Source organism: Molothrus ater, chromosome 26 (genome assembly GCF_012460135.2).
Source record: "Molothrus ater isolate BHLD 08-10-18 breed brown headed cowbird chromosome 26, BPBGC_Mater_1.1, whole genome shotgun sequence".
Taxonomy (NCBI): Eukaryota; Metazoa; Chordata; class Aves; order Passeriformes; family Icteridae; genus Molothrus; species Molothrus ater.
The window spans coordinates 5,754,141-6,017,980 of NC_050503.2; the positions used below are offsets into that span (position 1 = coordinate 5,754,141).

The 263,840-nt window shown below is 61.5% G+C and overlaps 27 protein-coding genes and 1 long non-coding RNA gene across 44 annotated transcripts in view; 14 read left to right on the forward strand and 14 right to left on the reverse strand.

Moving 5' to 3' along the window:
• Positions 1-3,628: 3,628 nt before the first annotated feature.
• Positions 3,629-8,858, reverse strand: TMEM161A (transmembrane protein 161A). The gene is made up of 11 exons (XM_036399678.2): positions 8,432-8,858; positions 8,272-8,352; positions 7,823-7,920; positions 7,510-7,666; positions 7,129-7,280; positions 6,893-6,953; positions 6,516-6,659; positions 6,015-6,128; positions 5,312-5,486; positions 4,731-4,827; positions 3,629-4,301 (listed from the first exon to the last, which is right to left on the reverse strand). Exons 1-11 carry the CDS (start codon positions 8,644-8,646, stop codon positions 4,036-4,038), a joined length of 1,560 nt encoding a protein of 519 aa, XP_036255571.1. The 5' UTR covers positions 8,647-8,858; the 3' UTR covers positions 3,629-4,035.
• A 1,687-nt stretch (positions 8,859-10,545) lies between these two features.
• LOC118696949 (amyloid beta A4 precursor protein-binding family B member 1-interacting protein-like) lies at positions 10,546-43,504 on the reverse strand. The gene is made up of 6 exons (XM_036399360.2): positions 43,379-43,504; positions 43,171-43,231; positions 37,428-37,478; positions 21,500-21,753; positions 11,193-11,345; positions 10,546-10,777 (listed from the first exon to the last, which is right to left on the reverse strand). Exons 2-5 carry the CDS (start codon positions 43,216-43,218, stop codon positions 11,276-11,278), a joined length of 423 nt encoding a protein of 140 aa, XP_036255253.1. The 5' UTR covers positions 43,219-43,231; positions 43,379-43,504; the 3' UTR covers positions 10,546-10,777; positions 11,193-11,275.
• Positions 26,386-28,795, forward strand: LOC129046938 (uncharacterized). The gene is made up of 2 exons (XR_008508842.1): positions 26,386-26,436; positions 28,525-28,795. It is a non-coding gene; the product is annotated as an uncharacterized LOC129046938 (long non-coding RNA).
• A 1,221-nt stretch (positions 43,505-44,725) lies between the features above and the next one.
• Positions 44,726-57,458, reverse strand: MEF2B (myocyte enhancer factor 2B). The gene is made up of 9 exons (XM_036399176.2): positions 57,382-57,458; positions 50,608-50,687; positions 50,271-50,474; positions 50,069-50,200; positions 49,444-49,594; positions 47,089-47,234; positions 45,802-45,913; positions 45,631-45,718; positions 44,726-45,071 (listed from the first exon to the last, which is right to left on the reverse strand). The coding sequence occupies exons 2-9, from the start codon at positions 50,659-50,661 to the stop codon at positions 44,726-44,728; spliced, it is 1,233 nt and encodes a 410-aa protein (XP_036255069.1). The 5' UTR covers positions 50,662-50,687; positions 57,382-57,458.
• A 2,253-nt stretch (positions 57,459-59,711) lies between these two features.
• On the forward strand, positions 59,712-64,249 carry TMEM221 (transmembrane protein 221). Its single transcript, XM_036399329.2, has 3 exons — positions 59,712-60,132; positions 62,169-62,254; positions 62,992-64,249. Exons 1-3 carry the CDS (start codon positions 59,837-59,839, stop codon positions 63,813-63,815), a joined length of 1,206 nt encoding a protein of 401 aa, XP_036255222.1. The 5' UTR covers positions 59,712-59,836; the 3' UTR covers positions 63,816-64,249.
• A 497-nt stretch (positions 64,250-64,746) lies between these two features.
• BORCS8 (BLOC-1 related complex subunit 8) lies at positions 64,747-68,185 on the reverse strand. 3 transcript variants are annotated; one of them, XR_004981703.2, is made up of 6 exons: positions 68,059-68,185; positions 67,453-67,565; positions 66,908-67,026; positions 65,937-66,044; positions 65,129-65,231; positions 64,747-64,976 (listed from the first exon to the last, which is right to left on the reverse strand). XR_004981703.2 is itself a non-coding variant. In XM_036399331.2 (5 exons), exons 1-5 carry the CDS (start codon positions 68,093-68,095, stop codon positions 65,189-65,191), a joined length of 420 nt encoding a protein of 139 aa, XP_036255224.1. In that variant the 5' UTR covers positions 68,096-68,185; the 3' UTR covers positions 64,747-65,188. The 3 variants fall into 3 exon arrangements, 2 of the variants coding, with proteins under 2 accessions (XP_036255224.1, XP_036255226.1); XM_036399331.2 differs by having other exon boundaries at positions 64,747-65,231; XM_036399333.2 differs by having other exon boundaries at positions 64,747-65,231; positions 66,908-66,972; positions 68,059-68,184.
• An 829-nt stretch (positions 68,186-69,014) lies between these two features.
• RFXANK (regulatory factor X associated ankyrin containing protein) lies at positions 69,015-75,605 on the forward strand. Of its 2 annotated transcripts, none has more exons than XM_036399326.2 (9): positions 69,015-69,435; positions 69,577-69,654; positions 70,268-70,348; positions 70,473-70,538; positions 70,780-70,880; positions 71,476-71,601; positions 72,297-72,363; positions 74,962-75,042; positions 75,320-75,605. In XM_036399326.2, the coding sequence occupies exons 1-9, from the start codon at positions 69,051-69,053 to the stop codon at positions 75,580-75,582; spliced, it is 1,248 nt and encodes a 415-aa protein (XP_036255219.1). In that variant the 5' UTR covers positions 69,015-69,050; the 3' UTR covers positions 75,583-75,605. The 2 variants fall into 2 exon arrangements, with proteins under 2 accessions (XP_036255219.1, XP_036255221.1); XM_036399328.2 differs by having other exon boundaries at positions 69,020-69,435; positions 75,315-75,484.
• A 332-nt stretch (positions 75,606-75,937) lies between these two features.
• Positions 75,938-78,301, reverse strand: NR2C2AP (nuclear receptor 2C2 associated protein). The gene is made up of 6 exons (XM_054517349.1): positions 78,215-78,301; positions 77,675-77,721; positions 77,114-77,204; positions 76,905-77,010; positions 76,315-76,383; positions 75,938-76,188 (listed from the first exon to the last, which is right to left on the reverse strand). Exons 2-6 carry the CDS (start codon positions 77,713-77,715, stop codon positions 76,019-76,021), a joined length of 477 nt encoding a protein of 158 aa, XP_054373324.1. The 5' UTR covers positions 77,716-77,721; positions 78,215-78,301; the 3' UTR covers positions 75,938-76,018.
• A 6,267-nt stretch (positions 78,302-84,568) lies between these two features.
• NCAN (neurocan) lies at positions 84,569-99,393 on the forward strand. Of its 3 annotated transcripts, none has more exons than XM_036399291.2 (15): positions 84,569-84,789; positions 90,630-90,709; positions 91,976-92,377; positions 92,962-93,136; positions 93,395-93,522; positions 93,873-94,166; positions 94,436-95,353; positions 95,432-96,457; positions 96,669-96,785; positions 96,899-97,012; positions 97,136-97,294; positions 97,375-97,457; positions 97,539-97,683; positions 98,310-98,492; positions 98,592-99,393. In XM_036399291.2, exons 2-15 carry the CDS (start codon positions 90,637-90,639, stop codon positions 98,819-98,821), a joined length of 4,047 nt encoding a protein of 1,348 aa, XP_036255184.1. In that variant the 5' UTR covers positions 84,569-84,789; positions 90,630-90,636; the 3' UTR covers positions 98,822-99,393. The 3 variants fall into 3 exon arrangements, with proteins under 3 accessions (XP_036255184.1, XP_036255186.1, XP_036255185.1); XM_036399293.2 differs by having other exon boundaries at positions 84,573-84,789; positions 98,588-98,838; XM_036399292.2 differs by lacking the exon at positions 84,569-84,789 and adding an exon at positions 86,862-86,958.
• Positions 99,394-100,008: 615 nt separating this feature from the next.
• HAPLN4 (hyaluronan and proteoglycan link protein 4) lies at positions 100,009-104,814 on the reverse strand. Its single transcript, XM_036399294.1, has 5 exons — positions 104,490-104,814; positions 103,310-103,427; positions 102,484-102,846; positions 101,492-101,794; positions 100,009-100,892 (listed from the first exon to the last, which is right to left on the reverse strand). Exons 2-5 carry the CDS (start codon positions 103,425-103,427, stop codon positions 100,561-100,563), a joined length of 1,116 nt encoding a protein of 371 aa, XP_036255187.1. The 5' UTR covers positions 104,490-104,814; the 3' UTR covers positions 100,009-100,560.
• Positions 104,815-105,621: 807 nt separating this feature from the next.
• TM6SF2 (transmembrane 6 superfamily member 2) lies at positions 105,622-110,049 on the reverse strand. Its single transcript, XM_036399178.1, has 10 exons — positions 109,961-110,049; positions 108,712-108,818; positions 108,193-108,290; positions 107,960-108,063; positions 107,589-107,671; positions 107,353-107,477; positions 107,156-107,257; positions 106,770-106,862; positions 106,573-106,692; positions 105,622-105,828 (listed from the first exon to the last, which is right to left on the reverse strand). The coding sequence occupies exons 1-10, from the start codon at positions 110,047-110,049 to the stop codon at positions 105,622-105,624; spliced, it is 1,128 nt and encodes a 375-aa protein (XP_036255071.1).
• Positions 110,050-110,996: 947 nt separating this feature from the next.
• On the reverse strand, positions 110,997-125,430 carry SUGP1 (SURP and G-patch domain containing 1). 2 transcript variants are annotated; one of them, XM_036399571.1, is made up of 14 exons: positions 125,389-125,430; positions 124,201-124,372; positions 123,708-123,811; positions 123,019-123,246; positions 121,209-121,320; positions 119,985-120,088; positions 118,644-118,767; positions 116,047-116,573; positions 115,675-115,781; positions 115,107-115,284; positions 114,473-114,579; positions 113,667-113,812; positions 112,646-112,775; positions 110,997-111,654 (listed from the first exon to the last, which is right to left on the reverse strand). In XM_036399571.1, exons 1-14 carry the CDS (start codon positions 125,411-125,413, stop codon positions 111,628-111,630), a joined length of 2,091 nt encoding a protein of 696 aa, XP_036255464.1. In that variant the 5' UTR covers positions 125,414-125,430; the 3' UTR covers positions 110,997-111,627. The 2 variants fall into 2 exon arrangements, with proteins under 2 accessions (XP_036255464.1, XP_036255462.1); XM_036399569.1 differs by having other exon boundaries at positions 121,209-121,332.
• A 310-nt stretch (positions 125,431-125,740) lies between these two features.
• On the forward strand, positions 125,741-139,107 carry MAU2 (MAU2 sister chromatid cohesion factor). The gene is made up of 19 exons (XM_036399362.2): positions 125,741-126,160; positions 126,421-126,438; positions 126,687-126,752; positions 127,138-127,233; positions 127,351-127,445; positions 128,049-128,076; positions 128,513-128,668; positions 129,101-129,247; positions 130,214-130,304; positions 130,566-130,669; positions 131,534-131,611; positions 132,226-132,291; positions 132,527-132,610; positions 133,816-133,865; positions 134,047-134,124; positions 134,594-134,705; positions 135,311-135,401; positions 136,163-136,290; positions 136,921-139,107. Exons 1-19 carry the CDS (start codon positions 125,741-125,743, stop codon positions 136,993-136,995), a joined length of 1,983 nt encoding a protein of 660 aa, XP_036255255.2. The 3' UTR covers positions 136,996-139,107.
• Positions 139,108-140,409: 1,302 nt separating this feature from the next.
• On the forward strand, positions 140,410-161,336 carry GATAD2A (GATA zinc finger domain containing 2A). 2 transcript variants are annotated; one of them, XM_036399567.2, is made up of 12 exons: positions 140,410-140,545; positions 148,643-148,693; positions 153,011-153,276; positions 154,228-154,357; positions 154,921-155,049; positions 155,598-155,690; positions 157,488-157,607; positions 158,035-158,202; positions 158,625-158,904; positions 159,168-159,457; positions 160,554-160,728; positions 161,119-161,336. In XM_036399567.2, the coding sequence occupies exons 3-12, from the start codon at positions 153,020-153,022 to the stop codon at positions 161,247-161,249; spliced, it is 1,773 nt and encodes a 590-aa protein (XP_036255460.1). In that variant the 5' UTR covers positions 140,410-140,545; positions 148,643-148,693; positions 153,011-153,019; the 3' UTR covers positions 161,250-161,336. The 2 variants fall into 2 exon arrangements, with proteins under 2 accessions (XP_036255460.1, XP_036255459.1); XM_036399566.2 differs by lacking the exon at positions 140,410-140,545 and adding an exon at positions 145,678-145,860.
• A 4,731-nt stretch (positions 161,337-166,067) lies between these two features.
• On the forward strand, positions 166,068-167,815 carry NDUFA13 (NADH:ubiquinone oxidoreductase subunit A13). Its single transcript, XM_036399684.2, has 5 exons — positions 166,068-166,191; positions 166,309-166,387; positions 166,570-166,641; positions 167,017-167,086; positions 167,548-167,815. Exons 1-5 carry the CDS (start codon positions 166,098-166,100, stop codon positions 167,665-167,667), a joined length of 435 nt encoding a protein of 144 aa, XP_036255577.1. The 5' UTR covers positions 166,068-166,097; the 3' UTR covers positions 167,668-167,815.
• A 515-nt stretch (positions 167,816-168,330) lies between these two features.
• Positions 168,331-173,900, forward strand: YJEFN3 (YjeF N-terminal domain containing 3). 2 transcript variants are annotated; one of them, XM_036399185.2, is made up of 6 exons: positions 168,331-168,686; positions 170,421-170,529; positions 171,616-171,726; positions 171,814-171,927; positions 172,490-172,643; positions 173,262-173,900. In XM_036399185.2, the coding sequence occupies exons 1-6, from the start codon at positions 168,640-168,642 to the stop codon at positions 173,462-173,464; spliced, it is 738 nt and encodes a 245-aa protein (XP_036255078.1). In that variant the 5' UTR covers positions 168,331-168,639; the 3' UTR covers positions 173,465-173,900. The 2 variants fall into 2 exon arrangements, with proteins under 2 accessions (XP_036255078.1, XP_036255079.1); XM_036399186.2 differs by having other exon boundaries at positions 168,348-168,686; positions 170,417-170,529.
• Positions 173,901-175,055: 1,155 nt separating this feature from the next.
• CILP2 (cartilage intermediate layer protein 2) lies at positions 175,056-180,732 on the forward strand. The gene is made up of 8 exons (XM_036399179.2): positions 175,056-175,252; positions 175,643-175,741; positions 176,183-176,455; positions 176,967-177,149; positions 177,263-177,745; positions 177,836-177,944; positions 178,023-178,180; positions 178,263-180,732. The coding sequence occupies exons 1-8, from the start codon at positions 175,147-175,149 to the stop codon at positions 180,653-180,655; spliced, it is 3,804 nt and encodes a 1,267-aa protein (XP_036255072.2). The 5' UTR covers positions 175,056-175,146; the 3' UTR covers positions 180,656-180,732.
• A 5,144-nt stretch (positions 180,733-185,876) lies between these two features.
• On the reverse strand, positions 185,877-192,870 carry ABHD8 (abhydrolase domain containing 8). Its single transcript, XM_036399536.2, has 5 exons — positions 192,479-192,870; positions 189,529-190,231; positions 188,720-188,890; positions 187,954-188,170; positions 185,877-187,469 (listed from the first exon to the last, which is right to left on the reverse strand). The coding sequence occupies exons 2-5, from the start codon at positions 190,221-190,223 to the stop codon at positions 187,320-187,322; spliced, it is 1,233 nt and encodes a 410-aa protein (XP_036255429.1). The 5' UTR covers positions 190,224-190,231; positions 192,479-192,870; the 3' UTR covers positions 185,877-187,319.
• Positions 192,871-193,592: 722 nt separating this feature from the next.
• MRPL34 (mitochondrial ribosomal protein L34) lies at positions 193,593-194,465 on the forward strand. The gene is made up of 2 exons (XM_036399246.2): positions 193,593-193,872; positions 193,964-194,465. Exons 1-2 carry the CDS (start codon positions 193,796-193,798, stop codon positions 194,232-194,234), a joined length of 348 nt encoding a protein of 115 aa, XP_036255139.1. The 5' UTR covers positions 193,593-193,795; the 3' UTR covers positions 194,235-194,465.
• A 440-nt stretch (positions 194,466-194,905) lies between these two features.
• DDA1 (DET1 and DDB1 associated 1) lies at positions 194,906-199,056 on the forward strand. Its single transcript, XM_036399247.1, has 5 exons — positions 194,906-194,989; positions 195,648-195,728; positions 196,054-196,105; positions 196,398-196,459; positions 196,999-199,056. Exons 1-5 carry the CDS (start codon positions 194,987-194,989, stop codon positions 197,107-197,109), a joined length of 309 nt encoding a protein of 102 aa, XP_036255140.1. The 5' UTR covers positions 194,906-194,986; the 3' UTR covers positions 197,110-199,056.
• A 2,941-nt stretch (positions 199,057-201,997) lies between these two features.
• Positions 201,998-213,863, reverse strand: ANO8 (anoctamin 8). 4 transcript variants are annotated; one of them, XM_054517394.1, is made up of 18 exons: positions 213,635-213,852; positions 210,690-210,800; positions 210,011-210,143; positions 209,686-209,824; positions 209,338-209,434; positions 208,776-208,892; positions 208,500-208,627; positions 207,770-207,952; positions 207,243-207,395; positions 206,916-207,042; positions 206,771-206,826; positions 206,262-206,336; positions 205,925-206,068; positions 204,763-205,422; positions 204,231-204,422; positions 203,911-204,042; positions 203,273-203,383; positions 201,998-202,760 (listed from the first exon to the last, which is right to left on the reverse strand). In XM_054517394.1, exons 1-18 carry the CDS (start codon positions 213,735-213,737, stop codon positions 202,098-202,100), a joined length of 3,324 nt encoding a protein of 1,107 aa, XP_054373369.1. In that variant the 5' UTR covers positions 213,738-213,852; the 3' UTR covers positions 201,998-202,097. The 4 variants fall into 4 exon arrangements, with proteins under 4 accessions (XP_054373369.1, XP_054373370.1, XP_036255137.1 ...); XM_054517395.1 differs by having other exon boundaries at positions 207,770-207,931; positions 213,635-213,851; XM_036399244.2 differs by lacking the exon at positions 213,635-213,852 and adding an exon at positions 212,994-213,087.
• Positions 213,864-215,475: 1,612 nt separating this feature from the next.
• GTPBP3 (GTP binding protein 3, mitochondrial) lies at positions 215,476-219,096 on the forward strand. Its single transcript, XM_036399357.2, has 9 exons — positions 215,476-215,517; positions 215,895-216,196; positions 216,430-216,516; positions 216,856-217,058; positions 217,198-217,270; positions 217,606-217,749; positions 217,983-218,148; positions 218,243-218,575; positions 218,804-219,096. Exons 1-9 carry the CDS (start codon positions 215,480-215,482, stop codon positions 219,036-219,038), a joined length of 1,581 nt encoding a protein of 526 aa, XP_036255250.1. The 5' UTR covers positions 215,476-215,479; the 3' UTR covers positions 219,039-219,096.
• A 1,226-nt stretch (positions 219,097-220,322) lies between these two features.
• Positions 220,323-222,724, reverse strand: PLVAP (plasmalemma vesicle associated protein). Its single transcript, XM_036399177.1, has 6 exons — positions 222,347-222,724; positions 221,885-221,963; positions 221,072-221,664; positions 220,719-220,839; positions 220,499-220,574; positions 220,323-220,410 (listed from the first exon to the last, which is right to left on the reverse strand). Exons 1-6 carry the CDS (start codon positions 222,722-222,724, stop codon positions 220,404-220,406), a joined length of 1,254 nt encoding a protein of 417 aa, XP_036255070.1. The 3' UTR covers positions 220,323-220,403.
• A 6,399-nt stretch (positions 222,725-229,123) lies between these two features.
• BABAM1 (BRISC and BRCA1 A complex member 1) lies at positions 229,124-233,293 on the reverse strand. 5 transcript variants are annotated; one of them, XM_036399289.2, is made up of 9 exons: positions 233,205-233,293; positions 232,346-232,811; positions 231,959-232,017; positions 231,629-231,749; positions 231,229-231,307; positions 230,927-230,951; positions 230,568-230,697; positions 230,138-230,224; positions 229,218-229,573 (listed from the first exon to the last, which is right to left on the reverse strand). In XM_036399289.2, exons 2-9 carry the CDS (start codon positions 232,682-232,684, stop codon positions 229,373-229,375), a joined length of 1,041 nt encoding a protein of 346 aa, XP_036255182.1. In that variant the 5' UTR covers positions 232,685-232,811; positions 233,205-233,293; the 3' UTR covers positions 229,218-229,372. The 5 variants fall into 5 exon arrangements, with proteins under 5 accessions (XP_036255181.1, XP_036255182.1, XP_036255180.1 ...); XM_036399287.2 differs by having other exon boundaries at positions 230,138-230,221; positions 233,212-233,230; XM_036399286.2 differs by having other exon boundaries at positions 233,212-233,229.
• A 1,478-nt stretch (positions 233,294-234,771) lies between these two features.
• On the forward strand, positions 234,772-240,101 carry USHBP1 (USH1 protein network component harmonin binding protein 1). Its single transcript, XM_036399180.2, has 15 exons — positions 234,772-234,982; positions 235,161-235,378; positions 235,480-235,544; positions 235,632-235,759; positions 235,831-236,040; positions 236,141-236,305; positions 236,473-236,549; positions 236,666-236,806; positions 237,442-237,521; positions 237,868-238,033; positions 238,116-238,347; positions 238,513-238,737; positions 238,816-238,907; positions 239,132-239,254; positions 239,751-240,101. The coding sequence occupies exons 1-15, from the start codon at positions 234,974-234,976 to the stop codon at positions 239,911-239,913; spliced, it is 2,094 nt and encodes a 697-aa protein (XP_036255073.1). The 5' UTR covers positions 234,772-234,973; the 3' UTR covers positions 239,914-240,101.
• Positions 240,102-242,854: 2,753 nt separating this feature from the next.
• Positions 242,855-250,227, forward strand: NR2F6 (nuclear receptor subfamily 2 group F member 6). The gene is made up of 4 exons (XM_036399290.2): positions 242,855-243,777; positions 246,704-246,798; positions 247,478-248,014; positions 248,553-250,227. Exons 1-4 carry the CDS (start codon positions 243,506-243,508, stop codon positions 248,825-248,827), a joined length of 1,179 nt encoding a protein of 392 aa, XP_036255183.1. The 5' UTR covers positions 242,855-243,505; the 3' UTR covers positions 248,828-250,227.
• Positions 250,228-250,726: 499 nt separating this feature from the next.
• OCLN (occludin) lies at positions 250,727-258,961 on the reverse strand. Its single transcript, XM_054517336.1, has 8 exons — positions 258,882-258,961; positions 256,522-257,219; positions 255,156-255,314; positions 253,091-253,230; positions 252,468-252,665; positions 251,817-251,988; positions 251,421-251,462; positions 250,727-251,313 (listed from the first exon to the last, which is right to left on the reverse strand). Exons 2-8 carry the CDS (start codon positions 257,215-257,217, stop codon positions 251,212-251,214), a joined length of 1,509 nt encoding a protein of 502 aa, XP_054373311.1. The 5' UTR covers positions 257,218-257,219; positions 258,882-258,961; the 3' UTR covers positions 250,727-251,211.
• Positions 258,962-260,799: 1,838 nt separating this feature from the next.
• KCNN1 (potassium calcium-activated channel subfamily N member 1) overlaps positions 260,800-263,840 on the reverse strand; it is a 13,929-nt gene continuing 10,888 nt past the window's right edge. For both annotated transcript variants that reach the window (XM_054517382.1, XM_054517383.1), the window contains 3 exons: positions 263,799-263,840; positions 262,649-262,718; positions 260,800-262,055 (listed from right to left, as the gene is read on the reverse strand). The exon at positions 263,799-263,840 is cut by the window's right edge and continues 86 nt beyond it. In XM_054517382.1, the coding sequence (XP_054373357.1) occupies positions 261,738-262,055; positions 262,649-262,718; positions 263,799-263,840 (430 nt within the window). In that variant the 3' untranslated portion in view covers positions 260,800-261,737. The remainder of the gene's footprint in view (positions 262,056-262,648; positions 262,719-263,798) is intronic.

Genomic DNA, 263,840 nt, shown 5'->3' on the forward strand with positions numbered 1-263,840 from the left:
GGATTTTTGGGTGGTTATGAGGTTTTTTAGGGGGTGATTATGAGGGGGTTTTTCTAGGGGTCATGATGATTTTTGGGGGGGTTTTCGGTGAGCATTTTTAGGGTTTTTTGTGGTTTTTTCGCGGGTTGTGCCCCTTTGGCCGCACATCTCTCCGGCCGTGCTGGGGTCGGCGCTGTGCGGGGATCCCGAGCAGGGCCGGGGGCTCCGGCGCCGTCCCCAGCCGGGGCTGCAGGGGGCGCTGTCGGCTCAGCCACGGCCGGAGCCGTCCCGAGCCCGGGGCTCCGGCCTGAAAACCGTTCCTAACTCCCAAAAAACCCTTTATAACCCCCCAAAAAACCCTAAAGCCCCCACAAAAACCCCTTTATAACCCCCCAAAAAACCCTTTATAACCCCCCAAAAACCCCTTTATAACCCCCCAAAAAACCCTTTATAACCCCCCAAAAACCCCTTTATAACCCCCCAAAAAACCCTTTATACCCCCCAAAAAACCCCTTTATAACCCCCCAAAAAACCCTAAAGCCCCCACAAAAACACCTTTATAAACCCCCCCAAAAAACCCCTTTATAACCCCCCAAAAAACCCTTTATAACCCCCCAAAAAACCCCTTTATAACCCCCCAAAAACCCCTTTATAACCCCCCAAAAAACCCTTTATAACCCCCCAAAAAACCCTTTATACCCCCCAAAAAACCCCTTTATAACCCCCCAAAAAACCCTTTATACCCCCCAAAAAACACTAAAGCCCCCAGAAAAACACCTTTATAACCCCCCCAAAAAACCCTAAACCCCCTACAATAAAACCTTTATAACCCCCCCAAAAAAACCCTTTATAACCCCCCAAAAAACCCTAAAGCCCCCACAAAAACACCTTTATAACCCCCCAAAAAACCCCTTTATAACCCCCCAAAAAACCCTTTATACCCCCCCAAAAAACACTAAAGCCCCCAGAAAAACACCTTTATAACCCCCCCACAAAAACACCTTTATAACCCCCCAAAAAACCCTTTATAACCCCCCAAAAAACCCTAAACCCCCCACAAAAAAACCTTTATAACCCCCCCAAAAAACCCTAAACCCCCCCAAAAAACTCCCCAAAAAAACCCCTTATAACCCCCCCAAAAACCCCTTTATAACCCCCCAAAAACCCCTTTATAACCCCCCAAAAAAACCCTTTATAACCCCCCAAAAAACCCTTTATAACCCCCCAAAAAACCCTTTATAACCCCCCAAAAAACCCTAAAGCCCCTACAATAAAACCTTTATAACCCCCCAAAAAACCCCTTTATAACCCCCCAAAAAACCCCTTTATAACCCCCCACAAAAAACCCTTTATAACCCCCCAAAAAACCCTAAAGCCCCCACAAAAACCCCTTTATAACCCCCCAAAAAAACCCTAAACCCCCTACAATAAAACCTTTATAACCCCCCCAAAAAACCCTTTATACCCCCCCAAAAACCCTAAAGCCCCCACAAAAACACCTTTATAACCCCCCCAAAAAACCCCTTTATAACCCCCCAAAAAACCCTAAAGCCCCCACAAAAACACCTTTATAAACCCCCCAAAAAAAACCCTTTATAAGCCCCCAAAAAAAACCTTTATAACCCCCCTAAAAAAACCCCTTTATAACCCCCAAAAAACCCTAACCCCCCAAAAGAAAACCTTTATAACCCCCCCACAAAAAAACCCTTTATAACCCCCCAAAAAACCCTAAAACCCCCACAAATAAACCCTTAATAACCCCCCAAAAAAAACCTTTATAAACCCCCCACAAAAAAACACCTTTATAACTCCCCCAAAAAACCCTAAACTCCCCCCAAAAAAACCTTTATAAACCCCCCACAAAAAAACCCCTTTATAACCCCCCAAAAAACCCTAAACCCCCCACAAAAAAACCTTTATAACCCCCCCAAAAAACCCTTTATAACCTCCCAAAAAAGCCTTTAAAAATCCTTCATAATCCTCCCAAAAAAACCTCAAACCCCCCCCCCCCAAAAAAAACCCTCAAAAATCCCGTCGCAAACCCTGCCAGGGATCCCATCTGGGATAAAATGGGGTGGGAATGGGTCCCCCTCATCCCCGCCTGCCGGGGATCCCATTTGGGATGGAAATGGGGTGAGAACGGTTTCCCTGTCAGGGATCCCATTTGGGATAAAATGGGGTGGGAATGGGTCCCCCTCATCCCCGCCTGCCGGGGATCCCATTTAGGATAAAATGGGGTGGGAATGGGTCCCCCTCATCCCTCCCTGTCGGGGATCCCATTTGGGATGGAAATGGGGTGGGAATGGATCCCCCTCATCCCTCCCTGTCAGGGATCCCATTTGGGATAAAATGGGGTGGGAATGGGTCCCCCTCATCCCTGCCTGCCAGGACGAGCCCCCCAGAGCTGAGATCGCCCCGGCTCTCCCGGGCCCGCCCCCGCGGGAGCGGCCCCTCGGTGCCCGCGGCCGTGTCTGCGCCGCCGGCTGCTCGATCTGTCACTGTCGCCGCCGGGCCGGGTCACCCGTCTGGGCAGCTCCCCCGGGACGCTCCGTCTGCGTGTCTGCCTCCGCCGCAACCGGCCCTAGCAACGCGACAGGCGACAGGCGGGACAGCGACACCAGCGCGGGGACAGCGCGGGGACAGCAGCGCCCGGCACCCCAAACCCTGCGGGAACGGCCCCGCACGGCGCCTTCCCAACCGGCCGGGCTGGGCTGGGCTGAGCTTTGGAGTCCCCATTTCCCACCGAGCTGGGCTGGGCTGGGCTGGGCTGAGCTTTGGATTCCCCATTTCCCACCGAGCAGGGCTTTGGGCTCCCCGTCTCTCACTGGGCAGGGCTAGGCTGGGCTTTGGATTCCCCATTTCCCACTGAACTGGGCTTTGGGCTCCCCATCTCTCACTGGGCTGGGCTGGGCTTTGGATTCCCCATTTCCCACCGAGCTGGGCTTTGGGCTCCCCATCTCTCACTGGGCTGGGCTTTGGATTCCCCATTTCCCACCGAGCTGGGCTCTGAGTTCCCCATCTCTCACTGGGCTGGGCTTTGGGCTCCCCATCTCTCACTGGGCTGGGCTTTGGGCTCCCCATCTCCTGCTGGGCTGAGCTTTGGATTCCCCACTTGCAAAATGGGAATTTCCCCCTCTTTTTTTTTTTCTGATTTTTTTCCCTCAAACATCCAGGGCGAGGATTCCCGGGAAGCAGCAGCAGCAGCAGGAGGAGGAGCTGGATTAGCCCAGTTAACCCCGGCCCAGCGCTGCTGCTCCCGGCGCTCGGCAGAGGGAATTAGGACCATTACAAGGCCATCAAACAGGATCAGGGCCCCGGCCCTTCCTCCCGGCAGCCCAGACCTGATAATCCCGTTACACGCAGCTGCAGCCCTGTCCCACCCCAGGGACAGCCCGGCTCACGGGGACCCTGTCCCCCCCCAGTGTCACCAACCCTGGGTGACCCCAGGGACAAGGAAGGGACCCCGGCCCTGTCCCCCCCCACTGTCACCAGCCCAGGTGACCCCAGGGACAAGGAAGGGACCCCGGCCCTGTCCCCCCCCAGTGTCACCAACCCAGGTGACCCCAGGGACAGGGACAGGTCTGCTCCCCCCGGGTGGTGCCTAAAGCAGCACGGTGGGACCTGCTGGGGGGGTTGGGGACACCGAGAGCAGCTTCTGGGTGACAGCGACACTGGTGTCACTCGTTTATTGTGAAGCAGCCACCCCCGAGGCTGCTGGGGTCACACACAGCACGGGGGTGCAGAGACCCCACAAAAACCCCACAATCTCTGCTGGCCACTCCAGGTGCCACTCCTGGATGTCCCCAGCGTGTCCCCAGCCTGTCCCCAGCATGGCAGGAGCCGCTGCCCTCCAGGAAAAGGCAGCACTGGAGTGTCCCCATGAGGGGCAGGCACAGCGGTGACACTAAACCCGTCCTGGTGGCAGCAACGTCCCCACAGGTGTCCTCAAAGTGGCACCAATGTCCCCACAGGTGTCCTCAAAGTGGCACAAGCAGGCAAGGCAGCAGCGAGGGACGGGCAGCACCGAGCCCCCCCCAGTCCCCCCAGTCCCCCCAGTCAGGACGCTGCCAGGTACTGGTGGAAGTAGAGGCCGAAGAGGCTGGTGATCACCTGGCACGCGGCCACCCACCAGGTGAGGAAGGAGAAGAGTCCTCGGAAGAAGGGGGGGGTGAAGATGCAGCCCAGGAGCCCCGAGATCTCCTGCACCACCACCTGCACGTCCCCGCTGTCCCCAGGGTCCCCCTCGGGGCGCGGCGGGGCCACCGGCGCTGCTGGGGACACGGCGGGGGACACGGCGGGGTACAGCCCCCACGAGTGGTGACCTGCGGGACAGGGACAGGAATGGGGGTCTGGGGGACAGGAATGGGGGTCTGGGGGACACGGGGACAGATCTGGATCTCTGAGGGACACAGGGGACAGCTCTGGGGGTCTCTGAGGGGACACAGGGGACAGGAATGGGGGTCTGAGGGACAGCTCTGGGGGTCCCTGTGGGACCCAGGGGACAGGAATGGGGGTCTCTGGGGGACACGGGGGACAGGAATGGGGGTCTCTGGGGGACACGGGGGACAGCTCTGGCGTGTCCCCGTGCCCCAGCCCTGCTGGTGACACAGTCCCAGCACCGAGTTTGTCCCCACTGCAAACCAGAACAGACCCAGGGGACAGACCCAGGGGACCTCCTGAGCTGGGGGCTGTGACAGCTGGGGACAGTTCGGGTCCTGGTGGGCTCCTGCCGCCCCCGAGCCCCTGCTCACCCAGCGTCTTGAGCAGCAGGGCGCAGTGCAGCGTGAGGATCACGGGCCCCAGGTACTGCAGGCTCACCACGGACACGTAGCAGTAAATCCTGGAGATCTGCGGGAATGCGGGAATGCTCAGAGCCGTGCCCCAATCCCAATCCTCATCCCGATCGTGATCCCAAATCCCGGTCTTGGTCCCCATCCCCATCGCCCTCCCGACCCTGACCCTGACCCCAATCCCGATCCCAATTCCAACCCCAATCCCCATCCTGTTCCTGGTCCCAGTCCCAATCCTGACCCAGATTCCGATCACATTCCTGATCCAAATCCTGTTCCCGTGTTCCATCCCTGTTCCCGTTCCCATCCCCGTTCCTGCTCCCGCTCCCGTTCCCGTTCCTGCTCCCGCTCCCGCTCCCGCTCCCGTTCCTGTTCCCATCCCCGTTCCCGTTCCCGTTCCCATCCCCGTTCCCGCTCCCATTCCCGTTCCCGTTCCCGTTCCCGTTCCCATCCCCGCTCCTGCTCCCGTTCCCATTCCCATTTCCATCCCCGTTCCCGTTCCCATCCCCGTTCCCGCTCCCGCTGCCGCTCCCGTTCCGCACCTGCCGCTGGATGTCGCGGGCCGGGATCCGCCCCGCCTGGCGCCGCATGCGGCGCACCCAGCGCTCGGCCAGCCCCAGGTACGCCTGCAGGTGGTGGCGCGTCCCCAGCAGCCGCAGCAGCGACAGCGCCACCACGGCCCAGAGCCGCAGCGTGTCAAAGGACGCGTCCGACAGGCTGCGGGGACAGGGACACCGCCATGGCACCGGGACGGCGCCGGGATGGGGACAGGGAACCCTCATGCACAGGGGACACCGGGATGGCACCGAGACGGCACCGGGATGGGGACAGGGAACCCTCATCCACAGGGGACACCGCGATGGCACCGGGATGGCACCGGGATGGGGACAGGGGACACTGGGATGGCACCGGGGACGGCACCGGGAATGGCACCGGGATGGGGACAGGGAACCCTCATGCACAGGGGACACTGGGATGGCACCGGGATGGGGACAGGGAACCCTCATGCACAGGGGACAGGGACACCGCGATGGCACCGGGACGGCACCGGGATGGGGACAGGGAACCCTGATCCACAGGGAACATTGGGTGTCACAGGGGACATTGGGGGACATTGGGTGTCACAGGGGTCACTGGGGGTCATGGATGGTCACATGGATGGCCATTGGGTGTCACAAGGGGTTATTGTGGGGACACTGTCACACACGGGGGTCGCTGGAGACGTCCCCCAGCTGTGCCACTCACATCTGCACCCTCTGCTTGCCCAGCGGGGCCTGGAGCAGGAAATCCCGGGCCAGGGGCCGGACCCACAGCAGCACCACCAGCACAGGGGCCACGAACCCCACGTGCAGCAGGACCCTGCCAGGGACAGTCACCGACCCCACAGAGCCCACAGAGCCCACAGGGACCCCACAGAGCCCACAGGGATCCCACAGAGCCCACAGGGACCCCACAGAGACCCCACAGAGCCCACAAGGACCCCACAGAGACCCCACAGAGCCCACAGAGACCCCATAGAGCCCACAGAGTCCACAGGGACCCCACAGAGACCCCACAGAGCCCACAGGGACCCCATAGAGCCCACAGAGCCCTCCCACCCCAAACCTCCCCCAGAGCTGGGGGGTCCTGGCACCCAGCCCTCCCTCCCTCCCCAGGTGTCCCCCACTGTCCCCCGTTGTCCCCAGCTGTCCCCCCCCATCCCCAGCTGTCCCCAGGTGTCCCCAGGTGTCCCCAGGTGCCACGCACTGTGTCAGGGGTTTGCCGGCCGCCATGCTGAGCGCGTCCAGGTGTGTCTGTGCCAGGCGCAGCCCCGGGAAGGTCAGGCAGGCGCCCAGGAAGGAGCTCAGGGCCACCAGCCCCAGCTTGAAGGCCAGCCTGGCCAGGGGCAGCCTGGGGACACACAGGGGACAGGGTGACATTGCTGTGCCCAGCCTGGGGACACACACAGGGACAGGGTGACATTGCTGTGCCCAGCCTGGGGACACACACAGGGGACAGGGTGACATTGCTGTGCCCAGCCTGGGGACACACACAGGGGACAGGGGTGATGTTGTTGTTCCCAGCGAGTTCCTGCCCCAAACCTCCCAGAACTGTCCCCAAAAAGGGGTTTGGTCCCCACTCACGTCCACTCCCAGCCCCGTGGCTTCAGGATGGGCTCCAGGTTAGAGGAGACTCTGGCCAGCCCTGCAGAGTGACCAATGGGGAGTGACCAGGGGGGAGTGGGGAGTCACCAGTGAGTGGGGAGTGACCCCCATGAGTGACCAGTGAGTGGGGAGTGACCCCTGGGCGTGCTGTGACCCCCCTGGCCGGGGTCCCCAGCGCCCCCTCCCCTGTCCCCGTCCCCGTCCCCGTCACCCACCGGCCTCGAGGCCGAACTCCAGGTAATCCTCGCGGACCACCAGGGCCAGCATGGCCAGCAGGAGGAAGAAGAAGGCGGAGGTGAGGCACACGGAGCGCTCCCCGCCCTCCTCCGAGCGGAAGTAGTGACGCATCACCATGCAGAACACCTTGCTGGGCGTGGGGACGGCTGTCAAGGAAACGGGGGCACCGCGGGACCCCCAAACTTCCGCTCACCCCCCAGCCGGCCCCGCCACGAAGCCGCCACCACCACCAGCTCCTCTGCAGGGCACCTGCAGAACTCCTCATAAATAACCCCTAAAATTCAGTTTCACCCCTCAGCTGGGAGGGTAAGACAGCAGCGGGGCTCCCCTTTCTGCCTGGCCCCCCAAAGCGAGGATACACGGAGAAGAGGACGGTGAGCAGGCACCAGAGCACGCCCAGGTTGCTCTCCCTGGCGGGGCTCACCAGGCAGAAATAGCCCTCGCTGAAGGCGTAGACGGCGCCGGCGTAGACAGAGAAATCCACGAACCACTGGTACTCCAGGAAATGGCGCAGCACTGCGGGCACGGGGACAGCGTGTCACCGGGCTGGGGACATGTGTGTCACCGGGCTGGGGACATGTGTGTCACCACACTGGGGACATGTGTGTCACCACACTGGGGACACCTCTGTCACCGCTCTGGGGACAGCCCCGCAGCGTCCCCGGGCCTTACCCAGCGCGTCCACGGCCGTGATGGGGCTGGTGTCCAGCTGCAGCTCGATGTCCCGTGGCACCGACAGGGGTCTGTCCTCTGCCACCCCGCTGGCCCTCCTGCAGGGAACCCCAGCAGCGCATGGCTGTCCCCTTGTCACCCATGGCTGTCCCCTTGTCACCTATGGCCATCCCCTTGTCACCCCTGGCACCCTGGGGTGGCCTCTGCTGTCCCCAATCCCAAACGTGTCCCCAGTCCCAAACACGTCCCCAACCCCAAACATGTCCCAGCCCCAAACGTGTCCCAACCCCAAATGTTTCCCCAACCCCAAACATGTCCCAGCCCCAAACGTGTCCCAACCCCAAATGTGTCCCCAACCCCAAACATGTCCCCAACCCCAAATGTGTCCCCAACCCCAAACATGTCCCAGCCCCGATCGTGTCCCGCTCCCACCCCCAGGTGACGCTGACCTGTCCCTCCTGCTCTTGGGGCGCTGCTTCCCGGCCAGGGCGCAGAGCTCCTCGTCCGAGGGGTGCTTGTACCTGTACAGGCTGCAGGGACAGGGGGGTGACAGGGGCTGGCTGTCCCCAGGGGGCACGGGGGACACGGGGGACAGGGACAGAGCCGTACCTGCCGTTGCAGAGCAGCCAGCGGGCGAAGGAGCAGTGCGGGGCCATCTTCTGCATCAGGCTGGCGGCCAGCAGGGTGACCACCACCTGCACCCCCATCACCGCCTGGGCAGGGACACCGGGGTCACCCCCGGGGCTGGGGGCACCTGGGGACACCCCTGGGATCCCTGGGGCTGGGGGGACGAGGGGACACGCCTGCAGTGCAGAGCTGGGCATGGGGCTGTCCCCTTCTCTGGGGACACCCCCGATGTGAAGCCCCCAGGCAGGGACCCTCTGGGACCCCCGGGCAGGGACCCCCTGGCCACGGTCACCGCGGGACCCCCCGGCCGTGCCCAACCCCGGGACCCTTCGGGCAGCCTGGCCATGCAACCCCGCTCAGAACTCTCGGTCCAGCCCCGGTCCATTCCCGGTCTGGTCCCAGTCTATCCCGGTCCATTTCCGGTTCCGGTTCCTCCCCCGGTCCATCCCCGGTCCATCGCGGTTCCCCCCCGGTTTCCCCCGGTCCATCCCGGTCCGTGCCCACCATGCCGGGGTCAGCGCAAAGGCGCCCACAGGAAGCCCCGCCCCCTCGGGCACGCCCCTCTAATCAGCCAATCCCCGGCTGTGTTCCTTTTGATTGGCAGGTTAGTGACCAATGACAGGGCGGCTGTGGGAGGGGCGGGCTTGCGCCGCGCGCGGTTCCGCGGGCGGGGCCTCCCGGGAGAGGCGGGGCCGCGGGTTCGAGTCCCGGCGGGGCCGAGCCCACACGGGATAATCGATCGTATCGATAATATCGGTAATAAATCATATCCGCGTGTCTTCCCTCATCCCCGCCCCGGGCTAACCCTGGGCAAACGCCAGGGACCCACCGAAGCTGACCCACACTCCCCCTCCTCGGCTGACCTGTACAAACCAGACTCGACTCGGGGAAATTAATTTCATTTATTACCAATCAAAGCAGAGCAGCATCATGAGGAATAAAACGAAACCTCAGGGCCACCACCCACATCCCAGTGCCAGGACCCAAATCCCAGTGCCAGGACCCACATCCCAGTGCCAGGACCCACATCCCCGTGCCAGGACCCACATCCCAGTGCCAGGACCCGCAGCCCGGCGCGCTGTGCGCCCATCCCGGCCCATCCCGGGTCCCCAGGGCCCGGCCGTGCCCCTGGTCCAGCCCGGGCCGTTCCCGGGGTTGCCATGGATATCGATCTCCCTGGCGACGGGATGCGCTTCCCGCTAGATGTCGCTTCCGCCCGCGCCCGGAGCATCCCCCGAGGGTCGGGGTACCCCAGAACCCCTCCCCTGGGCAGCCCCCGCTGTGCCCCCCGCCCCAGCCCCTCCACCGATGGAATGCGGTGCCAAAAATCCCCCAAATTCCCCCAAGGTGACCCAGAGCCCAGGGAAGCCTCCTGCTCCGTCACCTTCGATGTCTCCATGCCCTGAGCCCCCAAATCCCCCCAGATTTGACACTCGGCCCCTCCGGAGAGAGCGCGGAGCCTCGGAGCCCCCAGGGCGCCGCTTTCAGCTCGGCCGGGCCACAAAACCCCGAGGGGAAGGTGGAAGATGGATGCTCGGAGCACCCCCGGGGACACAAAGGCGCCTTTGAGCGCTGATTTTACACCGCTCCCCATTAGCATCAGCAAAGGGAGCGCCCGCCGCGGGGCACCGCCGACGCGCGGCCCCCGAGTGTCCCCGAGCGTCCCCAAATCGCTGCTGCGGGGCCACATCCCCGTCCCAGCCGGGGCCACCTCGCTCCGCCGCCCGCCCGTCCTGGCTCGGGGGCGCTCCCACCTCCGTGCCCTCCGCCGGCCGTTTGTGCCCCCTCCCCGAAAGGAAAAAAATAAAATAAAATCCGAGTTTCCCGTGGCGCACAAAGGCGGCGGGCGGGCATTGTCCCGGGGCTGCATCGCATTACCCGGGGCCCGCAGAAATCGCTCGTATTTCACGCTCCATCGAGCAGCTGCCTGTGTATATTTTCTGTGTTGCACTTTTAGCATGACAAAAGGAGAGGGCCTGTGAACTCCTTGCTCTTCAGACCTCTCCGACTTGTCCCCCCGAGCGGAGCCCCCCTCGGTTAGCATAACAAACTGCCACGCTTCCCCTCCCGTGCGGGCTTTTCCCTCCTTTTAGCTCTTTTATTGATTTTATTTATTTATTTTAATTTTTTTTCCCACCGTTAATTTAATGTATAGCTCAGTATTTGGAGGAGGGAGGGCTCGGGGATTTTGGGGATGTCCCTGCTGAGCTTTGGCCCGGCTCTTGTCACCCAGAAAGGTTTGGTGGCATTTCGGAGCTGTCCCCTGAGGAGGGGACAGGGCTGGAGTCACCAAACTCTGAGATCCTCCTGCTGGAGCTGTGGGCTCGCCTTGAAATTTGGTTAAAAAACGGGAAAAAAAAAAAAAAAAAAGAGAATTGTGGGGCTGGAATGAGGCTCATGGGGCTGGGGCAACCTGGCCCTGTCCCCACCTTGTCCCACCTGTCCCTAACCTGTCCCCAGCCTGTCCCCAGCCTGTCCCCAACCTGTCCCCAACCTGTCCCCAGCCTGTCCCACCTGTCCCCAACCTGTCCCCAACCTGTCCCCAGCCTGTCCCCAGCCTGTCCCCACCTTGTCCCACCTGTCCCCAGTCTGTCCCACCTGTTTCCATTCTGAGGAAAGGGGACAGGTGACACCTTGGGACAGGGGAAGGGGACAGGTGACACCTTGGGACAGGGGAAGGGGACAGGTGACACCTTGGGACAGGTGACATTTGTGGCATTTGCCCTTGCCAGGAATTCCTCACCGGGCGCCTCCTCGGGGCGGGGTCTCCTGGGGACACCGGGGACACCGGGGAGCGGCGGTGGCAGCGCCGCACTCACGTCCTGGTCACGGCTGGTGGCCCGAGGAGCTGGGCCCGATGGCCCGGCCGGGGGCTGTGGTCAGCCCGGAGAGCGTCCTGGGGATGGACAGGGATGGACACACCCGAGGTCACTTCAGTCCCCAGGAAGGTCCCTGCTCCCTGCTCCCAGCTCCCAGCTCCCAACTCCCAGCTCCCAGTTCCCGATTCCCAGTTCCCGATTCCCAGTTCCCAATTCCCAGCTCCCAGCTCCCAGCTCCCAGGTCCCAGTTCCCAGTTCCCTGTTCCCAGTTCCCAGTTTCCTGTTCCCAATTCCCAGTTCCCAATTCCCAATTCCCAGTTCCCAGTTCCCAGTTCCCAGTTTCCTGTTTCCAGTTCCCAGTTCCCAATTCCCAATTCCCAATTCCCAATTCCCAATTCCCAGTTCCCAATTCCCAGTTCCCAGTTCCCAGTTCCCAGTTTCCTGTTCCCAATTCCCAATTCCCAATTCCCAATTCCCAGTTCCCAATTCCCAGTTCCCAGTTCCCAATTCCCAGTTCCCAGTTCCCATCTCCCGCACTATCCCACGTCGTTCCAGCCTCTGCCTCACGCAGCCCCGCACGGCCTGAGCCCAAATTCCCTCATTAATTAATCAGCTGGGATAATTAATCAGGGCACCCTGCACGTACAACCCCCAGGGTTGTTTTTGGGGTCTCTGCTGGTTCCCCCAGCCCCAATTCCCGGGATCTTTGGGATTCAGGTCCAGGGGAGGATCCCGACCCCCTCCAGCCCTGAGGATGCCCCCAGGGATTCCCAGGAATTCCCAGAATTCCCAGAATTCCCACGATTTTGGTGCTCACTCTGTTTCCACGATCCCAAGGAAATTTCTGTCCCATCCCAATAGGAACGGGAAGAGCAGGATCTGTTTAATTTGGGAAGGGCTGGATCTGTCTAATCTGGATCTGTTTAATTTGGATCTGTTTAATCTGGATCTGTCTAATTTGGATCTGTCTAATTTGGATCTGTTTAATCTGGATCTGTTTAATCTGGATCTGTTTAATTTGGATCTGTTTAATCTGGATCTGTCTAATTTGGATCTGTTTAATCTGGATCTGTTTAATCTGGATCTGTTTCATTTGGATCTGTCTAATTTGGATCTGTCTAATTTGGATCTGTTTAATTTGGATCTGTCTAATTTGGATCTGTTTAATCTGGATCTGTTTAATCTGGATCTGTCTAATCTGGATCTGTTTAATCTGGATCTGTTTAATCTGGATCTGTTTAATTTGGATCTGTTTCATTTGGATCTGTTTGATTTGGATCTGTCTGATTTGGATCTGTCTAATTTGGATCTGTTTAATCTGGATCTGTTTAATCTGGATCTGTTTAATCTGGATCTGTTTAATCTGGATCCGTTTGATCTGGGAAAAGCTGGGTCTGTTTCAGGGCAGCTCCAACAAATAAACCAAGGAATTTCGGGCAGGAAAACCAGGATTTCTCATTTCTGGAAATCCTCAATATTCCCCTCATGGAACAACCAAGACTCGAGGGTTTTTTGGGGTTTTTTGGGGTGAAACCAACCCCCCAACAAATCCCATTTTTCCAGGGCACAACCAGAGCCGCTGGAACCTCCCCGCTCTCCAAGGACCCCCCTGGGGAAAACCAAAAATCCAAAAGTGGATTTGGGGCAGAACTCAGCGCTTCCAGCCAGGAACACCCCCAGGAAAAGGTGGGGGGAATTCGGGAATTTGGGAATTTGGGATCCCGGGGGTCTCCACTCCCTCCCCCCTCGCCAGGCTGGGAACAGCTTGAGTGTCCAGGCGGGAATTCATTTAAATAAATTTCCATAGGGATTAATTCCACCCTTCCCGGCAGCCCGTGGGACTGGGGAGGTGGGAAAATGAGGAGGAGGAGGAGGAGGAGCTGCCCTTCCTCCCCAGCTTTGGGAATGTCTGGAGCCCATCCCGACCCTCCCAAATCTCTGCTCCCAAGGTTGGAAGATTCCCCAAATTCCCCAAATTTCCCCCCAAAAATTTCCAAGAATCGCCCCCCCCCCCCAAAAAAAAATCCCATCAATGAGAGGAATTTGGGATGCAGAAAGGGAATTTCCACGGTGGAAAATAAAATAAAATAAAATAAAATAAAATAAAATAAAATAAAATAAAATAAAATAAAATAAAATAAAATAAAATAAAATAAAATAAAATAAAATTTTAAATAAATAAATATTTAAATTAAATCGACAAATAAATAAATAAAATGAATGCATAAATAAAATACAATAGAATAAGCAAATTAAATAAATAAATTTTAAAAGGTAAACAGATTTCTAAAAATCCCATTAATGACAGGAATTTGGGATGCATAAAGGGAATTTCCAGGGTGGGAAACCCACGGATGCTAATTAATAAAATAAATAAATAAATACATACATACATAAAATGAATACGTAAATTAAATACAATAGAATAAGTAAATAAAATAAAATAACCAAATAAAAAATAAGTAAATAAAAGGAATGCATAAATAAAATACAATAGAATAAGTAAATGAAATACAAAAATAACACTTAAATAAAATAAATAGAAATATAATAAAAATTAATAAATAACAGAAATAAAATAGAATAAAAATAAAATAAGAATAAATAAAATAAAATTATGAAATAAAATTTAAAAAATAGAAAACAAAATAAAATAAAATAATAAATTTAAAAGGCATTTTGGGCTCAATCCCCGTGCCTCAGTTTCCCCTCCATCGCCCCTTCATTCCACCCAATCTCCCCAAAACCTTCAACTACAAAATCACCAAATGACAAAACATTTTCCGCGGGCGGGGGGTGACAAGAAGCGATTTTGATGAGTTAAGAAGGGGAAACCCCGGGCAGGAGCCGCGGCGCCCTTGACCCGCGGCCGTCCCGCGCAGCTGCCGGGGCTCAATGGGGGCTTTGTCCCCTCCCGGGATATTTATGGGGCCGGCGGTGCCGCGACACCCGCGGGATTTATGGCATTTCCAGATTTCCAGCTGCTCCTCGGCCTGGCCCGGCCTTTCCCCCACCCTGGGAGGTTTTTCCCATCCCGGTTTTTTCCCCCATTTTTCAGCAAAAAAAAAGAGATTTAAAAGCGAACAGGTGGGGGGGGAGTTCCCTCTTTTCCCCATTTTCCCCCCTCTTTTCCCCTTTTCCCCCTTTTTTCCCCTCTCTTATTTTCCCAAAAAAAACCCAACACCCAATTTAAAACCAAACAGGTGGGGAGATTATCCCACTTTTCCCTTTTTGGTTTTTTTCCTTGAAAAAAGACTGGGGCTGGGACTGGGACTGGGACTGGGACTGGGGTTGGGACTGGGACTGGGACTGGGACTGGGGTTGGGACTGGGGCTGGGACTGGACTGGGACTGGGACTGGGACTGGGGTTGGGACTGGGGTTGGGAATGGGAATGGGACTGGGAATGGGACTGGGACTGGGGCTGGGTTGTGGGCTTTTCCTCTGGGCTGGGTGGGAATTTTTTCTCCTGACCCCAAACACCCCACGGGAGGGAGGAGGAGGAGGATGAGGATGATCCAGAGCCACTTCCCGCCGTTTCCCCAGAGGAAATCCCGGATTTTCCTCCTCTTCCCCAGGCGGGGCCGCGACCGCCCGGGAACCTCCCGGCTCCTGCCCTGTCCCTGCCCTGTCCCCTCCCGGTCCCATTCCTGTTCCCATTCCCTGTCCCTTTCCTGGTCCCCATTCTGGTCCCATTCCCACTCCCTTTTCCAGATCATCCCCAACCCCATTCCCAGTCCCATTCCCAATCCCATCCAATTCCCATTCCCGGGGCTCCTCCATGGCCCCACAGCCACGCCAGCCACACCCAGATCCCAAATGTCACCAGCGCCAGAATGTCACTGGTGTCACCTCCCCAATGTCACCAGTGCCACCTCCCCAATGTCACTGGTGCCACCTCTCCAGTGTCACCAGTGCCACCTCTCCAGTGTCACCTCTCCAATGTCACCAGTGCCACCTCCCCAATGTCACTGGTGCCACCTCTCCAATGTCACCAGTGCCACCTCCCCAGTGTCACCGGTGTCACCTCTCCAGTGTCACCTCCCCAATGTCACCTCTCCAGTGTCACCAGTGTCACCTCTCCAGTGCCACCTCCCCAGTGTCACCGGTGTCACCTCTCCAATGTCACCAATGTCACCTCCCCAGTGTCACCAATGTCACCTCTCCAGTGTCACCTCTCCAGTGTCACCAGTGCCACCTCCCCAGTGTCACCAGTGCCACCTCCCACCGCCTCCCGCCCTCCCCGCGGTGACAACGCCCCCCTGGCACCAGCGGGGCAGGGTGGGAGGGCCCGGAAAGCCACAACCTCGGGGTTTTGGGGAAAAGCTGGAGAAGCAGAGCTCCTTTCGGAGGCCCCGTGCCCTGTCCATGCAGGGCAGGGACGCAGGGAGGGACACGGAACATTCCGGAAACACCCGGATAAACCCCGGCGGGAACCGCGCGCTAACCACGAGGCCACGGCGCCGGGGCACCGCCTCAAACCACCGCGGAAAAAAACCTAAAAACCCCAAAATGCCTTCCCTGAGCTCCCCAAAGCCCCCCGGGGAACCCCGGCTGGGCCCAGCCTCGGGTCCAGTTTAGCTGAGCTCGGCTTAACCGTGGGGCAGAGCTGAGCGCGCACACTGAGCGCCGTAATGACCAACCCGGGAAAAAACCCAAAAAACCCCAAAAAACCCCAAAAAACCCCCAAAAACCCCACGGGGATGAGCCAGGACTCTCCCTGAGCTCTCCAAAACCCCCTGGGGACCCTCAGCTGGGCCCGGCTTTGGCTGAGCTCGGCTTAATTGTGGGGCAAAGCCCAGCGCGCACGCTGAGCGCCGTAATTAGCAGCCCTGCCCCCAGCAGCAGCTCCTGATGATGATGATGATGATGATGATGGTGGCGGTGGCTAATTTGCTCTGCATCTGGGCCCCCACCTGCTCTGAATATGCAAACGCCGCTGATTTGCTCCTCGGGGAGGGGGGCAAGGAACAAAGAGACCCCACAAAGGAACCCGAGAGCCGCACCCAGCACGGGGGAGTTTGGGCTGAAAGGGAATTCCCTGGGTTGGCCAAAATGGGGGGAATTCGGCCTTAAAGAGGATTTCTTGGGATTGCCAAAGTGGGGGGAATTCGGCCTTAAAGGGAATTTCCTGTATCTGCCAAAATGGGAGGAATTCGGCCTTAAAGAGAATTTCTTGGGATTGCCAAAATGGGGGGAATTTGGCCTTAAAGGGAATTCCCTGGGTTGGCCAAAATGGGGGGAATTCAGCCTAAAATGGAATTTCTTGGGATTGCCAAAATGGGAGGAATTTGGCCTTAAAGGGAATTCCCTGGGTTGGCCAAAATGGGGGGAATTCAGCCTAAAATGGAATTTCTTGGGATTGCCAAAGTGGGGAGGATTCAGCCTTAAAGCTGGTTTGCTGAAACGGGGGGAGTTTGGCCTTAAAGGGAATTCCCTGGGTTTGTTGAAGTCGGGAGCGTTCGGCCTAAGGGAGAATTTCCTGGGTTTGACAGAATGGGGAGAGTTTGGCCTTAAAGGGAATTTCCTTGGTTTTCCAAAACGTGGAGATTTCTGCTCTGCAGCCGAATCTCTGTTTTTTTCCAAAATGAGATTTTGACCCTACAGCCAAATATTCTCGATTTGGCAAAATGTGGAGATTTCGGCCTTGCGGGTGAATTTCCTTGGCTTTCCAAAATGAGATTTCCCCCTTACAGCCAAATTTCCCCATTTTTCCAAAATGAAATTGCAGCCCTACAGCCAAATTTCCAAGGTTTTCCAAAGTGAGAATTTGCCTATTTTCTTTCCTTTTTCCCCCTTTTTTCCCCCCCATCTCTCTCCCAATCCTGAGCGCTTCCTTTATGTTTATTTTATTTATTTTATTTTATGAAATGGAACCCTTGGGATCATCTCGGTTCTCCTCCATCCTTCCTTCCTCCCTTTTCCTTTTTAATTTATTTAAAAAATCATTTAAATATATTAATTTTTTCCCCTTTTTTTTTTTTTTTTCCTCAGCTATGGAAGAAAATTATGAATGGAAAGGAGGAGGCTGGGCTGGATTAAAACCGAGACAAAAGAAGGGAAAAAAAAAAAAATCATCCTCGCTTGTTTTCCTTTGCCGCGGGGAATCCACGTGGGGAAGGCGGGGAAAAAAAAAAAGGGAAAAAAATAATTTCAAAAGTGGCAAGAGGAGAAATAAATCCTGCCTGGAAAAGCTCCATGGGAGATTTCCAGCCTGGCCCTTCCTCCTGGATGGAAAACGGGGACACAGGGATGCCAAAATATCGATGGTTTCTCCCTTTTATCTCCACAGTTTTTAGGATTTTTGCTCCATTTTCCCTCCCTCTTGGGATTATTTTTCTCCCCTGCCCCGTGGATCCTCCTCCTCCTCTCTCCCCCTTTCCCTTTTGCCCTCCTTGGGAATTCAGGGGGCATTTCCTGATCTTTTTTCTGGAAATTCCAGGTGTCCTGAAACCCAAAAATTCATCCCAAAAGCCCCAAAACCACAAAATTCATCCCAACCCCTCTGGCTCCCGTTGGCTCTGCCCACGGAGGAGCCAGGGTTAAAAAAATCCCATTTTTATATATTTGTATATTGTTATATGGATATCTTGTTATATTGTTATATTGTTATAATTTTATATTTTGTAATTTTATATAGTTACATGTTTTAGTTATATATTTTATATTTCTATATTTATACACACAAATATATTTGTATTTTTCTATATTTCTATATATTTAATATATAGAAATATTTATAACTATATTATCTATATATTTATATATTTATATATTTATATATTTATATATTTATATATTTATATATTTATAATTCCAGCCTATTTCTTGTTTCCAGGTCGATTTTCGACTTTTCCTGGAATTTAATACCCTTAAAATGTTCCAAATATTCCCTCAAAGTATTCCCAATTTCAAACAAAGCAATCCCAGCAACTCTCCCAAAAAAAAAAAAAAAAAAAAAAAAAACCCTGGGGGCTTTTCTGGAATTTCCCCAAATTTCCTTTGTTTGCTTTATGAGTGGAGTTGGGGGAGAAAAGGGAAATAAATGCAAATATAAAATTATAAAATATAATTTTATAAAAATATCCCAAAGTGATTTATTTTCCTTTCATTTCCTTGAAAAACTTGAATTCCCAGTTGAAAAAAAAAAAAATCCCTTTTTTGTGTGTTGGAATCTCCTTCAATCCTCACTTCTTTCCTTTCCCATCCCAAAAAAAAACCCTGGGATAAATCCCAAAAAAAAGCTGGGGAAAAAAAGGGAATTTTGGGGAATTTGAGGATCAGAGAGGCTCAAAACATGAAAATGGGAAAAACTGGGGAAAATGAGAAAATTGGGGGAAATTGGGGGTAAGTCGGGAAAAATTGGGGGAAATTGGGGGAAAAATGGGGAAATTGGGGGAAATTGGGGAAATGGGGAAAACAGGAAAAACTGGGGAAAGTTGGGGGGAAATTGGAGAAAATTGGAGAAAATTGGAGAAAATTTGGGAAAAATTGGGTGGAAATTGGGGGAATTGGGGGGAAATTGGGGGAAAAATTGCAGAAATTGGGGGAAGATTGGAGGGAAATTGGGGGAATTGGGGAAAAAGAGAGGAAAAAAGGGAAGGGAGAGAGGGGCTGAGGAGAAAGGCCGGGAGGAAAAAGAAAAAAGGGAATCTGGTGATGAGCACCCGGCTGGGGAGGGCAGGGCAGGGGGGGCCGATGGCTTAATTACCATATTCAAATCTAATTAATTCCCCTTTGCATAAAAAGGCCACGGCGGGCGTGGGACCGGCCCTGCAGATGGAGTCCCAGGATCTGAACCAGCACAGGCTGCACAGGAGGAGGAGGAGGAGGAGGAGGAGGAGGAGGAGGAGGAGGAGGAGGAAGAAAAGCGGGAGGATGAGGAGGAGGAAAAGGATGAGGAAGATGAGGAGGAAAAGCACGAGCAGGATGAGGAGGATGAGGAGGAGGAGGAGGAAAAGCAGGAGGAGGAGGAGGAGGAGAAAGAGAATGAGGAGGATGAGGATGAGGATGAGGAGGATGAGGAGGATGAGGAGGGTGACGAAGAGGAGGAGGAAGATGAGGAGGATGAGGATGAGGAGGGTGAGGAGAAAGATGAGGAGGATGAGGAGGATGAGGATGAGGATGAGGATGAGGAGGATGAGGAGGGTGAGGAGGATGAGGATGAGGAGGGTGAGGAAGAGGAGTGTGAGGATGAAGATGAGGAGGATGAGGAGGGTGAGGAAGAGGAGGGTGAGGATGAAGATGAGGAGGAAGAGGAGGGTGAGGATGAGGAGGGTGAGGATGAGGATGAGGAGGAAGAGGAGGGTGAGGAAGAGGAGGATGAGGATGAAGATGAGGAGGATGAAGATGAGGAGGATGAGGAGGGTGAGGATGAGGAGGATGAGGAGGATGAGGAGGAAGATGAGGAGGAAGAGGAGGGTGAGGATGAGGAGGATGAGGAAGAGGAGGGTGAGGAGGATGAGGATGAGGAGGGTGAGGAAGAGGAGGGTGAGGATGAGGAAGAGGAGGAAGAGGAGGGTGAGGAGGGTGAGGATGAGGATGAGGAGGAAGAGGAGGGTGAGGAGGATGAGGATGAAGATGAGGAGGAAGAGGAGGGTGAGGAAGAGGAGGGTGAGGATGAGGAAGAGGAGGGTGAGGAGGGTGAGGATGAAGATGAGGAGGAAGAGGAGAATGAGGATGAGGAGGATGAGGAGGAAGAGGAGGGTGAGGAAGAGGAGGTGAGGATGAAGATGAGGAGGAAGAGGAGGGTGAGGAGGATGAGGATGAGGAGGGTGAGGAAGAGGAGGGTGAGGATGAAGATGAGGAGGAAGAGGAGGGTGAGGAAGAGGAGGATGAGGATGAAGATGAGGAGGAAGAGGAGGGTGAGGGTGGCCGCCCAGGGCATGGAGCAGCTGCCAGGGGCACCCGTGGTGGCCTTGGAGGGTTCAAGGCTGGGAACGAGGGAAAGATGTGGGAAAGGTTTGGAATTTGGGCCGTTTGAGGCCTCAGGACCAGCTGGAGACTCCAAATCCAGCCCCACCACGGCCTTGGAGGGTTCAAGGCTGGGAATGAAGGGAAAGATGGGGGAAAAGTCCCAAATTTCAGGGGTTTGAGGCCTCTCAGGCTCAGCCGGGGCTCCCAAATCCATCCCAGGCTGCAGGGACAGAGCTGACCCCGATCCCGAATGCAGATTCGGGATTTGTGTCCCCAGGGCTGGGGGAGAGGAACCCACAGCAAAATTCCAGCCCCACCTTCCCACCAGGAAAACCCAACCTGCCACACCCAGCCTCATTTTGGGCTATTTCAGGGGGAAAATTGGGATTATTGCCCTCATCCCCCCCTGCTTGGGACGAGAAAATCCTGCTGGAAAAATCCTGACCCCGGGAAAGGTGGAAGCTGTTCTTCCTAATGCTTTGGACAGCTCTGTCACGAGGAGGGGATGGAAAAAAGAGAACTCGGAGGAGGGAGGACCTGGGGGGATGAGGATTCTTTCCCTTGACTGATTCCCCGGGATGGGATCGGCTGCGGGCCCTGCTCATCCCCACCGCCTCCCCCGAGCTGGGCCCTGGGGCTGGAACCCCAAAAGCAGCGCCCAGGAAGGGGTTAAACCCCGGGAAAACCGGGCTGGAAATGGTTAAACCCCGGGAAAACCGGGCTGGAAGGGGTTAAACCCCGGGGAAATGGGGCTGGAAGGGGTTAAACCCTGGAAAACCGGGCTGGAAGGGGTTAAACCACGGGAAAATGGGGCTGGAAGGGGTTAAACCCCGGGGAAATCGGGCTGGAAGGGGTTAAACCCCGGGAAAACCGGGCTGGAAATGGTTAAACCCCGGGAAAATGGGGCTGGAAGGGGTTAAACCCTGGAAAACCGGGATTGGATGGAGAAGCAGGGGGGAAATGGAGGGAAATTCCCATTTAAGGGGATTAAAGGGTGGGTTTGGGCGGTGGACGGGAGATTTTGCGGTGTAAATTAGAAGGGAAATGGGGGAAAAGTCGATTTTTTTTGGGGATCCCGAACAATCTGGTTTTCCAGCAGCTCCGGCAGGGCGCGGGATCGGAATATTTCCCAAGAGAAATGTCAATAAAATGAGGATAAAAATGGGGGTTTCCCCCCAAAAAATCACAGGAAAAGGATCGGGATGGGGCCTCACTGCTGCTCCCTGATGCCCCAAACCCCTGGGGGAGATCCCACATGGAAAACCCAACTCAGGCTCTGCAGGAAAGGAGAGAAAAGCGGGAAAACCCCAAACTTACCCCGTCCAGCCTTGGGCAGGCGGAGCCGGCACCGCCGGGGTCCCGCGGGGACGGGGCGGGGGCGGCGCGGCCCCTCCGAGCCCCAAAATCCCAGGAAATCGGGGATCCCGGGGCTCCCCGGGCAGGAAATCCCAGCCCTCGGCCGCTCCCGGGCTGCTCCCGCCGGGATTTCTGGGATTTGGGATCTTCCCACGGCTCCGTTCCCGTGCCTGGTGAGGGATGGGGATGGATCGGGGCGAGGTGGGAGTTGGGATCTGCAAGAAATGGGATGAGGGGCTCTGTCAGCTCCAAATCCTGACGGAACACCTCCAAATTCTGGGAATCTGGGAATCTGGGAATCTGGGAATCCAGGATTTAGATATTCTGGGATTTGGTGATTCTGACATCCTGGGATCCTGAGATTCTGGGATTCTGTGACTCAGAGATTCTGAGATTTGGGGATTCAGAGATTCTGGGATTCGGGGATTCAGAGATTCTGGGATTTTTGGGATTCTGGGATTCTGGGATTTGGGGATTTGGGGATTCAGAGATTCTGGGATTCAGAGATTCTGGGATTCTGGGAATCCAGGACTTAGAGATTCTGGGATTTGGTGATTCTGACATCCTGGGATCCTGAGATTCTGGGATTCTGTGACTCAGAGATTCTGGGATTCTGGGATTTGGGGATTCAGAGATTCTGGGATTTGGGGATTCAGAGATTCTGGGATTTTTGGGATTCTGGGATTCTGGCAGTGCTGACATTCGAGGAGCACGTGGAATTGTGTTTCCCCAAATTCCAGCCTGCCGGTCGGGCTGCCCGCGCGCTGAGGGACCCTGCTGGCTGCCAGGCACTGCAGGGACATCTGGCCACCAGCCCAGGCCCTCCCGAGGGGTCACGGCGGGGTCGGAACGTCGGGAAAATCCCAAATCCCAACGCGCCAGGAGCTCCCGGCATTCCCAGCCACAGCCCGGTGACGTTCGAGGTGACAGCAGCAGCCACCAGCCCAGCCTGGAGGTGACACCTCGGGAGCACAGAACAGCTCCCTGCTGCTTCTGGGGGTCCAGCGAAGGATGGGCCCTTCCAGCAGGTTCCATCCTGATCCCAAATCCCTTTTTCCAGAACATTTCCCTGCTGATTTTTAGGGTTCCTGCATAGGGTGGGCCCTTCCAGCAGGTTCCACCCCGACCCCACATCCCTCCTTCCCTGTGGGTTTTTAGGGTTAAGGTTCCTGTGTAGGATGAGCCCCTCAGTGGTTCCATCCCCACCCCACATCCCTCTTTTCCAGAACATTTTCCTGCCCGTTTTTAGGGTAGGATCGGCCTTTCCAGCAGGTTCCATCCCCACCCCACATCCCTCTTTTCCGGAACATTTTCCTGTCGGTTTTTAGGATGCAGATTCGTGTGTAGGACAAGCTCCTCGGGGAGCTCCATCCCGACCCCAAATCCCCTTTTCCCGGAACATTTTCCTTGCTGCTTTTTAGGGTTCCCGTGTAGGATGAGCCTTTCCAGCAGGTTCCACCCCGAGCCCAAATCCCCTTTTCCCGGAACATTTCCCCGCTGTTTTTTAGGGTTCCTGCACAGAACGGCCCCCCCCGAGTGGCTCCCACCCCGACCCCCATCCCGGGCGCTGCGGGGCGGAACCGGGCGGCTCCGGGGAGAGGCGGCGGGGACCGAGGGGATGGTTAGGGTGGCCCGCGGAGTAATTATCTCATTGGGCAACTAATACCCTTTCAAGCGGAGCGGGGTGGGGAAGCATTGTTCGGGCCGAGGGATTACATCAACCCGCCCGAGCAGACAATGTGCTCCCCCTGGGAAGAGCAGCTCAGCCCCGGGGGACGGCAGGAGGCGCGGCCCGAGCTGTCTCAATTAGCGGCTGTCCCGCCGCGGAACGGGGTGGCGGGGGCTCCTCGGGGGGCCCGGGGGCACCTTCAGCATCCTTAACCCTTCCAGGGAATTTCAGCCCTGCGGGGACAGCGGGATGCCAGCAGGGCTGGCTGCGTCCCCTCCTCCCCCGGCGTGCTGTGGGAGGAAGAACGCGGCCTCGTTTTCTCGTTTTCTCGTTTTCTCGTTTTCCCCTTTTCCCGTTTTCTCGTTTTCCCGTTTTCTCGTTTTCCCGTTTTCCCGTTTTCTCGTTTTCCCGTTTTCTCGTTTTCTCGTTTTCCCGTTTTCTCGTTTTCCCGTTTTCCCGTTTTCTCGTTTTCCCGTTTTCCCGTTTTCCCGTTTTTCTGCCCGTTTTTTGCCTCCTCAGAGCTCAGTGCCAGCCCCTTCCAGCCTCCCCGCGCTGTCCTCGCATCGGGCTGGGGACAGCGGGGTGGCACGGCAGTGTCCCCAAGGCCAAACAGCAGCGCGGGGGGAGGACGAAAACAGCCCTGGCACCGGTACCGGGGCACGGCAGCTCCACCGGTACCGGGGCACCGCCGCCCCTCCATCCCTCGGGGGGCACCGCAGTTCCCCCATCCCGGGGGCACCGCAGCCCCTCCGGCCCCCGGCCCCGGCCGTGCCCGGCGCTGGGGACGCTCGGGGCCGGCTCCGCGCTCGCTCAGCCGTGAGGCCGCCGCGCCAGGTTAGCGGCGGGGCGAGGGGCCGGCCCCACCTGGCCCTCGCCATCCGTGGGGTGATTAAACACGGGGCTCCCAGCTGCCATACATTTTTAAATAAATGAATAATACATAGCGGGGGTGATAAATAAATAACGGCCGTACATTTGAACTTAGCCTCTGAGAAAATCCTTTTAGTTCAAAAGGAGCGGGGCGCTCGGAAAGGGGAGCCCATGCATTTTGAATGGGCTGCCATGGAGTGTCAGCGACCGGCGGCGGAGACGAGGGGGAGGGAGGGAGGGAGGAGGGAAAGAGGGAAAGGGGGAAGGAGGAACAACTTGGGAAGGAGGGGAGGAGGAAAAGAGGGAAAGAGGAAAAGAGGGAGAGGGGGAAAGTGGGAAAGAGGAAAGAGAAAAATAGGGAAGGAGGAAAGAGGAAAAGAGGGAAGGAGGAAAAGTGGGAAGGAGAGAGAGAAGAAAAGAGGGAACGTGGAAAAGAGGAAGAGGGAAAGAGCTAAAAAGGGAAAGAGGAGAAGAGGGAAGTGGTGAAGGAAGGAAGGAAGGAAGGAAGGAAGGAAGGAAGGAAGGAAGGAAGGAAGGAAGGAAGGAAGGAAGGAAGGAAGGAAGGAAGGAAGGAAGGAAGGAAGGAAGGAAGGAAGGAAGGAAGGAAGGAAGGAAGGAAGGAAGGAAGGAAGGAAGGAAGGAAGGAAGGAAGGAAGGAAGGAAGGAAGGAAGGAAGGAAGGAAGGAAGGAAGGAAGGAAGGAAGGAAGGAAGGAAGGAAGGAAGGAAGGAAGGAAGGAAGGAATTTCCATCCTGCCCATCTCATCATTCCCCAGAAGGGGCGATTCCCATCTCCCTCCATCTCCTCCCCCAGAGGTGTGAGTCCCCTCCTGCCCCATCTCCCGAGCCCCCCGCTCTCCCCAGCTGGGCCCGGGCCCTGCCGCCCCCTCCCGGTCCCGTCTGCAGCAGCTGCCGGCCCCGAGCGCTCGGCCCTGGTCGGGTGCGGGGAGAGCCGGGACAGGGGCGGGAGGGACGGAAAATAGAACAACAACAACAACAACAGAAACCCAACAGAACAAAGGAAACCACGAACCCCAAACAGCCCGGGGTGCCGGCAGCAGGATTTCCATCTGCCCCCATCTCCCCCAAATGGGGAAATCTCCATCCTCCCCCATCCTGAGAGGGGCTGCTCCATCCCAACACCTCCCAGGATGGGGAAATTTCAATCTCCCCCCATCCTCAAGGGGAAATTTCCATCTCCTCCCATCTCAGCCCCTCCAAAAGGGGGGAATCTCCATCCTCCCATTTCATCGTCCCCCGAGATGGGGAAATTTCAATCTCCCCCCATCCTCAAAGGGGAAATCTCCACCTCCCCCATCTCATCATCCCCCAAAGGGGAAATCTCCATCCTCTATCCATCTCCACATCCCCCAAGAGGTGTAAATCTCCATCCTGCCCATCACACCATCCCCAAACGGGGAATTTTTTGGAATCTCCATCCTGCCCATCACACCATCCCCCAAAAAGATTGGGAATTTTTTGGGATCTCCATCCTGCCCATCACATCATCCCTAAAAAGGGGAATTTTTTGGCATCTCCATCCTCCCCATCACACCACCCCCCAAATGGGGAATATTTTGGGATCTCCATCCTGCCCATCACACCATCCCTAAAAAAGGGAATTTTTTGGAGTTTCCATCCTGCCCATCACACCACCCCCCAAAGGATTGGGAATTTTTTGGCATCTCCATCCCGGCGGCGGCACGGGGAGGGTTTGAGCGGCGCTGGGGCCGGCGGGGGAGGCGGCCGGGGCCCGGTGAGTGTCGGAGCGTGCGCGCTCTGCCGGGGCTGCGGCGGGCGCCGCGCGGGGCTCGGGCTCTGTGTGTGTCGCTGACCCCGCCGGGAGGGCTCCGTCCCCGGCCGCGCTGCTCCGGGCGTGGGAAAAAGGCCCGGGCTCTTTTCACAGCTGTTCTCGCTGCTGCACTGAGCTAATGGAGGGGCTCCCTCCCCTCCCTCCCCTCCCCTCCCTCCCCTCCCTCTCCTCCTTCCCCGCCGGCTTTTCAGGCCTTGAGCGCCAAAAAAAAAACCAAAAAAAAAAGAAAAAACAGAAGGAGAAAAAAAAAAAAAACAAAACAAAAAAAGCCCATTCAGGAGTGGCTAAAAGCACAAAACCACAAAACAAACCACAAAACCACAAAAAAAACCCACAAAACCACAAAAAAACCCACAAAACCACAAAAAAACCCCACAAAACCACAAAAAACCCCACAAAACCACAAAAAAAACCCCACAAAACCACAAACCCACACCTCATTGTTCCCGGAGAGAAGCAGAGCACCAGGCGAGGGGCGCACACGCGTGTGCAAGGGTGGGGACACAGGTGTGCAAAGCCAGGGATGCACACGCGTGTGCAAGGCCGGGGTGAGCACGTGTGGCCCCTCCAAGGTCTGGGAAGTGCGGCTGGGGAGGGGATTTCAGCCCTAAAGGGAGGTTTGGGAATGGGGAATGGGGTTTGGGAATGGGGAATGGGGAATGGGGAATGGGGAATGGGGAATGGGGTTTGGGGTTTGGGAATGGGGAATGGGGTTTGGGAATGGGGAATGGGGAATGGGGTTTGGGAATGGGGTTTGGGGTTTGGGAATGGGGTTTGGGGTTCGGGAGGTTCCTGGTGTTGGGGTCTCTGTCCCCCTCCCCAGTCTGGCCCTGATGTTGGGATGTTTGGGTTTGGGGTTAGAAATGGGGTTTGGAAAGTGGCAGAGGTCGGGGCTGGTGTGGAAGCACAGAGGGGAGGGGACGCAGGGATGGTGACCCCGCTGTCCTACAGGACACGGCCTGGGGACCCCAAAATCCCCATCTTTGACTGCACTCCACACTTCAGGCATGAGGACCCGAAAACCCTCGGCCACGGGGACCCCAGAACCCCCTAAAGCAGCACCAGGCTCGTGGTTTTCATTAGAAATAAATAAATCCATTTCTGGTGGAGGCAGAGGAAACCTCGAAAACACCGCCCCCAAAGCTCCCCCAGCACAACCCTCTGGCAGAATTTTTATTTTTATTATTTTTAATTTTATTTTTAATTTTAAATTTTTATATTTTTCATTTTATTTTTATTTTATTTTTATTTTTATATTTTATTTAATTGTTATTGTTATTGTTAGTGTTATTTTATTTTCATTTTTCTTTTTCTTTTATCTTTATTTTTATTCTTTGTATTAATTTCTAATTTTAAATTTTATATTTTATAATTTTTTTATTATTTATATTTTAAATTATTATTATTATTATTATTATTATTATTATTATTATTATTATTATTATTATTATTATTATTATTTAAAATATTTTTATTATTTTATTTAATTTCATTTCCATTTTTACTTTTAATATCATTTTCATTTTCATTTCTATTTTGAAGCACTCGGGTTTGTTTTTCCCTCTGACACGGGAGCAGCCGGACGGACACACGGACACGGCGACGTCCCCGGGTGCTTTTCCCGCCTGACCTTTCCCGGTGGCTCCTGATCAGATCCTTTGTGACACGAGCGGGGCCGGGGACACCTCCCGTGGCCACGAGCGCGTCCCTGTCACCACGAGCGCGTCCCTGTCACCTGCCATTAGCGCAACGGGGCCGCGCCACCGCGCTCCTTCCGCACCAGCAACGGCGCCAGCGCCAGCCCGGGGGTGCCCGCGGCGCCCGCGCCCTGAAATCCCAGGGAAATACGATGGAAATCCCATGGAAATATCCCATGGAAATACCATGGAGATGCCATGGAAATATCCCATGGAGATCCCATGGAAATTCCCTGGAAATATCCCATGGAGATCCCATGGAAATTCCCTGGAAATATCCCATGGAGATCCCATGGAAATCCTATGGAAATATCCCATGGAAATCCCATGGAAATCCTATGGAAATATCCCATGGAGATCCCATGGAAATTCCCTGGAAATATCCCATGGAAATCCCATGGAGATCCCATGGAAATATCCCATGGAAATCCTATGGAAATATCCCATGGAGATCCCATGGAAATTCCCTGGAAATCCCATGGAGATCCCATGGAGATTCTATGGAAATATCCCATGGAAATATCCCATGGAAATATCCCATGGAAAGTCCCATGGAAACCCCATGGAAATCCCATGGAAATATCCCATAGAAATACAATGGAAATCCCATTGAAATCCCATGGAAATATCCCATAGAAACCCTATTGAAATCTCATGGAAATACCATAGAAATATCCCATGGAAATCCCTTCAAATTATCCCATAGAAATGCTGTGGATTTGGATTTAGGTTTAGATTTAGCTTTGGGTTTGATTTGGTTTTGGATTTGGGTTTGGATTTAGGTTTGGGTTTAGGTTTGGATTTAGGTTTGGGTTTGGGTTTGGATTTGGGTTTGATTTAGGTTTGGATTTAGGTTTGGGTTTAGGTTTGGGTTTTGGTTTGGGTTTGGTTTTGGATTTAGGTTTGCATTTAGGTTTGTGTTTGGGTTTGGTTTTGCAGGGGGACACAGCGCAGCCACCCCAAAGCCGGGTCCGGGGCGTCACCGACCCCAGCTCCCGTCCCCAGCCCAGGCCGAGCTCCTGCTCCTCCCGTTTTCAGCATTCCCATCACCCGCAGCATTCCCAGCCCTCCTTCCCGGCATTCCCGCTTTTCCCGGCTGCTTTGGACTTCCCCGCCCCGCACAGCCCTGGAGTTTCCATAGAAACATGAAGACATTAAACTGTAAATAATAATTTCTCCATTAAAAAATAAATAAAATAAAATAAAAAACAGAGCGAGAACATGCGGCTGCAGCAGGTGGGGCTGGGAACGGAGATCCAAGGAACTGATCCCAGAAATCCGGGGGAGAAATCCTGAACTTCTGGAAGCAGATCCCGATGTCCTGGGACTGTCCCTGCACTTGGGGTCCCCCCATCCCAGCTGGGTTCAGCTCCATCCCTCCAGCACTGCCGGGGTTTCCCACCTCTCCCTCCTCCTCTCCCTCCTCCTCCTCCTCCTCCTCCTCCTCCTCCAGCCCCTGATTTTTCCAGGCTGGAATTTCCATCCATGAAAAATCTAAAGAGTAAAAATCCAGGATCTTCCATCAGCAGCTAAAGAGTAAAAATCCAGGATCTTCCCCAACCCAACGGGGAGGAATTGTTCTTCACCATGGCCAGGGCTCTGCGGGTTCCTAAATTAAGCTCAGCTTAAACCCATTGCTGGATTTTCCATTCCCTCCATTCCCTAAATGGTTTTGTCCAAGGTTTCCACCCTTTTGTGTCCCTTTTTGTCATAAATGATCTTTTTCCTCTGCCTCGCTGCTGTCAGGTTGAAGAATCGTCAGTTTGGGGTGGGAAATGTCAGGGCTGGAGGGTGGCACAGGCTGCGGGCCCAGGGATGGGGAAATTCGGGATTTAAGGTTAAAGTCAGGTGCCAGGAGCTCTGGGAATGATGCTGGTCGTGTGGACAGCTCCGAACTCCCATTCCCAATAAAATCCTGGGTATTGTGCTGCTGGCGGGGAGGTCGGGTTATTTTTGGGGTTTTTGGCTGATCCCATCACCAGGCCGGGGTGGAGCTGCCTCCTCTCACACCCCAAACCTGGCACCGCTCACCCCAGGGCTCCTCTTCATCCCAACCTCAATCCCAAAGCACCACCCCAGCATCCCAAAAACGGAGCCATTCCCATCCTCAGGGGATTTTGGGAGCACCCCCTTGCCCCCTCCTCGCTCTGCTGTGCTGGGTTAGGGGTGCTCACCCCAAATCCTCTTCCAGTGCTGGCAACCAGGATGGAGATTCCCAGCTCATCCCAAATCCATCATCACTGCCCAGGACAGAGATTCCCAGCTCATCCCAAATCCATGGCTGGGAATCAGGACGGAGATTCCCAGCTCATCCCAAATCCATCAGGGGTCCAAGGATGGGAACCAGGATGGAAATTCCCGGTTTATCCCAAACCCATCTCTGCCCAGGGCTGGGATCCCCCCTGCCCCCAGAGGGTCCGTTCCCCCGGGAGCTGCGGGATTATCCCCTGGGAACATCCCCTGGGAACATCCTGGGAACGAGATTGCAGCTCAGGGCCCGATGGGGACGAGGAAGGAGATGGGATCAAGGGGAGATAATGAGAATTCCTTCAGCCAGGCCGGGGAATGAGCCGGGGATTGACGGCCCCGCTTTTCCAGCAGCTCCCAAACACCGCGGGGCGGCCCCGGATCCCGCGGGGCTGAGCCACGCCCAGGGTGACACTGGCAGTGACATTGGCAGTGCCACCCCAGGGTGCCATTGGCAGTGCCACCCCCAGGGTGCCATTGGCAGTGCCACCCCCATGGTGCCATTTGCAGTGCCACCCCAGGGTGACAATGGCAGTGCCACCCCCATGGTGACATTGGCGGTGCCATGCCCAGAGTGACATTGGCGGTGCCACCCCCAGGGTGACATTGGCGGTGCCACCCCCAGGGTGACATTGGCAGTGCCACCCCAGGGTGACAATGACAGTGCCATGCCCATGGTGCCATTGGTGGTGCCACCCCCAGGGTGACATTGGCAGTGCCATGCCCAGGGTGACATTGGCAGTGCCATGCCCATGGTGACATTGGCGGTGCCACCCCAGGGTGACATTGGCAGTGCCATGCCCAGGGTGACAATGACAGTGCCATGCCCAGGGTGACATTGGCAGTGCCACCCCCATGGTACCATTGGCAGTGCCATGCCCATGGTGACATTGGCGGTGCCACCCCAGGGTGACATTGGCAGTGCCACCCCAGGGTGACATTGGCGGTGCCATGTCCAGGGTGACATTGGCGGTGCCACCCCAGGGTGACATTGGCAGTGCCACCCTCCTGTCCCAAACAGGCTCCATCCCTGCCCACAAACACCACAACCCCACGGCGATTTCCCCTCCACCCCACACACACAGGCCACAATATTTTCCTTTTTTTTGCCGGGGAGAAAATCTGAAATATTCCACCAGGGAATAAAAACACTGAAAATTGAAAACTTCTCTGGGGAAAAAAAAAAAATAAATTAAAAAATAAAGAAAAAAAAAAAGGCACAGAGGCCTGGAATAAACCTGAAAGGCTCCTTTTCTCTCTGTGCCTTGGCTCGCACACCCTGCAATTGGCTGCTTCCCTGGAATAGATTCCGTTGCTATGAGACCAAGTTTGCTTTTAACGAACCCCAGAAAATTAATGGTATTCAGCAGATAAGTCCTTAAAGTGGAACCTATTTTAAGAAATTCCTGCTAAACGGTTTACAAGTAGTCAGGAGGGAGGAGAAGGTTTCTGGAGCCCATCCCCTCCCCTGGCTGCTCCCAGCTGGGATGGAGGGGGGGATCCGGGGGTGTTTTGGGATTGGGACTGGGAGAGCTGAGGGTGGGACGGGTTCTGTGTCTCTCCCAGGGTGGCACAGCCGCCCCTGGCTGTCCCCAGCCGTCCCCATCAGCCAGAGGCTCCTTCCAGCCTCAGAAACTCGGGGATTCTCTGCCCAAACCCACGCGGGAGCTGCGGGAGCAGAGCAGGGAGAGCCGGGGGAGGGAGAAGGGAAAAGCTGCTCTGACAGCGCCTGGGGAGAGCAGAGGGCCCGGGGAAGGGCCCTGTGCCCGTGCAGGGTGGCAGCGCCCCAGGACAGGGCACATTTCCCTCGGGATCCGGGTCTCCCCCAAGGACACATCGGGGCCAAGGCGCCGCCGTTCCCGGCCTCAGCCCCTGTGGGACCCCCAGGGCGATTGGGAATTGCTTCCTCTTCACCCCACAGCACATTTTGGGGTGTCTGGGGCTGCCCCTGCTTCATCCCACAGCACAAACACACCCCGGGTCCTCCCCGCCCAAGGAAGGCCCCAAACTGGGTGAGCTCAGGGGTGCCAGGGACGGATCCCAGGGATGGATCCCAGGGATGGATCCCAGGGACGGATCCCAGGGGTGGATCCCAGGGACGGATCCCAGGGATGGATCCCAGGGATGGATCCCAGGGGTGGGTCAGGGACAGGAAATCTGCTCCTCTCCTGGCCAAACCTGTTGATTTTCCCCCAAATTCCTCCTCTGCTGCAGCCCCAGGGTGGATGAGGAGACAGAACCCCTCGGGGGAGCCAGGGAGAGAGGATGGAGAGAGGGACTGGGGCCTTGGGCTGGTTCATTTTCCACCTTTCCCATTTCTCAATCCCAGCTGGGCATTGCTGCTCCCAAGTCCCCACGGCGAGGGAGGGGTGGAGCTGTCCCCGTGCTGTTCCTGCAGCCCAGCCCGATCCCAAAACGTTTCTAGCTCATGGATTTGTCCGGATCATCTCCACTTCCCTCTCTGGAGCGGCACTGAGGGCCCTCCCTCGGGCTGCACCCCAAAACCCCCCCTGGAAATTCCTGGGGTTACAGGGAACAACGGGGGCACGGATCAACCCTTGGGGTCACCAAACCCCCCCCGGCAAGGCCTTCCTGGCACTCCCAGCAATAACAGGGCACGGATCAACCTTTGGGGTCACCCCTGAGGGCCCTCCCTCGGGCTGCACCCCAAGCCCCCCTGGCATTCCCAGCAATAACAGGGCACGGATCAACCCTTGGGGTCGCCCCTCGGAGCCGTCCCTCGCCCCAGCACCGTCCTTGGGGCTGACCCCGCATCCCTGAGTGGGGAGGAGCGGGAGGGAAGGAGGATCCCAGACCCAGGCGGCTCCTGGAGGGATCTGAGCCCCAGGATGCTCCCAAACCCCTCTCTGGAAGAACAAAGCTGCGATCTCTCCGCAGACGCGGCCACGAGCGGCGATGATTTATTTCCCTTCCCCGGCAGATAAATCGGCCTCGGGAACGGGGCTGGTGCTAAATTAAAATTTGCATGCTGTAATATATTTAAGCAACTTTCCTTCCACTCGGTTATAAACAGCGTTTCTCAGGGGGTTCTTTCGGAGCTGGCCCCGTTTCATTTATCTCCAGCACCAGTTAATTGTCGGGGTGGAAATTAAAACCACAGTGGCAAAAAAAAAAAAAAAAGAAAAAAGGAAAAAAAATTAAAAGTAAATGAAAAAAAATTTAAAAAAACCTAAAAGGAAAAAAAAAAGTAAAAAAGAGGAAAAATTAATAAAATAAAAGCACCAGGGTTGGAGGCTGGAAGCGAAATCCCCAGCCAGGCAGAGGCACCAGCTCTGGGCCTGGGTAGGAAGCGATGAAAGGCAAAATCCCATGGAGGCCGCGGGGCTGGAGGCTCGGGGAGCCCGGCGGGCAGCGAGGCCCCGGCTCCCGGAGGACGGCGAGAGGGTTTTTACATTCGGTTCTCTAGCTTTATGATATCACATACACTCATACAGCTAGATAACCAAAGAGAAAAACCCCCCCAGCTCTGCAGCAATCGGCGCCTCGGCCGCCCCGCGGCCCCCGAGCTTCGTCCCCTTGGTGCCACCACGACGGAAAGCCCAGGGTGGCACAGCAGGGATGGGCTGCGGTGCCTTGCGATGTGGCACGGCCACCCCCGTGCCCACCCCAGAGCCCCAGGGTAAGGCTGGTGCCCCCAAAAGGAGCAGGACCCCAAAGCGGGCTCAGCCTGGGGGTGGCACGGGACAGGAGTGGCACAGGGGGGCACAGGGCAGGGGTGGCACGGGACAGGGATGGGACAGGACAGGGATGGAACAGGGGCAGGGGTGGCACGGGGCAGGGATGGAACAAGGACAGATATGGCACGGGGCAGGGGTGGCACAGCTCAGGGATGGCACGGGACAGGGATGGCACAGATCAGGGATGGCACAGGGCAGAGGTGGCACAGCTCAGGGATGGCACGGGACAGGGATGGCACAGCTCAGGGATGGCACCACGTGTCCGCCCAGGGACAGCCCCACAGACAGGCCCAGGGAGCTGCCGGGTCCTTGCCAGCCCCAGCCTCGCCCCCAGCCCCAGCCCCAGCCCACCGGGTAATTCCCGGAGTTATTGGCACGGAACTGCTGAGTCAGGAAAGCGCCCGGGCAGGGACGGGCCGAGCCCGAAAGGGCCCCCGGGGGTCCCCCGCGCTCTTCTCCTCTTCCTCCCCTTCCTCCCACATCCTCTCCCGGCTGCCCGGCGCTTCAAACCCGGCAGGGACCCCGCACCTCCCGCGGGTCCGGGCCGGGAATTTCCCGGGGGGGTCACCCTGAGGGCCCCGGGATGGCCCCGTCCCCACCGGGGGGCTCCGGGCAGGGCCCCGGTACCGGCGGGGCGGGGGCTCCTCCCGGGGAGCTGCGGCCGCTCGGACGGAAACTCGGCGGAGCGGCTGCCCCGGTGCCCAACGGGAGAGCCCCGGAAGGGTCCCGGGAGGGCTCCCGGGGCGGGGGTACCTGCGCATCCCGCGGCTGCCGTCGGCTCCGGGTCAGCGCATCCTTGCCGGGCTGGCGGCGAGCGAAGGAGGCTCGGCCCGGGGACGGGGACGGGGACGGGAACGGGGATGGGGACGGGGATGGGGATGGGGATGGGGACGGGAACGGGGATGGGGATGGGGATGGGGATGGGGCGGGGATGGGGACGGGAACGGGAACGGGGATGGGGACGGGGATGGGGATGGGGATGGGGACGGGGACGGGAACGGGAACGGGGTTGGGGACGGGAACGGGGTTGGGGACGGGGATGGGGATGGGGATGGGGATGGGGATGGGGATGGGGATGGGGATGGGGATGGGGACGGGAACGGGGATGGGGACGGGGATGGGGATGCGGGCGGCCATCCCCGCCCGGTGCCGGTGCCTCTCCCGCTGCCCGGCGTCTCCGGGACCTGCCTCTAAAGTTGAGGCAGAGTCAGCGGCGCAGCGCTGGCTGGAGGGCGGGGGAGGGCGGGAGGAGGGACGGGGCGGCCGGCGGGGACAAAGCCCGAGCGGCGGGGCTGGGACAGCCCGGGCGTGGGGCCGGGGCAGGGGTCACCCCCCCGGCAGGGGCTGCGCCATTCGCCACGGCCGCCGCCGTCCCCGGGGGCCGCTCCGTCTGCTCGGGCCGGGCCCCCCCGGTCGCGGCCGCCCGCCGCAGCCGGCCCGCCCCGTCGGGGAGGCGGCGGTGCCCCGGGGGTAACCCCGCTCGGGCCGGGGCTGCCGGAGCCGCCCCCCGGGCCAGGCTGGGCTCAAACCCCCGTGCCCGGGGAGGAGGAGCGGCCGCGGGGGCGGGGGCGGCCGGGCCCGTCCCTCCCGTCGGGGCTGCGCTCACGGGAGCCGCTTGCAGAGGGGAAAGACGCTCGGGAGCCGAGCGGGGCTCGAACAACCCGTGATCCCCGGTGGAACGGAGCCCACCGACGGGCCGGGCCTCGGCCGCGGAGAAACCCCCCCGGCTCGGAGAAAGCGCGGCCGCGGCTCGGGGGCCGGCGGGGCAGAGCCCGGGGCGCGGGGCCCAGGTCCGGCTCCACGTCCCCCCCGTGCGGCCGCCCGGGGCCGGTCCCCGCCGCCGCTGCCCGGTGCGGGGGCCGCGCTCCGCTCTCCCGGCCCCCCGGGGCAGCCCCGGCCGGGCCGGGGCACAGGAGCCCTTCCCGGGAGCCTCAGCGGGGGCACGGCCGTGACCCCTGCGGGCACGGACCACGCCAAGGTGCCCGGGCTCACCGGAGCACGCGCAGCGCTCGTCTCTCCCGGTGCATCCTCACACCCATGGTCACACTCGCCCAGGTGCCCGCACGTCCCCGCACACGAGCCCAGAGCCACGCGGGGCCCCCGAATGTGCCCCCGGTTGTTCCCGGGCTCGTCGCGTCCCCGGTTCCCCGGCCTGGCCCTGCCCCGCGGGCTCCCCAGCGCTCCCGGGGCCGCCTCATGGCGCCGAGCCCCGGTGAAACGGCGGAAAACGAAACCAACCGGCGGCCCGGGCACGGTGGCGGGGCTGTGGCCCGGCCATGCACACCGGGAGCGGCGGCTCGGGCTGGGCGGCGGGGCCCGGCTCCCGCTCCCGGTGCTCCGATTTCGGGAGGAAGGCAGAGATCCGACCCGGGCCCTGCTGCCCGCACTCGGCCTTTTATATACCCACACCTACACAGATAGAATATATAGAATATATGGAATATGTGGAATCTATAGAATATATGGAATCTATAGAATATATGGAATATATGGAATACCCGCGCGGGAAGGAACGGCGGCGCCGGCGGAAATGCCAACCCGCCAGCACCGGGGGCTCCCCGGGAGCAGCGGGGCTCTCCGTCCCTCACCGGGCACACCAAGGGCCGGGCAGCCCTTGGCCGGAGCCCTCCAAAATGCCAGCGGCGGCCGCAGCATCGCGGGGAGCGAGCGGAGCCTCCTCCCGCCGCCACCGGGCACCGGGGACCGGGCACCGGCCCCGCCGCTCTCCGTGGTGCTGAACGGCGGCCGCGCCGCCACCGGGGCCGTGCGGGGTCGTGCCTCCTCCGTCCTTCTCTCACCGAGCTGCCGCTAATTGATTATCATTATTATGGCTATTAATTACCATCGTTACCGTCCCCGCGGCTCCGCGGCGCGGCCGAGCGCGGGCAGCGGGGACGCGGTGCCAGCGGTGCCCAATTCCCGGCTCGTCCCCCGCGCGGCCCCGGTGCTGCTGCCCGCCATCCTCCCCACGCTCCGCGCCCCGCGTGGGCCGAGCCGCCGCCGTTACCTCCCAACCGGGGCTCCGAAATTCCGCCCTGGCCGCCGCCGGCCCCGGCCCCGCCGCCGCCCGTGCCCGCCGCGCTGCCCACGGCTCGGTCCCGTTTGCCCGAAGGGTAAAACCCAGCAACGAGCGCCGAGGGAACGAACGGCGCCGGCGGAGCCTCGCCGCCGCCCCGGGAGCCGCTCCGGCCCGGGCCCGGTACCGGGAGGGGCCGCTCCGGGCAGCGGGGGCGCCGCCGGTGCCGCTCCCACCGCCCAGGGCCCCGCTGGCACCGCGCAGGGCCCGGGCGGGCCGCGGCGGCCCGGTTCGCCCCCGCCGGTCTCCGGTGCCCGCCGGGCACTGCTCGGCGGCCCCGGGAGGCGCGGGGGGAGCCGGGCACCGGCGGCACCGGGGGAGCGGCGGCCCCACGCGTGTCCGCGCCGGGGGCTGCACCGGGCCCGCTCCTCCCGCCACTTACCGACTGGTCGCCCGCCTGTACGCGGTTCCCCGGCGGCTGCGGGCGCTGGGCCGGCCCCGGCGCCTCCGGTGCCCCGTTCTGCCCTCGCCCAGACCCCCGTGTGCATGAAATACCTTCACTACAGCAGCCATGTTGGGCTCCGGTGCGAGCGCGGCGCTCGCCGCAGGAACCGGCGGCCGCCTCGGCGGGAGGCAGCGCGGCGGAGCTCGGCGCGGGGGCCCCGCTTCCCCCCCGCAGCACCGGAGCCCCGGCAGCCCGGCCGGCCGCGGGGCCCCGTCCCAGCGCACCGAGCGGCGCCGCCGGGGCCGGGCCGGGAAGTTGCCGCCGTTGCCGGTAACGCCACCAGCTGCGGGTCCCGCACCTGCCACGCATCCCTCCGGTGCTACCGGCCGCGTCCCGGGGCTGCCGCCGGCGAGGAGCTGGGGGGAGCCGCCGTTACCTCCGCCTCGCCCGGTGTCCGGTGCCCGCGACGCCGCTCGGCCGTGCCCACCTGGGGAGGGAAAGAGAGAAACGCGTCAGGAGCAGCCGCCGCCACGGCTCCAACTTGGAGCAACTTTGGCGGCGAGGCCGGCGGCGGGGGCGGGGGTGGGCGGCGCTGGAGCCCCTGCCCGGTGCGCCGGGGCCGGTCCCGCCGGCGGGCAGGGCTGGGGCGCCCCGGGCCGGTGCCACCCGGTGCCCGCGGCGCGGGGACAGCGCAGGGCCGCGCTGGGACACGGCCTCGGCTGCGGGGACACCCCGGGCTGGGGCAGCCCCGCACCTGGTGCCTGCCCGTCTGTCCGGCCGGCTGTCAGTCCGTCCCGGCTCGCCCCTGCCGGGGCACCGCAGCCTCCCCGGGCACCGCAGCCTCGCACCGGGCACTCCCCGGGCACCGGAGCCGCTCTCCCGCCCGGCCCGGTTCTCCTCCAAAGTGGATTTTTCTGCTGTTTATTTCCCTCCGCGCTTTTTTTCCCACCGAGATTTTTTTTTTCACTCCACCCCGTCTTTTTCTCTTCCTTTTCCCGCCCCAATTTTTTCTTTTCTCCAATTTTTTTTCCCCCCCTCCGCTCGTTTGACTCCAACGTCGCTGGGAATTATTTGCATTTAAAATCCAACGAGTCGTTTCCCTCCGCGTCGCTTCGCAGCTCCATTCCAGCAGCTCGGGAGAGGCGGGGGAGCGATCCCAAGGAAAAGGGGTCCCCAAACCCCCCAGCGAATTCCCCCGAATTCCTGCCCAGCTGAAAATATCGATGCGGGTGAAAACTAAAGGTTTAACAGATTTTAATGATTTCCTTCCCGCAGCCGCTGTCACCCAAAGGTGCTGCGGCAACAAAGAGCGGGATGGCGTTTGACGCTCGTATTTTCTGGCCTAAATATTTGCGAAAATATTCCCCCAAAGCCCCGAGCGCTGTGCAGAAGATTGATGCGCCTCCAAGCCATCACATCCTGCCCTGCCAAGTGCTTCCGAGGAAAATCCGATTTTCCATTTCTCCCCCCGTCGCCGCCGATCCCGACACACGCGCGGCACCCGTCGAAACTGCGAGCGAGGGAAGGCACTGGGGATCGAACCAACCATTCCCAGTCCAAACTGGGAGCCGAACTGGTTTTCCCCCGTCCCCGTGCGCGGCGGAGATTCCCCAGCTCGGGGAACAACGGCGCGGGATTCCCGCCGTGCCCGCTCGGGCAGAGCCGGGCACTGCAGAACCACCCAGACACTTTTTTTTTTTTCAAGGGGAAAAATAGCAACAAACCAAGAGAATTAATTATTTTTTCTTCCTTTCGCCAGAAATACCGAATTCAACCCCGGCTTTTTGCACGGGGATATTTTTTTCCCTTGTATTCTTTTTTTTTTCCTTCTTTTTCCTTTTTTGCTTTCCTTTTTTTTTTTTTTTTTGGTTTTTTGTTTTTGTTGTTGTTGTTGTTGTTGTTTTTACAACCTCGCACCAACGCAGGGATGGAAGGGAATGCCCACACAACACCCCAGCCCCACACAGAACCCCCCACGCCCCTTTCTCCCTGCTCTCTATTTTTTTTTTTTTAACCCCAAATCCTTCCCTCGCAAAATTATCATTAAAAAAATATCAAAATAGCTGCACACACCGAAACTCCGCTCCGGCAGCCCCTTACCTCGGGCACCGGGCAGGGCAGGGCAGTCGCTCCGACCGGCCCCGGGGCTCTAAACCCCGGGGGTGGCTTTTGTGAGTTTGCCGGAGTTTCCCCGGGCTGTCCCCTTTTGTGTCCCATTGCCATCTAGAGGCCCCGATTAATTAATTTCACACCGAAGCTCGGGAGAAAATTTTCCCACAAAACAAGTGAGCGAGGAGATGTGAAACTCCAAAAAGAAAAGGAGTCAACATCAAGTTCAACAGCATGCGGGGAAAGGCCTATTTCCATCACAATCGCGTCTGAGCGGGGGCCGGGCGGGGGGCGGCGGGCGGCGGCCCCCGCGCCCCCTCCGCGCGTTCCCAGGCTCGGAACAATCGCGCTCTGTTTGCCTCGCACATGCCGGCGTTTGGGCACGGAGGCTGCCTTGGGATAACAGGAATAATGAGGGGAGGGCGGCTCGGGGGGAGCGCGGCGGCGCTGGGAGCGGGGCCGGGCGCACCTGGGCCGTGCCCGGTACCGACCTGTTGAGCCGCGGCCGAGGCACCCGCCGGGGCCGGCGGGAGGAGCCGCGCCGGGTGACAGCGACCGCGAGGGCTCCGCGGGGACCCCAGAGCAGCCGGGGGACGGCGGCGACCCCCGCGGCGGCGCGGGGACACTTTTCGCCAAGTTTGGTGTCCCCTCCCTTGTGTCCCCGCCGGGCCCGGCCACGCGTTTTCCCACGGTCCCGGGGGAACGGGGGGTGCGTGGCCCGGGGGAGCGGGGGGCCGGGGCCCGGGGTGGCCGAGGCGGTGGTGGACGTGTCCTGCAACCCAAGCAGCTCGGCTCCGCCGGGCATTGTCCCCACGGAGCCCGTGGCCATTGTTCCCGGCGCTGCGGGAGCCGGAGGGAGGGCAGCTTTCCACGCCTCGTCCCCGTCCCCCCCTCCCGCGCCATCTCGCCCCCACCCCGACACTCGCACCGGGGCTGCCGGGACCCTAATCCGGGACGGGGCGGGGGGAGGGCGAAGAACACCCCACCCACCCCCGGAAAAAAAAAAAAAAATTAAAAATATCAGGCGAGGGAAGGGGAGGCGCGGGGTCCCCCCTCGCAGACTTCCTCCAAGTTGGGAGAAGCGGGAGGGGGAGCGGGGCGGCCGCCGGTGCCCGCCCAGCCCTGCCCCGCCGGCACCGGCAGCACCGGCGGCACCGGCGGCCGCCCCGGCGCGGGGAGTTCAGTGCGGGGCAGAGGAGAGGGGGGGAAAAACGGCGGCGGAAAAAGAGGGAGTGGGGAGGGGATTATTTACCTCCCTCCGCACCTCTGCGTCCATTACTGACTTAGCGGCGGCCGCGGGAGCCGGGAGCCGCCGGGACGCCGGGGCTGGGGGGAACCGGCACCGGCAGCGGGCAGGGCGCGGAGCCCGGGGCCATCCAGGCGGGGCTGCGGCTCCCGGGAGCCCCGGCCGGGCCGCGGGAAGCGGAGCCCCCGCGCTCACGTTGCCGTTACGTGGGGTTAAACAGGGAACGTCCGCCCGAACGCCCCGAGCGCACCGGGCAGCCCCGGCCCCGCCGCTGACGGGGCCTCGGGGTGAGGCGGCAGTGGCGGGGGGCGGATTCCGCCCAAACATCCATTTTGTCCCTTTTGGAAATGGAGATGGGAGAGAGGAGGGGAAAAAATGCGTCTTTTTTTTTTTTTTTTTTTCCTTGCTTTCTCCATATTTTACTACGTAAGGAATGACGCGCTCGCGTCGGGAGCGGGATAGGTTCGCCCGGAGCTTGGAGAGGGAGGGGGGAAACCAGGCTGGGGGGAGCGCGGGGGCGGGGGGCGGCTCTGGCAGCAGCAGAACCTAAAAATAACGAGGATTTTATTATTAAAAAAAAGGAGATATAATAATAATAATGATGATAATGATAATAATAATAATAATAATAATAATAATAATAATAACAGTAATCCCGCTGACCCCGCCGATGCGGCCCTGCACGGGCAGCGGGTGGCACCGGCCGCTCCGGGGACCCCACCGCGCCTCCCCGGGGACCCTCGGGATTGGGGGCACCCCAGGGGGGGCGCGGGGAGGGTTTGGGGGTCCCCCTGCCCCGTGCCCCCCTCCCGGGGCTGCGGCAGCGGCTGCGGAAGGCGCTCCCCTTTCCCGGGCCGCTGCGGGATTATTGCGTGGAAATGGAGCAGAAATTGGCATTTTTTTATTTCATTCCAGCCCAAATCCCTCGCTGCTCCCGGGTTAACACCTCCAAACCCCCGGGAACGGATTCCCCCCTCCCTTCGCTTCTCCCGGGCGCGCCGGGATTTTGGGAGCGCTAAAAAATCCCGGGGGTTCTGCTCGGCGCCCGGGGGGGTTCGCGCCCCAAATTCGGCCTCGGGGAAGGGGGGGACACCCAGGGACACCGAACCCCCGCGGACCCGGAGCCCCCGAGCGCGGCCGGGGAGAGCCGGGCCTGGTTTGAGCCCCGGAGCCCCCGGGATGCGCGGCCGCCGCCGAACCGGGACCGCGCCGCTGCCGGTGCTGGGGCCGCCCCGGTGCCCTCCCGAGTCCTGCCCGCCCCGGGGACGAGCGGCCGCCGGCCCGGTGCTGCGGGGAGGCCTCGGGCTCCGCGCTCTGCCCTAATGAGCTCCGCTTATGCATTTCCTCATTAACGAATTTTTCTCGCGGCCGAGCTCGGGGGCACCGGGACGCGCGTCCCCGGCCGCCCGCCGCCCGTCCCGTCCAACCGGGGCTTCCCGGCGGCTCGGCCGCTCCCTGCCGGCCCCGGCAGAAGCAGGAGGCCTGGCCTGAGCGTCCGACGCCCCAAATCTTGCGGCCAGCCTCGTGATTCCCGTGCCCGGTGCTGCGGTGCCATCCCCGCCCTCGGTGGCCGTGAGAGCCCCGGTTTGCCCGGGGGCTTCCCCCGGTAAAAGGCGCTCGGGCCGGGCCCGGCTCCTCCAGCCGCCCGGTACCGGCGGGCCCGCTGCCCCCCAGCCCCGACGGCGCGGATTTAGGGGAGTGGGTGGCGTATTTGGGCTCCTTGATGGAGTTTTGATCAAAAATTCATTAAGAGGCGTTCGGCACAGCGCCATGAATATTTCAGGGCTTTTGCAAAACAACAAAATGGGTGTTTGGGGGAGGATGCACCGGGGGACGGGCAGCCCCCGGTGCCCGTCTCGGCCCCGGTTTGAGGCGGCGGGGACGCCAGGAGGGACCGGTCAGCTCCGTTCCGTCGGGGCCGCGGCCCCGGGGCTCGGTGCGGCCCCGCTGTAAGGCGTGGAACGGCCCCGGCTCCAGCGGAGATCGGCCCCGGTTGGGGAGGGCGGCCCTGCAGGGACACCGGGCTCCGGAGCCACCCCGGGCCTGCCCCGGGACGGGCAGAGCTGCGGGGTGGGGACAGCGCGGGGACCCCGTGGCCACCCGGGATGTCCCCTCGGAACCGGGACACCCACCCCCCCCCCGAGGGATCCGCTGACAGGGGCTGCTGCGGGCGGAATAACCCCACACCCACCGTGCCAGGCCCGGCTGGAAAGGTCCCCGGCCCCCAATTGGGGTGCGGGTCCCCCGGCACGTCCCGCCCGCAGCGCAGGAGAGGCGCCGGCCCGAGCGCAGACAAAGCCCCGGCGGCTCCGCCGGAGCCCAGCGCCCCCCGAGCGGCGCGGCCGCCCCGGCTGGGCCTGGGGTGACTGGGATTGACCCGGCCGCCCCCGGGCCGGCTGGGAAGGGCTCAGGGAGCGCCAGAGGCGGCCGGGGCTGGGGACAGCGCAGCTCTGCCGCTGCCCCGAGTCACCCCCGGCACCGCCAGGCAGCTGCGGGTCCCTGGTGCCACCTCTGGGGCAGCGCCATGGGCAGCGCCAGCCCCTCCGCCAGGCTGAGGACACAGGGACAGCGAGGCCGCTCCGAGGGACCCCAGCGGGGCTGGGGACACCCCGGGGCACTTCCCGAGCCCAGTTCGGGACGTGTCGCAATGGGCGGTACCGGACCTGCGGGCAGGGCCGGGATGCGCAGCTCCGGCCGCTCCCGGCGCTCCCGCCGCTGCCCTCCGGTCCCGCCGGCCGTTCCCGGGTGCCGGGGCCGGGACGCGCCGCGTCCCCCCCGCCGCCACCGCCGCCACCGCAGCCCCCGGCCCCTCCCCGGGGCTCACCTCGCCCTGACATTTCCTGGCGCTCCTTCCATGCCAGCGGGTTGCCATAGCAAATCTAAATCTTACAAACAAAACCAGGGGGAGAGAGGGGAAAAAAAAAAAAAAAAGAAAAAAAAAAAAAGGCCTGATTAGCATATATTCAAATGAGGCGTGCAATAATGCAAACCATAAATCATGCAGTCATTGCTATTCAATCAGAGTCTCTTACCCCAGCCCCCACTCCCGCTCCCGCTGTGTCGCCTCCTCTCGCAGCCGCAGACCCCGGCCCGGGCCCAAAGGTGGCCCTGGAGGGGACCTGCCACCCTCGGGGGGTGGCGCTGGGCCCGGCGCGGCTCGGCACAGCCCCCTAATCCCGCCTGGTATTTGTGGCGCTCTATTAAACCGGGCAAACTCTCCCCAGGATTAATCTCCCGCCCAGGTTTTAATCTCGGGGCCATAATCCATCGCTCCCCAGCCGGGGGAAGGGGCCCAGCTCGGCCTGGGGGGTGTGCGGGACCCCCGGCCCTGCCTGATCCCGGCCTGGGGGTGCCCGAGCGGTGCTGGGGCGCCCCGAGCCCCCCCAGGTGTCCCCGTGGGGTGGTGGCGCTGCAGGACCCGGCTGTCCCTCCCTGTCACCCCCCAGCAGCGCGGCCGTGCCCAGCACAGCCCCCAGGGATGCTCCCCCACCCCAAAACCGGCACAACCCCCAAACCCAGCCCAGCCCTGACCCAAAACAGGCTCAGCTCAGCTGGGCCGGGCCTTAACCCCCGCCTTGCCCCCCAGATCCCGATTTTCAGGGGTTTTTCCTCCTCCCCCGTGCTCTGAGACCCCCGAGAGGCTTTTCTGGGGTCACCGAGGGGTGGGGGCAGCACGGCTGAGCCCCAGCGACCCCACCGGAGCAGGGGTGACCCGGCTGTCACCCACCCCGCGGGTCAGCGACGCCGAGAGGTGGCTCTGAGCCTGGGGGACACGGGGGGGGACAGCGACGCTGGGACCGAGGGCGTGCGGGCAGTGCCACCTCTCCCGCGGGGACATCACCGCCGTGCCACCCCAAACTGGGCCGCCCGCGCCCAAAAACCTCACAGCAGACACACCGAGCCCCCCAGCTCTTTATTGGTGCGAAGATAATAAATAGAAAAGAGCCCCTGGCTGGGGGCGCAGCGCTGTCCCCTGTCCCTGTCCCTGTCCCCCGTCCCCCTGGCTGCGGGATTGGGCCGGGGCTGCCGGGTTGGAGCCGCTGCCGCTGCTCTCAGTCCTGCTGCCACCGCGTGGCACTTCCCGGCCACTCCGGCTGCTGGGACACGCTGGGGACAGGCTGGGGACACGCTGGGGACAGGCTGGGGACTCGCTGGGGACTCGCTCGGGACACACTGCGGGGACAGCGCCCAGCGCCCCCGGACAGGACACGGCCACAGCTCCCGGCCGCGCCCAAAGGAGGGGACTTGGGGAGGGGGGTCTGGAGGAGCTGCAGCCCCCGGGCGGGGACAGCGACCCTGGTGGCACCGGGGGGATCCCGAGGGGCTGCGATGGGGCAGAAGCGGGGGCTGCTCCCCCTCCCCGCGCCCCGCCGGCCTCGCTATCTCTGCCAAACGTCCAGGGGCTGTGCCCTCCGCGCGGGGACAGCGGGGACGGCGGGGACGGCGGGGACCGCGACCCTCGGCTCGTCCGGCAGCGGCCGCGGCGGCCCCGGCGCGTACGGGGGGAAGCTCTTGGCGAAGCCATCGCGGGGCTGGAGCTCGCCGGGGGCTCGGGGGGCTTCGCTGAGGGGCGCCAGGGCGGCCAGGGGGGGCTGGGGGGTGCCCGGGGCACAGCCCAGCCCCGGCGACACCCGCTCCGATTTGATGCTGATGGGCTGCGGCTGCGGGGACGCGCCGGGGACAGCGGCGGGCGGCTCCTCCGCGGGCACGATGCGGCTGCTGGCCCTGCGGCGACAGGGAGGGATGAGGGGCTGTCCCCGCCTCACCGGCGCGGTGTCCCCTTGTCACCCCTAGAGGGGCTGAGACCCCCCGAGCTCCTGTCCTGGGCTGGTTCTGGCCCAGTTGGGCCCACACGGCTGCTGGGGGAGGACATGGGGACAAGACCCAAGGGGGATCCCGGCTGGAAATAACCTGGGGGTGCTTCGGGGTGAGCCCCAAGAGCAGCCGGTGGGTGGGGGCTGGCCCTCGGTGCCGCCCATGGCCGGGAGGTGACAGCAGGATGGGGTCACCCTCGCCTTGTCCCCCCTGTCCCCGCCCCAGGCCACCCCTGTCCTTACCACAGTGCTGCCATGTCCTGTCCCCGCTGTCCTGCCCTGTCCCCACCCTGTCCCCACCCTGTCCCCACCCCAGGGCCACCCCTGTCCCCCCCGTCCCCTGCCCTGTCCCTCCTGTCCCTCCTGTCCCCATCCTGTCCCTCCTGTCCCCATGCCAGGGCCACCCCTGTCCCCTGCCCTGTCCCCCCCGTCCCCATCCTGTCCCCTGTCCTGTCCCCACCCCTCCTCACCCCAGCGCTGCCACGTCCCGGGGGTGCTGCCAGGCCGGGGGGGGCTGCAGGAATCCGGGGGGCGTTGGGGCCTCTCCAGCCCCAAAATCTGCGGGGTGAGAGCACACAGTGAGCGGGAGGGGTGACAAAGGGAGGACAGGGCTGTCCCGAGGCTGGGGCGGCGCCACTCACCCGCCTGGGCCGGGCTGAGGAAGGGGAAGCCGGCGAGGCCGTGGCTCGGGAGGCCGGAGCTGCCCGGGCTGAGCACGGGGCTCAGCGTCTGCAGGGCGGGGTACAGCGGCCGCTGCGGAAAACGGGGGGACCCCAATGGGTTCGGGGTCCCAAAACCCCGGGGGGACCCCAAGCCACCCCTCCCCGAGGCCCCCAGCAAGGCCCGGAGGAAGGGGCGGATGGGAGGAGCGGGGTCTGGGGACGAGACAGCCATGTGGCCTTGGGGACAGCCGTGTGGCTTAGGGGACAGCCATGTGTCCCTGGGACAGCCGTGTGGCCTTGGGGACAGCCACGTGTCCCTGGGACAGCCACGTGGCCTTGGGGACAGCCGTGTGGCCTTGGGGACAGCCACGTGGCTTAGGGGACAGCCGTGAGGCCTTGGGGACAGCCGTGTGGCCTTGGGGACAGCCGTGTGGCCCTGGGGACAGCCACGTGGCCTTGGGGACAGCCGTGTGGCCCTGGGACAGCCGTGTGGCCTTGGGGACAGCCGTGTGGCCCTGGGGACAGCCATGTGGCCTTGGGGACAGCCATGTGGCCTTGGGGACAGCCGTGTGGCCTCGGGGACAGCCGTGTGGCCTTGGGGACAGCCACGTGGCCCTGGGACAGCCATGTGGCCTTGGGGACAGCCGTGAGGCCTTGGGGACAGCCACGTGGCCTTGGGACAGCCATGTGGCCTTGGGGACAGCCGTGAGGCCTTGGGGACAGCCACGTGGCCCCGGGACAGCCGTGTGGCCTTGGGGACAGCCACGTGGCCCTGGGACAGCCATGTGGCCTTGGGGACAGCCGTGAGGCCTTGGGGACAGCCACGTGGCCTTGGGACAGCCGTGTGGCCTTGGGGACAGCCGTGAGGCCTTGGGGACAGCCACATGGCCCCGGGACAGCCGTGTGGCCTTGGGGACAGCCACGTGGCCCTGGGACAGCCATGTGGCCTTGGGGACAGCCACGTGGCTTTGGGGACAGCCATGAGGCCTTGGGGACAGCCGCATGGCCTTGGGGACAGCCACGTGGCCCTGGGGACAGCTGTGTGGCCTCAGGGACAGCCGTGTGGCTTTGGGGACAGCCGTGTGGCCTCAGGGACAGCCGCATGGCCTTGGGGACAGCCACGTGGCCTTGGGGACAGCCGTGTGGCCTTGGGGACAGCCATGTGGCCTTGGGGACAGCCGTGTGGCCTCAGGAACAGCCGCATGGCCTTGGGGACAGCCGTGTGGCCTTGGGGACAGCCACGTGGCCCCGGGACAGCCGACTCACCGCTGCGGTGCCGCTGCTCCGGCCGCTGGCCAGGCCGCCCTGGCTCTCCCCGCGCCGGCCCTCGGCCCCCAGGAACAGCGGCGGCGGCGTTTTGGTGGCCAGGGCGCGGCTCAGGCTGGCGGCGGGGAACAGGGGGTAGCCGAGCCCTGGGGGACAGATGGACAGCGGGACGCACGGATGAGCCCCGGGGCAGCCGGGTGTGCCGGCAAAGCCACTGGGCTGCGACAGGAGGTGACACCCAGGGCAGGGGACGGGGGCTGCAAACGCCCGGCTGGAGGGAATGGCACCCACGGGAATGGCCAGTGAGTGTGCCCGTGGCCACCCCATCCCGGGTTTGGGGTGCTGCCTGTCCCATTCCTGCCTGTCCCATCCCTGCCTGTCCCATCCCTGCCTGTCCCCATCCCTGCCTGTCCCATCCCTCCCTGTCCCTGTCCCTGCCTGTCCCATCCCTGCCTGTCCCCATCCCTGCCTGTCCCATCCCTGCCTGTCCCATCCCTCCCTGTCCCATCCCTCCCTGTCCCATTCCTGCCTGTCCCCATCCCTGCCTGTCCCATCCCTCCCTGTCCCTGTCCCTGCCTGTCCCATCCCTGCCTGTCCCATCCCTCCCTGTCCCATCCCTCCCTGTCCCATTCCTGCCTGTCCCATCCCTGCCTGTCCCATCCATGCCTGTCCCATTCCTGCCTGTCCCATCCCTGCCTGTCCCATCCCTGCCTGTCCCATCCCTGCCTGTCCCATCCCTCCCTGTCCCATCCCTGCCTGTCCCATCCCTCCCTGTCCCCATTCCTGCCTGTCCCATCCCTGCCTGTCCCATCCATGCCTGTCCCATCCATGCCTGTCCCATCCCTCCCTGTCCCATCCCTCCCTGTCCCATCCCTGCCTGTCCCATCCCTCCCTGTCCCCATCCCTGCCTGTCCCATCCCTCCCTGTCCTCATCCCTCCCTGTCCCATCCCTGCCTGTCCCCATCCCTCCCTGTCCCATCCCTCCCTGTCCTCATCCCTCCCTGTCCCATCCCTGCCTGTCCCCATCCCTGCCTGTCCCATCCCTGCCTGTCCCATCCCTCCCTGTCCCATCCCTGCCTGTCCCATCCCTCCCTGTCCCCATCCCTGCCTGTCCCATCCCTCCCTGTCCTCATCCCTCCCTGTCCCCATCCCTGCCTGTCCCATCCCTCCCTGTCCCATCCCTCCCTGTCCCATCCCTCCCTGTCCCCATCCCTCCCTGTCCCATCCCTGCCTGTCCCATCCCTCCCTGTCCCCATCCCTGCCTGTCCCCATCCCTCCCTGTCCAATCCCTGCCTGTCCCATCCCTCCCTGTCCCATCCCTCCCTGTCCCCATCCCTGCCTGTCCCCATCCCTCCCTGTCCAATCCCTCCCTGTCCCATCCCTCCCTGACCCCATCCCTCCCTGTCCCCACCCCTCCCTGTCCCATCCCTGCCTGTCCCCATCCCTGCCTGTCCCATCCCTCCCTGTCCCATCCCTGCCTGTCCCATCCCTGCCTGTCCCCATCCCGTGCCACCTCCCACCCCGGGTGGTTTCCAGGCTCAGGCCCCGGCGTTTGTGGCATTTCCAGCCCCTTTCTGTCCCCACCAGGGGCTGAGCCCCCCGTGCCGGGCCGTGCCCGGGATGGGCTCGATGGGCACGGGGTGAGGGCACAGCTGCTGCCGCTGCTGCAGGGCACAGGAAGCAGCTGGAGCCACCCCGGGCCGGTGTTTCCACAGCTGCGGCCCCGCTCCTGCCCACGCAGCCCCGGCCCCGCGCCCGGGAAGGCCCCGCGGGAGGAGCTTTGCATGCGGGGCCGGGCGGGGAAAATCCCCGCGGGGCAAGGACGGGCTGGGCACGGCCGGGACAGGGGCCAGGGTGGGAATGGGGTGACCATGGAGGGAATGAGGTGTCCGGAGAGGGGGATCCATGGTGGGGATGGGGTGCCCATGGTGGAAATGGAGTGCCCACGGTGGGGATGAGGTGTCCATGTAGGGAATGCGGTGCCCACGGTGGGGATGGGGTGCCCATGGCGGGGATGAGGTGTCCATGATAGGGATGGGGTGTCCAGGGGGGTGCCAGGGTGCCCATGGCAGGGATGGGGTGCCCATGGCGGGGATGGGGTGCCCATGGCGGGGATGGGGTGCCCATGATAGGGATGGGGTGTCCAGGGGGGTGCCAGGGTGCCCATGGCAGGGATGAGGTGTCCAGGGTGGTAATGGGGTGTCCAGGGGGGTGATGGGGTGCCCATGGCAGGGATGAGGTGCCCATTGTGGGGATGGGGTGTCCAGGGGGTGCCGGGGTGCCCATGGTGGGCACAGGACCCCCATGGCCGGGTCCCCTCCCCGGTGCCCACCCCTGCAGTGTCCCCGAGCCTACCTGGGGGCAGCGGCCCTGGGGACCGTCCCGGTGCCTTGGGAGCCGCGGCTCTGAGGGCGGGGGAGCGGCCCTGGCCCTGCGGGGAGCCCAGGGAGCCCTCGGGGGCTGGGGGGGAGCTGCCGTAGGCGGCCTCGGGCAGCGGCACCGGGCTCTGCGGGGACACGGGGTCAGGGACAGGGACCCTCGGGGACATTCAGGGACATGCAGGGGTCAGGGACAGGGACCCTTGGGGACACACAGGGTCAGGGACAGGGACACTCGGGATCCTTGGGGACACACAGGGGTCAGGGACAGCCACCCTTGGGACCCCTGGGGACATTTGGGGACACACAGGGGTCAGGGACAGCCACCCTCGGGATCCTTGGGGACCCTCAGGACTCTGCAGGACAAATCAGATCCCAAAGAGAGGGAGGGGACAGGACACCTGGGGACCCTCGGATGAACCCTTCAGGATGAACCAAAACCCAAGGACAAGGAGGGGACGGGATCCTTGGGGACACCTGGGGGCCCTCGGGACCCTTCAGGATGAACCAGAGGCCAAGAAGGGCGTGAGGACCCTGCAGGACGAACCAGAACCCAAGGCCAGGGAGGGGACAGGGCCCTCCTCGTGCCACCCGCGACTCACATAGAACCTGGGCCGCGCCAGGGACAGATCCACGCCCTCCCCGAGCCTCCTGCCCCTGTCCCCGGGCGGCTCCGGGCCCTCCTCCAGCTCCAGCTCGTGGCTCTCCAGCCCCAGCCCTTTGCGCTTCAGCGTCTGCGGGGAGGTGACAATGAGCGCGTCCCTGCGGCCACCGCGGGGCCCCGGGGGCCGCCCCGGCCGCTACCTCGAGGATGTCGGAGTTGGTGCGGCTCTCGTGGGGCTCGCTGTACTCGGTGTACTTGAGCAGCACCTTGTCCATGTCGGTGCTGGCGTACTGGAACAGGCGGTTGGTGCTGTTGAAGATGATCAGGGCGATCTCGCAGTCGCACAGCACGCTCAGCTCGTACGCCTTCTTCATCAGCCCGAATTTCCGCTTGGTGAAGGTCACCTGAGGGGGGCCGGCCGTGAAAACCCCCCGAGAACGGCGCCCATTCCTCCCAGAAATGCTCCCCCCGGGGTGGTTTTGCCTCCCGTCCTCCTCATCCTCTCCTTGGTCCCACCTCAGCCCGAGCAGCCCCCACCTGCCGGTTCCGCTGGTCCAAAATGCGGCTGATCTGGATTTTTTTGCGGCCCATTTTCGCCTCCTCCGCTGGGTTCGGGGCTGGAAGAGAGCGAGAAGCGCCTGAGCCCGGCGGCCCTCGGGGCTGTCCCCAGCCAGGGTCCGCCCCAGCGCCGCCAAAAATAAGTTTGGCTGCGAAAAAAATCGATTTTCGGAGGAAGTTCGGTCATTTCTTCTTCCGCGAAGATGGTGGCCAAGCGGAAAATGGGGGGAAATTGGGAAATTCTGTTGGGTTAGAGGGGAAAAAATCCCCTTGGCCTTGCCCAGCCACCCCAATCCACACTCCCCAAGCGCCTTCGGGTGTCGGCCGCGATCCCAAATCACGGGATCCCAAATCCCGGGGCTTTGGGAGCGGAGTTCTCACCCCAAAGCCCCAAGGCTGCTCCCGAAGCTGCTCCCGGCGGCTCCGTGGGACGGGGACGGCGTTTAAAAGGGGGCCGGGCTGGCGGCGGGGAGGGTCCCTCAAACAAAGGGGTTGGTTTGAGGTTTAAATTTGGGGATTTTTTTTTAATTTCTTTTTTTTTTTTCAGGCTCCAGCAGACTAAATTTGACCTCCGCCACTCGCGGGCCAGGAAGTGGCGGCACGAGGAGGCGGCGAAGCGAAACCGCCCGCCCGCCCCGAGAGCCGGCCCGGGACGGGGACACGGCGCTGGCGACCCCCGGGGCCGCCGTGGCTGAGGGGCGCAGCACCCCCGAGCGTGTCACAGCGCTGGGACACCCCCAATTGCTGTCACTGCCCCCAATCCCTGTCACACCCCCCCAATCCCTGTCACACCCCCCAATTGCTGTCACACCCCCCAATTCCTGCCCCTCTGACACCCCCACAGCGCTGGGACACCCCCAATTGCTGTCACTGCCCCCAATCCCTGTCACACCCCCCCCAATCCCTGTCACACCCCCCCCAATCCCTGTCACACCCCCCAATTGCTGTCACACCCCCCAATTGCTGTCACACCCCCCAATCCCTGTCACACCCCCCCAATCCCTGTCACACCCCCCAATTCCTGTCACACCCCCCCAATCCCTGTCACACCCCCCAATCCCTGTCACACCCCCCAATTGCTGCCCCTCTGACACCCCCACAGCGCTGGGACACCCCTGTTCCTGTCACTGCCCCCCAATTCCTGTCACATCCCCCAATTCCTGTCACTGCCCCCCAATTGCTGCCATACCCCCCTGTTCCTGTCCCTCTGCCACCCCCACAGTGTGGGACACCCCCAATTCCTGTCACATCCCCCAGCTCCCACTCCTCTGACACCCCCACAGCGCTGGGACCCCCCAATTCCTGTCACACCCCCCAATTCCTGTCACATCCCCCCAGTTTCTGTCACACCCCCCAGTTTCTGTCCCTCTGCCACCACCCCCAGCAAGAGCCACCCCAAAATCCCCCAAAGCCGCCAGCGGGGCAGAGCCACGGGTGGCACTGAGATGTCCCCAGCCCCACCCGGGTGTGGGGACAGCCCTGGCCTGGCCCTGTCCCCGCTGTCCCCAAACCACGGGGCAGGAGCGGGGCTGGGACACAGCGGGGCGGCAGCTCCGTGTTGGGGACGGCTCTGGGACCCCCCCAGTGCCAGGCCGGTGCCAGGGGTGCAGTTGGGGACCCTCGGGTCCCCCGATGCCCCCGGCGTGTCCCGCCTCCCCCTCTCGAGCACGTTGCCATTTCACCATCGTGCTCGCTGCTATTTTTAGCTGATCAAAACTAATTTTAATTTATGGAAGGAAATTGCGCTGCCGTTCCCACGGCCCCGCTGCCACCCTGTGTCCCCGGGCCCACGCACGACCCCCCCCGTGCCCCCTCCCCGAGGGCCTGGGGGTGCCCAGACCACCCCGGCCCCGCCGGAAAGGGCTGAGAATTCCCGGCTGGAAAAGGAGAGGTTTTCCTGTTCCCAACCATCCCGGGGGCATCCTCCTGGCCCCGACACCTGCGGCGCTCCCTGGGGACACCCTGAGCTCCCCACGGGTCGTTTTGGGGGTGGCATTTCGGGGCTGGACCCCGGGGCTGGCACGTTTGGGGCAGGGGGTGCTGGCCTGGCTGTGACCCCCCCGTGTCCCTGCAGAGCCTCAGGCTGGGGGGAGATTTGAGGGAGGGATGGAAGGATGGAAACAGAGATGGATGGATGGACACAGGGATGGATGGATGGATCCATGGGATGGATCCATGGGATGGATGGATGGACAAAGGGATGGATGGATGGACACAGGGATGGATGGATGGATGGACACAGGGATGGATGGATGGACACGGGGATGGATGGATGGATGGATGGATGGATGGATGGACACAGGGACGGATGGATGGATGGACACAGGGACGGATGGATGGATGGACACCGGGATGGATCCATGGGATGGATGGATGGACACAGGGATGGATGGACACAGGGATGGATGGATGGACACAGGGATGGATGGACACAGGGATGGATGGACACAGGGATGGATCCATGGGATGGACGGACACAGGGATGGATGGACACAGGGATGGATGGATGGATCCATGGGATGGATGGATGGACACAGGGATGGACGGATGGTGGATCCATGGATGGATGGATGGATGGACACAGGGATGATGAATCCATGGATCCATGGATGGATGGATGGATGGACACAGGGATGATGAATCCATGGATCCATGGATGGATGGATGGACACAGGGATGATGAATCCATGGATCCATGGATGGATGGATGGACACAGGGATGATGAATCCATGGATCCATGGATGGATGGATGGATGGACACAGGGATGATGAATCCATGGATCCATGGATGGACGATGGATGGACACAGGGATGATGAATCCATGGATCCATGGATCCATGGATGGACACAGGGATGATGAATCCGTGGATCCATGGATGGACGGCTGCGTCCCCCACCTGCAGCAGGGACATGGAACAACTCCAAGGATTTTCTCAGGGACAATCCCCCACAGACCCTTGGATGCTGTGGTACCTCAGAGCCCCATGGGGGGAAGCCCAGGGGGACCTGGAAGGTTCCAGCAGCCACAGGGAGATTCCAAGGGGGGTTCTGAGAGGAGCTAATTTGGATCAGGTTTGGGATTGGGGTTGGGATCGCTCCCACCTCATCCCAACCATTCCCAGTGGGACCCAGCACCCACAGCTCGGCCTCACCCCTGCCCCGTGCTGGGGTCGGGTTTGTAGCCAACCCCCCCGACTCTCTGTGCCTTTAGGGGTGTAAATCCCCAATTCCAGCTCCCGAGCAGTGAGCAGAGACCAAACAATCCCTGTGAGCCACAGTGGGACTCCCAGCACCACAACGGGGCCTCCAGCACTGCCTGCAGCACCTCCACACCCCTGGATGCTCCCAGAAACCCTAAATCCACCAAATTTATCCCAAAATCCAGGCAGGGGGGGTATTAAAGGAAAAAGCTGCTCCAGGGCTGAGCCCTCCCCTAAAACACCCCCAAGTCAGGGTCTCGGAGCTGCCTGGGGATTCATCCTCCCATGGGGAGCAGAAAGTGCAGGAAAGGGGTTTTTTACTAAATTATGGGGGTTTTGCTGCAAATCTGAGAGCTGGGGGTGACTGGGAAGGACTGGGAGGGGATTGGTTCTCAAGCACCCGCTGGTAGCTTCTGGCAGCTCCCAAAAAGCGTTTTGGGAGAAAAAATACAATTAGAGCAGGGAGAAAGAGCTTCTATCCCAAGGGAGGGGAAAATCTGAGCCAGGAGCAGCAAAATCCCACAGGAGGGAGGGGATGATGGTGGGACCAGGAGGGGAACAGGGGTGGGGATGGGGGCTTGAAATGGGGACCGGAACAGGGATTTAAATGGGGTTTGAGATGGGAGTTTGAAATGGGGGTCTGAAATGGGGACATGAAATGGGCAATTTAAATGGGGATTTGAAATGGGGATTTGAAATGGGGGTTTGATATGAGGGTTTGAAATGGGGATTAAAAATGGGGGTTCTAGGAGCACCAGACCCGGTGTGCTGAGCCCAGAGGGCCAAGTCCAGGCCTGGCCCCGTGGTTTGGATCCCCTGGGAATGGCTGAGCTGCTGTGAGCAGCATCCCGAGCCCAGCGCGGGGAAAAGTCAAAGTTGAGCGTGGAGTTTGTGCTGGGCGCTCCTGCTTTTTATAGGTTGTTTAAACAAGGGACCAGCACAAACCAGCGCTGGGTGGGGACTGGGAGCCAGCTGGGGAATGGGGGAAAGGCGGGGATGGGGCCCTGAGGGGTTTCTGGGACCACCACGACCTCCCCACACCCCGTCCCCCCCTTCCCGAACGCCCAGCAGCCATAAAACCCCAAAACCAGGGTTTGGGGCTCTGGGGGACACGGCCGCCCTCCAGCCCTGCTGTCGCTGTCGCTGTCCCCGTCCCCCTGGGGTGACACAGAGCGAAAGCCCCGGGCTGATGGGTGGAGGATTTTCGGTTCCAAAATGAGTGTGAGGAAGGAGGAAGGATTGAAACGGCCCCAAAACCGAGGCAGCTCAGGGCCCTGGGAGGATGGACGGACGCACGGACCCCCCTCCGGCCCAGGGCACGACTGAGGCTCCGTCCAGGGAGGGAACTCACAGTTCCCACGGGATTGGGCTGGGATTAACCTGGGGGTGGTCCCCGCTTGGTGCTGGGGGCACTCAGGGCTGGCCCCGGGGCTCTGGGGCTGCCTGGCTCGCGGAGCTGCCTTATCCTGACCATCCTGCGGGGATTTCCGGGAAGAGGAGGGAAATTCCAGGGGTTTCAATTGTCCTGATTCCCCCCAGATCCTCCTGGGTGCCCCCAGTGCCGCGTGCCAGGCTCTGCAGCCCCTCACGGCTGGATCCCAGCAGGACCCCTCCCCATTTGCACCAAAGGCTCACCAAGTTTCCCAAATCCACTTTTTTTTGGGATGTCATGGGTGCCCTGGGCTTGGGAAGGTTTGGGATCCTAAACCAGACCTGAGGCCTGGTTTAGGCTGGTTTAAACTGGTTTACTGCTTGGTTTAGGCTGGTTTATTGCCTGGTTTAGGCTGGTTTATTGCCTGGTTTAGGCTGGTTTACTGCCTGGTTTAGGCTGGTTTACTGCCTGGTTTAGGCTGGTTTACTGCCTGGTTTAGGCTGGTTTACTGCTGGCTTGACCCAGCAGGATCCCTCTCCCTTTGCACAGAACTTTCCCAAAGTTTCCCAAATCCGCTCTTTTGGGGTGCCGTGAGTGCCCGGGACAGGTTTGGGGTCCTAGGCCAGAGCTGAGCCTGCACCCAGGTCCCTCCTTCCCCAGAGCCCCCTGGGGTCCCCGAGCCGTGTCCAGCTGGCAGCGGGGCCGTGGCACAGGGCCAGGCCTGGGATGTCCTGGTGGTCGCCCCCGCTCCTTTCCCAGCCCACGGCCCCAGGGATGCCCGGGGGGTCCCCTGGGGGCACAGCCCCCCCTCCTTGGGTCCCATCTCCGCTTTCCTGCTCATCCCGAGCTTCCAGGGAAATTCATTCCCTGGGAAAGTCCAGACCGGCAGCGCTGGGAGAGTTTCTGTCATTAAAAGAGTAAAAATCCCTGAGGATGGGGACAGGGACAGGGACAGGGACAGGGACAGGGACAGCAGGGAGAGGGACAGGAGGGACAGGGACAGGAGGGACAGGGACACACTGGCAGCGGGCTGTGCTGGGCAGGAGGATCCGGCAGAGGATCCACCTCGCTGTCCATAGGTGCCAGGGGGACCCAGGTGCCCTGGGACACTCTGGAGATGGCACATGGAGGTGCCAACATCCTGGAGATGGCCCATGGAGGTGCCACCACCCTGGAGATGGCACATGGAGGTGCCACCACGCTGGAGATGCCACATGGAGGTGCCACCATCCTGGAGATGGCCCATGGAGGTGCCACCACGCTGGGGATGGCACATGGAGGTGCCACCACGCTGGAGATGCCACATGGAGGTGCCACCATCCTGGAGATGGCCCATGGAGGTGCCACCACGCTGGGGATGGCCCATGGAGGTGCCACCACGCTGGAGATGGCCCATGGAGGTGCCACCACGCTGGGGATGGCACATGGAGGTGCCACCACCCTGGAGATGGCACATGGAGGTGCCACCACGCTGGGGATGGCACATGGAGGTGCCACCACCCTGGAGATGGCACATGGAGGTGCCACCACGCTGGGGATGGCACATGGAGGTGCCACCACGCTGGGGATGCCCCTGGCAGGAGCCGTGCCCGTGTCCCGTCCCCTCGGGAGCGGGAAGGGACGGGGCCGCCGCCCGCCCGTGCCGGGAGCGGCCAGGTCGCTGTGCCAGCCCCGCGAGGTGACAGCGCCATCGGGGGGGACCGGGCGCGCTGTCCCCGCGGTCACGCCGAGCCCGCCGCTGCCGTGCCTCAGTTTCCCCGCGCGCCGGTGGCCGCGGGGGCGGCGGGGAGGCGGCGGCGGGGCCGGGGCAGGGCGGCCGCCACCCAGGCTGCACTTTTGGGTTAAACCCGGGCGTTCCTCCCCGCGCAGACACGAGTAAAAATAACCGGCCCGAGCCCGGCGCAAACCGCAGGCTTTTTATAGCCGCCATCCCGAGACGGCGGGGCGGGGGCCGGGGCTCCGCCGTGCCCAGAGCCGCCCGCCGGGCGCCGGCCCGGCCGCACCGGCCCCTCCCCGGGCCGGCCCCGCCGCTCCCCTGCCCGTGCGCCCCGCCGCGATGCGGACGGAGCCCGGCCGAGGAAAGCGGAGCCCAGGCGCTGCTGGCGCCCGCCCTGAGCCCCGTGCCCGCCGCCGGTGACACCGGAGCGCGGGACCCCCGTGCCCGCCGCGGGACACGCACCTGGGCAGCGCCGCTCCCTCCTCGGCGGCTCCGCGCCCTCCCGGCGCTGCAGCGCGGCCGGGGAGGCCCCGGTGCCGGTGCCGGTGCCGGTGCCGGCGCTGGTCCCGGTGTCGGTGCCGGTGTCGGTGCCGGTCCCGGTCCCGTTCGTGTCCCCGGAGCGCTGCCGCCGCCTGACCGAGCAGCGCCGCTGACATTTGCATAACCCCGCCCACACCGCCCGAAGATTTGCATACAGCAGTCGGGCTGCTCTGCCATTGGTTAATGGCGGGCTCTTATTTGCATAGTCACGCCCTTGTCTGGGTGAGGGGCGGGGCGAAGGAAAGGGGCGTGGTCAGGGGGTTCGGGCGCTGCAGGTGGGAAAAGGGAATATCAGGGAATATCAGGGAATATCAGGGGAATCGGGGAAATCAGGGAATATCAGGGAATTCAGAGAAATCAGGGAATATTACGGGAATCAGGGAATATCAGGGAATATCAGGAAATTAGGGAAATCAGGGAAATCAAGGAATATCAGGGAATATCAGGAAATTAGGGAAATCAGGTGCCACCCAGCCCCAGAGCAGGGACATTTTTGCACCCTGGACATCCTGGGGGTCCTGTCCCCGCTCCCAGCCCCGGGGAGATCGGGTGGAAAACCTGGAGAAATGAGGAATTTCTGGACGAGGCTCTCAGGCGCTCAGGACGTGCCATCTTCCTCAGAGCTGCTTTTAAATCTCGTGATTTATGGAGTGCAATTAGCAGAGTGTTAATGAGCCTCGCCAGTAATATTAATTGATCCTGAAGAGCGGGTGGGGGCAGAACAGAAGCGCCGGGGCTTCGGCAGAGTCTGAGGGGACCCGTCCAGGTGTCCCCTCCAGCCCCGGGACACTCTGGGGACACTCGGGGTGGCTCTTTGGGTGTGGGACATCCCTGCCCTGCCCTGCCCTGTCCTTCCTTCCCCTCGCACTGCCCCGGCCCGGCCCGGGTCAGGGCCACTCCCAGCCGTGCCGGGCAGAGCCGTTTTCGGGGTTTTGGGGACAGGGACCCCGCGGTGCCCCCGGTCAGGCGCTGCCCGGCTGATCTTTCCCAGCTCCCAGAGCTTTGAGCTCCTTCTTGAGGCTCTTCCTACCCCAAAATCCCGGGATTCTGGGGAGTTTGGGGTGCTGGATGCCCTGGGATGAGAGCTGCGCCCCAAGGGACGCGGCTGAGCTCTGCCACCGCCCAGGACACGGGAAAGGGACACAGATGCCGTCACCAGGAGCTGCTTTGGGGACCTTGGGCCGAGTCCCAGGGACTGCCACCCCCTCCCCCCCTTCCCAAAAATGCTGGAAAGGAGCCTGGAGCCAAAGCGCTGCTGCTGCCAAGGCCAACACGGCGGGACTTGAAAATAGCCCCGAGTCCGGCACGGCCCCGGTGCCAGCGGGAACCGCCCACGCGGGACGGGAGGGAGGGACAGAGGGACAGAGAGGGACAGGAAGGGACAGAGAGGGACAGAATGGGATAGCGAGGGACAGAAAGGACAGAAAGGGACCGGAAGGGACAGGCAGCACTGCTCCTCCAGCAGGCAGAGATCAGCTCGGTCTGGATGCCCGGCTGGGCACGGCTGCTGGCACCGGGATGGGGGAGGCCCCCCAATGTCCCCCGGTGTCCCCCGGTGTCCCCTGGTGTCCCCTGGTCCCTGCTCCGCGGGAATTGCTGTGCCAGGAAGCGCGGGGCCGTTCCCGAGGCGCCCGGGGACCCGCGGGGTGAATTTCCCTGGGCTGGTCCTGCCGGGAGCCTCCAGCGGCCCCAGGGGACGGTGCTGGCGGGGCGGATCCCCCCGGAACGCTGGCATTCCGCTTCCCAGGGTATTTATAAGGCCTGGGAAACTCGCGGGGTCCCAGGGGCCGGCCCGAGGGTCCTTTCCCAGCCTTGCGGGACTGGGAACGTTTCGGGAGCTCCCCGGGGGCTGCAGGGGACGGTCCCGGCGCAGGTGGAGGCCAAAGGCGCCGCTCCCGGGGGACGCGGGAACCGCGGGGCCCCCGTCCCACACCGGGCTCAGTCCCGGGCCTCTCCCAGGGAACGGCAGCGCTGGGAATGGGAGAGCGGCTCGCTGCCCGTCCGTCCGTCCGTCCGTCCGTCCGTCCCCAGTCCCCACCCCCGCTCACTCCACTACCTCCCGCCGCCCCCTGGAGGCTCCCGGGGCCCCGCCGGGGGCGGAGCCGGCTCGGGAGGGTCCCGGCCCGGAGGCAGCACCGGAGGCGGGACCGGGGGCGGGACCGGAGGCGGGACCGGGGGCAGGACGGGCCCGCCCCGGCGCGCACCGCGGAACGGAGGCAGGACCGGCCCGGTGCCCGTTCCCGGTTCCCATTCCCCGCCCGAGCTCCCGCAGCGGCGGCACCGAGGGGTCGGGGAGCGCGCGCACGTTCGGCACCCCCGGTTCCCCCGGTTCCCCCGGTTCCCCCGGTTCCCCCGGTTCCCGGTGCCGGTACCGGCCATGCCCTCCGCGTACCCGCAGCGAGCCCTGACGGTGCTGCTGCTCTTCGGGACCCTGTCCGCCGCCATGGCCCTGCTCTCCTCCAGCCTCATCTTCCAGCTGCCCTCGGGCCGGGCCGCTCCCGGTGCCGGTGGCGGCCGCGGGGCGCTCCCGGAGCCGGTGGCCGCCGCTGTGCTGCCGGTATCGGCCGTGCTGGCCGCGCTCTGCCTGGTGCTCAACGTGAGCTGCCTCCTGCTCTGCCTCCTCCACGGCTACTGCAGCACCGAGCTGGGCCGGGGGCGGCCCGGGCCCGAGCGGTGAGAGCCCCGAGCGGGGCCACCGGGGAACCGGGGCTCGGGGGACCGGGGGGCTCGGGACAGGCGGGGACCGGGAGAGGCGGGGATGGGGGCTCGGGACAGGCGGGGATGCGGGGCTGGAGGGGTTCGGGGGGCTCGGGACAGGCGGGAACCGGGGCTGGAGGCGTTCGGGAGCCGCAGGGACCGGGGCTGGAGGGACTCGGGAGATGCGGGGACGCTCGGAGGGATCCGGCGGAACCGGAGGGACCGGGGATGCCCGGAGGGGTCAGGAAGAAGGGAAGGGCTGGAGGATGCGGCGGGATCAGGGAATGAGGGGTCCGGGTGCCCCAAAACCCGCGGGAGGATTTGCTGGGGGGGTTGTGGGGAGCAATGGGTGGAAAATCCCCGAAATTCCCCTCCGTGACCCCCAGGGTTGGAACTGAGCTCTTTAATTTGAGTTTTAGAGAGTCTGGAAATTGGGACCAGCAGGTTTAGACCTGGCTGCACAGTCCAGGGGGTTTCATTTCCATGACTGGGAACTCCCAGCGGGGTTCGGGGGCGTCCCAGGAGCTCCTGGGGTCACCTCGACCCCCAGGGATTGCCCCAAAATGTTGGCCCTGAGGTCACTGCTGGGGTGACCACCCGGGCCACCAAAACGACCCCAGGGCTGGGTCATTAACGCCATTCATTAAATGTTGATTTAATCATTAATCAATCGGCATAATCAATCAGCACTTTTACACAGGCAGGGTTATTCCCAGAGAAATTCCTTTCTGTTTGTTTTTTTTTTTTTTTTTCCATGGATCTGGAATGGGCTGGGGGCTCCTGGCCCAGCACCCGGGTTAAAACTAAAAAACAGCTCGGGGATAATCTGATTTTAAAGGATTTTGGTGACAGCTGGACTTGGTGGGGTGGCTCACGCAATTTTGGGACCTCTCTGACTTCAGCCGAAACTCACTGAAAGGGAATGACGACGTTCCAACAGCCACTTTTTGTCCCTTAATTAGAGAATCCAATCAGTCCCGGCTCTGCACGGAGCATCGGGCTGGAGAAATTCCAGCAGCGCCTCCTCAGCCTCTTCCAACGCTTCATTAACGGAGGAGAGCGAAAATATTTCCCTAAAAACACAAAAAATCCCCACAACAAACTCGGCTTTTCTGCTGGAAAATTTACAACAAAAAAATTCCCCCCACCCCGAGCTGTGAATTTTCCTGTGATCCCAGCCCGGATTTTGGGCTGAAACTGCTCCATCTGGGAGCTGGGAAGTTGAAATTCGGGAATTGCGAGGTCACAGGGGAGGAAAAATTCCATTCCCAAAAGCTCCCGGCGCAGGGAGGCTCGGCCCCAGTAACCCGAGCGTCGGGAGGGTTCCGTGCCCGTCCCCGGGAGTCTCCGGCCGATCCCTGCCCCGTGCCTCAGTTTCCCCGGCTGCGGCGGGGGCTCCGCGCTCGGGCCGGGAGCAAAGGCGGCGTTCGGGGCCACGGCCGGGAGGTGGCGGCGATGTCCCCGTGCTGTGGTGGCGGTGATGTCCCCGTGCTGTGGCGGCGCTACGGGAGCCGCTCACGTCGCGGGGACCTTCGGCGCTGTCAGCCCCAGTTGCCGCTGTCACCCCAAACTGGCGCTGTGACCCCCAAACTCTGCTGTGACCCCCAATTGGCGCTGTCAGCCCAAACTCCGCTGTCACCCCAAACTCCGCTGTCACCCCGAACTGGCGCTGTCACCCCAAACTCCGCTGTGACCCCCAATTGGCGCTGTGAGCCCGAATTCCGCTGTCAGCCCAAACCGGCCCTGTCATTCCCTCCAGATTTTTCCTGGGCTCAGACCAGGACCAGGACCAGTCCTGAATTCCTCCCTCCATCCTTTCCCCGGGCTCAGAGCAGGACTGGAGCCTGCCCAGATCTGTTTTCCCTGCGAGGAGCCCTTCCAGATCTGTTTTCCCTGCGAGGAGCCCTTCCAGATCTCTTTTCCCTGCAAGGAGCCCTTCCAGAGCTCTTTTCCCTGCGAGGAGCCCTTCCAGAGCTCTTTTCCCCGTTTTCCCCCTTTTCCCTGTTTCCCAGGGCAGTCTGGTTCCTCCTGGACAGCCGGAGCATCCGGCACGCGGCCATCGGCCTCTTCTGCTGCGGGGTCTGCCTCTACCTCACAGGCAAGTGACCCCCGGTGTCCCCAGTGTCCCCAGTGACCCCCGGTGTCCCCCGGTGTCCCCAGTGCTCCCAGTGTCCCCCAGTGTCCCCAGTGACCCCAGAGCTCCCAGTGTCCCCAGTGACCCCCGGTGTCCCCAGAGCTCCCAGTGTGTGTTCCCCAGTGCTCCCAGTGTCCCCCAGTGTCCCCAGCCCAGCCCTGCACTGGTTTCTCCTCCAGCACTGCTTTGGTTCACAAGTGGCCCCATCAGCTCCTTCCCACACCCTGCAATTCCCATCCCAGGGGCCCAGGCTGGAATTTTGTAGGGGCTGGAGGGGTGCAGAGATGGGAACGGAGCGGGAGAATTCCTGAGGGAGCTGGGATGGGGCTGGAATTTCCAAACCCAGGAAATTTCCAAGTTTTCCAGGAACTTCCAAATCCATCCTTTGGTAATTCCAGCTCCTGAGATTTTTTTCCAGGGGCTCCTGGGCTGTCCCTGAGCCCTTTTCCAGCCCCAGCCACTCCAGGGATTCCCGAATCCATCCCTTTTTACTCCTGAGCCCTTTTCCAACCTCAGCCAGTCCAGGGATTCCCAAATCCACCCCTTTTTACTCCTGGCTCCTGAGCTGTCCCTGAGCCCTTTTCCAGCCCCAGGCACTCCAGGGATTCCCAAACCCATCCCTTTTAACTCCCGAGCCCTTTTCCAGCCCCGGGCATTGCCGGGTCCCCTCAGGGCGCCCCTGTGCTCTGCTCCGCCCGCAGCCCTGGCCCTGCTGATGCTGCTGCTGTTCGAGCCGCAGGCCGGGATCGCCAGCGCCTGCGTCCTGACCTCGGGAATCCTCGTCCTGCTGCTCTCCCTGCTCCACGCGCTGCTCCGCGCCTCCCGCGCTGCCCAAATCTCCCGAGGCCCGGAGCCTCCCCAGGCCCTGCACGAGAACGGCTCCGCCCAGCCCGGCCACGGCAGCGACCTCGGCCGGGACGGGGCTGCTGCTCCCCGGCGCCGCCCCGGAGAAACCCCCCGGGAATTCTGCTTCCCGCCCTTCCTGGAGGGCAGATCCCGGCCGGGCTCGGCCTCCAGCAGCAACCCGAGCTCCAGGAGCAAGGAACTCCTCAGGGAATCCCAGTGGGAATTGTCCAGGAGCAAGGAACTCCCCAGGGAATCCCACCAGGAATTGTCCAGGAGCAAGGAAGTCCCCAGGGAATCCCAGGACTGGTCCAGGAGCAAGGAACTCCCCAGGGAATCCCAGGAATTGTCCAGGAGCAAAGAATTCCCCAGGGAATGCCAGGACTGGTCCTGGATCAAGGATTTCCCCAGGGAATCCCAGTGGGAATTGTCCCGGATCCAGGATTCCCCCAAGCAATGCCAGGACTGGTCCCGGATCCAGGATTCCCCCAGGCAATGCCAGGCCTGGTCCCGGATCCAGGATTCCCCCAGGCAATGCCAGGCCCAGGCCTGGTCCCGGACCCACAGGACGCTGCTGGACTCAGGGCTGCTCCAGGAGCAGGGAAACCCTTGGAATGTCACCAGCGGGGAGACGAGGAACGCGGTGTCCCACAGAGCCACCAAGGACTCCACGCTGGTCTGAGGGGAATTCGGGATTTTCCTGGAGGAGGAGTTGATGGCTTTCCACTGGTTTGGGTTTGGTTTTGCCTGGAAAAATTCCTTTCTCCACAGCCAAAATCCCAGTGCTGCCTGCCCGGGGAACCCAAACCCACCCCAGCCGTGGGAGAGGATCTGGGAAATGGGGATGGGGAGCAGGAATTGGGGTTTTCACCAGCAGAATTTCAGCCTTTCCCAGCAGATCCCGGCTCATTTCCCTTCTCCTTCCTCCCTGCTCCATCCTCATCCTCAGCACTGGCATGGATGGGGAGGGTTTGGGGTGGGGGAAACCCAGTTTGGGGCGGCCAGGAACAGATTTGGGGTGAGAAAAAGCAGATTTGGGGTGGCAGGGGGATGCTCTGGGGTGACCAAGTGCAGGTTTGGGATGGCCAAAAGCGGGGCTGGGTCTGCCAAGGGTGAGTTTGGGGTGGCAAAGGACAGATTTGGGGTGGCAAAGGACAGATTTGGGGTGGGAAAAGGCAGATTTGGGTTGGGAAAAGGCAGATTTGGGGTGGCAAAGGCAGATTTGGGGTGGGAAAAGGCAGATTCGGGGTGGGAAAAGGCAGATTTGGGGAGGGAAAAGGCAGATTTGGGGTGTCCCTGCTATTATCCCAAATTCCAGCTGCTATCCCAAGGGCAATTCCCCTGGAATTTGAGTTCAGCCATTCCCTGAATGCCCCTGGGAAATCCAGGAGGGATCCACAGCAAAGCTCTGCTCCCTTCCAGTCACCCCCAAAACCAAGAGTGCAAGACAAAAATCCTTTTTCTTTTTTTTTTTCCTTCTTTTTAGGATTTTAAGGAATTTTTTCTCCCTTGAAAGCCTAAAATTCCACATTCTTTTGTTCCATGCCCTTGGAAACCCCGGGATAAAAAAGGAGCTCCAAGCTCCCACGGCCACAGGAGAAAAGTTGAAAACCTTTAAAAGGAATTTTCTTGTTGTGCCTTTTTGGAGATTTTTTGGGTTTTGTTTTTTTTGTTTTTTTTGGTTTTTTTTTCCTTTTTATTCTCGTCCTCATTAAAACCAAACCCAGCAATTCCTTGGCAGCAGCTGGAAAAGTTTCTCCTTGGAGAATTCCTCCTCAACAAAAGCCTGGAGTGCTGCTCACATTCCAGCTTTTCACACGAAATTCCCAAAGCCAGACCTCATCTGTGAGGGGTTTTTTGGGGAAAAAAAAAGGGAAGAGGATAAACACAAACCCACCCCGTTTTTCCATGGAAAAGAGGTCCCAAAAAGCAGGATTTGGGATTTTCCAGCTCTTTCTTTTTGCTGTTTTCCCGGGAATTCAGGCGCCTCTCTACCTGTGCAGCCCCAGAGGTTTTTTCACTTCTTCCCAAGGTTGGGAAATTCAGGATGGAAAATCAGGAGGTGCCTGGAGGATTCTTGGGTTGGGGGGTGATGGTGCTGTGGGAAGAAAAAAGGAAAAGTTAAATTCAGCAGCCTGAAAATGTGGGAAATTTGGGATTTCCTCAAAAAATTCCCTCTGCCGGTGGTTGCTGGGGTAAGGGGTTGATTTTAGGGTGGCACAGCCATTCCTGCAGCATGAAAAAATCCCCAAAAAATCCTCCTCAAAATCAAAACAATTCTCAAAAATCCCTCAGACTTTTTAAATCTCCCCCTAAAATCCCCCCCCAAAAAAAAAAATCCTCCAAAATAAAAAAAATCCTCCCCAAAAATTAAAAAAAAAAAAAAAATCCCCAAAAATCAAAACAAATCTCAAAAATCCCCGAGATTTTTTTAAATCTCCCCCCAAAATCCCCCACAAAAAAAAAAAAAAATCCTCCGAAATAAAAAAATCCTCCCCCAAAAATGAAAAAAAAAAAAAAAAATCCCCAAAAATCAAAACAAATCCCAAAAAAAAGCCCTCAATTTTTTTTTTTTTTTTTAAAAGCACAAAAACTCCAAAAATTTTGGGGATACCTCTGCTCAATCCCTGCATCCCTAAACTCCAAACAATTCAGATCTCCCCACAAACAACCTCCCTAAAATTCCGTTTATTGCCCGTTTTCCCTTAGCAAACAGCACTGGTTTCCCCCAGGGGATGGGGAAGGGGCAGGGGACGCTGTCCTGGACCAGCCTGGAATTGTTTTCCCGGGATTCTGGGGGTACCTGCGGCCCTGGGCAGCGCTGAGCTGCTCCTTCATGGCTATGGAGTGCTTGAGCAGGCTGTCGATGCTCTTGAAGTAAACGCTGCTGTCGGTCATGTTCTTGATGGCGCTGGAGAAGGGGCAAAAGGGGGAGCAGGACGGAGCTGGAATTCCCCAAATCCTGCTTGTTCCCCCTCCAATCCCGGGAAAGTTCAGGTCTGAGGGGTTTCCCACTGGGGGAAGCTGGGAAAATTCCATAAAGTTCCGAAATCCCTGCCAGGAGTTCCCAAATCCCGGCTCCTCCCATCCTCATTCCCTGGATCCTGCTGGGTTTTCCAGCCTGGAATTCCAGGAATTTCACCCTCAAAATGAAAATCCCAAATCCCAACTCATTCCCTGGATCCTGCTGGGTTTTCCAGCCTGGAATTCCAGGAATTTCCCTCCCAAAGTGAAAATCCCAAATCCCAACTCATTCCCTGGGTTTTCCAGCCTGGAATTCCAGGAATTTCCCTCCCGAAGTGAAAATCCCAAATCCCAACTCATTCCCTGGATCTTTCCCCCCAGAAATCCAGGAATTTCCCTCTCGAAGTGAAAATCCCAAATCCCAACTCATTCCCTGGGTTTTCCAGCCTGGAATTCCAGGAATTTCCCTCTCAAAGTGAAAATCCCAAATCCCAACTCATTCCCTGGGTTTTCCAGCCTGGAATTCCAGGAGTCTAACCCTCAAAATGAAAATCCCAAATCCCACCCTCATTCCCTGGATCCTGTGGTGTTTTCCAGCCCGGAATTCCAGGGATTTCCCTCTCCAGGTGAAAATTCCTGCCAAGAGCTCAAAGTTCATCCCAAATCCCAATTAATTCCCTGGATCTTTGCCCCCAGAACTGCAGGGATTTCCCTCTCCAGGTGGAAATCCCCAAGCCCAGCTGCTCCCACCCTCATTCCCTGGATCCTGCTGCGTTTTCCAGCCGGGATCCCGGCGCTCCCCTGGGGTACCTGCAGGCGTACTCCACGGTGTAAATGGCTCCCTGGCTCTGCTCCTCCCAGCTCTGCATGTCCGACTGCGAGGGCCAAAACCAGCACGGATCAGGCAGGGGCTGGGCTGGGAATGGGATCTGGGGAGGGAATTCCTGCCTGGAACGGGATGGGAGGGGATTCCCGGGGAAGCTGTGGCTGCCCCCGGCCCCCGGGAATGTCCAGGCAGGGAAGCATCCGAGGAAAACCTGGAGCTGCTTCCAGAGGTGCAAGGGGCTCCAAAGGAGCTGGAGAGGATTTGGGATGAGGGACGGAGGGGCAGGAGCCAGGGAATGGATCTGGGATTTGGGAATTCCAGGGCACAGGGAATGGATCTGGTAGGGAATTGGGAATCCCAGGGCACAGGGAATGGATTCGGGATGGAATCCCAGGGATGGAACCCCAGGAGCCAGGGGACAGCTCCGTGGGGATTTTGGGGCAGGAATTGCCAGAGGAGCTGCGCCCGCCGGGCGGGGCGGGCTCGTCCCTCAGCTCCCGGAATTCCCGGGGTTCCCGGGGTTCCCCACCTTGTGCTGGGCCAGCTCGGGCAGGGAGCGCCGCACGTGCTCCTGCAGCCGGAACAGCGCCACCGAGGGCTCGTTGGCCAGCACGTACAGGCTCTCGGTGAACTTGTCCGTCACTGCCGGGAGAAACCGGGAAAAAACCGGGATTAACGGGAATCCATCGGGATACGGGGGAGGCAGGGCTAATCCAGGCAGATAACTCAGCGGAAACCCACAGAAATCTCTCCATAGAAATCCATAAAAATATCTCTACAGAAATCCAGAGAAATCCATGGAAATATCTCACAGAAATCCATGGAGATATCTCCGCAGAAATATCTCTATAGAAATCCACAGAAATCCATGGAAATCCATGTAGATCTCTCCATAGAAACCCATGGAAGCAAACAGAAATATCTCCATGGAAGTCCTCAGAAATATCTCCACAGAAACCCACACAAAAATCTCCAAGGGACACCCGGGGGCTCTTCCCAGCAGCAGCAAGGGGGATAAAGGCCGGCAGTCAAACCACAACATCCCAGCGGCCAAACCACCGCGGCGGGGCCTCTCCCAGCCCATCCCCGCCGCTCCCGGTCCCGCCTGCCCCGGTCCCGCCGCTCCCGGTCCCACCTTTCTTCACCTTCAGCTGCATCTCCGGTTCCTCCATCCCGCCCGCCGCCACTTCCGCTTCCGCCGGCGCGCCCCCAAAGCGCCCCGGGCAGGGAAAACAGCCCCGGCTGGAAACGCGGCCGCGGGACCAACGTTCCGCTGAGCGGGACCAACGTTCCCACGCCCCCCCAAATCGGTGTCACACACCCCCCCCCCCCCCCCCAGGTCTCCGTTGTCACCCGCGGGGACACTCGGTGGCTCCCGGTTTGTCACCCGTGGGGACACTCGGTGGCTCCCGGTTTGGCGGTGCTGCCCTGAGAGGGGTCTGGGGGTGTCGCGGCCTTTGCCCCCCCTCGGTACCGCGGTGTCCCCAAGGTGTCCCCAAGGTGTCCCCAAGGTGTCCCCCGGGCGAGGCGGTCCCGCTGCCACCCCCTCGTGTCACTTTAAGGCCGCTCTCGGCGGGACGTGGGGCCGGGCCGCGCTCCCCGAACCCCCCGGGCCGCCCTGGCCCCGCCGGGCCCCGCAGGAACGGGAAGGGAGGGGCGGGAGAGCCGGGAGGCGGCGGTGAGACCGGGAACGGGAACGAGAACGGGAACCGGGGACGGGAACGGGGATGGGAACGGATCGGAACGGACCGGGAACGGGGACGGGAAGCGGGGACGGATCGGGGACGGGAAGGAAGGGGCGGTGAGCCGGGAGGCGGCGGTGAGACCGGGAACGGGAACCGGGGATGGGAACCGGGAATAGGAACGGGATGAGGAAGGGATGGGGAACGGATCGGGAACGGGAAATGAGGGGCGGGAGAGCCTGGAGGCGGCGGTGAGACCGGGAACGGGATCGGGATCCGGGGATGGGATCGGGAACGGGACCCGAGAACGGGGAACGGGAACCGGGGGCGGGAAAGGGATCGGGACCGGCGGTGAGGGGCTGGGAGAAGGGATGGGGAGGGCCCGGGGGTCCCGGGCTCGGAGGAGCTGCGGGAGCGGAGCTTTGGAGTGTGGGAAGCGCCGGGAATGGCGATCCTGGGAGCGGGGACAGAGAGGGGGAGCCCAGGGACAGAGATGGGAACCGAGTGTGGGACGGGGAAGGGAAGATCCCAGAAACGGGGCGAGGAGAACGGGGGTACCCCAGGAACCGGGATGGGGAGCGCAAGGGGACCCCAGCCCCGCTGCAGCGTGGGGGTCTCAGGCACTCGGGTCTGTCCCTGTCCCCCTCTCCCACCCCATCCCTGGGCAGGGAAGGCGAAGGAGCCGTCGGGGAGCCCCCCTGGAGCCCGGGACCCCCCAGAATTGGGTGGAAAAAGGGGGAAAGGGGGAAGAGGCAGCATGGGGGACAGCGGGGCCCCCTCGGCGTGTCCCCAGCAGGACGGGGACGCAGCGCTCCCGGAACGTGGGGACGGTGAGTTGGGGATGCTGGGGCCAAACTGAGCCCGGATCCTCCTGCACACCGGGGTGCGTTTGGGGTATCCCGAGCCGGATGGCACCGCCCGGGACACCCCAGAAGGAGCCCCAGGGTGACACCGAGGTGCCCGGGCTGCAGGTGGAGCCGAGAGCCCCCGGAATTCCTCGGCTGCTCCCGTGGATTCCCCGAGCCCCAGCGAGGCCCCGGCCCTGGACGGTGAGTGGGGCTCAGAGGGGAAATTCCCTGGGGTCCCCCGTCCCAAAAATCCCAGGAAGGGGCCTCAAATGTGGGAAATCCCATCCCAATCCCAACGTTTGGTGCCCGCTCCTCCTGCCAGCCCTGAGAGGTCCCCCCAGCTCTGCTCCAATAAAACTTCGGATCAGGGGCTGGAAACGCTTTGGGATTCCCGAGGAAGAGCCTTAAATTGCTGCTCAAACGTGGAAAATCCCAATCCCAACGTTTGGTGCCCGCTCCTCCTGCCAGCCCTGAGAGGTCGCTGCAGCTCCACGCTGCAACTGGAGATGGGAATTCTCATTTTCCTTGGATTTTTCCCAATAAAACCTCGGATCAAGGGCTGGAAACACTTCGGGATTCCCAAGTGGAGCCGGGCAGGGATGGGAAACAGGAGGATGGAGCTGGGTGGTGTGGATTTAAATAAATAGAAAGTAAACCTGAAATTAATGGAGAGTAAACAAATAGAGAATGAATAAACATAAAATAAATCAGAAAATAATGGAAAATAACCCCGAATTGATGGAGAGTAACCCCAAATTAATGGAGAATAACCCCGAATTGATGGAGAATAAACTGCAGACCCTCTGTGTCCCAGGTTTCCCCCTGAAGCATTCCAACACCCTGACCAACAGACAGCGAGGCAACGAGGTGTCAGCACTGCCGGCCACACTGGACAGTGAGTGCCACCAGCGTCCCCAGGGGCTGCAGGGGACATGGGACAGCAGGCATCACCCTGGGGCAGCTCCCACGCCCCAGATGTGCAGGGAGTTCCTTTCCCCCGATGGATTTGTCTCTTCCAGCACTGTCCATCCACCAGCTCGCTGCCCAAGGGGAGCTCATCCAGCTGAAGGAGCACCTGAGGAAAGGTTGGTGTCCCCGTGGCCCTGCCGGGTCCCCTCTGGTGCCCTCACACTCGGTTTTCACTCGGCCATAAAACCACTGGGATTGGAATTGGGGTTTTTTGTGGAGATTTCTCCAGTTTTGGAGATGGGAAAAATCCTCAAAAATCCATTCCAACCACCCAGCAGCTGGCTGAGGTGGTTTAGCAGCCCTTACTGGTTGAACTGGGGGCACAGGGGGCTCACCTGGCTGTGGTCACCTGCCCAGGTGAGAATTTGGTGAACAAACCCGACGAGAGAGGCTTCACCCCCCTGATCTGGGCTGCAGCTTTCGGGGAGATCGAGACCGTGCGGCACCTCCTGGAGTGGGTGAGGCCGTGGGGGCTCCGGGGCTTCCAGAATGTTCTGGGACCTGTCCTGGATCTGGGGTCTGTCCTTAACCCTGTCTGGGACCTGTGGGACCTGTCCTTGATCCAGGGATCTGTCCTAAATTCTGGGACCTGGCTTTAGTCCTGGTGTCTGTCCTTGGCCCTGGGGATTTGTCCTTGACCCTGGGACCCGTCTTTCATCCTGGGCATCTCTTTTTAATACTCTGTGATCTCCCTCATTTACTCCAGGACCTCTGTCTTTAATCCTGGGATCTCTCCTTCATCCTGGGATTTCCCTTTTTAATCCCGGGATCTGTCTCTGCCCCCACTGTCCCTGGGGTGCTGCAGGGGCGATGTCAGCCCAGGGAGGGTGGCTGTGGGCAGTGTGACCCAGCTGTCCCCGCTGTGGGCAGTGTCACCAGGCTGTCCCCGCTGTGGGCAGTGTGACCCAGCTGTCCCCGCTGTGGGCAGTGTTACCGGGCTGTGGGCACTGTCAGTGTCACTGGGCTGTTCCCTCTGTGGGCAGTTTCAGTGTCACCGGGCTGTCCCCGCTGTGGGCACTGTCAGTGTCACCGGGCTGTCCCCGCTGTCCCCAGGGCGCCGATCCCCACGCGCTGGCCAAGGAGCGGGAGAGCGCGCTGGCCCTGGCCAGCATGGGCGGCTACACCGACATCGTCACCATGCTGCTGGACAGGGACGTGGACATCAACACCTACGACTGGGTGAGGGCCAGCCCCGGCCGGGGACAGCAGGGACAGCGGGGACAGCAGGACAAGCCTCCCCAGTGCCACCAGCATGGCCAGGGGACACCAGTCTGGAGCTGGGAGAGGCTGGGCTGGGATCCCAGTGTGGAGCTGGGAGAGGCTGGGCTGGATCCCAGTCTGGAGCTAGGAGAGGCTGCAATGGGATCCCAGTCTGGAACTGGGAGAGGCTGGGTCGGGATCCCAGTCTGGAGCTGGGAGAGGCTGCAATGGGATCCCAGTCTGGAGCTGGGAGAGGCTGGGTTGGGATCCCAATCTGGAGCTGGGAGAGGCTGGGTTGGGATCCCAATCTGGAGCTGGGAGAGGCTGGGTTGGGATCCCAATCTGGAGCTGGGAGAGCCTGGGCTGGATCCCAGTCTGGAACTGGGAGAGGCTGGGCTGGATCCCAGTCTGGAGCTGGGAGAGGCTGCAATGGGATCCCAGTCTGGAGCTGGGAGAGGCTGCAATGGGATCCCAGTCTGGAACTGGGAGAGGTTGGGCTGGATCCCAGTCCAGAGCTGGGAGAGGCTGCAGTGGGATCCCAGTGAGTCCCAGTCCAGAGCTGGGAGAGGCTGCAGTGGGATCCCAGCGTGTGGCGCAGCCCCTGAGGGACAGCGGGGAGCAGCAGGAGCCGTGTGGGACCAGGAACGACCTCTCCCTGCCCTGGCACCCCACAGAACGGGGGCACCCCCCTGCTCTACGCCGTGCGCGGGAACCACGTCAAGTGTGTGGAGGCCCTGCTGGGTAAGGCACAGATCGGCTCCTGCCGGCTCCATCTCCCGCAGCCGCAGCCTCCCCGCCGTGGGAGCAGGGCCGGGGCCAGGGGCAGCTCTTGGGGCCCCATGGGAGCCCCCATGGCAGCCCCCACTGCTGACCCCACTGCTGACCCCCATTGCTGACCCCCATGGCAGCCCCCACTGCTGACCCCCACTGCTGACCCCCATGGCAGCCCCCATTGCTGACCCCATTGCTGACCCCCATTGCTGACCCCATTGCTGACCCCCATTGCTGACCCCCATGGCAGCCCCCATTGCTGACCCCCATTGCTGACCCCCATTGCTGACCCCCATGGCAGCCCCCATTGCTGACCCCCATGGCAGCCCCCATTGCTGACCCCATTGCTGACCCCCATGGCAGCCCCCATTGCTGACCCCCATTGCTGACCCCCATTGCTGACCCCCATGGCAGCCCCCATTGCTGACCCCCATGGCAGCCCCCATTGCTGACCCCATTGCTGACCCCCATGGCAGCCCCCATTGCTGACCCCCATTGCTGACCCCCATGGCAGCCCCCATTGCTGACCCCCATGGCAGCCCCCATTGCTGACCCCCATGGCAGCCCCCACTGCTGACCCCATTGCTGACCCCATTGCTGACCCCACTGCTGACCCCATTGCTGACCCCCATTGCTGACCCCCATTGCTGACCCCATTGCTGACCCCATTGCTGACCCCCATGGCAGCCCCCATTGCTGACCCCCACTGCTGACCCCCACTGCTGACCCCCATGGCAGCCCCCATTGCTGACCCCCACTGCTGACCCCATTGCTGACCCCATTGCTGACCCCACTGCTGACCCCATTGCTGACCCCCATTGCTGACCCCCATTGCTGACCCCCATTGCTGACCCCCACTGCTGACCCCCATTGCTGACCCCCACTGCTGACCCCCATTGCTGACCCCCATTGCTGACCCCCATGGCAGCCCCCATTGCTGACCCCATTGCTGACCCCATTGCTGACCCCATTGCTGACCCCCATGGCAGCCCCCATTGCTGACCCCCACTGCTGACCCCCATTGCTGACCCCATTGCTGACCCCCATTGCTGACCCCATTGCTGACCCCCATGGCAGCCCCCACTGCTGACCCCATTGCTGACCCCCATTGCTGACCCCCATGGCAGCCCCCATTGCTGACCCCCATTGCTGACCCCCATGGCAGCCCCCATTGCTGACCCCCATTGCTGACCCCCATGGCAGCCCCCATTGCTGACCCCCACTGCTGACCCCCACTGCTGACCCCCATTGCTGACCCCCATTGCTGACCCCCACTGCTGACCCCATTGCTGACCCCCATTGCTGACCCCCACTGCTGACCCCCACTGCTGACCCCCATTGCTGACCCCATTGCTGACCCCCATTGCTGACCCCCATTGCTGACCCCCATTGCTGACCCCCATGGCAGCCCCCATTGCTGACCCCATTGCTGACCCCATTGCTGACCCCCATGGCAGCCCCCATTGCTGACCCCATTGCTGACCCCCATTGCTGACCCCATTGCTGACCCCATTGCTGACCCCATTGCTGACCCCCATTGCTGACCCCATTGCTGACCCCCATTGCTGACCCCATTGCTGACCCCATTGCTGACCCCCATGGCAGCCCCCATTGCTGACCCCATTGCTGACCCCCATTGCTGACCCCCATTGCTGACCCCATTGCTGACCCCCATGGCAGCCCCCATTGCTGACCCCATTGCTGACCCCCATGGCAGCCCCCATTGCTGACCCCCATGGCAGCCCCCATTGCTGACCCCCATTGCTGACCCCATTGCTGACCCCATTGCTGACCCCCATGGCAGCCCCCATTGCTGACCCCCATGGCAGCCCCCATTGCTGACCCCCACTGCTGACCCCCACTGCTGACCCCCACTGCTGACCCCATTGCTGACCCCTTTGTTGACCCCCATTGCTGACCCCCATTGCTGACCCCCATGGCAGCCCCCATTGCTGACCCCATGGCAGCCCCCATTGCTGACCCCATTGCTGACCCCCATGGCAGCCCCCATTGCTGACCCCCACTGCTGACCCCATTGCTGACCCCCATTGCTGACCCCCATTGCTGACCCCCATTGCTGACCCCATTGCTGACCCCATTGCTGACCCCCATGGCAGCCCCCATTGCTGACCCCATTGCTGACCCCCATTGCTGACCCCATTGCTGACCCCCATTGCTGACCCCATTGCTGACCCCCATTGCTGACCCCCATTGCTGACCCCCATTGCTGACCCCCATTGCTGACCCCATTGCTGACCCCCATTGCTGACCCCCATGGCAGCCCCCATTGCTGACCCCATGGCAGCCCCCATTGCTGACCCCATTGCTGACCCCATTGCTGACCCCCATGGCAGCCCCCATTGCTGACCCCCACTGCTGACCCCATTGCTGACCCCCATTGCTGACCCCCATTGCTGACCCCCATTGCTGACCCCCATTGCTGACCCCATTGCTGACCCCCATTGCTGACCCCCATTGCTGACCCCCATTGCTGACCCCATTGCTGACCCCCATGGCAGCCCCCATTGCTGACCCCATTGCTGACCCCATTGCTGACCCCCATTGCAGCGTGCGGCGCTGACCTGACCGAGGAGGCAGACTCGGGCTACACCCCCATGGACCTGGCCGTGGCCTTGGGACACAAGAAAGGCAAGTGGCCTCCATCAGAAACAGGGGTTTCCCCTCAGAAAGCAGGGGTTGCCCTCAGGAAATAGGGATTGCCCCCAAAAACCAGGGATTTCCCTCAGAAAATTGGGTTTTCCTCAGAAAACTGGGGTTTCCCTCAGAAAACAGGGATTTCCCCTTAGAAAACTGGGATTTCACATAGAAAACAAGGAGTTCCCCTCAGAAAACAAGAGTAAAACGACGACCAGATCCTTCCCAGAGCAGCTTCCCTGAGTCCCACCCTCCCCCTGCCTCAGTCCAGCAGGTTATCGAGAACCACATCCTGAAGCTGTTCCAGAACAAGAAGAGGAAGAAGTGAGGCAGCAGCTCCAGCTCTTCCCAGCATCTCCGCGGCCTCATCCCAGCACCCCAGGCATGGAGAAATCCAGGAATTTCTGCCCTCGTGGACCCCAAGCCTCTCCCTGGCTGCCATGCCTAAAACCCAGGGACACTCACTCCAGCCCTGGCTGGACTCAGCGGCTCCGTGTTGGAAGTAAACTTCAATTGCAATTAAACTCTGTTTAATTAAAATCCTCAGCCCATCCTAATCCCCGTTTTTGGGCAACAGTGAGTCAAAATTTCCCCTTGGCATTGTGGAATTCCTGTCCAGGGCTGCCCCTTCTCCTATAACACTGCCACAGCCAGAAGGGAAAATCCCACAGGATTCTGGCAGATGGGAATTCCAGTTTTTGGGCAGCCACGAGTCAAAATTTCCCCTCGGCATTGTGGAATTCCTGTCCAGGGCTGCCCCTTCTCCTATAACACTGCCACAGCCAGGAGGGAAGATCCCACAGGATTGTGTTGCTGCCATCCCAAGCAGGTGACGGCACAGGGAGGGGACGCTGCTCCTGTGTGCTGACGGCAAAGCCCCGGCGGCTCATTCCAGGAAAAAGCAGGAACTGATCCCATTTTATTGATCCCATTGCACGCCTGTGCCCAGCGCAGCCTCCCCGGTGCCACCTCAGGGGACAGGGACCCCCCTCGTGGGGCTCTCAGAGCCCCCAGAGAGGGGACAGGGGAGCCTCTCCCCCAGCACCCCCAGGTGATAAACCACCACCCTGCCAAAGAAATCCGTGCTGCTGCCAAAGGTGATCCTCAGCTTGTCCAGCACCGTCTCCTCCACCTGGAACCTGTGCAGATCCCGGTCAAGGAACAACTCTGGGATCTGGGGCTCACAGCCCAGCTCTGCTCAGCAGCAAAATTCCCCAAAAACCCCCAGATTCTGCCCTGCCCTGCTCAGCACGCTGGGAAAGGATATCTGCATGGCGTGGCTGTCCTGGGGGTACAGCTCCGATATCTTCACCAGCTCCTCGCCCGTTCTGCAGCCTGGGGAGGGCGAGCGGGAGCCTCAGGTGCTTCCAGGAGCCTCCAGGTGCTGCCCCAAAACCTTCCCTGGCTCCCACCGGCACCCAGAGGCTCCCAGCCCCTCTTTATTCACCCACAGAGCTGCTCCAGGAGCCTCCAGGTGCTGCCCCAAACCTTCCCTGGCTCCCCCTGGCACCCAGAGGCTCCCAGCCCCTCTTTATTCACTCACACAGCTGCTCCCAGGTGCGGTCCCAAAACCTTCCCTGGCTCCCACCGGCACCCAAAGGCTCCCAGCTGCTCTTTATTCACCCACAGAGCTGCTCCAGGTGCTCCCAGGTGCTGTCCCAAAATGTCCCCCTGGCACCCAGAGGCTCCCAGCCCCTCTTTATTCACCCCCAGAGCCTCTCCAGGTGCTGCCAAGCCCCTCCTGGGCTTTGGGAATTGCTGACAAACGCCCCGAGGCCCCCTGTGAGCCCCTGCAGGTGCGGGTAAACTGAGGCAGGAGCCCGCGGTGCCTCAGTTTACCTGCCAGCCGCCCTCACCTTCCAGCGTGCACAGCCGGCTGGAAAAGCCCCCCTGGAACTGGATGTGCAGCTGGGAGACCTTGACAGGGCAGGGGAAATCCAGGGTGACCCACTGGGATGTGCCCTGGGGGGACAGGAGCGTCACAGGGGGCACGGAGAGGGCAGGGATGGGCGGACAGGATGTCACAGCCCTGCCCCTGCCCCTGCCCCTGTCCCTGTCCCCACACCTGGTCCGAGTTCCAGCAGGTCTCCTCGCTGCCATCGAACAGGTGCTGCTTCCCGAAGTGCTTCACATCCCGGTTCAGCACGGAGCTCACCCTGCGGGGACAGCGCCACCATCCCCCGGGGACATCGGGGACAGGCAGGGGACAGTGCCAACCCCCCTGGGGACATCAGGGACAGGCAGGGGACAGTGCCAACCCCTCGGGGACATCAGGGACAGGCAGGGGACAGCGCCAACCCCCCTGGGGACATCAGGGACAGGCAGGGCCGGGGACAGCGGGGACAGCGCCACCATCCCCCGGGGACATCAGGGACAGGCAGGGGACAGTGCCAACCCCCCTGGGGACAGCGCCACCCCTCGGGGACATCAGGGACAGGCAGGGGACAGCGCCAACCCCCCTGGGGACAGCGCCAACCCCTCGGGGACAGCGGGGACAGGCAGGGCCGGGGACAGCGGGGACAGGAAGGGGACAGGGCCACCCCCCCTGGAAACATCAGGGACAGGCAGGGGACAGCGCCAACCCCCCTGGGGACAGCGGGGACAGGCAGGAGGGGCCGGGACTCACCGCGTGGCCGTGCGGGGACACACCAGGGGCTCCACGGGCATCGCTGCCTGCGGGGAGGGACGGGCGTGATGGGGACACCAAAACGGGGCTGGGGAGACCCAAAACGGGGCTGGGGACACCCAAAATGGGGCTGGGGACACCTAAAATGGGACTGGGGACACCCAAAATGGGGCTGGGGACACCAAAACAGGGCTGGGGACACCAAAACGGGGCTGGGGACACCCAAAATGGGGCTGGGGACACCTAAAATGGGACTGGGGACACCAAAATGGGGCTGGGGACACCCAAAACAGGACTGGGGACACCCAAAATGGGGCTGGGGACACCAAAACAGGGCTGGGGACACCTGGGCGGGAATGGGGACCCTTGGACTGAACTGGGGACACCCAAAACAGACGCTGGGGACCCTGGGCCACCCCCGGGCACCACCGGACAGAGCTGGGACCCCCGAGCGGCACCGGTGACGCCCGGCCAGCCCCGGGGACCCCCGGGCGCTGCTGCCGGCCCCTCCCGGTCCCGCCGGGGCCGCCCCGCACTCACCGCCCGCCGCAGGAAGAGGCGGAGCCGCCGCCGCGCTCCCGGTGTCCGGTACCGCCCTCGGCGCCGCGGGGGCTCCGGGACGGCGGCTCCGCGTCCCCCCCGCCGCCCCTGCGGGTCCCGGGCCTCCCCAGCCCCGGCCCAGCCCCGGCGCCCCCCGGCCGTGCTCGGCCCCGGTACCGGTGTCCGCGGGAGCCCGGGGATCCCCGCTCCTTTCCCGGGGCTGGGGGGCCCGGGCGGGGCACGGGGGGCGCGGGGACCTTCCCGGGACAGCTCCGCTGGTGGCACCGGCGGACAGGGACAGGGACAGGGACAGGGACCGGGACAGGGACCGGGACAGGGACCGGAACAGGGACAGGGACCGGGACAGGGACAGGGACAGGAACAGGGACAGGAACAGGGACAGGGACCGGGACAGGGACAGGGACAGGGACAGAGACCGGGACAGGAACACGGACCGGGACAGGGACCGGGACAGGGACCGGGACAGGGACCGGGTTAGGGACAGGGACAGGGACAGGGACCGGGACAGGAACAGGAACAGGGACAGGAACAGGGACAGGGACAGGGACAGGAACAGGGACCGGGACAGGAACAGGGACAGGGACAGGGACAGGGACAGGGACAGGGACAGGGACCGGGACAGGGACCGGGACCGGGACAGGGACCGGGACAGGGACAGGGACAGGGACAGAGACCGGGACAGGAACACGGACCGGGACAGGGACCGGGACAGGGACCGGGTTAGGGACAGGGACAGGGACAGGGACCGGGACAGGAACAGGAACAGGGACAGGGACAGGGACAGGAACAGGGACAGGGACAGGGACAGGAACAGGGACCGGGACAGGAACAGGGACAGGGACAGGGACAGGGACCGGGACAGGGACAGGGACCGGGACAGGGACCGGGACAGGGACAGGAACAGGGACAGGGACAGGGACAGGGACCGGGACAGGGACCGGGACAGGGACAGGAACAGGGACCGGGACAGGGACCGGGACAGGGACAGGGACCGGGACAGGAACAGGAACAGGGACCGGGACCGGGACAGGGACAGGGACAGGGACAGGGACAGGGTCAGAGACCGGGACAGGAACACGGACCGGGACAGGGACCGGGACAGGGACCGGGACAGGGACAGGGACCGGGACAGGGACCGGGACAGGGACAGGGACCGGGACAGTGACAGGGACCGGGACAGGGACAGGGACAGGGACCGGGACAGGGACCGGGACCGGGCGTGCAGGGTGGGAGGGATCCCCGCATTCCCGCATCCCTGAAACCCTGCGTGTCCCTGCATCCCTAAATCTCAGAATTCCTGAATCCCGTCATTCCTGAGCCCCTGCAGCCCGGAACATTCCTGAATCCCCGCATTCCTGAATTCCTGCATGTACCTGCATCCCCATCCCCGAATCCCTGCAAATCTCTGCATATCCCCACACATCCCTGCACATTCCTGCATCCCCGCACATTCCTGCTAATCCCTGCATCCCTGCAGATCCCAGGATCCCTCCACAGCCCAGCCCTGCATTCCTGCTCAGCCCTGCATCCTTTTTCATCGCTGTTTATCCTGACCTCCCTGCAGGGCTCAGCACCCCCGAATCCCTGCGAATCCCTGCGAATCCCTGCTCACCCCAGCCTCCCTGCCCACCGCAGCCCCCGGCTCCGCAGCCCCGCAGAGCTCCCGGTGCCGGGTGAGTCACGGCGGCCGCGCCGAGGCCGCCTCAGCTCAGTCACCGGCAAAAATAAACCCGGCGAGAGCTGCGAAGCCACCGCCCCCTCCTCGTCCCCATCCCCGTCCCCGTTCCCGTCCCCGTTCCCGTTCCTGCGCCGCCCCGGGGCTCGGTCCCGGCCGGGGACACGCTGCCGCCCGCACACACATGTCACACACATGTCACACACATGTCACACGCCTGTCACACGCCTGTGCGCACACCCGCGGGACACGCGACCCAGTAGCACACGCGTGACCGGCTCTGCCTTCCTCCTCCTCCTCCTCCTCCCCCCTCCCCTCCTTCCCCCGTCGAGTTTCGCCTGAGAAATTGGGTCAAAAACCGCAGGAGCCTCATTTGCCCCTGGGCTAATTGCGCGTCTGGGGACAGAGCTGCCACTTCTGCCACCGCCGTGCGCGTCACCTCCCGCCCGCGCCCGCCGCCAGCGTCCCCCTCCTCATCCCGGTGACCCCGAACCCGCCACTGCTGCGGAACCGGGAAGATCCCGGTGACCCCGACCCCTCCAGCTCCGCGGAACCGGGAAGCAGCGGCCCAGCCCCGGGATCTTCGGCCTCATTCCCTTCCTCGCTGTCGAGGAACGCGGCGCCGTCGGGGCCGGGCCGTGCCGGGAGCGGCTCTGGCCGCGCCCCGGGGCGGCCTCTCCGTGGGCTCCGGGAGCCGATGGCGGGGCCGGTGCCGAGGGCAGCGCGGGCCCGGCTCCGGACCCCGCTCGCCCCGGGGCCGCGGTGCCGGCGCGGGAAGCGCCCGCCCGGTGCCTTTTGTGCGGCGGCCGTGCGGGCTCTGCCGAGCATCCCCGGCCGGCGCTCCCGAAGAAAGAGCGGGTGCTGTGCCCTTCAGCATTAATTAATTAATTACTCCTGCCGATTGATTTCCACTTCCGTGCAAAGCCCCGGGGATCGCCGGGGGTGCGGGACTCGGGGCGCGCCGGCAGAGCGCTCTGCCTGTTCTCCGTGCCTTTGTTATTTATCGACATTTCCCCCAGCGCACAGGACGGGGCTCTAGGGAGGGTTGGGCACATCCAGGTGTCGTTGGTCATTCACGCCAGGTGACAACGTGGTGGCATCTCGGAGCTGGGAAGGAGCAGGGCAGGGTGACCGTGCGTGCATCCCCCTGGAAGGGGATGGGTAAATGATATCATTATCATTAATTTATTATAAGGCTGGTTTTAAGTCACAAACTGGCGTTTAGTCCCCAGGGCTGAGGGCGCCGGGGTCGCTGCAGTGTCCCCAACAGTGTCACCACACCGCGAGTGCCTCCCGACACGTGTCACAGCGGTGTGAGCAGGTGTGAGGGTGGCGTGTGCCCCTAATGAGCTTGGCTTTGCTGACGGGAGATGCCGCTCGGTGTCCCCGCACGGCACAATTAGCACCCTTGCTAATGAGCCAGCGCGGCCTCCTGCCAGCCCCGCTGCTGATTGCGGCCGGAGCCAGAGCGGGGCTGCCCGGGCCCGGTGTCCCCCGTGTCCCGTGCCGAAATCAGCGCAGGGGTGAGCGGGTGGCATCGCCACCCGGGGGTGGCCAAGGAGGCGCCCGTGTCCCCTCCCGTGTCCCCTCCCGTGTCCCTCCCTGTCCCCGCTCGTGTCCCAGGTGCGGGGCGGCCGCTGCCCGAGGGGGAAGGAGCGGGTCCGGCTGCCGGAAGGGGGGAAGGGAAGGAGGCAGTTGCCATGGAAACCGCAAATAAAATCAATGCCCGCTGCCGGTGGGCTGGGAGCGAAGCTGGGCCTGGCCAGGGCAGCACCGCCGCGTCCCCGGGGGTCACTGCAGCCCCTGCTGTGCCCGGTGCTCAGGTGGCGCCGGGATGAGGGGACAGGGACAGCACGGGGGGGTCCCAGCGTTCCGGCCTCGCCCCGTCCCCTCCGCAGCCCAGGCTGGGCCGTCCTGCCCAGCTCCAGCCCCGCAGCTCCGCCAGGACGGGCACGGCCGCCGCTTCCCCCCAGCCGCGGATCCTCCTGTCCGTCCGTCCGTCCGTCCGTCCGTGCTGCTGCCCGCCCCGTGCCGGTGCCCCGAGCGCTGGCCGCAGCTGCGGCGGCAGCGGCCTCGTTAATGAGCTGCGGCGCTGATGAATGTGGCAGCTCTCCTGGAACGGCCGTCAGCAGCCGCCGGCGGGCCTGAGCGGAATAACAAGCGGCTCCGTGGGCTCGGGACGGGGTCCCCCCGAGCACCCCGCGGCCGTGCGGGGACCCCGGGCCGCGCTCCCGGGGGGCTCCGGGGCCCCGCTCTGCCCGTGAGGCCCCGGGACAGCGCGGCGCCACCACCGCCAACCGGGGCGGCTCGGGAGGCTCCCGGCCACGCCACCCGCCCGGTTTGGCTCTGTCCTGTGGGGGACGGGGGTGGTGACCACAGAACCAACCCCTCCGTCCCCATCGCTGTCCCCACATCTGTCCCCTCGCCGCGGGCTGGCCGTGTCACCCTCGATTGTGACGGCAGCAGGAGCCGGCTGAGTCCTACCAAACTCGTGTCGCTCACGCCACCCGCTGTCCCCTGGGGGGCTGGGGACACCGGAGCAGTGGGGACCCCCCGGCCCCCGGCCGGAGCCGCAGCGGGGGCCCCGCGGGCAGTGGCGGGAGCCCCTCGGCGCTGTCACCGCACCCCAACCGCCCGCGGCCTCTCCTCGCGTCCCTGTCACAACAAAGGAAAACATCTCTGGATGGAAACTGCGGGAGGGTCGTCACGGCAACACTGCTGCAGGATTTCACCAGAATCCCGGCGTTCGGGCTCAAAAAGACGCGCAGGGCCCGCGCTCCCCCGCGCAGCCGCCGCCGCCGCCGATCCTGCCGGGCTTGGGGCCCGGGGAGCGGCACCGAGGGACGGGGACACCCCAACCGCGCCGTCCGGGCCACGCGCGGGGCTCGGGGCTGTGGGGACACGGTGACAGCAGGTTCTGCCTCGTGGGAGCAGCTCGGGGCCGGATGTGGGGCGGGAGGGGTGGGGGGACCCCACCCTGGGCGAGGACGGCGACCCTGGGACAGCGCTCGGTGCCAGCGCTGGCTCTGCCACCCCTGGGCTCAGAGGGCAGCGGCACCCGCTGAAGTCACCTCCCAGCTGCAGGGAGGGCTCTGGGACGCCAGAGTGGTCCCCAGCGCGTCCCTGGGCCCGGAGCAGCTGCCGAGGAGCGGTGTCCGTGGCCCCCCGGCCCCCGAGCCGCGCTGGCCGGTGGCTGCTGTGACATTCATCCCCTCTTGAGACGAGAGCTCGGCCCGGTCACCGCCAGCGCCTTCCCCTGCCACCAAAACGGCCGCGGGACATCCCCGGTGCTCGGCCGGGCCTCGGTGTCCCCTGGGGGGCGGCCCCGGGTGCCCCTTCCCTCACCTTGGAGTCCCCAAGAGGCGCCGGGGCCCTCTCGAGGGTCGGGGTCTCGCTGTGAGCTGCTGTGCTGGAGTTTTTTGGGATGGGTGACACGAGGGACGTGCTGGGCCCAGAGGGAACGTGGGATGAGTCGCCGACCCCTGATCGGATTTCCAGATGAAATCCAGGAAGACAAAGAGCAGGAGGGAGGATTTGGGGCTGCAGGACCCAGCTGTGGTGGCGGGCATCCAGGTGAGGGTTTCAGAGCCCATTAACCACTCCTGGCCCATCCTCTCCTCCCAACAACCCAAAAACCACCTCGGGGTGCCCCCTCCAAAGGTCCCTGGGGTGTCTGGATCCTCCCGGAGCGGGAAGAAGCCGCGGTATCAACGCCCCTGGGACCCTCTCCCTAATTCCCCTCACCACGGGGACGGTGCCCCCCGTCCCTGTCCCCCAGGCCCGGGCACCTCCATGGGCCGGGCCCGCAGCTGCAGCCACATAAAGGAGGGGAACAGAGGAGCTCTGTGCGCCGGCAACGCCGGGATTGTGCCGGAGCAGGGGGGGCTCACAAAAGGCAGGAAACGCCACCAAAAGTCTGGCACAATGGAGTCGGAAATGAGAACTTTGCTCTCGGGTTTCCACGGATCCATCCTATGGGCGAAATAGGGAGGGGGGATTCTCTGCGTTTGGTGCCAAGTCGTGGGAGACAGGCTGGCATTCTTCGGTCACCGGCGGGAAGGTGACCCCCAGCCCCCCCAAAATAAACCCCAGTGATGGTTTTCTTCCCCCTTTTTGGGGGTCGCTTCTGGTAGCGGAGCTCTTTGGAGACTCTCAGCCATTTTGGGGGGGTTTGGGGCTTTTTGAAGTCTTTGTGCGCCCGCAGCATCTCCCAGCCCCCCCGCACCGCACTCCGGCCCCACACGGGGGTGCGGGGGGCTGGGGTTGTGCCCTGCATGGCTCAAAGGGAATTTTGGGGTGTGGAGGGGCCGGAAGATGCTCCCCCTTTTGGAAACACCCCCAAAAATCCCTCTGGGTCCCCCTCCCCCCCGCTTCCATTACAGCGACCCCCCCCAATCCTCATAGGGACCCCACCCCCACCACAGCCCCCCCCTCTTCCGCGGACCCCCCCATCTCTCTCAGAGCCCTCATAGAGACCCCTCCTCACTACAGGGACCCCCCAGCCCCTTCCGCGCTGCGCGGGGTGCGGGGGGCGGCCCCGCTCGATGGGGAGGGGGCGGCCCCGGGTTTGGGGGGGCCGGCCCGGGTTTGGGGGGGCGGCGCATGCGCGGCCGCCCCTCGCCCTGCGCCGGGCAGCGCGGAGCGGGCGCGGGTTCTCGGCCGCTGCGGGCAGGTGCGGGCGGGCGGCACCGGCGGCACCGGGGGGGGGCCCGCGCCCGCCGCCAGCCGCGATTGGCCCGGCCCGGCCCGGCTCGGCCCCCTCGGGGGGGCCCGGCCCGCTGCCCCCCTCTCCGAGCCCCGCTTTTAACCCCCGGTGCCGGCGGGGCTGCTCGGCTCTACCGGCGGCGATGAGTCCCGGCGCGCCCTGAGCACGGACCAGGTACGTGCGGCACCGGCACCGGCACCGGCACCGGCACCGGCACCGGCACCGGCACCGGCACCGGCACCGCCCCCGCTGCGGGCCGGCCGTGGGGACGCTGACACCGGCACGGCTACGGCAGGAGCGGGACGGATCCGCGCTGGGGGCGCGGTGGGTGCGGGGCCCGGTGGCGGGGATGGGGACGGTGACACCGACACCGGTACCGGCAGCTCCACGGCCGGATCCGGGCCGGATCCGGGCTGGGGACGCGGCGGGGCTGCGGGGGCTGCAGGAATGCGGGGCCCGGTGGCGGCGATGGGGACGGTGACACCGGCGCTGCTGCGGGGACGGGGATGGGGGCGGTGACACCGGCAGCGACACCGGCGCCACCACGGCAGGAGCGGGATGGATCCGGGTGGGGAATGCGGGCGTGGGGGGGCCCGGCGCCGGGGATGGGCACGGTGACACCGGCAGGGCTGGGGCAGGATGGGCTCGGTGACACCGGCAGGGCTGGGGCAGGATGGGGACGGTGACACCGGCGGGGCTGGGGCAGGATGGGGACGGTGACACCGGCAGGGCTGTGGCAGGATGGGCTCGGTGACACCGGCAGGGCTGTGGCAGGATGGGCTCGGTGACACCGGCGGGGCTGGGGCAGGATGGGCTCGGTGACACCGGCAGGGCTGTGGCAGGATGGGCTCGGTGACACCGGCAGGGCTGTGGCAGGATGGGCTCGGTGACACCGGCGGGGCTGGGGCAGGATGGGCACGGTGACACCGGCAGGGCTGTGGCAGGATGGGCACGGTGACACCGGCAGGGCTGGGGCAGGATGGGCACGGTGACACCGGCAGGGCCGTGGCAGGATGGGGACGGTGACACCGGCGGGGCTGGGGCAGGATGGGCACGGTGACACCGGCAGGGCTGGGGCAGGATGGGGACGGTGACACCGGCAAGGCCGTTGCAGGATGGGCACGGTGACACCGGCAGGGCCGTGGCAGGAGCGGGACGGATCCGGGCTGGGGACGCAGCGGGGATGGGGGACACTGGGGTGACACTGTGGGGGCCGGGGTGAGGGAGCGTGGCCCTGGCGCGGGGGAGGTGCTGGGGACACTGAGGGGACAGGGAGCTGCCAGGGACGGGGGTGCAGGGCTTGGGGACACTGCGGGGATCGGGGCACCGGGACAATGGGGGCGTGGCCAGCGGCGTTGTGGAGACACCGGGACAGGGGGACACCGGGACAGGGGGACACCGCGAGCACCGGAGCTCTCGAGGGCTGGGGACACTGAGGGGGGCCGGGGATCACCGGCACTGGGGACATGGGACAGGGGACACCGTGCCCTGAGCCCCCAGGAGCCGGTGGCGAGACAGAGGACAAGCAGAGGGGTGGCAGGACAGGGCGCCACCAGGGTGTCACCGCCTGGGTGTCACAGCCTGGGCCGCCCAGTTCCTTGCTGGTGGCACCGGTGGCTCCCTGGCGGGTCGGGAGCGGGGAATGTCCCTGTCCCGGGGTGGCAGTGCCATGGCCGGGATGTCCCCAGCATGGGGGCACAGCAGCCGGGACGGACGGATGGAGGTGGGTGAGGACAGGGCGAGCCCCAAAATCGGCGGTGCCAGCGGTGCCAGCGGTGCCAGCGGCCCGGATCCGTGCCAGGCCCGCCGGCCCGGGGGTGTCCGCCCGGTTTTGTCACCGGCCCGGGGGTGTCGGGAGTCGCTCCCAGCGCGTGGCCGAGCCCCGGCAGGGCTGGCGATGGAGCCGAGGGCTCGGGGCGATTCTGCACCGGCTCCGGGGCTCCCGCGGCGCTTGGGGCTTTGCAGAGAGAGGCAGAAAGCGGGGCAAAAAAGAACGAATAAATTAAAAAAAAAAATTAAAAGAGGAGCAAATTCTAAAATAAAGGCTGCAGACTGTCTGCCTAATAAAAATCGCACCGGCAAAGGGCCCATATTGGCCGGGATCACAGTTTCCCGAGGTGCTAATTTATTCCGGCAGGCTGGGGGGAGCGGGGAGCATCACGTTGCCTGTGAGATGTGACGGCAGCGAGGTTTGCAGAATTCCTTTGTTGTGGGCAGAGAGGAGGGGACGCGGAGCCGGCCCCGCCGCGGGGCTCCCGCCGCGGCCGCGCAGCGCCGGGGACACCCCCGCAGGACACCCCGGTCCCGCGGGGGCGGCGGGGCCCCCGCGGCGCTGGGAGGGAGGTGGGTGCCGAGGGGGGCCCGGGGGGCTCGGGGCTGGGGCTGGGGGTGCAGGAGCAGCCCCGGGGCGGCAGCGGGGAGGGGGGGACGCGCGGGGGGGGGGGCACCGGGATGTCGCCCGCGCGTTGGTGGCACCGCGGGCCGGAGCGACCCGCGGGGGTACCGGGGGTCAGGGGGGCTGCGCTGGGCACGGGGACAGCGGGGGGCGCCGCCAGGGCCGGGGGGTCCCCAGGGCGGGGACGCCAATGTCCCGCTGCATCCGGGCTGTCCGGGGGGCGGGCAGTGCCCCTGTGTCCCGCCACCCCTCCCGTGTCCCCAGCGCTGTCCCGAATGTCCCCGCGGGGTCCCGGGACCGCCCCCGCCCCAGCCCGGGCTCGGGGCAGGTGGGGGCGCAGGTGACCCCGGACTGGCCGGGTGGTCCCGGCGGCCTGGGTGGAATTAAGCTCGGTTTCAGCTCGAGCTAATCACCAGCCCCGGCTTTGCATATTCATGAGCAGGATGAATTATTCATGAGGTGACAGCTAGTGACAGATGTGAAAATGTTCGCCCGGCTTTGGGGGGGGTTTGGGGGGGCGTTTCGCACCGGCGTTATTTTAGATTTATTTTAGATTTCTCTCGTCTGCCGTTGCCCCTGTTGGGCCGGGACGCCGGGGGGACGGGGACGCGCTCCTTGTCCCCGCGGGGGCCGGGCCACGTGGCCTTGGGAACGTCACGGCGACACCGCCCTGGCTGCGGGGACAGACGCCGCTGTGAAATTCGGGCTTGGGTGGCCCTGGCGGCCCGGCCACCTCCGTCCCCTGGCCAGCGCTGTGCCACCCCCCTGGCCTCGCTGTCACCACCGGGCCCTGCCTGGTGACACCCGCATGGCCCAGCCCGCGCTGCTTTCGCCGGGAATCCCGGCTGGATCCTGCCGGGGATCCGGGATCCCTCCCGGGCCGGTCCCGGGGCCACAGCAGGGCCTGGATGTGGCGGTGCCACTGCAGGGATGTGGCGGTGCCACCGCAGGGACGTGGCGGTGCCACCGCAGGGATGTGGCGGTGCCACCTCAGGGCCTGGATGTGGCGGTGCCACCGCAGGGATGTGGCGGTGCCACCCCGGGCTGCCCCGACCCCAGCGGTGCCGCCCCGTGGATCCACGGATGGCGACGAGGAGGGAGCGATTCCGCCCCGGGGACACTGCCCGGCTGTGGGGACCTCGCCAGGGGACCCCGCAGGGCTGGCGCGCCCCGTGTCCCTTGTCCCGACCCCGGCAGAAACTCTTTGCTGGCTCAGCGTCCCCTGCGTGTGCCAGGGGCAGCGGGGACAGCCCAGAGGAGCAGAGCCGGGTCCTGTCCCGGCTGCGGGGGCACTCTGGGGACGGCTGAGCTCTCCCAGGTGCTGCCGGCCCGGCCTTTCCCGCTTTTCCTGCTGCGAAAGCAAATCCCGCAGCAATGCTGACGGCAGGGCAGGAGCGGCTCAGCCGTGTGACCCCAAAACCCCAACGCCGCCCCCCCAGCAGCGCCCACCGGGTGGGCTCAGGGACCCCCACCCATCCCAGCCCTCCAGCCCGTCCCTCAAACCCGGAAAGAGGCTGGAAATCCAAAGAGCGGCTTTTGTGTTTAACATTTGAAGCCATCCCCGCTGTTTGCTCTCAGCAAATACCCCGAGCGGGATTTCTGCTCCCCGCAGGGTTTCTGCTCCTCGTTCCAGGATCGCCGTCCCTGCCCCAGCCCGGGCTGGCGCCCTCGCTGCCCGGCTGGTGGCCCTGGGTTGTCCCTGGAGGCTCCTCCCGCGGGCAGGGAGGAGGAGGAGGATGGAGAGGGGGAAGGTCGCAGGAAGGCGGCAGGGAGCGAGATCCCATCGCTGTTGTCCCCTCCGAATCTCCTCGTTCGCCTCTCGGTGGGAAAACCCGCCTGGAGGCTGCAGCGGGGACAGAAGATGGGTGAAAATCCCAAACCAAATCTTTCAGAAAGTGTGAAAACCCAGCAGGAATGGTCCGAAGCTTTGGGATGCGCACGAGCGCAGCCCGGGGCGCTCTCATTCCCTGGCGCTGGGTGCCCTGGGTGTCCCCATGCCACACCCGGCGTCCCCAGCGGTGCCCGGGCCAAGGTCCCGGAGCTGTTGCTTTGTCCTGGGAGAGCTCCTGGACACCCCGAAAGTCAAAATCAACATTTCACGGGAGGAGCCGGAGCCTCCCGGGCCCCAAAGTGACGGGAAATTTATAATTTTTTGCCAAGGAATTTATGTTTTTCCCCCCGGAGCGGGAGAAGCGGGCAGAGTTCGGTGCTGACCGGGCGGAATTTCCTTCCCGGAATGAAGGAGCCGCTGCTGGTGCCCCGGGGCTGCTTTGGGGTTTTCCAGCTCCTGGGGGATTCATCCGGGCAAAGGCGCCTCCCGCTGCCATTCCTGAGCCCGGGAATGTCCCAGGTCACCTCCCTGTCCCCTCCCAGCTCCTGGGGGCTGCCAAGGCTTTTTTCTCGAGCAGAAATCAGATGAAACGCGGTTCTGCATCCCCAAAAAAGACCCTTTGCCAGCGGGGGTCTCCTTTTTTCTCGCCATTTCTCTCTTTCTTTCTATTTTCGTATCATAAGAGCACAGAAGGGAGAGGGGGAGGCATCAAGGGCTGGAAAATGGAGCATCAGGGACGGGGAGTGAGGCACACTCGGTGTGGGGCTCCTGGTGCCCCTCAAATCCGTGCCAGGAGCAGCGAATTCCAGGATGGGGCTGGGGGCACTCGGGGTTTGGCTCGGGCTCGTGCCCACGTGGTGGCACTTCGGGGCTGGTTTGGGGGTGCTGGGGGTGCCCCTGCTGCCTCTGCCCGGCCGGCTGCGCACCCCAGGGGTGAGGGATGGATGTGGTGGGACCTGGGTGATGGTGGCACGCCCTGGGTGATGGTGACAGGCCCTGGGTGATGGTGATGGGCACTGGGTGATGGTGATGGGCTCTGGGTGATGGTGATGGGCACTGGGTGATGGTGATGGGCACTGGGTGATGGTGGCACGCCCTGGGTGATGGTGACAGGCCCTGGGTGATGGTGACAGGCTCTGTTTGATGGTGATGGGCACTGGGCGATGGTGACAGGCACTGGGTGATGGTGACAGGCTCTGGGTGATGGTGACAGGCCCTGGGTGATGGTGGCACGCCCTGGGTGATGGTGGCACGCCCTGGGTGATGGTGACAGGCTCTGTTTGATGGTGATGGGCACTGGGTGATGGTGACAGGCTCTGGGTGATGGTGATGGGCACTGGGTGATGGTGACAGGCTCTGGGTGATGCCCATGCCAGCTTTTGGTTCTGGTGGCAGCTTTTGGTGATGGTGGCCGGTGCCACCCAGGGGTTGTGTCCCCCCAGCCGTGTCACCTGCCCGGCCAATCGCTGCTCCCGGTTCCCGGGAGCTTTGAGACCCTGCAGGGGACGGAGCTGCCGGGGCTTTGTGCCCGGGGTGCCCCGGGGCTGTCACCGCCTGTGGCACCGGGCACACAGAGCGACATCCGCGCCCATCCCGCGCCGCTGCCAGGGCTGAGACGCGGCTGTCCCGGGGCTAACGGGGCCCATCCTGCTCCCGGGGCTAACGGGGCCCATCCCGCTCCCGGGGCTAACGGGGCCCATCCCGGGGGCGCGGCGGGGCGGGCGAGCCTGGCCTGGCACGGCCATGGCACGGCCTGGCACGGCCTGGCAGCCCGCGCTGTCCTTGCAGGTCCAGGATGGTCCCTGTGATGGGGGATGCCGCCTGCTGGGTCCTGCTCGGGCTCTCCCTCCTCCCCATCGCCGTCCTGGGTAAGTGCTCGGCGGCCGGGGCTAATGAGAGAGCGAACAGCAATAAACGATGAACTCCGGGCCAGTTCATCAATAACACCCGGGCAGGGCTCGGGCTGCGGCGGGATTAGGGGGGGAGAAGCCCCCAGGCGGCCGCGCCCCCTCCCTCCGCGCTGGGATCGCTGCAGGCGAGACCTTAAATCCTTAAATCCCCCTCCCCACGGCCCAGCTGAGCCCCCCGGGGATTTGCCCTGGCTCTGAGCCATGTCCCCCCCTGTCCCCCGCGGCGGGGACACGGCAGCTCGGGGGGCTTTGGGATCAGGGGGTTTGGGATCGGGGGGCTTTGGGATCGGGGGCTTTGGGGCCGGGGGGCTTTGGGATCGGGGGGCTTTGGGATCGGGGGGCTTTGGGGCTGGGGGGCTTTGGGATCAGGGGCTTTGGGATCGGGGGCTTTGGGATCGGGGGGCTTTGGGATCGGGGGCTTTGGGATCGGGGGTTTTGGGGCTGGGGGCTTTGGGATCGGGGGCTTTGGGATCAGGGGCTTTGGGATCAGGGGGTTTGGGATCCGGGGCTTTGGGATCAGGGGCTTTGGGATCGGGGGTTTTGGGGCCGGGGGCTTTGGGATCGGGGGCTTTGGGGCCGGGGGCTTTGGGATTGCCCACCCCGGAGCGCTCGCTGTGCCCCAATGAGCGCAGGGCTCGGAGGGCGGGGAGGAGGAGGAAGGTCCCGGGGGGGGGGGGGGGGATTAGTGGCTGTCCCCGGCCCCCAGCTGGTCCCTGGCCACACTGGGGGGTGCACGGGGGGTCCGAGACGCGGGGGATTTGCGGCGCTGGGAGCCTGCACAGGCTGGGACGGGATTAGTGCGGGAGGAGGAGGAGGAGGAGGAGGAGGAGGAGGAGGAGGAGGAGGAGGAGGAGGAGGAGGAGGAGGGGGTGGTCACGGTCCTGCCACGCTTTATCCCAGCACAGGGGGGGTTTCCACCGGGCTCGGTGGCCTTTGGCGAGGGTGCAGAGCAGCGCCCTCGGCCTGGGGACACCCCGAGGGGTCGGGCAGCATCCTGGGGAGGGGCGCGGACCCCTCCGAGCTGGGGTTCAGCCCCAGAGGGGTCGCGGTCGGGCTGCAGCCGCTCGATGGGGCGGCCGCGCTTTATCCCAGCTCATCCTCCCGTTCCTGCCCCTCCTGGGGGGCTCGGGAGTGCCCGGGAGGAGTCCCCCACACCTTGCCATGCCCCTCAGCCCTCCGTGCTGCGCCCAAACCCCCGAGGCAGCCGAGCCGCTGTCCCCGCAGGCTCGCAGGACGAGGGGAAGGTGATCCACATCACCAGGGTGCAGCACCAGGCGGTGCGGGTGGGGCTGGGCGAGCCCGTGACCCTGCCCTGCCTCTTCCTCCTGCACCCCTCGGCCTCCCTGGGGCCCAACGAGCCCCCGGAGCCGCCGCGCGTCAAATGGAGCAAGGTGCGCTCGGCCGGCGGCCAGCGGGAGGACGCGCCCGTCCTGGTGGCCAAGGAGAACGCGGTGAAGGTGGTGAGAGCCTACGAGGGCCGGGTGTCGCTGCCCGGCTACGCCCGTGACCGCTCCAACGCCACGCTGCAGCTGCGGGCGGCCCGCGCCAGCGACGCGGGGCTCTACCGCTGCGAGGTGGTGGCGGGAATCGAGGACGAGCAGGACCTGCTGCCGCTGGAGGTGACGGGTGAGCCGGGCACGGCCGGGGGGCACGGCCGGGGGGGCGCTGGGGGGCACGGCCGGGGGGCACGGCCGGGGGGCACGGCCGAGGGGTACGGCTGGGGGGGCACGGCCGGGGGGGCGCTGGGGGGGCGTGCAGCACCTGGGGCTCAGGGAGGGAGGGTGGGTTGGGCACCCCATTTGCTCCCTGCACCCCATTTGCTCCCTGCACCCCATTTGCTCCCTGCACCCCACAGATCTGTGCACCCCATGTACTCTGTGCCCCCCATGGCAGCCGTGCCCCCCGTGTACCCCCTACACCCTACAAGCCGTGCCCCAAGCGCCTCATGGCAGCTCTGTACCCCATGAGCCCAAAACCTCGACCCAGCCCCACACCCCGTGCCAATCCTGCACCCCGTGCCAGCCCCACATGGACCCAATGCCAGCTCTGCACCCCACGAGCCCTGTGCACTCTCTGTGAGCTGTCTGAGGCCTAAATCCCGAGCCAGCCCTCTATCCCACGCCAATCCCGCATCCCGCGCCAGCCCCGCGCCCCACGGGCCCCACCCGAGCCGTGTCCTGCTGCCCCATGTCCCCTCTCGGTGTCCCCAGGCGTTGTGTTCCACTACCGGCCCGCGGGCGAGCGCTACGCGCTGAGCTTCCCCGCCGCCCGCCGCGCCTGTCGCGACAACTCCGCCGTCATCGCCTCCCCCCAGCACCTCCAGGCCGCCTTCGAGGACGGCTACGACAACTGCGACGCGGGCTGGCTGAGCGACCAGAGCGTGCGGTGAGAGTGCGGGGCGGGCCGGCCCCCAAACCACCCTCTGGCCTCCCCCGGGCCACCCTCTGGTCACCCCCGGGCCACTCCCCAGACCACCCCCGGGCCACTCCCCAGACCACCCCCGGCCATCCCGGGCCATCCCCGGGCCACCTCCCGGCCACCCCGGGGCCGCTCCGGGCAGCGCTGGGAAGCCCCGGGATCCCCCGGTCAGCCCCGGGCCGCGCTCCCCGCGGAGCCCCGCGCCCACCGCGCCCCTCCCGGCAGGTACCCCATCACCCTGTCCCGGCCCGGCTGCTACGGAGACCGCGAGAGCCTCCCCGGCGTGCGCAGCTACGGCCGCAGGGAGCCCGACGAGCTCTACGACGTTTACTGCTACTCCCGGGAGCTGCAAGGCAAGGGCTGCGCGCCGGGAGGGTGCCAGGGGGTCCCTGCGTGCCCACGGCATGGCCAGAGCGCGGCTGGGTGCCCAGGGGGGTCCCTGTTCTTTCCTGGCCATGGTGCGGCTGGGTGCCCAGGGATGTCCTTTCCCAGCCATGGTGTCCCCACGATGTCCCTCTGTGTCCCTGGCACGGCTGGGTGCCCAGGATGTCCCTTCCCGGCCACAGCTCTGTGCGTCCCTCTCCAGCGGGTCTGGGTGGGCGCCAGCGCTCCTTGCCATCCTCGGCAGCGCCGCCGAGCGTGGCCGCAGCCCGAGCCATCCCCGTCGTGTCGCGGTGTCCCCCAGAGCCGCCCTCTCCCGCAGGGACCGTGTTCTACGCCACGGCGCCGGGGCGCTTCACCTGGCAGGGCGCCCGCAGGCACTGCCGGAGCCGCGGGGCGTCGCTGGCCACCACGGGCCAGCTCTACCTGGCCTGGCAACAGGGCCTGGACCAGTGCGACCCGGGCTGGCTGGCCGACGGCAGCGTGCGCTACCCCATCCGCCAGCCGCGCAGGAAGTGCGGGGGCGAGGCCCCGGGCGTGCGGACCCTCTACCAGTTCCCGAACCGCACCGGCTTCCCCCCCGCCGCCTCCAGATTCGACGCTTATTGCTACAAAGGTGAGGGGGACCCCCCGAGCTGCCCCCCGGAGCCCCCCGCCCCTCCCTCCTCCCCGCGGGGATCGGGGGGCGAGGCCGGGAAAATTGCTGCGGAGGAATCTTTAATTGGGGAATTAATGAGATAAATGAGGGGAGCGGCGCTGGGAGGGAGCTCGGCTCCGCCCGGGCGCGGCGAGGGGGATGCGGTGCTCGGTGCTGACACGCCAGGGGGGCCACGGGACCCCCGGGTGCCCTCGGTGCCGCCGCTGACGCCCGTGGTGTCGCCACAGCCGCGGGGCACGGCGACACGGAGCAGCCGGTGCTGCCGGTGCCACCCACGCCCGACCCGCCGGGCAGCGACAACGTGCTGGTGGAGCACGGCGAGGACCCGGGCACATCGGGGGACACCCGCGACATCCCCCGCGACCGCTACGACCTCCTGCCCCCGCCGGGGCCCGCGGCGCTGGGCGGGGACGAGGACGAGCAGCTGCGGGCGGCCAGCGGCAGCCCGGTGGCACCGCGCGGTGACCGCCCTGGCACGGCCCTGCCGGCGGCACCGGCGGCTCCGGGGCTGGCCACGGGCCCTGCGACATCCCCGCCGCCCGCCGCGGCCACCGCGGCCACCGCGCTGGCGTGGCCCCGCGAGGAGGAGGCTCTGAACGTGGTGGATCCCGAGAGCCCCCGGCGGGACCCTCCCAGCGCCAGCCCGGCCCAAGGAGACCCCGCGGGACCCCCGGCCACGCTCCCGGCTCATCCCCACGGCCCGGAGCACAGCGCCGGCCCGGCCTTGCCACCGCCTGCGCTGGGCACGGTCCCCAGCGCGGCCCCCGAGACCCCCAGCCCCACCCCGGGCAGCTCCAGCGCCCCGAGGCGGAGCCGCCCCGGCCTCAACGGGCGCCACTTCCAGCTCCAGCGGCACAGCCGGGACCCCGCGGTGGCAGCGGGGATCGTCACCTCTGGGGACCCGGCGGTGGCAGCGGGGACCGTCACCTCTGGGGACCCCGCGGTGGCAGCGGGGACCGTCACCTCTGGGGACCCGGCGGTGGCAGCGGGGACCGTCACCCAGGCCCCCGTGCTGGCGCAGGAGGTGAGGGGAGCCGCAGCCAACGCCGTGGAGCTGTGGAGCCCCCCCCGAGGCGGCAGCGAGAGCCCCCGGCGGGAGGGTCCCCACGCGTCCCCGAACGCGCTGGCGGAGGACGCCAGCCCCGGTGAGTGACACCGGACACGGCCGCGGCTCCCGGCGCCGTCACCTCTCGGTGACACCATGGCGGTGCCGTCTCTTGCAGGGCTCCTGGCCCCGGCCACCGCCCCGGCGGATTCGGGGGACCCCTCGGGGACCCCGCCCGCGCCGCCGCCGTCCCCCGCCGCTCCCCGCGACGCTCGGGGCCACCGGGACATGGCCAGCGCCCGCGGGGACGCCCCGAGGCCACGCGCGGACGGCACCGAGGACTTCTCCGGGGACGCCCCGTCGCAGGGGGGCTCCGTGCCCCCGCTGCCCCCGCTGCCGCCGGCCCCGCTGGTGGCCGAGGGTCCCGAGCTGTCCCCGCGGCCCCGCGGGGACGGCGGCGACGGCAGCGGGGCCCCGGGGGACGGCGCGCTGGAGAGGCAGAGGAAGGCGGTGACATTCCTGGAGCCAGAGGGACGCCCTGGCCCCCCCGGCCCCACGGCTCCCCACGGGGCGGCCGAGCCCGGCCGGGAGCAGCCGGAGGAGCCCAGGGACGATGGGAATGCCGCAGCCGAGCCCAGCAGCGAAGCGGCCGCGTCCCCCTCGGCCTGGGATGTCCCCTCACCGTCCCCTTCCCCCGCGGCCACCGAGGCGCTGCTGCGGGCCGGCGCCGAGCGGCCGGAGGAGCCGGCGCCGCTGGAGCCGCTGGCCGAGGAGGGCTCCACAGGCTTCGCTCCCCCTGACCCGCAGCCCACGCAGCGCTCCGCGCCGGAGCCGGGGGCAGCCGAGCAGCTCCTCCTGTCCCCCCCGGGCCCCCGGCAGCCCCTCGCCACCCCCGGCCCCCCAACCCCACCGGCCCCCGGCGAGGAGGACGCCTCCGGGGAGGCCAGGAGGGAGGAGCCGCCCACGCCGCTCGGCTCGGCCACCCGCGGGCCCTGGCCGCCCCCCGGTGCCCCCCAGCCCGGGGGGACGGAGCCCGCGGCGTCCCCGAGCGCGGGGCTGCTCCTGGAGCCCTCCGCGGAACCGGAGCTGGGGGGCCCGGGGGCGTCCCCGCTGCTGGAAACCGACAGCGGCAGCGGGGAGGAGCCGGCGCTGGACGAGCGGGAGCTGCTGGCCTGGGTGGGCACCGGCAACGCCAGCGGGCACGGTGAGCTGCGGGCACGGTGAGCTGCGGGCACGGTGAGCCGCGGGCACGGTGAGCCGCGGGCACCGGGGCTGATGGCGGCAGGTTTTGAGGCGGAGGTTTGGGCGGTGTCGCTCCTTTAATCCGAATTTCCTCGCTGGGAGCCGATGGGATGGGAGCGGGGCTGGCACCGCGCCCCCCCAGCCTGGCTCAGGGCGCCGCTGCCGCCCCGCAGCGCCGCCGGACCCGTGCCAGAACAACCCGTGCCTGCACGGCGGGACGAGCCGCGCCAACGGCACCGTGTGCGGCTGCAGCTGCGCCCCGGGCTTCACCGGCGAGAACTGCGAGATCGGTGAGGGCCCGGGCACCGGGCGGCGGTGGCCCCGCGGCTCCGGGCGCGGCGCGGTGCCCCCTCCTCGCTCGCTGGCCCGGGGGGTGTCGCCGCAGCTCCCGCTGTCCCCACAGACATCGATGACTGCCTGTCCAGCCCGTGCCAGAACGGCGGCACCTGCATCGACGAGGTCAATTCCTTCGTGTGCCTCTGCCTGCCCAGCTACGGCGGCAGCCGCTGCGAGAAAGGTGGGGACAGCGCCCGGTGTCGCCCCCGCCCGGCCGTGCCACCGCGGGAGGGGACACAAACCCCGCCCGGCGCGGCTGGGCTGGGTCCCTCGCTGCGCCGCCACTGTCGCCGCGTCCCCGCAGACACGGAGGGCTGTGACCACAACTGGCACAAGTTCCAGGGCCACTGCTACCGCTACTTCGCCCGCCGGCGCTCCTGGGAGGACGCGGAGCGCGACTGCCGGCGCCGGGCCGGGCACCTCACCAGCATCCACTCGCAGGAGGAGCACGCCTTCATCAGCGGTGGGCCGGGGGTCCCCGATCCCCCCTCCCCGGGTGCCGCTCGCCCGCTCCGTGCGAGCCGCCGCTGCCTCTCCCCGCAGGCTTCGGCCACGAGAACACGTGGATCGGCCTCAACGACCGCATCGTGGAGCAGGACTTCCAGTGGACCGACAACACCGGCTTGGTGAGGGCTCGGGGGGCTCGGGGGGGCTCGGGCTGCGGGGAGGGGGTGCGGGGGGCGTCACCCGCTCCGGTGGCCCCGCAGCAATACGAGAACTGGCGGGAGAACCAACCCGACAACTTCTTCGCGGGCGGCGAGGACTGCGTGGTGCTCGTGTCCCACGAGATCGGCAAGTGGAACGACGTGCCCTGCAACTACAACCTGCCCTACATCTGCAAGAAGGGCACAGGTAGCGCCCGCCCGGCCTGCCCAGCCTGGCCCGGCCTCACCCCGCGGCCCCGGCATCCCCGGCTCCATCCCGCACGTGTCCCCGTCCCGCAGGTGTCCCCGTCCCGCAGGTCCCCGTGTCCCCGTCCCGCAGGTGTCCCCGTCCCGCAGGTCCCCGTGTCCCCGTCCCCACCCCGCAGCCCCCAGCCCCCTCCCCATCCCCAGCCAACTTTTCCCAGCCCCTCTCCCAGGCCAGCTCCCGCAGTTCTCCCCTAAATCTCCATTTTTCCTCTTTCCCCGCGATCAATCCTCCCCTCGGCGCTCGGGTTTGTTTAATTTGCTCCCATTAAACCCATTAAATTCCCATTCCTTACCTCGGGAGTTCCATTAACCTCCAGCCGCTCCTCCCCACCCCGCGCGCTAATGACGCCCCAATAAGGCCATTAATTAACCAATTAAACCCTGGGGACAGCTCGCTGCCGCCCTGACGGACGAGCCTGTCCCAAAGCCACCAGCGGTGTCCCCATGGATGGGCGGGGGGGCCCCTGGGCGTCCCTTGTCCCCTCCCAGTGACTCCCAGTGACTCCCAGTGACTCCCAGTGACTCCCAGTAACGGGGGCTGACGGAGCTCCGTGCCCCCGCTCCCAGTGCTGTGCGGGCCCCCGCCGGAGGTGCCGAACGCTTTCCCGGTGGGGAAGAGGAAGGAGAAGTACAACATCCACTCCAGCGTGCGCTACCAGTGCCGCGAGGGCTTCGCCCAGCGCCACGTGCCCACCATCAAGTGCCACAGCAGCGGCAAGTGGGACCGGCCCAAAATCCTCTGCACAAAACGTGAGTGGGGGACCCGGGGAGGGGCTGGTCCGGGTGCGAGGGGGTCCGGAGCGCCGGGCTGAGCCCCCCGCCTGCCCTGCCTTGCCCCCCGTTAGCCAGGCGGTCGCACCGAGCGCGGCGGCACCGGCGGCACCGGCACAGCCACCCGCACCACCAGCACCACCACCACAAACCCCGCAAGGAGCGGCGAAAACACCGCCAGCGCCTCCGGCTGGACTGGATGGAGGAGGGCCACTACTTCTAGAGCCGGGCGAGCACAAAGGGGTCCCCGGGGGATGTGGTGGCGTCCCCCGTCCCCGTCCCACGCCCTCCCCGCCCCCCTTTTTTAGCCCCCTTTTTGGCTTTAGCTCCTTAGGATGCCCGGCCCCGTAGGGAATAGGATCCGGAGGGGGCGGCTGCGTGTGCGTCCCCAGCCCTCCCTGCATGTCCCGCGCTCAGCCCCCGGCCCGGGCTGGAGCCCCCAGCCCCGCACGGGGACCCCCCAAGCTGGGCTCTGTCCCTGTCCCCAAATCGGGGGTGAATCAGGCGAGCCCCCCTGTCCCGCCTGGGGTTGCTCTGGTTTTTTAGCAGCGCCCCCTCCCCGTTTCCCTGCCCCAGCTCCCCGGGGCGTCCCCGCGGCCGGCACGGGTGGGGCGGGGGGGACACGGTGGCGGCGGGGTCCCTGTCCCGCTCCGCGCCTGCTCTGGGGGCGCTCGGTTTGGTTCCGTCCCCTCTCCGTTCGTTTCGGGTCCCCGTGGAGTTGGCGTGTGTGTGTGTGTGTACGGCGCTTCCCGATCTCTGCTGTTTGCGACGTGACTGCCGTGTCCCCACCCCCTCCCCGGCCCCCTCCTGGCGCCCCCTCCCCATTTCTGACTCTGCCTTTCTGTACTGCTGGACATTTTAATAAATTTTTTTAACAGTTGAGCGCCCCCCGCCCTTTCCTGGGGACCTCGGGACGTGGCCCCCGCCTGGCGCCGCTCCCCAGCTGCCTCCCCTCGCCGCCCGCCACCAATTCCGAGCAGCCCCAAACTGTCCCCCAGGGCCCCCCGTGTCTCATCCGCCACCTGCTCGCGGTGGTGGCCGTCGCCTGTGTCCCTGTCGCCTGTGTCCCTGTCACCTGTGTCCCTGTCGCCTGTGTCCCTGTCGCCCCCCCATCTCGAGGGGGACGAGATGGGGGGGCGCCAATGGATTTTTTTGGGGTGGTTCCTGCCTACAGCATCCTCCACCACCGCCCCCGAGGTCCTCCCGGCCCCACAGCCCCGCTGTCCCCTCCCAGGGCTGTGAGAGACATTTATTCCCAGCCATTGAAGGTGATTTGCGGGCTGTGCTCAGCTGGAGCACGTCCCGAGCCCCTCCGAATCGGGGGGTCCCCGTCCGTGTCACCCCCGCGGTGACCCCGCTGCCAGCTCTGGGACCCCGCGGGGCGGCTCCGCTGCTGCTCCTCGGATCCAACCCCGATGGATCCAAGGATGCCCCGGGCGAGCGGGGAGCGGCCCCGAGCCCCCCGGGCGGCCGCAAGGACACAGCGGAGCCGCGCTCAGCTCTCCAAAGCGGCCGAAGCTTTTATTTCATCTACGTCCAGGGCTGCCAAAGCCTGCGGCCGCTGCCCCCCGGCCCTCCCCGCTCCGGGCCCGGCCAAGCCAAGCGGGAGCTGCCCCGGGGGCTCCGGCCGGGGCACGGAGCCAAACCCGGCGTCCCCAATCCTCGCCCAGCGCCACGGGGGGATATGGGGGGGGGGGGGGGGTGTCGGTCAGCGCGGGACGGGCTGAGGATGAGGAGGGCGGGGGCTCTGCGGCGCTTTAGCGCATGCAACAGGCGCGTCGAGAAGCGAGAGCTGCGGGGAGCCCGCCCCGGGCCGGGCGCAGGCTCCTGGCTGGGCTCACGGACCCGTCCCCTCCCGCCGCCCCGGTGTCCCCAGGCGCCACCGGGGGCCGCCAGCCCGCGCCGCCGCCGCCGCCTCTCGGTGCCTGGGCGGGGGCTGCCCGCAGCTCCCCGCACCGCGCGGGGCTCGGCGGCTGGGGCAGACCCCAAACCCCAAACCCCAAACCCCAAACCAAAGCCGGGCGCGCTGCCGGGCCGCCCCCAACCCTCACACGCGTTTGGGGAACCCCGCGGCCACCACGGGCGGGGCCTCGCCGGCCTTTTTGAAGCAGTACACGCCGAAGAGCTTGTACTTCTTGTCGGGGAAGCCGAGGTTGCGCACGCCGGGCTCGCGGCCGCCGCAGCGGGCGCGGGGGTTGACGATGGGGTAGCGGATGCTGCCGTCCTCCAGCCAGCCCGCCTCGCAGCGGTCCAGCAGCTGCAGCTTCCAGGCCGCGTACAGCTGCCCCACCTTGGCCACGGCCGCGCCGTTGTTCTTGCACGCCTGCACGGCCTCCGGGTAGCTCAGCTTGCGGAAGGTCTTCAGGAAATAAACCTTGCCTGGAAGAGGGGGATAAAGGGGATGGAGCCCCCCCCGAGGCGTTTTTTGGGGATGGATGGATGGAAGCCCTGGGGAACCCCGGACAGGTTTTGGGGAGGCTGGGGAGGTTGAGGGGTATCGGCACTGGGGAGACTCCAATACGATTTTGGGGGCTGGAGGTGATGGAAGCTCTGCGGAGCATCTGAAACATTCCTTAAACAAAAGAGGTTTTCGCTAAAAACGTATCTAAAAGAAGAGATTATGGCTTCTTTTTCTTTTGGATGAAAAAGAAGGGATTATGGCTAAAACCAAGAGGTTTTGAGTTAAAAATAAAAAGAGGGTTTGGCTAAGAAAGGTTTTGTATTAAAAAAAAAGGTTTTGGATTTAAAAGAAATAGGTATTGGCTAAAAACAAGAGGTTTTGGATTAAAACAAGAGGGTTTGGATTTAAAAAAAAAGTGTTTGGGTAAGAAAGAGGAGATTTTGGCTAACATTCCCCCCCCCCCCCATATTTTGGCTTAAAAAGAAATTTTTTTTTGCTTAAGCTCAGTGTTCCAACGCCACCACTGCATCCTCGCCCCCGCAGCACGGGCACCCTCCGTGCCTCGGTGTCCCCTCACCGTTGAGGTTGGAGGTGAAGCAGAAGGCGTCGTAGTGCTCGCTCTCCTTGTGGCGGTAGCCGTAGTTGCGGACGCCCACGGGGGTGTCCTTGCGGCCGCACTGCTCGCGGGGCCGGGAGATCGGGTACTGCACGGAGCCGTCCTGCAGCCAGCCCGCGTTGCACCAGTCCATGCCCTCCAGCCAGGCCTGGTGCAGCTGGTCGTGCGAGGCCAGGATCCCGTCCTGCTCCAGGCACGCCTGCTGCGCCTCGTGGAAATTCAGCGTGTAGCGCCCCAGGCGAGGGTGGTACGGGAAAATCACCCCTGCGAGGGAGGAGCCGGGTTGGGGCGGCTTTGGGTCGGGGTGGGGCTCTGGAGCGGGGCAGAATCGCCTGGAAAATCTCGCTCGTCATTCCCCGTGCAAGGAGTTTTGGGAGTTCTGGGTTTGGGGGCTGCAGGGAGCCCCAGACTCCAAGAGATTCTGCTCTGGGGGTTGGGAAAACGGGAATTCTGGTTGGGAGAACCGCCTGGAAAATCTCGCTCATCGTCCCTCTGCAAGGAGTTCTGGGAGTTCCAGGAACCCCGGGTTCCAGGAGATTCTGCTCCGGGGTTTAGGAAAACGGGAATTCTGGTTGGGAGAATCGCCTGGAAAATCCCACTCATCGTCCCAGGAGTTTGGGGAGTTCTGGGAACCGCAGACTCGAGGAGATTCTGCTCTGGGGTTTGGGAGCATCGGTGGTGCCTGCGCGGGGTCCAGCCAAGCCCTGGCACCCCCAAACTGCGCCCTCTGAACCCCTAAAAAAGCGTTTATTCCCTCTGCCACGCCCCGAACCCCTAAAGCAGCATTTTCCCCCCTCCACTGCCCCGTCCCCCGCTGCTCTCCGAGCCCTCACCCCACAGCCTCTGTGAGCCACCACCCCAAACCCTCCCCCCCAGAAAACCCCCGTAACGACCCCATAGCCCACAGCCCCTGAAAACCCCGGGAGCGCCACCTCGGGAGCGCCCCAAGCCACCTTCCAAGTCCAGTTTGACCACGCCGGTGTCGTCCTCGAGCTCGTTGGTCACCTCGCACTCGTAGCGCCCGTAGTCCTGCAGGGTCACGTTGCGGATGATGAGGGACGCGTCGCCCACGCCGTCCTCCTGCAGGGCCGTGCGGCCCCGGTAGGGCCCGAACGCCCGGCGGGCCTTGCCCAGGGCCACGAACACGTCCACGAAGGCCATGGGCTCGGTCACTTTGGTCCACTTGAGGCGGATCTCGGCCGGGTCGTGCGCGGACACGTCGTAGTGGTAGCGGCAGGGCAGGATGATGGTGCCGCCGCGGTGCGTCACCACCTTGCCCGGCGCCGTCTGCACCACCACGGCGCCGCTGTCACCCTCTGCGGACGGACACGGCTCGGGCAGGGACTGCCGCCACCCCAGGGCTGGCACAGGGACGGGGCCGCCCGGCGAAGGGGCTTGGGAGTGCATTTTGGGGGAGTCCCCCTCTTTTTATGGGGTAAAGGAGGATGGGGAGGTGGGGTCACACTTTGGGGGAATTCCTCTCTTTTGGGGGCAAAGTAGGATGGAGATGTGGGAGCATCTTTTGGGTTGAGTTCCTCTCTTTATGGGGCAAAGCGGGATGGGGATGTGGGGACACATTTGGGTGCAATTCCCCTTTTTTTGCCAACCCTAAGGAGAGCTCGGGATAACCCCAGGACGGCTCCCACAGGACCGGGGGGACACGGGGGACACACCGGAGCCCTGGCCCCGCTTTGATGGCGTTAAGCCCAGCACCCCAAAGGCTGCAGGCGCTTGCCCCGATCCCAAACCCGCCCCAGTCCCATCCCAGATCCCACTCACCCATCACATGAACCACCTTCTTCCTGCCGCGGGCGTTGGGCAGCGCCTCGGAGGCCGCCAGGGCGGCGAGGAGCAGCAGCGCTGCGGGCCCGGCGGCCCAGGGGCTTTGGGGACGCATCTGGGGGGGACAGCAGCGCCCTGAGCGCCCCCAAACCCCGGGCCGGGGGGATCCCCCGCTCTGCCCCCGGAGCCCCCCAGCCCCGCAGGGACCCCCGGTCCCGGTTCCGAGCTCGGGGAGCCCCGGGGCTCCCAGCAGGGATGGAAATCCCACGGCAGCCGCAGCGAGCCGGATCTCCCGAGTGACCGATGGCACCTCTGGAAAGGGAACCGGTGGGCACGGAGCGGGCAGCGGTGCCCCCCGAGACCCCCGGCGGCACCCCCGCCCCAAGGACAGCGCGGAGGGGGCGCGGGAGGAGCCTCCCCCTCCTCGGGGGGCTGCGATGCTGAGCCCCGCGCTCTGGGGGCGCCCCAAGTGCCAGCCTGGCCCTGGGGCTGCCCCCGCGGGGGTCCCGGTGCCCCATCGGGGGGCAGGGGCAGGGGCAGCCCCCCCGGCCGGGGGTCCCGGCGCCGTGTCCGGGGGCAAAGGGAGCGGGGCAGCCCCTGCCGGGGGCTCGGGGTCCGCTCGAGGGGCGCAAAAAGCGGGGCAGCCCCCCCGGGGGTCCCGGCGCCCGATCGGGGGCAGGGGGGGGTGGGCGGCCCCTCCCGGGGGTCCCGGGGGTCCCGGTGCCCGGCCCGGGCTGAGGGCGAGCGGGGCAGCCCCGGTGCCGGTGCGCGGGCAGACGGAGCGGGGCTGCCCCCCCTCCCCGGGGGTCCCGGTGCCCGGTGGGGGCAGGGGGGACGGGAAACGCCCCCGGGCACTCCGGGGGCCGCTGCGGGGGCAGCAGGAGCGGGGCAGCGCCGCGGGGTCCCGGCGCCGGTCGGGGCAGCGGCTGCGGCGGTGGCGGCGCTCGGGGCCCGGTGCGGTGTTGCAGTGCGGGACACTGCGGCGGCAGCCCCGGGGCTGCGGGACTCCGGTGCCCGGGCGGGGACAGCGCAGCGCGGGGGGAGCCCCGTTCCTGCCGCCGCCGCCCCGCAGAGAGCGACCCCCGCCCGCCGCCTCCCTCCCGGTGCCGGGGGTCCCGTCCCGGTGCCCCGCGCCCGCCCCGCAGCGAGGGAGCGGCGGCCGCAGCCCCGCACTCACCGTGTGCCCGGTGCCGGCCCGCGGGAGGGGCCCGCCGCTGCTGCCGGTAACTCCTCCGGTGCCTCCCCCGCTGCCTCCTCCGGTTGCTCCGCCGGTGCCGCCGCTGCGGCTCCGCGCAGGGGGCGACACCGGGAGCTCGGCCCGGCCCTGCCCCGGTGCCGGCGCTGCGCAGGACCGGCTGCTCGCCAAGGTCACCGGCCCGCCCGGTGCGCCCCGGAGCCCCCGGCACCGCCGGGACCCCCGGCCGGGCTGCGGGCGGGGAGCGCGCGGGGCAGAGGAACCGGAGCCGGTAAATCCCCGCCGCGGGCACCGCAAGGGCGGCCGTGCCCACCCAGCCCCAGCCCGGGCACCCACCCGGCGGTGCCACCCCAAAATCCCCGGTACCACCCCCCGCCGTGTGCCCACCCCCCAAAATCCCACACCCACCCGGCGGGCGCCACCCCCAAACCCCGGCACCACCCCCGCCGTGTGCCCACCCCCCAAAAACCCCGGTACCACCCCCAAAATCCCGCCCTGAGCCCCCCCGCGGCAGCGCAGGGACCCCGGCCCAGCCCCCGGTGTCCCCGGTGTCCCCGCCTGGCGCGGGGGCCCTCGCTGGGCACGGCGGGCGCACGGGCTCGGAGCGAACCTTGGCTCCTTTATTTTGTCACCAACGTCCCTCTGGCGCTGCCGCCACCCCCGAACCCTCCCAGCCCGAGTCGGGGCACCGGGACGGGACCGGGACCCACCGGGACGGGACCAGGACCCACCGGCACCCACCGGGACCCACCGGGACCCACCGGGACCCAGCGCGGCCCCCGCCACCCCCACACGGGCCGGGCTGTGACTGCAGCGACGTCCCCGCCGAGCGTCCGAGGTCCCCCCACAGCTTTTGGGGGACCGGAGTATCCCTGGGGACATCTCCGGGGACTTCTACGGGGACATCTCTGCTCCCCGCGATTGGAGCGGGGCGAGAGGCACCGGGCGGGATCCCCCGGATGGGTACAGCAGCCCCCGGGTGGGGACAGCAGCCCCGGGGAGGTGCCAGCAGCCCCCGGGTGGGGACAGCAGCCCCGGGGAGGTGACAGCAGCTCCAGGGAGATGACAGCAGCCCCAGGGAGGTGCCAGCAGCCCCAGGGACCAGCCGGACCCGTCACTGGTGCTTTTTGGCGCGGGCCAGGCCCGGGCTGGCCGCGGGGACGAAGAAGGCCGGGGAGCGCAGGCAGCGCAGCGCCAGGAGCTGCGGGCCCAGCGCGTACAGGACGTTGGAGAGCAGAAAACTCCAGAGCACCTCCTCGGGGGTCTGGTACGGGAACGGCGTGCGGGAGTGCAGCGAGGAGCCCAGGTGGGCGAACTGAGCCTGCGGACACCGGGGGGCGGCGGGGCCGTGACAGCGGAGCGGCCCCAAAAGGTGCGAACCCCCCGCCCCAAAGGGGGCAAAGCCACGGCCCTAAAAGGTGCAGCCCCCCGGGCTCAAAGAGGGCAATCCTGTCCCTAAAAGGTGCAAATCCCTGGACACAAAATGTGCAAAGTTCCGGCCCTAAAAGGTGCAAAGCCCCAACCTCAGAGGGGTTTTTGGCTCCAGCCCATCCTATCTATAGCCCTGCGTCTCTCTCCATCCTATTTCTGTCCCACTAATCCCGGGTTCTGTCCAAATCCACCGAGGCCGAGGCAATTATCAGCCAGCCAAGCAAGCTGCTCCACTTGCAGCTGCAGCTGTGGCTCTGCCCCCCAAACCCGGGATCTGCCCCCCAAACCCCGGGATCTGCCCCCCAAACCCGGGATCTGCCCCCCAAACCCGGGATCTGCCCCCAAAACCCGGGATCTGCCCCCCAAACCCGGGATCTGCCCCGCAAACCCGGGATCTACCCCCCAAAACCGGGATCTGCCCCCCAAACCCGGGATCTGCCCCTCAAACCCCGGATTTACCACCCCAAAACTGAGCCCCAACCCTTTACCCTTTTCTTGGTTGGGATTTTTTCCCCCCAAATCCCGGGATTTTGGGGCCGCCCCGTCTGGGGTTTTTCCCCCCCAAATGCCGGGATTTCAGGATCACCATGTTTGGGATTTTTCCCCCAAACCCCGGGATTTTGGGGCCGCCCACCTGCGCCACGGCGCCGGCGAACACCAGGCTCCAGTCGGGCAGCCAGGAGCAGCCGGGCACGGCCAGGCCGTAGACGGCGAGCAGGAGGAAGGGCAGCAGGTAGAACAGGAGGATCAGCATCTGCGGACACCCGGACCGTCACCCCTGGGGGGCACCTGGAGGGCCCCGGCCCCTCCCGTGCTGCCCCCGCCCCTCACCTGCACTTTGGGGTAGCCCACGGGGTCGCGCAGGTAGGGCTCGTGCAGGTAGGTGTAGTCAAAGCAGGAATCGGCCGGGCAGTCCAGGACCACCTGGGGGCACAGGGGGGCGAGGGCAGGGGACCCTCCCCGGGACCCCCAAACCTTCCCCGGACCCCCAAACCCTCCCCGGGACCCCCGAGATCCTTCCCGGGACCCTCAAACCCTCCCCGGGACCCCCAAACCCTCCCGAGGACACTTGAGACCCTCCAGAACCACTCCAAGCCCCTCCAGGACCCCCCAAGCCCCCCCCCCAGGACCATCTCGAGACCCCCCAGGACCCCCAAAATCCCTGACAAGAGCCCCCCGAGTCCCTCCAGGACCCCCCGAGCCCCCCACACCCTCACCATCCCCCTGAAGAAGGTGAAGGCTGCGGTGAGGATGAGGATGAGGATGAGGAGCAGGTCCTGGGGCCGCTGGTAGAGGGGTTTGCGCTGCTTCTCTGCAATCTGCGAGAGGAATTTCGGGGTTTTTGGGGTCCGCACCCCCTGGTCCCGCCCTGGGAGCGCAGCAGCCGCCCCAACCCCCCCGGCTCCGGCCTCACCTGCTCGGGGCTGAGGCTCGGCAGCGCCCGGGGCTGCTGGAAGAGCCGGCGGCCGGCCCAGGTGAGGAGGAGGAGGTAGGGCAGGTTGAGGAGGAAGGACGGGCTCAGCTCGGGGCTGTATTTCCCTGCGGGAGAGAGCGCGGGGTGGGCACGGAGCCTTCCTCCCCTTCCTCCCCTTCCTCCCCTTCCTCGCCCTCCTCCTCCTCCCGGGGGATGGGGCTCGGGCCCGGCCGTACCGATCAGGTTGCCCAGCAGGAAAACCACGGCGCTCATCAGCAGCGAGCCCAGCCAGAAGAGGCCCAGCCCCCGGTAGCTCTTCCTGCGGGGACAGCGGGAGCCCCCTCCTCAAAATCCGGCATTTTCCACCCTCCCCTTCCCCCGGGATCACCCCCGAGCCCCCGCCTCAGGAAATCCGGGATTTTCCAGCTCCCCGAGCCCTCCCGGGATCATCAGGGCCCCTCCTCAGGAAACTCGGGAACGCTCCCCACCCCGTCCCCCCGCGCCCCCTCCCCAGCAAATCCGGGATTCTCCCGAGCCCCCGCCTCAGGAATTTCGGGCTTTTCCCGCCCCCGCCTCAGGAATTTCGGGGTTCTCGCCCCGCGCCCACCTGAGCCCCGCGGCCGCGGCCATGGCCAGGCACAGCCCGTAGTGCACGGTGCCGTCCCAGTAGCAGGTGAGGAGCCCGTGAGCCGTGCGCAGGTGGGGATCGCCCTGCGGGGACACCGGGAGGGTCGCACCGGGGCTGGGGACACCGGGAGGGGACACCGGGAGGGTCGCACCGGGGTCCGGGGTGCCGGAGCCCCTGGGGGGTGCGCGGGGTGTGCGGGGCAGGGCCGGCACCTCCCGCACGTAGAGCTCCATGAAGCCCGAGATGATCCCGTCCTCCTCCAGCGCGATCAGCAGATCCACAGCCGAGATGAAGGAGAACACCACGAGCACTGCGGGGAGCGGGGGGCTCCGTGCGGGGTCCCCAAAAACCCCAAACCCCACATTCCTGCTCCCTGTGGGTCCCCCAAAACCCCAAGCCCCACATTCCTGCTCCCTGTGGGTCCCCAAAACCCCAAACCCCACATTCCTGCTCCCTGTGGGTCCCCCAAAAACCCCAAACCCCACATTCCTGCTCCCCGTGGGTCCCCCAAAACCCCAAGCCCCACATTCCTGCTCCCCGTGGGTCCCCCAAAACCCCAAGCCCCACATTCCTGCTCCCTGTGGGTCCCACAGCTCCCCCCGATCCCTGCTCTGTGCGGGTCCCACCGATCCCCCTCAAATCCCAAACCCCGGCTTCACGTGGGTCCCACAGCCCCAGATCCCAAACCCCAGCCCCCAAGCCCCGGCCCCAATCCCTCCCCGGGGTCTCACCGCAGAACAGGGGGTCGTGGACGAGGCCGACGCCGCCGGTGAGGATGAGGAGGGAGACGAGGCCGAGGAGCAGCAGGACCGCGGCCAGGGCCAGCGCCGGGGGGCTGCTGTGGGATCGGGGCCGCTGCAGCTCCGGCACGGCCCCAGTGCCCCGCACCCATCAAACACTCCCGATCCCGCCGAGCTTTGGGATCGGGATCAGAACCCACAGCCCCGCACAGGGGGCGCAGTGCCCGACCCCTGAGGGGGGAATCTGGATCTGGGAATGACCCCGGGGGGGAAAATCCCAAAAGGGGGCAAACCCCAAGGGTGAATCCCGAAAGAAAAGGGATGATCCTAAAAGAGGGGATGATGGGAAGATGGGATCCCAGCAGGGATTGGGAATGGATAAATCCCAAAGGAGGGGTGGGTGTGATCCCAGCAGGGACTGGGAACACGAATGGGGCCGGAGCAGCCCCCGTGGGTGCCCCCGTCCCTCTCCGGGCTGTGCGTTTGGAAAAGCCCCAGACGGGACCCAAACCCCGCTTTGTGATCCCGGAGCGAGGGGAGCGGGAGGCGCTGGGATCGCCGGGAGCCGCTCCCGCAGCCCCGGACCGGGCATTGCGGGCGGGCAAAGCGAAAGCGGCGCCCGGTGACAGCGGTGACAGCGGCGGGGACACGTCAGCGACAGCGGGGACAGCGGGGACACTCCGGGAGGGGCAGGGAGCCCCCGAATTCCCGGGATTTGGGCTCTCCGGGAGAGGCTCTGCGGGTCTGAGCTTCCCGAGGGGATTGAAAACCCCACCCGCAGCCGCCTTCCCATGGGAACACCTGGATCGAGGCGCCCGACCCCGGGTGGATCCTCGGACCCGGGACAGACCCAGGGCTGGACTCCCTGACCCGGGACAGACCCGGGGCTGGACTCCCTGACCCGGGACAGACCCGGGGCTGGATTCCCAGATCCAGGAGAGACTCAAGCCCCCCTTCCCCGGCAGGACCCCATTCCCCATTCCCCTTTTTCATTCCCCGTTCCCTTTTCCATTCACCCTTCCCCATTCCCGTTCCCCATTCCCGGTCCCCGTTCCCGGGGGTCCCTCCCGGTCCCCATCCCCGTTCCCCATTCCCGGTCCCCATTCCCGGTCCCCGTTCCCCGTTCCCCATTCCCGGGGGTCTCTCCCCGTTCCCCATCCCCGTTCCCCATCCCCGTTCCCCATTCCCGGTCCCCGTTCCCGGTCCCCGTTCCCGGGGGTCCCTCCCGGCCCCCACTCACTCCAGGCAGGTGACGGCGCTGACCCCGAAGGCCACCGGGAGGGCGAGCAGGGGGGCGGCCATGGCGGCCGGGCCCGCCGGGAGCTGCATCCCGGCCCCGCCGCCAGCACCGGGCCCGCGGACTTCGGCCCCGGGACCGGCCCGGGCAGCGCCCTTAAAGCCACAGAGCCGCCCGAGGCACCGGGACACACACGGCGGGACAGACAGACAGACAGACAGACAGGGGGACGGGCGAGGGACAGGGGGACACGGAGGGACAGACAGACAGACAAGGGGACACAGAAGGACCAGGGGACACAGAGGGACAGGGGGATCCTGGAAAGGAGGAAAGGAGTCCTGGGAATAAGGAAGGACTGGGATCCAGGAATGGGATCCAGGAATGGGATCAGGAATGGGATCTGGGAATGGGATCCGGGAATGGGATCCAGGAATGGGATCCAGGGAATGGGAATGGGATCAGGAATGGGATCCAGAGAAGGACTGGGATCAGGAATGGGATCTGGGAATGGGATCCAGGAATGGGATCCAGGAATGGGATCTGGGAATGGGATCCAGGAATGGGATCCAGGAATGGGATCTGGGAATGGGATCCGGGAATGGGATCCAGGGAGGGACAGGGAATGGGAATGGGATCAGGAGTGGGATCCAGAGAAGGACTGGGATCAGGAATGGGATCTGGGAATGGGATCCAGGGAAGGATTGGGATTGGGAATGGGACTGGGATCCAGGAGAGGTCCTGGGAGGAAGGACAGGGGGCACGGAGGGACAGACAGGGATCCTGGGGCTCCAGGCTCCCAGATTTTGGATTTTCCCTGGATAACCCCATCCCCCCGCCTCGTCCTGAAATGGTTTTAATTAAAAGCAAAGCCCTCGACTCCATAATTAACAAAATTAGCAAAGAATCACATCCGGTATCCCCAAAAACGAACGGAATCAAACTTTTTCCCCCTGAAAATTCTTGAAACACCAAACTCCAGGGCAGCCTCCCACCCTAAGAAAAAATCCCTCTCTTCCCAAAAAATTCCAAGGATTAAACCTAAGGAACAAACAAGTTTGATTTTATTTACAGACTCCATGAAGAAAATTTGTATTTCCAGAGGTTTTTGTTTTTTTCCATTTTAGGACAACGAAATCCAACTGGGTTTTTCCAAAGTTGTGGTGCTGGAATTTTGTTGGATTTTTCCAAAGTGTGGCTTTGGAATTTTGGGTCTCCGTCATCCCAAAGCACAGGAGGTGTTGGCAAAATCCCTGGGAAGGGAATAAACCCCCCCCCCCGGATCCATCAAATCCTGGAATTCCCAACGGATCCAGGCCAGATCCGCCCACCCAGAGGCAAAACTGGAGGCACTGGTTCCCCAAATTCCCCAAAATCTCTTGGATTTGGGATTCCAAGATAAAAATCAAGGAATAAAATCCCCCCCCCCTCCTGGAGCAGCACAAGATTTGCCATTCCCAAAAATCCCAGACTCCTTGGAATTGGAGTCCCCTGGGGGATTTTTGGGGCTGCTCCAAACCCTCCCTGCGTCCCCAAAAAAAGCCTGGGAAGCTTTTCCATGGGGGAAGGAGGAGCTGTGATTCCAAAAAAAGCCGGATAATATCGGGAGAAAAGAGATGGACAATGAAGTTTGGGATGAGAATTCCCAGGAAAGCTGTTGGGAAAAGCCCTCCTCAGTAGTAAGGTCGCCGTGGGTTGTTCTGTAGGGAGAAAAAAACAAACAATGGAAAAAATCATCAGGATTGGGGATTTTATCCCAAAAATCAGCATCTGGATCCTCTGGGAAAGCCACTGGAATGAGACATTTTCCAGGCTTTTTTCCCCAAAATTAAAGGCAGCTTTTGGCTGGAAAGGGAAAAGGGAAACTCCAAGCTTGGTTTTGCCTCCTAGAAAATGTAATTCCAAAGGAATCATGGGATTCGTGGAGAAGCTTCCCTTGGCAGGGGTTTAACTGGGATAAAGCTGGGAATAAAACTGGGATTTGAATGGAAAAAAATCGGGAAGGAGAATCCTGCAGCCAGGGAATGCTGGGAGGATGATTTGGTTCAGGGTGAGGAGAGGAGTTCCATCCAGGAGGAATTTCCCAGCTCCCGGCATTCCCAGAGCTGCACCAGAGATTCCGGGGATTTGTCCCTGTGCCTGCCTGGGTCTGGGGCACTCCCACTCCGGGGGATCCGTCCCTCATCTCTGGCTCCATCCCATCCCTATTCCCACGATCCCAATTCAATCCCGGACCAGCGGGTTAGGCCAGAAGCGGCACGCCAGCATTGACCCCATTCCCATTCCCGTTATCCCATGATCCCATTCCCGTTATCCCGTACCAAGGGATTGGGCCGGAAGCGGTAGGCCAGCATTGACCCCATTCCCGTTATCCCATTCCCGTTATCCCGTACCAAGGGATTGGGCCGGAAGCGGTAGGCCAGCATTGACCCCATGATCCCATTCCCGTTATCCCATTCCCGTTATCCCGTTATCCCGTTATCCCGTACCAGCGGGTTAGGCCGGAAGCGGTAGGCCAGCATTGACCCCATTCCCGTTATCCCATTCCCGTTATCCCGTTATCCCGTTATCCCGTACCAAGGGATTGGGCCGGAAGCGGTAGGCCAGCATTGATCCCATTCCCGTTATCCCATTCCCGTTATCCCATTCCCGTTATCCCATTCCCGTTATCCCGTTCCCGTTATCCCGTACCAGCGGGTTAGGCCGGAAGCGGTAGGCCAGCATCATGCGCTTGCGGAAGGCCTCGTACTCGTCGTCCTCCTTGGTCAGCTCTGCCGGGCGCTCGATCCCAAATCCTGCCCCGTCCATGGTCGTGGTGCCCCTGCGGGAAACCGGGAACGGCGCGGCTCAGAGCCCCTGCCTGGGAAATCCCAGGGGAACGGCGCCCCGGGACCTTCCTGGACCTCCTTCCCTGATCCCCCGGGCGTGAATGGAGCTGAATGGAAGCAGGGACTGGTTTCCTATTCCAAACTCCCTGGGAATTGGGATGGAAGCAGGGACTGGTTTCCTATTCCAAACTCCCTGGGAACTGGGATGGAAGCAGGGACTGGTTTCCTATTCCAAACTCCCTGGGAATTGGGATGGAAGCAGGGGTTGGTTTCCTATTCCAAACTCCCTGGGAATTGGGATGGAAGCAGGGCTTGGTTTCCTATTCCAAACTCCCTGGGAATTGGGATGGAAGCAGGGCTTGGTTTCCTATTCCAGATTCCCTGGGAATTTGGGCAGAAGCTGATCCACCTCAAGAAAACCTTTGGAATACCCAGAGTGGGACCAGATCCCAACACTTCTGGGCATGGAATGAAACCAAGACTCGTAGGATCACACAAAGTTCTGATCCTGGCTGGAATATCCTCCCCTGGATGTGTCTTCCATAATTTTTTAAAAATATTTCCATGATTTTATGACTCCAAGGAGAGCAAATATTCCCAGGAATTTCCGATTTTAAGGATTTAATCCTGGGAGCGGGGAGGTGCAGACAGGAATTCTTAGAGCTGCACTTCCCTACGGAAGTTTGGGTTGGAAATTCAAGATTTGGGGGTTCAGACAATTCTGGCTACAGCCACAAATCCAGGAGAAAATCCTCCCAAAAAAAAAATCAGGAATTTTTTCCCAGGCTGAATTTTCCATGCTCAGGTGAGAAATCCCAGCTGGGCTGCGATTCCAGCGGGAATTCCCAGGAAAAAAGGAAGGAATAACCCACGGGAACACTCACTTGCTGACAGGGTTTTTAATTCCCTGCCCATCGGATCCCAGTCCCTCTCCTTCCTTCCATCCCATTTTCATCAGCATTTGGTATCCGATGTTTTCCACCGTCAGCTTGAACTCCTTGTACTCGGAATAATCCGGCTCCCGGCCCTCCTGCGGGGGAAAAGCCAGGAAATAAGGGATTTTATAATCCATGGATCACGGGAAAAGCAGCTCTACGCTGGGATTTTGGGAAAGAACCGCCAGGATTTCCCGGGATTCCAACAACCGCTCCGGAATTCCAGGCTGTTCCTCGGATCCAGCCTCGGATCCGGTTCTTTCCCAAGGCTGAATCCCAGGGAATGTCAGGCCCCGTGCTGGAAAACAGGGATGAGACAGCTTCCAGCAATTCCAGGGCTTGCACCATTCCCAAAATTCCCATTTTTTCCCAGCTTGATACCACTGATCCCAAAGAGGAACCGAGTGGGAGGTTTGTCTGGAATTCCAGAAAAATCCCAAATTGTGGAATTCCAGAGTGGAAAGGGACCTTAAAGCCCACCCAGTCCCGTGGGCAGGGACACTTCCCATGATCCCAGGATGCTCCCAACATTCCTTGGACACTTCCAGGGATGGAGCAGCCGCGGATCCTTTGGGAATTCCACCCCATTCCCTCCCAGGGAAGGAATTTTTCCCAAATATTGCCCCATTTCCGTGCTAACAGTGGGAACGTGATCCCTGTTTTCCCCTGCAGGAATGGCTGGAGCAAGGAGAGCTGGAGGAATTCCCAGCTGCGGGATGAGTCCGGAGCATTCCCAGAATCCCAGGAATCCTCACCTTGAGTGCCTTGAAGGTCTCCATGAACTTTTCCAGCTCGTCGGGCGGGAGGAAATCCCCGATGAAATGCTTCCCTCGGCCCATCTGGGTCAGCTGCTCCGCCCACTCTGCAGAAGCAGGACAACACCGAGCTCATGGAAAACCCCCTGGGATCCCTGGAGCATCCCAGGCACGCGGGAGATCCCCAGGCTCAGAATCCATGGAGAATCCCTTGGGATCCGTGCAGCATCCCACGGATTCCAGGGGGATTCTGGAGCACAAAACCTCCCAGGAATGCACAGCGAGAACCCCACTCTGGAAAACCGTGGAGAGAACAACCCTCCTGGAGAATCCCTTGGGATTCCAGGGACATCTGGATTCCAGGAGGATTCTGGAGCACCAAACCTCCCAGGAACGCACAGCGAGATCTCTGAAAAACCACGGAGCATCCCTTGGGATTTTGTGGAGCGCCCCAGGAGGGACCCAATCCACGAGGATGGGATGGGATGGGATGGGATGGTCCCTGCAGCTCCCAACGCAGCAGGATAGGGATGGAATTCCCCCTCTGGAATGCTCAATCCCACCCACCGCGGGTCTTGTCCATCTCCCTAGGGATGGAATTCCCTCTGGAATTCCCTGTGGAACTGCCACCCACCGCGGGTCTTGTCCATCTCCATGCGGCGCAGGCGGTGCTCCCACGTGCCCAGCTCGCTGTCCACCTCCTCGTCGCTGTCGTAGCCGTGCTGGTGCTGCTGCAGCGCCCGCTCCCACAGCAGCTGCATCTCCTGCATCGCCCGCTTGTGCTTCATGATCATGTCATACATCTGCTGCATCTGGGAGCCGGGAGAACGGGGTTTGCTCTGGGAGAAACGGGGCTCAGCCCAGGAATCCCAGCGGAGCACAGCCCCTTCCAGACAAAATGGCTCCAAACCATAAAGAACCCCAAATCTCAGCCCCAAAGGGCAGGAGAACCGCGCCTGCGCTTCGTGATCATCTGCTGCATCTGGGAATCATGGAAAAATGGGATTTGTCCCAGGAAAAATGGGATTCAGCCCCAGAGAAGCTCCTTTGGGATTTGGGATTTTAGGGCTGGAAAGGTCCTCATTCCCAGACCCTCTGGTATTCCTGCTGATTCCAGCCCCACGCCGCTCCCAGGGATTCCATGATGGAAAACCTTTGTTATTCCCACGGGAGGGGATTCAGGGAGGATTTTTGGGATTCACCTCCTGCTGCTCCTTCAGCTGCTTCTTCTGGGCCTCCGAGAGCTCCGTGACTCCCACCAGCCCCACGGGTTTGCCCTTCTCGTACCCCAGACCCTTCAGGTCCTGAACTGCAGGAAAAAAACAGGGAAAAACCTTTGGAAAAACCTGGGAGATGGGAAAAATCTCAGTGAGGGAATGAAAGGGAATAAAAGGATGGGAAAAGAAAAGAAAGAAAAAAGGAATTCGGTTTTTAATTCCCACAGACTGAAAGGGAAAATAAAACCACAGGGAAAAAATCGGATTGACAGCAGAAAACTTGATCCATGCCCATCTCAGGAAATAAAAAACGACTCTGGAGCCACAGAATTCCCAGGAAAACCCAATCCCACTCACCTGAGAGGGGAGAGGGAGAATCCAGCTGCTGCACCAGCTGCGGGAGGGGCAATTCCACCTTCTCCTCCTCCGGCCCCCACCGGCTCTTCCTCTTCTTTTTGGTGCTGCCCGGAGCGGGGCTTGGGGCCACGGATGGGTTTGGGGTCGTGGCAGGATTTGGGATCGCAGCTGGGCTTGGGGTCACGGCTGGATTCGGGATTGGGGCGGAATTGGGGGCCAGCTGCTCCGGAGGGGAGGTGGAGGATGAGGAGGGGGCAGGAGAGGCCGAAGGAACGGGAAGAGCAGCGGGAACAACGGGAGAGGGGACGGGAAGAGCCAGAGGCGGCGGGACGGGAACGGGGAGAGGGGGGAAGCACACGGGGGAGGGAGAAGCCTCGGGGCTGCTTTTCCGTTTGAGGCCGGATTCTGCGGGAAAGGGGGAATTCCCGGGAAAGGGGGAGCCCCCGGGGGCAGCCCGGGCCCTGCGGAACTCCTCCAGCTTCTGGCGGTAGTAGCGGTGCCCTTTGCTGTGGGGCTCGTACAGGAACCTGCAAACAGCAACGGGAGCAGCTGGGAACGCCTGCTGGGATGGTCACAGCATTCCCGGGGCATTCCCGGGGCATTCCCGGGGCATTCCCGACTCCCAGCCCCACTCAGGGCTGCAATCCAGCTGGGAATGCCTGCCTGGAATGGTCACAGCATTCCCGGGGCATTCCCGGGGCATTCCCGGGGCATTCCCGGGGCATTCCCGGCTCTCCGGCCCCACTCAGGGCTGCAATCCAGCCGTGGAATTCCTGCTGCAATGGTCACAGCATTCCTGGGGCATTCCCGGGGCATTCCCGGGGCATTCCCGGGGCATTCCCGGGGCATTCCCGACTCCCAGCCCCACTCAGAGCTGCAATCCAGCTGGGAACGCCTGCCTGGAATGGTCACAGCATTCCCGGGGCATTCCCGGGGCATTCCCGGCTCCCAGCCCCACTCAGAGCTGCAATCCAGCCGTGGAAATCCTGCTGCAATGGTCACAGCATTCCCAAGGCATTCCTGGGGCATTCCCGGGGCATTCCCGACTCCCAGCCCCACTCAGAGCTGCAATCCAGCTGGGAATGCCTGCCTGGAATGGTCACAGCATTCCCAGGGCATTCCCCACTCTCCAGCCCCACTCAGGGCTGCAATCCAGCCGTGGAATTCCTGCCTGGAATGGTCGCAGCATTCCCAGAACTTTCCCAGATCATCCCCAGCTCCCCGGGGCTGGGATCCAGCAGAGTTTCCTCAGGAATTTTCCTTCCTGCAGTTCCCAGCTCTCCGGGGCTGGGATCCAGCCATGGACTTTTCCTTCCTGGAATGCCCAGAACATTCCCAGAGCATTCCCAGCTCTCCAGGGCTGGAATCCAGCAGTGGAATTTTCCTGCCTGGAACGCCCAGAACATTCCCAGAGCATTCCAACCTCTCCTAGGCTGGGATCCAGCAGAGTTTCCTCAGGAATTTTCCTTCCTGCAGTACCCACAGCATTCCCAGCTCTCCAGGGCTGGGATCCAGCGCCGCATTTTTCCCTCCTGCAATTCCCAGAGCATTCCCAGCTCTCCAGCACCATCCCATGTATTCCTGAGGCCAGTGCAGCTTCCACCGGCATCAGGGAACACAACCCCATAAAGGAGAAACGGCCCCAAAAATCAGGAACGCGCTGATTCCTCTGCACCCCAAACCTTGAGCACCCCAATTCTCACCGCTCCAAAACATCAACCTAAGAATTCCCCTAAGGATTTCCCCATGGGATTTCCCAAGAATTCCCAGGATTTCCCCACGGGATTTCCCAAGAATTTCCCTAAGGATTTCCCCACGGGATTTCCTAAGAATTCCCCTAAGGATTTCCCCATGGGATTTCCTAAGAATTCCCAGGATTTCCCCACGGGATTTCCTAAGAATTCCCGGGATTTCCCCACGGGATTTCCTAAGAATTCCCAGGATTTCCCCACGGGATTTCCTAAGAATTCCCCTAAGGGTTTCCCCACGGGATTTCCTAAGAATTCCCCTAAGGGTTTCCCCACGGGATTTCCTAAGAATTCCCCTAAGGGTTTCCCCACGGGATTTCCTAAGAATTCCCCTAAGGATTTCCCCATGGGATTTCCTAAGAATTCCCCTAAGGATTTCCCCACAGGATTTCCCCAGAATTCCCGGGGTTTCCCCGTGGGATTTCCCCAGAATTCCCAGGGTTTCCCCGCGGGATTTCCCCAGAATTCCCCTAAGGGTTTCCCCGCGGGATTTCCTAAGAATTCCCGGGATTTCCCCGCGGGATTTCCCCAGAATTCCTGGGGTTTCCCCGCGGGATTTCCCCAGAATTCCCCTAAGGATTTCCCCGCGGGATTTCCCAAGAATTCCCCTAAGGATTTCCCTGCGGGATTTCCCAAGAATTCCCCTAAGGATTTCCCCGCGGGATTTCCCCAGAATTCCCCTAAGGGTTTCCCCGCGGGATTTCCCCAGAATTCCCGGGGTTTCCCCGCGGGATTTCCCCAGAATTCCCGGGGTTTCCCCGCGGGATTTCCCCAGAATTCCGGGGTTTCCCCGCGGGATTTCCCCAGCGTCCCCCGGAAATGGAGCCCCGGCCCCGCAGCGCTGCCCACCTGAAGGCTGGGTTCTCCCGGTTGTTCTGCAGGGCAATGGCCTCCACCTCGGGCCCCCCCGCAGCCACGAACTGCGCCAGCTTCTCGGCCGAGTTCCGCGTCTCCCGGTCGGCTGGGGGGGAAACTTTAGGCAGGGATTAGTCCTGGGCCCAGCTCACCCCAGCCCAGCCTAACCCGGCCTAAGGACCCCAGAGAGGCCTAAAGTCGGGTTTAAAGGAGGAGAATTGGTACAAAGGAACAGTTAAAAAGCGTAAAATATCAGTTTAAATCTGAGTTTAAGGTGCAGGGGTGGGGCCTGGGGATCCCAGTGAGGCCTAAAGCCGGGTTTGAAGGGGGAGAACTGGGACAAAGGAAGGGCTGAGTGGCACAAAAACTTCAGCTTAAACCCAAGTTTGGGAGCAGGGACAGAACCTCAGGATCCCAAGAGCGCAGTTATGTCAAGAGCCAGGTTTAAAGTGGGGAAATTGGTACAATCAAAGCACAAAGGCTCCAGCTTAGACCCAAGCTTGGGGAGCAGGGATGGGGCCTAGCCCGGCCTAAGGGCCCCAGGGGCACAGCTGGGCCAAATGTTTAAAGGGTTTAAAGTGGGAGAATCGGCACAGAGGAACGGCTGAAAGCACAAAAGCTCCAGCTTGGGCCTGACCTGGGGGAGCAGGGATGGGAGAGAAGAGAGGTAAGGGCTCCCAAATCCCAAATTTTCCATGAGCCAGGCACTTTTCTGTAGGATTAAACCACTTGGAATTAAACCTCATTAAAGATTTTGTCCTTTTCCCCTCTATCAGGCACTTTTCCATAGGATTACAGCACCTGGAATTAACCCTAATTAAAAATTTTGTATTTTTCCCTTGTGCCAGGCATTTCTCCATAGGATTGCACCACCCAGGATTATCCATATTTCAAGATTTTGTCCCTGAATTTCCCAGGAACAAAAGGAAATCCTTTGGAAAATTCCAAATTCCCTATAAACCCACTTAATCCCCCTCTCACTGCACCCCCTGGAGGCTGTTTCAGGGGAAATTCCCTATGGAAAATCCCAAATCTCACCTGGAAAAGGGTGGACACTCCAATCAAATCCAACAAAAAAAATGAGGGGAAAAAAAATCCCCTTTTCCTAAGTTTTCAGTGCTGGAAAAATTATTTTGGAATATTTTTGACAACAGCAAAGAAAATCCCATTCAAAATCCCCGGAATATTTTGGGAATCCACATTTTTGGCACAAGGATTTGATTCTCCTTCCAGCTGGGAATTTTCTTTCCAGGCAGCCAAATTTCCACCCCAGTCCCAAATCAATCCCAAATCTCCCTGTGCTGTTGCCATTCCCCAGATTTTAGTGGGAATTACCTTTTTGGGAAGAGGCTGCCTGGGAATTTTGATTTTCTTTCCTTATTTCTGCCACTTTCTTCCTGTAGTAAAGGAATTCTCTGCTGTTCTTATCATGCAAAAACCTGGGAAAAAGAGGGAAAAGAAAGAGGAATAATTATCCAAATATTGATATTCTGGGATGGTAACAGCTCCAACTCCCATGTGGAAAAATGGAAGAATTACTCAGAATGCACCTAAACCATGGAATTAGATTCTGGAGTTTTGATCCAAGGATTTGCATCCAAATTTTTGTTGATTGAAGGGAAATTAAGGAGGAATCCTCTGCCCACCAGTGCTGGGATTAGAAAACTCTTCCACCCATCAAATCCAAACATTTCCACCCTTCAAATCCAAACATTTTCTCCCCTCAGATTCCAAATTTTCTCCCCTCACAGGAAGAAGAAGAAACCCAAACATTTTCTCCCCTCTGGGAAGAACAACGAATCCAAAATTTTCCCCCTCAAATCCAAACATTTTCTCCCTCAAATCCCAAACCTCTCCCCCCTCAAGGAAGATCACCAAACCCAAACTTCCTCCCTCTCACAGGGAACAACTCTCAGCCCCCCTTTCCTGCCCTTTCCCCCCAGGTTCAGCATTTCCTGGGGACAAAGCCCTTCCCAGACTCACGAGAAGGCAGGACTGTCCTTGTAGCCCCCTTTCCCCCCATATTCAGCATTTCCTGGGGATAGAACCCTTCCCAGACTCACGAGAAAGCAAGACTGTCCTTTTGGTCCCTTTGCTGCCCTTTCCCCCCCAGATGCAGCATTTCCTTGGGACAAAGCCCTTCCCAGACTCACGAGAAAAGGCAGGACTGTCCTTGTAGCCCCCTTTCCCCCCAGGTTCAGCATTCCCTGGGCACGAAGCCCTTCCCAGACTCACGAGAAAAGGCAGGACTGTCCTTGTAGCCCCCTTTCCCCCCAGGTTCAGCATTCCCTGAGCACGAAGCCCTTCCCAGACTCACGAGAAGGCAGGGTTGTCCTTGTAGTCCCCTTTCCCCCCGTATTCAGCATTCCCTGGGGATAGAACCCTTCCCAGACCCATGAGAAAAGGCAGGACTGTCCTTGTGGCCCCCTTTCCCCCCATATTCAGCATTCCCAGGACACGAAGCCCTTCCCAGACTCACGAGAAGGCAGGACTGTCCTTGTAGCCCCCTTTCCCCCCAGGTTCAGCATTCCCAGGGGACAAAGCCCTTCCCAGACTCACGAGAAGGCAGGGTTGTCCTTGTAGTCCTCCATGGCGACCTTCTCGAGCTCGGGGCCGCCCTCAGCCACGAACCTGGCCAGCTTTTCCACCACCTGCCGCGTCTCCGCGTCCTCTGGGGGCAAAACTTTAAGGAGGCTGTCAGTACTTGGGGTTCAGCTGCCCCAGGGCGGGAACAGGGGGTTACTGCCGGGAGCCACGGAGCAGACACACGGCCGGACGGGGAGAGAGGATGGAACAGCTGGAGAGAGGCGTTCACAGCAAAGCTCCCGATTGCCTGAGCTCCCCCGGGGGTTCCTACGGGGAAGATCTAAAGTTTGGGGTGGGGGGAGGTTAAAGCTCATCTCGCTCCCGCTCGTTCTGCTACCCTAGGGTTTCCTTGGGCACTTTCACAGCTTCTCTGGGAATTCCAGCCTGTTCCAGCCAGGAATTCCTTCCCAAAATCCCACCCAAAATCCCCTTTCTCAGTTTAAATCCATTCCCTGTGTCCTGGGATTCCCATCCCAAATCCCACATCCATTACCTGGCTCCTGTCCCTCCACCCCTTGTCCCAAACCCCTCCCCAGCTCTCCTGGAGCCCCTTTAGGCTCTGGAAGCAGCTCCAAGGTTTCCCTGGAGCCTTCCCTTCTCCCACTTTCCTTGGCCATTCCAGGGGTTGGGAATCCAGCAGCCCATCCCAATTGCACCCAGTTCATCCCAGCTTTAACTGTGCCAGAGTTGGCTCCCTCTGGATTCGTTCTCTACAAATCCCAGCAGGGAAAGAGCAGGAATTCGCTTTCAATCCAGATTCCAGGTGCCATTCCCAGAGCATTCCCAGAACTGTGTGGCTGGAGCAGCAGCAGCTCCAAAACCCCTGGAGTTTGGCTTCTGTGCCCAGGCATTCCCACAGGGATCACGGAGTGGGAATAAACCCGGGAATTTTGGGAATTTTGGGAAGCCACACCGATCCAATGGGATCAGCCCCAAAATCCCGCAATGAAGGCAAACCCACCTCAGCTCTCTGCATTCTTCCCAGCACATTTCACGCTCAAATCCCGAATTCCCAGGATTATGCTGGTACAAATCCCAGCAGAAAGGGCTCCGTGGGAGTTTGGGGATGGGTAAATGAAGCCACAAAACCGAGTGTGACTCGCTGAGCTCCTTTTATCCATTAAACCCCACCCGTGAAATTCCCATTCTGAGGCAAATCTGCCTCGGGCCTTCCTGCCCTGGATTATCCCAATAAAACCCGGGATAATTCCTGCCACATCTTTGTCTTTCCAGGCATTCAGGAACTGAAGATGAGACTTTTTACCTGGATTTTGGATTTTACCTGGGCACAATTCCGTGCTGGAGGCCTCCTATTCACACACACAGATTTTCACTGCATGTTCCCAAACTAATTCCTCATTTTCCAGCACTTAAACCCCCTAAAATCCCATTTTAAGGATAAGAATCAGGATTTCCTGGAGAGCCCAGCACTCGGCACAACATTCCACAGGTGCAAATCAGAATTTGAGGGAATCGTGTCCCAAACTGATCCTCTGTCCCAGGAGGGAATCCTGGCCCTCCCTGATCCCTGTCCCAGGATAAATTCACCCAGCTTCCCACTGGGCCTGAGGGAATCCTATCCCAAACTGATCCCTGTCCCAGGATCTGAACCCCGTGCCATTCCCCAGGGGAACTGAGGGAATCCTGGCCCTCCCTGATCCCTGTCCCAGGATCTGAACCCCGTCCCACTCCCCAGGGGAACTGAGGGAATCCTGCTCCCACTGCACCCCTGTCCCAGGCTGGGCACTCCCATCTCCAGCCCTGAGCAGGAGCTGCCACTGACCTTTGATCTCCAGCCACTGCTCGTAGTCCTCCTCCTCGTCCTCGTCGGGGCCCTGGAAGACGCTGAGGCGGCTGAGCACGGGGCTGGCTCTGGGCTGGGAGAGGCTCCGGGCCTGCAGCATCCGGCTCAGGGCCTGCCCCGGCCGCTTCCCCAGCAGCCCCGGCTGCTTCTTCCCGGCCTGCGGGGCCGGGGCGCTCCCGGCGCTGTTGGGGGCATTCGGGGCACTTTCTGGGCACAAAACAAAGGGAAATTATTATTATTATTATTGGGAGTTCTGGGTTTGGGGTGGGAAAGGCCCCGAGCCTGGAGCATCGGCTCAGGGCCTGCTTTGGCTGTTTCTTTCTGGGGTTTGGGGCTGGGGCATCCCTGGAGTTGTTGGGGGGATTTTTCTGCGGAGGAAACCAAAGGAAATTATTCCTGGGAATCCTGGGGGTCGGGCTGGGGTATTCCTGGAATTGTTAGGGGGATTTAGGGCATTTTATGAGGAGAGAAGGAAGGGAAATTCCTCCTGGGAATCCTGGGTTTGGGTTGGGAGAGGCTCCAGGTCTGCCTCAGCTGCTTCTTCCCCAGGTTTGGAGCTGGGGCATTCCCAGAATTTTTGGGGGGATTTGGGGCAGTTTCTGAGAGGAGAATGAAGGGAACAGAGCTCCTGGGAGTCCCAGGTTTGGCTTGGGAAAGGAAGGACCTACCAGCATTGGATTTTTCCCTCTGGAGCTTCAGGAATTGCTGCAGGAAGCTCCCATCGTTCACAAACTTGTTGGACACGGAGGCCTCGCTCTCGGAGCCGTCGTCGCTGAGCGGGGACAGGAAAACAGGAGCTGGAATTTGGGAGCCTCCCTGCCCTTCCCATGCGGGATTGGGGACAGGAAAAACTCCTGGAATTGGTAATTCTCCTCACCTACCAATGAATTCCCAAAAGCACCCCATATCTCCTTCCTCCTCCATTAAAACTGGGATTTTCCTCCCTCTGTTCGACCAAAATTGGGATTATCCTTCATTGCTCCGCCAAAACTGGGGTTTTTACTCCCTAATCCACCAAAACTGTGATTTTCCTCCTTCTGCTCCATTAAAATTAGGATTTTCCTTCCTTGCCCCGCCAAAGCTGGGATTTTCCCCCCTCAGCTCCCCTTCCCACGCCCTCCATTCATTTCCGGCGGGCGGATTCCCGGGATCCGCACGTACTCTCCGAGCAGCGGGAGCTGCGGGATGCTGAGGGAGTTCTGCCGCGCCTGCTGCTCCAGCCGGGCCTCGATCTCCCGCTTTTTCTGGGCAATCAGCTCCTCCTGCTGCAGGATGTTCACGCTCGTCTTGGCCGACTTGGACTGGGACACGCCGAACCACCGGCTCGCCTTCCCTGAGGGAAGAGGGTGGGAATTAACTCGGGAAAGGTCCAGGAATATGGGGCATATTCCCCGAGGAAAAAGGTGGGAATTAGCACGGGAACTGTCCGGAATGAGGGGCACATTCCCTGAGGGAAAGGGTGGGAATTAATAAGGAGACCATCCCAAACCAAGGCTGGTCTTCCCTGTGGAAAAAGGGGAGAATGATCAGGGACCATCCCAAACCAAGGGATGGCACCTTTCCTGAAGGAAAAAGGTGGGATTTAACCGGAGCCATCCTGAACCGAGGGTCGCGTTCCCTGTGGGGGAAAGGGGGGGAATTAATGGGGAAACCATCCCGAATCCAGGCTCGTATTTCTTCCGGGAAAAGAGGGGAGATTAACACGGACATCATCCCAAAAGAAGGCTTGCTCTCCCTGTGGGAAAAGGGAAGGAATAAACTGTGGGATCATCCCAAACATAGCTTCCCTATAGGAGAAAAAAAAAGAGAAAAAACCAACAGTGGGGTCTCCACGAACCACCAGCTCAGCTTTCCTACGGGAAAAGAGAGAGGGAACGAACAGCTGGGTTTCCTGTGGGAAAAGGAGAGGGAAAATCATCAGTGGGGCCTCTCCGAACTACCGGCTCTGTTTCCCTGATGGAAAAGAGGAGGAAAAATAACGGGGAGACCACTCCGGACCACAGGCTCGGTTTTCCTGTGGGAAAATTAACAGAGGAGCCATCCCGAACCAGCGGCCCGGCTTCCCTAGGGGAAAACGAGCCGGGAACGAACGCGGGGATCCATCCCGAACTCCCGGCTCGGCTCCGCTGCAGGATAAAAGGAGCGAATTTAACGGGGGGGCTTCCACCAGCCCCCGACTCTGCCGGCACACCCCCACCCCGGGCGCACACCCCCAGCCCCGGCTCCCGGAGCTCCGGGGGCGGTGGGGCCGAGCCGGGGGATGGCAGCGAGGCGGGAGGAGCGGGACAGAGCCCCGGGAGGGCCGGGGCAGAGCCGGGAGCGGCGGGAGCCGCCCGGGCCGGGCCGTACCTGGCGCATCCCTGTGGTTGTCCATTTTGGAGCCCCCGTCCCAGCATGCCCCGCGCCGGGCGCGCCGCGCCGGGGGCCGCGCCGCTGCAAGCGCCCCTGGGAGATGTAGTCCCTCAAGGGGCCGTCCCGCCGCTCTCCCCGCTTCTCCCGCCGCACCGACCCCCGCTCGCGGGGCGGCCGAACCACCCCGCTCTGGAGGCTCCGACGCTACGGTCATTCCCCGGTTCGCCCCGCATCCGATCGATGCGGAAGGGCAGACTACAACTCCCACCTCCCCTCCGCGCCTGAGGCGCTCGGACTCCAAGTCCCGTCGTGCCCCGCGCCTCGCGGCGGTGTTGTCGGCGGCCCCAAGATGGCGGCGGTGGCGGCGGGCGCGGCGGCCCCTCAGCAGCCGCCGCCGCCTCAGCAGCCGCCGCAGCCGGCGGGAGGCGGCGGGAGCGGCTCTGGGGAGGCGGCGGGAGCCGCGGGTGGTGCCGGAGGCGGCGGCGGAGGTGCCGGAGGCGGTGGCGGCGCAGCCGGGCCTGCTCCGGGCTCGGGGTCGGGCGGCGGCGCGGCCGCGGGCGAGTCGTGGTACCTGGCGCTGCTGGGCCTGGCCGAGCATTTCCGCACGTCCAGCCCGCCCAAGGTGCGGCTGTGCGTGCACTGCCTGCAGGCCGTGCTGCCCCGCAAGCCCCCGGCCCGCATGGAGGCCCGCACGCACCTCCAGCTCGGCTCCGTCCTCTACCACCACACCCGCAACGGCGACCAGGCCCGCGGGCACCTGGAGAAGGCGGTGAGCGGGGCTGGGATGGCCTTGGGGGGCACGGGGGGCTTGGGAAGGGCGGAGCGGGGGCTGCCGCTGCGTGGAGAAAGGGCTGGGGGTGGTGGGGACGGGAGTTTGGGCACTTGGAGAAGGTGAAGAGTAGCGGGAGGGGCGGCCGAGGGGTCCTGGCAGCTGGAAAAGATGAGGAGCAGGGCAGGGGGCGGTGGGAGGCTCCTGGCACGGACGGGGAGGGTGTTAGTGCCAGCCTAACCCGCTGTGTTCTCTTGTAGTGGCTGATATCCCAGCAGGTATCCTTTTCCCAGGACCCAGGAAGGGCTCCAAGCTCCAAACAGCTCCAAGGAAACTCCCAAAACACCTCAAGGGCCTGGGGGTGGGGCCATGGAATGGGTGTTTTAATCTGCTTCATCACAGAAACACGGAGTTTGGGTTGGAAGGGACCTTAAATTCCATCTCATCCCCATTTTCCTGAGGGTTTTTGGAGGCTTTGCTGCTGTTTTCCACACAGATTTTGTGGTTCCCTTAACTCTGGTGCCAGATCCCCCAGTTTGAAGATGTGAAGTTTGAGGCAGCCAGTTTGCTGTCGGAGCTCTACTGCCAGGAGGTGAGAGAAACCCCCCAAAACCCCTCTGTGCCCCTCGAATTTGGGTTTCTCCAGTCCTGCCAAAATCCCAGATTCCACCAGTCCTCTCAAAATCTCAGATTCCTCCAGTCCTGCCAAAATCCGAGATTCCTCCAATCCTCCCCAAATCCCGGATTCCTCCAATCCTCCCCAAATCCCAGATTTCTCCAATCCTATCCAACCCTACCTTGGACATTCCAAGGACGCAGCAGCCCCAGCCTTCTCCCATTTTATTTTTATTGCTTCCAACACTGTGATCCCTACCTCCCAGCCCTCCCTGGAGGGTTCACGTGGTTTTCCAGGGAATTCCAGGGCTGTGGGATTCCGGGATGCGGGTTTGTGGTGACCAGGGGTGTCTGTGTTGCAGAATTCCGTGGACACGGCCAAGCCCCTGCTGCGCAAAGCCATCCAGATCTCCCAGCAGACTCCCTACTGGCACTGCAGGCTGCTCTTCCAGCTGGCTGTGAGTCCTTGGAGCAGCAGTTCCTTGGGGGGAAAAACCCTACAAAAATCCTGGCTTTTTTTTGGGATTCGTGGAGCAAATGCTGGATTTTCATGGCATTTTTTATTCCCATTTCAGCAACTGCACACGCTGGAGAAGGATTTGGTGTCAGCCTGTGACCTGCTGGGCGTGGGGGCGGAGTACGCGCGCGTGGTGGGCTCCGAGTACACCAGGTGACAGCGCTGCCCTCCGCAGGGATCCCTGCCCGGATTCCCTGGGATTCCCTGCCCGGATTCCCTGGGGATCCCTGCCCGGATTCCCTGGGCATCCCTGCCCAGATTCCCTGGGCATCCCTGCCTGGATTCCCTGGGGTTTCCTGCCCGGATTCCCTGGGCATCCCTGCCTGAATTCCCTGCCTGGATTCTCTGCCTGGATTCCCTGGGGTTTCCTGCCTGAATTCCCTGGGGTTTCCTGCCTGGATTCCCTGGGCATCCCTGCCTGGATTCCCTGGGATTTCATCCCTGAATTCCGTGGGATTCCCTGCCTGAATTCCCTGGGGATCCCTGCCTAGATTCCCTGGGATTTCATCTCTGAATTCCCTGGGATTCCCTGCCTGAATTCCTTGGGATTCCCCGCCTGAATTCCCTGGGATTTCATCCCTGAATTCCATGGGATCTCCTCCCCCAACTCCCCAAGAATTCCTCTATCAATTCCCTTAAACCTCTTTTTCCTTCTGTTTTTAGAGGGAGAAAAATCGGATTTTTTTTCCTGGTGTTTTTCTCTTTGTGGATGGAATAATTTCTTTTGGAATTTAACTTTATTTTCTTTCATTCCAGAGCCCTCTTTCTGCTCAGCAAGGGGATGGTGAGTGGAACTCTTTTAAAAATAAATTATTTCCTGTTTAATTGTAAATTCCAGAGGAGTTTTTTAATTTGTTGGGGGGAGGGTTGATCAGGATTCTTGAGGATAAATCCAGCTTTTTCCTCTCTTTTTTTTTTCTGGGAAAAATAAAAGGATTGTTGCAAATTTTCACTCGAGCTTTTGTAACGAGGGATGGGAAAGCTGGTGGGGTGAAAGGGCTGTGGGAATCAGGTGAATATTCTGATCCTAATCCCTGGAATTGGGGAATCCGTGGAATTGTTTGCCTTGGTGGGACAAGGGACAGCTTCCACTATCCCAGGCAGCTCCAGCCGGGCTTTGGGCAATTCCAGGCTTGAGGCAGCCCCGTTTCCCACGGGGAATTGTCACTCCCCGAGGGTTTATCCTGACAAACGTTCCTGGATTTTCCTTGGAATTGCAGCTGCTGCTGATGGAGAGGAAGCTGCAGGAGGTGCACCCGCTGCTGACGCTGTGTGGGCAGATCGTGGAGAACTGGCAGGGCAACCCCATCCAGAAGGAATCCCTCAGGGTCTTCTTCCTGGTCCTGCAGGTCACACATTACCTGGACGCCGGCCAGGTGCGTGCCACGTTCCAGCTGGGAGTTTGGGACGGGGATGTTCCATAAAAAATCAGCCCTGAGGGGATTTTTGGGGTTTTCTTTGCAATTGAAGCAAACTCCTGTTGGTTTTATTCTCAAATTCAATGGAAAGTGAGGCAATCACGTTAATTCGGAGATGTTGTCCATGATATTTCTATATCCATACTGGTCTCTGTTGCTTCCCTGGTGTGTGGGAGGGAACAAAGGAATTTTGGGGGATTCTGGGAATATTTTGAGCATCCTTGGTGCCGTTCACCCCCACGAAGTGCTGGGGGTCACCAGTCCTAAGCCAAGCCCCTGAATACGGGCATTAGCACTCGGCTGGGAAGTTCCCCTCTCCCGAGCGCTGCAGCAGCGCGGGGAACGGGAATGCTGCGTGCAAGCCCGGGAATGCAATGCGTGTGCTGGCAGGTGAAGAGCGTGAAGCCGTGCCTGAAGCAGCTGCAGCAGTGCATCCAGACCATCTCCACCCTGCACGACGACGAGATCCTGCCCAGCAACCCCGCAGACCTCTTCCACTGGCTGCCCAAGGAGCACATGTGTGTGCTGGTCTACCTGGTGAGAGCTCCCTGTCCTGCTAATTGCCACTTAATGAGGGGGCACGAGGGCTCGGGGGGCAGCAGGGATGGGGCTCGTGGCTGCTGTGGGCGGATTCTCCCTCAGCGACCCTGGGCCGATGCTGAGGGGGCTGCTCAGGCTGTGAGGAGATTGCAGGCTGGAAATGGGAATTAATTAATTGATTGTTAGATGATTTATTAATTAGTACCTGACTCAAATGGAAATGGAGTTATTCGTACGAATCAGAGCCAGTTTGGCTTGATTTTATCAACTGTTTGGTGCTTTTATTTCCCCTCAATGTCCGTGGGGTGATGCTGAGGGAGCTGCTCAGTGTGTGTGGAGATTCCAGCCTGGAAATGGGATTCAGTTAATAAATAATTAATTAACTGATTATTCAATACCCTAGTCAATTGAAAATGGAGGTATTTGTACAAATCAGGCTACTTCGGCCTTACTTTCTCAGCTGCTTGGTGCTGGTTCTGCCTCAGCGTCCAGGGGTGATGCTGAGGGGGCTGCTCAGTGTGCGTGGAGATTCCAGGCTGGAAATGGGAATTAATTAAATAATAACTCATTAATTGGTTAATTAATACCTGGTTCAGATGAAAATTAGGTCATTTGTACAAAGCAGAACCACTTTGGCTTAATTTTATCAACGTGAGAAGAGCTGGGCTTAGAATTGCTGAAGGAATTCGTTCCATTTCTTGGAGATGATTCCAGTCCTTGGTAAAAAGTCTGGGATTTGAGGAATTCTGTGAATTCCCAGCCCTTCCCTCTCTGCACAGATAAATTTTGGGAATCATGGAATAGCTGGGGTGGGAAGGAACTTTAAAATCATCCATTCCCACCCTCTCAGTCTCACCTCCCACTGTCCTGGGCTGCTCCAGGACCTTTCCAGGGATTTCTGCTGTGGGGATTGCATCCAGGGGAATTGCTGAGGGGGATAATCCTTGCTGTGCTTCCCTGCAGGTGACAGTGATGCATTCCATGCAGGCAGGCTACCTGGAGAAGGCTCAGAAGTACACGGACAAAGCCCTCATGCAGCTGGAGAAGCTCAAAAGTAAGGAAGAAGGGCTTGGAATTCAGCTGCATTCCAGGGAAATCTTGGGAAATCCCATTATTTATTCCTCATTTAAACCCATCCCACGGCCTTGTTGAGCTGCTGGGTCAGCCTGAAACTAAAACTAAGATTAAACCCCTGCTTTTAAGGCTGGGTGCTGGCTTTGGAGTACAAATTCAACTTGTTGGGTTTTTTTTTTTTTGGATGTGATTTGAATAATTCCATAAATCCCTGACGGAATTGCTCCTGCTCCTTCCCCAGTGCTGGACTGCAGCCCCATCCTGTCCTCATTCCAAGTGATTTTGTTGGAACACATCATCATGTGCAGGCTGGTCACGGGACACAAAGCCACAGCCCTGCAGGAGGTAACGTGGGGATCCCAGCATTTCCCGGCTGGGAAAGGCTCCCAAAAATGGGAATGTTCTGCAGGAACAGCCTCTAAAACGCGGGAATTGCAGTTCTGGGCTCAGGTGGGAATTCCTGCTGGGTTATTCGTGGATACAGCCAGCCTTGGTGGGGCTCAGGACCTGGGAAATGTGGGATTGGCTCCCCTGAAATGTTCATTTAAGGGCACTTTGGGATTGATCACGGGATAATCAGTAACTGGTTGGGTCGACACCTTCCTGGTGGCAATTCCAGGCTGATTCCAGTGGGTTTTTTCCCATTCCATCAATTCCAGAGTGGCTCCTTCCTCTTCAGGTTCCTGCCTTGCCCAGATGCTTCCCAGTTTTTCACATTCCTGCTTTTCCTCCTCTTCCCTGGTTGATTTGGGTTGTTCCAGAGGAAACTGCACTTTTTTTTTTTCCCCGTTTTTCCAATAATTTTAAAACCCAGGGAATCCGTCCTGGGCCTGGATCATCCAATCCCTGCTGTCAGCTTTACTGGGAATGTGCTGGGAATGGCAGGGATTCAGCCTCCTGCTTCAGTCTCCTGAAACTCCCCCAATCCCAGATTTTGGGAGGTTTTATCCCACTTTTCCTGCAGCATTTCGGGAGGGATCCGTGGCTGTGAATCCCAGGGGGTGGAGGAAACCCTTCCAAAGCAGCTGGAATGTGGGAGGGATGTGAGGAAATCCCTTTTCCTGTGCTGGCAGCACACCCAGCCTCCCCTTTGGTCCAGGACTGCGGATCCTGGAGCCGATCCCTGCAGCCGTGAGGGGTGCAAGGAGGGGATTTGGGGCGTAAAACTGAGGGAAAAGCGTCAGAATGGGGAATTGTGTTCTTGCCCAGATCTCCCAGGTCTGCCAGCTGTGCCAGCAGTCGCCCAGGCTCTTCTCCAACCACGCTGCCCAGCTGCACACGCTCCTGGTGAGTTTGGGGTCGCGGCTGGGAATTCTGCATCCCCCCCGGAATTCCGGAGATTCCCCGGGAATTACAGAGCTGCACCCTGCGCTGCTGGGGGAGCTCATCCCCACCTTGGAACCCTGCGGGAACAGAATTCCAGGATGGCCTGCGCGGGCAGGGGCGCTTCCCACTCTCCTAAGTTGCTCCAGCAATTCCTGGAGAGAAGAGTCCCACCTTTCTGTGGAGAAAATTCCTGGGATTTGGCTTTGCCTGGAAGTTTTTGACATCCAGGCCTTGTCTGGCAGCAGTTCCTTCATGAAGGGAGGGGAATTTGGGAGGAATCAGCTGGAAAAGGGGAATCCAGGGATTTCAATTGGAGATGGCTTTATGTGGGAATTATAGAAGGCGAAAGGTTTTCATAGGGAATACTGAATTTTCCACAATTTTAATAAAGATTTTTTAAGCTAAATTAAGTTTTTTCCCCATGAATAATTTATTTTAAAGGACATTTTGTGGAAATTCCTTATTTTCCCCACACCTGAGACTCGTTGCTCCCTTTTTCCTGCTGTTATCCCAATATTTCCATGGATTTGGGAATGTTTTGGGCTGCATTCCTAAAAATATCCTTTCTTTTCCAGGGTCTCTACTGCATCTCTGTCAACTGCATGGATAATGCAGAAGCACAATTCACTACAGCACTGAGGGTGAGATTTTATTCCCAAATTTTCTCCTGGAAACTTAAGGATGGCAATTTGAATTTGGAAGGGAAACCTTCCTTAATTCCATTATTTATTAGCAATTTTCCTTGGATCGGGGAGGGGGGGGGGAATTTTTAACATCAAAATATCAACGTGTGACTTTTTTAGCCAGGATTTTTTAATGGGAACGAGCAAATCGTGAGGAAAAGAGTGAAATGTTTGGGAATTCTCTCCTTTCCAGCTCACAACCCACCAGGAGCTGTGGGCGTTCATTGTCACCAACCTGGCCAGCGTCTACATCCGGGAGGGGAATCGGCACCAGGAGGTGAGCTGGGCTCTCCCTAATCCTGCTTTTCTGTGGAGAAAATCCCTGGGAATTCCCTTTTCCTGGGTGTTTTTGCCATCGGGGCCTTGCTGGCAGAATCTCATTCATCAGGGGTTGAGAAATCCCAACTTTCTGTGGAGAAAATTCCCGGGATTTGCCTTTTTCTGGGTGTTTTTGCCATCGGGGCCTTGCTGGCAGAGTTTCATTCACGAGGGGAGTGGGAAATCCCAACTTTCTGTGGAGAAAATTCCCGGGATTTGCCTTTTTCTGGGTGTTTTTGCCATCGGGGCCTTGCTGGCAGAATCTCATTCATCAGGGGTTGAGAAATCCCAGTTTTCTGTGGAGAAAATCCCTGGGATTTGCCTTTTCCTGGGTGTTTTTGCCATCGGGGCCTTGCTGGCAGAGTTTCATTCATCAGGGGTTGAGAAATCCCAACTTTCTGTGGAGAAAATTCCTGGGATTTGCCTTTTTCTGGGTGTTTTTGCCATCAGGGCCTTGCTGGCTGCAGCTCCTTCATCAGGGAGTGGGAATTCCCGAGAAATTGGCTGGAAAACTCCAAAAGTTCTGGATTATTCCCACAATTTCCCCCACTTTTTCTCCTAAATCCTGCTTTTCTGTGGAGAAAATTCCTGGGATTTGCCTTTTTCTGGGTAGTTTTGCCATCATGGCCTTGCTGGCAGAATCTCATTCATGAGGGGAGTGAGAAATCACAACTTTCTGTGGAGAAAATTCCTGAAATTCTGCTTTTCCAGGGCATTTTTTCCATCAGGGCCTTGCTGGCCACAGCTCCTTTGTCAGGGAGTGAGAAATCCCAGTTTTCTGTGGAGAAAATTCCTGAAATTCTGCTCTTCCTGGGTATTTTTGCCATCAGGGCCTTGCTGGCAGCAGCTCCCTCATGTGGGGAGCAAAAAATATCCTTAAAATTTGTGAATTCTTTGGTTAAATTCTGGTTTTCATTAATCAAATCCGATATCAAATTCATTATCAGATCCACCAGCTCCAAGTTTTCTGTGGGAATACAGTTATCCAGGAAATGCTGTGGAATTGGAAGAGATTTGGGATAAAACTTGGATTTTTGGGATCAAAACAAGCCTAAAATTCCCAATATTGGGATAAACATGGGCTGGTTTGGGTGGAATTTCACTGTTTTGGTGTTGATTTTTCCTTGGAAAATCGATTTTTCCTTTTCCTCTCCCACTTTCCAGCTCTACAGTTTATTGGAAAGGATAAATCCCGACCACAACTTCCCAGTGAGGTGAGAATTCCCAAAAATCCCAACATTCCGGGCTGGGAATGACGGATTTCCAGCAGCATTTTCAACAAATTAGGGGGAAAAAATCCAACTTAACTCCAAGGGGAAACTTGGGAGGATTTGGAGGTGAAATTCCTGGGAATTTGGGTGGGACCCTGAGGTATCCATGGTTTTTTTTCCATAGTTCTCACTGTCTGCGGGCTGCAGCCTTCTACATCCGAGGGCTCTTCTCCTTTTTCCAGGGAAGATACAACGAGGCCAAGTGAGTCCAAGCCCTGGGAAAAGTGGGGAAAACGTTGGAAAAGTCACCCTGGCTTTTCTGGGATGGGAGTGGGAATGCCCAGGCTTTGTGTCCATCCCATTCCCACGGATTTCCTCTGGAATGTGGCGGGGGTTGAGCCCTTTCCTTGGGAATCCTCGGGAATCACTCCCTGCAGTCCTTGGGAATACTTGAGAACCTGGGGCTGTTACTCTCTGGAACCTCGAGGAACCCTTGGGAATTTTGGGCATTTTATTCCCCGGAATCCTTGGGAATTTTGGGGTTTGAATCCCAAGGAAGCCCTGGGAATCTCCTGCCTCTCGTTCCTTGCCCAATCCAGGAGAAAGCCCAGGGATTCCCTTTCTCTGAGCTCCTTTATCCCAGCTGCTGCCCCTCCATCCTCGCAGGAGTCCCCCCAGGCTGCTGGGGCTGGGCTCCAATCCCATTTTTCCCGTTTTTCCCGTTTTTCCAGGCGTTTTCTGCGGGAGACGCTGAAGATGTCGAACGCCGAGGACCTGAACCGCCTGACCGCCTGCTCGCTGGTGCTGCTGGGCCACATCTTCTACGTGCTGGGCAACCACAGGGTGACTCCAGAGCCCTCCCCACCCCGCGTCCTGCAAGGGGCATTCCCAGAAAAAATCCCCAAAAAAATCCCGAAGGAAATCGGGATACGGGTGGAAATAATGGGATTTTTAAGGGTTTTTTTAGTGCTGTCGCATCAAAAATCGGGATTTTCTTCCCTCTGGATCATCCAAATCCCTGCCAGTCCCAGGAATTCAGAAATTGGCATTCCCAGAACTGATCCCCAGAAAAATCCCGACTGAAATCGTGGAATCCTTGGGAATCCATTGCCCTACAATCCCAAGGAATCTTTAGGAATCTTGGGTTTTATTCCTTTCAATCCCAGCAAATCCTTGGGATCTGATTCCTTTCCGTCACAGGGAATCCCTGGCAACCTTGGGATTTTATTCCCTTGCACACCATGGATTCCTTGGGAATTTTGAGATTTTATTCCCTTCAATCCCAAGCAACCCTTGGGAATCTTGAGCGTTTTCCTGCCTTCCACCCAAAAATCCAATTTCCCACCGGGAATTTTCCATCTTTTCCACTCAATCCGTGCTAGAAAGGGCGGGGAAAAAAAAAAATCCCCAAACGCCAATTTTCCCCTTTTCCTTCCCGGTTTCCCTAGGAAAGCAACAACATGGTGGTGCCAGCCATGCAGCTGGCCAGCAAGATCCCAGACATGTCGGTGCAGCTCTGGTCCTCTGCCCTGCTCCGGGGTAAAGCCGGGAGCTGGGAGCAGCCTGGGAGAGTGTGGGGAATGGGAACGGGCAGGGCGGGGATTGCAGGGAATGGGAACGGGCAGGGCCACGGGACAGAGCTGGGATGGAGCCTCTGGGAGGCTGGGAGTGAAGGGGAAATGTGGAGCTGGTCCTGAGGGTGGGAATGAAACAGCCTGAGCGAGGGGGGATCACAGAGACAACGCGGGGATTATCCCAAGGGAATGGGAAATGGGAATGGGCAGCGCCAGGGGTGATTCAGGGTCAGGGATTGTCCTGGAAAACCTGGGAACAGCCTCGGGGAGGGTGGGAATGCCAAGGAGAGCCTGGGGCTGGTCCCAGGGCTGGGAATGTGCAGGCCCAGGAGCTGATCCCAGACGGGGAAGGGGCTCCAGGAGAGCTGGAGAGGGCTTGGGATAGGGCATGGAGGGATGGGAATTCCAGGGGAATGGATTTGGGATGGGAATGAGGATTTTGGGAAGGAATTCTTGCTGGGACGGTGGGGGGAGGGAATGGGCTGGAATCCCAAGAATTCCTTTGGAAAAGGGAAAGATTCAGGATCTCTGTGGAACTTCTGGGGCAGATTTTGCCTCCAGTTGAGGCAATTTCGGGATCTTATTCCCTGCTATCCTAAGGAATTCCTGGGAATTCGGGGATTTTATTCCCTAAAATCCCAGGGAATCCTTGGGATATTTTGGTGCAGACCCCAGACCCAGGGAGGTTTTTTGGGATGAATCCCAGGATTTCTCTGCCCTTTCCAGACCTGAACAAGGCGTGTGGCAATGCCATGGACGCCCACGAGGCCGCCCAGATGCACCAGAACTTCTCCCAGCAGCTGCTCCAGGACCACATCGAGGCCTGCAGCCTCCCCGAGCACAACCTGATCACGGTCAGCGCCCAGGAGTTCCCAAAATTCCCCAAAAATTCCCAAAATTGCCCGTGGCAAAAAGGACCCTCGTCATTTTTTATACTTTTTTATTTAAATGTTGTTTTTTTAGTGCTGTCGCATCCAAAGTTGGGCTTTTCCTCCCTCTGGATCGTCCAGATCCCTCCCCAGTCCTTGGAATCCTGCAATTGGCATTCCCAGAAAGAAATCCCTCAAAAATATCCCAAAGAAAATCAGGATAAGGGTGGGAATGGGATTTCTGAAGGGTTTTTTAGTGCTGTCGCGTCAGAAGTTGAGATTTTCTTCCCTCTGGATCATCCAAATCCCTCCCAGTGGGATTTTGGCTTTAAAATCTCCCCAAAAAACCCTGGAAAAGCAAATCCCAGCAGGGTTCCCTGGTGGAATTTGGGATTCCCTGGGAATTCCGTGATCCTGAGGGAATTTTTCCCATTTTTCCTGGGATTTTGGCTTTGAAATCCCAAAAAAAACCCCCTGGAAAACCAAATCCCAGCGGGATGAGGGGTTGGGATTTGGGATCCCTGGGGCGGGGAGGGGTTTCCTGGGAATTCTGAGATGCTGAGGGAATTTTCTGGGAATTTTTCCCGGGATTCTGATCCCGTTTTTCCCTTGCAGTGGACGGATGGACCCCCCCCGGTCCAGTTCCAGGCCCAGAACGGCCCCACCACCAGCCTGGCCAGTCTGCTGTGAATTCCAGGAAAACTCCAGGAAAACTCCTGGAAAAAAATCCAGGAAAACTCCAGGATATCCACCAACAATATCCCGGGAGGGGGAAAAAAAGAAAGAAACGTCAAAAACTTGGGAAAAGAAACAAAAAAAGTCCATGGAAAAGCTTCCGAATTCCCTCTGGTAGTGAGAAAAACCCAGGAATTTTCCAGGGATTCCCAGAGCCTCCGGAGCTGCTTTTCCAGGTGGGAATGTCCAGGTGAATCCCAAGGTTGGATCCTGCAGGGAATTGCCAGGAAAGGCTGGGAATCCTCGGGGATAAGGGGATGAGGAAATCATGGATTGGATTCCCAGCTGGAATTCCCCCAGGGGAAGTTCCCATTTTTTTGGGAAGGAGGAATTCCAGGATTTCCTGGGCCGTCCCTCCCGCAGCCACAGCTCTCCCCACGCCGTTGGGATCGGGACAAAGCCGGAGTTTTCCTGCCGATCCCAGATTCTTCCGGGCTGAAGGCACCACCTGTGCCTTAAGGATTCCCAAATCCTGGGAATAAACCCCAATCCAGAGGTTTGGGATGGAATTCCAGCCTTGCCCTCGGCGCAAAATTCCCTTTTCCAGGTTAAATTCCCTGGTTTTAGCCCACTGTTCCTTTGGGTTTCCTAGAAATCTGGAAATGCTGAATCCCGGAAAAAAGCTGGAAGTTTTTCCAGGATCCCAGCAGTGCCTGGGGTGGAACTGAGTTGTTTTTCCCAGTTGGAATTTCTCCAGATTTCTGGGAAAGGGGGAGGGAAGAGAACTCTGGAATTCTTGGAGAGAGGAAAACCAAAGCCCTGGAACTGCCAGGGATTTTTGGGAATTTTTAATCCCACCTGGCTGGGAAGGAACCTTAAAATTCCCTTAAAATCCCTTTAAAATCCCCTCATTCCCATCATTTTTTCCTTCCCAAATCTCATCTTTTTCCAGAGCAAGGAATTCTTTTTCCACCCAGATTCCTCAATTTTTCCCTCTGGAATTCATTCCAGGGATGAGGTTTTTTTGTCCCATTCCCAAAAAAAATTGGATTTTCCAGGGTTTTTTTCTATGGAAATCCTGGTCCTAAGTCTGCAAAGGACCTGGAAGTTTTGGGGATTGAGAGTTTCTATTCTGGATTTTTTTTTTTTTTTTTTTTTTTTTTTGGGATTAAGGAAAATCCTTGGTGCCATTGGAACTCAAAAAAACAGGGAAAAAAAATCCCCCAAAATTCCCAAATCCAGGGATTTTCCAGCCTGAATCCGGAGCTGCAATTCCCATGGGAAATTCCAGTGGCTCCTGGGGTTTTTTTGGGATATTTGGGATCCCACTGAGCCAGAGCCATCCCAGGAATTTTGGGATCTGGGGATTTTCATCAGGAACTGGGGCAGTTTTCCCAGTTTTTGACTTTTTTGGGAAGCACACTCCCAGTTTTTATTTCCTCTGGGGTGCAACAATTCCCTGGAATCTTTTCCCTTGGAATTTTCCTGGCTTGGGAAAGGCTGAAATCCCCAAATCCCAGCCAGGAAATCCAAATTTTCCTTTCTAACTCCATAATGTTCCAGAATGTTCTGGAATTTCAGGCCCAAGTCAGATCCAGCTTGGAATTTTGGGCTCAAATTCCCAAATTTTGGGCTGGAAAAGCCTCGGGATGATCCCAATCCCAGGGCAGGGACACTTCCACTATTCCAGGCTGCTCCCGCCTGCATTTGAGCACTTCCAGGGCAGCCAAATCCCAAAAACTTTGGGAAAAACCCGGAAAAAAATGGGGGGAAAATGGGGAAAAATCCCAATTCCGGAGAGCTGTGGTTGGGGCTGAGCTTTGGGAATTCCCCAGTGGGAAAAGAGCCTTTCCCACCCCCCGGAGACGCCGAGGAAGGAGCAGAATTCCCAAAAATTCCCCAAAATTCCCAATTTTCCGCCTTCAATCTCCCGTGAAAATCCATCAAAATCGGTGAAACAGCCGGAAAATCCCTTGGGAATCCTGGGGGGGTTGGTGTGGGAGCTCTGAGCTGATCCCGGCTCCTGAGGGCTCCTCCCGCCGCCGGAATTCCCAAATCCCCAAATTCCTGGCGGAAATTCCAATGTACAGAGCTTTTTACCATTGTATATTAAATTATTTAATAGCTTTTTCTGGCAGTTTTTCCTTCTTTTTTTTTTTTTTTTTTTAATGGAGCAGAGCTGGGAAGGAGGAGCTGAAATTCCTTGGAATTTTGAAAGAAAAGAGGAAAAAGGGAAACCAAACCTGTGGGATTAAATCCCTGCGGGAACGATCCCAAATCCCTGCGGGAATGATCTCAAATGCCACCGGGAATGATCCAAAATCCCAATGGAAATGATCCCAAATCCCACCAGGAATGATCCCAAATCCCAGGATTAAATCCGTGCAGGAATGATCCCAAATCCCATCAGGAATCACCTCAGGTCCCACCAGAAATGATCCCAAATCCCACCGGGAATGATCCCAGGGTTAAATCCCAATGGGAATGACCCCAGATCCCACCGGGCCTGATCCCGGCGGAGCAGCCGGACCGGACCAGGCCGCTCTGACCCAGATCAGCTCCGGAGTCACCGAGCGGGGCCGGCCCCTCCTCATGCCCGGCACGGGGCCCTGTCCCTGCCCCCGGGGCCGCTCCCGCCGCGAGTCCCGGGCCTCAGCCGGCCCGGCCGCCACCCCGCCCGCAGAACCGGCTCCGCCGGCCGCGGGGCCTCCCCCGCTTCCTGCCGCCGGCCCCCCCTATCTGCGGCCCCAGCGCGGCCTGCGCGGGCGGATAAGGGCGGCGGGACCGGCCCCTCCCCGCGCCGCCATCACCTCAGCCGGCCCCGGGAGGAGCCAGCGCGGCCCGGCCCCGGGGGAACGGCCGCGAGCCGCCGGGCCCGGCCCGCTGCACCGCCCCCTGCCCGCGGGCCGCACCCTCATTGGCTGCTCCTGGGTGAACCCTGTACACTATTGGATGTTTCAGCTATCAATCAAATACAAACCACGCCTCCTCCCTCCCTCACAGCGGGGCCGCGGCGCGCACCACGGGGTCGCGCCGCTGATTGGTCAATATGACCGTCGATCAAAAACAAACCGCGCCTTTTCATCACTGCTTACTACGGGGGCGGGGCTACTGCTGACTCTTCGCGCCGATTGGCTGCACGGCAGGCAACCCACCTTCCTATTTGCCGACGCGGCTGCCAATCATTAGTTTAAAGATTAAAAAAACCCCACCCAACGCAGCGCCCCAGGCCTGGGCAGGGGGCGTGGCCGGGCGCGAGGGTGTCCCAAATCTGCCTGGCAACGGGGGGGTCCCGCGGGGGGGGGGGGCGCGAGGGGAGGGGGGGCACAGGGGAGGGGAGGGGGGGAGAGGGGCGGGCACGGAGGGGGAGGGGGGGCAGGGGCGGGAGGATGGGGGGGGACGGCGAGTGGGGGGGGGGCGGGTCCCCCTGCGCGCGCAGCCCCCCCCGCCCCCCCCTCCTGTCAGTGGCCACCTGAGGGAGCCGCCTCCCCTCCCCCCACGGCCCCAGTCCGGGCCGGGCCCCGCTGAGGAGGAGGAGGAGGCGGCTCTGAGGGGGCTCCGGACAGTGAGTGACACCCGCGCCTCAGCAGCCCCCCCGGGGGGGACGGGGACCCGGGGACACCCCCACACACACACCCCCTTCCCCCCGAGGGCGGCTCGGGGCTCGGGGCAGCGCCGGGGACGGAGATCCGGGGCGGTTTGTGAGGGGCACGGCCGTGAGGGGAGAAGGGAGCGGCCAAAAGCCGCCCATGGCGAGGGGGGACCCCGTGAGGGACGCGGCGAGCCGGGCTGAGTGAGAGCGCCGAAGCGCCAGGGGGGGTTCACGGGGGATGAAAGTGCGGCCGGGTGTGTGTGGGGGGGGGGGGAGCGGGGGGGGTTGGAGATAATAATAAAAAAAAAGCTAAAAAAAAAAAAAAAAAAGGCAAAAAGAAAAGGTTGGGAAGTCCGAGGGGAGGGTGGGCACGGGTGAGGGGGTGCCAGGGAGGAGCGGGAGTGCATCCTGGGAGTTGCCCGATAGGCACAGCCACCAGAGCATGTCAGCAAAGGCGGATTATTGGTGCCAGAGCCTTGGGAAGGCGGGGGAGGGGAGTGGGGGAGGGGACGGGCCACCACCGGGGCCACCGGGGCCACCGGGGCACGGCTCGGGGCCGGGCGGGCAGCGCGGGCAGCCCCGAGGGAGCCCCCCCGAGCCACGGGCACGGCGGGGCCGCCGCGGGTGCCCCCGGTGCGCGACGGGCCCGGAGCGGCACTCCGGAAACACGGAGAAAGTTTTGGGCACGGGGCGGGGAAACGCGGGGAGAGGAGCGGGGAGAGGAGCGGGGATGTGCGGGGAGAGGAGCGGGGAGAGGAGCGGGGAAAGGAACGGGGATGTGCAGGCAGAGGAGCGGGGATGTGCGGGGAAAGGAGCGGGGAGAGGAGCGGGGATGTGCGGGGAAAGGAGCGGGGATGTGCGGGGAATGCTGAGGGGTTTGGGGGAAACTGAAGGATTTGGCGAGAACTGAAGGATTTGGGGAGAACTGAGCGGTACAGGAAAATTTGAGGGGTTTGGGGAAAAGTTGAAGGGTTGAAGGGAAAAACAGGGATGCAGGAGAAGGGATGAAGGGAAAAACAGGGATGCAGGAGAAGGGATGAAGGGAAAAACAGGGATGCAGGAGAAGCTGAGGGGTTTGGGGGAAAAACGGGTGAGGAAATGCTGAGGGGTTTGGGGGAAACTGAGGGGTTTGGGGAGAACTGAGTGGTACAGGAAAAGTTGAAGGGTTGAAAAGAGAAATGGATGCAGGAAAAGCTGAGGGGTTTGGGAAAAAGTGAGGGGTTTTGGGGAAACTGAGTGGTACAGGAAAAGTTGAGGGGTTTGGGGAAAAGTTGAAGAGTCGAAGGGAAAAACAGGGATGCAGGACAAGCTGAGGGGTTTGGGGGAAAAACATTGAGGGGTACAGGAAAAGTTGAGGGGTTTGGGGAAAAGTTGAAGGGTTGAAGGGAAAAACGGATGCAGGAAAAGCTGAGGGGTTTGGAGAAAGGTGAGGGGTTTGAGGAGAACTTAGGGTTACAGGAAAAGTTGAGTGGTTGAAGGGAAAAACGGATGCAGGAAAAGCTGAGGGATTTTGGGAGAACTGAGGGGCTGAGGGAAAGCTGAGGATCTGCTGGAAAATCCCAGGGGCTGCTGGAAAACTCGAGAGTCTGGGGCAAAATCCGAGGGTTTGGCCTAAAACTGGAGGGTTTGTCCTAAAATCTGAGGGGCTGAAGGGAAAGCTGGGGCTGCACTGGAAAACCTCAGGGGTGGCAGGGAAACTCGGGGCTCTGCTGGAAAATCCTGGGGTCTGCTGGACAACTCAAGGGATTTTCTGCTGGAAAATCCGGGGGTCCGTCCCAGAATTTGAGGGTTTGTCCCAAAATCTGAGGGTCTGTCCCAAAACTTGAGAGTCTGTCGGGAAAGTTGGGGCTCTGCTTTAAAACCCGAGGGCAAAACCTGAGGGGCTGTCCCAAAATCCAGGGATTTGTGCCAAAACTCGAGGCTCTGCAGGAAATCCTGAGGGTTTGCCCCCAATCCTGGAATTCTCCTGGAAAACCCCCGGCTCTGAGTGAATACCGAGGATTTGTGGGATAATCCAGGGATCTGTTGGAAAGCTTGGGAATGGGTTCCTCAGAACTCCAAGGGTCTGCCCCAAAAGCTGGGGATCCCCTGGAAAACCCTGGGATTCCCTGGAAAACCCGAGGGGCTGGGGCAGAACCGCAGGGATTGTCCCAAACTGCCCAAATCCGGGGCTTTTCCCCAAAACCTGCAGGAGAAGCTGAGAGCCTGGGAAGATCCGGGCTCTGTGGTGGATCCCGGGGATCTGGGTGAAATCCTTGGTTCTGTCCCAAATCCCAGGATTCTGCAGTGGATCCCAAGGGTCCATCCCAAATTCTGGGGGTCTGCAGTGGATCCCAACAGCTTCTCTGGGAATTCCAGCCCATTCCAGCCAGGAATTCCTGCCCAAAATCCCACCCAAATTCCCCTTTCTCAGTTTAAATCCATTCCCTGTGCCCTGGAATTCCCATCCCAAATCCATTCCCTGTGCCCTGGGATTCCCAAATCCCAGATCCATTCCCTGGCTCCTGCCCCTCCGTCCCTCATCCCAAATCCTCTCCAGCTCCTTTGGAACTCCTTGCACCTCCGGAAGCAGCTCCAGGTTTTCCTTGGATGCTTCCCTGCCTGGACATTCCCGGGGGCCGGGGGCAGCCACAGCTTCCCCGGGAATTCCCTGCCATTCCCTCCCATCCCATTCCAGGCAGGAATTCCCTCCCCAGTCCCGCCTCTCCCTGAGGGAAGAGCCAGGAAATCCCAAAACCTTCCCTGGGAGCCTCTGGAATGAGGCAGAAAAGTGGAGAAGGAATCCCAAAGGAATCTGAGGAACTTTGGGATCTCTCCCATCCCAGGACATTCCCGCTTTCCGTGGGATGGGATTTCATCCAGGGAAGCTGTTTGGGGTGACATCCATGGGATTTTTCCAGCTTTGGGGTGGAATTTTCCTAGTTTGGGGTGATGTCCATTGGATTTTCCCATTTGGGGATGGCATCCATGGGATTTTCCAAGTTTTGGTTGGTAGCCATGGAATTTGTCGTTTGGAGTGGCATCCATTGGATTTTTCCAGTTGATATCCACTGGATTTTCCAGCTTTGGGGCGTTATCCATAGAATTTTCCCAGTTCTGGGATGGCATCCATGGAATTTTCCAAGTTTTGGTTGACATCCATTGGATTTTTCCAAGTTTTGGGATGGAATCCATGGAGTTTTCCCAAAATTTGGGTGATATCCCTGGAACTTTCCAGGTTTGGGACACTGTCCATTGGATTTGTCCAAGTTTTTGGTGAGATCCATTGGATTTTCCACCTTTGGGATGGCATCCATGGAATTTTTCCAGCCTTGGGATGATATCCATGAAATTTTCATCACTTTGGGGTAGCATCCATTGGATTTTTCCAGGTTTTGGTGTGATATCCATGGAATTTTCCAGGTTTTAGGGTCGTATCCATGGAATTTCCCCACTTTTAGGGTGGCATCCATAGGATTTTCCAGCTTTTGGGGTGATTTTCTCTGGGATCATCCCCGTGTTCCCCCCCTTCAGGAATATTTGGGATTCCTGATCCTGCCTGGATTCCACCTTCCAAATCCTCCTTCCAAACTCTGGGAATTTCGGGCTTTTAGGGATTTCTTTTTGGACTGGGGCAACAGGAGGGCGAGGGAAAAATGGGAATGAGCTGGAAAAGCACGGCAGGGATCTGGGAATGATAATTAATAATCAATAATCCCACAGCTCCCAATTCCTTCTGCCATTAATTTGGTGGGAAATAATTGAAATTTGGGATTTTGGATTTGGCTCCAGCAAAACTGCCCTGGAGAAGTCTTTGCCCAAAATCCTGGGGATGCCGGGCGCTGATTTGGGGGGAATCTGCTGGGATTTGGGGAGCTCAGAAATTTTCAGGGAATTTCCTGGGATTTGGGGAATTCTCCGGGAGGGCTTTGGAGCCGGGGGTTCTCCTGGGGCAGTCCTGGGGCTGCAGAGCTTTTGTGGGATCGGGGAATTTTGGGATCGGAGCCGGGCCCTGACCCCGTCCCAGCGCCCCCCAAAGCCACCGCTCCATCGGCCCCCCCTCCGTCCCCCCTCTCTGTCCCTCCCTGTCCCCTCTCTCTGTCCCCTCTCTGTCCTCTGTCCCCTCTCTCTGGCTCTTCTGTCCCCTGTCTTGCTGTCCCCTCGCTGTCCCCTCGCTGTTCCATCACAGTCCCCTCCCTGTCCCCTCTCTCTGTTCCTTCTGTCCCGGCTCTGTCCCCTCTCTCTGTCCCCTGTCTCTCCCCTGTCCCCTGTCTCTCCCCTCACTGTCCCCTGTCTCTGTCCCCTGTCTCTGTCCCCTCACTGTCCCCTCACTGTCCCCTCTCTCTGTCCCCTCTCTCTGTCCCCTGTCTCTGTCCCCTCTCTCTGTCCCCTCTCTCTGTCCCCTCTCTCTCTCCCCTGTCTCTGTCCCCTGTCTCTCCCCTGTCTCTGTCCCCTGTCTCTGTCCCCTGTCTCTGTCCCCTGCCTCTGTCCCCTCTCTCTGTCCCCTCTCTCTGTCCCCTGTCTCTCCCCTCTCTGTTCCCTCACTGTCCCCTCTCTCTATCCCCTCACTGTCCCCTCTCTGTCCCCTCTCTCTGTCCCCTCTCTCTATCCCCTCTCTGTCCCCTGTCTCTGTCCCCTGTCTCTGTCCCCTCTCTGTCCCCTGTCTCTGTCCCTGTCTCTGTCCCCTCTCTCTGTCCCCTGTCTCTGTCCCCTGTCTCTGTCCCCTCGCTGTCCCCTCGCTGTCCCCTCTCTCCACGTGGCCTCTCCCAGCGCGGCGCTGCCCGCGCGCCCCCCGCCCGCCGCTCCAGCCAATCAGGGCCCTCCTCTCATCATCAGCGCGACCCCCGCGGCCAATGGCGGCCCGCGACACAACGGCGGCTCCCCCCGCGCCGCGCCCGGAAGCGGCGGCGGCCGCAGCGCCGTGAGGGGCCCGGCCCGGAGCGGCCCCGGTGCCGTCCCGGTGCCGTCCCCTCGCTGTCCCCCCGCTGTCCCCCGCCGTCCCCTCCGCTATCCCCCGCTGTCCCCACGCTGTCTCACCGCTGTCCCCACGCCGTCCCCTCCGCCGGCCCCGCCGCTCGGCCGCCCCGCCCCGCGCATGCTCTGCCGGTGCCGCCGCGACTCCATGTGTGAGGAGCGCATTATCGGCACCGGGAGCCGCGGCGGCCACGGGAGCCCCCGGGAAAGCGCCGCAACAAGCGGGAGAGCGGCGGGGCCGGCGTGGGGACAGCGGAGCGGAGCCGGGAGCGCGGGGCGAGCTCGCTGCGGATGCGGCGCGGAGCTACAGGAGCGGCGCCCTGCGAGTTCTCCCGGTAAAAGTTCTGCCGGCGTTTGTTGGCTCCGGTACCGGAGCGACGGCACCGCCGGGGTTTCGGGAGAACGGAGGCCGGGATGCGGGAGAGCTGCCGGGGAAGTTCCGGCATTTCCTGGCCGTGCGGGCAGCCCGGAAAGTGCAAAGTCCCGCTGGCCGCGGCTCCGGCCCCGGCCGCCCGTGAGCCCCGAGCCCGCGGCACCGGGGCCGCTCCGGGATCCCGGGGCTCGTCCCCCCGGGAACCCCAACTCCGCCGCCCGCCCAGCGCCCCGGGGCGCCGCCGGCTTTTGTTTGGGAAAGTTGCTGCGGGCTTTCCGCCGGGCTGCTTCCTCTTCCTCCTCTTCCTCCTCCTTCTCCTCCTCCTCCTCTTCCTCCTCCGCCGCCGCCCCGAGCGCTCCGCGCCCGCTCCCCCCCGCGCTCCGCGCTGGGGACTCGGGGGGGACACGGGGACCCCCCGGAACCCCCCCGGTCACTCCGTGGTCACCCCCCGGTCACCCCCCGGTCACCCCCCGGTCACCGCGACCCTCCCCGGTGTCCCCGGGGGTCAATCCCCGCTGTCCGGAGCCGCGATCCCCCCCGCTGTCCCCGCGGCCGCTGCCCCCCGGTGCCCCCCGGTGCCGGAGCCCCGCGGTGGCCGCGGCCGGGCCGTGCGGCCGGGCCGGGCCGGGGCCGTGTCACAATAAGAGTCCCCGGCCGCCCTTCCTGCGCCCGGGGCACCGGTAATGGCACCGGCACCGGGATCCACATCCGCACCGGGAGGCGCTGCCCGGGATCGGGATCGGTGCTGGCATCCGCACCGGGATCCGCACCGGGATGGGCACAGGGATGGGGACCAGCACCGGCACCGGGATCCGCACCGGGATGCGCTGCCCCGGGGAGCTCTCGGGAATCCCGGGGGTCCGGGGGGATGCGGGACGATCCCGGCCCCGCTCAGCACACGGTCGGCAGAGGGAATTGCAGAATTCCAGCCGGGAATTGCGGCCGGGAGCGGTTCCCGGGCTGGGATGGGATCCTGCCGGGATGCGGGCTCGGGATTCACATCCCGGCTTTTCCCGAGCATCTCCTCACTCTTTTCCCGGGAGTGGCCCCGCACGAGAATTCCAGCCCGGAATGCCTCGCTCGGGATCAGAACTGAGATTCGCATCCCGGCTTTTCCCGAGCGTTTCCTGGCTGCTTTTCCAGGATTTTCCCAGCCCGCTGCCCGGTTTTCCTTGGGCTTGTCCGGGATTTCGCTGCCTTGCTCGGGCTGGAATTCCCGAGCTGTCCCAAATCCCGGGAATGCTCCAATCCCAGCTCTGGGCTCCGGGACCGCTCCGTCCTGCCGGGAACCGGAGCTGGGAGAGGCACAGGAAGTGACAGCGAGAGAGGGAGAGAGAGGGAGAGGCCTTTGGGAATCGGGATGGCAGCGCCGGGATCGGCCTGGGAGCAGCGGGACAGGGCTGGGATCGGCCTGGGATCACCAGGAAAGGGCTGGGATCGGGCTGGGATCGGGCTGGGATCAGCGGGAAGAGCAGTGGGATCTGCTGTGGTTTTTGGGAAAAGGGCTGGGATCATCCTGTGATCAGCAGGAAAGGGCTGGAGTCTGCCAGGGATGTGGGGAGAGGAGAGGGAAGTGGCAAAATCCCTTGGATTTTGGGAACGGGGCTGAAAGGTGCTTGGGATCAGCAGGAAAGGGGCTGGAATGTGTCTGGGACTGCGGGAAAGGGGCTGGGATCGGTAGGAAAGCTGTGGATTTTGGGAGAGGGGCTGGGATCTGCCAGGGATTTCGGGAACGAGGCTGGAAGTGGTCTTGGATCAGTGGGAAAGGGGCTGGAAGTTGGGAATGATGGAAAGCTGGGAGTGATGGAAGTTGGGAATGATGGAAGTTGGGAATGATGGAAGTTGGGGTGTTTTGGGAATGTTTCAAATTCCAAAATTCCCGATCCGAACCAGGGATTTCACTGATGGAATTCTGAAGCTGGAGATGAATCCTGAAAGGGAATGAATCCCTCTTTTCCCTTGGATTCATGGAATTCTGGGATGCTCTGGGGTGGGAACGAGCTCAGGGATCAGGCAGGGACATTCCCAGGTTTTTCCAGGCTGCCCTCCCTCTCCAGTTTTTCCCATAAATCCCAAACTTTTCCAGGATTTTCCCAGTCCTGATCCAACTGGGGGCTCCTTCCTGAGAATCCCAAGCCTTAACACAGCTGGAATTCCAGAATTCCAGGAATTCCCAGTGAAATCCAAGGAATTCCAGCTCTCCTGGATCCCCGGAGCTTCCCAAACTCTGGGAAAGGCAGCCGGGGCAGCTCTGAATTCCAAAGGATCTCCTGGGATTTTTCCAGATCCTCTTAACCACCAACAGCTCCGGGTGAGCTCTGCTAATTCCCCCTGGAATTCCTGGGATCACGGGGCTGGAGCAGCCGGAAAAACCTGGGAATGGCCGAAGGCTCCGGGAGCTGCTCCTGGCCCAGAAAAACCGGGAACGGATGGAAATCTGGGAATTCCATGGGTGGAAACCAGGAATGAAGGGAAATCTGGGAGTGCCATAGATTTCAGTGTCTGGAAAATCCGTGGGATGAATCAGAATTCCCAAATCCCGGTTCCCAGGATTGTGTTGTACCGTGGGATTCCCACGTCCCGGGGCTGTGCCGTGCTGATATTCCCCATTTTTGTGGTGGAGCCGTTGTTCTGGGATTCCCAAATCCGGCTCTGTTCCAGCATTCCCAAACCCCGGCTGCCTCCCTCGGGAATGTGGGAGTTCCTGGAATTCCCAGGATTCTCACCCCTCTCTGTTCCCGCAGGATCCTCAGCTCTGGCTCATCCTGGCGGGACCCCATGACCTTCCCTGACAGGTAGGAGCTGGCAATTCCCGGGATTCCTGGGAATTTTATGGGATGGGGAATCTCTGCCATGCCACAGGCCTGGAATTTTCTCCTGGAACAGCTGGAGAGGAGCTCCAAGAGGAGCTTTCCCAAAAATAACCAGGAATTCCTGAGGGATTTGAGCCAATTCCCGAGGAAGTCTCGCGGATTTTCCAAGGGATTGGGGAATTCCAGAGGATCCAGAGCTCCTGGATTCCTGCTGGGATTTGTCCTGCGGGACTGGGCAGGCCTGGAGCGGGGATGGGATTGGGGATTTTGGGATCTGGGATTTGGGAAGGGTTTGGAGCCGTGGCCGAGCGCTCGCCCGGGCTGGGCTCACCTGGGCAGGTCCCACCTGCCCCGTGCGGGTCCCACCTGCTCAGGTGTCCCCTGCCCTGTGCAGATGTCACCTGTGGAGATGTCACCTGTGCAGATGTCACCTGTGGGGGCTCCCCTGTGGAGATGTCACCTGTGGGGTCTCACCTGTCCCATCTCCCCTGTGGGGTCTCCCCTGTCACCTGTGGGGGCTCCCCTGTTGTGATGTCACCTGTCCCATCTCACCTGTGGGGTCTCCCCTGTCCCATCTCCCCTGTGGGGTCTCCCCTGTGGGGTCTCACCTGTGGGGGCTCCCCTGTCACCTGTGGGGGCTCCCCTGTGGGGTCTCACCTGTCCCATCTCCCCTGTGGGGTCTCACCTGTCCCATCTCACCTGTGGAGATGTCACCTGTGGGGTCTCCCCTGTTGTGATGTCACCTGTGGGGGCTCCCCTGTGGGGTCTCACCTGTCCCATCTCCCCTGTGGGGTCTCTCCTGTCCCATCTCCCCTGTGGGGGCTCCCCCGGGCAGGCCCCGCCTGTCCCCTCTCCCCTGTCCCGTCCCAGTCTCTCCTGCCCAGGATTTCCAGGAATTCCAGGATTTCTCCTGCGATGGATCCGCCCCGATCCCACGCGGGGATCCTGGGGGCTGGGATCCCAGGATGGGAATGGGATTGTCCTGGGATCCGGGATCCTGTGGCTCCGGAATTCCCGGGACAGGGAAGGGGCCGGGATTGTCCCGGGATCCTGCGGCTCCGGAATTCCTTGGAAATTATTTTTTGAAAAATTGAGGAATTTTGATGGATGAATAAGAAAATTCCTTGGGAATTCCAATTCTCCTGCTGCTTTTCCCGCTTTTCTCTGGGGTGATCCCGCTGGGGAGGGAATTCCCGGCGGGAATCTCTGGGATCCCAATTCCAAGGAATTCCCAGCCTGGAATTTCCCCATTCCCGGCTGGAAAATGGGAACATTTAAGGATGGAAATTCCCTCCTTAATGAGGAATTAATTGGGAAAGATCCGATTGCAACTCCTCATTAATATTTAAATATATTCAGGAATATTTAAATTAACTCATGAATATATGAATACCCTAATGAATATTTAAATCGATCCAAGAATATTTCAGTCACTTCCCAACAAATGAATCTTGGAGTTTTTCCCCTTAAAGGAGGAGTTTGGAATGGAAAATCAACAATGGAGAAATAATTAATGAATGATTAATTAATGATTAATTAATAGCGGGAGGATTTGCTTGGAAAATCCCAGAAGTTGTTGAGAATTCTGCTCCTGGATTTCCTCTCTGCATTCCCAAAAAATCCCAACCCGGGAATCCCAGTCCCTGTGTCCTGAACCTTCCAGCTGGGAACTATTTGGGAATAATTCCCGTGGGAAAAGAGGAATTTTTCAGGATTTTTCCTGGCTTTGATCCAATGAAACCAGAGAATTCCCAGAATTCCCATAAAATCCCACAAATTCCTCCTGGAATTCCAGCTCCCCCCAGGGAAAATTCACCTGGAATTTGACAGAAGTTCCAGGAAATCCTCAGAAATTCCCTCTGGATTTTTCCAGGCAGCCTCTGCTCCGCGTTTTCCCACTCCAGTGGAATTTTGGGATTCTCCTCTCCCACTTTTCCTGAGCCTTTGGAGCTCCAAACTTCCAGGAGCAGGAATTTGAAGGATGATTTTCCCCAAATTCCTGTGGGAATTCCACAAAATTTCCCAAATTTCCCCCAAAATTTCCCTTCCCTTGGATAAAAATTCCACCCAGGAGGCTCCGGAATTCCCGGGCTGGAATTCCTGGAGCTGCCCCAGGGCTTTGATCCCAAATTTTTCCCAGCTCTGGAGGAACCTTGGGGTAATTCCTGAGGGATTTGGGACAAACTCCGGGAATTCCCAGTCCTGGATAATCCAGGAATGACCTGGGGGGGGAGGGTGGGAAAATCGGGATAAATCCCAGTGGGAATCCTGGGAATCAAAGGGATCCCAGGGCAAGGAGTCCCCTAAATCTCAGGGAATTCCCAGCCCGGGAGTGACTCCCAGGAAGTTTGGGAAAATCGGGAGAAATCCTGGCCGGAATGAAGGGAATCCCGGGAATTTCAGGGAATTCCCAGCCTGGGAATGACTCCTGGGAAATTTGGGAAAACGGGGAGAAATCCCGCTGGGAATCCCGGTAATCAGAGGGATCCCAGGGCAGGGAATCCCGGGAATTTCAGGGAATTCCCAGCTCGGGAATGACTCCCGGGAAGTTTGGGAAAACCGGGAAAAATCCCGGCGGGCTCGGGGGCGGGAAATCCCGCGGGGAATGGCGGGAAGCGGAGCCAGCCCGGGATTCCCGGCGGGAATTCCCGGTCCCGGCCGGCATTCCAAGGGTTAAGCGCTGCCATTTTGTTCCCGGAGATTTCTCGGGAATGGCGCGGAAATGGCAGCGCTTAACCCTTGGAATGCCGGCTCGGGAATTCCAGCGGGATCCGGGGATTCCCCTCCCCCTCTCCTTTTCCGGGAATCCCCACCCCAAAATCCCGGGAAAAGCGGGAGCGAGGCTTTCCCAGGGCCCCGATCCCACTTTTCCACCTGTTGGGATCCCGAAGTTTGGGGTGGAAAACGTGGGATTGGCACTGAATTCCCAAAGAAAAGTTTGGAAATTTCCCCTGGCATTGCCGCATCCGAGGATTGGCATCGTTCAGCCCGGAATTCCCATGGATTTTCCTGGGAAATCTCGGAAAAATATTCCCAGAAAAGGGAATTCCCAGGAACTTTTGGACGATCCCAGGCTGGGGTATCCAGGAATTCCTCCTGGGAATCCCCGGGAGCAGCAAATCCATGGAAAACACTTGGAAGTGTTGGAATCCCACTTTTCCACCTCTGGGAATTTTCTGTTCCTGAAATTTTAGCTGCTGGAATTTTGGGAGCCGAAGGAGAGGACTCTCAGGATGTGGGAAAAGATGGAATTTGCAGCCCAAGTTTCTCCTTTTCCTTTGGAATTTTATTGGAATTTTCATCAGGATTTTATTTGAGAATTTCCCTCCAAATCCAACCGCGTTCCCATTCCTGGAAAATCCTTCAAATCCTCCTTTTCCAAGGTTGTCCTGGGATTTTGGAGGAATTTTTTTTCCCCTTTTTCTCCCTTTTCTTGCCCTGGGCACTGGAATTCTCCCGAGGGAGGTTTCCAGCAGGAAAAACTCTGAGAATTCCCCTTTTCCGGGGCTTTTCCTGCCCTTTTCCTTCACTTTTCCCGGGTTTTCCCCTCCCTTTTCCAGGGATTTTCCAGCCCATTTTCCAGGCTTTTTTTCCGTCCCTTTCCCAGCCCTTCCTGTTCCTCTGTCCGGGTTGGAAATGCAGGAATTCCATCGCAGAATACCGGGATTTTTAACCCTTTCGTGTCTCCGTTTTCCCGGGGTTCTGCAGCCCTTTCCCAGCATTTTCCCCTCCCTCTTCCCTCCGGTTCCCGGGATCTTTTCCGGGGAATTTTTTCCCGGGACTTTGAACTCCCCGTTCTCTCCCCTTTCCCGGGATTCCCCCCCCCCTCCCTCCCCCCGTTTCCCGGATTTTTTTTCCCCTTTCCCCGGGATTTTTCCGGGATTTTTCCGGGATTTTTTCCCCCCTTCTTTCCCAGGATTTTTTAACCCCTTGATATCTCCCTTTCCATGACCTTCTACCCCGTTTTCCAAGGATTTTTCACTCATTTTCCAGGGCTTTTCCATTCCCCGTTGCCTCTCCTTTCCCAGGATTTTTTAACCCTTTGATGTCTCCCTGTTCCAGGATGTTTTAACCCCTTTCCCGGGGATTTTCCCCCCTTTCCCGGGATGTTTTTCCCGCTCATCGTTCCCGGTGTTTTTAACCCTTTCCCGGGATTTGTCCCGTGCCGTTCCCGGTGTTTTTATCCCTTTCTCCTCGGGGATGTTTTCCCAGTGTTTTTAACCTTTTCCCGGGATGTTTTCCCGGTGGTTTTTCCCGCCATTCCCGCCGTGTTTAACCCTTTCCTGGCCGCTCCCCCAGGCCCTCACCATGAGTGAGGACTCATGCCGCACCCGGAGCCAGAAGCGCGCCCTGGAGCGGGACCCGGAGCCCGACAGTAAAAAACTCAGGATGGACAAAGGAATCCTGGGATCCGAGCTCAGCGCCGAGGGGGACATGAAGATCAAAGCGGATCCCGGAGCCGGGAAAATCCCGGGAATGCTGAAGAGCGGGGAGGTCAAAGCCACCATCAAGGTGGAGCTGCCGGCAGCCGGGGATGAGCCCGTGGACATGAGCACATCCAAAGGGTGAGGGTTCCTTGGGATTCCGGGAATTCTTGGGCCTGGGGGAGGGTTTGGGTCCCCTCTCATCCTGGTTTTTATCGGGATGTGGCTGGGGTGGAGTTGGAGTTCAGTTTTTGGGAGGTTCTGGTGCCACGTTCCTGTTTTTTCCTTTGGAATGGTGGAAAAGTTGGGAAGAGAATCCCAGCCCATTCCAGGGGCAATTCCTGCTGATCCAGACCCCATCCTAGCCCCATTTCCTTGGAGCTGCCAGTGGAATTCCTGAAATTCCAGCAGGAACAGGAGTTTGGGAGTTGGGAATTTCTCATTCCCAGCCTTTATCCCAACCCGGTCAATCCCAGTTTTCCGGCTCCCAGGAAAAGCTGGGAATGCTCCACCCGTGCCACTTCCAGAGGGAAATCCCTGGATTTGGGGATTCCCTGGATTTGGGGTTTCCCAGGCTCGCTGTGCCCTCTAGAGGGCGTTCCAGACCCTTTGGAATTCTCCCATTCCTGAAATTCCTACCCCGGGCCCTTTTCCCAGCCCTGGAATTCCCTGGGGGGCTGGAAAAGGCTTGGAAAGAGGGCTGGGAAAGGACTGGAGAAACCCTGGAGAAGGAATGGAAAAGGGGCTGGAAAAGGGTTGGGAAAGGGCTGGAAAAGTGTTGGAAAGGCTGCTCCTGGAGTGACCCCGTTCCCAGGATTTGCTCCCCCTGCACTGACCCCATGTTCCCTGGGATTTGCTCCCCATGTTCCCTGGGATTTGCTCCCCATTTTCCCAGTTTGCTGCCCCTGCAGTGACCCCATTCCCGGGTTTGCTCCCTGTTTCCCTGGGGATCCTGACCCGTTCCCGGTTGTTTCCCTGGGGATCCTGACCCCATTCCTGGTTTGCTCCCCGTTTCCCTGGGGATCCGGACCCGTTCCCGGTTGTTTCCCTGGGGATCCGGACCCGTTCCCGGCTGTTCCGTGGTGGCTCCAGGGAGTGCCGGCGGGAGCAGCGCGTGCCCTCCCCGGATGTGATCGTGCTGTCGGACAACGAGCCCTCGAGCCCCCGCGTCAACGGCCTGGCCCGGCTGGCGCTGCCCGAGCCCGGCGCCGAGGCCCTGCTGGTGAGCGCTGGGAGGAGCTGGGGCTGGCTCTGGCTTAGCTGGGATTGGGTCAGGTTAGCTGGGATTGGGTCAGGTTAGCTGGGATTGGGTCAGGGTTAACTGGGATTGGGTCAGGGTTAGCTGGGATTGGGTCAGGGTTAGCTGGGATTGGGTCAGGGTTAGCTGGGATTGGGGTCAGGGTTAGCTGGGATTGGGTCAGGATTCACCAGGATTGGGTCAGGATTCACCAGGATTGGGTCAGGATTCACCAGGATTGGGTCAGGATTAACCGGGCTGGGGTCAGGAAAACCCAGGATCAGCCACATTTTCCCCTCTCAGCTCCATCCATTCCCAGTCATTCACAATTCCAAAACCCAGGAGCCAATTGCAGCTGGGAATTCTCCTCATTTACTCTTTGCCATGAGTTTTTTCATGGAAAAATTCCCGGATTTTCCCCTCAGAACTCCCTCCCCCCTCACTTCTCCCACCCCCCAGTCCCGGTTGGGAATTCTCGCCGTGACTCTGTCTCTGCCCTTCCCCTGGGATTTCCCTGGGGTTTTCCTGGGGTTTTCCTGGCATTCCAGCGGAGCCCGGAGCAGCGGGAGCGCCTGATCAAGCAGCTGCAGGAGGAGCTGAGGCTGGAGGAGGCCAAGCTGGTGCTGCTCAAGAAGCTCCGGCAGAGCCAGAGCCAGAAGGAGACGCCGGCGCCCAAGGTAGGAAAATCCGGCTTTTCCAGGAATTCCCAGCCCCTTTTCCAGGGGTTTTTAACCCCCTGCTGTGGCCTTTTCCCTGGATTTTTGGAAGCTCTTTTCCTGGATTTTTTTAAACCTTTTCCTGGCATTTTTTAGCCTTTTCGCAGGATTTTTAAGTCCCTGGTGTCTCCCCTTTCCTGGGTTTTTCCTGCCAGGTCCCAAGGATTTTCCCACTAATTCCTACCAATTTTCCTGCTAATTCCCAACGATCTTCCTCCCAATTCCCAAGGATTTTCCCTCCAATTCCCAAACCCTTTCCCCTGGACCGGACCAGGAGGAGTGGGTGCCACTTCCAAGGATTTTCCTGTGAATTCCCACCAATTTTCCCGCCAATCCCAAGGATTCTCCCGCCAATCCCAAGGATTTTCCCGCCAATCCCAAGGATTCTCCCGCCAATCCCAAGGATGCTCCCTCGGATGCTCCGGGCTCTCGCCGTGTGCTCCCTGCTCTCTGCATTCCCCCTTTCCCGCCTTTTCCTGCTGCTCTCTTTCCGCTTTTTCCTTTTCCAGCTTTCCTCGGGCCCCTCTGGAAGCGCTGCGGCCACGCCCCCGCCCTTGGTGCGGGGCCCTCAGGCTGTTCCCGCTGGGAAATCTTCCCTCCAGGTCAGTGGGAGCCGGGAAAAGCCGGGAAGAGCCCGGGAAAAGCCGGGAATTCCCGGGAAAAGCGGCCAGCGTTGCCCAGCTCCCACGGGTGTTAGGGATAAGGGGCCGGGGAAAGGAGGGATGGGGTCTGCAGTGGGATTGCTGAGCCAGGGAATTCCTGGGGGGAACCGGGAATGCACTCTGGAATTGCCGAGGGAATCCCGGGATTTCCTGGGAGGGAATTGCTGGATTTTCTTTGGAACAGCTCAGGGAATCTCAGGAGTTTTCCTGTGAGGGAATTCCAGGATTCTCTGTCAGGGAATCCCTGAATTCCTTCTGGAATTGCTGAGGGAATTCCAGGATTTTCTGGGAGGGAATCCCAGGATTCAGGGTTGGAAAAAATCCCATTCCAGACTGGATTAAATCCTTGGCATCCTCAGGGAAGGAAATTCCAGGAATCCATGGACGGCTGTCACTCACCCCTGGATTCCTTTGGGATTAGAACATTCCTGCTTTTATTTTTTCCTGGGATAATGGGACCCAAATTCCCAAACTTCTCCAGCCCGAGGGATTTTCCTTGGAAAAGGGTTTGGAAAACCCCCAGAATTCCAGGAAAGGGAGGGATTTGCTCTCCTTTAGGAGCCATTCCCAAATCCAGAGGTGTGGGAATCTTTACCGTGGAACCACTTCCAGAGGAACTGGAAAACCTTCAGGGAATCTTGGAGTTAATCCAAATAATCCAGTTTATACCAACAATTCCTCTGGAATTTTGGGTGAATTAACCTGGGTTGGGTTTTGCTGGAGTGTCCAGGAATTCCAGAGGGAGGAGCTGAGAGATTCCCTGGGAATGGGATGGAATTCCCAACATCCCAGATCCTGGGGAAGGGGGAGATCCCTGATCCCAGGGGCTGGGAAGGAGGAAATGCCAGGATTGGGATGCAGAGGAAAGTTTGGAATGTTGGGAATATCCCAGCCCAGTACTAGGAGGGAATTTGAGGACTGGAATCCCAGGAATCCTCAGGCAGCAGCTTTTCCAAACTCCTCTCTCCTCATTCCTTTTCCTCCTCCATGATTTCTCCAGAACTTTTTCTTCCCTCCTCCTTTTCTTTTCCTGCTTTTTCTTTCCCTCTCCCAGGATTTTCCCAGATCTTTTCCTTTCTGTGATTCCTTTTTCTCTTCCATGATTTCTCCTGGAGCTTCTCCTTTCTCCTGATTTCTCTCCCAGGATTTTTTCCCAATGTTTTTCTTCCCTCCTCCCCTTTTTCCCCTGCTTTTCCTTTCCCTCCACAGATCCAAACACTTCCATTCCCACAAATCCCAACATTTCCATTCCCCATTCCCACAATTCCCAACACTTTCCCTCCCAATTTTTATCCCATTTCCAGCTTTCCCAACCCACTTTCCCCCGTTCCCATCTTTCCCATCCTTTTCCCCGTTATTTCCCCCATTATTCCCCCATTATTTCTCCATTATTCCCCCATTATTTTCCCCATTATTCCCCCCATTATTCCCCCGTTATTTCCCCCATTATTCCCCCATTATTCCCCCATTATTTTCCCCATTATTCCCCCCATTATTCCCCCGTTATTTCCCCCATTATTCCCCCATTATTCCCCCATTATTTTCCCCATTATTCCCCCCGTTATTCCCCCCGTTATTCCCCCCATTATTTCCCCCATTATTCCCCCATTATTTCCCCCATTATTCCCCCATTATTCCCCCATTATCCCCCCATTATTCCCCCCATTATTCCCCCATTATTCCCCAGCCCCACTCTGACCGGTTTTCCGGTTTTTCCCGTTTTTCCCGTTTTTCCAGCCCTCCTCCAGCCGCGTCCCGGGCTCCGGGCTCCCGCCCCCGCTGCTCCGGGGGGGCCAAGCGGCCGCCTCCAAGCAGAGCCCCCAGATTGTGATGCCCCCCCTGGTCCGAGGGGCCCAGGTGAGCTCCCCCCCCCCATTCCATGGAAAGATTCGGGATTTGCCCCCCTCTGGTGGGTGGGAGCATCCCGTGGGATGTGCTCCCATAAGAACGGGGTTTTGGGTTAATTCAGGGTGTTCTGGCTCCTGGGGCTTTTTGGGAGAGGGGGTGGGAGGCAATTCCTGCTTTTCCATGGTTTTCCCTCTGATTATCCTTTCTATCCCACCAATTCCATAGATCCCCAACCTCCTCTTCCATGGATTCCCAACCCCCTTTTCCTCGTTTTCCCAGCAAGCCCACTCAGAAATTCGGGAATTTGGGGTTGGAGGGAAAGGGAAAAACATCCCGGTTGTTATTCCATGGTTTCTTTTTCTTCCTGCCTTGCTTATTCCCACTTTTCCCAACCCCTTTTCTGTGAATTCCCAACCCCTTTTCCACGTTTTCCCAGCAAATCCACACCATCCGGCAGCACTCGAGCACGGGCCCGCCGCCGCTGCTGCTGGCCCCGCGCGCCTCGGTGCCCTCGGTGCAGATCCAGGGCCAGAGGATCATCCAGCAGGGCCTGATCCGCGTGGCCAACGTGCCCAACGCCAGCCTGCTGGTCAACATCCCCCAGGTGGGCATTCCCGGGAATTCCTGCTGGGAATTCCCGTTGGGAATGGGGTGGGAATCACCAACACCAGCCTGCTGGTCAACATCCCCCAGGTGGGCATTCCTGGGAATTCCTGCTGGGAATGGGGTGGGAATGGTGGGAATGACCAACATCAACGTCCCCCAGGCGGGCACGGCCCCGGCAGGTGGCACTGGGGACTCCCCTGGTTCCCAGTGCTCCCATGGATCCCGTTCCCTGGTTCCCAGTGGTCCCATGGATCCCGTCCCTGGTTCCCAGTGGTCCCATGGATCCCAGTGGTCCCATGGATCCCATCCCTGGTTCCCAGTGCTCCCATGGATCCCGTCCCTGGTTCCCAGTGGTCCCATGGATCCCGTCCCTGGTTCCCAGTGCTCCCACAGGGAATCCATTCCGGTCTCTCTCCGCAGGCATCCCCCACGTCCCTCAAGGGCTCGGCGGTGCCCTCGGCCCAGGCTGGCGCGGCCCCCGCGGGCGGCGCGGCGCTGGGCGGCTCGGGCGAGGCCCCGGGCAGCCGCCAGGCCGCGGCCAAGCTGGCGCTGCGCAAGCAGCTGGAGAAGACCCTGCTGGAGATCCCCCCGCCCAAACCGCCCGCGCCCGAGATGAACTTCCTGCCCAGCGCCGCCAACAACGAGTTCATCTACCTGGTGGGGCTGGAGGAGGTGGTGCAGAACCTGCTGGAGAGCCAAGGTGAGCCCGGGAGGGGCAGAACCCGGCTGAAACCCGCCTGGGGTCACTTAAACCTGGCTGGGGATCACTTAAACCTGACTGGGATCACTTAAACCTGACTGGGATCATTTAAATGTGACAGGGATCGGTTAAACCTGGCTGGGATCAGTTAAACCTCCAGAAATGCAGGGTTAAAACGTGACAGGAATCATTTAAACCTCCCAGAAATCATTTAAACCTCACTGAAGGCACACTGGGGCTGACCCGCCATGTTTGTCCCCCAGGGAAGGTGGCGGTGGCCGTGTCCTGCCGGGAGCCCTACCTGTGTGCCCAGTGCCACACGGACTTCACGTGCCGCTGGCGGGAGGAGAAGAACGGCACCATCATGTGCGAGACCTGCATGGCCTCCAACCAGAAGAAGGCCCTGAAGGCCGAGCACACGAACCGGCTCAAGGCCGCCTTCGTCAAGGCCCTGCAGCAGGAGCAGGAGATCGAGCAGAGGATCCTGCAGCAAACGGCCCCGCCCGGGCAGCCCAAGGCCGAGCCCGTGGGGCAGCACCACGCGCTCAAGCAGGTGAGGGACCAGCCCAGAGCCGCCATTTCCTGAGGGAAAAGGGTCCCAGGGCTGGGGTGTGGCCTGCGGGGTTCGGGCCTCGGGTTGGGTCTAGGGTGAGGGGGCTTCTGGTTGTTGTTGAGGCTCTAAAGAGCATCCAGGCCCAGAGAGCATCCAGGCCCAGGGAGCATCCAGGCCCAGAGAGCATCCAGGCCCAAATATCATCCAGGCCCAGAGAGCATCCAGGCCCAGAGAGCATCCAGGCCCAGAGAGCATCCAGGCCCAGGGATTATCCAGGCCCAGGGATCATCCAGGCCCAGGGGTTATCCAGGCCCAGAGTTTATCCAGGCCCAGAGAGCATCCAGGCCCAGAGAGCATCCAGGCCCAGGGATTATCCAGGCCCAGGGATCATCCAGGCCCAGGGGTTATCCAGGCCCAGAGTTTATCCAGGCCCAGAGAGCATCCAGGCCCAAAGAGCATCCAGGCCCAGGGATTATCCAGGCCCAAATATCATCCAGGCCCAAAGAGCATCCAGGCCCCGAGATTATCCAGGCCCAGAGTTTATCCAGGCCCAGGGATCATCCAGGCCCAGGGATTATCCAGGCCCAGAGAGCATCCAGGCCCAGAGAGCATCCAGGCCCAGAGAGCATCCAGGCCCAGAGATTATCCAGGCCCAAAGATCATCCAGGCCCAGAGAGCATCCAGGCCCAAAGAGCATCCAGGCCCAGGGAGCATCCAGGCCCAGAGTTTATCCAGGCCCAGAGATTATCCAGGCCCAAAGATCATCCAGGCCCAAAGATCATCCAGGCCCAGAGAGCATCCAGGCCCAGAGAGCATCCAGGCCCAGGGAGCATCCAGGCCCAAAGAGCATCCAATCCCAGAGATCATCCAGTCCCTAAAATCATCCAGGCTCAGAGAGCATCCAATCCCAGAGATCATCCAGTCCCTAAAATCATCCAGGCCCAGAGATCATCCAGTCCCAACAATCATCCTGTCCCAAAAATTCCAATCCCAACAATCATCCAGTCCCAAAGATCATCCAATCCCAACAGCCACCCAGTCCCAAGGTGCTGCGTTCCAGCAGCACCCCGGGTGACTCCGTGTTTGCTCCCCGCAGAGCTCCAGCCAGCTGTCCCGGGGCGCGTCCCGGGGGGTGCTGCACAGCTTCAGCTCCTCGCCCAAGCTGCAGAGCTCCTCGGGCAGCGCCGCGCTGGGCGGCCGGCCCGGCAAGCACGCCGACAGGGCCGGCAGCAAGGGCGGCGCTGCCTGGAAGAAAAACCCCATCAGCACAGGTATGGCACCCCGGGCATCCCACGTTTCCTTGGGATCACCGCCACAATTCCCACATTTTGGGTGGGAATTTTCCTGGGGTGGTGCTGAGGGTTTGAGGTGAAAGTTGGTGTCATCACCACCCAAAATTCCCAATTTTCGGGGTGGGAATTACTTTTCCATGTGGATTTTCATTATTTTTCCCTCATTCCTGAGCCATTCCATGACTCCATAATTCCAGAGGGCTCGAATGCTGATTTTTGATCCAAAACCTTTGTGTTTCTTGGGATGAGTTTGGCGCTGGATTGCAGTGGGATAATCCAAGTTTAACTCTTACTTTTCTATGCGATTTTTTATTGTTTTTCCCTTATTCCCAAGCGATTCCATGACCCAAAGTTCCCTTTGTCCCCCAGGTGGGGCCCTGCCCTTCGTCAGCCCCGCGCTGGCCGTGCACAAGTCGGCCTCAGCCGTGGAGCGGCAGCGCGAGTATCTCCTGGACATGATCCCGCCCCGCTCCATCCCACAGTCGGCCACGTGGAAATAATTCCCGAGGGAGGACTTTTCCAGGCTCTGCCATCCTTTCTTTTCTACCACAATTCCGTGGAATCTGCTTTAATCCCAGCTGGATAACGCCCCGAGGCTTTCTAGGATGCAGCACCACCACTCCTCATCCGTCCCTGCCGGGAGAAGTGACCGCGTCGGGGTGGCCGAAGCCCGGCTCCGTTGGCTCCCAGATTTTTCATGGAAGCTGGCAGGGAAAGGGGGAAGAATTCCTTAATTTTTTTTTTTTTTTTTTTTTTTTTTTGTTGGCTTTTTTCCGTATTTAGTTTTGAAATTTTTTTGGCACCAGCACAAAAAACAAAAAACAAACAAACCATGAAAGGACTCAGCGACTCCTCTCTGCCTTCGCCAACACCGAACTTTTTGCCGGGAACGCTCCGGAATTCCGGAATTTTGGGGCGTGGAGAGAGGAATTCGAGCCCCATCCTGCGTTTAGTGAGCCCGAGTTCATGGCTGCTCCTTGTCCCTGCTCCTCCTCCAGCCGGGAGAGCAGGCGGCGCATCCCGAGGTTCCCAAAACTCCGACGATCCCAAGCAGAAGCAGAAGCAGGAGAAGGGGAAGGGGAAGGAGGAGAAGTGCAAATCCCCGGTTCTGGTTGAGTTTGGTTTGGTTTTCTCCCTTAGGGATCGGCTGCCGCCCAAACCTTGGCTGGGAGGTGGGAATTGCTGCGGGAAATTCCCACTTTTTCCCTTGGATTCTGGTTGGAATCAGACTTTGGAACCGTTGGTAGTTTCCAAACCTTGCAGTTACTGAGACACAAAATCCACCTTGGTTCTTTCTCATCCCGCGAATTTTGGGCCTTCCCGACGTTCCCAGAGACTCCAAAGCAAAACTTTTTGGGAATTTTTTTTCCTTTGGGAGGGTTGGTTGGGTTGGTTTTTTTTTGTTTTGTTTTGTTTTTTTTTTTCCTTCCTTTTCTGTTGTTGTTTTGAGGGATATTATTCCAAAATTTATAGGAATTCCAGAAGCTGATGCAGGCAGGGAGGGTTGGGAGCCATTCCCAATTCCCACCGGGAATTCCGGCCGTTCCCAATCCTTCCCTCCGTGGTTCGAGTTCTTCCAGGCATCCCAAGCATGCTCCTGTATCCATTTGGGATGGAGTTTTCCATTGTTTTTTTGGGAATTCCAGAGGTTCAACCCAAAATCCATCCGGGGGCCAGTTTGGTTTCATTTTTGGTTTCTCATCCTCTTTTTCCTTGGGCTTCTTCCTGAATTCCAGACGAATCCAAGGGGCAGAATTCCAGGCCTTATTCCAGTGAGGAGAATTCTTTGGGAAATTTGGGGAATTTTCTTGGGGAAATTATAAATATATATAATTTAGAGATCTATATATATTAAAGAAAAAAAAATAAGTGTGTGGGGGGAAATTCAGGAAAATCCGGATTTATTTTCTTAGGAATCGCTGAAGCCAAGAATTCCTTCAGGATCATCCCCCTCGGATCCGAGGGACAAAACCCCTCCCTTTTCCCACTTTTCCTGGTATTTCCATATTTAGGGATTTAGTTTAGGAAAAAAAACAACAAAACAACAACAACAGCCTTGTTTTCCAAACTGGGATTTGTTGGATAAAACCCCCGGAATTCCCAGCTGGATGTGGATTTTGGGGTGTTTTCCATAGGGATGTGAAGAGCTCAGATGTGGGAATTGGGTTGGAATTTTGGAATTTGGAGTTTTCTTTTCATTCCAAGCTTGGACTGGGAGATGCCACCCACGTGGAATTCCTTCAATTCCATTGGATTTTATGGAAAAGTTGCCGTTCCTTTCCCACGTGGAATTTTTTGGGGTTGGTTCGGGGGAATTTTCCTCTCCTGGCTTTTTCCTCATGGATGCCAACGTTTGGAAAAAGTTCATTCATTCCCAAAAAAAAAAAAATCCCAACAAAATTCCTCCAGTTAAAATCCAATTTTTTTTTTTTGTTTTTGGGGTTGGGGGGAAACCTGGTTCATTTATTCCCAGAGTTTGGATGATTCCTGAAAAAAACCCCAGGGAATGGAAGAGTCACAGAAGGATTTAATGGGATAAAAACGATGTCAAAACTTTCTGGATCCCAGCAGAATTCCCTTGGAAATTGCAATTTCAGCCAATTTTGGTTTACTAAAATAATCAGGAATGTTGGAATTGAAGGATTTGGAATCCAAAATCCAAACAAGTCTCTGTGTCCCGACTTGCAAATTTTCCATCCCGATTTTTTTTTTTGGATGGATAATTCAGGATAAATCCCTAAGAAAAATTAACTGGGGGATGGGGGGGAAATCCAGCACGGATTGGGGCTGGAAAACCAAAATATTTTATGGGGTGGGGCTGAAACTCCAAATTCCCACCTGGAATGAGGCTCCTGGGATCCAGCCTGGTTCTGACGTGGTTTTTTTCCAGAATGTTCTTGGAATGCTGCTGGGAATTTGGAGGATTTGTTTGATTCCATCAAGGTTTCTGCCAAATCCGGGATCAATCCGGGAAAGATTCCGCGTTGGAACGCCGGGATGGTTTTTCCTTCGCAGTCCCAGTTCCACGCTCCGGTGCGGGGTTTTCGGGATTGGGATGGTTCAGGTTCCAAGCTGTTCCAACTCTTCAATACAGATTTTCCAAACCTCTTCCCAGTCTCCTTTTTCCAGGAAAAAGCCCCACAAAAAATGGGAAAAACGGGGGGGAAATAATCTCGGAGAAAAGGAAAATTCCCATTGTGGAATTCTGCCCTGGAAGGGAAATGTTTGGGAATGGCGGAGGAGGGGGGGATTTGGGAACAAATCCTGGGGTTATTCCTCCTGCTGGATCCCCTTTGGAATTGGGGATTCTCTGACTGGATCCCCTTTGGGATTCCGGAATCCCTGAGATCTCTTGGATCCATTTTGGGATTCCCAAATTCCTGAGGGCTTCTGGATTTCTGGATTCCCTTGAATCTCTTTTAGGATTCCCAGGTCCCCGAGATCTCTTGGATCCCCTTTGGGAATCCCAAACCCTCGAGGCTTTAGGAATTCCCAGATCCCAGAGATCTCCTGGATCCCCTTTGGGATTCCCAAACCCTCGAGGCTTTAGGAATTCCCAGATCCCCGAGATCTCCTGGGTCCCTGGGAACGCCACCCAACCCAACGCCCCCATTCCCGCAGATCCCTCGGGATCCCGGGTCCCTTTTCCCGCCCTTCCCGAGCTTCGCTGCCCGAGCTGCTCCGGGGGGCTCCGGATCCAGGAGGGGTCCCTAAAGCCATAAAATTCCCGCTCGGAGCCGCCGGGATTCTGGGATTTTCTGGGATTTTCTGGGACACCGCGGGGAGCGAGGAAGCGCCGTTGTAATTTAGATTTTAGCAACTTGTGAAATAAAAAGATCCCGGATTTTCATGGGACAATTCCCGCGGTGGAACTGGGGCGGCCGTGTGGTTTTTCTTGGATTTCCTTCCTGACAGTCGGGATTTGGAATTTCACCAAAAAAAAAAAAGGAAAAAAAAAAGGAAAAAAAAAAAAGGGTTGGAATTTTTTTTCTATCCAAGGCTCTTCTTCCTCAGCGTTCCCAGCTTGGAAAGAAGGTGAATTCCTGATTTTTTTATACCCCAGGGATTCCTGTGCCTGCCATTCCTGAGGAAAACAAAGAAAATCCAAAATTCCAGCAGATTCGGGATTGGGGTTTATTCCATGTCTATTTTTATCCTCATTTTGGGATCTTCCTTTACCTCTGGGTTCTCCCCTTTGTTTTTGGGGAAGAATTAGAATTGAATTCCCAAAGTTGAATCCCGGATGGAAAACTGGGAATTCAGGCTGCAGGAAGGGGTGAAATGGAGGAGGAAATTCCGGGAGATTTTTGGGGAAAACCTAAATTTGGCTCATTTCTGCCTCTCCTTTGGAAGGAAGAACAGGGTGGGATTTTTTTCTCTTGGATTTGTTGGGACTCAAAATATTCCAGAACAAATCCCAAAATTTAATAATTCTCACTAATCCCGCCAATGGAAGGATCCAGAATCATTAATTAATCAATAATTAATTGGGGGGGTGGATTGGAATGACAATAAACAGAGAAACTCCTGGATCTGCCTCACATTCCCAGGATTTTGGGGGTGGGGATGGATCTCGTGGATCACCCAGACAGAGCCGGATCTGCTCCTTCCTCTCCCAAGGATTATCCCCCCCAAAAATTGGGAAGACGGGAGAAGGGGAAAAGAAGGCGGCAGAAATCCGGGATTTTTGTGCATTTCCCGTGGAATTTCATGGATGGAGCATCTTCAGAGGCACGTCCCGATGGAGCAAATCCGTAAACCCAGAACCTTCTCCATTCCCACCTGGAATTCCTGCTCCAGCACCCTTGGATCTCACCTGAACATTCCAGGAAAACCCATGGAGCTGTTGGATCGTTTCCCTCTGGAAGGAGAACGGGCCAAGGACATTCCCAGATGGATTTCTCCCCCGTTTCTGGATAAAATCCAAATTCTCAGAGCCTGGGAAGAGCCATGGCCACGTGGGAATGCCATGGAATTGTCCCAGATTCCCATGGAATTGGGTGGGAGGATGATCCCAAGGAATCAGAGGATCCCCTTGGGTGGGAGGATGATCCTGGGGAATCGTTGGATCCCCTTGGGTGGGAGATGATCCCGGGGAATCATTGGATCCCGTTGGGTGGGAGATGATCCCAAGGAATCGTTGGATCCCGTTGGGTGGGAGATGATCCCAAGGAATCGTTGGATCCCCTTAGGTGGGAGATGATCCCGGGGAATTGATGTGGCATTGCCCTTTTAAGCGCGCGTTGCCCCTTTAAGTGGGGTCCCCATCGCTCACGTGGCTGCGTCACGTGAGTTTCCCGCGCGCGGGCAGCCGGCGCGGCCCAGTGACGTCACCGATCCGCGCCGCGATGGCGGCGCCGAAGGTGAAGCAGGACATGGCCCCGCCGGGCGGGTACGGCCCCATCGACTACAAGCGGCACCTCCCGCGCCGCGGCCTCTCAGGTGAGCCCGGGGGTGGCCGCGGAGGCGCCGCCGAGGGGCGGCGGGGGCAGGAGCGGGGCCGTGCGGCCGCTCCGCGCTGAGCGCCCGCCGCTCCCCTCACGGCCCTCCGGCCCTCAGGGTACAGCCTGTTCGCGCTCGGCATCGGGAGCCTCCTGCTCGGATACTACACCCTCGTCAAGTGGAACCGCGAGCGCAGGTGACGCTGCGAGCCCCCCGCGGGCACCCCCGGCCCGATCCCGGGGCTCCTCCCTGCGCTTCTGGCCCCGGGATGGGCTTTTCACACCCGGGACCCCCAGTGCCCCCCGGGACCCCCCAGTGCCCCATTCCCAGTGCTCCCAGTCCCCCCAATTCCCCAGTCCCCCGTTGCTGTCCCTGCAGGCGGTTGCTGATCGAGGAGCTGGAGGCTCGAATCGCGCTGATGCCGCTGCTGCAGGCGGAGTCCGACCGCAGGTACGGGGCTGGGAGCTCCCTTTATGGGATTTGGAATTTACCTTGGATTGGGATCCTCCTTTATGGATTGGGAACTTCCCTTTGGGACTGGGATCCCCTTTTATGGGACTGGGAGCTTCCCTTGGCAGTGGGAACCTCCCTTTATGGAACTGGGAACTTCCATTGATGGGATTGGGGTCCCCCTTTATGGGACTGGGATTCCTCTGTGGGATTGGGAACTTCCCTTTGGGATCGGGATCCACTTTGGGAAATGGGAATTTGGGATGGGGATCCCGTGTATGGGACCAGGGTACCCTGTATGAGATCGGGGTCCCCTTTGGGGTTGGGATCCCCCGTATGGGATCGGGGTTCCTTCCCGTGCCCTGTGTCCCTCAGGACGCTCCGGTTGCTGCGGGAGAACCTGGAGGAGGAGGCCAAGATCATGCGGGACGTTCCGGGCTGGAAGGTTCGGGATTCCCAGGGGAATGGGGGGGGCTGCCCCTCTGGGATCCCATGGGATTTAGCTCCATCCCCATGGATTTGTGTCTGTGGCATCCCCTGGATTTGGCTCCCTCCCATGGATTTGGGATCCCCGGGCACTGGGGCTCACCCCTGGCACTCCGTGTCCCCCCGGTGTCCCCCCGGTGTGGGGCGGTGCTGCCCTCCCCCTGTCAGCTCCAGGGGGAGCTGCCAGGCCCTGACCCGGGCGGAGAATCCCGGGAATTCCTGGCGATTCCTGACACAATTCCCGACAATTCCCAACACAATTCCCAGCAATTCCTGACACAATTCCCAGTGATTCCCAACACAATTCCGGACAATTCCTACTAATTCCCAACACAATTCCCAGCCCAATTCCCGACACAATTCCCGGCACAATTCCCATTCCGATTCCCGCTGATTCCCAGCCCGTTCCCGCTGTTGCAGGTGGGCGAGTCCCGGTTCCACACGGATCGCTGGGTGCCCCCCACGGTGGAGGAGCTCTACTACCTGCGGCCCCCGGCCGAGCAGGAGCGAGAGAAGTTCGGGCTGCAGAACTACGTCTGACACCCCAACCCCCGGCTCCTTCCAGAACTTTCCCCCCTTTTCCTGTCCCTCTCCAGCCTGAGTCCCCATCCCGAGCTTCTTCTGACGCCTGTTCATTAATAATTAATAAATAAATAATGAATAAATAAATAATGAATAAATGAATAAATCCTTTGGGAATTGGAATTGCCCCATGGAATTGGGACCCCCCCCCCTCCGGAAATTGAGATCCCCCCTTTGGATTTGGGATCCCCCCTTTGGATTGGGGATCCCCCCTTTGGATTGGGGATCCCCTCCCTTTGGGATTGGGAACCCCGTGGCTCCCGGACTCCGCTCTCTCCATCTCTCCCTGGAATTCGGCAGCTCCCGGGGGATTTTCCCGGGAATTCGGGCTGGGAATTTGGGATGGAGGGAGGGGCCGTGTCCTTGTCCCCCTCCCCGCCTGCCCCCCGCTCCCGGGACTGCGGATCCCGCGGGAAAAGCCCCGATCTGGGGGGGTTTAACCCCAAAATTCAGCCCGGTTGGAATTCCCGGGTGGGAACCACGGGCAGCATTCCCGGAGCGGGGCCGGGCCGGGAGCGGGGCGGGGGCACCGGAGCCACCTCCCCCCGGGCGGCACCGCCGAGCGCCCCCCGCTCCGGCCGGAGCGTCCTCGGCATTCCCGGGGATCCGGTGGGACCGGAGCGTCCTCGGCATTCCCGGGGGATCCGCTCCGACCGGAGCATCCTCGGCATTCCCGGGGGATCCGGTGGGACCGGAGCATCCTCGGCATTCCCGGGGGATCCGCTCCGACCGGAGCATCCTCGGCATTCCCGGGGATCCGATCCGGCCGGAGCATCCTCGGCATTCCCGGGGATCCGCTCCGACCGGCGGCTCCGCGGAGATTCCAGTGGATCCGGTCCAGCCGCGGACGGAGGCTCCGTGCGGCTCCCGCCGGCTCCGCTCCTGCCGGGGTTCGGTTCCGCCGCCGCCGCCCCGGTGCCGCTCCCCGCCATGAGCTCCGCGCCCTGCCCGTCCCGGGAGCCGCCCCGGTACCTCAGGTGAGCCCGGGGTCCCCCCGAGGAGCCCCCGGCACTCGGGCGGTGCCGCTCAGCGGGGGCTGCCCCGGGACCGCCCCGTTCCCGTTCCCGGGACGCCGCGGGGGCGGGACGGGAGCTCCCCCTGCCCCGGGAGCCGCCCGGGCTCGGAGCCGGCCCCGCGCGCCGCCCGCGCCGCCCCCGGGCGGGGTCCCGGTCCCCACGCGCGTCCCCTGGGCACGGGGAGGGGGGGTCGGTACCCACGGAGCCGCCGTCGCCGGAGCAACCGCATCATCCCGGGTCGGTCTCCATGGCTGCGGCGGGGATGCTCCGGGAGGCGGCGGGAGAGGAGCGCGGGACTCGGGATGGGCACCGGGGACACGCGGCGGGGACGGGCCGTACCGGGAGGGAGGAACGGAACGGGAACGGGGAACGGGACCGGGATGTGGGACTGGGGGTGAAATTGGGATTTGGATCGGGGGCGCAGAGAGGGGACACGGCCGGGATAAAGTGTCGGGATGTGGAGCTGGGATATGGAGCGGGGATGCGGGACCGGGATGCGTTCCGGGGGTGGGGCCGCAGCTCCCGGGGAGCCCCGGCCGTGTCCCCGCCCGGGGCCGGTGCCAGCCCCGCGGAGCCAGCGGGTGTCGCTGCCAGCCCGGGGTGTCCCTGCCAGCCCGGGGTGTCCCTGCCAGCAGCGATTAGGGACAATGTTCCCGGGAATGGCGGCGGACACGTGGCTTTTGTTGGGCGAGGGACAACACAGCTGGGCCCGGCCGCCCCCGCCACCCCCGCTCGGCACGGGAGCGGCTCCGGGCACCGCTCGGGCCCTTCCCGCCCCCTTTCCCCCCGGTTTTCTCCCCAGAGCCCCCGCCTGGGGCTGGGACAGGGCTGGGACAGGGCTGGGACAGGGCTGGGACTCACTAGAGGGCACCAAAGGATCGGGGACAGGGACGGGATGGGAATGCGGGACGGGAATATGGGTTGGGAATGTGGGACGGGATGAAGTTTTCCTGGCAGGTTTATCAGGACAGCCAAGGGATGGGGTGTGGGAATGGGGGAACCAGGAGCTTGCTGGGGCCCTGGGATTTTTTGGGCTCTGCCAGAACACGGCTGGTCCGTGGGGACAGCCTGGACGGGGTGGGAGCACCCTGCGGCCTGGGACCCCAGCCCGGGCCCCCTCAGCTGCTCCCCGGCAGGGCCGGGTTCCCTCCCGGGGCTGCTCTGAGCGGTTCCCGCCCAGCCCGGGGTACGGCGGGGTCTGGATCCGCCCAGCTCCGCTCGGTTCCCCCGGTACCGCCGGGATCCCGGCCCGCCGGGGCTCGCGTTCCCTCCCGGCGGCCGCGGCGGGCGCTGGAGGCGGCCCAGGCCGCTCCGCCCGCGCAGGTGAAGCCAACAGATGTGAGCAATTATTGTCGCGCTGGGCGCTGCCAGCTCCGGGCTCGGCGGCGGCGGAACAACCGCGGCTTTGTTCGCTTTTATGTAACCGGGGAACCGGGGCCGCCGCCAGCTCGGCCGAGCGCCGCTCCCGCCGGGCCCGTGCGGTCACGGTCCCCTCCGTGCGACATCCGTGCGACATCCGTGTGACATCCGTGTGACCTCCGTGCCCGTCCCCACCGCGGTGTCCACCCCGAGCCCCCGGCGCGCTCGCCCCGTGTCCCAAAACCCCGTCCCGGGGGTGGAGCGGGGTCCCGAACCCTCTGGGGGGTGGGGACAGCTCTGTCCCCCTGCCCTGAGCGGGGACTGTCCCCAAGGCAGCCAGGCGGAGGCGGAGGCCATGGAGAAGGAGCTGCTGGAGGATTATCGCTTCGGGCGGCAGCAGCTGATCGAGATCTGGGGACACGCCTGTGCCGTGGCTGTCACCAAGGTGAGCCTGGGGACACCCAGAGGGGCTGGGGACACCCAGAGGGGCTGGGGACACCTCAGAGGGTCTGGGGTCCCCGCCGGGGGTCGGGGCGGGGGCCCTGGGGAGTCCCCGGAGGTGCCCGGGTGTCCCCGAGCCCCGGCGATGTCGCTGCCGCGGGGATGGCCCGAGGCTCGTGCGAAATGTGAGGAGCAGGAGGAGGAGGAGGAGGAGGAGGAGCAGGGGTCCATCAAGGGCAGCTTTGTGCCTGGGGCCCGAGCGCCTCAGCTTTTCCATCGGCCCTTCCCTGCTCCGAGCGCTGCCTGAGGAGCAGGAATGTTTTGGTGCCGGAGCTGTTTCAGCATCCCTGACCCCACCTGGCGCTCGGCATCCTCCTCTTCCTCGGAGCCACCCCAGCTCCGGCTCCCCCAGCTGGCCGCGCTGTCCCCGCGCTGTCCCCGCGCTGTCCCCGGTGCCAGGAGGCGCCGGCAGCGTGGCCAGCGCTGGGCCGGGGCCAGGCCCGGGCTACCGGGGCCGTGTCCCGCTCCGGGCACTCGGGACGTGTCCCAGAGCCAGGATCCGTGAGCAGGAAAAAATCCGTCAGTGGATAAACAGAGGCAGCGTCCCTCCCTCCCTGCCCGAGCCATCCCGGAATGCGCAGCGGGCGGGACCGGGGCGGGGGCGGGGGGGCAGCGTCCTCGGCCCTGCCGGGGCATCCCCCCGGTCCTGCTGAGGGCATCGCCCCGCGGGTACCACGGGCATCGCCCCATCCCACCCAGGGCATCGCCCGAATCCCACCTGGGGCATTGCCTCGATCCCACCCAGAGCACCTTCCTGAGCCCAGCTTGGAATTCCACCACAGGCACTGTCCCCATCCCACCACGGGCACCATCCTCATCCCAGTACGGCCCCTGTTCCGTCCCACTCGAAGAGCCCAAGTCCTCCTTGGATGCCCTGCCGTGCCATGCCAAACCGTGCCAAGCCGTCCCGTGCTATGGATCCCATCCCCATCCTGCTCCTTGTGCCACCTCCATCCCATGCTGGTGCTGTGTGACAGCGCCATCCCCCTGTCCCTGTGTGACGGTGTCCCCGCTGTCCCTGTCCCCGCAGGCGTTCCCGCTGCGCTCTCTGCGGCGCAGGCAGCCCACGCTGCTGGTGGCGTGCGGGCCGGCGCAGAACGGGGCCGTGGGGCTGGTGTGCGCCCGCCACCTGCGCAGCTTTGTGGGTACCTCTGACCCCGCCCTCCTCCTCCTCCTCCTGGCCTTCCTCCCAAGCCCCCCCGGCTCCAGGGCTCCGTTTTTCCCGCAGGATTACGAGCCCACCATCTTCTACCCCAAGCGCTCCCCGGACCCGCTGCACCGCGACTTCACCACGCAGTGCGAGAAGATGGACATCCCCTTCCTGTCCTACCTGCCCACCGAGGTGACCCCAGCCCCAGATCCCCCTGCTTGGCCCCTTCTCCTTCCCCTTTCCCTCTGTGAACCCCCAAATCCCCCAAATCCTCCTGCTTGGCCCCTTCTCCTTCCCTTTTCCCCCTGTGAGCCCCCAAAAGAAAGGAAATTCTCCTTCCCTTTGTCCTTCCCTTGAAATTCCCCTGCTTATCCCCCTCTTCTCTTTCCCCTCCCTGAACCCCAAAATCCCCCCAAATCCCCCCAAACCCCCCGGCTCTCCTTTTCTCCCTCTTTCCCCTCCTTTTCCCCCCTCTCCCCTCCCCATCCCGGCGCTGCTGGGATCCCGGGAATGCCAGAAAATCCAGAAAATCCAGCGGCTGCTGCCCGCAGCCACCGGCTCTGTTATTTTTGGAACCTCACAGCGCTGGGAACGGAGGAATTTGACCCAAAATTCGCCGTCTCGGCTCCGCGGCCCCTCCCTCTCTGCTCCACTTGGGGGGGATTTTTTTTATTTTTTATTTTTTTGGCACCGCCGGGGGTTTGTGCCGTCAAAGGTGACACGGGGACACCACAGATGCCACTGTCGCCTGCAGGTGCAGCTCATCAACGACGCCTACAACGCCGTGGTGGACGCGGTGCTGGGAGCCGAGGGGACGCAGGGGACAGAGGGGACAGAGCCGTGCGCGGCCATCCTGGCCACCCTCAGGCACGTCCGCATCCCCATCGTCAGCCTGGATGTCCCCTCAGGTGCTGCCCGTGTCCTCTCGGGTGTCCCCCGGGGGCTCCCCCTGCCCCTCCAGGTGTCCCCTGTGTCCCCTCAGCACTGCCCGTGTCCCCCCCGGGCCCTCCCGCGCTGCTGTCCCCGTGCCCGTGGCGGTGTCACCCCGGGACCCACCTGTGGTGGCCCTGGCGGGGTTGGGGACATCCGCAGGAAATGACAGAGTGCCCGGCCCAGACATGACGTCACTGGCAGTGGCATTCCCGAACCGCCGCTGGCCAGGCCTGGCATTGTCACCGCCCGTGTCCCCCAGCCCGGCCTGGCCGTGTCACCCACCCCGGGGGGGTCCCCGCGGGGACAAACTCCGCCCGTGTCACCCCTGCCTGTGTCACCCCTGTGCCCTCTCTGCCACCGTCCACGGCAGCACCGGGACCCCCTGAGCCACCCCGTGTGTCCCCAAGGGTGGCATGTGTCCCCTGGGGCCACACCTGTCCTCTGTCCGTGACCCCACCGACCGTTCCGTGTCCCCGGTGTCACTCGTGTCCCCTGTCCGCAGAGAAGGCTGTGTCCCCTGATGTCCCCCCGTCCCCTCTCTGTGTCCCCCTGTCCCCGCTGTCCCCGTGACCGCTGTCCCCTCCCCGGGGCAGGCTGGGTGCCCGGCCCGGTGGGTGGCAGCGGTGACATCAGCCCGGACGTGCTGGTGTCGCTGGCGGCCCCCAAGGAGGTGGCGCGGCGCTTCCGGGGACGGCGACATTTCCTGGCCGGGCGCTTCGTGCCCGAGGAGCTGCGCAGGAAATTCGGGCTCAGCCCCCCCGAGTACCCGGGCAGCGACTGCGTGGTGGCCCTGTGACCCCAAATAAACCCCTGGGACCCCAAATAAACCCCTGTGACCCCAAAAACCCCTGGGACCCCAAATAAACCCCTGGACCCCAAAAACCCCTGGGACCCCAAATAAACCCCTGGACCCCAAAAACCCCTGGGACCCCAAAGAAACCCCTGGGACCCCAAAATCCCCTGGGACCCCAAATAAACCCCTGGGACCCCAAAATCCTCTGGGACCCCAAAGAAACCCTGCTGGTGACCCTGGGACCCCAAAACCCCTGGGACTCCAAAACCCCTGTGACCCCAAATAAATCCCCTGGGACCCCCAAATCCCCTGGGACCCCAAAAAACCTGGTGGGCCCTGGGACCCCAAATAAACCCCTGTGACCCCAAATAAAGCTCTGCTGATGGCCCTGGGACCCCAAATAAAGCTCTGCTGGTGGCCTCGTGACCTCAAAAATAAAGTGGTGGTGGCTCTTGAAATAAAGTGCTGGTGGCCCTGGAACCCCGAACCCCTGGTGGTGGCCCTGCGACCCCGACTTGCAGCACCGGTGCCCCTCAGCGGGGGCTGTTTGGAGGTGGGGACAGGGGGACCTTGGTGGCCTTGGGCTGGGCTGGGGACTTGTCCTGACACTGCAAGGCCTGGCCTGGCCCCAGCAGTGCCACCCCCGCTGCTGGGGACAGAGCTGTCACCACCCCTGCCACCCACCCCGGGGGACAGCGGCACCGCCGGACTCCCACGGGGCTGAAATGCCACCAAAATGTCACCAAAATCCCACAAAGTGTCACCAAAATGTCACCAGAATGCCACCAAAACCCAAGGAAAAGCCCACGGGAACCACCCCCAGGGCACATAGAGGGTGAGGAGCCCCCCCTGGGCACTGTCCCCTCTGTCCCCTCTGTCCCCTCTGTCCCCTCTGTCCCCAGTGCCCCCCTCCGGCCCGGGGGCGCTCGGAGCCGCCGGAATGCCGGGAATGCGCCGGGATTTCCGCGCGCCGGGGCCGCTGATCCCGAACCCCCCGGTGCCCTCTCAGTGCCCCCGGTGCCCCCGGTGCCTCCCAGTCCCCTCCAACCCCTCAGAGCGGCACCGGCTCCTTCTTTTCCCTTTTCCCGTAGTTTTGTTTTCCCCGTGTTTTTATTTCCCCCATAGTTTTTAGTTTTTATTTTGTCCTGTACTTTTATTTTTCCCATACTTTTTAGTTTTTATTTTTCCTGTGTTTTCTAGTTTTTATTTTTCCCGTATTTTTATTTTTCCCGTATTTTTATTTTCTCATATTTTATTTCCCCCTATTTTTATTTTCCACCTAGTTTTTATTTTTCCCATAGTTTCTAGCATTTATTTTTCCTGTATTTTTATTTTTTTTCCCGTAGTTTTCAGGGTTTTTTTTCCCTGTATTTTTATTTTCGCCATATTTTTATTTCCCCCGTATTTTTTCCCACATTTTATTTCCCCCGTGTTTTTATTTGCCCGTATTTTATTTTTCCCGTAGTTTTTATTTTTTATTCCCGAGTATTTTTATTTCCTTTCCCCTCCCTCCCGCCGCATTCCCGGCTCATCCCTCAGCCAATTTTCGCAGCTGGACCCGAACGGCGGCGGCGCTGCCCCGGGCGGGCTCCGCTCCCGATAAAAGCGGGGCCGGCCCCGCCGCGGCCGCACTCGCGCCCGGAGCGGCCCTGGCACGGCTGGCACGGCTGGCACGGCCAGCACCGATGGCACGGGTGGCACGGGTGGCACAGATGGCACGGGTGGCACGGTTGGCACAGCTGCTGGCAGTGCTGGCGGTGCTGGGAGTCTCACATGCTGCCAGGGTGGCAGGTAAGGGATTGGGTTTGGGATTTGGGGTTTGGGGTCAGAGTTTCAGGTTTGGGGTTTGGGAGTTGGGGTTTGGGTTTGGGGTTTGGGTTTGGGGTTTGGAGATTTGGGGTCAGCAGTTTTGGGTCTGGGGTTTGGGAGCTGGGGTTTGGGATTTGGGGATTTTGTGCCACCAGGGTTTTGGGATTCCCGGTGGGAATGAAGGGAGGAAGGGGTGGGGATGAGCTGGTGGCACAGGGAGGTGGCACGGGCTGGTGGGAGGGGGTGAGGGGTGGATGGGGACCAGGGAATTTTGCCCTTCATGGGACTGGAGGGACAGGGATGGGGACAGGGCCAGGGCCAGGGTGGGTCTGGGATCCCGGGAATGTGGCAGTGCCACCCGTGTGTCCCCAGAGCCAATGGAGAACGAATCAGAGCCGGGCAAGGCTGGCACGAGCGGGAAGCCCTGGAAAGCCACACCTGACCTGGAGGAGCTGGACCTGGGCACGGCAGGTGAGGCCACCCCGAGGGCCACCGTGTCCCCTCAGTGTCCCCAGGGGCACTGCCCGCCCCGTGCCACCCCCACGGGACACTGGTGGTGACCACCGTGACATTCCCATGGGGACAGTGCCCACCTCACGCCACCCCGCGCGTGCCCCTCGCTGGTGACCACCCTGCCGTGTCCCCTGGGGTCACCTGTGTCCCCTGTCTGTGTCCCCACAGGGCGGGCTGTGAACCCTGGGGTCACCTGTCCCCTCCCCACCCCGTGTCCCACTCACTGCCCCAGTGGCCATCCCCGCCCCACCAGCCCCTCAGGGGTGGCCTCCATCCCCACCCCCTCTGCCCTCCAGGTCCCCAGGCTGTCCCCAATCATCCCCAGTGATCCCCAAGCTGTCCCCAACCATCCCAAGCTGTCCCCAAGCTGTCCCCAAGCCGTCCCCGCCTCCCCCTCAGGCAAAGGCGCCGCCTGGACCTCGTGGTTCAACATCGACCACCCGGGCGGTGACGGTGACCACGAGAGCCTGGCAGCCATCAGGTTCTACTACGGGGACCGCGTGTGTGCCCGGCCCGTGGCCATCCAGGCACGCAGCACCGAGTGGCACCTGCCCGAGGCCCTGGGACAGGTGGTTCGTGCCAGCCCCGAGCGCGGCTTCCACTGCCTGCACCGCGAGCAGCCGGCGGGCACCGCCTGTGCCAACTACCACGTGCGCTTCCTGTGCCCGCTGGGTGAGCTGGGGGGCACCTGGGGGTACCTGGGGTACCTGGGGGCACACCTGAGCACCTGGGGGGTACCTGGGGTACCTGGGGGCACACCTGGGCACCTGGGGGGTACCTGGGGTACCTGGGGGCACACCTGAGTACCTGGGGGTACCTGGGGTAGCAGGGAGGTACCTGGAGGGCAGCTGGGGGCAGCTGGGGGTACCTGGCACACCTGGGGGCAGCTGGGGGGCAGCTGACACAGCTGTGTGTAACTTCTGTCACAGCTGTCACACTTGTGTCTCACCTCTATCTCGCCTGTCACATCTGTATTTCACCGGGGGCACACCTGGGGCACACCTGGGGCACACCTGGGGCACACCTGGGGCACACCTTCACCTCGCCTGTATCCCACCTCTATTTCATGTTTGTCTCACCTGTGTCCCACCTGGGCTGTGGGACGGGGCGTTTCTTCCCCCTTTAACCCCTTGGCTGCCGTCTCCAGCCCCGTGCGCCCCCAGTCACCCCCAGTATCCCGCAGATCACGTGTACTGGTCGCACTGGTCCCCGTGGAGCCCCTGCTCGCGCAGCGCCTGCGGCACCCGGGGCACGCAGAGCCGCTCCCGGCGCTGCGGCAGCGCCCGCAGCCCGGCCCCGCTCCGGGAGCTCCGGTGCCGCGGCAAAGCCACCGAGCGGCGGCCGTGCAGCGCCGGGCCCTGCCCAGGTACGGACCTGAGCCCGCGGCGACACCCGGCTGTCCCTGGGGGCTGCCGGGGAGGGACACGGCGGTGACCGCACGGCTCACAGTGACCGTTCCCACCGGGAATGTCCCCTCAGAGCCCACCTGGACGGAATGGGGCGCTTGGGGTCCCTGCTCCCGCAGCTGCGGCCGCTCGGGGACGCGCATCCGGCGCCGGAGCTGCCGCACCGCCAAGAACCCGCCGTGTCCCGGCCGCGCCACCGAGGTGCAGAAATGTCGCCCGCCCCCGTGCCCAGGTAACCCCACCGGTGCCCCCTCGGCGGCGCCCCCGCTGCCCACGGGCTCCGAGCCCCCCGCGGGCTGCCCTGGGCACACGCTGCGGGGCACGGTGGTGACAGCGGCCGGGGCGGCACTGCCGGGTGCCCGCGTGTACCTGGAGGGCCGCCCGCCCGTGCTGCTGGCCCGCAGCGATGCCCGGGGCCACTTCATGGCCTCGGGGCTGTGCCCGGGCCCCGCCGCCAACCTCAGCGCCCACCGCGACGGCTTCGCCCCGGGGCTGGCACCCATCGTCACCAACGGCTCGGGCGTGGCCGAGGCGCACCTGAGGCTGCGGCGGCTCGGTGAGAAAGAAGGCGGGGGGCGATTTTGGGGCACCCCTGGGGGCGAGCCGGGGGTGCCCATGGGCTCGCTGCCCCTCTCGCCCTTTGCAGAGAAGCCCTACATGGTGCTGCAGCCCGCGGCCAGGGTGCGGGAGGCCGGGCAGGACGTGACCTTCTGCTGCAAAGCCTCGGGCACCCCCGCGCCCCAAAAATATTACTGGTGAGCTGGCACGGCGGGCTCAGCGGGCACGGGCGGGGGTGGCAGCGTCCCCGCTGAGCCTGTCGCCTGTCCCCGCAGGTACCACAACGGGACGCTGCTGGAGGGGACAGCGGAGCGCAGCAGCGGCCGCCTGGCGCTGCGGGGGCTGGCACCGGAGCAGGCTGGCACCTACCACTGCAAAGCCAGCTCCGAGGCGGGCGCCATCCGCTCGGCGCCCGCACACCTCACCGTGCTGGGTGAGCGCGCACGGGGGGCCCCTCCGGGCTGGCGAGACCCCCGCTGACCCCTCTAATGCCCCCCTCCCCTCCGTGCCCCCAGCCCCGGGCCAGCAGAGCTGCAGGGCGGAGCCCGAGCCCAGCCTGGTGGAGCTGCCCAGCGAGTGCCTGCAGGACGCCAGCAGCTCTCGCTACTACAACGTGGGGCGCTGCCCGGCCTCGCCGTGCCTGGGCGGCCCCGCCGAGCCCTCGGGCTGCGGGGGGGAGTCGGGGCTGTGCTGCGGCGTGCGGAGGATGGAGCTGCGGCAGGTCCCGTGCGCCGGCTCCGTGCTGCCCCTCAAGGTGGTGGCCGAGTGCGGCTGCGGGCCCTGCACACAGCCCCGGGTGCTGGTGCAGGGCCGGGTGACAGCGGCCGACACCGGGGAGCCGCTGCGCTTCGGCCACATCTTCCTCGGGGGCAGGAAGGTGGGCTTCACCGGCTACCAGGGCTCCTTCACCATCGAGGTGCCGCCCGACACGCAGCGCCTGGTCACTCGCTTCGTGGACGGCCAGCAGCGCTTGGTGGATGCCGTCAAGGTGCTGCCCTTCGACCCGCGGGGAGGAGCCGTGTACCAGGAGGTGAAGATGCTGCGCAAGAAGGAGCCGGTGGAGCTGGATGGAGGGCGGAGCAACGCCATCCCCCTGGGCGAAGCCGGCGGCCGGGAGCCCGTCGGGGAGCTGGTGCTGCCGGCCGGAGCCTTCCTGCGGCCGTCCGGGGAGGTTTTCAACGGCACCGTCAAGGCCAGCGTCACCTTCGTGGACCCCAGGGACGTGGGCACGGCCAGCGCCGCCTCCAGCGACCTGAGCTTCGCCAACGCCGAGGGGGAGATCGTGCCCCTGCGCACCTACGGCATGTTCGCCGTGGATTTCCGCGAGGGCAAGAGCGGCGCGGTGCTGCAGGCGGGGCCCGTGCAGGTGAGGATGGACGCGGGGCAGGTGTGGATGGCCGAGCACCTGCAGAAGATGAAGCTGTGGTCCTTGAACCCCGAGAGCGGCCTGTGGGAGGAGGAGGCGGTGCTGCGGCCGGCCGAGGGCGGGCGGAGGAGGAGGAGGGAGGAGAGGACCTTCCTGGTGGGCAACCTGGAGATCCGCGAGCGGCGCCTCTTCAACCTGGACGTGCCCGAGGATCGCCGCTGCTTCGTCAAGGTCAGGGCCTACAGCAACGAGAAGTTCAACCCCTACGAGCAGCTGGAAGGGGTGGTGGTCAGCCTCATCAACCTGGAGCCGCAGCCCGGCTTCCCCAGCAACCCGCGGGCCTGGGGCCGCTTCGACAGCGCCGTCACCGGCCCCAACGGCGCCTGCCTGCCCGCCTTCTGCGACGCCCGGCGCCCCGACGCCTACACGGCCCTGGTGACGGCCACGCTGGGCGGGGAGGAGCTGGAAGCCGTGGCCTCCAGCCCCAAGCTGAACCCCAACGCCGTGGGGGTGGCGCAGCCCTACCTGGGCAAGCTGGGCTACCGCCGCTCGGACCATGAGGACCCGGCGCTGAAGAAGACGGCGTTCCAGATCAACGTGGCCAAACCCGACCCCAACAACGTGGATGAGAGCAACGGCCCCATCTACTCCTACCGGAGCCTGCGGGAGTGCGAGGAGGCGCCGGTCAGCGCCAACCACCTGCGCTTCTACCGCGTGGAGGTGGACAAGTACGAGTACAACGTGGTGCCCTTCAAGGAGAGCGACGTCACCTCCTGGACCGGCGACTACCTGGCGTGGTGGCCCAACCCGCAGGAGTTCCGGGCGTGCTACATCAAGGTGCAGCTGCAGGGGCCGCAGGAGTACATGGTGAGGTCCAGGAACGTCGGGGGCAGCCACCCCCGCACGCGGGGCCAGCTCTACGGGCTGCGGGACAGCCGGAGCGTGCGGGACCCGCTGCTGGACAACACCTCGGGCGCCTGCGTGGAGTTCAAGTGCGGTGGGATGCTCTTCGACCAGAGCCTGGCCGACAGGACCCTGGTGTCCATCGTGCCCCAGGGCAGCTGCCGCCGCACGGCCATCAACGGGCTCCTGCGGGACTACCTGAGCCGCCACCCGCCGCTGGCCGACAACAACCACACCGGGGCCTTCTCCATGCTGGCCCCGCTGGACCCGCTGGGCCACAACTACGGCATCTACACCGTGACGGACCAGAACCCGCGGCTGGCCAAGGAGATCGCCATCGGCCGCTGCTTCGCGGGCACCTCGGACGGCTTCTCGAGGGAGATGAGGGCGGGCGAGGGCACGGCCGTCACCTTCGAGTGCCAGGAGCGGCCGCCGGGCAGGGAGAGCCTCTTCCAGCGCCTGCTGAGCGCCCCGGCCGAGGCGCTGGCTGAGATCCGCAGGGAGATGGGGAGCTCCGAGCTGCGCCGCGCTCCCCCCGAGGTGATGGACTTCGCCTCCGGAGCCCCCTCCGGGCCCGCGGCCACCCGCCGGACCCCCAGCAGCCAGCGGAGACCGGGCCGGCCGCGGGGACAGCCCTGAGTCCCCTCCGTGTCCCCTCCCCGGCTCTGCTTTGTCGCCCCCTTTCCCCGTCGCTTTTGGCCGCGCTCATTTATAACGCCCGGAGGACTGGGGGGACCCGCGGAGCGGGGGACGGGGGGCAGGGGACGGCGGGGACGTGGGGAGGGGGCCCCGCCACCCCCCGGTGCTGTCGCTGCCTCCTCTTGGTGCTCAGCCCCGCGCTGGCGGCCCCGCGGACGGGATGGAAATAAAAGGAATAAAAGAGGGGCTGGGGGCAAACCGGGGCAGGGGCGGGCATGGCAAGGGGGTCCCCGCCCGGTGCTTTGCCCGGTGCCACCGGTGCAGCCCCCGTGTGCCCGCGCCGGGAGCTGGGGGCGCTGCTTTCATCCCTGAATCCCACAAAACCGGGATTTTCTGGGGGGAAACCCCAAGGATAACGCGGATAAAACTCTCTCCCTGCGGTGCCACCCCCACCCGGGGGTCGGTGCCACCCCCGCGGCACCTCGGCCACCGCGCCGGCCCGGATTCGGGCGGATTTGTACACTATTTATTACAAAATATACAATTCTTGTACACCCGCCTGGCTGCTGGGCTTCTCCGGGACGGGGGCCCAGCCCCGCGTGTCTCCGTTGTCCCCAGCCCCTGCCCCCGTTCGGTAGCACCGTCCCGGCCGCTCCTGTTTGCCTTGGGCCGGGCTCGGCCGGGCTGGCGGCAGCGGCGGGGGCTCGGTGCCAGCTCCCCGCGGCCAGCGGGACGTGGCAGCCGGGGCGGGGGCACCCACCGGGACCCCCCCGCTGGCACCGGGGTGTGCCAAGCCAGCGGCCGGGCACCCCCGGCGTGACCCCCGCGGGGAGGGGCAGGGGTGGCTCTGTCCCGCTGCCACCCGGGTGTCCCCAGCGCGGTTATTTTTGGGTGTCCCCCCCTCGCCGCCTCCCGCCGTCCCAGGCGCGGATGCTGTAATGGAACAGGCGGCGTTTATGGGGCCAAACCCGGGACAACATTTCCCTTCTCCAAGCCGCCCTGGCCCCCGCGCGGCATTTTTCCACCCTTTTTTCCACCCTTCTCGCTGGATGCGGCATCAAAGGGGGGCGCGGGGGCCCCCGGGGGGGCTCCTTGGCCCGAGCAGCGGCCAAATCCCGGCCCCGCTGTCCCGGCCCGGTCCCGCCGGGACGCGATCCCAGCGCGGGCGGATGCCGGCACGGCGGGGGGGAGGCGGAGGGAGGAGGCACCTGGAATGCTGAGATTCCATGGCGAGGTGTCGTTCCAGCCCCTCCTTCCCAAAATCTGGCTGCTCCCTGTCCTGGGTTCTCCCTGTCCTCGGTGTTGTTTTTCCCTGGGTTCTCCTTGTCCTGGATTTCCCCTGTCCTGGATTTTCCTTGTCCTGGGTTCTCCTTATTCTGGATTCTCCTTGTCCTGGATTTTCCCTGTCCTGGATTTTCCCTGTCCCCTTTTTCTCCTTATCCTGGATTTTCCTGTTTTTCCCTAGATCCTGATTTCCCCGGGTTCCAGGAATTGTTCCCACCGGATTCCAGGTCCCCTCCCCGGGGACCCCCCGGGGGAGGCTCCCGGTGGCAGCGCCCGGGACAGGGCCGGGATCCTGCGGGAATGCGGGAATTCGATGTGGGAATGCCGGGATCCTGCGGGAATGTGGGAATGCAAGAATTCCACGTGGGAATTCCGGCTTGGGCCTGGGCAGATGGAAATGGCTCCCATTGCCATTCCTGGAGCCAGGAAGGAAAAAAGGAGCGGAAGAGGCGAAAAAAGGGGGAAAACTGGGGAAAATGGGAGAAAAAATGGGGGAAAAAGAGAAAAAATGGGAAAAAAGGGGGGAGGGAAGGGCAAAAATAAAAAAGAGGGACAGAAGGGGTGACCCCAATCCCAGGGACACTCCGGGGACCCCAATCTGTGGGATGGGGGATCCAGGGGGGATTTTTGCAGGTTTTGGGTCAAACCCCCTCAATTTTCCTGCTTTTTTCATGGAATGTGGGATGGGGATGGAGCGAGGATGCCCTGAAAGGTCCCGGCCGCGGATTTTGGGGTGCCCCAGAGGTGAATTTAACCCTGGAGGGTCCGGGAGGCAGGAGCAGAGCTGGGAACATCCCGGGAGACAGGAAAAACGGGATGAGAAGAGCTCAGAAAAAACTTCTTTTCCCCATTCCCGGCCCCATTCCAAGCGGGAATGGGAGCCCGGAGCTCGCAGCTCCCGGCCCGCCCCAGCAATTTGGGATGGCCAGATCCCAAAAAAAGACAGGAAAAGGATGTGCCAGCACGTCGGGATCTTGAAGAGGCTTTTTTTGGGATATTCCCCCCTCCTACGCATCCCAAAACCCCTAAAAACCCCACAGGGAAGCGGGAGTGGAAGGATTTGGGATTTTATTTTGATTTTTTGGGATTTTTGGGGGATATTTTGGGATATTCTACCCCTTTCCTCAGGGAATAAGGAGCTGGAAAGGCCCCTGGGAAGCCGCTTTTGTTTTGTGGGTTTTTTTAATTTCTTTGAAAGAATGGAAAATGTAATGACAGGCTCTGAATGAAAAGAATAAAAGGAAGCAGCTGGAAAGGCCCTAAATAGAGAAAAATCCACCCAAAAATAAAACAGGATGAGAGGGAACAGGGGGTGAAAAGGGGAAGGCAAGGATTTGGGATCCCCTTTCCAGATCCTGTCCCCAAATGGGGCATCCCTGGGACCCCAAAACCGGGAATCCCTGGGCATCCTGAATTGGAACATTCCAGAAACCCCAAATCAGAGAATCCCGGACCTGAGCATCTCTGGGGACCCCAAATTGGAGCATCCCTGGGGACTCCAAATCTGGGAATCCCTGGGCACCCCAAAACAGCTCATCCCGAGGCATCCAGAGCATTCGCAGGGACCCCAAATCAAAAATCCTGAGCCACAGCATCCCTGGGGACCCCAGACCCAGAAATCCCTGGGAATCCTGAACTGGATCATCCCTGGGGACACCAAATCAGGGAATCCCTGGGAATTCCGAATTGGAGCATTCCAGGGAACTCCAAATCAGGGAATCCTGGACCTGAGCATCCCTGGGGACCCCAGACTGGAATCCCTGGGAATCCCAAGGCAGAGCATTCCAGCCGATCCAGCTGTGGAATTCCAGCTGTGGAATTCCAGCCCGTCTGGCCAAGAGGCGCCGCTGCGCTCCCACCGTTCCCTCTGCTGGGAGCCGGGAAAATCCCTGATCCCAAAAATCCTGCATCCCAAAAACCCCCGATCCCAAAAATCCCGGATCCCAAAAATCCCAGCTCCCCAAAATCCCTGATCCCAAAAATCCGCAATCCCAAAAATCCCCGATCCCAAAATCTGCAATCCCCAGAAACCCCAATCCCCAAAAATCCCTGATCCCAAAAATCCCAGACCCCAAAAATCCTAAAAATCCCCAAAATCCCAAAAATCCCTGATCCCAAAAATTCCCAATCCCAAAAACCCCGACCCCTAAAAACCCCCAATTTATTTGTGTTTTTCCAAGGTATTTTATTTTATTTTTCAGCCACCTCTGGAAAAAACATCCCGATTTTTTTTTCTTCTTTTTCCATCTATTTTTGAACCTTTTTTTGGCTCCTTTTCCCTCTCTGGAGTTCCAGCCCATAAATAATAATAAAAACAACATTTTAAAAGCCTTTTCGCTGACACTTCACCAGCCCTGCCAGAGCCTTTTAATTCTCCAGATGGCGAAAATCCGCCTCAAAATAATAATAAAAAAAAAAAGTAAAAAAGGAAAAAAAAGGGCCTTAAAAAAAAAAAAAAAGGTCTGGAAGTTTTGGTAAATATTTGGTGTTTTTCTTTTTTTATTTTTCCTTTTTTTTTTCCTTTCTTTTTTTTTTTGGCTTTTTTAAAATTCTGTCACATGAAGTCGTAAAAGTGGAGCAGCTTTTTTTGGGATATTTTTGGGATATTTTGAGGAAGGTGCCAGGGCTCCGTGCCCGCTTTGGGGTGCCCGAGGGTTTCCCCATGGTTTGAGGGTGTCACACCCGAGGGGGGGAAACTGAGGCACGGGAAGAAAAAAATTAAAGAATTTAAGAAAAATTAAACTTTAAGAAACTTTTTTCTTTAAAGAATTAAAGAAAAATTAAAGTAATTAAAGAAAGTGGAATGATTATTGAACCTCCCAAATGTGTGAAATTCTCAGAGCTCCTCCCCTCAAATTTGGGATTCCCAAAAATTTACATATTCACAGGCTCACCCAACAGACTCATGCATATTCATTATGTGACCACGCCCACTTCGCTCCATATTGGTTGGAATATGAAATTCAAGGAAATCTCAAAACTTTGGGCCTGGAAGGCCAAATTTGGGAGAGAATTTCCCCAAATCCTTTCGGGAAATATTTCCTGGGAGAAAAGTGGAAAATCTGTGTCGGAATTAAGGCCAGGATTCGATCCCAGACCGGATTTGTGGTGTCGTGGTGGCTTTGTGGGGTTGGGGTCGCCTGTCCCGGCCCTGTGCCCCTCTCCTGGCCCTGTGTCACCTCCAGGTCATGGGCATCGAGGTCCAGTTGATGGCACTGGGCAGTGTCACTGGGCAGTGCCCACAGTTTGGGGACACCAGGTTGGGGACACTGGCACTGGTGGCACTGGTGGCACCGGGCAGTGCCAGTTCTGGCCACTGGGGGGCGCTGAGTGTCTTGGCCCTGCCCCCTGTATGTGACGTCATGAGCCGGGATGGGCGTCACCCCAAATCCCCACCCCCGACCCCAAATCCCGCAGCCCCAACCGCAAACCCCCCATTCCCAATCCCGAATTCCCCATTCCCATTCCCCCATTCCCAATTCCACAGCCCCCAACTCTCCCAGCACGGTCAGGGGGTCCCGGGGCTGTCCCCAATCCCGGGGGTGCCACCCTTGTCCCCGTGCCCACCCCCAGGCCCGTGGCCGCTGGCTGGGCCCGAGTGGCACCAGAGCGTCCTCGTCCTGCACCGCCTGGGGACACCCTCAGTGGCCCAGGGTGACACCAAACACCCCAAGGTGACACCGAGCGGCTCAAGGTGACACCAAGCACCCCAGGGTGTGACATTTTTGGGGAACATTCTGATTCTCCCAGTAAATTCTTCCCCAGGAATTTTGGGATCCCGTCCCTGCCCCGGCGCTCCCAGCACGGGCCCGGCACGGCTGGCATTGAGCACGGCTTTAGTGGGTGCCATGGCACGGGCTGGCATTCAGCACGGCTTTACACGGGTCCTGGCACAGCTGGCATTTAGCACGGCTTCACTGGCACGCTTGGCACGGGCTGGCATTTAGCACGGCTTTACTGGGTCCTGGCACGGACGCGGCGGTGGCAGCGGGGGTGGCAGCGCGACAGGAATGTGGCTCCCGGAGGGAGGGGACAGGGCTGTGACCCCACAGCCCGTGCGTGGCATTTTGGGGGCGTTGCTGGCGGTTTTGGGGTAAAATTCTCATTATGAGACAGCAGCGGGCGGGGCTGGCACAGGGGACACCCTGGGGACATCAGTGGGGATATCACGGGGTCCCCTGAGCCCCTCGGTGCGGTGCCAGCCCCGTGTGGGGCAGGGGACAGGCTGGGGACAAGGGACAGGGGCGAGATGTCCGTGGGGTCGGCGCCTTCTTTGGTTTAAATGTCGGGAATTTTGGAGGGGGGGGGTGACAGGTGGCACCTCCTGGCATTGCGGGTGGCACCGGCGACAGCCTCGGGTGGCTCCTCCAGCCGTGCTGGCTCCCGGGAATGGGGGTGTTGTACAGGAGGGGCGGGATCGGCGCGGATCGGGTGGGGTCGGGTGGGATCGGGTGGTCCGGGATCGCGCGGAACCGGGCGGGAATTATCAGGAATCCCGGGAATCATCACCGGGAATGGGGGTCCCGCTGTCCCCCGTTGCTCCAGGGGCGGATCCCGGGGTGGACCCCGGGGACGGAGCCACGGGAAAGGCCTGGGAGTGGCCCCGAGGGGTTCTGCCCTGAAAGCGCTGCGGGCAGCGGGGACGTGGCCGTGGTGGCACTGGGGACACTCCAGGAATCTTCATCCTCATCATCCTCCTCCGCATGCCAGCAGGAGCCGCCGAACCCCACAAGGAACCCCCAAAATCCAGGCAAATCCCGACGTGGGAGAGCCTCTGGATTCTCCTGAAAACTGCCCCAAAAATCCCTGTGGCGACCCTCCGTGTCCTCCCGGTGTCCCCGGGTCCTTCCGTGTCCTCCCGGTGTCCCCGGGACCCTCCATGTGCTCCCGGTGTCGCTGTGTGCGGGAATGACAACGACTGCGACAAAAAAACCGGGACGGAGCCGCTCCAGCGCCGGGGGTGGCGTGTCCGGGTTCGGGGACCAGCTGTGCCGTGTCCCCGCTGTCTCCCCGGGGTTGAGGACTCCGTGTGACATGTCCGGGGTCCAGGTGTGACATGCCCGCGGTTTGGGGACCGGCCGTGCCGTGTCCCCGCTGTCCCCCTGGGGTCGGGAATTCGGTGTGACGTGTCCGGGGTTGGGGACCGGCCGTGCCGTGTCCCCGCAGTCCTGTCGGGGTTGGGGACCGGCCGAGCCGTGTCCCCGCTGTCCCCGGCCCTGGGCACTCGCCGCGCTCCTCTCCCGGCGCTGCCGTCGCAGCCCGGGGCTCCTCCTCGCTCGGCCCCGGGCACAAACCGGGCTGGCGGCCGGGCCGAGCCCGCTCCGCGCTCCGCCTCTGCCGCGGGAGCAGCCAGCCCGCTGTCCCCGCATGTCGCTGGCCCTCATTTGGTGTCGCCGTCGCCGCGGGCCGCGGGCGTGTCGGGCTCCCAGAGGACGAACTCGTGCAGCAGCGTGTTCACCGTGTCGGGGCACTCCAGCATCACCATGTGGCTGCCCTCGTCGATCACCTTCAGGAAGGCGATCAGCAGGATCTGCGGGTGGCCAGCGGCACGGTGAGACCCCTCCCAGAGGTGGCACGAGCCCCAAAGGCTACTGTGTCCCCTCCCTGGCGAGTGGCAGGGCCGGGATGAGCCCCAGCCCTGCCCCAGCCCTCCAAAGCCACTCTGTCCCCTCGCAGGGAATGTCCCTGGCAGGGCTTGGAGCACCCTGGGACAGTGGGAGGCGTCCCTGCCCTGCCAAGCTGTCCCTGCCCATGTCCCTGTCCCTGTGCCACCCCTTGGAGCACCCTGGGACAGTGGAGGGTGTCCCCACCCAAGACAAAGTGTCCCTCTCCCATGTCCCTGCCCATGCCAAGCTGTCTCTGCCCATCCCTGTGCCACCCTGGCAGTGTCCCTTGGGTCACAGGAGGATTTTCCCCTCCCTCCCCACCCCTCCCCAAAGCTCCACAGCATCCCCCCCCCCATTTCTGGGGGGGGCAGAGTCCCCAGAACCCCTCTCAGAGGTGCCACCCCATACCTCTGCCATCCTCTGGTCCTCCTCGATGGGCACGAACTTGTCGTGCATGCCGTGCACCAGCAGCACGGGCACGGCCAGCTCGGCGTGGTACAGCTCGTCGCCCTCGGGCCAGTACTGCCCGCTCATGGTGGCCCTCAGCACAAAGGACGAGACGTTGAAGGCGTTGCCCTCCTTCAGCAGCTGCTTCTCCTTGGCACCTTGGCGGGCAAAGCCAGCCCTGGCACAGGGGGAGGGGGCTCAGCCCGAAATTCGGGGGATGGCAGCAAGGGGGAGCAGCCCAGCCCCGCAGAAGTCACACTTTGTCACCTCCCTCGGGGTGGCAGTGCCAGGGTGAGCCCCTGGGTGGTGGCACAAGACCCTGGCCCCAAAATTCCACACTCTGTCCCCTCCCTTGGGGTGGCAGTGCCAGGGTGAGCCCCAGCCCTCCAGGCCCCCAAAAGCCACCCCCTGTCCCCTCCCTCAGAGTGGCACAGCTGGCCTGAGTCCCCTGAGAGGTGACAGGAGATTTCAGCCCCTCAAAAGCCACCCCCTGTCCCCTCCCTCGGCAGTGGCAGTGCCAGGGTGACTCCTTGGGTGGTGGCAGGAGATTCCAGCCCCCCAAAAGCCACCCCTGTCCCCTCTCTCAGATTGGCAGTGCCAGGATGCCCCCTGAGTGGCACAGGAAGCCCCCAGACCCCCAAAAGCCACACTGTGTCCCCTCCTTCGGCAGTGGCAGTGCCAGGCTGACCCCTGGGTGGCACAGGACCCTCCCCGGGCTGCCACTCACTTGAGGAAGCTCCAGGCCAGGCAGGGGGACAGGCAGTGCAGCACACAGGGGGGCAGGTTGAAGATGGAGCACAGGCTGGGCTCCAGCGCTGTGGGGCCGCCCCCGTTGATCATGATCACCTTGTGCACCAGCTCGGGGTACTCGTGAGCCAGGAACGTGCAGAAGGACACCCTGAAAGGGTTAAAAATAACCACAGAGTTGTTGGCTTTCCCTATTTTAATTATTAATTATACTAATTATATTGATTATATTGATTGTGATCACTTTGTGCACCAGCTCGGGGTACTCGTGTGCCAGGAACGTGCAGAAGGCCACCCTGAGGGGACATGGGGACGTGGTGCCAGCGTGGCAGGGCTCCGTCTCCTTTGTTAGTCTGCACCTAATCAGGAGCCCTAATCCTGGTTTATCCTAATTATAGCCCTTGCCCTTGCACTTCCCTCTCGGGATTAGCTGGACACCGAGATGGTGCCCACCCCAAGGGCACTCAGGAGCTCTGAATCAGGGGAGAAAGAGGATAAAAATGGGATAAAAATGGGATAAAAAGAATGGGAACCCCAAACTCATAAAACACAGGGTTTGTGACCATTCCCATTTTCTAGGATGATCCCAGCCCCTTACCCGTAGGAGTGCCCGATGAGGATGTTCCTTTTCTTGGGGAACACTTGAACAGAAGCCAAGGATTCTGGAGCTCCAAACCCCGAGATAAATGGGATAAACATGGGACAAATCTCCCAGAATGGGAACCCCACACCCCTAAAACCTGGGATTTGTGTCCATTCCCATTTTCCAGGTTGATCCCAGCCCCTTACCCGTAGGAGTGCCCAATGAGGATGTTCCTTTTCTTGGCATAACGCTTGAACACGGCCCTCATGTCCTCGGCCAGCGCGTAGAAGGTGTAGGCGGCGGCCACGGGCGGCGCCGAGCTGCAGCCGTGCCCCGCCAAGTCCGGCGCCACCACCTCGTAGCCCAGCTTGGAGAAGAACTCCAGCTGCTCCTTCCAGATGTCCAAAGAGCCTCCAACCCCATGGATGAAGAACAGCACCACGTCCCCGTGCGTGCCCTTGCAGCTGGTGATGCGCTTCTTGCAGTCCACCGTCACCACCCTCTTGGGCTTGCGCTTGCGGCGCTTGGCGGCGACACCGGCGGGCTCCGGCGCTCCCGGCTCGCCGTTGGCCTCGGGCACGGGGCACGGCGGGCACCGCCGCGGGCTCCGGGCGCTCTCGGGGCGCGAGGCCTCGGCCAGGTTCTCGATCAGCAGCTGCCCGTTGCGGTAGAGCGTGATGCGGCGCTGGCAGCGCACGGCGCCGCGCTCGGGGGACGATCCCGGGAATTCCGGGGGCCCCGGGCGCTCGGGAGCGCTGTGGTGGATGCGCAGGATCCGGCCGGGTTTCACCTCCAGGAAGGTGAAGCCATCGCTGGACTCAACGCTGTCCAGAGGCCCCACGGCGTTGGGGGTCTTGCCCAGCAGGCAGCAGAGGAAGCCGTCGGTGATGCTGGTCAGCATGGTGATGCCTGGAAAATGGGGGAAACTGTGGGAAAAAACTTGGGAAAATGTGGGAAAATGTGGGAAAACTGGGGGGAAATGGGGGAAAATTGGGGCAAAAAGTAAAAAAATGGGGGAAAACTTGGAAAAGTGTGGAAAATAGGGATTCAGCCCTGGTTCCAGCAGTTGGGGACCTGTCAGTGATGCTGGTCAGCATTGTGATCCCTGGAAAATGTGGAAAAATGTGGAATAACGTAGGAAAATGTGGGAAAGCAAGGAAGACCACGGGAAAGCATGGAAAAATGTGGAAAACCAGGGAAAAACATGGAAACATGGACAATTCCCCATCCTGCTTTTTTCTGGGTCACATCTCTGTCCCCAGGCCCTGAAGTTCCCATCACAGCCCTTGGAAAAGGGATTTATTCGGCTGAAAGAAAAAACCTAGGGGAAAAAAAACCTGTTTGGAAGAGAAAATTCCCTTTTCCCAATAAATGTGGAGCACCGGGAAGCTCCAGCCCAGGGAATTCATTATTTATCCCACAAAGATAAATATTATCCCATAAAATTGAAATATTTATTCCATTAAATATAAATGTGGCTGTGGTCGGAAGCAACATCCGAGGTGGGAATTAAAATTTAATTAAAATCTCTCCACAAAATAAACTAAAGAATGTGGGGTGTGGGATTATCCAGGCTGTTCCCAAAGCTCGCTGCTGGAGTTGAAGTCTTGGGATTTTGGGAATATTCGGGGAAAAGCTGGTGAGAATGGGGGCACGGAGGTTGGGAATGGGTTAATTATGGCGAAGGGAAAACGAACACGGTGAATTATTGATGGCAGCGGGAGGAGAGAGCGGGATCCAAGCGCTGATCCTGCAGGATCCTGATCCCAGATCCCATTCCTGCAGGATGCTGATCCCATTCCAGCAGGATCCGATCCCATTCCTGCGGGATAGGGATCCCAGTTCCCATTCCTGAACGATCCCAGGTCCCGTTTCTGAACGATCCCAGGTCCCATTCCTTCAGGATCCCAGTTCCCATTCCTGTGGGATCAGGATCCCAGATCCCATTCCTGCAGGATCCCAGTTCCCTGGACTCCTGGATCCCCAGATCCCAGGATTCCCAGATTCCCGGATTCCCAAATTCCTGGATCCCCAGATCCCAGATCCCGGATCCCTGGCTCCCATCTCCCACCTCCCCTGCGCTTGGTGCCCGGAACATCCAGGGAGGAAAGGCTGGAACAGGATCCCGATGGATGCGGGAATGGTGCCGGTTGCCATGGAAACGGGATGGGGGGATTATCCCGACCTGGCTCCTTCCCAGCCCCGCTCTGGCTGCCCGAGGGATCCCGGGAATCCGGGGATCCGGGAATCTGGGAAATCAGAAATGTGGGAATATGGGAATTTGGGAATCTGGGTATCCGGGAATCCGGGAATCTGGGAAATCAGAAATCTGGGAATATGGGAATTTGAGAATCTGGGAGTTCAGGAATCCTGGAATTGGGGAATTCAGGAATCTGGGAATTCAGGAATTCGGGATTTTGGGAATCCAGGATTTTGAGAAATTGGGAATCTGGGAATTTGGGATTTCAGGAATTCAGGATTTTTGGAATCCAATGCCTCTTATGTAAGGCTGGGAATGGAAACGAGGCAGGAATGGCAGGATCAGGCAGAGAGATCCTGGAGCCAGAGAGATCCAGTCTTGGGATCCAGCCTTGGGATCCTGGCACCGGGAATGGCACGGGGGACTCGGGAGCAGGAATAGGAACCAGGATTTGGAATCAGGAGCCTTTGGGATCAGGATTTGGGATCAGGGTTTGGGATCTGGGTTTGGAATCAGGCACTGGAACCAGCACTGGAGCCAGCCCAGCCTCTCCCTCCACCTCGGGCAGGTTTTCCCAAAATTCCGGCCGAAATTCCAGCGGGATCGGACCCCCCTCCCTCCCAGCAATCCTTCCCCGCCGTTGCATCACGGGGGGGGGGGAAAGAAGGAACGAAGGAATGAAGGAAGGAATGAAGGAAGGAAGGAATGAAGGAAGCTTTTCCCCGAGCTGGTTTTCCAGGATAATTCCCCTCCTTCCCCCCCTCCCTGGCGCACCTGCACAAATCCGGGTTTTTCCCGGCTCCTCTCTGCCCCACAACATCCCAACCCCCCTCGCATCCCAGATTTTGTTTTCCCGACGGGAAAAATTCCCGCATTTTTGGGTCATCCCCACCCCCAGCAGCACCTCGGGCTCCAGGACATTCCCGCAGCCCCGGGGGGGAAAATGCGCCGCTCACCTCATCGATGGCCCAGGGGCTCCGGGGATGCGGGAGGAGGGAAAAATCCTGGAAAAATCCTTGCGCAGGATTCCGGTGCAAATCCTGGAATTGCGCAGAATTCCCGGTGCAAATCCTGGAATTGCGCCGAGTTCCCGGTGCAAATCCTGGAATTCCGCAGAATTCCCGGTGGAGAGGCGGAGCAGGGCGGTGAGAATCCCGATTTTTTTTTTTCCCAGGCGTTTTTGGGGGGGCGGGAGGGAGCGAATTCCTTCAGCCCCCCCCGAAAATTCCCCAAAACGCCCCAAATTGCCCAAATACCCCCGATTGCCGCCCGTGCCCGCTCCGGGGGCGCTCCGGGCTCGTCCTTGGAGCGGTCGCCATGGAAAAGGCAAAGCCCGAAGAGCTCCGGAGGGGCGGGACCGCGGCTGATGGACAGGGACAGAGGGGACAGGGACAGAGCGAGGGACAGGGATGGGGACGGGGACAGGGGACAGGGGACAGGATGGGACAAGGACAGAGGTGGCATTTGGGATGGAGTGGTGACACTGTGGTGCTTGTGGGGTGGCAAAGGGGGCGAGTGTGGCAATGCCATGAGGGTGGCAGTGCCACAAACATGGCAGTGCCACCAACGTGTCACAGGTGTGGTAGTGCCATGAATGTGGCAGTGTCCCAAACCCATCAGTGCCACCAAGGTGTCACACGTGTGGCAGTGCCAGGGGTGTGGCAGTGCCACCCCCAGGAGGCTAAACACCAAACCAGGGCTGAGTTTTGGGTTTATTTTCCCAGAATTTGGGCTCGGGAAGAGTTGAGCCACATCCCCTCATTCCTGCCGGGCCACAAAAACCAGGAGGGAAAAACCCTGGAGCTGCTCCTGCTCTTGCGCTGGGATTGATCCCAAAAAGGAAAATCCTGGAATGGTCTGGCTTGGAAGGACCTGAAATCTCACCCAGTCCCATCTTGGACCATCCCAGGCCGATCCCACCTTTCCTTGGAGATTCCAGGGCTGAAGCAGCTCAGCTGCTCTGGGAATTCCTTCCCAAAATCCCACCCGAATCTTCCTTTTCCCATCCCAAATCCATTCCCTGGCTCCTGTCCCTCCATCCCTTGTCCCAGGTCCCTCTCCAGCTCTCTTGGAGCCCTTTCAGGCACTGAGAGTGACTTCATGGCACTGTCGCGACAGCCTGGGGGACAACCGACAGCCCCCGAGACGACAAGGCCTCGGGTGCAAGTGTGCGCCGTTGCCATGGTAATTCTCCCACGACCCCCGAGAAGACTACAACCCCCATCAGCCCTTGCTGCGCAGCGCCGCTGTGATTGGCTGGGAGGACGGAGCCAATGGGAAGCGGCGTTGTTGGCGGGCGGAGCAAAATGGCGGTGCTGGGCCCGGTGTGGGCGCGGGCCGGGGGTCGCAGGTACCGGGAGGGGAAATCTCAACTTTAAAATTCCAAATTTATCCTTTATTTCCCTCTTCTTACTCCTTTCTCTGCTTTAATTTCCCCCAAGTTTTTCCCTGCTGCGAGGTTTTCCCTTCCCGCTGCTCCCAAGCGCTCTGGAGCCTCTTGCCGGGACTTCCAACGCCGCCGTTCTCTGCCGCATCCCGGTCCCAGCGTGGAATTTCCGACAAATCCGTGGAAAATCCCGGGGGAACGAGTACCAGCCCAACAACTGGAAGCGGAAGAAGACTCACGGCTGGATCAAACGGATCAGTACTCCCGGCGGGGTCGCCGTGATCCTGCGGCGGATGCTGAAGGGCAGGAAATCCCTGAGCCACTGAGGGAGCCCCGGAATTCTCCGGGAATTCTTCTCTGGGAATTCGGGATGAGCCCGCCGTGCCCTGGAGGGAGTGCCCAGCCCCGCTGGCCCTGTCATCCGTGCCCCTGACGGGTTTGAGGCGCGGCTGGTGCTTCGGTTGTTAAATTATCCTCGCGTTTCCCATGTGTTTATTCCAGCTTTTAAAATTTTGTTTGTTTATAAACGTGGGAATGTGGAGTGTTTTGAAATCCCAGCGTGTCTCCTGCGTTAATTAGGGTGGGGAATTTAACGAGGAGGGGGAATCTGCCGCGTTCCAGGGCACATATTTGGGAAAGTTGGGGGTGCGGAAATTAGGGGTGGAATTCAGGTTTTTTCACTCAGCAGCGCCTCTGCCCCATCCTCTGGGCTCCTGATTCTACCATCACCTCTGGGATGGGATATAGGGAAGGAATTCTCCTCTTTTTCCCGCGCTGCTAATGAAATGAGCCTACACTTAATGAGCCGCCCCTTAATTAAAGAGCGGACTCGCCGTCCAAACCACAACTCCCAGCATGCCCCGCGCCGCTCTCCATCCGGGTCCTCCAGCACTGCACCCGCCCCGCCCTTCCGCGCGAGCACTTCCTGCCTCAACCGAGCCCTCCCATCTATGATTGACAGACGCGGCGCCCAATAGAAACGCAGCGTTCCGCGGCGCGGACCAATCGGCGCGCGCGAGGCGGGCGGCCATGACAGTGGGCGGGCCGGGGCGGCTCCTCCTGGCTGGTGGCGGCGAAGATGGTACGTGAGCCCCCCGCCGCAATGGCGGCCCCGCGCCGGCCTCGGCGGCCCGGCTGCGGCTCCCGGGGCCCGCCGCGCCGCCCGCGGCCTTCACGGTACCGCAGCGGCGGCGCCGCGGCCGCTTCCGGCCTGTAGGGCCCGCGCCCGCTGCGGCCTGGGCGGGGGTGGCGGGGCTGAGGGGGTGTGAGGGGTTCTCGCTCTCAGGGGTGGCGATGAGGGGAGCTCCGGGCGGGGTGCGGGGGATCTGGGGGATGAGGGGAGCCCCAGGGCGGGGTGCGGGGGATTTGGGGTGAGAGGGAGCCCCAGGGCGGGGTTTGGGCTCGCGATGAGGTTGGAGCACCCCAATATGGGTGGGGGGCATCCTAAGGGGGGGCCGAACCATTTCTTTTGGGTGAGGGGTGACTTAAAGTTGGGCAGAACCATTTGTTTCATCGGGGGGGTTAGGGATCACCCTAAAATGGGGCTGAACCGTTTGTTTTATGGGGGGGCTGAGGGGTCACAGTCTTGGGACCACCCTGGGAATTTTATCTGGGGAAGGAAAGTTTGGAGCTGCCCAAATCCTGGCACTTTCCCTTCAGCCCCTGGAATTTGGGGTCGGTTGGACCGACACCAATTCCTGGGGTTCCCTGAGGGGTTTTTGGGAATTGTGGCTCCCCAGGCAGATTTCCTGAAAGGGCTCCCGGTGTACAACAAGAGCAACTTCAGCAGGTTCCATGCGGATTCCGTCTGCAAGGCTTCCGTGAGTGCTCCGGAGCCCCATTCCTTAATCCTGGAATTCCCCAATCCTGGAGTTCCCCCGTACCAGAGTTCCACAATCACAGAATTCCCCAATCTTGGGATTTCCCAATCCCGGCATTCCCAAATCCTGGAATTCCCCAGTCTTGGAATTCCAAAATCCTGGAATTCCCGAGTCTCGGAATTCCCAAATCGTGGCATTTCGTAGTCCTGGAGTTCCCCAGTCCCAGAGTTCCTGATTCGTGGAATTCCCCAATCCCTGAATTCCCAAATCCCCCCATTCCCCATTTCCATCCCGTCCCTGAGTCTCTCTCTCATTCCCATTCCAGAACCGCCGGCCCTCGGTGTATTTGCCCACCAGAGAATTCCCCTCGGAACAGAGTGAGTCCTGCTGGGAAAATCCCAATTTTTATCGGCTCCACCAGGGACATCCCACAGTCCCAGCTCCCCCTCTTCATTCGCAGTATTCCCTCTATTCATTCCCAGCTTCCCCCCTTTTAATTCCCATTTTCCCCCTTTTAATTCCCATTTTCCCTTTTATTCATTCCCATTTTTCCCCTTCTTTATCCTCAATTTCCCCCCCAACAATTCCCAATTTTTCCTCCCTCCTTACCCTTTGAAATCCTCCTAAAACCTGATTTTTTCCCCTGTTTTTCCTTGGAATTATTCCCAGTTATCGTGACAGAAAAGACAAACATCCTCCTGCGCTACCTCCACCAGCAGTGGGACAAAAAGGTGACTTTTGGGATCCAAATTTCCCAATTTTTCTGGGAATTTGGGATGGATTCATTCCAGGAATCGTTCCCGTACGAATGGTGAACGTGGGAATTCCAAGCAGGAAATCCTGGGGTGGTTCTGGCCCTGGAAATGAGGGGAAATTGGGATTGAGGGGAAGTTGTGGTTGGGAATTTGGGAATGCTGGGATTTGGGAACTCTGGGATTGGGAATTATGGGTTTTGGGGACTCTGGGATTGGGAATGGTTGGCTTTGGGAATTACGGGATTGTGAATGTTGGGGTGTGGGAATGTTGAGAATGGGAATACCAGGGAGTGGGAATGTTGGGATTTGGGAATTCTTGGATTTGGGAATCTGGGGGTTTAGGAATCCCAACATGTGGGAACACCGGGGATCCCCATGTTGGGAGTCTGCCCTGGAATTGCCCTCGGATTTCCCTGGAACCCCCCGAAATTCCCTGAAAGCCCCTAAACCCCCCCTGGGACGTGCTGAAGTGCCGCGATCACCCCGGCACTGCCTGAGCCCCGGCGCTGTTGCAGAATGCGGCCAAGAAGCGGGAGCAGGAGCAGGGCGAGCTCGAGGGGGAGAACTCGGCCCCGCCGCGCAAAATCGCCCGGACCGGCAGCCAGGACATGACCGAGGACACTTAAAAACCCTGGAGCTGGGAATTCCCAAGGCTCTTCCCGCTTTTTGTCACCTCCCGCACCCCTCCCCTGACCCGCTGGGGATTCCCAGGATCCGCCCTATTTATTTGGGATTTGCCTCGTGCCTGGTTTTTGGTTTGTATTTATGGGGTTTTTATGGAGAGTTGTTCGTCCTTAGGGGCCCTAATTCCCAAAATTCCTGGTTTTTCTGGGGTATCCCAGAATTCCTAATTCCCAAAATTCCCCTTTTTCCTGGGATTCCTGGGTGCTGTTCCCTGGGAAATCCCAGAATTCCTAATTCCCCAAAATTCCCCCTTGTCCTGAGATTCCTGGAATTTGCTCCTGAGATCTCCCAGGAGAGCTCATTTCCAAAAATCCACTTTTCCTGGGATTTATTCCCTTCCCAAAATTCCCTTTTTCCTGGAATTCCTCGGATCTGCTCCTTGTGAAATTCCAGGACAACTCCCTCCCCTTTTTTTTCCCCCCCAAAATTCCACTTTTTTTGGGATTCTTGGGATCTACTCCCTGTGATATCCCAGAATTCCTCATTCCCAAAAACCCACTTTTTCTGGGATCTCCTCCCTTCCCAAAAATCCCCTTTTCCCAGGATTCCCCACATCCCCTCCCTGTAAAATTCCAGGATTTTTTTCCCTTCACATCCCCCTGGAGAAATTCCTAGGAATCCTTTGGATATTCCCAACCCAACCACAACTGTGAGGCCTTTCCCATTTTTCCAGAAAATTCCCAACCCCTTCCCAGGCTCTGATCATGGCTGGAGCCGATCCCTGGGAATTTAGATCCTGGGATTTTTTTGGGGCTGGATCCACGGAATTTTTTTCCCCACCCTCTGGAAAAGCTGGGAATGTCGATCCTTAAATCCTGATTTTCTCCCGGGAATCGCCGGATCCTCTCCGAGGGATCACTCGGAATTCCCAGGACTGGGAGCGGCCCCGGATCTGGGAGAATCCTGGCTGGAATTCCAGGAATCCAGGATGGAATCTGGGATCTGGGCTGGAATTTGCGATCCGGGTTGGAAGAATCCAGGCTGGAATTCTGGGAATCCAGGCTGGAATTCCAGAATCCAGGCTGGAAATCCGGGAATCCAGGATGGAATTTGGGATCTGGGCTGGAATTCGGGAATCCAAGATGGAATTCAGGATCTGGGCTGGAAGAATCCAGGATGGAATTCAGGAATCCAGGATGCAAGAATCCAGGATGGAATTCCGGGAATGCAGAGCCCATCCCTCGCTCCCCAAATCCTCGGGATTGAGACAATTCCCAGCCGCCTTTCCGGGACCATCCAGAGGCTCAGGATCCACGGAGAACCTCAGGAAAGGACGGGATGATCCCAAAATTCCAGCTGCTTTTCCATGAGGAGCTGATTCCCGCAGGAATCCCGGAATTCGGGGCCCTTCTCCCTCCCCTTGCTGGGAAACCCACAGGGATTTTTCCATGAGATTCCCAGAATCGATTCCCAGCTCTGACTCTGGGAGGGTTCCTGCCGCCCCTTTTCCTGGAAAATCCCGGATCCACCCTGGGAATTCCGGGCTGGGAAGGGCCAGAACTCCTCCAGAAGCTCGGGAGGAGCAGGACACAGGCTCCGGTCGGAATTCCCAGAATTTGGGACTGGAATTCAATCCAGAACTTTGGCTCTGCCTCCGTTTTTCCCAATTTTTTTTTTTTTTGTTTGTTTGTTTTGTTTTGGTTGGTTGGTTTTTTTATGGAAGCGACTTTGGAATTCCTGGAATGCGGTGTTGGGGGGGTGGGGGGAGGGGAAGGACAAGCGGAATTCCCGGGATTTTGGTTTGGTTTGGGATTTTCAGCTGGAGAACTCTGGGAGGAGCCGGATTTGAGGAATCTCTGGGAGGAATTCCGGGGGTTCCAGGAGAGGAGGGCGGATCCCGGGGTTCCCGAGGCTCGGGAATGTTGTTCCATTAAAGAGTTGGCACTTCCTGCTGGAATTCCCACTTTTCTTCCCCCTGGGAAAGGGGGACGGGAGCCTCGGGAATGGGAATTTATCCCAGGAAAAACAGGGCTGGGGAATTCCGGGGGGAAAGGTCGGGATTGGCCGGAGCTGGGCGGGTTTGGGATTGCCGGGGGTTCCGGGTCCCACTCGGGATTTGGGATCCCTGGATTTGGGGTTCTCATCCCATCCCTGGATTGGGGATCCCCCTTCCCCCTCTCCTCCAGCTCATTCCCAGCTTTTCCTGGAATTCCTGGAGCTCTGTCTCCCCCTTCCCTTGATCTGATTCAGCAAATCTGGAAAATTCCCGGAAAAATCCCCCCTGCCACTTCCTGGTGCCTTCCCACCCAGAATTCCCAAACTCCACCATTTTTCTGCCGTTTTTTGCCCAGTTCCCACCTCTTCCTCCTCATCGGGATTTCCTGTGTCCTGCAGCTCCCAAACCCCAGGATTCCCTCCCCAAACACCCCCAGGACTTGGAATTCTTGGAATTCCTGGAATTCCTAGAGCCCAATCCTGAATTTTTTGGGAATTTTCCACCCAATTTTGGCCATTCCCAAACCCCAGCAAGCTCTGTCATTCCCAGCTCCAGGATTTTCCCTTCAAATCCTTCAATTTCCACTCAAAATCTGGGATCACAGAGCTGGAAAAACCTGGATTTTCCCAGAATTCCTGCTAAAATTCCAGGTATCCACCGGAATTCTTTTTCCAGGAATTTTTTTTCCAACAATTCCACATTTTTATCAACAAGAAATTGATGGAATTTCAAGGATTTAATCGGATTTTTCCATCCTTTCCTGGATCCTGGAGATATCTGGATCTTGTTTTCCAGAGGTTGGGAATGCTGCTCTGGATCCTGGGCCTAACTCAAATATTCAAAAATGCAAATGAGATGCAAATGAGCTGTCGAAATAAATTTCTTTTTTTATTGCGGATTTTACAAAAATAAATTAAAAATAAATAAATTAAACCCCCCCTCCCCCCCTCCCTTTCCTTCCTTTCCTGGAATTCCCACGGAATTCGCACTCCAAGGAAAAAAATCAAAGGAAAAACCATTCCCGAATATTTCCCTCCTCCGAAATTCCAGGGATTTTTTTGTTGTTTTTTTGGGAAAGGGATGAAAATTCCCCAGATTTGGGGCTTTTCCCTCTGGGAATTCTCCACTCCAGAGGGAAATGGGATCAAAGCCATTCCCGGGGATTTTTGGGAAAATCCCATGGGATGAGGGAGGGAGAAGGAGCTGGAGCCTCCTGGAATTCTGGGGTCTCGTTCTCCTGGAATTCCCAACGTTCCCAGGGCTCCCTTTTCCTGGGATTTGCCCCAGGATCTCTGCAGGATATTCCAGGCCAGGGCAGGTGGGGGGATTGGGATCCTCCTGCATCCACGTTCCCAAATCTCCTTCCCTGTTCCCAAATCTCCATCCCTAATTCCCAAACCTCCACCCCCATTCCCCAACTCCATCCCTAATCCTGGTCTCCATCCCCAATTCCCAAACTTTCCTTCCCAATCTCCATCCCCAGTTTCCACATTCCCAAATTAACCTTCCCGATCGCACCTGGATTTTTCCCACCCCGGAGTGGGAACATGGAGCTTTTCCCTTTTGGGAATCCCGGATTTTCCTGCCCTTATTGCTCTGGAAAATGGCTTCGATTTGGGATCCCAAAAAAAACCCCAAACCCCAAAATTCCATGGATTCTTTGACATTCCATGGATTCTTCGAAAGAGGAGGGGGGGAAAAAAACCCCAAAAAAATTCCAACCTGATTTTTGGGAAGAGGGAACAGGAGGGGACTTGGGACCACTCCCCCCCCCCCCCCCCTTTTCCCAGCTTTTCCCTCTTTTTCCAGATTTTTCCCTTTGAGAATGGATGTCCCCAAGTGCCACCAACCCCGCGAAGCGAAGCAGGGAAAGGAGGGAGCGCATTCCCAGCATGGATCCCGCTGGATCCAGGGAATCCCGGGAAATCCAGGAATTCCTTCCCGCGGCAGCAGCGAAGCGGCTCCCACCCCCTCCCCATTGTCCCTCCCCGTGTCCCCTCCTTGTCCCGCCCTTTATTGCGACAGAATTCCAGGGAATTCGGAGCTGGAGCCGGGAAAGTCCCGCTGGGATTCGGGATTTGGGAGAAGCGGCACCGGCGGCGGGATCGGGGTTGGGATTTAGTGCAAGAAACGCTGCCCATGCACGGCATTCCCGGGAAATGCGCCCCATTCCCGGCTGGAAAACTCCCGGGAAGGATCTCCGGGATTTGGGATTGGGATCCGGGATTGGGATCCGGGATCCAGGCGGGGGGAGCGGGCGGAGCAGGGTTGAGGCACGGCTGAATCGGGCTCGTCCCGGGGTTCCCGGGAATTCCAGGAGCGGGATGTGGCTCCCGGAGGATCCAAAGGCTGGAGCGGCGTCTCTGGGGGAAACGGAGTCTGGGAGAGTTCGGGATGCTCCAAAAACCGGGATAACTGCCCCCGGTTCCCATGGAAACCGGGATAACTGCCCCCGGTGAGCCTAGGAAGTTTCAGGATGCTCCAGCCGCACCGGGCTGTCCCGGCCGTACCGGGATACCTCGCGCCGTGCCCCGGGTACCGGGATTCCGCCGCCCGCCGCTCTCAGGCCTCCCCCGCCGTTCCCCCGCGGCTCCCGGGGCGGTGGCGGCGGCTCCGCGCGGCGGGGCCGGGGGGACCCGGGGGACCGGGGGGACACGGGGGGACGCAGCCCGGGGGACCGGGGGGACACGGCGGGGGGACGCAGCACAGAGCACCGGAGCGGAGCGCGGCGCTGGCGGCTCCCGGGCCGGCCCCGCGGGCGAGCGGCGGCGAGAGGCTCCCGACGGCCACGGCCGCTCGCAGCAGGGACCGGGCGGCTCCCGGAACCGCCGGAACCGCCGGAGCCCCGCTCAGAACCGGGCACCGCCGCCCTCCTCCTCCTCCTCCTCCTCCGCCCGGTTCTCCGGTTCCCCGTGCCCCCGGAGCCCCGCTCAGAGCCGGGCACCGCCGCTCTCCTCCCCCGCCCGGCTCCTCCCGACCCCCCGGAGCCCCCGGTCAGAGCCGGGCACCGCCGCCCTCCTCCTCCGCCCGGTTCTCCGCTTCCTCCCTCGCCCCTTCCTCGTTGAGATGCGACTTCCCGGGCGCTGCGTCCGCCGAGGGCCCCGCGCGGGGCTGCGGGGACGCTCCGGCCGCGCCCCCGTTGGCACCGAGCCCTTCGGACTTGCCGAAATTAAAGAGCTTGCCGGGGTTGAAGGGCTTGGTGGGCGACTGCACCTTCTCGGTGCCCGCGTCCCGCTTAGTCTCGGGCGATTTGAGGAATTTGAAGCTCAGGAACCCCGGCAGTTTGTTCTCGCTGCCCGTGGGCGACTGCGGCGACCTGGCGGTGGCGGTGCCAGCCGCGCCGGTGCCCCCGGACAGGAACTTGCCCTGCAGGGGGATGATCTGCTTCAGCTTCATCACGTTGTTGGTGGCCAGCAGCGAGCTGGGCCGCTTGGGTTTGTCGGGGCCGTGCGCGGAGGAGCCGCCGGAGCTTTTCCCCTTGGCCTGGCCCTTGTCGTGCGCCGGGTCCTGCCCGGTGGCCTCGGCCTTGGCGGCCTCGTCGCGGGCGGGGTCGCGGTCTCGGCGCGCCTGGAGCTCGGCGTGGCGCTGCCGCTCCTCCTCCTCGCGCTTGCGGCGCTGCTGCTGCTGGAAATGGTGCTGGGCCTGCCGCTCGTGCTTCTGGGGACAGCGACAGGGGACATCGAGGGGACACCGGGAATGGGGCAGGGCCCGGGGACATCAGGAGGACACAGCCAGCAGACATGGAGGGAACAGAAACAGGGGATGAGGAGGGGACACCAGGACAGTGAGGGGACACCGGGCATGGGGTGCAGCCAGGGGACACAGCCACGGGACATCGAGGGGACAGAGACAGGGGACACCAGGCATGGGGCACAGCCAGGGGACATAGAGGGGACACTGGGCATGGGGACATCGAGGGGGACACCAGGCATGGGGACACAACAGGGGGCACATCTAGGGACACATTGAGGGGCACATTCAGGGGACACTGGGCTTGGGGACACCCCAGGAGGGCCAGTGGGCATGGGGACACCTCAGGGAGGTCACTGGGTCAGGGACATTTTGGGGAGGCCACTGGCCATGGGGACACCTCAGGGAGCCCAGTGGTGCTGGGGACACTTGGGGACACCCTGGGGACACCTTGGGGACGCCACCCCAGCAGGACCCACCTTGAAGGCCTCGCGGCGCTGGTACTCCAGCTTGGCCATCTCCTCGGCCACCCAGGCGGGAATGTCAGGAATGGCCACCTGGATCACGTACTTGAGGAGCAGGGCAAAGTGCTGGAGACACGGGGACACAGGGACACAGCTCAGCATTCCCGGCATTCCTGAAATCCCATCCTTCCACCCCAAAATCTGCCCCTTCCTTTTGAAAATCCAGCATTTCCACCCCAAAATCCACCCCTTCTATTCCAAAATCCAGAATTTCCACCCCAAAATCTGGCCCAGTGTCCAGGGAATATATTAATTAATTGTCCAGGGATTTGAGTACCCAGAGCTGTGAGTACCCAGGGATTTCAGTACTCAGGGATTTGAATATCCAGGAATTTGAGTACCCAGGGCTGTGAGTACCATGGAGTGTGAATATCCAGGGGTGTGAGTACCCAGGGATTTCAGTACCCAGGGATTTCTGGCCCATCCAGCCCAGAACTCTCCCAGCCATCCCCACCCTTGGCCATCACCTCCCTGAGCCGTGACCCAACCTGGGCACCCCAAACCCCATTGGGGCGACCCTGGGGTGACCCCAAACCCCAGCGAGGTGACCCCAAACCCCTTTAGGGTGACCCCAGCCCCGCTGCCCCCAGTACCTCGAGCACCACGACGCAGACGATGGCAGCCTGGGGGCTGAGCCCCGGGAAGAGGCGCTGCAGCTGCCCGCACTGAGCGATCAGGTAGCAGTTAACCACGATGGCCAGGACGCCCATGGCCTCCATCACCTTCTGCAGGACAGATTTGGGGCATTAATTAAAGGGTTTTTGGTTAATTTGTTAATTAGTGCGGTGGTTAATGGGGATCACACTGAGCCGATGCTGTCCCTGCTGTCCCCGTGGCCTTTGTTCCACCTGCCAATGCCCGATGCTGTCCCCACTGTCCCCAGTGTCCCTGCTGTCCCCAATGTCCCCAGCACCTGCCAGTGGCCGATGCTGGCCACGCGCTGCCCGAAGGGTCTCTGCAGGCCCGTGCAGAGCTTGAAGGCGTCGCTGCGGATCTCCAGGACGTTGTTGAGCAGCGCGCAGGCAGCCGCCAGCGGGAAGGCTGAGGAGAAGAGCACCACGTAGCCAAACTGGATGAACATCTCCTGGTAGTCCTGGAAGGTGTCCTGAGGGGACAGCGGGGACAGCGCCCACATCACCGGGGGCTCTGGGGTGGCTCCTGATGGGACAGCTTGGGAAGGGACATTCTGGGAGGCCACCAGACATGGGGACACCTCATGGAGCCCTGGGACACCCTGGGCATCCTGATGGCCGCAGGGACACCTCAGGAAGGGACACCTCAGGAAGGGACACTTTGGGAGGCCACCAGACACAGGGACACCTCAGGGGACCCATGGGACACCTCGGGTCCTGATGGCCACAGGGACACCTCAGAGAGCCCCAGAACACCTTGGGGAACCCAGCAAGTCCAGGAACACGGGGACAAAGGGGACAGAAGCCACCCACCTCGTACTTCTTCATGCAGCTCTCCACCTCAGCCTGGGTCAGCTGCGTGGAGTAATCCTCCTCGGGGGGGTCAATCCACGAGGCGCGGTTGCGCTTCCTCCCTTCCTCCTCGCCCTCCTCCTCCTCCCTCCTCCTCCTCCTCGCCAGCACCGCCGGCTCCGCCGCCCTGCCGGGGCTGCCGGGCTGCGCTTCGGCCTCCTCCTCCTCCTCGCAGAGCTCGAACACGGCCGCGGGGTCCATGCCCTTCTCCACCATGGTGGGGCTGCCCTCCTCCAGGAAGGGCTCGTCCTCGGTGCCGGCGGGCTCGGCGCGGCGCTCGGCGCGCTCGATGAAGCTCACCTTCTTCAGCTTCAGCCCGCAGTCCAGCGCGCTCTCCTCCTCCGAGTCCGAGCCGCGCCGCTCTTCCTCCCCTCCCGCCTCCTCCTCCTCCTCCTCGGGCACGCCGCAGCCCCCGTTCAGGCATTTCTTCTCGCCGCGCTGTCCCTCCGCAGGGGCGTGCGGGGGCGGCCGCGGGGCGAGCAGGCGGAGCAGGGCCCGCCCGAGCTCCCGCAGGCTCCGCACGCTCAGCTCGCCGCGCCGGAGCCGCCGGTACAGGTGCGGCTGCGACACCTCCCGCACGTTCTGCAGGAACTGCCGCGTGATCAGCAGCGTGGCCAGCATCTGCGGGGACACGGGGGACACGGGGGACACGGTGTCACCCCCCGCCGATAGCCGGGGATTGTCCCCATGGCCTGGCCCCGTGGGGTTCCTGGTGCTCCTGGGGTGTCCCTGCTTCTCCTGTGGGGTCGCTGCTCCTCTCTGATGTCCCCTCAGTGTCCCTGCTCCCCTTGTGGTGTCCCTGTTCCCATTGTGGTGTCCCTGCTCCTCTCTGATGTCCCCTCAGTGTCCCTGCTCCCCTTGTGGTGTCCCTGATGTCCCCTTAATGTCCCCGCCCCTCCTGTGATGTCCCCGTGCTGTCTCTGCTCCTCTCTGCTGTCCCCGTGGTGTCTCCACCCCTCCGTGTCAGCCCCCCAGTGTCCCCTCTGCTGTGACCCCCGCCCACCACTGGCACCCCCATGGGGCGGGGCTGCAGCAGCGCCGCCGCCACCCTGGGCGGGTTGGGTGTCCCCTGGGTGTCCCTGAGTGTCCCCTGGGTGTCCCCTGGGTGTCCCCACGCTCCTACTTTGGATACTCCCAGGGTCCAGCAAAAGCGCAGGAGGCGCCTGAGGAAGATGAGGGAGAGGTGGAGGTGGAGGAGGATGGAGGGGAGCAGAGCCTCCCGGAGCTGCCGCGCGAGGCTCTGCGACAGGGACAGGATGAGCAGGAGCTGCGGAAGGGACACAAAAGGGACACAAAAGGGACAACACGGCGACACCACACAGGGATAGAGACACGCCGTGAGCCACGCTGGGCGGGGACACAGGCGGGGACACCCGGAGGGATGCGGTGGTGGTGGAGGGGGGTGGAGGGGTGCTGGGGACACTGTGGGGACATCGGCCCCGCTGGCAGGGTCCCCTCACCTCCTTGAGGCGCTCCATGTCCTTGAGGTAGAATCCGATGTAGAAAAGGCTCAGGTAGGAATTGACGAACTGGAACTGGCGGTGACAGCGGGGTGGCACCTCGGTCACCTCGGTGTCCCCTCAGCGCTGGCTGAGACCTTCTGCTTCCCTCCGTGTCCCCTCTGTGACACCTCCAGCCCCAGCTGTCACCTCTGCAGCTGCCAGGAGCCCTCCGGTCCCCTCTGTCCCTCACCAACAGCCCCCCAGTACCCCCCAGTGCCCTCTGTCCCCTCAGCAAGAGCTGCCAGGACCTCTCCAGTCCCTCCCACTCCCCTGTGTCCCTGATCCTGGCCCCTCCAGTCCCCCAGTGTCCCCCCTGTGCCCCCATGTCCCTGTGTGCCCCGTGCCTCCATGTCCCCCCATGTCCCCATGTCCCCCAGTGTCCCCTTTACCCCGTGTCCCCAGTGTCCCCGTGTCCCAGTCTCCCCTCAGTGTCACCCCAGTGTCCCTGTGTCCCCGTGTCCCCTCACCAGGACCATTTTGATGATGAGGTGTTTCTCGTAGGCGCTCTGAAGCCGATAATTCTCTGCAGGGCACAGGGCGAGTCAGGGGGGCCCGGGGGTCCCAGGGCCAACCCAGGGCCACCCCAGGGCCACCGCAGGGTCCCCAGCGCACCCATGTCATTGAGCCACAAGGCCACTTTCTTGTAGATCTCGTCACAGGCAGTGACAATGACAGCCAGGATGATTTTGGGCAGGAAGCGAAGGACGCGCGGCAGCTCCTGGATGCTGAGCACCAACTCCTGTAGGGACAGGGAGAGGGACAAGGTGGGGACAGGGACGGGGACAGGGATGGGGACAGGGACAGGGTGGGGACAGGGACAGGGATGGGACAGGGACAGGGGACAGGGAGACAATCAGGGTCAAGATCAGGATCAGGAGCCGGAGCAGCACCAGCAGGAGGAGCAGTGCCACTGTCACTGTCCCCAGAGTAGGGCCACACCTGGAGCTGGAAGCAGCCAAGCATGAGGAGGAAGACGAGGATGAGGCAGGCCAGGCAGACGGGGAGGCTGACGAGGCTCTGGAACAGGAGGCGCTTCCAGGGCGGGTAATAGAACTCCTCAGCGCTGGTCACTGGGCTGATCCGCTTGGTGCCCTGCAGGCACGGCCCGTGGCACACCCAGGGACAGGGACAGGGACCCACGGGGCACTCACAGGGACAGGGACAGGGACAGGGACAGGGACAGGAACCCCACACCCCCAGGGACCCACGGCTCATGGCACGCACAGGGACAGGGAGCCACAGATCCTGGCACCCCACAGCTCCAGGGACCCCACAGATCCAGGGGCCCCTGCTGGGACCCTGGGGCTGGTGGCTGAGCCCCCCTCAGGAAGGGATCTGGGGGCCTTCCTGAGGAATGGGATACCCCAAAAGGAATGGGATACCCCAAAAGGAATGGGATCCCCCAAGGAACGGGACCCCCAGGAATGGGACCCCAGAAGGGAGGTGGCCCCGTGCTGGTGTCTGACCCGGAACTGGGGCCGGGGCTCCTCCAGGGACTCTGCGGGGGTGTCCAGCGTCCCCCACTTGTAGGCGAACTCGGCGCCGCGGCGCTTCCACTCCTCCAGGAACAGCGTGGCCCAGATGACGTTGAAGATGGCAAAGACCACGCAGGAGATGTCCTGGCTGGTCTGGGGGACAGACGGCACCAACTGCACCAGGGTTGGTCCCCTCCCCGCCCCCACAGACCCCAAATGCAGCCCTGGGGGGTTGGGAGTCCCTCCAGCCTCGAGGGAATGGATGGGGTGGGGCATTGAGGGAAAAGGGGGAAGGATCCATCAGGGACGGGGGGAAAACCCCACAAGGACGGATGTAAAACCCCACAAGGAAGAAAGGGAAACCCCACAAGGAAAACCCCACAAGGAGGGATGGAAAACCTCAAGGAAGGATGGAAACCCTCAAGGAGAATTGGTAAACCCAAAGGAGGGATGAAAACACTTAAAGGAGTGTGGAAACCCTCACAGAAGGATAGAAACCCCAAGAGGGGATGAAAACCCCATGAAGGGAAGAAAAACCCACAAGGAGTGATGGGATGGAAGGGATGGAAACCCCAAGGAAGGATGGAAACCCTTGAAGGAGTGTGGAAACCCTCACAGAAGGATGGGAACCCCAAGAAGGGGGGTGGAAACCCCCCAGGAAGGTTGGGAAGCCCCAGAGTGACCCCAGAGTGGCCCCAGAGTGGCCCCAGAGTGGCCCCACCTGGTCTCTGTCGGTGAAGGTGTAGAGGATGGAGCCAAACACGGCCGGGTACACCATGGCCGAGGTGTAGAAGCCCAGCCAGGCAAAGTACATGGCAATCTTCACCCCAAAATAGTCACAGATGTCATCTGGGCAGGGCACAGGAGACATCAGCGGGGCCGGGACCCCAAAACTCCACTGGGGTCACCCCAAAGCTCACTGAAGGGCTAGGGCCCCACAAACCCTCCTGGGGTGACCCCAAACCCTCCGAGCCCCCCGAAGCACCCCTGGTCTCACCGAGGGGCTGCGCCTCGCACACTGCCTGCACCCAGGACTTCATCAGGCGCTTGAGGATCCTCTGCTCGTGCAGCGGGAACAGCTGCTGGATCACCCCCCGTGCGGCCAGCTCCGGGACTGCCACGGGGACACGGGGTCAGCGACATCGGGGACACGGGGACACGGCCCGGGGTCTCCGCTGCCACCCCGCGTGGCCCTGGGGGGGCGGGAGTAGGGGCGGGGACAATAGGGACAATGGGGACAGCTCTGTGCCCACCAGGATCCTACAGACCCCGCCCAGCACACGGCCCCAGGGATGGGGACAATGGGGACAGGGGGTCGGGGACAGTGGGGACACGGCCCGGGATCCCCACTGCCACCCCGCGTGGCCCTGGGGTGGTGGGGCTGGCACAGGGACAATGGGGACGGTGGCACGTGGGAGCTCCGTGCCACAGGGGCAGTGTCAGCAGTGCCACCAGGTGCCATGGCACTGTCATGGGTGCCACGGCAGTGTCAGCAGTGTCACCAGGTGCCGTGGCACTGTCACGGGTGCCACGGCAGTGCTACCGGGTGCCACACTCACTGATGGGCTGGCCCTCCAGGAAGTGGATGTTGTGCAGGGACTCGCCCTGCTTGGCCCGCAGGTTCTCCAGCCAGTAGCGGATGATGCTCTGCCGCTCCTGTGGGGGACACGCCGCCAGTGACCCTGTCCTTGTCCCCTCCCTGACCCTATCCCCTCCCTAGCCTGTCTCCTCCCTGGCCTGTCCCTGTCCCTGTCCCCAGTGCCAGGGGTGGCTGAATCCTCACCCAGCCTCCCCAGATCCCCATATCCCATATCCCCATATCCCAACACCCCCATATCCCTGTACCCCACATCCGGGTATCCCATGTCCCCATATCCCACACCCCGTTCCCCACACCCCGTCCCCACCTGGGAGCTGAAGAAGCCGAGCTCGTTGTCGATGTTCTCGTAGATGAAATCCTCCTCGCAGGAGAAGCCGCGGGTGCCGCCCCCGAACTCCGCCTTCACCGGCTTGCGCAGCCCCAGCTCGTCCGCCCCACGCAGCAAACTGCGGGGACAGAGTGGGGACAGCGTGGGGACACAGCAGGGACAGCGTGGGGACAGTGTGGGGATACGGTGGGGACAGTGTGGGGACACAGTGGGGACAGCGTTGGGACAGTGTGGGGACATGTAGAGGACAGCGTTGGGGATACACTGGGGACACTCTGGGGACATTCTGGGGACGGGCACGCACCTCTCGTAGGTGGCGGTGAGGAAGAAGGCGTAGACACGCGTGTGCCGGTGGTGCCGCACCTGCACGATCAGCTCGGGGATGCCCAGGCGGATGTGGTTCAGCAGCCACAGCAGCGTGTGGTCATCCGTGCTGTCTGCGGGGACAGTGCCGTGTGTCCTGCCCCGTGTCACCGGCCCGGTGCCCATCCTGACACGTGTCCCTCATCCCTGCTCCAGTGCCCCTCCATCCCTGTGTCCCTCACCCCAGTCCTGATCCTGCCATGTGTCCCTATCCCAGTCCTCATCCCTCCAGGTGTCCCTCATCCCTGTCCCCATCCTGCCGCGTGTCCCTGTCCCGGTCCCCATCCATCCACACACTCCCTATCCCTTCCCACGTCCCCACCCCTCCCTGCATCCCCAATCCCTCCCCAATCCCACATCCCACCCCAATCCCACATCCCCAATCCCCCATCCCTTCTGCCCCCTCCGGGACTCTTCCTCCCATCCCCACCCCCTCCTGCCCCGGCTATCCCGGTTTTACCGATTACACCCCAATCCCGGTTTTCCTGGTGCCACCCCACCCGATCCCGGTTTTCCTGGCCACATCCCAATCCTGTTCTCCCGATCACATCCCAGTCCCTGTTTTCCCGGTCTCACCCCACCCCTATCCCGGTTTTCCCGGTTTCCCGGACCGTTCCTACCCGGGAATGTCATCAGCACGTCGCAGTTCTCCGTGGGCACCGTTTTCATCCAGGCCTTGTGGGACATGATGTAGCGCCCGGCCTGGAGCAGCCGCTTCCCGAAGAGTTTATCTGCGGGGGGAGGCCGGGCAGGGATCAACCCCCGCGGGCAGCGGATCCCAGAGCGCCCCGGAGCCCCGGGCTGGCGGCGGGACGCGTCCCCGCCTGTCCCCAACCCGGCCGTGGCACGGGGCACGGCGGTGCCACCGCCCTGGCATCGGGTTTCTCCTGCGGTAGCTCCCAAAATCGGACCCGACAGCTGCGGGGAGGAGCCGCTAGCGCGTCCCGCCACCCCCGGCGGTGCCGAATGTCGCGGGGTGTCCCCTCGGAGCGTCCCCAAAGGCTCTCACCTCCTCCCGGAGCCCGGGCACGGAAAAGCGCAGGAAAAACGGGGATCGGGAAAAGCAGCCGGTCTCCATGGAAACCGCGCCGCCGCGCCGGGCTGCGGTGGGGACAGTCCCCAAAGCACCCCCGGGGCGCGGTGGCACCGAGGGGACACGGCCGCTGCCCCGCCCGGGGTGGCTGAGACGCGCTGTCCCCGTGCCCGGTGTCCCCAAAGCGCTGCCCGGGGAGGGTGGGGACGGGGGAGTCCCAAAAAATCCACCCGGGGCTGGCAGGGAGGGAGGGGGCCCCCGATGGCGTGGGGACCCTGCTTGTCGCTTCCCTGCCTCAGTGTCCCCTTGTGCCTCAGTGTCCCCTCCTCGGCCCGGGATGTGGCGGTGCCCCGGGGCTGGGAAGGGCTCGGGGTGCCGGAAACCGCCCGGGAAAACAGGAAATGCCAGAGCTGCTGATGCCAAGAAGGCACCCCAAAACCGGACACCTCTGTGGGGCCCGCAAACCCGGGCACCTCTGCTGGGACCCCCCAAACCCGGGCACCTCTGCTGGGACCCCCCAAACCCCGCGCCCTGACGGGCTCTGAAAGGCTCCGCTGTCCCCGAGCCGAGGGTGGCACTTGAGGACAGCGCCAGGCTGCCACCCCCGCTGTAGCACCGGTCCGGCAGGCTGGGCACGGCCGTGCCCCGCCCTGGGGTGCGGGGGTGCCAGGCTGTGGGGCAATGGGGTGCCAGGCTGTGGGGGTAAGGGGGTGACAGGGTTTGGGGTTAATGGGGTGCCAGGCTGTGGGGCAATGGGGTGCCAAGGTTTGGGGGTAATGGGGTGCCAGGCTGCTGGGGCTTTGAGGTTTAGGGGTGCTCGGGTATTGGGGTGTCAGGGCGTTGGGGGGCTGGGGTACCCTGGTGTGGGGATGTTGGGGTATTGGGGTGCTGGGGGTATCAGGGTACTGGGATGTTGGGGTGTTGGGATGCCAGGGTATCAGGTTATTGAGTGCCAGGCTGTTGGGGTGTTGGGGTGTCAGGGTGTTGGTGCCAGGCTGTTGGGGTGCCAGGCTGTTGATGTTTCTGGGTGCAGGGGTACCAGGGTGTTACAGTGCAGGGCTCTTGGGGTGACAGGGATGGGATGCCAGGGTGTCAGGGTACTGGGGTACGGGGGTGCCCAAGTGCCTGGGTGTTTGGGTATCAGGATGCCAAGGTGCCAGGGTGTTGAGGTGCCAGGGTGCTGCGGTATCAGGATGCAGGGGTGCTGGGAGGCTGAGGTATTGGGGTACCAGGGTGTTGGGGTGTCAGGCTTTGGGGATGTTGGGGTACCAGGGTGTTGGGGTACAGGTGCAGCTGGGTTTTGGGGTACTGGGGTGTAGAGGCACCATGGTGATGAGGCGCAGGGATAGCTGGGTGTTGGGGTATTGGGGTGCCAGACTCTCAGGGTGCCCGTGTTTTAGGGTGCCAGTGTTTTAGGGTGCCAGGCCATGGGGATATCAAGCTGTGGGGCTACCCGAGTGCCCACGGTGGGCATGGGGCGCTGGTGGAGGTGGCCGTGCCACCCTGGCCGGGCAGCCGGGTGACGCCGGCGGGCTGAGCTCACCCACCCTGCATTATTTATGTCCTGCCCGCAGCGGTGCCACCCGGCGCGGGCGGCGGCTGCGGGGCCACTGCCACCCGCGTGGGGCAGTGCCCACCCCGAGGGCACAGACCCAGGCCCGGGGGGGCTTTCCATGCCCAAGCTCACGGAAAAAGGGGGGTCCCCAGCATCCCCCGGCTGGCTGGGCTTTGGGGGGTGACCGCCACCCTCAACCCCGCTGTCCCCGCGGCCCCTCCCGACACGAGGTGCCACCACCGAGGTGGCCCCGAGGGCTCGGCGGGGCCGGCGCGCCGTGTGCCAGCCCCCGGGTCCCCCCGCTTGTCCCCATTTGTCGCCGGCCGTGCCGCTCACCTTGGCTCCCGGGCTAAGGTCACCGGAGCTGCGGCGTGGCGAGCACCGAGAGGTGTCCCAGGGGGCACGAAGTGGGTCACCCGCCCGCCGGCAGGAGCCCCGCTCGGTGCCACAGCTGCCACCAGGCCCTGCCACCCCCCCGCGCCGCGGGGACCCTGATCCGGGGATGTCACTTGGCCCCGCGCCACGCGGGGGAGGGGACCCCAAGGCCGGCGTGGGGACAGCGACACAAAGGCTGCGAGCTGCGCCACCCCCCTGTCGTGCTGGGGGGGGCACGGGCCTGGCGAGGGAGGGTGGCGGGGGCAAAACGCCTTCCCGGGGTGGGGAGGGTGACACGGGGGGTGTCACCGGTGGGGGGGGACGGGACACGGCGCCGGCTGCCAGCGCCATCCCGGGGGGGCCTCGGGGCTGTCCGGGGAGGGGGGAAAGGTGACAAAAACCCCTCCGAGAGCCACAGAACCCCCGCCATGAGGCGGGACCCGCCCGGGCGGGGGGGCTCGGAGCCCTCCCGGTACCGGGGGGATGCTCAGAGCTCCGGTACCCGCAGCCTCGACCGCCCCCCCCCGCATCCCGGCCCGCATCCGCAGCGAGCCGCATCCCGGTCCTCCCCGTGCCCCCCCGCCTCTCCCGGTTCCCCGTACCCAGCACTCCGGTGGGCGCCGCCGGTTCCGCTCGCTCCTCCGCGGCCGGGCCCCGCCGGGGCCGCTCTCCGTCCTGCGCCGCGGCCGCCGCCGCTTCGGGCATGGTGCGGGGCTCGGCGGCGGCGGCGGGGCCGGTGCATGGGGCCGCCGGGGCCGCCGGGGCCGCCGCTGCCGCCGCCGCTGCGGCCGGGAGGAGGGACAAAGGCGGCAGCGGCGGAGCGGAGCGCGGAGCCGCCGCTCCCGGTTCGCTCCGGTTGGCCGCGGCTCCCGGCCACGCGTGTCCGGCCGCGCCCCGCGGGGGGGTCCCGGGGGGAGCGCGGGGGGCGGCTCGGAACGGGGGCGGCACGGTGGGGCCCCCGCGGTGGCACCGGTGTGCCCCGAGGTGTCCCCCCCGCCGCTCCCCACATCGCCCCCCCGCTGTGCTCGGCCTGTCCCCAGCGGTGTCCCCAAGTGCCACCCCTCGTGCCCCCCCGTGCCCCCTCAGTGCCCCCCCCGCCCGGTGAGGCGGCTCCCGGTAACCCGAGCGGGGTGAGCGCTGCCCGGTGACATTTGGGGTGACCCCCCCCTCCCCCAGAGCGGCCGCCCCAGCACGGAGGGGTCTCCCCAAAGTCCCACAAAGTCCCCCAGAGCCCCCCCAAAGCCACTCCAAACGGGGGGTCCCGCCCAGCCCGGCCGCTCGGAGCCCCCCGGGATGCGGGAATTGGGCCCGGTGCCAGCCCGGCTACCCGGTGCCACCGGGAGATGTCCCCGAGCTGTCACCTCGGCTGGCACGGGGGAGGCGGGAGCTGCTGCCAGGCCCGGGACTGGGGGGGCACGGGGGGGCACGGGGGGGCACGGGGTCAACGGGGCCGTGCGGGCTGTCCCTGCCTGTTCCAGTCCATCCGTGCCTATATCCCCCCTGGAAGACAAGCCCAGATTTTGGGAATTGGAATAGGAATAATAATAATAATAATAATAAACACTATCTAAATTATCATTATAATTATCATTACCATTATCATTATCGTTATCATTATTTAACCACAAGAAGAAGTAAAATATATTGGTTTAATCTACAAGGTGGCGAGAAGACAAGTCAAAGGTTAAAACCAAGCAAAAAAAGGTCTAAATGCAAAGAAATATTTTAAGATAAACTCTTATAATTCTGCATGAACCTCTGTAATGGAGTCTATAGAAAATATGGTTTAAGTTAAATAAATATACGTATATTTTTATATATTTTATATTTATATATAAATTATATATATTTAATACAAAACCACTACAATACTATATTAAATATATATTATTTATATACATAAAACTATATATTTAATAAATTTATATTTATTTAACTTAAAACATGTTCTCTACAGACTGCTCCTTTACAGGAGGTACCTGCATATTCATATCAATAAATACAAATAAAAATAAATTAATTAAAAATATAAAAATAGAAATATCAAACAAATAGCCAAGCACCCCAGCGCCGGATTTTATCTCTTCATAAAATTTATACATTTTTAAATTTTCTTTCAATATAAATAGATTTTAAATCTTATAAGAATTTAAATAATGTTTCTCACTGGGACCGGGCGGAGCGGAGGGGTTCGCGTGGCTTCACCAGGGCGCCGCCATCTTTGCCCACTATCCAATCAGAAGCCGTGTTTCACCGTTAGCACCGCCCCTCAGTGTGTCTTGACCAATAGCGTGCGTTAATGGGCGGGGGCGCTGAGGCTGGTGTGGCGGCTGTGCTTTTATTAACCAATCAGAAGCAGAATTACCGCTATGACCACGCCCCCTCGGTAGGTTTGGCCAATGGCGCGGGGCGGTGGGCGTGGCCAGGCGGGCGCGGGGAGGGCAGCGATGGCGCTGAGCGGGGCCGTGAGGGCGGCGAGGGGCAGGTGAGGGGACGGGGGGGGACAGGGGGACACGGGGGGACAGAGGGGATAGAGGGGACAGAGGGGATAGAGGGACAGAGTGACAGAGGGAGAGAGGGGACACGGGGGAGACAGAGGGGACACCGAGACAGGGGGGACACGGGTGGTGGCTGTGGGATGCGAGGGTACGGGAGTCGGTGAGCCGGAATTTGGGGGTACCTGGGGAGGGGGCACACGTGCAGAAGGGTCCCACCTGGGGAGGGGTCTCACCTGGGGAGGGAACACCTGAGGTCAGTACACACCTGGGGAGGGGTCTCATGCCCACGGGGCTGGGGACACGGGGGTCGTGCCCCCTTCGTGCCCACCGGGGGTGCCCATAACGCCCCCCCCCAATTCCCCAGGTGTGCGCGGGCTCTGCGCTCGGCGGTGCCACCTGCGGCGGGCACAGGCGCCACCCGGGGCACAGGTGACACCCGGGGCACAGGTGCCACCCGGGGCACAGGTGACACCATCTTCGCGCTGTCCTCGGCGCCGGGGCGCTGCGGCGTGGCCGTGATCCGGGCCAGCGGGCCGGGCAGCGGGGCCGCCCTGCGCAGCCTCACCGGGACCCCCGAGCCCCCGCCCCGGGTCATGGCCCTGCGGCGCATCCAGGACCCCCAGACCACCGAGACCCTGGACAGGGGGCTCGTAGTGTGGTTCCCAGGTGGGAACACGGGACACGTGGGGGGGACATGGGCAGGGGACATGGGGCTGGGGACACGGGGCTGGGGACACGGGGATGGGTACGTAGGTCTGGGGTTTGGGGACACAGATGTGGGGTTGGGGACACGGGGTTGGGGTCGTGGGGCATGAACTGGGGTTTGGGGGCATGGGGTTGGGTTTTGGGGGCAGGGGGTTGGCAGCCGGAGGTGCCCACCCAGCCCCGTGTGCCCACAGGGCCCCGCAGCTTTACCGGGGAGGACTGCGCCGAGCTGCACGTGCACGGGGGGCCCGCCGTGGTCAGCGGGGTGCTGCGGGCCCTGGGTGAGCCCCGACCCCCTCCTGACCCTGTTCCATTGTATCCTGTCCCTATTCCCATCCCATCCTGCCCCTATTCCAGCCCTTCCCGATCCTATTCCATCTCTCCTGCCCCTTTCCCAGCCGTCCTGATCCTTTCCCTCTTCCCCTTGGGATGCTGGGTGATCCTCCCCATCACTTTCCCCCCTTCCCTTTGGGATTTCGGGGATTCAGCCTGATTCTCCTCCGTCCCATTTCCCCCTGTACCCTTTCCCCTTTCCATTGGGATCCCGGGGGTTCCTCCTGCTCCCTCCACCCCATTTCCCGGTCCCCCCCTCCATCTCGCCGTGCCCGGTGTCCCCCCAGGCCGTTTGCCGGGGCTGCGTCCGGCCGAGCCAGGCGAGTTCACCCGCCGGGCGTTTGCCCACGGTAAGCTGGACCTGACGGCGGCCGAGGGGCTGCGGGACCTCATCGGGGCCGAGACGGAGGCGCAGCGGCGCCAGGCGCTCCGGCAGATGGAGGGCGACCTGGGCCGGCTCTACCAGCGCTGGAGCCACGCCCTCACCCAGGTGGGGCTGACCTGCGGGGCCACCGAGCCCTCACGGGGGGCCACCGAGCCCTCCCTGGTGGCCACCGAGCCCTCCCTGGTGGCCACCGAGCCCTCCCTGGTGGCCAGCAGCTCGGGACTGACTCCCAGCCCAATGGCAGGCACTCGCCCACCTGGAGGCCTACATCGACTTCAGCGAGGATGACAACGTGGAGGAAGAGGTTCTGACCCAAGGTGAGCCCCTGCTGTCCCCAGCTGTGTCACAGCTGTGTCCCCACAGTGGCACAGTAGCCCAAAGTAAGCCTCTGCTTGTCCCCATGTCATGGCTGTGTCCCCATGGGCTTGTCCCATCCAGCCACTCCAGGTCCTTGTTCGTCCCCCTGACTGGGACATGGGGTCTTCTGCCCTGGTGTTTTTATCCCAAATTTAGGGGTCAGGACTCAGGGTCTGTTCCAGTGTTTTATCCCAATTGAGGGGTCAGGACCCGGGGTCTCTCCCGGTGTTTTTCCCGAGTCTGGGGCTCGGGCCCCGCTGTCCCCAGCTGGGCTGACCCCGCCGTGTCCCCACAGTGCGTGTCACCGTGCGGGCGCTGCTGCAGGAGCTCCGGGGCCACCTGCGGGACGGGCGCCGGGGGGAGCTGCTGCGGGGGGGGGTCCGGGCCGTCATCGCCGGCCCCCCCAACGTGGGCAAGAGCAGCCTGCTCAACCTGCTCTGTGAGTGGGGCTCGGGGGAAAAGGGAGCGTTCCGGGCCTCCAGAGGGAGCCATTCCCTCTGTCCCCAGGCCATCATGTCACCTGGGGTGGGGACTGGGTGTGGAGGGGTTGGGATCATTCCCCAAATCCCACAGGGACCATTCCTGATGTCCCCAAGCCATCGTGTCACCCACGGGCATGGAGGGGTTGGGATCATTCCCCAAATCCCCCAGGAGCTTTCCTGCTGTCCCCAGGTCAGCGCCCGGCCGCCATCGTGTCCCCCATGGCGGGCACCACGCGGGACGTGCTGGAGGTGGCCCTGGACATCGGGGGGTACCCGCTGGTGCTCAGTGACACCGCGGGGCTGCGCCAGGCCACCGACCCTGTGGAGCGCGAGGGGGTGGCCCGGGCACGTGCCCGGTGAGCTCTGGGGGTTTTTGGGGAGTTTTCAGGCATTTTGGGGTGTCCCCACAGCTCAGCCCAGAAGGTGACATTGCCCTGTGTGTGTCCCCAGGTTGTGCCAGGCTGACCTGGTGCTGGCAGTGCTGGATGCCACCTTGGTGCCACCCACGCCAGTGGCTCTGGAGGCAGCGCTGGCAGCGCTGGAGCTGCCCCCGGGCACCCCCTGCGTGCTGGTGCTCAACAAGGCCGACCTGCTGGGGGGGCACGGGGGGTCCCTGAGTGCCACCGGTGCCCAGGGACCCCCTACCACCCTCCTGTCCTGTGGCGGGTCCCCGAGTGCCACTGGTGCCCAGGGACAGGGACCCCCTGCCACCCTGCTGTCCTGCAAGACGGGCGAGGGGCTGGAGGCGCTGCTGGAGCTGCTGACACAACAGCTGGCACAGCTGTGAGTGCGGGGGATCCCAAACCCTCGTCCTGGTTTTTGGGGCTGGCTGGTCCCCCTTTCCCTGCCTGATCCCCTTTTCTATTCCTGACCCCCTTCTCCATGGCTGATCCCCTTTCCATTCCTGATCCCCTTTCCCATTCCCAATCCCATTCCCAATCCCTTTCTCAATCCCTTTCCCGTTCCCGATCCCATTCCCGATCCCTTTCCTGTTCCCAATCTCTTTTCCAGGTGCGGGGATCCCCTCCTGGGCTCTCCCAGCCTGACTCAGAGCAGGCACAGCCGCCACCTCGGGGCGTGCGCGGCAGCCCTGGAGCGCTTTGGGGACCTTGGGGACAGCAGGGACCTGGCGGTGGCGGCCGAGCAGCTGCGGGTGGCGCGGCGGGAGCTGGGCAGGATCACCGGGCACGTGGGCGCCGAGGACGTCCTGGATATCATTTTTAGGGATTTTTGTGTCGGGAAGTGATGGTGGCACGCCATGGGGTGTGGTGTCACTGGCATTAAACTGTGGTGCCTTTGGTGGCTTTGCTGTTGTCCCCTCACTGGTGGCCATGTTTGGGAGTGTGTCCTGAGCCCCAAATGTGGGAAAAAACCCTGGAAAAAGTCCCAGTTCCTGGCCAGGGGGACAAACAAGGAGCTGGAGGGGAAAAGCCATCCCCAGTGTCCCCGTTTGAGGTGTCCCTACCCCCAGTGTGACATGGGGCACAATCCTGTCCCCCCCGGCCCCAAGGATTCAATGTGGGGGCTTTGGAACCCCCGGGATCCCTCCCAATCCACGGAATTCCCCCAAGCTGTGGCAGATGTGGGGTCTTGCTGGTGCTCAGCCACCCCAAAAACAGTGGCATCTCCTGGGGACACCCCCGTGTCACCCCTCTGTGCCACCACCCAGCCGGGAGCTCGGGAAGCACCTGGTACTCCGAGATTATCCATGGAGGAATTCCAGGAAATCCTCTGGCAGCGCCTGAGGCCCCCCCAGACCTTCAGGGACAGTGAGACTTTGTCACCTTTGTCACCTTTGTCACCACGGTCCCACCCTGGGGCTGGGCAGGAGGTGGGAGGGGGGAGGTGGCATCGCCATCCTTGGAGGGGTGGCAGGAGGTGGCAGTGCCCTTCTCCCGGCACGGACACGGCTCGGGGGACACTTGGGATGGGGAAAGGGACAAGGGACACTCCGGGAGGCCTCGGTGGCGCCTGGCGTGCGGGCAGGGGCGGCGGGGCAGGAAAAGGATTTTCCACAGGAAACGCAGCTGTAAATCCCGGGAATAAATCCTGGGAATAAATCCCTGCCCTGCTCCGGGAGGGGCGGGGGGACAAGGACAGCACGGTCCCTCATCCTTTGGGGACAAGGACATCCCTGTGCCTCGTCCTTGTGCATTTCCCACCCCTCTCTGCAGAGCTGGGATGGAATTCCCGCTCCAAAAATTCCCAATTTTTCCATGGATTTCCACCCACACAAGCGGCAAGCTGTCTCCAAATTCGGGGCTGGGGGACAAGGACACCGCTGTCCTTCATCCTTTGGGGACAAGGACATCCCTGTCCCTCATCCTTGGGCATTTCCCACCCCTCTGTGTGGAATTCCCGCTCCCAAAATTCCCAATTTTTCCATGGATTTCCACCCACACAAGCAGCGAGTTGTCCCCAGATTCGGGGCCGGCTGTTGTCCCGCTCCAGCCGAAAGGCGGGGATACATCTGAGGGGACACGCGGGGTGGGCTTGGGTACACGGGGAAAAAGGGACAAAGGGAGGGTGGCCCTGGGGCGGGGGTTGCCATCCGTGCTGCGGGAAGCACCTCCTGGGCGGCTCTCCTGGTTTTCCGTGGGATTTTCCAGCATTATCCGCTGTGGGAAAATGGGATCAGGTCGGGGGCAGCTCCAGGAGCCCTGGGTGCCCCAGGGAGGTGGCCCGGTGTCACCTCTGTCCCCTCACCTGGCGTTCTTCAGGGTGGCCGTGTACTGCTCCATCAGCTGCAGCATCTGCTGGAGCTCCGCCGGGTTCTGCATTCCTGCTGGGATCGGAGTGGGATCCATGGGATTGCAATCCATGGGATGGGATCCATGGAATTGGGATCCATGGGATGGGATCCATGGGATGGGATCCATGGGATGGGATGGGCACCCAGCATGTCCCCAGTCCCCCAGGGACTCACCCATGGTTCCCAGGGTGGCCGGGTTCTTCAGGAGCTCCATGTAGGCACCCGTGCCAGGGAAGGAGCCCGAGCGGGCGGAGCTGCCCAGCCCCCGTGAGCCTGGCAGGTCCAGGTGGGACATCTGGGGGGACAGTGGGCACCGCTCAGGGGTGGCACCGCTCAGGGGTGGCAGTGCCCCCAGCAGGAAATTCCCACAGAAACAAAATCTCGGTGTCAGGAAGGAAAACCCCAGTGCAGAGGTGCCTGTGCCCATGTCCCCATGGGAGTCCCCATGTCCGCAGTGCCCAAATGTCCCATGTCCCCATGTCCCCATGTTCCCATGTCCCCGTGTCCCCATGTCCCCATGTCCCCACCTTGGTTCCCATGCAGACCCTGAGCTGCTGCCTCAGCGACTCCTCCATCGCCGCTGCCGCCTTCCTCTTCTCCTCCAGCTCCTTCCCCACCTTCTCCTTGTCCGCCTGCAGCCTCTTCCTCTCCTCCTCGCCGTCCTTCTGCTGCTTCTCCAGCCCCTGGATCCTCTGCTGCAGCTCCCGCGTGTCCCGGGAGCAGTTGTGGCGGCACTGCTGCACGCTCAGCTCGCAGCTGCTCCTCCACATGAAGAGCGAGTCGCGCTCCTTCTGCCGCCGCAGCAGCTCCTCCACGCGCTCCCGGATCTGCCCCAGCTCCTTCTCAGCCTCTTTGCACTGATATTGCTTGGCCAAATCCAAAACCCTCAGGATTTTCTCGCTCACTTCGCTCTGCAGGGAGCTGCAGCTCTGTTTCTGCACTTCCAGCTCCATCCTGCTCAGGTGGCCCTCGGTCCTGGCGCTCTGCAGGTCCTGCTGGCACTTGTCCCTCTCCTGGGTGGTTTTGGTCAGCTCAGCCTGGCTCTGCTTCCTGCTGTCCTCCACGGTTCTCTTGGACGAGCTGGCCTGGTCCAGCTGCCGCTGCAGCTGCAGCTTCTCAGCTTGGGGGGAGTTGGGGGACAGGGTTTAGCTCTGGGGAATTTGGGATCCGGGGGTTTGGGTCCCCCCAGGTGCCACCCCATGGCTTGGGGTGACGCCTCTGCCTGCGCGGGTCATGTGGGGGTGCCCAGGAGGGTGGGGAGGGAGAGTTGGGGGTCCCCAAGGGGTGGGAAGGGGGTGCTGGGGTGCCCAGGGATTTTTGGGGCTGGGGGTGTCTCTTACCGGTGCAGGTGCTGTTGATGAGGGTGGTGACCACCTGGCACTCGGTCAGCCTCACCTGCCAGAACAGGAGCTCCCGCAGCTGCACGGGAGGAAGAGGAGGAGGAGGAGGAGGAGGAGAGGGGTCAGAGAATCCCAAAAGAACCCCCCGGCATCTCCTCATGGGCTCTGGGAGAGCTCCAGGGCAACGGGAGGAAGAGGAGGAGGAGGAGGTGAGGAGGATGAAGGGGAGTGAGAACATCCCAAAAGGATCCCCTGGCACCACTTCAGGGGCTCTGGGAGAGCTCCAGGGAGGAGGAGGAGGAGAAGGAAGAGAACGCCAAGATTGGAACCCCCTTGACCAAAACCCCATGGCACTTTCTGGGGTCCCCTCGCTGCCACCACCCGCAGGGACGAGGAGGCGACAGCAGCGTCACCCGCAGGCGGTGCCACCCTCCCGCGGGATTCCCAGGAGCCCGGGCTCACCTGCGGGATGCTGCTGGAGGCCTGGCTGCTGTTACACTTCTCCAGCTCCCTCTGCACCTTCAGCGCCATCCCCTGCACCTTGTCCCTGTCCTTCAGGGTGGCGTTGAGCGTGCGGCTCAGGTTGGCGTTGGTGGCACCCAGGGCGACAATCCTGCGGTAGTGGCTCTGCACCTGCTCCTCCAGCAGCCTCAGGTGGGTGTCGGTGCCCGCCTGGGCGTTCCCGTACACCATGAAGAGCACGAGCCCCAGGATGATCAGGAATTGGATCAGCGAGGTGAAAAGGAAAATGTACTTGAGGTAAAAACCGCAGTCGCGCTTCGGCATCGCCTCCTTGTGCTCCAGCCCGAACTTGGCCATTGCAAAGCTGCTCTTCTCCATCCTCGCCGCCGCTCTGGCCGCCCCACCCCGCGGGGACCGCGCTTTTCAGGGGGGCCGCGCCGGGGCGGGGCTGCTCCCGCCGCCGTGTTTATATCCCAGGATTTAATATTTCCTCCTGCCGGGCTCCTTCCTGCCGTGCCGGATGCTCCCGGGGACCCGCCGGGTTATCAGGGCACAGCTTCTGCTGGGGTTGTTGTTCCTGAAGTGTGGAAAGGAAAAAAAAAAGGGATTTCGTTCCCTCCATCCAACTTCGGTGCCTGGAGCGCCCCTGGAATTGTCTGCCCCAAAATTGTCACTCCCAGCGTGAGAATTCCAATAAATTCAATCCCGCTGGGTGATCAAGGCGCTGGGATTGTTGTTCCTGGAGTGGAGGGGAAAAAAAAAAAAAGGGATTTCATTCCCTCCATCCAATTTCAGTGCCCGGCGTGCCCTGGAACTGTCTGGAATTGTCTCCTGTCCCCAAATTCCCACTGCCGGCGTGAGAATTGCAGGGAATTCGATCCCACTCCCTTGGGATTGTCTGGAATTGTCTCCTGCCCCAGAATTCCCACTCTCGGCACGGGAATTCCAGGGAATTCGATCCCGCCGGGTGATCAGGGCGCAGCTTCTGCTGGGATTGTTGCTCCTGGAGTGGAGAGGGGGAAAAAAAGTGGGATTCCATTCCTTGCAACCCATTTCAGTGCCCAGAGCATCCCTGGAATTGTCTCCCGCCCCAAAATCGTGGGATTCGATTCCCCCATCCCATTTCGTGTCCTGTGCTCCTGGAATTGCCTGGATTTTGCCTGGGATTGTGTGGAATTGCCTGGAATTGTTTAGAATTGTCGGGAATTGCCCCCCGCCCCAAAATTCCCACCCCTGTCACGGGAATTGCAGCGCTGATCCCGCCGAGAGTGCCAGGGGGGACCCCGAGGGTGGCACGGGGGTGGCACACGGGGACGGGGACAGCTCGGGTGGCACCGAGTGAGGCGGGGACGAAGCCCCCCGTGGGAAGGCAGGGCAGGGACGGGGACAGGGACCGGGAGCAGCTCTGCCGTGGCTTCCCAGCATCCTTGGGTGCACTTTGAAGAGGGTTTCCAGGAAAGTTGGATTTTCCTGCGGCCGCATCCTGTGCAAAGGGCAGCGACGCATCCGGGCCCCCCCACCCCGAGCCCCCCAACCCGCCGGGAGGAGACAGAGGTGACAACCCAGTGTCCCGCCCCCTCCCCGAGCCCCCCGTTCCCTCAGGGGATCCCCCCCGAGCCGCCGGGATGGGACAGAGGTGACATCCCAGTGTCCCCGTGAGCCACTCCCAGCGGGGGATCCCAAATCCCAAACTTGGGTGGGGCCACAGCGGCCCCCCCGCCCTGCGAGGCTTCGGGATGGGGAGGGGAACTGGGAACGGCGCTCCCGAACTGGGAAAATCCAAAACCCTCGCTTCCCGAACTGGGAACGGCATTCCCGAACTGGGAACGGCATTCCCGAACTGGGAACGACATTCCCACGGTGTGGGGATGGGTTAATTAGGGCGGGGGATAACTGGAGGGGTTAGTTTGGGAATGGGAGGGGATCTGTGGGGTCCCGGGAGACTGCGAGGAGCCCTCGGGATGGGATCCGGGATGGGGCATCCCAAAGGTGACACAGGCGGGTGGCAGTGTCGCCTCGGGGGGATTCAGGGATGGCAGTGCCCCCTCGGGGGAGGTCAGGGATGGCAGTGTCCCCCCTCAGGGGTGGCACTGTCCCCGCGGGTGACTCACTGTTATTTGCAGCTCAGGAAAAGGAAGCGGCGGTAGCTGAGAATGGCTCCGGCAGCGACACCGGCCGGGCCATCGCAGACACTTCCCGGTCCCCGAGGGATGCGGGGAAGCCAGGGCAGGAAACAGCCACCGGCCAGGGGTCAGCGCCCGGGGCGCCGCGCGGCCCGGTCCCCCCGAACCCCCCGGAACCGCCCGGAACACCCCGGGCACCCCCCCGGAACCCCCAGGAACCCCCTGGGCGTCCTGCGGGGCTGGGGGATCGCGACATCCCCACGGGATGGGGACAGGGGGACAGTGGCCGTAGCCAGGACCTCGACACCCCCAGAGACCCAGTTTGAGGTGGCACTGAGTGACAAAGGGCAGTGTCCCCCGCTTCAGCCATGCCACCCCAAACTCCACCCTTTTCCCTGCGCTGAGTTCCCTCCATGTCTCCAAGGTGTCCCCAAGGCCACCCCGACCCCCAGGGACCCGCAGGGACCGGGATCGGGTTGGGGACACAGTGACAACCCCGGCTCTGCCACTCCAAGCTGGGCGGAGCCACCGTGGCGGCGATGTCCCCGTGAGGGGACAGACACCGGGGGTGGCCTCACGACAGGGGGGTGGCTCTGAGTCCCCCAGTCCCCCCTCGGGGTGTTTGGGATCCGGGATAGGGGAAATCCCTGGAGTTTGGGGGGCCATTTGGGTTTGGGGAGGGGACAGTTGGGGTCAGAGGAGCAGGGGACAGCGAGCTGGTGGCGCAGGGACATGTCCTGGTGAGCAGCGCAGCTTTTATTGCCCAATCTCCCCCAAATCCCCAAAACAGATTCGCGCTGTTCCCGGGTTCTGGAGCACCGTGGGTGTGGCTGGAGCTCCCGGAGGGGATTCCAGGAAGATACGAGCCCGGGATGAGCCAAAACTGTCCCAAAAAGCTGAGAAGGGACACCCCTGTCCCCTGTCTGGCTGCGATGGGGACACAGCAGGAGTGGCACACGGGATGGTGGCACAAAGAGGTCGGGATTGGGATTGGGACATGGCGGGATCGGGATCGGGATCGGGATCGGGATCAGGACCAGGATCAGGATTGGGATCAGGACTGGGATCAGGACATGGGATGAGATCAGGACCCAATGGGGCCAAGAATCACAGTGGCATCAGGGATAAATGGCATCAGGACATGGGATGTGATCAGGGATTGATGGAATCAGGGATCAATAGGATCAGGACCCAGTGGGATCAGGGATCAATGGGATCAGGGAATCAATGGGATCAGGACCCGTGTCCCACCTCCAGGGCTCCCACGCTGCGCTGGCGGCTCCGGGGCCGAGCCAGCCCCGCAGGTGGCAGCGCTGGGGACACCGCGGCACCGGGGATGTGGCCGGGGGAACTGCGGGGCCTCAGCCCTTCCTGCAAGGGGCGGGACAGGGAGTGAGTCCCGCACGGGTCCTGCCGCCCTGGGGACACGGCGACAAGGGCGGTGAAGCCGCCGCTCCTTGCTGCCCCTCCTCCCGGGGGTGTCCCCTCCTCCCGGATGTCCCCTCTTCCCAGGATGTCCCCCCGTGCGGGATTTCCCAGTCCGTGGGTTGTGACACCTTCCAGGGGTGTCCTTTTCCCGGATTGTCCCCCTCCCCGAGCTGTCCCCCCTCTCCGGGCTGTCCCCCTCTGTCTGTCCCCCTCTCGGAGTTGTCCCCTCGGGCTGTCCCCCCTCCCCGGGTCCCCCCAAGTACCGCTGGCCCGGGGGACACCTGCGCCCGCTGCCTCTGTCCCGGCCCCGCCGCCGCAGCGCCTCCAGCTCGGCCGCGTAATCTCGGCTGTGGGGACAGCAGGGACACATTGGGGGTGGCCCTGACCCGGGCCGGGGGCGTGGGGGGTCCCCAAGGGGAGGAGGGACAGGACAGGGCGTCTCCAAAAGGGGACAGGGAAGGGGAGGAGGGGACTGGGGGGACACCTGAGGGGTCCCCATAAGGAGGGAGGGACAGGACAGGGTCTCACAAGGGCGGGGGGTTGGCTGCTCTGGGAGTGGCCCACCCTGAGGAGGGTGACAAGGACCTTAGAGGGGGATGTCCCCGAGGGACAGGGGGATGTCATCAAGGGACAGGGGTGTCTCGGGAACCAGGGCCCTTACAGGCTGTCCTGCAGCTCCCTCTGTCGCGCCTCGCAGCGCTCCCGGCGCTCCCGCTGCTCCTCCAGCGCCTCCTGCAGCCGCCGCCGCAGCCCCCGCGCCTGCTCCGCGCCCCGCGCCACCTCCTCTGGGGACAGCGGCGACACCGGTGTCACCCCAGGGCGGAGCACAGCCCCCGCCTCCGGGCCGGGCTCCCCGTGGGGCGACAGAGCTCACCTTGCAGCGCCGCTTTGTCACCGGCCAGCTGCGCCCGCTCGCGCCGCAGCGCCACCAGCTCGTCCCCCAGCGCGGTGACATTGGCCTCCAGCCTGGCCTGGGGACGGGGGACACGTGGGGACAGCGGTGGGCAGTGTCCACCCCCCCCCCCCCCCCGCCACCCCTGACTCTTCATCCACTGCCAGAGCCCTCCTGCTCCTCTGCCTCACTGTCACCCCATGTCCCCAAACTGTCCCCACGCTCCTGGTGGCCTTGGGTCCTCCTCTCATCCTCCTCCAAGGCGGGGGATATGGATTTGGGGACAATCCCTCTGCCCTGGAGGGATGGCTCATCCTGAGGGTGGGGAGCACAGGAGAGCCCCAGGTCACCCACGTCCCCAAGTGTCCCCCCGCTCCTGGTGGCCTTGGGTGCCTGTCCCCATCCCATCACGTCCCTCAAAGCGTTGGAGATGTGGCTTTGGGGACAATCCCTCCTTCCTGAAGTGACACTCCTCCTGGGGGAGCTGTGACTTGTCCCAGCAGGCCGAGGTCACCCCGCGGGTGTCACCGCTGGTGCCAGGGAGGGGACAGGGGGACAGGAGCTCTCCAACAAGCTGCCCAGACCAGCCCTGCCCGGCTCCCGGCGCCAGCCCCGGGAAACGGGGACATTTTCCAGCCTCTCCGGACCATTGTTCAGCCGGATGAGCCCGAGAGGGGCGGCGGGACCCGGCTCTTCCTCCGGGCCCTTTCCCGGCTGCGACCGCAGCTAAAAATACCCGGGAAGGACAAACCCGGGAGCTGCGGCCCCGCCGCTGCCTCGGGACTCGGTAATTACCGGGATGGAGCCGGGAACAGCGGCCCCGCCAGGAGCGGGACGGGCGGGGAGCAGCCAGGGCTCGGGTTTGGGGTGTCCCTGCAGGGAGGTGGCGGCTGTGCCCCCCCAGGATGGAGGCGGGAGCATATTTATGGGGTGCTCTCTTTTTGGGGTGTCCCCTGCTGGGAGGTGGTGGCTGTGCCCCCCAGGTGGCTGTGTCCATGTCCCAGCTCACCCTCCCGGCTGGAACTGTGAATTCTCCCAGGGATGGAGCAGCCCCCGGGCTTGGCCGCTGGACAGGGAGAGAGGGACAGGGGACACTGCTGAGGGGATAGGGGATGTTGTCCCCAACGCACTTTCCATCCCAAAGTGACCAAACACCTCCTTGTCCCCATCCCTCTGGCCGCCTGCTGGGACTGGAGACAGGTGTGAGGGGCTACTGAGGGGACAGAGAGTGTTGTCCCCGTCCCATTTTCCATCCTAAATTGACCAAACCCCTCCTTGTCCCCATCTCCCTGCCACCTAAGGGGACAGGGGACACTGCTGAGGGGACATGGGGTGCAGTCCCCATCCTCTTTGCCACTCCAAAGTGACCAAACCCCTCCTTGTCCCCATCCCTCCGGCCACCTACCGCCCGCTGGCGGCAGGACACGAGGCTGGCATTGTCCCTGCTGCTGTCCCCCCGTGCCCGTGCCAGCTCCCGGCGCAGCGCGTCCCCGTCGCTCTGCAGCCGTTCCCGGTGCCGCTCCAGCTCCGCCAGGCGCGTCCCGAGCTCCCGGCTCTCGTTCGCCGCCCGCTCCTGGCAGCCGCGCAGCTTCCCCAGCGCCTCGGAGCGCCACAGCAGCAGCGCCACCGCCACCGTCACCGCCGCCACCAGCAGCAGCAGCGCCGCGCACAGCGCCAGCACCTTCAGCGTGGCCCGGGGCACCGCGGGGTCCATGGCGGGGGGGACAGCGGGGACAGAGGGGACAGGCGGGGACTAGAGGGGGACAGGACGGGACAGAGGGGACGGGGGGGACAGAGGAGACAGGCGGGGACCAGAGGGGGGCAGAGGGCACAGGAGGGCACAGAGGAGACAGATGGGGACGGGAGGACCCGCTCCGGTGGTGGCTGTGTCAGGATGTGGCGGTAGCACTGCTGGCGACACTGTAATTGTTGCGCGTGGGCCGAGGTTCGTGGCAGGTCAGGGCCCAGAATAGGTTTTTGTTTGTGCTGGACAGGGGACAGGTCTCTGCCCCAGCTGCGGGGACGAGCCAGGGTGGCCTCAGTGACCGCTGGGACGCTGAGGTTCCCATCTATCCCCAGCACGGAGCTCCGTGTCCCCTGCAGCGAGAGCAAGGCAGGTTTGGCCAGGATTTATGGAAATGGGTTGAAAAATGAGGATTTGTGGAATGGCTGCGGCTCAGGGCAGCGTTGGCATGTCCCTGTCCCCTGTCCCTGTCCCTCTCACTGTCCCCTGTCCATGTCCCCATCCCCTGTCCCCTCCCTACCCCTGGTGGCCAGAGGGGAATGGTCACTTCGGGGTGTCCCCATGGAGCTGGGACAGAGGGACCCACACCGTCCGTAACTCTTTGTTTTTATTTTCTCCTACTGTCCTAAATCCCAGTTGTCCAAATCTGCATTCCTCTAATTACATTGCTGGCTTTAGAACCACTTCATTCCTATTCAACTTTTAATATTTTAAAAACAAGGGACTGGCGTTTTTCTCAGGGTCGTCCCCTCAGGCGGTGGCATCGCCCTCGGGCCTGTCCCCTCAGGGCTGTCCCCTCTCTTGGGGCTGTCCCCTCAGAGGGTGGCCTGTCCCCTGTCTCAGGTGGTGGCCTCCCCCTCGGGGCTGTCCCCCCCGTCCAGCAGCCCGTAGTGTGCGTGGCTCTGGCAGGGCCGCTGCAGGGGATGCGCCAGCAGCTTGGCCATGCAGTTGTGCAGCTCCAGCGCCGGCCCCGCCAGGGCCACCTCGTACTTGTAGTTGGTGCCTTTGGTGTCCAGGCTGCCGAAAAACCCGAACATGTCCTGGGGAGGGGACACACAGGGATACAATGGGGTCAGAGCTGGGCTTGTACTGACCTCAAATTCTGAGAAATTTCCTCTTTTTGTCCTCTAGATTTGCCCAAAAATTTCCCCCCAAAATGCTGTTCTTCTGTCACCCCATTGTTGGTGATACCCCAGTGTCCATTGGCCTCCTAAATTCCCCACAAACCCATTCCATTTCTACCCCATTTTCCCCTAATCCCCCCATTCCCACCCTATTTTCCCCTAATCGTCCCATTGCCCCCTAAATCGCCCCATTCCCATCCCATTTCCTCCTTTTTTTACCCCAATCCCCCCAACCCCCCTTTTTTTCCCCAATTTCCCCCCAAAATCCCTCTCAAATCCTCTCCCAACCCCCTCATTCCCACAAAAAAAAAAAAAAGGGGGAATTTGGGTGGGAAAATTGGGGGGGGGGAATTTGGGGGAAAAAGAAAATAAAAAAGGTAAAATGGGGACAAATGAGGGGAAAAATGGGGGAATTTGTGGGGGGGGAAAGGGAGGATTTGGGGAGAAAGAAAGGAATTGGGGGAATTTGTCTCCTTTTACCTTCCAGCTGCTCTCGTCTTCCTTTTCATCCACCCCGTTGTGGATGTAAACGACATCGAAGAAGAAATAGGGGCACTGCAGCAGCTTCTGGGGGGAAAAAGGGGAATTTGGGGGCTTTGGGGGGAGATTTGGTGGGTTTGGGGGGAGATTTGGGGTGGAAATGGGGAATTTTGCGGCTGGCATAGGGGGATTTTGGGGCTGGCATGGGAAGATCTGGGGTGGAAATGGGGGGATTTTGGGGGTGGTATGGGGGGATTTTGAGAGTGGAAATGGGGGGAGTTTGGGTGGAAACATGGGGATTTTGGGGGTGGCACAGGGGGATTTGGATGTCCCAGACCTTCATGTGCTCACCCCTGCAGAAGTGGGGGATTTTGGGGTGTCACAGGGGGGATTTTGGGTGGAAAAGGGGGGATTTTGGGGTGTCCCAGACCTTGACGTGCTCGCCCCCACAGAAGTGGGGCTGGCAGCGCGGGCGCCCGAACACCAGGATGGTTCTGACCACGAAGGGCGGGGGGATGGTCTGGACATTGTCGGTCACCGGCAGCTCCACCTTCTGCTGGCTGGGATGGGGACAGGACAGGGTGGCCCCCATGGGGACAGAGACAGGGATGGGTGGCACCCATGGGGACAGGACAGGGTGGCAGCCACAGGGACAGGGGACAGAGACAGGTGGCACCCCAGGTCAGGGTGGCTGCCACAGGGACAGGGGACAGGGCTCGGGTGCCACCCCCCAGCACCCTCCAAACCCCCCAGCACCCCCAGAACGTTCTGGAACCCTCCAGTGCTCACATGAGGTTGAAGAGCCCATCCAGATCTGAGCTTGGAGTCAAGGCTGGTCCTGGCACCTGTGACAGCCCCAGGGCCACCCCCAGGGCGACCCAGACACCTGTGCCACCCCCAGGGCCACCCCCAGGACCACCCCCAGGGCCACCCCTGGCACCCAAGACACCCCAATGCCACCCAAGGGACCCCAGTGGCACTCTGGTGACCCCAGTGGCAAAAAAGGGATCCCCCCTGGCACCCAAGACATCCAGGACCCCCTGATGCCACCCAGGTGGCACCCAGGACACCCCAGTGGCACGGCAGGATACTGAAGGACTGGCACACGACAGTGTCCAGGTCGTAGAGGCAGCTGCAAACCTCACGTGGGTCTGACGTGAACCCCGAGAGCTGCGGGGGCACCAGGCTGGCACCGAGCTGGCACTGGCCCTGTGTCCACCCTGTCCCCTGTGCCCAGCTCTGTGCCCACCCCTGTCCCCACCTCTGTGCCCGCCCCTGTGTCCCTCCCTGTCCCTTTGCCCTGTGCCCATCCCTGTCCCCACTGCCAGTCCCTTGTGCCCATCCCTGGCCCTGGCCCCACCCTGTGCCCGTCCCCTCCTGGCACCCCAGGCCCCCTCTCCCTGTCCCACCCCGTGCCCATCCCTGTCCTTGTCCCTGCCCGGTGCCCCCTGGCACCCCAGCCCCCCCTGTGGCTGTGCCCATGTCACCCACCCAGGTGGCATCGTTGTTCACCACCACCAGGGCGAACTCGTGGCTTTTGTCGATTTTGTGTTTGGTCCTGACGAACATCTCGATCATCTTCTGGGCCACCGTCAGGGCGTTGCTGCGGCACCTGCGGGGCACGGGCTTAGCGCACCCCAGAAACCCCAAAACACACAAACCCCACACACCACAAACCCCAGAGACACCACCAAACCCTGCCCAGCACCCCAAAAACCACACAAATCCCAGAAACACCACAAACCCTCACCTGGCACCCCAAAGACACCAGAAACCCACCCAGCAGCCCAAAACCACCACCTGGCAGCCCCTGGCACTGACCCATTGAAGGACTCCAGTTTGGGCACTGCCATCTCCTCGGCCAGGTCCAGGCAGATGATCTGGGGTGGCGGGGGGGGCACAGCTGAGACCCCCGAGTGTCCCCAGGGACCCTCAGGATGTCCCCAGTCCATCCCAGTCCCTCGCAATCCCCTCCCAGTCCACCCCAATTCCCCCCCACCAATTCCCTCCCAGTCCCTCTCATTTCCCCACAATCCCCTCCCAGTTCTCCCAGTCCCCTCCATCCCCCCCAGTCCGTCCCAGTCGCCCCGAATTCCCCCTTCCAACCCTTCCCAGTCCCTCCCAATCCCCCCCGCCCCGTTCCTCCCAGTTCATCCCAGTCCCTCCCACTCCCCTCCCAACTCCTCCCAGTCCCTCCCAGTCACTCACCACCTTCTCGGGGCAGTTCACCCGCGGTGTTCTGACGGTCACCTCGCCGTGCTGCCCGTGGCTGCCCGGGCCGTGCCAGGCCGTGCCAGGCTGCCCGGGGGGGCTGTGCCCGGCGCTGGCCGCCTCCCCCTCGCCCTCGCTGCGGTTCCCCGGAGCCTCTCCCCGGTTTCCCGGAGCCTCTCCCCGGTTCCCCGGGGCCTCTCCCCGGCTGCCCACGCTGCCTGGCCCGCTCGGGGCTCGGTCCTCGGCGCCTTCGGGGTTGGAGCGGGTGCGGGGCCGAACTTCTGGAACCTTCTCCTCCTCATCCTCGGCCGCGCTGCCCGGTTCCGACGTGTCCATCCCGAAACTGGGGGGTTGGCACCCCAAAACCGGGGGGTGTGCTGCGGCTGGCACCCCAAAATCAGCGGGTTTGGGGGTGCTGTGAGGCTGGGACCCCAAACCTGGGGCTTCTCTGTGCCTGGGACCCCTAAAGTGGGGAAATTCCGGTGCGGCTGAGACCCCAAAATCAGTGGTGTCCCGGTGCGGCTGTGACCCCAAACCCGGGGGGCTCGGGGGGGATCTCGCTGCGTGGGGAGGGGCTCCACAGACAGGGGGGTAGGAGGGGCAGGGGCTCCGCGGAGTTTGGGGGTTCCCCAATCACTCCCCCTCTCCACTCAGCCCCATTCTCGGATCCCCTTTCCCACGCCCCCCACCTTCCCACGCCCCTCCCCTGCCCCATTTCCCCCGCCCCACGCCCCCATCTCCTCCCTCCATCCCTTCCTTCCCCATCCCCTGCCCCGCTCCTGTTCGCCCTCGACCCCCCAAAACCCCCCAAAAACCCCCTGAAACCCCCAAAATCCCCCGAGCCCCCCGCGCTCACCGCTCACCGCAGCTCGAGCTCCGCCGGAAATGGCGCCGCGGGAGGGCTGCTGGGAGTTGTAGTCCCTTTGGGTGCCCCCGCCACCATGGGGATGACCCCCGGGCCCCGAACGCCTCCTCACGGCCCCGTCCCCTCACACACCCCCTTCCCCACCTCCCTCCCGTTCGTGTTCGCCCGCCAGAGCCCCCGCGCTCACCGCTCAGGTCCGGCCCCGTTCCGCCGGAAGTGGTGTCGCGCGGAGGCTGCTGGGAGTTGTAGTCCCCCTGGACCCCCGGCAAAGCCCCCGACCGCCGCCCCCCGCCCCACAAATGCCGTTCTAAACCGTGCTGCGCCTCTGCCGCACCCCAAACATCGTGTGAACCCCCCCGAACGGCTTCCTGCACCCCAAATATCCCCGTGCTCCGCCCTCTGTACCCCAAATGCTCGTGTTTTACCCTAAATATCCATGTGCACCCCCAAAACTGCTTCCCGCACCCCAAATGTCCACGTGCACCCCCCAAACATCCGCCTGCACCTCAAATATCGATGTCCGCACTCCATATACCCACCTGCACCCCAAATATCCACGCGCACCCTAAAACCCCGTGTACCCCCCAGAACCGCCTCCCACACCCCAAATCCCCCTGCTCCACACCCCTCCCTCCCTCCCCGCACCCCAAATACCCTCCCAGCACCCCAAAACCAGCACCCTCCTTCTTCTCACAGCACCCCAAAGCTCTTACAGCACCCCCAAATTCTCCTGCACACCCCAAAAGCGTTTTGGGGTCCCCGTCCCTTTGCAGGGGGTGCTCTGTGGGGTGAGGGTGGCACCTGCCTGGCACCGGGGAGGGCACGGCCACACGGGGGGCTGGGGCATTTGGGGGGAGGTTGGGGTTTTGGGGCGGTTTTTGAGGGGGTTTTGAGGGGGGCGAGCACCCCAAAAGGCCCCGTGGTGCCCCCCAGGCGGGGCAGCTGAACGGTTAAAGGAAGAGGAAATCCCGGCAGGAACACGGCCGGGGCCGGAGGCGCTGCCCGAGCTACCGGAGGTGCCGCGGGACGGGAGGGGACCGGGAGAGAACGGGAGGAACCAGGACGGAACAGGGGGAACCGGGACAGAATGGGAACCAGGGGGACCAGGACAGAACGAGAATGTGGGGGGAACCGGGGGGCACCGGGAGAGAATGGGAACGGGGACAGAATGGGGAGAACAGGGAGACACCGGGAACTGGGACAGAACAAGAACCAGGGGGACCGGGACAGAACGGGAATGTGGGGAAACCGGGACAGAATGAGAACTGGGACAGAACAGGACCTGGGACAGAACGGGGGGAACCTGGGGGGACGAGGAGAGAATGAGGGGAACTGGTACGGAACGGGGACGTGGGGGAACTGGGACAGAATGGGGGGAACCGGGAGAGAACTGCAGCTGGGGGGGACTGGGACAGAACGGGGGGAACTGGGATGGAACAGGGACAGAACGGGGATGTGAGGGGAACCGGGAGAGAACGGGAACCTGGGGGGAATGGGGATAGAACAGGGAATAGGGAGACAACGGGAACTTGGGGGGAACCGGGGGAGAACGGGAACTTTGGGGAACTGGGAGAGAACGGGAACCTCGGGATAGAGCGGGGCCTGCTGGGACCCGGGGGGGAAACTGGGACTTACTGGGAGGCTGGGTGTGGAGCCAGGACATCCCGGAGCCCCCGTGTGGAACCGGGACGTGTTGGGACCCTCAGAGTGGAACCGGGACCTGCTGGGAGCCACGGGCAGGACGATCCCGGACCGCGGGCATGGAGGAGGTGAGCGGGCACTGTCCGTGCTGGGCACAGCGCGGGGCTGACCCCAAACGGGGCTGACCCCACCCGGTCCCGGGGCTCCTCGTGCCGCGCTCCGCGGTGGAATTCCCACTCCGGGCACCGGGATGGGGCCGGTGGCCCAGCGGGCCGGGCTGGTGGCCACAGCTCATCCCTGTGCCAGGAGAACCCGGTAGGTGCCACCCGCTCTGCCCCCCGGGCTGAACGGGGCACGGGCACCCCCACGGGCACCCCGGCCCGGCCCCCGCGCCAGGAGGAGGAGGAGAAAGCGGAGGAAGAGGATGAGGAGGATGACGAGGACGTGGGCAGTGACACCGAGGACATCCCGCTGCTGGCAGGGGCGGCCCCGCGACAGCAGCGGCGACAGCAGCGCCCCGCCAGGTACCGGCACCGGGAGAGTCACCCGCGGGAACACCGGGAACGAGGGGACACCGGGAACGAGGGGACACCGAGACCTCACCGTGCCCTTCCTCGCCCCGCAGGGCGGATGAGGACGGCTGGGAGGCCACCGCCACTGTCCCCACTGTCGCCGCTGTCAGCCCGGACGGTGAGCGCCGCCCCCCGTGCCACCACAGGTGCCACCGCCGCGCTGTCCCTGCCCTGACGGCGGCCGTGTCGCTGTCGCTGTCCCCAGTGCGCAGTCCGGATCTCTTCGAGCGCCTGCAGCACGCCGTGAGCTCCCTGGAGCGCGCCGCCTTCTCCCGCCGCCGGCAGCCCCCGGCGTGGCCGCCGCCCGCCCCGGCCTGGCACCGGGCGCTCCAGGTGAGCCTCGCCACGCCCGCGGTGCCTGCGGCGGCACGGCGGGCACGGACTGACCGGCCTGGCACGCGCAGAGCCTGCAGGAACTGAGCCGGACACCGGGCTGGGCGCGCCGCTGCTGGCCGGAGGCGGCGGCGGGACCGGGGCCACCGGCGGAGGTGGGGGCGGCGGCGGCAAGGAACGCGAGCCTGCGGGCAGCCCTGGGCCAGCGGGATGAGGAGCTGGGCCAGGCCACGGCCGCGCTGCGGGCGCTGCGGGGCGAGCGGGAGCGCCTGCAGGGCAAGGTGGGTGCGGGACAGCGGGTGCCACCCTCGGGGTGTCCCGGGTGCCACCGTCGGGGTGTCACCAAAGCGGTGCCGGTGCTGAGTCCCGTGTCCGGTTCAGGTGCGGGATCTGCGGGAGGCTCTGGCCAGGCTGGAGGAGCCGGGAGGGTCAGGCAGTGACACCCCCGGGACCGGTCACACCCTGGTGACTGGTGACACCTCTGGGACTGGCGACACCCCCGGGGTCGGTGACACCCCCGGGCCCAGCAGCCCCCCGGGGCACCGGGTGAGTGCGGGGCTGGAGCACGGGGTGTTCGTGCCCTGGCACGGGGCTCTGGGGTCCCCTCCGCGCGATGTCACCTGGGGTGGTGGCGGTGCTCAGTCCCACGGGGTGCCGGCCCCCGGGATGACCCCCCCGGGCCGCTCCCCTCCATGTCGCCCCCTCCCCTGCAGCCCCGCGCCCCGCTGTCCCCCCAGCCCTCGGCGGGGCCCGGCCGGGAACAGGAGGAGCGGCTGCAGCAGCTGCAGGGGTGAGTCCCCCCCGAACCCCGAGTCCTCCCCAAATCCCGAGTCTCCCCCGAGCCCCGAGTCCCCCGAACACCCCTGGGGACACTGAGGCACGGCCCCGGTGCCCTCGGGCCCGCAGGGTGCTGGCGCGGCTGCAGGAGGCGAACCGGGAGCTGCTGGCGGCGCTGGGCGAGTGCAAGGGCGAGGCGGAGCGGCTGAGCATGGAGCTGGGCAGGCGGGAGGCGCACTGCAGCGGGCTGCGGCTGGCGCTGAGCTGCAGGTGGGACAGGAGACACGGGATGGGGACACAGGATGGGGACACGGGACAGGGGACAGGGATGGGGACAGCCCCACTGAGCTGCAGCGGGCTGCGGCTGGCGCTGAGCTGCAGGTGGGACAGGAGACACGGGATGGGGACACAGGATGGGGACACGGGACAGGGGACAGGGATGGGGACAGCCCCACTGAGCTGCAGCGGGCTGCGGCTGGCGCTGAGCTGCAGGTGGGACAGGAGACACGGGATGGGGACACAGGATGGGGACACGGGACAGGGGACAGGGATGGGGACAGCCCCACTGAGCTGCAGCGGGCTGCGGCTGGCGCTGAGCTGCAGGTGGGACAGGGGACACGGGATGGGGACACAGGATGGGGACAGAGACAGGGATGGGGACACGGGATGGGGAAAGTTCCCTGAGACTCTCGGGACGGGGACCTGAATAGGGATAGGCATGGGATGGGATGGGATGGGATGGATGGATGGATGGGGACAGGGATCAGGATCGGGACTAGGATCAGAATCAGGATGGGGACTCGGGTGGGGATAGGGACAAGGATGAGGAGTGGGGACAGGGACTGGGCTGGGAACAGGGATGGGACAGGGTTGGGGACAGTCCCCCTGAGCCCCTTGTCCCCCAGCGAGCGCTGTGGGGGTGCCTACGCCGCCCTCCTGGACCTGGTGCGGGCGAAGGTGGCACCGGAGGGTGGCACCCATGGGGGTGAGTGACAGCGGGGGGACACAGGGGGCTGGGGGAGACTGAGGGAAACTGGGGGCTTATGAGGGGGATGCTGGTGTGCTGGGGAGAATACTGGGAAGATACTGGGAAGTTATCTGGGAGGATACTGGGGGGATACTGGGAATACTGGGGGGATACTGGGGAGCAGTCAGGGAGGATGCCAAAGGGATGTGTAAGGTCCACGTGGGGGTACTGGGGCATGCACGAGGGATACTGGGAGGTACTGGAAGGACTTCGGGGGGATGCAGGGAGCTTGTGGGGCATCCCAGTGCCCCCCACACCCCTTGCGGGCACCCCTGGGCAGCGGCACTGCCCGCACCGTGCCCAGGAACCGCGGCGGAACCGAGCCCGGGTCACGAACCGGGACCTGGCCCCGCCACACCGGAACAGAGCCCGGAGCGCGCGCCCGGCCCCGGCCCCGCCACACCGGAGCCCCCGGGCCCAGCGGAGCCGGAGAGCCGTGAGGACCCCGCGGACAGCCCCGGGGCTCACAGGTACCGGGGGGCGCGGGGGTCCCGGCGCTGAGCCCCCCCCCCCGGGTGGCCCGTGCCCACCGCCGCCGTGCCCGCCCCGCAGCCCCCGGGGGATGGAGGAGGAGGGAGCGCTGCGGGAGCTCATCCGGCGGCTCCGCGCCGAGCAGGCGGCGGTGAAGGGGTCCCTGCTGGACGCCGCCGAGCTCTCGGAGCCCCCGCGGGAGCGCGACCTCCGGGGCCGGGCGGAGCGGGCGCTGCGGGAAGCGCGGGCGCTGCTGCCCGGCTGGAGGCGGCCGGAGAAGGAGGAACTGCTGCAGGAGCTGGCGGTGCTCAAGGTGGGTTGGGATCCCTCCCTAGATCCCTTCATGGATCCTTCCCTGGGACCCTCCCCGGATTTCTCCATCGATCCCTCCTTGAATCCTTTCCTGGATCCCTCCCCGGCTCCCTCCCCGGTCCCCCGCTGTCTCCCCGGCCGTGCCTCAGTTTCCCCGCGGTGCCAGGAGGCGCTGGCGGAGCTGCGGACGCGGCTGCAGCTGGCTCAGAAGGAGAAGCGAGCCCTGGAGCTGCTGCTGGCCGCGCACGGGCCCCGCGAGGCCGCGCTGCGCCTCCTGCTGCGGGAACGGGAGCGGGAACAGCACCGGGAACGGGACCGGGACGGGCGGGACGGAGCCTCCGGCAGCTCCGGCAGCAGCTCCGGCAGCAGCTCCGGCAGCAGCTCCGAGGAGGTAGGGATGGATCCCGTGGGGCTGTTCCTGGGATTTGGGGGATGCCGAGGGATGGGAGACAGCCGGAAATCTCTGCAGGAGGCGCGGATGGGGCGGGGGGCGGCGATGGCCCCGGGGAACCCCCCGGACCCCGAGAGAACGAGGGAGGAGCTGCTCCGGATCCGGGCCAGGTGAGGGATGGGAGCTGTGGGGGATTGGGAAATGTGTGGGGTTGGGAATTCTGTGGGGTCAGCAACTGTGTGGCATCAGGAACTGTGTGGGATCGGGAAATGTGTGGGGTTGGGAATTCTGTGGGGTCAGCAACTGTGTGGCATTGTGTGAGTTGGGAATGGTGCTGTGCGGGCTGGTGGGGCGGGCTCGGGGTGGCCCTGGTGACACTGCCCCGTGTCCCCAGGACGGAGCAGCTGCGTGGCCGTGCCCGGGAGCTGGCGCTGGCCCTGGAGCAGGGCAGCGCTGCCAGCCGTGCCCAGCAGGGGCACAGTGCCACCGTCACCCTGGAGCTTCTCCAGGCGCACAGGTGAGCACGGGCCGGGTCCCTTGGGTGTCCCTGGGTCCCTTCGGTTCCCTCAGTCCCCCTGACTCCCTGGAAGCCCTGACTCCCCTCATCCCCCTGGCTCCCTAAATCCCTGGCTCCCCCAATTCACTAAATCCCTAAATCCCAAAATTCACGGCTCCTCCTCATGCTCCCAGCTCTTCCAACTCCCTGACTCCCTAAATCCCCAAATCCCGGGCTCCCCTGGATCCCCGGGCTCCCCTGGATCTCCCAGCTCCCCTGACTCCTTAAGTCCCCAAATCCCCATCTCCTCCGATTCCCTGATTCCCTAAATCCCAAAACCTCCGGCTCCCCTGGATCCCCTGGCTCCCCCAACTCCCTGACTCCCTAAATCCCAAAATCCCCCGACGCCCCAAACCCTCCGAGCTCCTCCCATTCCTCGGCTCCCTAAATCCCCAAACCCCCCAAACCCCCTGCTCCCCCTGGGTGCCCCCAATCCCCTGACGCCCGGTGCCCGCAGCTCGCTGGCCCTGGCGTACCGCGGGGCGCGGCGCAAGCAGGCGGAGCAGCTGCGGCGGCTGCAGGCGCGGGCGGCGGCGCTGCGGGGCCAGCACGGCCGCAGGGAGCGAGCCCTGGCCCGGACACTGCGGGAGCTGGAGCGAGGAGGCGAGACCTGCATCTAAGGAGCCCCGGAAATCCCTGGGGAAACTCGGAAATTCATGGGGAGCCCCGGAAACCCCTGGGGAAATTCGGAAATCTATGGGAAAACTCAGAAATCCCTGGGGAAACTTGGAAAATCATGGGGAAACTCGGAAATCTTTGGGGAAATTTGGAAATCTATGGGGAAATCTGAAAATCTGTCTGGTGTCCGTGTCCAGTGTCCATGTCCGTGTCCGGGGGCCTGGCTGACCCCGGGGTCGGAGGTCAGGGCTTGGCCCCTTTTGAGATTCAAATTCGCTTTGTGCGGGGTCAGGGCCCTGTGACAGGCGGGGCCACCTCGGGGCTGGGGACAGCAGGGGGACACAGCGGGTGGCACCGGACACGGCAGGTGGCACCAGGATATGGCAGGTGGCACCTGGCGCTGGCACCTCCCCCCGCCACGTCCCCCATAGCCCCTGGCCACCGCGAGTCCCTGGCTGGTGCCTCAGTTTCCCCCTGGAAAGGTGGAGAAGTCAGGGCAGCCCCGGGGATTGTCCGGAGGTGTCACCATCACCGCTCCTTGGGGTGACACTGGGGACGTGGGGGGGTGGCAATGTGGGGACAGTGAGGCTTGAATGCCCAGAGTGGCTGAAAATCAGGGATTTGACCCCAAAATGCTCCATTTCACTCATGGGACATCAGGGGGGACGGACGGACAGAGGGATGGGGTGGAACCAGTCCAATCTCGATCCAATCCCAGTCCAATCCTGATCCGATCCCAGTCCAATCCCAGCCCAATCCAAATCCAATCCCAAATCCAGACTGCGGATCCCCAGGTGATTTCACCCACTGAAAAAAATCCAGGATGATTTTTAGGATCTTTCTCTGACCCCCCACCAAGGCTGGGTTTGTCCATTAGGAAGGATCTGGGATGATTTTGGGGATCTTTTCCTGCTTTTCCACCATCCCCAACCCCATCCCCATCCTCCACACCCCACCAGAGACCCAAACCATCCCGAAGCCTCTGGAGCTGCTGCTGACCCCAAAAAGGAGCCCAGAAAAACATCGGCGCCTTCCCGGGGCCCTTTTGTGGGGCGGGAGCAGCAGAGCAGAGCAAGGAGGAGGAGGAGGAGGGGTGGGAATGGGAATTCTTCGGGAATTTGGGAATTCAGGAACTGGAATTCCTCCGGAGATCAAACATCAAAACAAACCCAGATCCCATTTCCACCTTTGTTCCTGGATTGTTATTTTGGGGGTTTTTGGGGGGTTTGGGTTGGTTTTTTTCCAGGGAGTCCAAGGCCACAAATCCCAACCTGGCATGGGTGAAGGGTGGGGGTGACCCCACTGGGCCCGGATTGGGATCCCCCAAAACCCAGCCCCATTCCCAGCTGGGGTTCCCAGGGCTTGTCCCATGATCAGGGGAACTGGGATCCCCTAAATCCAGGGAACTGGGGCACCCCACTCTTGGGGACATTGTGGGGACAGGGGGACTCTGTGGATTGGGATCCCTCAAAAGCCAGTCCTGTTCCCAGCTGGATTTTCCAGGGATTGTCCCATGATTTGGGGAATTGGGTTCCTTTCAGAGCACCCTAAATCCAGAGAATTATGGCACCCCACTCTTGGGGACATTGTGGGGACAGGGGATTGGGATCTCCCAAAGCTGACCCCATTCCCAGCTGGATTTTCCAGGGGTTATCCCATGATTTGTTTGGCTTTAGGATCAAACCCCTAAATTCAGGGAATTCAGGGTTTAATTCCATTTATGGCCATCTCTGCTGCACCCCAGTTCCAGGTTTAGCTTCACTTTTCCCTAAACCCCGAGCCAGAACCCAGATCAGGAACTCCAAGGTCAGTCCCAGCCTGGCACCTTGGGGACACTGCGGCGTTTTTGGGGTCACTTTGGGGACTTTGCCCCGTAAGTGCCCGGGGCAGGGCGGGGTGCCGGGGTCAGGCACCTTTTCCTGCTGGGATTATCCCGATTATCCCGGGTTAATGATTCCCAGGAATCCCAGCACCCACCGGGAGACGGGTCCGACTGGATCGACCGCATTGCAGCCGCATTTATGGGGCCGCAGGACCTTTGGGGCCGCAGGGACTTTATGGGGCTGCAGGGACCTTTTGGGACCATGGAGGTTTATGGGGCCACAGGATTTTGTCCTGGTGCAATATGGGGCTCCCAGTAAAACACCAGCTTGATACTGGGATCCCAGCTAGATCCTGGAATCCCAGTTCCAGTGCCAGGCTCCCAGTTTGACCCAGAATCCCAGTGATCTCAGGGTGATCCTGGAATCCTAGTGATCCCATTTTGATACCAGATTCCCAGTTCCGTGCTGGGATCCCGGTGCCACGTGGGGCTCCTGTCCCAGTGCCAGGTTCCTGGCACACTGTGGGGCTCCCAGTTTGATCCAGGAACCCCCGGGCCGTGCCAGGCCCCCGCCTGGACCCCGGGATCCCAGTTTGATTTGGGATCCCAGTGCCAGGCTCCTAGTCTGATCCCGGTTTCCCAATATGATCCCAGTTCCCCAGTCCCATCCCTTTTTCTCAGTTTGATCCTGGTTTCCCAGTCTGATCCTGGTTTCCTGGCCCCATCCCGGTTTCCCAGTTTGATCCCGGTTTCCCAGCCCCATTCCGGTTTCCCGGTCCCATCCCGGTTTCCCAGCGCTCCCGGTGCCGGCCGAGCCCCGGGCGTGCCCGAACCGCCGCGGGGGCCCGGGAAGGGCCCCGGCCGCCGCCTCCGGTGCCGAACCGCGCTATCCCTCCCCGCTCGCCTCGCTCCCTCCGGCCCCGCTGGTCTCGGTGGCCCCGCTGGTCCCGGTGGCCGTTCCCGACCCGCGGAGCGCGGGGGGCGTGGAGCGGCCCCGGTGCGGCGGCGGCGGCGGGGCCGGGACCGGGGCAGGACCCGGGAGCGGAAGGGGAGGAGGCCGGGGAGGAGCATCCAGGGCGGCCACCGCGGCAGCGGCTGAACTTTGCTCTTTCACGGGAGGCGGGGAGAGCCCCGGGGCTCGGCGGAGCCGGTCCCGCCGCACCCGCAGCCGCACCGGCACCGGGCTGCGAGCGGCGGCGGGGCCCGGAGAGCGGCGAGGGCGAACCGGGGCAGCGCCGCCTCCTTCCTCCTCCTCCTCCTCCTCTTCTCCTCCTCCTCCTTCCAGCCGGTGCCGCGGAGCGCAGGAGCCACCGGGGGCGGGAGCGGCCCCGCATGCGGCCGGTGCCCGCGGGGGGATGCGCCGCGCCCCGGCCCCGCCGCCGCCGCAAACTTTCCGCGGGGCCGTGAACCGGCAGGAGGAGGAGGAGGAGGAGGAGAGCGACAAATCCCTGAGGGGGCGACCCCAAAAAAAAACCTGAAAAAGAAAAACTACCCCAAAAAGCGGAGCTTTTCCCAGCCGGCGGTTCCTCGGTAAAACTTACCGAACTCGGCGCGGGGAAGCACCGGGAGGGGAAGAACCGGGAGGAGAAGAACCGGGAGCAGAACCGGGAGGGGAAGAACAGGGAGCAGAACCAGCACCGGGAGGGGAAGCACCGGGAGCAGAAGCAGCACCGGGCAGAGAAGAACCGGGAGCAGAAGCAGCACCGGGAGGAGCAGCAGCACCGGCAGGCTCCGCTCGATGCGGCGCTGAGCCCCCGCGGCCCCGCGGAGCCATGGCCATGGTGGCCGGCGCTTGGGGCGAGCCGAACGGTGGCGGAGCCGGTGGCACCGGGGGCGGCGGCGGCGGCGGAGCGGAGGAGGCGGCGTCCCCCGGCGGCGGCGGCAGCGACGCGGAGCACGGCGAGGAGGAGCGGCCCGGGGCCGGCGCGGACTGCGTGGTGTGCGGGGACAAATCCAGCGGGAAGCACTACGGCGTGTTCACCTGCGAGGGCTGCAAGAGCTTCTTCAAGCGCAGCATCCGCAGGAACCTCAGCTACACCTGCAGGTGACAGCGGGGGGACAGCGGGGGATCCCGGTTGGGGATGAGTTGGGGTCTCGGTGTGGTGGTGCTGGGGGTGTCCCAGTACAAACCAGTGGCCCTCAGTACAGCACGAGGGTCTCCCAGTACAAACCACTGGGTTCCAGTAGAACACGCGGGTCTCCCAGTACAGCGCGAGAGTCTCCCAGTACAAACCAGTGGCTCCCAGTGCAAATGAGGGGGTCTCCAGTGCAGCTCGAAACGGCGCTCCCAGTTCAGCCCAGGAGCTCCCGGTTCAGCTGAGGTTTCCCCCCAGCCCATCCCAGTATCCCCCAGTCCATCCCAGTATCCCCCAGCCCCGGCTGTCCCCATTCCCGGCATTCCAGGTCCATCTCCCGGCATTCCCAGTCCATGTCGGTCCATTCCCGGTCCATTCCGGTCCATCCCGGTGTTCCCGCGGTGCCCGTGAATCACCCCGGGCACGGCCGGGATCCAACGGGAGCCGCGGGAATGCCGGGAGCACCGGGAACACCGGGGTGGACCGGGATGGACCGGGAACACCGGCATCCAGCAGGAGCAGGATCCTCTGGAATACCGGGGGCAGCGATCCACCGGGATACCGGGACCGGGGAGCCTCTGGAATTCCGGGATAATGGGAGCAGGGAGCCTCTGGAATTCCAGGATACGGGGAGCAGGGAGTCCCTGGAATTCCAGGATAATGGGAGCGGGGATCCTCTGGAATTCCAGGATACCGGGATCTCTGAGGAATCCAGGATGGGATCTCCAGGAATTTCCAGAGTTTGGAACGAGGGAGTTCCCAATCCCAGGCTGCTCCTGGAGGGCAGAATTCCCAAATTTCTAAGGGTCCCCATTCCCTCATCCCGGCTCAGGGACGGCTCTGGAATTTGTGGGAGGAGGGAAAAGGATTGGAAATCATCCAGGAGCCATTGGATCCAATCTCGGCAGGAATAGGCTCCAGATCCTAAAAAATCCCGGATTTTGGGAAAAGTTCCCCTGAAATTATCCCAGATTTTTTTTTTCCAGTTGATAAAACCACCAGGAAAATTCCTTGGAATTTTGGGAAAAGCTCCTAAAATTTTAATGTATTTTTTTCCCAGTGGATAAAACCAGCAGGATAATTCCCACTATGCCTGTGGAATTTTGGGAAAAGCTCCCAGAATTATCCCGGATTATTGCCAATGAGCAAAATCACTCGGATGATCCCACCACAGCCTTGGAATTTTGGGAAAAGCTCCCCAAAACTCATCCCAGATTTCTCCCAGTCCCAACAGGAATTCCCTCAATCCGTCCGCAGCTGCAGGAGTGGCACAGGCCAGAATTCCCAGCTGGAAAACCTTTCCAAAAAATCCTCCTGGATTTTTCCCAGTGGATAAAACCACCTGGGTAATTCCTTGGAATTTTGGGAAAAGCTCCCTAAATTATCCTGGATTTTTTTCCCAATGGATAAAACCACCTGATTAATTCCTTGGAATTTCGGGAAAAGCTCCGCAATTTCCTCCTGGATTTTTCCCAAGAGCTGAACCCTCCCCCAGCATCGGGAAAACCTTTCCCAAAAATCCCCTCTGGAGTTTTCCAATGGGATAGGAGGCAGCGAGCTGGGAAATTTGGGAAGCTCCGAAAGGCCCGGGCTGTGCTAATGACTTAATTAGGGCGGGTAATTAGCGGGAGAGATAATTAAAGGCATTTTGAATATGCAAATGAGCTCGGGGCCGCTTTGGATTCCCAGAACAAAAGCGGGAACCTGGAGCTTTGTTCCTCTGGAAAAGCCAAAAATTCCCAAGTCACTTCCTGGCTTTTGAAATTAAAAAAAAAAAAAAGGGGGGGGAAAAACCTTTGGATTTTTCCTTTTTGGATTCTGGCCTGTGCCGCCCCTGGAGCTGGGGAGGGATTGAGGGAATTCCTGCTGGGATTGGGAGAAATCTGGCAAGAGTTTTGGGGAGCTTTTCCCAAAATTCCAAGGAATTACCCAGGTGGTTTTATCCATTGGGAAAAAATCTGACATAATTTTTGGGATCTTTTCCCAAAATTCCAAGGAATTATCCATTGGGGAAAAAATAATCCAGGATAATTTTGGGATCTTTTCCTGCTGCTCCCAGACCTTGGTGGCTCCCCTGGATGTTTTCATCACTGGAAAAAAATATTCCGGGATAATTCCCATTTTTTTCCCAGTTCTTCGAGCCTTTCCCGATCGTTTTCTGGGAATTCAGGCCTGGATGAAGACATCAGGGCCGCTCCTGATCCTGCTTTTCATCGGGATCACGTTCCCGGCCGCGCCGGGGATGTTGAAGATGAATTAATTCCGTGTTGGGATTCCGGAAGGTTCTGTGGCGGGATTCCCGCGGCTCCAGCCCTGGAATTCATCCCAAATTCTCTTTTCCCGCCCCGATTCTGGCTAGGAAGGGATTTCCTGCTCTGGGATCAGCTTGGGAATGGGATCTGGGGGGTTGGATGGGAGATTCCATGTGGGAGTGGGAGCCAGGAGCCCTTTTCCAGGGATTTTGGGAATTTGAGGAATTTTGGGATGAATCCATCCTTTTGCAGGCTCTGAGGAATTTGGGGAATTCTCTCCCTTTATCCCAGAATCCTGTGGGATTTGGGGTCAGCACTGCCTGAGAGATTTCAGGCCCAACCCCACAGGAAATTCCTGGAATTCTTTGGAATTCCTGGAGCTGCATCCATGGGCTCACCAACATTTAAATCCCAAAACCGTTTCCAGACGTGGCAGGGATCAGGATGAAATCAGTGGGATTTTTTGGGATCAGGATGAAAATCCAATGGGATTTTTTGGGATCACCATGAAAAAAACCCCATCAGCAACGACCATCTCAATAAAATCCCATAAAAATTGGGGAATGGGCTCTGGGATTCCTGGGATGGATTTGGGGGGGCTGAAATTCCTGGGAATTCTGGCTGATCCCAATGATTCCCGCAGGTCCAACCGGGACTGCCAGATTGACCAACACCACCGGAACCAGTGCCAATACTGCCGCCTCAAGAAGTGCTTCCGAGTGGGCATGAGGAAGGAAGGTAGGGAAAAAATTCCCAAGGAATCCCAGGAATTCTGGGAATCCCCAGGTTTTGGGGGAAAAAACCCTAATTATTTCCTATTTTTTGTGGATTTTTTTTTGATTTTTGGGGGATCTGTGTGAGGTCAGGATGAAAATCCAGTGGGATTTTTTAGGATCAGGATGAAAATCCAGAAGGTTTCTTTGGTATTGGGATGAAGATCCAGTAGGACCTGATTGGGGTCAGGATGAAGATCCAGTAGGATCCGTGTGGGATCAGGATAAAAATCTGGTGGGATTTTTTGGGATCGGAATGAAAATCCAGTAAGATCCATGTAGGATCAGGACGAAGATCCAGAAGGATCCGTGTGAGATTGGGATGAAAATTCGATGGGATGTTTTTGGATTGGGATGAAAACCCCATAGGATCCATGTAGGATCAGGACGAAGATCCAGTAGGATCTGTGTGGGATCAGGATGAAAATCTGATGGGATTTTTTGGGATCGGGATGAAAATCCGGTGGGATCATTTGGGTTTACCATGCAAACCCAGTAGGATCCATGTAGGATCAGAATGAAGATCCATGTGGGATCCATGTGTGGTTGGGATAAAAATGTGGTGGGATTTTTTGGATTGGGATGAAAATCTAATGGGATTTTTTTTGCTCACCATGAAAACCCCAACCTTCCTCCCCCTCCAGCTGTGCAGCGGGGCCGAATCCCCCCCAGCCACTCCAGCAGCAGCCCCAACCCCCTCCCAGCCGGCGACTTCTTCAACGGGCAGCCGGTGTCGGAGCTGATCTCACAGCTGCTGCGCGCCGAGCCCTACCCGGCGGCGCGCTACGGCTCGCAGTATGCGCAGCAGCAGCAGCCGCCGGGCAGCGTCATGGGCATCGACAACATCTGCGAGCTGGCCGCCCGCCTGCTCTTCAGCACGGTGGAGTGGGCGCGAAACATCCCCTTCTTCCCCGAGCTGCCCGTGTCCGACCAGGTGGCCCTGCTGCGGCTGAGCTGGAGCGAGCTGTTCGTGCTGAACGCGGCGCAGTCGGCGCTGCCGCTGCACATGGCGCCGCTGCTGGCAGCCGCCGGCTTCCACGCCTCGCCCATGTCGGCAGAGAGGGTGGTGGCCTTCATGGATCAGATCCGGGTCTTCCAGGAGCAGGTGGAAAAGCTCAACCGGCTGCAGGTGGACTCGGCTGAGTACAGCTGCCTCAAGGCCATCGCGCTCTTCACGCCCGGTGAGGGGCTGGGGGCAGGTGGGAGGGACTGGGGTTTTCCTGAGGGTTTTTGGGGTTGGGGATGGGTAGGGAGAGGTTGTTCTGAGCATTTTTCTGAGGGTTTGGGGGTTCTGGGAGTGAGTAAGGAGAGGTTTTCCTGTGTTTTTCCAAGAGTTGGTGGTTGGATCTGTCTGAATTTGGGAATGAACAGGGGAAGGTTTTTGTGGGTTTATCTGAGGGTTTGGGGACTTGAGATTTTGAAAGATTCCTAATGGATTTGAGGATATTCTCAATGGATTTGGGGATATTCCCTATAAATTTCAGGATATTTCTTTAAATTTTGGGATATTCCAAATGGATTTTGGGATATTGGGGATTTTGGGGTATTTCCAATAGATTTTGAGAGATTCCCAATGGATTTTGGGAGATTGGATCTGAGGATATTCCCAATAGATTCGGGGATATTCCCAATGGATTTTGGGGATACTGGATTTGGGGACATTCCCAATGGATCCCATGCCACCCCCCACACATCCAACCCCTCTCCGTTCCCTCGCAGATGCCTGCGGGCTGTCGGACCCGGCGCACGTGGAGACGCTGCAGGAGAAGGCGCAGGTGGCGCTGACCGAGTATGAGCGCTCGCAGTTCCCGTCGCAGCCGCAGCGCTTTGGGCGGCTCCTGCTGCGGCTGCCCGCGCTGCGCGCCGTGCCCGCCGCCCTCATCTCACAGCTCTTCTTCATGCGCCTGGTGGGCAAGACGCCCATCGAGACCCTGATCCGCGACATGCTGCTGTCCGGCAGCACCTTCAACTGGCCCTACGGCGCCGGGCAGTAGGGACAGATGGACGCATGGACACGCAGACGGACGGCAGGATGGATGGATGGACGCATGGACAGATGGGCAGTGGCACGGATGGATGGACAGTGGGACGGATGGACAGTGGGACAAGTTGGACAGATGGACAGATGGACAGCAGGATGGGCCGGAGAACAAGATGGACCAAAATGGGATGGGCCAGATAATGGAACAGGCTGGACAGTGAGATGGGCTGGACAATGGGATGGGATGGACAACAGGACAGGCCGGATAATAGGGATGGGCCAGACAATGTGATGGGCCAGACAATGGGACGGGCTGGACAGTGTGATGGACGGACAACGGGACAGGCTGGACAACGGGACAGGCTGGACAATGGGATGGGCTGGAAAATGGGATGGGCCAGACAACAGGACAGGCCAGACAACGGGATGGGCCAGATAATAGGGACAGGCTGGACAGTGGGATGGGCCAGACAATGGGCCGGACAGACAGCAGGATGGGCCAGACAGTGGAATGGGCCAGAGAACAGGACGGACACTCCCCAGGAAGGGAATTGGGATTCTCCACAATGCCGGCGGCTCCTGGCCCTGCCGGAATGGGGGTGCACCCTCGCGGGTTGTGCCTGCAGAGTTGTGGGGTTGGCCCCAAAGGTTTTGGGGTCCTGGCATTGTCACAGGCATTTGTGGGGTTCCAGCATTGTCCCAAAAAGTTTTGGGGTATTGAGGTTGTCCCCAAAAGAGATCCCAGTGTTGTCCCAAAACGTTTTGGGGTCCCGGCATTCTCACCAGAAGTTTTGGGGTCGTGGAGTTTTCACCAAAGGTTTTGGGGTCCTGGTGTTGTCTCCAGAAGAGGTCCCAATGTCATCCTCAAATTGTCCCCAAAAGTTTTGGGGTCCTGGAATTGTCCCCAAAAGTTTTGGGGTCCTGGAAGTCCCAATGTTGTCCTCAAATTGTCCCTGAATGTTTTGGAGTCCTGGCATTGTCCCCAAAGGCTTTGGGGTCCTGGTGTTCTCCCCAAAGACTTTGGGGTCCTGGTGTTGTCCAAAATGGTTTTGGGGTCCTGGCATTGTCCCCAAAAGTTTTGGGGTCCTGGTGTTGTCACCAAAGGTTTTGGGGTCCTGAGGTTGTCCCCATAAATTTTGGGGTCCCGGTGTTGTCTCCAAAAGAGCTCCTAGTGTTGTCCCAAATAGTTCTGGGGCCCTGGCCTTGTCCCCAGGGTCTTCCCAAAGATGGAGGGGACACACAAGGAACACAGACCCCCCCGAGACTGTCCTCCCCGGCTGGCACCAGGATGAGCCAGGATTTCAGACTTCAGGATTTGGGATTTTGGGATTCTGGGACCATACCTGGCCGATGGAATCCTCACTCCGCCATATAAACTCATTAATTAATGCCAATTAAAGATGTTTCCTACAACTCCGGCGGTCTGGAATGAGCCAAGATTTGGGATTTTGGGATTTGGGATTTCAGGATTGTGGGATTTTGGGATTTCAGGATTTTGGGATTTGGAATTTCAGGATTTTGGGATTCCAGGACCATTCACCGATTGGAATCCTCACTCCACCATATAAACCCGTTAACTAACGCCAATTAAAGACATTTCCTACAATCCCAGGGTCTGGATTTGGGATCTAGCAGCAAAATTGGAACTGGGGAGATCAAACCCACCCCAAAAATAGGGAACATTCCATAAAAATCCTGAAATTGGGATTTTTTTTTGGGGGGGGGGGGGAATTTGGGTGATTTGGGTTTCTCTTCTCAAGATTTGGGATTTTTCTTCCTAAACAGAGATATTTGAGATTTCCTTCCTAAAGTGGAGGGATTTGGGATTTCCCCTCCAAAACTGGGAGGGGTTTTGGAGTCCCCTCCTAAATTTAGGGGAATTTCAACCTTCTCATTTCACCCTGACCCCAAATGAAAATCAACAATTACACTTAATTTATTACAAAACAATTAAAATATTACACGATTCCCACAGATCCCACCAATTCCCTACAAAATATTTTGGGATTTGGGTCGTCCTTCCCCCAAACAAAAAACCCCAAAAAGGTTTTTTTTGGTCCCCAAACCCCAATTTGGGACCCCCAAAACCCCTTTAAGGCAGCCCGGGGAGTGCAAACCCCATAAAAAACCCTATTTACAACCAGGGGAAGGCACTGGGGGGGAAGTCCCAAAGGGTGTGGGGACATTTGGGGACATCTTGGGGTGGAGGGGGGGGGGGGTCACACCAACAGCTGCCATCATCCCCCCCCACCCTTGGCACTGGGGAGGGCTCAAAACGAGAAATTTTGGAATATTTTAAGACAAAAAAAAGGCACAAAAGTCTTTGGAGGGGGTTGGGGGGGGTTTGGGGTGTCCCCCCTACAAATGTCCCTTTTTTTTGGGGTGGTGGCTTTGGGGTCAGCCCCGGAGCTTGTCGTAGTCGCTGACCATCCTTTTGATGTGGAAGAGTTTGTTCCGGAGGGTTTTGGATTCCCGCTTCTTGTCCTGGTATTCCGGGCTCTGAGAAGGCATTTGGGGACTTTAGGAGATGTCTGGGGACATTTTGAGGATATGGGGGATGTCGCCAAAGAGGGAGGCGACCCTAAAAGTCAGGCCCGAGAACTCACCCGCTTCACGTCCTTGAGGTGGTTGTACTCCTCGGCCAGCGCCTGCAGGGACAGCAGGGTCAGGGACAGAGGGGTCAGGGACAGAGGGGACAGGGGACAGGGACAGGGGATGGGGGGACAAAGGGGGCGGAGGGAAGAGGGAGAGGACAGAAGGACAGCGGAATCAGGGACAGGGGACACAAGAACAGAGGAGACAGAGGGACAGAGGGGACAGGAAGGGACAGAGGAATGGGAGGGGACAGGGTCATGGAAGGGACAGGGGGGACAGAGAGGGGACAATAGTGGGGAAATGGGGGAAGAAATAAGAGAGGAGTGGAGATGAAAAAGGGGTCAAAAAGAAGGAAAAAGGGATGAAAAGGGGCACCAAGGGCGGTCTGGGGGTAAGCAGGGGCACACCTGGTACTGGGGGCTGTCCTCGGGCACCTGGTCCAGCTGTGCTGCCAGCTGTGCCAGGCGCTCGTTGAGCCCATCCATGTGGGCACAGAGCTCCTTGTAGCGCCGCAGCTCCTGCCCAAAATCCGCCTTGTAGCGCTGGCGCGTGCCTGGGGAGCTGATCGGGGGGTACAGCCTGCAGGAGGACATGGGGACATCACTGGGGACATGGGGGTATTGGGGACATTGGGGACATTGGGGATATTTGGGATATTGGATATGGGATATAGGGACATTGGGGACATTGGATTTGGGATATGGGGACATTGGAGACATTGGGGACATTGGGATTTGGGATATGGGGACATTTGGGACAGTGGATATGGGATATTGGGACACTGGGGACAGTGGATATGGGATATTGGGACATTGGGACATTAGATATGGGACATTGGGGACATTGGGGATATTTGGGCCATTGGATTTGGGATATGGGGACACTGGGGACATTGGGATATGGGGACACTGGAGACATTGGGATATGGGGACACTGGGGACACTGGGGACATTGGGATATGGGGACACTGGGTGTGGGACATGGGGGCACTGGGGACACGGGGACACCAGACACAGGGCCACAGGGACCCAGTGACTCGCGCTGTCCCTGAGTGTCACCTGTGCCACTGCTCGCTGTCACGCTCGTCACTGGACTCAGGCGCGGTGGCGGGGTCGGTGTCGTACTGGGAGCCCTGGGAGCCCTGGGAGCCCTCGGGCTGGCGCCGGCCCCGGCGGCCGCGGCGGGCGGGGGGCTTGTGGGGGGGATGGGCGGCGTCCGGCTCCTCCGAGGGCGAGGGGGGGTCCGAGGGGGGGTCACTGGTGGGACACGGGGACATCGGACACGGGGACACGGCCCTGGGGGTGCACAGGGGGATTCCCCCTTTCCCGACCCCTCAAATCCTTCCCCACCCCTCTCCTGACCCCTCCCCTGATTTCCCAACCTCTCCACCCTTTCCCGACCCCTCCCACATCTCCCAAACTTTCCCGCCCCTTTCCAGACCCCTCCCCATATTACCCACCTCTTTCTCTCCCCTTCCCACTTTTTCCACCCCTCTCCCGACCCTTCCCCATATTTCCCCACCCCTCCTCACCTTTTCCTCCCTCTTCTGCCCCTTCCCCATTTTTCCCACCCCTTTTCTGACCCCTCCCCAAATTCCCTGACCCCTCCAATTTTTCCCGCCCCCTCCCCATATTCTCCACATTCCTCATCCCTTCCCCTGGCGCTGCCGCCCCCTCCCCACCTTTTCCAGCCCTTCTGGGGGGTGTCGCTGTACAAGGGGGGGCTGTAGGGCGGGGCCGGCCCGGGGGTCCCGCCCTTCTCCGAGTACGCGACGGTGGCGGCCTCGTCAGGAACGCTCGTCCCGCCCGACACGTTTTTCACCTGGAAAAAGGGATTTGGGATTTTGGGGGAGAACTCAGCTGGGATAAAGGAGAAGCCGGCGAGAAACGTCCCGAGAAATTTGCGAGGGAATTGGCCCGAAATTCCCGGAGAAATCTCTGAAAATTCACCGAGAAGCACTCAAAAATTCCCTGAAAATTGTCCGAGAAATCCCTGAAAATTCACCGAGAAACCACAGAAAATTTCTTGAAGATCCACCAAGAAATCCCTAAAAATTCCCTGAAAATCCACTAAGAAACCCCAGAGATTTCCCTGAAAATTCACCAATAAATCCCTGATAATGCCACAAGAAATCCCTGAAAATTCCCTGAGAAATCCGGCAGAAAGTCCACGGAAACCAGGGGTTGTTGTCCCACCTGGAGTGTCCCCAAATCCTCCAGGGACATCCCCAAAAAGCCCAAAACCCAGAAACCCCAAAACCAAAAAAATCCAAAACCCCAAAACCTCAAAACCAAAAACCCCCAAACCCAGAAACCCCCAAAAAACCAAAACCCCCAAACCCCCAAAAGCCAAAAACCCCAAAAACCTCAAAACCCCAAAAAACCCAAAACCCCAAATGCTCGTGGAGAGACAGCGACAAAGGGACAGAGCTGGGGGCTGGCACCACCCTCAGGGTGACGCCCCCAAAGGTTCGGGGCGGCCCCACAGGGGGACAAGGGACATCCGGCTGTCCCTTGTCCCCTTCCTTCCGGCCCTTTGTGGGTTGTTTGTGCCGGACGCCGGTCCCCGCCGCCTTGGTGGACTTGGGGACATCCGGCCGGACACGCCACTTCCGCCACTGTCCCCTCCCGGGGCCCACCAGGTGTGTCCCCACGCTGTGGTGGCGTCTGGGGACAGAGATGTCCCCAAAGCGGGTGACATCCCCAAAGCCGGGGAGGTGGCACTAGGGGGGGGTGGCAGCTGGGGTGGCAGCTGGGGTGGCACCATGTCCTCAGAGGGACAGGAAATGCTCGGCCAGGGAGGGGCTTTGGGCAAATAAAGGCGGGCAGGATCAAAAGAAATGAAAATAAATAAAATTAAATAAAACGAACATAAATAAAAATCGACACAGAGAGCATGGCCCCAGGGATACGGGACTGGGAGTGGTGGTGTGGGGACAGGGATGGGGACAGGGATGGGGACACAGGGGACAGAGGACAGGGGTGGGGAGAGGGACGGGGACAAGGAAGGGGTTAGGGACAGGGGACAGAGATAGAGACAGGGCACAGGGACAGAACTGTCCCCAAAGCCACTGTCCCAACCCTTCCCATGAGAACGCTGTGACATTCCCACCCCTCCCCCAGCAGGTGACACATCCCGGGCCATGCTGGCCGCACTGGGATGTCCCCAAGGTCCCCATCCAGTGCCACCACTCCGGGTTTTCCCGGTGCCACCTCCCGGTTAATCATTGGCCAGACCGAAACCGCGCCGTGGCCCCGGTGTCACCTGGCAGTGTCACCTGGCAGTGTCCCCAAGCACTCTTGGGGTCCCTAAACCCCCTCCTCAAGACACCACACAAAGTCCCCAAACCCCTCCTGGTGTCCCCATACCCCCCTTGAAGTCCCCAAATTCCCCTGAAGTCCCCTCCTGGTGTCCCCAAACCCCTTCCCAGTGTCCCCAAATCCCTGAAATCCCCCAAATCCAACTCTTCCAACAATCCCAACCTGCCCAAACTCCCCAAATCCCAACAATCCCCAAAATCCCAACATTTCCAACAATTCCAACAATCCAAACAATCCCAAAATTCCCCCAAATCCCAACAATCTCAAACTCCCAACAATCCCCAAAATCCCAACATTTCCAACAATCCGAAAACCTCAAAATCCAACATTTCCACCAATCCCAACAATCCCAAAAACCCCAAAAACCCAACAATCCCAAAGCCCCAAACAACCCCAAATCCCAAATCCCGAACTTGCAGCTCTCACCCACTCCTCGACGTCAGGTCCCTGGGGCTCGGCGGGGATTTTATCCCAGTAAATGTTGTGTTTTCCGTATTTCCAGATCTTGCTGCGTGTTTTGTGCGCCAGGACGCAGATGAGGCACAGCAGGAGCACAGTCAGGAACCCGCAGGCAATGGCCACGGCCTGAGGGAGTGCAGGGGTTATTCGGGAATTATTCAGGAATTATTTGGGAATTATTTGCAAATTCGGGGATTGCGGGTTTGGGAATTCGGGGTTCAGGGATTTGGGGATTCAGGATTTGGGAATGTGGGGATTCGGGGGTTTGGGAATTTGGGGTTTAGGGATTCCTGGCATCAGGACTCTCATCCCCAAAATCCTCGTGGTGTTGGGTGAGCCCAATCCCAAAAATTCTCTGTGTGCTTCCCAAACCCCAAACCTTCCCAAACCCCAAACTTTCCCAAATCCCAAACTCTAAACCTTCCTAGATCCCAAGCCTTTCCCTGTCCTTCCCAAATCCCAAACCTTTCCTCTCCTTCCCAAACCTCAACTTCGGGATTTGGGAAGTTTTGGGATTCTAAAAGGACAGAAAAGGTTTGGGGTTTGAGAAGGTTCGGGGTTTGGGAAGGACAGGCAGGATCTGGGGGCTCCCGGTGCCAGCCGGGCACTACCGGGCCCCCATCCCGTGCCAGTCCCGGGCGGCCCCGGGTGCTCCCGGTCCCACCGGCCGGGCTGGAAGCGCCGCATTCCAATTCCAGCCCCGGCGGGGGGAGCGGCCCCTGCCTGGTGAGGCACGGGACCGGGACCGGGACCTGGACTAGGATTGGGATCGGGATCGGGACCAGGATTGGGATCTGGGAATTATTTCGGACCGGGACCGGGATCCAGGAATGCTTTGGGATCGCTGCTGTTTGGGGCTGGCTCGGGGAAGAGCAAGGGGGGAGGTGAGCGAGGGGGCGGGGCGGATTCCTGAGTCCCAAATTTTTCTCTGCCCTTCCCGAATCCCAAACCTTTCCGTGGGGATCCTTCCCTCACCCCCGGGTGGTTCCTCCCTCATTTTTTGGGGGTGTCTCCCTCCCTCCCTTCCCTCCTGGAGGGGGGTCCTCCTCGGTCCCTTCCTCGGTCCATCTCTCATTTCCTGGTGGTCCTTCCCTCATCTTTTGGGGGTCCTTCCTTCCCCTCCCGGTGGTCCCCATCTTCCCGGTGGTCCCTGTCCCCTCCCGGTAGTCCCTGTCCCATCCTGGTGATCCCCATCCCCTGGTGGCCCTTCCTCCCCTCCCAGTAGTCCCTGTCCCCTCCCGATGGTCCCCATCCCCTCATGGTAGTCCCTGCCCCTCCTGGTGGTCCCCATTCCCTCCCAGTAGCCCCCATCCTCCCCGGTGTCCCCGCTGACCTCCTGTGGGTCCACGGTGCAGTAGTGGTACAGGTACTGGTTGAGCACGGTGCCCCCGGCGTACACCTGGCTGCACATGGCCAGCAGCGGGCTGTAGTAGTACCCCCCACCGCTCATCTGTGCCTGCGGGTTCACCCCCACCACATAGACGATGCTGGCCACCAGCATCACCAAGGCCAGCACGGCGCACACCACGATGACCACCAGGTAGAAACGGCGCGACCGCGAGCTGCTGGATTTGCTCAAGCTGGCCACCAACAGCCCCAGCTGGGCCAGGAAGCAGAGCACGGCCATGGCAATCATGAAGCCGTTGGCCGCCCGTGGGTTGGTGACGCCTCCGTAGTATCCCCCGTAGCCGTAGCCGTAGTTCACCCCGCTGCCGTAGTAACCGGAGCCGTAGAAGCCGCCCAGGCCGGTGCCCAGCACGCCGCCGTAGCCGTAGCCGTAGTCCCAGGCCAGTGTGGAGGCCACGCAGGCGAACACGGCGATGCACAGCAGCATCACCGCGCCCTCCAGCAGCCGCACCAGCCCCGGCGGTGATGACCACTTGTAGAAATGCTGAGGGACGTCCTCGATGTAGTAGGAGCCCGGTGGCGGCGAGCGGGTGCCGAAATTGTAGCCATAGTCACCCGTGGGTGGCCCGTAGGAGGCGGGGGGTGGCCCGTAGGCGCTGTCGTAGTGTTTCTTGGTGAACATCCCTGCAGGGGACAGGGGACAGAAAGCTCGAGAGAGGTTCTGTCACCAGAGGAGGTGGTGGAGGAAGGACTTTGGTCCCTTTGTCATTGTCGCCACCCAGCTGGAGAGGGAGTGGGAGGCATGGCGGTTTGTGTGGGGAAACTGAGGCACAGGGTTGTCGCACGGAGTTGGGGTGTCCAAAAAACTTTGGAGATCCCACCAAAGAAGCCTTGGAGACCCCACAAAAAAACCTGGGAAACCTCCTCGAAAAGAACCTGGAGAGACCCCCACAAAAAACCTTGGAGACTCCTCCAAAAAAACCTTGGAGACCTCCATAAAAACCTTGGAAATCCCACAAACAAATTCAGAGACCCCCCCAAAAAGTACCTGGAGACCCCCTCAAAAAACCTTGGAGACCCCACCAAAAAAACCTTGGAGACCTCACAAGAACCTTGGAGACTCCATAAAAAAGACGCCACAAAAGTTTCGTGGGGAAACTGAGGCACGGCGTCGCCGCGGGTTGACGTGGAGAAACTGAGGCATGGTGAGTCACCGGCCGGTGCCACCCCAGGCACGCTGGGCTCTCGGTGTCACCTCCCTGTCCCCAACAGCCCGGAGCCAGCAGGGAATTAATTGGGATTGTTGAAATTCCCCCATGGGAAGCGGGGGGCCTAAGCTGATCTGGCCGGATTAAAAATCAAAATAATCGCAATCAAAATCAAAATAATTAAAAATAATTATAATTACTGAGTCCACGTGAGGCAGAACCACGAGGAGTGCGGCTGGAAAATTTGGGAGGGGGGGGCAGGCTTAAAATCAGCAAAATTAATGTGGGGACCCCCCCGTGCCATGCAGAGACCCAAAAAAAAGCCAAAAAAAACCCCCAGATCGCTGCGGGAAACGCGAATTCCTGTGGGAAACCCAAAGCGGGCGCCCGTTCCGGCGGTACCGGGGCTCGACGGGACCCCCGGGACGGGCGGGGAGGAGTTTTGGGGGTGCCCAAAGGTCCCGGTTCCCAATCCCACCGATCCAAATCTCCCGGTCCCACCGATCCCAAATGCCCCGGTCCCGGGCGGATCCCCCCGTTTGACTCCACTGGGGACCCCCGGGAGGCCACCGGGACCCGCAGCAGGGACCGGAGCGCGATGTCGCCGGTGGCGGCCGGGCTGGGGACGGCTCCGGTACCGGGAGCACTACCGGGGGCAGCACGGAGGGGATTTCAGTGGTGTCGGGGAGCCCGGTACCGGTGCGGAGCCGCTGGGGACCCCGCTACCGCTCTGGAATCCGGAACCGACGGGGACCCGGGTGCCGGTGGGGACCCCAGTACCGCTGTGGAATCCCGTGGCCGCTACCGGTGTGAACCTGTTGGGGCCCCGGTACCGGTGTGGACCCGGTGGGGACGCCGGTACCGCTTTAGGATCCGGTACCGAGGGGGACCCTGGTGCCGGTGGGGACCCCGGTACCGCTCTGGAATCCCGTGGCCGCTCCCGGTCTGGCCCGCGGTACCGGAGAGAAGCCCGGCGAGGCCCCCGGTGCCTCGGGGAAGGACGAACCCCCCCCCCGTGCGCAGCGGGGAGCGGAGACCCCCGTTGCTCCCTCCCGTTCCGGTACCGCCCTCCTCCCGCGCTGCCGCTGCCGGTACCGGTGCCGGTACCGGGGGTTCCCGGTGCCGCGGAGCCGCTCACCTGCCGCCTCCTCCGCCGCTTTGTTCACCTTAAAATGGCAGCCGGGAGCGGCGGAGGCGGCGGCGGCGGCGGCGGCGGCGCTGCGGGACCAGCCCCGGGTCCCGCCCCCGGGGAGGGCGGGGGGCAGCACCGGGCACGGAGGGGTTAAAAGGGGGCGGGGCCCAACCGGGAGGAGCCCCCGGGGTTGGTCTGGGGGAAATTTTGGGGGGACAAAAGGAGAAATTTGGGACAGGAGGGTCCCCAAAGCGGGGGCGGCTTGAGATCATCCCGTCTCTCCCGAAAAAAAACTTGGAGATTTTTTTTGTTAATTATCAAAGGTAATTAATGAATTAATTAATGTTTAATTATCCCAGTTCCCGGGGGGGGGGGGGGGGGGGGGGCAAGGGACACATCCAGGGGGGCGCAAAGGGGGCGGGGCCTCCCCAAAAACCTCAAAATGAGGGGAGGGGACCCCGGGGTGGCGCCGGGGGTGTCCCCGGCTGTCCCCGATTTTCGCGGCTCCGGTGGCACCGGGATCGGGATGGATCCCGCCGGGATCGGGATGGATTGTTCGGCCGCGGTGACACTTTTGGGGGCCCCTTTGGGGACCCAGCGCCGTCCCCCGGCCTCCCCCGCGCCCCGGCAGCACCGAGCGTCCCCCGCACTGTCACCAGCTCGTCCTCGAAGGTGACACGCCTGGCACGCGCTGGCGGCGACATCGCCACACGAGGGGTGGCAGCGCTGAGGTGGTGTTGTCGCCGTGCGGGGGGACACGGCGGGGACCTCGCGGGATGTCACCGCTCCTGGCGACCGCGGCACCCCCGTGGGGCTCCTGGCGCTTCGAGGCCACCCCTGGAGGGGACACATAAGCCGCGGTGTCACCGTGACTCAGTTTCCCCCACGGGCCACGTGCGGCCATCCCTCCTTGGTGGCACCGCAAGGCCACCGTGTCCTTCGGGGTGTCCCTATACCCCCAGTTTGGGCTGGGATGAGCGGGAAACACCCGCTGGTGACTCTCAGGGACCCCCGTCCCATCCCCTCCCCGTGCCAGCCCTTGGGGACAATGGCCAGTGTCCTGTTCCCTGCCACCGCCGTTACCTGTCCGTCGCATGGGGAGGGGACACACGCGACCCCCGGGCACAGTGCGATGTCCCCTGGCTGCTCCCCAGTGCCACTAGCAGTGCCACTAGAAGTGCCACCAGCAGTGCCACCAGTGCCACCGCCGCCCGGCACCGCACGTTAATCATTGACAGCCCCGCACCACCCCGATTGTCGCACGGGGGCACCACGGCGCCACCACCCCACTCCCCTACCCGCGGAGTGTCCCTCACCCTCCTGGCGCCCCAAAAAGGGTCTGGGGTCCCCCAAAATCTGCCCCAAAAACCCACGCGGGGTTTTGTCACCTCCACAAAGTTCCCAGGGCCAGGGGAACTCCTGGGAGGGGGAAACCCAAAAATCCCCCAAAATCGGCCCAAAACCCCAAAAAATCCCCCTAAAACACAACCACCCCCCCAAACCTCCCCAAAATCCCCCCAAACCCCCCCAGGCCGAGCAGAGAGCGACACGTCCAGTTCAGGCTCCTTTAATTTGCGCCTCAGCCCCCCCAAAAAACCCCAAATCCCACCCACGACCCCCCCACAGCACGGAGGGAGCAGAACCGGACCCGGAGGGGTGTCCAGGACTGTGGGGAGGGGTCCTGACCCCCACCAGAGGGTCAGTATTGCATCCAGGGGTGCCCCCCCCCCCCCCCCCCCCCAATTTTCCAGCTGGGGGAAACTGAGGCACGGAGAGGTGACGGTGACATCGCCAAGGTCACTTTGGGGGCAGAGCCACGAATGGAGACCCTTCCCCCAAAAAAATACACCCCCCCCGACCCCATTTTGGGGGTCACCACGGGGGTCTCCCCCCCCCTCCGAACCCCCCACCCTGTCCCCAAATTTCAGCCTCCCCCCAAAAACCACTCATGGCTCCTGGTTTGTCCCCTCTGTCCCTTGTCCCCTCCCCTCTCCCACCCCCCCCCCCCCCAAAAAAAAGGCTCAGCTCGGCTCCCACCACTTGGGGGGGTCCCGGAGGGATTTTGAGGGGGTCCCGGGGGGGGTTGGGGGGGTCCAGCACAGTGAACGCAGGAGATTTTATACAGAGCTTTCCAGAACAAAGCTACGGGAACGGCCACACGATGGCCAGAGATAAACACGGGGACCCCCCTCGCACCCCAAACCGCGGGGGGAGTGAGGGGATGGGAGACCCCCCTGCACCCCAAAACCAGGGAGGTACAAAGGGCTCTGAGACCCCCCCCCTGCACCCCAAAACCGCCCTCCTGGGGCTGGGGGGGACACAAAGGGGTCTGGGGGTGTCCCCAATGCCCCCCACCCCCTCCCCCGACGGCGTCACCCACTGTCCCAGGTGACAGGAGGTGACACGGGGGTGTACCATGGCCCCCCACCCCACTGCCACAGTCCAAAGGGGTGGGAGGGTGACAGAAGGGGACAGGGGGGTGTCCCCAGCACCCCTCAGCTGCTGTCTGAGGGAACACACGGCAACACGTGGTGACACACGGTGACATGGTCCTGTCCCCATCACCCTGAGGTGACTGACACATGGTGACACAACACGGGTGTCTTGCAGCTGTCCCTCAGCCGCTGTCCGAGGTGAGATGGGTGACACACGGTGACATGGGTGACACATGGGTGTCCTGCTGCCATCCTCCAGCCGCTGTCCGGGGTGACGGTGACACACAGTGACATGGTGCTGTCCCCATCATCCCGAGGTGACACACAGTGACACAGGTGTCCCACTGCCATCCCTCAGCTGCTGTCCGAGGTGACACGGGTGACACATGGTGACACGGGTGACACACAGGTGTCCTGCCTCTGTCCCTCATCCGCTGTCCGAGGCGGCCCGGGGGCTATCCCGGGGGCTGTGCCGGGGGCTGTGCCGGGGGCTGTCGCTGCTGTCGCTGCCGTGGCAGGGGCTGCAGGGCGCGGTGGTGTCCCGCGGTGTCCCCGCTGTCCCCAGGGCTGTCCCCGGGGCTGTCCGGGCCGGCGGCTGGCGCAGGGCGCGGCCGAGCAGCGCGGGCAGCGCCTGCAGGAGCCCCCCCAGGGCCTCCAGCTGCGCCTCCAGGGCCCCCAGGCGCCGGCCCAGCTCCTCATGGCGCTCCTGCAGCTCCGAGAGCAGCTCCAGCATCACCGACTGAGTCTGCAATGGGGCACGGTCAGGGGCACCCCAAAAATAGGGGGCGTGGGGGCAGAGAGACCCCAAAAACATGGGGGTGTGGAATCAGGCATCACTGATTGCGTCTGCAATGGGGCATGGTCGGGGGACCCCAAAACAAGGGGAAGTTTGGGGTCAGGGGCACCTCAAAAATAGGGGGGGTTTGGAGTCAGGCATCACCGACTGCGTCTGCAATGGGGCATGGTCAGGGGCATCCCAAAAATAGGGGGACTTTGGGGGAAGGGGTCAGTGACTGTGTCTGCAACGGGGGTTGGGGTCAGGGGGATCCCAAAACAACAGGGGTGTGGGGGCACAGGTCAGCAAGACCCCAAAAACATTGGGGTGTGGGGGCAGGGATCAGTGCCACGCAAAAAATGGGATGTTCGGGGTCAGGGATAGGTGTGACCCCAAAACAATGGGGGCTTTGAGGAGGGTCTGATCCTATAAAAACAGGGGGTGGTAGGAGCTGGGTCTGACCCCATAAAAATGGGGGGTTTGGGGAGGGGCTGATCCCATAAAAATGGGAGGTTCAAAGCTGGTCTGACCCCACAACAATGGGGTTTTTGGAAGGAGCTCACCTTGGCCAGGTCCACCAGGGTGTTGGCCTGGTCGTTGAGTTTGCGCTGCTCCATCTTCACACTCCTCAGCCTGAGGGGACAATGGCAGTCTTGGGGACACTCCTGGCAGCGCTCTCACCCCCTGGCAGCTCTGTCGTCCTGCAAGCGTGGTGTGTCCTCCCCCCGACCCGGTAGCACTGTTACCCCCCAGCAGCGTTGTCACCCCCCTCAGGAGCTCTGTGACCCCCCCCGGCAGTGCTGTCATCTCTGTCCCCCCCCATGCAGCCCCTCCCCCAGACGTGCAGCCCCTCCCATAAAGCGCAGCCCCTCCCCCCCAAACCAGCCCCCCCCGGGAGGGTCCCCCCCACCCCAAATGTGGCGGCAGAGCCCATGTGAAGCTGGGGGGACAGGGGAAGGGGGGCACTTACTTCTGAGCTCTGCGGGGGCAGCGCAGCAGAGGGAAAACAAAGGGTTAAAGGCGAGGGGACAGCACGGCAGCGACACCACCACCACCCCAAAGGGACCCCAAAAAGGGACCCAAAGGGACCCCCCTGTCCCAGCCAGGCCACCCGCAGACCCCACCCGGAAGATGGAGGCGTCTGGGGGTCATCCCAAAGGTGACCGGTGGGGGGTGAGGGACAGGGACAGGAGGGGGACAGGGATGGGGACAGGGACAGGGACAGGGGACAGCAGAGGTGGGGGACACAGAATGGCACAAGGGGAAAGGGATGGAACAGGGGATGGGGACAGCGGATGGAGGACAAGGACAGGGGACAGGGGATGGGGACAAAGAGAGAGAGGACAGAGGACAAGGAATGAGGACAAGGACAGGAGACAAGAATGGGGACAAGAACAGGATAGGGGACAAGAACAGGATAGAGGACAAGGCCAGGGGAGGCGGACATTGGGAATGGGGGACAGGGGACGAGGAATGGGGACAAGGAATGGGGCAGAGGTGAAGGCCAGGAGATGGGGACAAAGGCAGGGGACAAGGACAGGACAGAGACCAAAACCAGGTGACAAACCCAGCAGAGACACCCGCTAGGGTGACAAACCCAGGCCACCCCAATGCTGACCATCTGTCACCCACCCGGAGGGGACACACCCCCTTTGGAGACAGGGCCGCGGCCAGGGGGGGTGACAAGGAAGCAGGAAAAGCGGTGGCACTTACTGATGGATGGCTTGAAGGAACTTACGCTGGTGGGTCCGAACT

Bases quoted from the DNA above. Each gene is read 5' to 3' on its own strand.
- YJEFN3 (XM_036399185.2), top strand. From the start codon at position 168,640: ATGAGCTCCGCGCCCTGCCCGTCCCGGGAGCCGCCCCGGTACCTCAG. The intron at 171,928-172,489 runs GTGACCCCAGCC...TGTCGCCTGCAG, and splicing joins TGTCCTACCTGCCCACCGAG to GTGCAGCTCATCAACGACGC. The intron at 172,644-173,261 runs GTGCTGCCCGTG...TCCCCGGGGCAG, and splicing joins CAGCCTGGATGTCCCCTCAG to GCTGGGTGCCCGGCCCGGTG.
- ABHD8 (XM_036399536.2), bottom strand. From the start codon at position 190,223: ATGCTGACCAGCATCACCGACGGCTTCCTCTGCTGCCTGCTGGGCAAG. The intron at 188,891-189,528 runs GTAAGGGGCTGG...TAACCCTTTCAG, and splicing joins CTCATTGGGCACTCCTACGG to GGTGTCCTTCTGCACGTTCC. The intron at 187,470-187,953 runs GTATGGGGTGGC...GGCCACCCGCAG, and splicing joins AGGACCAGAGGATGGCAGAG to ATCCTGCTGATCGCCTTCCT.
- MRPL34 (XM_036399246.2), top strand. From the start codon at position 193,796: ATGGGAAGCGGCGTTGTTGGCGGGCGGAGCAAAATGGCGGTGCTGGGC. The intron at 193,873-193,963 runs GTACCGGGAGGG...ATTTCCCCCAAG, and splicing joins GCGCGGGCCGGGGGTCGCAG to TTTTTCCCTGCTGCGAGGTT.
- NCAN (XM_036399291.2), top strand. From the start codon at position 90,637: ATGGTCCCTGTGATGGGGGATGCCGCCTGCTGGGTCCTGCTCGGGCTC. The intron at 92,378-92,961 runs GTGAGCCGGGCA...CGGTGTCCCCAG, and splicing joins GCTGCCGCTGGAGGTGACGG to GCGTTGTGTTCCACTACCGG. The intron at 96,786-96,898 runs GTGAGGGCCCGG...CTGTCCCCACAG, and splicing joins CGGCGAGAACTGCGAGATCG to ACATCGATGACTGCCTGTCC.
- LOC118696949 (XM_036399360.2), bottom strand. From the start codon at position 43,218: ATGGCAACCCGCTGGCATGGAAGGAGCGCCAGGAAATGTCAGGGCGAG. The intron at 37,479-43,170 runs GTGAGCCCCGGG...TTCCCTCCCCAG, and splicing joins CCAGGAAATGTCAGGGCGAG to GTGGGCACGGCCGAGCGGCG. The intron at 11,346-21,499 runs GTAAGTTTGGGG...GTCCATCCCCAG, and splicing joins CCTGCCCAAGGCTGGACGGG to GACGCTCTCCGGGCTGACCA.
- MEF2B (XM_036399176.2), bottom strand. From the start codon at position 50,661: ATGGGCCGCAAAAAAATCCAGATCAGCCGCATTTTGGACCAGCGGAAC. The intron at 50,201-50,270 runs GTAGCGGCCGGG...ACCTCCCCGCAG, and splicing joins CCAACTCCGACATCCTCGAG to ACGCTGAAGCGCAAAGGGCT. The intron at 45,719-45,801 runs GTGAGTGGCGCC...CTCACCCCGCAG, and splicing joins CCTCAGCCCGGCCCAGGCGG to ATTTTGGGGCTGGAGAGGCC.
- CILP2 (XM_036399179.2), top strand. From the start codon at position 175,147: ATGGCACGGGTGGCACGGGTGGCACAGATGGCACGGGTGGCACGGTTG. The intron at 177,150-177,262 runs GTACGGACCTGA...ATGTCCCCTCAG, and splicing joins CAGCGCCGGGCCCTGCCCAG to AGCCCACCTGGACGGAATGG. The intron at 177,945-178,022 runs GTGAGCTGGCAC...CTGTCCCCGCAG, and splicing joins GCGCCCCAAAAATATTACTG to GTACCACAACGGGACGCTGC.
- ANO8 (XM_054517394.1), bottom strand. From the start codon at position 213,737: ATGCCCGAAGCGGCGGCGGCCGCGGCGCAGGACGGAGAGCGGCCCCGG. The intron at 204,423-204,762 runs GTGGGTGGCTTC...CTGTCCCCTCAG, and splicing joins GCTGCATGAAGAAGTACGAG to GACACCTTCCAGGACTACCA. The intron at 204,043-204,230 runs GTGCTGGGGACA...TCTGTCCTGCAG, and splicing joins CCAGCATCGGCCACTGGCAG to AAGGTGATGGAGGCCATGGG.
- GATAD2A (XM_036399567.2), top strand. From the start codon at position 153,020: ATGAGTGAGGACTCATGCCGCACCCGGAGCCAGAAGCGCGCCCTGGAG. The intron at 155,050-155,597 runs GTAGGAAAATCC...TTCCTTTTCCAG, and splicing joins AGGAGACGCCGGCGCCCAAG to CTTTCCTCGGGCCCCTCTGG. The intron at 155,691-157,487 runs GTCAGTGGGAGC...CCGTTTTTCCAG, and splicing joins CTGGGAAATCTTCCCTCCAG to CCCTCCTCCAGCCGCGTCCC.
- NR2F6 (XM_036399290.2), top strand. From the start codon at position 243,506: ATGGCCATGGTGGCCGGCGCTTGGGGCGAGCCGAACGGTGGCGGAGCC. The intron at 246,799-247,477 runs GTAGGGAAAAAA...CTCCCCCTCCAG, and splicing joins AGTGGGCATGAGGAAGGAAG to CTGTGCAGCGGGGCCGAATC. The intron at 248,015-248,552 runs GTGAGGGGCTGG...GTTCCCTCGCAG, and splicing joins CATCGCGCTCTTCACGCCCG to ATGCCTGCGGGCTGTCGGAC.
- TMEM221 (XM_036399329.2), top strand. From the start codon at position 59,837: ATGCCCTCCGCGTACCCGCAGCGAGCCCTGACGGTGCTGCTGCTCTTC. The intron at 60,133-62,168 runs GTGAGAGCCCCG...CCTGTTTCCCAG, and splicing joins GGGCGGCCCGGGCCCGAGCG to GGCAGTCTGGTTCCTCCTGG. The intron at 62,255-62,991 runs GCAAGTGACCCC...CTCCGCCCGCAG, and splicing joins GGTCTGCCTCTACCTCACAG to CCCTGGCCCTGCTGATGCTG.
- RFXANK (XM_036399326.2), top strand. From the start codon at position 69,051: ATGGCGATCCTGGGAGCGGGGACAGAGAGGGGGAGCCCAGGGACAGAG. The intron at 69,436-69,576 runs GTGAGTTGGGGA...CCCGGGCTGCAG, and splicing joins GCTCCCGGAACGTGGGGACG to GTGGAGCCGAGAGCCCCCGG. The intron at 72,364-74,961 runs GTAAGGCACAGA...CCCCCATTGCAG, and splicing joins GTGTGTGGAGGCCCTGCTGG to CGTGCGGCGCTGACCTGACC.
- BABAM1 (XM_036399289.2), bottom strand. From the start codon at position 232,684: ATGGACACGTCGGAACCGGGCAGCGCGGCCGAGGATGAGGAGGAGAAG. The intron at 230,698-230,926 runs GTGAGCACTGGA...TCCCCATCCCAG, and splicing joins GATGGGCTCTTCAACCTCAT to CCAGCAGAAGGTGGAGCTGC. The intron at 229,574-230,137 runs GTAAAAGGAGAC...TCCCCTCCCCAG, and splicing joins AAGACGAGAGCAGCTGGAAG to GACATGTTCGGGTTTTTCGG.
- BORCS8 (XM_036399331.2), bottom strand. From the start codon at position 68,095: ATGGAGGAACCGGAGATGCAGCTGAAGGTGAAGAAAG. The intron at 67,566-68,058 runs GTGGGACCGGGA...TTCTCCCGGCAG, and splicing joins GCAGCTGAAGGTGAAGAAAG to TGACGGACAAGTTCACCGAG. The intron at 67,027-67,452 runs GTGGGGAACCCC...TTCCCTCCCCAG, and splicing joins CCGAGCTGGCCCAGCACAAG to ATCCCATTCCCAGCCCAGCC.
- HAPLN4 (XM_036399294.1), bottom strand. From the start codon at position 103,427: ATGCGTCCCCAAAGCCCCTGGGCCGCCGGGCCCGCAGCGCTGCTGCTC. The intron at 102,847-103,309 runs GTGAGTGGGATC...GTCCGTCCGCAG, and splicing joins GAAGGTGGTTCATGTGATGG to AGGGTGACAGCGGCGCCGTG. The intron at 100,893-101,491 runs GTGAGGGGACAC...CCCCTCTTCCAG, and splicing joins CTTCACCTCCAACCTCAACG to GCAAGGTTTATTTCCTGAAG.
- MAU2 (XM_036399362.2), top strand. From the start codon at position 125,741: ATGGCGGCGGTGGCGGCGGGCGCGGCGGCCCCTCAGCAGCCGCCGCCG. The intron at 128,077-128,512 runs GTGAGTGGAACT...TTGGAATTGCAG, and splicing joins TTCTGCTCAGCAAGGGGATG to CTGCTGCTGATGGAGAGGAA. The intron at 132,611-133,815 runs GTGAGCTGGGCT...CCCACTTTCCAG, and splicing joins AGGGGAATCGGCACCAGGAG to CTCTACAGTTTATTGGAAAG.
- PLVAP (XM_036399177.1), bottom strand. From the start codon at position 222,724: ATGGAGAAGAGCAGCTTTGCAATGGCCAAGTTCGGGCTGGAGCACAAG. The intron at 220,840-221,071 runs GTGGGGACATGG...CTGTCCCCCCAG, and splicing joins GGGTCTGCATGGGAACCAAG to ATGTCCCACCTGGACCTGCC. The intron at 220,575-220,718 runs GTGAGTCCCTGG...CGATCCCAGCAG, and splicing joins GGCCACCCTGGGAACCATGG to GAATGCAGAACCCGGCGGAG.
- NDUFA13 (XM_036399684.2), top strand. From the start codon at position 166,098: ATGGCGGCGCCGAAGGTGAAGCAGGACATGGCCCCGCCGGGCGGGTAC. The intron at 166,192-166,308 runs GTGAGCCCGGGG...TCCGGCCCTCAG, and splicing joins CCCGCGCCGCGGCCTCTCAG to GGTACAGCCTGTTCGCGCTC. The intron at 167,087-167,547 runs GTTCGGGATTCC...CCGCTGTTGCAG, and splicing joins GGGACGTTCCGGGCTGGAAG to GTGGGCGAGTCCCGGTTCCA.
- DDA1 (XM_036399247.1), top strand. The intron at 195,729-196,053 runs GTGAGTGCTCCG...TTCCCATTCCAG, and splicing joins ATTCCGTCTGCAAGGCTTCC to AACCGCCGGCCCTCGGTGTA. The intron at 196,106-196,397 runs GTGAGTCCTGCT...AATTATTCCCAG, and splicing joins AGAATTCCCCTCGGAACAGA to TTATCGTGACAGAAAAGACA.
- TM6SF2 (XM_036399178.1), bottom strand. From the start codon at position 110,049: ATGCAGCTCCCGGCGGGCCCGGCCGCCATGGCCGCCCCCCTGCTCGCC. The intron at 107,478-107,588 runs GTACGGCCGGGC...TCTCTCCCGCAG, and splicing joins CCTGCTGGGCAACCTGATCG to GGAAATACAGCCCCGAGCTG. The intron at 106,693-106,769 runs GTGAGGGGCGGG...GGGTGTCCGCAG, and splicing joins TGGGCTACCCCAAAGTGCAG to ATGCTGATCCTCCTGTTCTA.
- GTPBP3 (XM_036399357.2), top strand. From the start codon at position 215,480: ATGGCGCTGAGCGGGGCCGTGAGGGCGGCGAGGGGCAG. The intron at 216,197-216,429 runs GTGGGAACACGG...GTGTGCCCACAG, and splicing joins GCTCGTAGTGTGGTTCCCAG to GGCCCCGCAGCTTTACCGGG. The intron at 217,059-217,197 runs GTGGGGCTGACC...GCCCAATGGCAG, and splicing joins GGAGCCACGCCCTCACCCAG to GCACTCGCCCACCTGGAGGC.
- USHBP1 (XM_036399180.2), top strand. The intron at 238,348-238,512 runs GTGGGTTGGGAT...CCGCGGTGCCAG, and splicing joins AGGAGCTGGCGGTGCTCAAG to GAGGCGCTGGCGGAGCTGCG. The intron at 238,738-238,815 runs GTAGGGATGGAT...AAATCTCTGCAG, and splicing joins CCGGCAGCAGCTCCGAGGAG to GAGGCGCGGATGGGGCGGGG.
- TMEM161A (XM_036399678.2), bottom strand. From the start codon at position 8,646: ATGCCCAGCTCTGCACTGCAGGCGTGTCCCCTCGTCCCCCCAGCCCCA. The intron at 8,353-8,431 runs GTACGGCTCTGT...CTGTCCCTGCAG, and splicing joins TGGCTGCTCTGCAACGGCAG to CCTGTACAGGTACAAGCACC. The intron at 4,828-5,311 runs GTGCGGAACGGG...GCATTCCCGCAG, and splicing joins CCCGCGACATCCAGCGGCAG to ATCTCCAGGATTTACTGCTA.
- OCLN (XM_054517336.1), bottom strand. From the start codon at position 257,217: ATGTTCACCAAGAAACACTACGACAGCGCCTACGGGCCACCCCCCGCC. The intron at 255,315-256,521 runs GTCAGCGGGGAC...GCACTCCCTCAG, and splicing joins GCACCGTGGACCCACAGGAG to GCCGTGGCCATTGCCTGCGG. The intron at 251,463-251,816 runs GTGTGCCCCTGC...CTGTCCCTGCAG, and splicing joins AGGACAGCCCCCAGTACCAG to GCGCTGGCCGAGGAGTACAA.
- SUGP1 (XM_036399569.1), bottom strand. From the start codon at position 125,413: ATGGACAACCACAGGGATGCGCCAG. The intron at 123,812-124,200 runs GTACGTGCGGAT...GTCCCCGCTCAG, and splicing joins CAGCTCCCGCTGCTCGGAGA to CGACGACGGCTCCGAGAGCG. The intron at 120,089-121,208 runs GTGAGTCTGGGA...TCTTTTTCCCAG, and splicing joins AAGGACAACCCTGCCTTCTC to GTTTTTGCATGATAAGAACA.
- NR2C2AP (XM_054517349.1), bottom strand. From the start codon at position 77,715: ATGCCCGTGGAGCCCCTGGTGTGTCCCCGCACGGCCACGCG. The intron at 77,011-77,113 runs GTGTGGGGACAG...CTGTCCCCCCAG, and splicing joins CCTGCTGGAACTCGGACCAG to GGCACATCCCAGTGGGTCAC. The intron at 76,384-76,904 runs GTGAGGGCGGCT...CGCCCTCCCCAG, and splicing joins CCGGCTGTGCACGCTGGAAG to GCTGCAGAACGGGCGAGGAG.